The 288358-nt window shown below is 51.1% G+C and overlaps 2 protein-coding genes across 5 annotated transcripts in view; both read right to left on the minus strand.

Moving 5' to 3' along the window:
• Positions 1 to 47828: 47828 nt before the first annotated feature.
• On the minus strand, positions 47829 to 209574 carry SLC11A1 (solute carrier family 11 member 1). The gene is made up of 15 exons (XM_069984794.1): positions 209501 to 209574; positions 194448 to 194548; positions 193242 to 193364; positions 190820 to 190939; positions 130711 to 130817; positions 129202 to 129272; positions 97802 to 97869; positions 97568 to 97723; positions 87704 to 87862; positions 82822 to 82908; positions 82550 to 82669; positions 64255 to 64404; positions 60340 to 60413; positions 55814 to 55967; positions 47829 to 48155 (listed from the first exon to the last, which is right to left on the minus strand). Exons 1-15 carry the CDS (start codon positions 209523 to 209525, stop codon positions 48045 to 48047), a joined length of 1626 nt encoding a protein of 541 aa, XP_069840895.1. The 5' UTR covers positions 209526 to 209574; the 3' UTR covers positions 47829 to 48044.
• A 64241-nt stretch (positions 209575 to 273815) lies between these two features.
• The window catches only part of CATIP (ciliogenesis associated TTC17 interacting protein), a 68151-nt gene continuing 53608 nt past the window's right edge, over positions 273816 to 288358 (minus strand). For all 4 annotated transcript variants that reach the window (XM_069984795.1, XM_069984796.1, XM_069984798.1 and 1 more), the window contains exons 9-10: positions 285991 to 286079; positions 273816 to 274430 (exon numbers count right to left, since the gene is read on the minus strand). In XM_069984795.1, the coding sequence (XP_069840896.1) occupies positions 274221 to 274430; positions 285991 to 286079 (299 nt within the window). In that variant the 3' untranslated portion in view covers positions 273816 to 274220. The remainder of the gene's footprint in view (positions 274431 to 285990; positions 286080 to 288358) is intronic.

Raw genomic sequence — 288358 nt, forward strand, 5'->3', positions numbered from 1 at the left:
GGAGTATATATACATATAGGGGAGAGTATATATACATATGGGGTGGAGTATATATACATATGGGGTGGAGTATATATACATATGGGGTGGAGTATATATACATATGGGGGGAGTATATATACATATGGAGGGAGTATATATACATATGGAGGGAGTATATATACATATGGGGGGAGTATATATACATATGGGGGGGTGGAGTATATATACATATAGGGGGAGTATATATACATATGGGGTGGAGTATATATACATATGGGGGGGGAGTATATATACATATGGGGGTGGAGTATATATACATATTGGGGGAGGTATATATACATATGGGGTGGAGTATATATACATATGGGGGGAGTATATATACATATGGGGGGAGTATATATACACTATGGGGGGGAGAATATATACATATGGGGGGGAGTATATATACATATGGGGGAGTATATATACATATGGGGGAGTATATATACATATGGGGGGGAGTATATATACATATGGGGGGAGTATATATACATATGGGGGAGTATATATACATATGGGGGGAGTATATATACATATGGGGGGAGTATATATACATATGGGGTGGAGTATATATACATATGGGGGGGAGTATATATACATATGGGAGGGGGAGTATATATACATATGGGGGGAGTATATATACATATGGGGGAGAGTATATATACATATGGGGTGGAGTATATATACATATGGGGTGGAGTATATATACATATGGGGGGGAGTATATATACATATGGGGTGGAGTATATATACATATGGGGGAGAGTATATATACATATGTGGGGGAGTATATATACATATGGGGGGAGTATATATACATATGGAGGGAGTATATATACATATGGGGGGAGTATATATACATATGGGGGGAGTATATATACATATGGGTGGAGTATATATACATATGGGGGGGAGTATATATACATATGGGAGGGGGAGTATATATACATATGGGGGGAGTATATATTCATATGGGGGGAGTATATATACATATGGGGGGAGTATATATACATATGGGGTGGAGTATATATACATATGGGTGGAGTATATATACATATGGGGTGGAGTATATATACATATGGGGTGGAGTATATATACATATGGGGGGAGTATATATACATATGGGGGGGAGAATATATACATATGGGGGGAGTATATATACATATGGGGTGGAGTATATATACATATGGGAGGGGGAGTATACATACATATGGGGGGAGTATATATATACATATGGGGTGGAGTATATATACATATGGGGGGGAGAATATATACATATGGGGGGGAGTATATATACATATGGGGGGAGTATACATATACATATGGGGGGAGTATATATACATATGGGGTGGAGTATATATACATATGGGGTGGAGTATATATACATATGGGGTGGAGAATATATACATATGGGGGGGAGTATATATACATATGGGAGGGGGAGTATATATACATATGGGGGGAGTATATATACATATGGGGTGGAGTATATATACATATGGGGGGAGTATATATACATATGGGGGGAGTATATATACATATGGGGGGAGTATATATACATATGGGGGGAGTATATATACATATATGCTCCATCACGTCTGCCGCCTGCTCCATCACGTCTGCCGCCTGCTCCATCACGTCTGCCCCGTGCTCCATCACGTCTGCCCCCTGCTCCATCACGCCTGCCCCCTGCTCCATCACGTCTGCCGCCTGCTCCATCACACCTGCCCCCTGCTCCATCACGTCTGCCGCCTGCTCCATCACGTCTGCCGCCTTCTCCATCACGTCTGCCGCCTGCTCCATCACGCCTGCCCCCTGCTCCATCACGTCTGCCGCCTGCTCCATCACGTCTGCCGCCTGCTCCATCACACCTGCCACCTGCTCCATCACGTCTGCCACCTGCTCCATCACGTCTGCCGCCTGCTCCATCACGTCTGCCGCCTGCTCCATCACGTCTGCCGCCTTCTCCATCACGTCTGCCCCCTGCTCCATCACACCTGCCACCTGCTCCATCACGTCTGCCGCCTGCTCCATCACGTCTGCCGCCTGCTCCATCACGTCTGCCGCCTGCTCCATCACGTCTGCCGCCTGCTCCATCACGTCTGCCGCCTGCTCCATCACGTCTGCCCCCTTCTCCATCACGTCTGCCGCCTGCTCCATCACGTCTGCCCCCTGCTCCATCACGTCTGCCACCTGCTCAGCCCTCACACACTGATTCAGGGGAATTTCTGTCCTGGTTTAATGGGAACCATTCACCCCGTGGCCCCCGGCATAAACTGACATACAGTGACATAAAGTTCAATATACTTACCACATCGCTCCCGGTCCCGTCCCGGATCCCGTTGTTGACACGGAGAAATCGACGATTCTTCTTCTCGCGCCCATTATGGTAATGAGCGCCGCCGGGTCCAAAGTCCAGCCTTCTCCCCGCCTCCGACACTTGATTGACGCCAGGTCCTCTTCCTCCTCGTCTTCTTTCTTCTCGCCGGATCCCGCGCAGGCGCCGTGACAGTCGTTTTCGGCGCATGCGCAGTTCACAATTGAAGCCGCTCCGCAGCTTCACTGTTTACTGCGCGTGCGCCGATTTGCTCGAAGACCGTATCCTGTTTACCGCGCAGGCGCAGAAGAGGTGACGAGACCATCACAGCGGCGCCTGCGCGGGAATTCGGCAGAAGACTGAAGACGTCAATCAAGTTCCAGGAGGCGTGGATGGGCGGCGACGAGAAGAGGACCTCATGAATAAGTTGGACTCGTCCGTCGTTTCCTATGGACGTTAGACTCATCTCAGCTCATTACCATAATGGGCGGGAGAAGAAGAATCGGCGATTTCTCCGTGTCAACAACGGGATCCGGGACGGGACCGGGAGCGATGTGGTAAGTATATTGACTTTTATGTCACTGTATGTCAGTTTCTGCCGGGGGCCACGGGGTGAATGGTTCCCTTTAAGGAGCAGCTAATGGACACATTCAGAGAAGTGCGGTCTGCTGTATCCCAGCCTGCCCACCATAGAGCCCCTGCTGCTGCAGAACATCGCAGACACTCAGGACAGGAGGGCGGCTCAGATTCTGATGATGTATCCTCCCAGTCAGATACAGATGAGGAGGAAGTATACCTCTTACATAAGGACAGAATCCCCAGACTTATACACTCAGTTAAGGAGGTGCTTGAGTCTGACAAGGACATTTCCCACAAACCAAAGAAACAGCAATTGTTCTATTTCCCAGTCTGCAAAAATAAGTTCCTGCCTGTGCACCCGATAATGACAGACTGGATGCAGAAGGACTGGTCCAAACCAGAGAAAAGGTTTGACCCAGGACCCAGACTGGGATTTGCCGCCTAAAGTGGACTTGCCAGTCGCAAAGTTGTCCAAAAAGTCAGTGTACCCCTCTGAGGAATCCACCCTCTTGCCTGACGCCATGGATCGTAAGGCGGACTTTATGTTACAGCGATCCTTCAGTGCAGCCTCCTGCTCAGCTAAAGTGGCGTCTGCTTCCATCCCAGCGGCCAGAGCACTGCGGGTAATGCTGAGCCAGTTATCTGGTGACCTAGAGAACAACGTCAGCAGAGAGGAAATGTTTGAGAGCGTCTCATCTATGAAAACAGTGGCAGACTTTCTATGTGACGCCTCCATGGATTCATTGAAATTTGCATCCAAAAACATGGCTGTGTCTAATGTGGCCAGAAGAGCCCTCTGGCTGAAGCAGTGGGATGGGGATTTACCATCCAACAAATAACTTTTGTTCCCGGCCTTTTCACCCCTCATCCCTGTTTGGTCCACAGCTGAAGGACATTCTGAAGTCCCTTAATGAAGACAAAGGGGTGGCGTTTCCTCGGGCCGCTAAACCTAAACCAACCAGAAAGTTCCAAGGTCGGTATAAAAGGTCCCCAAAAAGGCAGAGGTTTTTTCGTCAGCCAGCCAGACAGGACAGATTCAAAAACAAGCAGCAGACCAACTCTGGGAAGAAAAAGCCTTATAACTCCAAAGGCTCCGACTTATGACGCCAGCGGTCCCCCTGTGCCAGTAGGAGCGAGACTTCAGATGTTTTCCACACAATGGTCCCAGACATCCTCCGACTCCTGGGTATCCACAACAGTCAAAAGAGGCTACTCTTTAGAGTTCCGGCAGATACCACCAAGAAGATATATGGTCAACAGAAATGTAAAACCGGTCATCATATCTCTTCTACACCAGTTCATCTTAAAAAACGCACTGGAAGAAGTTCCGCTAGATCAACAAGGTCAAGGGGTCTACTCACCTGTGTTTGCAGTCCCAAAGCAAGGAGGGGACTGGCGTCTGGTGATAAATCTTACATATCTCAACACCTTCTTCCTGAAAAAACACTTCCAAATGGAGTCCATCCAGGCTGCTGTAATGAACATCCAACAAGGGGATTACATGGCAAAGATCGATCTTCAAGATGCTTACCTCCATGTGCCAATACTGCAGGCACACAGGAAATATCTCAGAGTGGCGGTACAGTACCAACATCAGACCAAGCATCTCCAATTTACATGTCTCCCCTTCGGGATTACATCCGCACCACGGGGGTTTACGAAAATATCCGTAGTTCTAGCAGCAGCCCTGAGACTGAAAGGAATATCAGTGACGCCGTATTTAGACGACTGGCTCCTCAGAGCCCCCTCCAAAGAGATGCTGCTCAACAATATTCAGACAACCCTGCACACCCTCACCAGCCATGGGTTTCTAGTGAATCCAAAGAAATCACATCTAGTGCCCACAACAAAGATACAGTATCTGGGATTTGTGATAGACACTCAGGAGATGAATCTTCGTCTGTCTCCAGAAAGAATCATGAAGATTCGTCAGGAAGTTCAATCTCTCTGTCTCAAGAGGGAAGCCAGTATCAGGACGGTCATGAGGGTGCTGGGCCATCTCACATCCTCTATAGAGGCAGTACCATGGGCGAAGGCTCGCTTCAGAATGCTTCAGCGGGAGATGCTCAAAGCTGGGAGGAGTTCCCATCTCTGCTTATACAAGAAGATGCCGATTCTACCAGCTCTGAAGAAGAACCTGAAATGGTGGCTGATACCTTCACATTTACAAAGAGGAAGATCTCTCTCGCACCAGTTGCCTACCGTAGTCACTACGGATGCGTCCCACTTCGGTTGGGGTGCCCATGTCGGGAGAGAATGGGTACAGAGAAGATGGTCAGTTCAGGAGAGTTCTCTATCCTCGAATCACAAAGAACTCATGGCAGTCAGGTTGGCTCTACAACACTTTCAACATCATCTCCAGCACCGTCCAGTCCAGGTCCAATCAGACAACCTAACAGCAGTCTATTACCTGAACAAGGAGGGTGGAACAAAGAGCCTAGTGTTGGAGAAGGAGTGTGCTCGTCTCATGGCCTGGGCGGAGGACAATGTAACATCGATCTCGGCCATCCACATAAAAGGCTCAGTGAATCTCCAGGCAGACTGGCTCAGCAGGAACCTCATTATGCCATGGGAATGGGAGTTGAATCCCAGAGTGTTCAAACAACTGGTGAGGAGATGGGGGCAGCCCTCCATGGATGTCATGGCCACAGTACAGAACACCAAATGCAAGAGATTCTGCAGCCTGTCAAAAACAGGAAACCCTGTAGCCCTGGACGGACTGGCAACCAGTTGGGAGAAGGAATTTGTTTATGTCTTTCCTCCGTTTCCACTCATTCCCCGAGTTCTGAGGAAGCTGCAAGAAGAGAGAGTGGAAGCGATCGCCATCTTGCCCCACTGGCCCCGGAGGGCTTGGTTCCCTGCCACATTGAGACTCTCGGGAGGAGAGTTCTGGAGACTTCCTCTCCACAAAGACTTACTGCTACAGTCCGGGCTAACGCACCCACATCTGGAGGGGCTGCAGTTAACAGCATGGAGAGTGAAAGGGTCGCACTGAGGAACAGGGGTCTCTCTGATGAGGTAATAGACACCATCTTGGCATCCAGGAGACCGAGTACAAAGAGAACGTATTCCAGAGTCTGGAACTTGTATCAGGGCTGGTGTACAGCAAACTCTAAGCCTAAGGAAGAAGTCAGCACAGTTTTGCAATTTCTTCAAGAGGGCTTTAACAAGGGCCTTAGAAGGAACAGCTTGAAGGTGCAACTGACAGCCATAAATGCACACATGGAAGGCCTGTTCTCCTCTGTACCCCTCATATCCAGATACTTCAGGGCACTTGACAAGCTGAGACCAGCCTATAGACTCCCTGTGCCATCATGGGACCTCTCGGTGGTCCTAAGTCAGCTCAGTAAGGAACCGTTTGAGCCGCTACAGTCTGTGGACATTAAGTGGTTGTCATTCAAAACATTGTTCCTGGTGGCGATAACATCTGCCCGCAGAATAAGTGAGATGCAAGCATTGTCCTGCAGGGATCCATACCTGAGGTTCCTCCCAGATGCAGTAGTCCTGCGGACCATGCCAGGGTTCCTCCCAAAGGTATCGTCAGCATCGAATATCAACCAAGAGATAATCCTGCCAAATTTGTCGGAAGAAGGACCTCTACATCTATTGGATGTCAAAAGAGCCCTCTCCATGTACCTAGAGCGGACAGCTGAATTCAGGGAGACGGAATCCCTCTTTATTCTTTTCACTGGCCCAAATAGAGGCCGTAAAGCAAGCAAATCGTCTTTGGCGAGGTGGATCAAGGACGTCATTATGATTTGTTATGAGGCCCAGGGACTTCAGTCACCAATCGGAGTGAAGGCTCACTCAACAAGGGCGGCAGCTGCCTCCTGGGCAGAACGATGCCTGGTGCCGCTTGAGGAAATATGCAAGGCGGCAACTTGGTCCTCGTCATCCACTTTCATCAGACATTATAGACTTGATAGTCTGTCTGCAGAGGGGTCAGCCTTTGGAAGAAGTGTGATCCAAGGAGCTGTGTCTAATACTCCCTCCCTTTAATTGTTATTGCTTTGGATGTCCCATCGTGTGCTGCCTGAGGACGTCCAGGAAGTGGAAAATTGGACCTGAAATTTTCATTTCCTGTAGTCCGAAGGCAGCACAACAATTCCCCCCCTAATAAATCTTTATTGCTGCATACATTACAGAGTGGTGTGGTTTCATCCAATGCCTTATAGATCATGCATGCTGCTCATTGGTGACTAATTATCTCATTATGTTTATTGCTCGGGGGTCATTCTTATCCTCTTCTGTCCAGGGTAGACGGAGTCATTTAACCCATCGTGTGCTGCCTGAGGATGTCCAGGAAATGAAAATTTCAGGTACAATTTTTCACTTATGGGGGGGAGTATATATACATATGGGGGGAGTATATATACATATGGGGTGGAGTGTATATACATATGGGGTGGAGTGTATATATATATATATATATATGGGGGGAGTATATATACATATGGGGGGAGTATATATACATATGGGGGGAAGTATATATACATATGGGGGGAGTATATATACATATGGGGGGAAGTATATATACATATGGGGGGAGTATATATACATATGGGGGGAGTATATATACATATGGGGGGAGTATATATACATATGGGGGGAAGTATATATACATATGGGGGGAGTATATATACATATGGGGGGAAGTATATATACATATGGGGGGAGTATATATACATATGGGGGGAGTATATATACAGATGGGGGGAGTATATATACATATGGGGGGAAGTATATATACATATGGGGGGAGTATATATACATATGGGGGGAAGTATATATACATATGGGGGCAGTATATATACATATGGGGGGGAGTATATATACATATGGGGTGGAGTATGTATATATATATATATATATATATATATATATATGGGGGAGTATATATACATATGGGGGGAGTATATATACATATGGGGGGGAGTATATATACATATGGGGGGAGTATATATACATATGGGAGGGGGAGTATATATACATATGGGGGGAAGTATATATACATATGGGGGGAGTATATATACATATGGGGGGTGGAGTATATATACATATGGGGGGAGTATATATACATATGGGGGGGAGTATATATACATATGGGGGCAGTATATATACATATGGGGGGGAGTATATATACATATGGGGGGGTCTCGTCCTCCGCACCAGGAGCCTCTGAGACCCTTCTGTTTGGGGGGAGCCTGAAAACCGACCAGGGAGCGTCAGCCAAGCTCTAACCTCAGTGAGAGGCGCACATGGCGGGAGATGAGGAGCTCAGGAGGCAGGGAGCGTGTAACAATCTCCAGCCGAGAGAGAGGCGCAGGGCGGTGGTCAGGGAGCGTGTAACAATCTCCAGCCGAGAGAGAGGCGCAGGGCGGTGGTCAGGGAGCGTGTAACAATCTCCAGCCGAGAGAGGCGCAGGGCGGTGGTCAGGGAGCGTGTAACAATCTCCAGCCGAGAGAGAGGCGCAGGGCGGTGGTCAGGGAGCGTGTAACAATCTCCAGCCGAGAGAGAGGCGCAGGGCGGTGGTCAGGGAGCGTGTAACAATCTCCAGCCGAGAGAGAGGCGCAGGGCGGTGGTCAGGGAGCGTGTAACAATCTCCAGCCGAGAGAGAGGCGCAGGGCGGTGGTCAGGGAGCGTGTAACAATCTCCAGCTGAGAGAGAGGCGCAGGGCGGTGGTCAGGGAGCGTGTAACAATCTCCAGCCGAGAGAGAGGCGCAGGGCGGTGGTCAGGGAGCGTGTAACAATTTCCAGCCGAGAGAGAGGCGCAGGGCGGTGGTCAGGGATCGTGCTTTATTCACACATCACGGTTTTTTACCGCCCCATCCCCCACCCTCTGCAGGATCGTCCGCTTGCTCTGTGCCGCTCACTCAGATTATTATTATTGTGACCTGCTCGCTGTCTCTCCCTCATAGAGGAACCTTTGTGGGGGACGTACTAAGAAGTATGAGGAAAAGAATGGAGATGATTCCTATGGGGAGAGGTGTGGTATATGGATGGACTGTGTGTATATACTGTATATACCCATGGGTTAGATCTTACCTGTGTACACCTGGGATATGTGGGATATAGAGGGAGTGACAGGAGTTCAATAACTTTTTATTAAAGTTTTTCAAAACATTTTCTTTTCAGTTTAACCCCTTAGGGATCGGGCCTGTTTGGGCCTTAATGACCAGGCTAATTTTTCAAAATCTGACCTGTCTCACTTTATGCTCTTATAGCTCAGTGATGCTGTAACGTATGCTAGCGATTCTGAGATTGTTTTTTCGTCACGTATAGTACTTTATGTTAATTGCAAAATTTGGTCACTACTTTGTGTGTTTTTTTGTGAAAAACATCAAAATATGAAAAATTAAAAAAAATAGCATTTTATGAACTTTGAAATTCTTTGCTTCTAAAAAAATAAAGTCATAGCACATAAATTAGTTAGTAAGTCACATTACCAATATGTCTTCTTTATTCTGGCATAATTTGGGAAACATATTTTACTTTTTTAGGGTGTTACGGGGCTTAGAAATTTATCAGCAAATTATCACATTTTCGTGAAAGTTTCCAAAACTGATTTTTTTAGGGACCAGTTCTTTTTTTAAATGGATTTAGAAGTCTGGTATCCTGAAAACCCCCATAAGTGACCCCATTTTGGAAACTACACACCTTAAAGAATTAATCTAGGGGTATAATGAGCATTTTAACCCTACAGGGGCTGGAGCAAAGTATTCACAATTAGGCAGTAAAAAAATGGAAAATTTAAATTTTCCAATAATAAATACGTTTAGATTAAAGTTTCTCATTTTCAAAAGGAATATGAGAGAAAAAGTACCCCAAAATCTGTAACGCAGGTTCTCCTGAGTACAATGGTACCCCATATGTGGGCATAAACCACTGTATGGGCACACAGCGGGGCTCAGAAGGGAAGGAGCGCCAATTAGCTTTTCCAATGCAGATTTTGTTGCAGAAGTTTCCGAGCGCCAGGTGCGTTTGCAGAGCCCCTGTAGTGTCAGCAGAGTAAAATCTTGCCATAAGTCACCCCATTTTGGAAAGTACACCCCTCAAAGAATTCATCTTGGTGTGTGGTGACCATTTTGACCCCACAGGTATTAGAGGAAAGTATTCAAAAGTAGACAGTAAAAATGAAAAACTCAAATTTTTCCAATATTATGTTCTTTTAGTTTGAAATTTCTCAATTTTATGAGGAACAAGAGGAAAAAAGTACCCCAAAATCTGTAACGCAGGTTTTCCTGAGTACAACGGTACCCCATATGTGGGCGTAAACCACTGCATGGGCACACAGGAGGGCTCAGAAGGGAAGGAGCGCCAATTAGCTTTTTCAGTGCAGATTTTGCTGAAGAAGTTTCTGAGCGCCGGGTGCGTTTGCAGAGCCCCTGTAATGTCTGCAGAATAGAACCCCCCCAAAAGTCACTCCATTTTGGAAAGTGCACCCCTCAAAGAATTTATTTTGGGGTGTGGTGACCATTTTGACCCCACAGGTATTAGAGGAAAGTATTCAAAAGTAGACAGTAAAAATGAAAAACTCAAATTTTTCCAATAATATGTTCCTTTAGTTTGAAATTTCTCAATTTCACGAGGAACAGGAGAGAAATGTCACCCCAATATATGTAACGCAGGTTCTCCTGAGTAGAACGGTACCCCATATGTGGGCATAAACCACTGTATGGGCACACAGCCGGGCTCAGAAGGGAAGGAGCGCCAATTTACAGGAGCAAAACCGCAGCTAGTAATGGTTATTAGAATAGCGCAGTTACTAAAATAAAAATAAAAAAATTAGATTACAGGTAATGTGGCGTGGTTACGGACAGTCTGGGGTGGTCACGGGCAACCTGAGGTGGTTACAGGTAATCTGGGGTGGTTACGGACAACATGGGGTGGTCACGGGCAACCTGCTGTGGTTACGGGCAACGTGGGCTGGTTACGGGCAACCTGCTGTGCTTACAGACAATCTGGGATGGTTACGAGAAACGTGGGGTGGTTACGGGCAATGTGGGGTGGTTACGGATAAACTGAAGTTCTTATAGGCAATCTGGGGTGGGTAACTGTAATCTGACATGGGCACCGCAATCTGGAGGGGGTCATTCGCAATTTGGGGTGGTCAGAGGCGCCGTGGCGTGGTCAGAGGCAACGTGCGGTGGCTACGTGCAATCTGGGGGGTTACATGTAATCTGGCGTGATTACGGGCAACCTGGGGGGGTTATGTGCAACCTGGAAGGGTTACAGACAATCTGGGATTGTTACTGATAAACTGAAGTGCTTATAGGTATTCTGGGGTAGGTACATGTAATTTGGGGTGGTTACGGGCAATCTGGAGGGGGTCACTGGCAATTTGGGGTGGTTACGGGCAACGTGCGGTGGTTACGGGCAACGTGCGGTGGTTACGGGTAATCTGGGGAGGGGTTAGGGGTAATTTGGGAGTAAACTGCAATTATTACTATAATAAAAAGTGTGTGTTTTATTTTTTTGTATGTTTGTCACTTTTTGTACTTTACACATTCATTTTCACTGTATTACTATGATTACTATGATATTTTCTATCTCAGTAATCATAGTTTAGTGAGAGACACCAAATTGGTCTCTGTCACTTTAAATTTTCAGAGCTGGCTGGTTGTGGAGCGCATGCGCACTTAATAACCAGCCAGGACGCCGAAGAGGAAGGAGCTTCAGGATCAGGTGAGTATATGGGGAAGGGGGGGTGACTGGGGGACGGGGGTGACAGGGGGGGTGGGGGGCGACTTGGGGGGTGGGGGGACATCACTTTTTATCCCCTGTCACCAATCATTCATGGTGACAGGGGATAAAAAGTGTCGGGAGCACATGGTACAAGCGATCAGCGGTATATAGTATATACCGCTGATCGCTTGTACCGGGACCCCACAGGGGGGTCCCCGATCAGTGCCCCATGCTCTCCGCTACCTCCGGTGGCTACCTCCGGTGGCGGAGAGCATGGGGCTTTCATTCATTTTAACTTTTCCATCGCTGTGAACAGACATTAGCTGTGAACAGACATTAAATGATGGCCGCCGAGGGAGGGGGGTTAGTGATCGCCCTACTAGGGGGGGCTGATCTGAGGTCTGGGGGACACTTTTTTCATCTCCCCCCGCCGTAGATTCACAGCGGGGGGAGATGAAAGGAGGCTGGATCCCCTTTACCGACGGCTGCCGCTATAACTTGAATAGCGGCGATCGTCGGTTAGGGGGGGGGGGGCCGGGACGGACCCCACACACTGCCCCAACCCCTCAGCTACCTCCGGTAGCCGGGGGGATGGGGTGGGGGCCGTCCTGGCCCCGCAGCCTTATTCTCTGCCATCGCCGTAAAAAGCTGATGGCAGCAGAATAAGGACCCTTAGTGACCGCCGTAAAAAAACGTATCGGCGGTGACTAAGGGGTTAAACAGAACAAATATATAATTCATTCATATATACATTGGGTACATAGATACATTGGGTACATAGATACATTGGGTACCGCTCACAATGATGGGTGTTGTGCTCCTGTTTGTGTGTTTTTTGTGTGTTTCTCCCTTTTTGTTTTTCAGATATCGGTATCCTGGGGATTACGTCGGATTCCGTGGACTACGTTGATGACCAGCGTTTTTTTAATGTTTTTTTTTTAATAAAATGGTCAATGAGGAGTGTGGGGGTGTTTTTATTTGAATAAAAAATTTTTTTAACTTGTGTCTTGTCTTTATTTCTTTACTTTATAGACTTAGTAGTGGAAGCCGTCTAATAGACAGAAGCCATTACTAAGTGGGGGCCTAGTGTTAGCCGGTATAAAATGGCTAACACTAACCCCCCATTATTACCCTAGTAGCCCTGAAGAGCCGGGTGCCAGTGGCCAGTGGTAAGATTTAGGCTGGGGAGGGCCTAAACACCAGGGTGGGAAGAGCCATTGGTTTAGGCCCTCCCCAGCCTAAATCTTACCAGCCTGCTGCCGCCCGGTCCAGGAGACCACTGGCACCCGGCTCTTCCCAGTACCCCTGGTGGCATTGGGTACTGGGGTAATAATAGGGGGTTAGTGTTAGCCATTTTATACCGGCTAACACTAGGCCCCGACTTAGTAATGGATTCCGTCTATTAGTCTATAAAGTAAAGAAATAAAGACAAGACACAAGTGAAAAAAAATTTTTTATTCAAATAAAAACACCCCCACACCCCTCATTGACCATTTTATTAAAAAAAAAAAAAAAAAAACAACCGCTGGTCATCGACGTAGTCCACGGAATCCGACGTAATCCCCAGGATACCGATATCTGAAAAACAAAAAGGGAGAAACACACAAAAAACACACAAACAGGAGCACAACACCCATCATTGTGAGCGGTGTTGTGCTCCTTACAGTATGCAGCATCTTTACAGATCGCTGCTTACAGTCTGGCCCCCAAGGGGTTAAGGGAGGATGTATTGCATCCCCCTTAACCCTTTGGGGGCTAGACTGATGTCAGACTGCACCCATCCCAGCAAGGAAGGGGTTAAGTGACCCCCCTTCCTTGCTGGGAGGGGTGCAGTGCTGGGGAGGGGGTGGGGAGAGCTCTATACTCACCCCGATGTGTCCTCTTCGCTGGTCCGCAGCACAATGAAGTCACTGTGCTGCGGACCCGCTAATTATATGTACGGTCAGCCAATCAGCTGAGCGCACATATAATTCTAAATGTTTCTTCTAATAATGCTATTGTGATAACATAATTAGAAGAAACATTTGATGTTTTAATTAAAGTAAAGTGATGATTAGTACAGAAAGCTCTATTACCGGCAATATGAATTAACGGCTTATGGAGCTTCCTGTACTAATTAATATTTAATTAATAAAACACATTTTCGTTGTAATAAAATAAGTTTCGTTGTTCAATAATTTTATTTAAACGAATCCATCATTGTGCAATTAAATATACTGTCAAAAAATAAATATATACCGTATTTTTCACTTTATAGGACGCAAAAGAATATTTTGCTCATTGTCACAGTTTGGAGATAGCAGCAGTGTGATTGGTACCAATCCCCCCATATAGTGCCCCACATAGTATTCAATCCCCCCATATAGTGCCCCACATAGTAGCCAATGCCCCATATAGTGCCCCACATAGTATCCAATCCCCCACATAGTGCCCCACATAGTAGCCAATCCCCCCATATAGTGCCCCACATAGTAGCCAATGCCCCCATATAGTGCCCCACATAGTAGCCAATGCCCCCATATAGTAGCCAATACCCCCATATAGTGCCCCACATAGTAGCCAGTGCCCCCATACAGTAGCCAATGCCCCCATACAGTGCCCCCATAGTAGCCAATCCCCCCATACAGTGCCCCCATAGTAGTCAATCCCCCCATATAGTGCCCCACATAGTAGCCAATGCCCCCATATAGTGCCCCACATAGTAGCCAATGCCCCCATATAGTAGCCAATACCCCCATATAGTGCCCCACATAGTAGCCAGTGCCCCCATACAGTAGCCAATGCCCCCATACAGTGCCCCCATAGTAGCCAATCCCCCCATACAGTGCCCCCATAGTAGTCAATCCCCCCATATAGTGCCCCACATAGTAGCCAATGCCCCCATATAGTGCCCCACATAGTAGCCAATGCCCCCATATAGTAGCCAATACCCCCATATAGTGCCCCACATAGTAGCCAGTGCCCCCATACAGTAGCCAATGCCCCCATACAGTGCCCCCATAGTAGCCAATACCCCCATACAGTGCCCCCCATAGTAGCCAATCCCCCCTGCGACCAGAAAAACAACAAACAGGCTACTCACCTGTCCGCCGGCCCCAGCAGCTCTTCTCCCGACACTCCGGCACAGGCAGCGGGGTACAGAGAGACTGCCGCTGCAGAACACTTCCGGGACACAGGCAGCGTCTCTGTACGCCGCTGCCTGTGCCGGAGGATGACAGGAGAGCGGAGTGTCAGGAGAAGAGCTGCTGGGGCCGGCGGACAGGTGAGTAGGACAGCGATCCCAGCCCGCCCCTCCATCGCCGCTTAGCCGATCAGGAGCCAAGGAAAGTGCTGCTCATTGCACTTTTCCGGGCTTCTGAGCGGCGATAGAAGGGGCGGGCTGGGCGGGCGGAGGGGATCGCTCAGGGCCGCTCACTATGCATATGCATAGTGAGCGGCAATACAGGGGGCGGGCGGGTCGGCTTCCATGCGGTGCTCGGCACTGCTTGGGAGCCGTCTTCGGAGGAAAAAAAGTGCGTCTTATAAAGCGAAAAATACGGTATATAAATATACATTTATTTATATATATATTTATTTCAACAGTATATTTAATTGCACAATGATGGATTCGTTTACATTTAATTATTGAACAACGAAAGGGACTTTATTACAACGAAAATGTGTTTTATTAATTTAATATATTAACCATGAGAGACATCGGCTATAGTGCAGAGGATCGCAAACCCCGGTAATAGCGATTCCTCTAATACTGTTTCCCTGCTTTCCCAGATGCAGCCAGAGGTGTTTCCATCACTTTCTTAAGATTTTATTGGTTATTTTTAGTTGAACCAGATTTCCAAGTAAATGACCGTATGTTTTCAGCCGCATGTCTATTTTTTCCCACGGCCGGAGTTTCAGCCGCACATTTACAGCCGCATAAAAAATACAGCCGCACAGTTACATAGTGTGAACCTAGTCTTAAAGTGTATTTGAGGGGCCTGTATGTTAGAAAGCCCCACAAAGCACCCCATTTCAGAAACTGCACCCCCAAACTCTGCAAAAGCACATCCAGAAAGTTTTTTAACCCTTTAGGGGAGTCACAGAAATAAAAGCTAAGGGAGGCATTTATTAAGTCCGGCGTTTTTTACGCCGGACGTAAAAATGCCCCCGCAGCTCCGGCGCTACAGAGATTTATGTAGAGGCGGACTGCCTCTACATAAATCCCGTGCGCGCCGTTGCGCACCGCCGAAAACCTACGCCAGCTGAGGACTGGAGTAGGTTTTCGGCGTACTTTTTGACGGAACGGATGATAAATGGCGCGGACTCTGAGTCCGCGCCCTCCATTCCGCCCACTCTCCGCCCCTTTTCCGCCCCCTTTCCGCCCCCTGGCGTACTCGGCGGAAAGTGCCGATTTGCGAATATTTTATTCGCAAATCCGCCATTTTTGCTTAAAAAAAGACACAAATCGGCACTTTCCGCCGAAAATCATCCATTCGCCGGATGATACATGTGGCCCTAAGTGTGTAAGAAATTTGAAAATTTAAATTTTCTGTGCAGAGATTTTATTGTAATCCAATATTTTTCATAATTATAAACCTATTACCAGAGAAATGCACCCCAATAATTATTGCCCCGTTTCTGCAGTTTATAGAAATACCCCACATGTGACCCTATTGCGCTATTTGACACAACCACAAGCCTCAGATATAAGGGAGCGCCTAGTGAATTTCAACGCCTCCGTTATATTTGTTCATTTCTGACTGTACCACTTCAGGTTGGCAGAGGCTCTGGGGTGCCAAAACCTAAAAAACACCCCTAAAGGGACACCATTTAGAAAACTGCACCCCTCAAGGAATGTAACAAGGGGTGCGGTGAGCATCTGGACCCCACAGGTGCGCCACAGATTTTCCGAACAATATGGCGTGAAAAAAGAAAAAAAAAAGGTTTTACACTAAAACGTTGTTCTAGCCTTCAATTTTTCATTTTCACTAAGGGACAAAAGGAAAAACAACCAAACAAACATGTAGCGCAGTTTCTCCCGAGTACGGAAATACCCCACATGTGGCGATAAAGTGCCAAGGGGGCGCAGGACGAGCCTCCAAAGGGAAGGAGCGCCAATTGGCTTTTGGAAGCTGAATTTCACTGGAATGGATTTCAAGGGCCATGTCGCATTTACAGAGCCCTCGTGCTGCCAAGACACTGGAAACCCCCCACAAGTGACCCCATTCTGGAAACTACACCCCTCAAGGAATCTAACAAGGGGGGCAGTGAGCATATGGACCCCACTGGTGACGGGCACAAATGTGGAACAATGTAATGTGAAAGGGAAAATTTTCATTTTTTCACTTTCACGGCACAAATGTGCCCGTCATCAAGGGGTCCATATCCTCACTGCACCCCTTGTTAGATTCCTTGAGGGGTGTAGTTTCCAGAATGGGGTCACTTGTGGGGGGTTTCCAGTGTTTTGGCAGCACGAGGGCTCTGTAAATGCGACATGGCGTTCATCATCCATTCTGGCCAAATCCAGCCTCCAAAATCCAAATGGCGCTCCTTCCCTTCGGAGGCTTGCCCTGCGCCCACATGGCGCTTTATGTCCACATGTGGGGTATTTACGGACTCGGGGGAAATTGCTCTACACATTTTGTGTGTTTTTTTCTCTTTTAACCCCTTGTGAAAATGAAAAAAATAAAGGCTAGACCAACATTACAGTGTAAAAAATGATTTATATTTCATTTTCACGCCACATTGTTCCACATTTGTGCCCGTCACCAGTGGGGTTCATATGCTCACTACACCCCTTGTTCCATTCCTTGTGGGGTGTAGTTTCCATAATGGGGTCACTTGTGGGGGGTTTCACTGCCTTGGCAGCACAGGTAGTTTTTAAATGCAACAAGGCCCTCGAAATCCATTCTACCCAAATCCATTCCCAAAAAGCTAAATGGCGCTCCTTCCCATTGGAGGCTCGTCTTGCGGCCGCATAGCGCCTTAAGTACACATGTGGGGTATTTCCGTACTCTGGGGAAATTTCTCTACATGTTTTGTTTCGTTTCTCTTTTAACCCCTTGTGAAAATGAGAAATGTCAAGACTAGATCACTGATGTTATGTAAAAATTACATTTTTTACACTTAAACATTGGCCTAGCCGTGAATCTTTCATTTTCACAAGGGTTTAAAAGAGAAAAAAAACACAAAACATGTAGAGCAGTTTGTCCCGAGTACGGAAATACCCCACATGTGGACATAGAGCGCCATGCGGCCGCAAGATGGGCCTCTGAAGAGAAGGAGCGCCATTTGGCTTTTGGAGACTGGATTTGGCAGGAATGGATTTCGAGGACCATGTTGTTTTTACAAGGACCCTATGCTGCCAGGACAGTGGTAAACCCCCACAAGTGACCCCATTCTGAAAACTACACCCCTCAAGGAATCTAACAAGGGGGGCAGTGAGCATATGGACCCCACTGGTGATGGGCACAAATGTGGAACAATGTGACGTGAAAATGGAAAAATTCAGTTTTTTCATTTTCACAGCACAAATGTGGCCGTCATCAAGGGGTCCATATTCTCACTGCCCCCCTTGTTAGATTCCTTGAAGGGTGCAGTTTCCAGAATGGGGTCATTTTGGGGGGGTTTGCAGTGTCTTGGCAACACAGGGCCTTTGTAAATGTGACATTGCATTCACCATTCATTCTAGCTAAATGGCGCTCCTTCCCTTTGGAGGCTTACCCTGCACCCACCCTGCACCCACATGGCGCTTTATGTCCACATGTGGGGTATTTCCGTACTTGGGGAAAATTGCGCTACACAATTTGTGTCTTTTTTATCTTTTAACCCCTTCTGAAAATGAAAAAAATAAAGACTAGATCAATGATTTAGTGTAAAAATTTTAATTTTTTTTTACACTAAATGTTGGTCTAGCCTTGATTTTTTTCATTTCCACAAGGGGTTAAAAGAGAAAATTAACACAAAACATGTAGGGTAATTTCCCCTGAGTAGTAAAATACCCCACATGTGGACATAATGTGCCATATGGGCACAGGGCAAGCCACCAAAAGGACAGAGCGCCATTTAGAGGCTGGAATGGAGGATGGAGGCCATGTCGCAATTACAAAGCCTCTGTGCGGCCAGGACAGTAAAAACCCCCCACAAGTGACCCCATTCTGGAAACTACACCCCATAAGGAATCTAACAAGGGGTGCAGTGAGCATATGGACCCCACTGGTAACGGGCACATATGTAGAACATGTGCTGTGAAGATGAAAAATACCGACTTCCGGTTCCGGCGCCGCCATGTGAGGTCGGGTGGAGAGGGAGCTCCGCACTTACACCCCGCACAGCAGCAGATAACCCCCCTTACCCGCCGATTTTGACGAGCCGCGCTGCCGGGCGCACACACCGGAGGGTGCAGAGAGGTGCGGAGGATCGGTGCCAAGTTGCCCGCGGCCATATCTTGCAGCACACGGGTCTCTGTGACAGGACCGGACGGTACGCGGCGCCATCTTGCCACGCAGCTGTGAGGAGCTGCAGCGACGAGGAGTACTGCGCACCAGAGAGGACAGCCGACCGGGAGTGATGAGACCCGCTGCACTGAAAAGCAGCAACGTGTGTGGGGACAGGGGGACTGACAGTGCCAGTGACCCGGGCCGCCATCTTGCCTAGGCTCCCTCCTCTCCTGTATATATCGGATAGCATCGTACAGGGGGAGACAAGGAAAGCGACAGGCTCACATACACTCTGCTCCAGTATTCAATATACTCACTTCATTTACAGTGACTGTTTCATATTGAGGGGTACAGTGACCCACTCCCCCCCCCCCCCACCTGACCGCTTGTGAACTCCCACTGATCATCTGTCCTCCATCTTAGGGGCACCGTCCTCACTATCAGACGCTCTGCTCCCTAAGTACTCAGGGCAACAGTGTCATAGCTGGTCCGTATACTCTCCTGTGGAGTGTCTTAATGGATCAGTTCCTGGTCAAAATGGGTACCAAAACCAAATCCAAGACGGTAAAAACGCCAAAATTAACCGCTCCACTGCCAGATCCTAGCATGGAAGACTCAGCATCAAACTAGCTTCCCGGATGCCCCGGCCCCCCCTCCCAGACAGCCCCAGAGGGAGACTCTACATCACTGGATGTCTCGTTGGACTATAGGTGACTGGCGGAAGCCATGGCCAGACACCTGGCTCCTGATATTCAAGAGACTCTAGCCAATACTGTCGCTCGCTCTTTCCAGCAATTACAACAAACTGTTACCCAGCATGAAAAACGCATTGATGACCTCGGCCGATGGTTACTTGCGCTGGAAAATGATGTGGATTCCTCTTTTGCAGGGCTCCATGAGCTGCAACGTGAAAATAAAAAATTGTGGGAACGGGTTGAAGACTTGGAAAATAGATCGCGACGCAACAACTTGCGGATAGTGGGCGTCCCGGAGGTCATCCCCCAGAAAGACTTGCGTAATCTCTGCGAATCCGAACTGCCTAGGATATGTAAAGTGGAAAGAGCCCACCGGGTAGGCCCAGATTTACGGTCAGCAGAGGACATGAACGTTAACTGGAAATCGGCAAATAACCGCCCCCGCCAGGTTATAGTTCGATACTTAGATTACACAGAAAAAACAGCGGTCCTGAGAGCATTTAAACAACAAACCCAACCCGTGCTTTACAAAGGACACAAACTACTGGTCTTTGCTGACTATTCTGCGGAAATGTCGAGAAAAAGGAAAACCTTCTCCTCTCTCTGTTCAATGCTCCACAAGAAACAGATGAAGTTTGCTCTAATGTACCCGGCAACGCTAAAAGTTTTCCACCCAGATGGAATTACAATGACTTTTCAAGACCCTCAGGTCGCTGCCAAGACCTTAGGACTCGGGCCCCCCTCTCCGTCCACATGATCCACGGAATCGCCGATTCAGGGAGGCCGATCCAGAAAGGACACTTCCTGGGACCAAAATAAAGGGTGATCAGCCGTGGAATCACACCCCCCTCCATCTCCACCCAAAGAACAAAGACGCCGGGGACTAAGACGGGTGGTGTCAACCGCTGACCTGTCTGCCTAAGGAGATGAGGGGTAGCTGGGATCACTCCTTGGTGGCCGCAATATAGCACATTTTCTGTTAAGGGCCTGAAGGCAACTATTCTTGCTTTGTCTGAGTTCTCAACCCAGGGAACTGGGGGGTTTCAATGTTAACTTTTATTATTCCAACAGTTATTGCTTATGGTTACATTTTAAGAGTCATTTATATTATTTTCAGAGGGGTGTAATGTGTTATCTCTATGTACATGAAAATAATATGGCCGAGTGTGTGCCTTGGTTTTGGGTTTGCTTGATTTACCTCCACAGACCTTGTACAGGTGTTGCACCTGACATGGTGGAAAAAAGGGAGTCACCTAAGATATATGTGGGTTTCTTTGTTTGGAAGTTTGTTGGGGAACAGTTAGTTATGGGTGGGAAGGGGGAGGGATTCTTCACATGCGCAGGAATTGGTATATATATCCTAGTTATTGTTTTTATGCGGATAACAACCTGGAACGTTAAAGGTTTCCGCTCACCGCAAAAGCGGTTAATGATACTGAGACACCTGAAACATTTGAAAACTGATATTGCTTTATTGCAGGAGACTCACCTCGAGGAGGCAGCCTTTATCCGCATGCAGAGGCTCTGGGTAGGCAAGGTGGTGGGATCTCCTGCAGTCCAGGGCAAAGCAGGTACCATAATACTTGTACATAGGCGCTTGGCCACCCTAGTTACTAATATCCATCACAACTCGGAGGGTAGAGTAGTCAGCATTCTGCTCAAGGGTACACCTCAGCCGATTAGCGTATATGCCCCGAACACTGGTCAGAAGTCATTCCTTGATTCACTAAGAGGCACCCTATTAGCAGACACAACACCTATGAAACTGGTGGGAGGGGACCTCAATGTAGTGGCTAACCCCCGTGAGGATAGGCATTATAACATGCCCACTAAATTAGGATACGGCGGAAGAGAATCTCCCTTGCCTGCATTTCTAATGGCTTCTGAACGAATCAATGTGTGGCGTAGTTGGAGCCCTGAGGGGAGGGAATATACCCACTTTTCATGGGCACACAATTCATGGTCACGCATTGACCACATATTACTCTCTAAATCCTTTTTATCGCGGGTACAAGACGTAGACATAGGCGATTTACTAATTTCATACCATTCCCCAGTCACCATGGAGATACGAAATACTAATCCCCAAGGACCTGACATACTTTGGCGCTTTCCAACGCAGCTGGCAACGAATGACTCCTTTTAAGAGCTCCTGTGGGGTTGGTGGCTGGAATACCAGACTAACAATTCCGAACACTTAGACAATCCGCAACTGTTTTGGAGTGCGGCGAAAGCAGTACTAAGGGGGCAGATAATGTCATATTTAGCCAAAAAGAAAAGGGATATAACAGCTCAACTAGAGCTCAAAGGGACGGCCCTTAGGGTGGCCTATCCGCATTTTCAAATCTCCCCTTACGATACAACCAAACAGAAGTGGCAGATAGCCAAACTAGACTATGAACATTGGTTAGAGAATAGGGAAAAATGATATCTCTCACAACAGGAGGCGAGGTTATTTCGCTTCGGCAACAAGTCGGGAAAATTATTAGCAAACTTGGCCAAAGGTAAACAGGCTCTTACAAATATAACCCACTTGCGTAGCCCCTCTGGTTCCTTGACTTCACACCCGGCCCAAATTAACACCAACTTAAAAGATTTTTATGTACAACTGTACTCCAAGGGGGGGGACCTGGGGAAAACCTTTCCCTTGGGAGCTGGTAGATCCTTCTTGTATATCAACAGAAGATAGAGACATGCTTAATTCCTCCTTCTCTGAGAGGGAAATCAAAGCAGCCATAAGAAAACTACAAGGTAATAAAGCCCCGGGACCAGATGGGTACACAGGGGAGTTTTTTAAAGCGCTCCAGGATCAGATCACACCATGTCTTATGGAATTGTATAATAGCTATATGGGGGGAGGGAGGATAGCAGGGGAGGTTAATACCACTTATATCAAGGTGCTGCCGAAACCAGGGAAAGACCCCACCTGTCCAGCGGCATACCGCCCCATTTCCCTGATTAATGTGGACCTCAAGTTGGTGTCCAAGCTGCTAGCTGACAGACTGGCGACCATCTTACCACGAGTAATCACCCCCAATCAAGTGGGCTTTGTCCAGGGGAGATCGGCAGTAGCCAACTTGCGTAAAGTGATGGCAGTTTTGGCTGACATACGCAACAATCCGGGTTCCCACCCATCCCCAGCCCTCCTCACACTAGATGCAGAAAAGGCGTTTGACAGTGTGGACTGGGGATGGTTGGGAACGGTTCTGGATAATATGCGGTTTACGGGCGCCTTCAGGACTTTCTTGGCTGGGCTGTATTCTGAACCATTAGCTAGAGTGCACTCCTCCGGTTACCTGTCGGCGCCCTTTCCACTCCAGAGGGGTACGCGCCAGGGGTGCCCCTTATCACCCCTGTTATTCAATTTGTCGCTAGAGCCCTTTCTACGGCTGTTAGATTCCAGTGCAGTGCAGGGGATTCGGGTGGGCCGGGTAGTCACCAAAGTAACAGGGTTTGCAGATGACTTAATGCTATTTCTAGCTGCACCAGCAACCGACTTACCGATAGTGTATCGGCTGCTAGATAATTTTGGTGAACACTCGGGCTTCAGAATCAACCTATCTAAGAGTGAATTATTAGACTTATCGGCCGCTAAAAACCTACGTTCTAAACTATCCCCTGATACTCCGATAAGAGTCACCACCAAACCAATTAAGTATTTGGGAATCCATATCGGGCGCAGCCCAGAGACACTTTATCATTTAAATTATCCTCCATTATTCCAAAAGATCCTATCAGAGCTCAAACGCTGGGAAAAGCTCCCATTGTCCTTTTTGGGTAAATGCCACCTCATACGTATGTTTAGTTTCTCTAAACTATTGTACCCGCTACAAACAATTCCATTACTGCTGCGCCATCAAGACATAGCGAGGGTTCAGTCTGCCTTCTCGAGGTACATCCGGTCCGGAAAAAGACCAAGAATTGCTATGGCCAAACTTCAACTCCCTAGATCTAAAGGTGAAGTGAATTTTCCTGATCTGAGGAGATATAATATTGCATGTCTTTTAACCTCTTAAGGACCCATGTCGTACCGGTACGTCATGGATCACTGTCACTTAAGGACCCATGACGTACCGGTACGCGGGTCCTTTAAGAGGGCGCCGCGGACCGGCCGCATGCGATCGGGAGAGATGGCCTGCAGAAATACACTGCAGGCCATCTCTCCCTGTCGGCATGGGGGGTTGTTAACCCCCCCCATGCCAACGATCGCCGCTATTGGCTAATCAGTTCAGATCAGCCAATAGCGGCAATCGGAACCTTTCCGGGTCATCGGTGACCTGATGACCCGGAAAAAATGGCGGTCGGTGCTGTCCGAGGACGGCACCGACCGCCATTACTGTAAAAAGTAATGGCGGCCAGGTGCCACCGGCCCGATCGCCGTGAACGGCCGGCCGCTACCGGCCGGCCGTTCACGGCGATCAAAGTCCCCAAAAGTTATAAATACCTGCTCTGGACCCCTCAGCTAGGTAGCTGAGGGGTCCAGAGCAGGTATTCGTACATTACTCACCTTTCCCGGGGTCCTGATCAGCGTCTTACGGGTTCGCGGCGTCCTCGTGGTCTCGTTCGGGTCTTCGGCTTCCGTGACGTCACGTTCGGCTATTTTCGGCTCCAGCGTCGGGTTTTCGGAATTTTCCGCTCTGCTGCCCTCTAGCGGCTGATATGTGTAATACACTTATCAGCAGCTATAGGGATGTTCAGTATGTAATAAAGTTTTTTTTTTTTTTTTTTCAAATTTTTTTTTTCTATTTTCCGCACCCTATCGCCGCTGAGTGTTGATCAGCATCGCACGAAAGTGCGCTGCTAATCAGCAACTCCTCCTTTTTGGCGTAGGGTGTTTTTTTTCTCTATCCTACTGCCACGGTCTGCTTATAAGTGCCGCACATAAGTGCGGCATTTATCAGCAACTCCTTTGTTGGCGTAGGTTTTTTTTTTTTATACTTACTGTAAAAAAACACGTAAAAAAACACTACATTACACCACACCACACTACATTGAATAAAGTTTGAGACTACACCACTACATACCCCATATACTAGTCCCCGTATAAAGATGGCCCCCAGGGTGTTTTCGGCGTCAGACGCATACGTTATTATTGCCTCCGACACCGAAACAGCCAGTGAGGATGAATGGGGGGGATCCTACTTTCCTCCATTCATCCTCATCATCCAGTGACGTGTCTGGGGGTAGCGTAGCGTATGCTGCCTCCCAGACACGTCTTTTCCGCCAGTACCGTCCCAATAAGAGATGACGGTATGGCGTAAAATTCTACTAACTCTGTGAGCGTACCTCAGGGTACACTTACAGATTTAGGGTACGTGCACACTGCGGAATGGCGAAGATAAACCTTTGTGCATTCCGCAGCTGGCACCCACCGGCGGACTGATGGTGGCGCGCGTCTCCACCCGTGTCATAGACTCCATGTTATGCACGGGCGGATTCCATCGTCCGTCCAAAGAATGAATACGTTGGACAGAGAGCGGAATCCGCCCATGCATAGAATGGAGTCTATGACACGGATGGAGACGTGCGCCTGCATCAGTCCGCCGGTGGGTGCCAACTGTGGAATGCACGAAGGGTTATCCTTCGCGATTCCGCAGTGTGCACGTACCCTTAGAGTGTATGTAGGAAGGGACACTCCAGATGCCCCCACAATGCCAACCCCCATCCTTGGAGTTAGTGGGGAGATCGTCCGGGAACTGATCTTCCCACTGCTGGATAAAGGTCACCACCCGTACGGGGATAACTTTTATACCAGCACCCCCTCTTCTGGTCCCTCGCTGCCCTGTAGCTTGCGGCACGATCCGAACATATCAGAAGCAGTAATAGCGCCCTAATATTTAGCAGCCATGGAGTGGACCCAGCGCTTCTGGATATGAAGGACCCCGTATCGCACCAGCACAACATTCTCCAGGTGACGTCCCCCACACTGGAGAACGGGAGACCCCAGAAGAAGTGCAGAGTGTGGGGTAACAGGGGGATCAGGAAGGACACCATTTACCAGTGTGACACCTGTCCTGATCCCCCCGGCCTCTGCATACTGGATCGCTCCAAGGCGCACCACACGTCACTGGGGTTCTACATTATCTAAATTCTGTCCCTTATTCCTATTTCAGGGGTCACGTTGATCCAGGGATTATTCTGATCGCCATTATGGAGTCGGGAAGGAATTTTTCCCAGTGATGAGGCTACTGTCGTCTGCCTCACGAGGGGTTTTTTGCCTTCCTCTGGATCAACACAGGGTGAGTTTGATGGACACCTGTCATTTCCAACCTTATAAACTAATAATTGGCCCAATACCCCCAAATAAATTAGATTTGTCCCTTTTCCCCAGCTAAGTAGGTATGGCCGCCATTCCCATTAGAGGATGCCATGATGCAATTACAAAGCCTCTGTGCGGCCAGGACAGTAGAAACCCCCCACAAGTGACCCCATTCTGGAAACTACACCCCATAAGGAATCTAACAAACACCTTTACAGCACATGTTCCACATTTGTGCCCGTCACCAGTGGGGTCCATATGCTCACTGCACCCCTTGTTAGATTCCTTATGGGGTGTAGTTCCCAGAATGGGGTCACTTGTCGGGGGTTTCTACTGTCCTGGCAGCACAGGAGCTTTGTAATTGCGACGTGGCCTCCGTCCTCCATTCCAGCCTCTAAATGGCGCTCTGTCCCTTTGGTGGCTTGCCCCAGGGCCGCCGATAGGGCAGTACAAGTGGTACTGCCGTATGGGGCCCGGTCCCTAAGAGACACGGGGGGGGGGGGGGCCCGGCGGGCCCGCCGGCCGCCGCCCCCCGTCCGCTATGCTAGGGGGGCCCGCACGGCCCCCCTTGCCACCTGTTTCTGAGCATCCTGAGAAGCCGCGGCCGCGCAGCTTCTCCGGATGCACTGATCGCTTTGATGTTCCGCCCGCACAGTGAGCACAATGAGCGGGCGGAACATTAAAGCGATCAGAATACAGGAGAAGGACCTGGCAGCGTCCTCCTCCTGTATTCTCTCCCATAGGCCGCCGGCACTTCATACCAGCAGCCTATGGGAGGCCGGGCCGTGACCTCTCCGGCAGGCGTGATCATGTGATGTCATCACGCCTGCCGGAAGTCCCGTCCCTGCGGCTCGCAAGATGGAGCCCGAAGAGGAGGAGGAAGAGCTGCTGCCTGCACAGCGCGGATTAGGTGAGTAGGATGTTTGTTTTTTTAGGGGCACCTCTGGGGGCATTAGTAGTGTATGGGGGCACCTCTGGGGGCATTATTAGTATATGGGGGGCACCTCTGGGGGCATTATTAGTTCATGGGGGCACCTCTGGGGGCAGTATTAGTATATGGGGGCACCTCTGGGGGCAGTATTAGTATATGGGGGCACCTCTGGGGGCATTATTAGTTCATGGGGGGCACCTCTGGGGGCAGTATTAGTATATGGGGGCACCTCTGGGGGCATTATTAGTATATGGGGGCACCTCTGGGGGCAGTATTAGTATATGGGGGCACCTCTGGGGGCATTATTAGTATATGGGGGCACCTCTGGGGGAATTATTAGTGTATGGGGGCACCTCTGGGGGCATTATTAGTATATGGGGGCACCTCTGGGGGCATTATTAGTATATGGGGGCACCTCTGGGGGCATTATTAGTATATGGGGGCACCTCTGGGGGCATTATTAGTATATGGGGGCACCTCTGGGGGCATTATTAGTATATGGGGGCACCTCTGGGGGCATTATTAGTGTATGGGGGCACCTCTGGGGGCATTATTAGTATATGGGGGCACCTCTGGGGGCATTATTAGTATATGGGGGGCACCTCTGGGGGCATTATTAGTATATGGGGGCACCTCTGGGGGCATTATTAGTATATGGGGGCACCTCTGGGGGCATTATTAGCTCATGGGGGCACCTCTGGGGGCATTATTGGTGTATGGGGGCACCTCTGGGGGCATTATTAGTGTATGGGGGCACCTCTGGGGGCATTATTAGTATATGGGGGCACCTCTGGGGGCATTATTAGTGTATGGGGGCACCTCTGGGGGCAGTATTAGTATATGGGGGCACCTCTGGGGGCATTATTAGTTCATGGGGGGCACCTCTGGGGGCAGTATTAGTATATGGGGGCACCTCTGGGGGCATTATTAGTATATGGAGGCACCTCTGGGGGAATTATTAGTGTATGGGGGCACCTCTGGGGGCATTATTAGTATATGGGGGCACCTCTGGGGGCATTATTAGCTCATGGGGGCACCTCTGGGGGCATTATTAGTGTATGGGGGCACCTCTGGGGGCATTATTAGTTCATGGGGGCATCTCTGGGGGCATTATTAGTGCATGGGGGCACCTCTGGGGGCATTATTAGCTCATGGGGGCACCTCTAGGGGCATTATTAGCTCATGGGGGCACCTGGGGGCATTATTAGCTCATGGGGGTACCTCTAGGGGCATTATTAGCTCATGGGGGCACAGCAGGGAATCCTACATACAGGGGGCACAGCAGGGGATCCTACATACAGGGGGCACAGCAGGGGATCCTACATACAGGGGGCACAGCAGGGGATCCTACATACAGGGGGCACAGCAGGGGATCCTACATACAGGGGGCACAGCAGGGGATCCTACATACAGGGGGCATCCCACATTCCTACTCACTTTACTGCACATTACACCACACAGCGCAGTTACTATGGAGCCTACAGGAGGGAGGAAGGGAAGGAAGCTGCTAGAAATGTGCGGAGCCTAAATTGTTTGTCTCGCAGGTTCTAAAGAGATGAAACGTATCTGGAAGGAATCATCATGGAGGTCTGGGCCGGATGGAGAGGAAAAGGGAAAGTGACGCCTCAGATCAAAGAAGACATCACTTGTGAGTCACTGTATGACACTTTTCTTATTTTGTAGAACATTATTTAGTAGGGGCGCCCCGAGGTGACAGCTACTACATTATCTGTACTCAGAGATATCACTGTGTTATCTGTGGTGTTACATAGGACTGCAGGTGACTACTACATTATCTGTACTCAGAGATATCACTGTGTTATCTGTGCTGTTACATAGGACTGCAGGTGACTCCTACATTATCTGTACTCAGAGATATCACTGTGTTATCTGTTGTGTTACATAGGACTGCAGGTGACTACTACATTATCTGTACTCAGAGATATCACTGTGTTATCTGTTGTGTTACATAGGACTGCAGGTGACTACTACATTATCTGTACTCAGAGATATCGCTGTGTTATCTGTGCTGTTACATAGGACTGCAGGTGACTACTACATTATCTGTACTCAGAGATATCGCTGTGTTATCTGTGCTGTTACATAGGACTGCAGGTGACAGCTACTACATTATCTGTACTCAGAGATATCACTGTGTTATCTGTGGTGTTACATAGGACTGCAGGTGACATCTACATTATCTGTACTCAGAGGGATATCACTGTGTTATCTGTGCTGTTACATAGGACTGCAGGTGACATCTACTACATGATCTATACTCTGAGATATCACTGTGTTATCTGTGCTGTTACATAGGACTGCAGGTGAAATCTACTACATTATCTGTACTCAGAGATACCACTGTGTTATGTGGTGTTACATAGGACTGCAGGTGATATCAGGTGATTTCTGCAGGTTGCAGAAGTTCAAACTTCATCGTGCCCTGGTGTGCTGGTGTCTGTATACATGTGTGCTGGTGTCTGTATACATGTGTGCTGGTGTCTGTATACATGTGTGCTGGTGTCTGTATGTCTGTATACATGTGTGCTGGTGTCTGTATGTCTGTATACATGTGTGCTGGTGTCTGTATACATGTGTGCTGGTGTCTGTATACATGTGTGCTGGTGTCTGTATGTCTGTATACATGTGTGCTGGTGTCTGTATGTCTGTATACATGTGTGCTGGTGTCTGTATGTCTGTATACATGTGTGCTGGTGTCTGTATGTCTGTATACATGTGTGCTGGTGTCTGTATACATGTGTGCTGGTGTCTGTATGTGTGTATACATGTGTGCTGGTGTCTGTATGTGTGTATACATGTGTGCTGGTGTCTGTATGTCTGTATACATGTGTGCTGGTGTCTGTATACATGTGTGCTGGTGTCTGTATACATGTGTGCTGGTGTCTGTATACATGTGTGCTGGTGTCTGTATGTCTGTATACATGTGTGCTGGTGTCTGTATATATGTGTGCTGGTGTCTGTGTGTGAGATCAATTCTAGAGAACTGGCTCATAATCTCCTATTTTCCCCAGTGGTATAAAATGTAACCTCTGTTATACAGTTATACAATTGTAGAACCTAAATGTGAACAAGGTGCAATTCAAATAGACACTTACTTGTATAGCTGCCTCTTGTGCTCTGTATGCAGTGCATTATATCCACCCCTGCAACGTACAATTTATAGCGTGTCTACAAGCCCAGCGGGGCTCATTATGATGGAGACTAAAACTTATACAAGAGTGGGGTAGGGGTTCCCCTGTATTTAGAATGGTGTTGAGTACTAGGCAATGCCCCGTCTGGGATTATTGAATTACGAGGGTCTATGCAGAGCAGGATAAAGACACCTCTGCTGCACAAACAGGATCTCCTAGAAAGCGTTCTCACCGCCATGTATTCGCTATCACTGTCTTGGGTGAGCTAAACTAGTCTGCCTGGGGGGGGTGTGTGGGATTTGTATATGCTCACTAACATGGAACAGCCTCATTATATTAGCCTTATCAACATATTCTATGTTAGTGAGCATACCGGGGGGGGGGGGGGGGGGGGGGGGGGGGGGGGGGGGGGGGGGGGGGGGGGGGGGGATATTGGTGAACATATACAAATCAAACAGCCCCCCAGACCCTCGAAATTCAATAATCCCAGACGGGGCATTGCCTAGTACTCAACAGCATTCTGAATACAGGGGAACCCCTACCCCACTCTTGTGTAAGTTTTAGTCTCCATCATAATGAGCCCCGCTGGGCTTGTAGACACGCTATAAATTGTACGTTGCAGGGGTGAGTATAATGCATACAGAGCACAAGAGGCAGCTATACAAGCAAGTGTCTGTATGGGGACATTTACATTGCACCTTGTTCACATTTAGTTTCTACAATTTTATAACTGTATAACAGAGGTTACATTTTAAGCCACTGGGGAAAATGGGGAATATGAGCCAGTTCTCTAGAATTGATCTGAACCAAATTATACCTCCCAGCAAGGCGTGGGGCCAACACACTATTTTTTTTTTTTTATTAATGTGGGGGGCCCAGACACTTTGGTTGTATGGGGCCCCGAAATTCCTGATGGCGGCCCTGGCTTGCCCTGTGCCCATATGGCACATTATGCCCACATGTGGGGTATTTTCGTACTCAGGGGAAATTACCCTACACGTTTTGTGTTCATTTTCTTTTTTAACCCCTTGTGGAAATGGAAAAAAATCAAGGCTAGACCAACATTTAGTGTAATTTTTTAAAAATTTTTACTCTAAATCATTAATCTTGTCCTTATTTTTTCATTTTCACAAGGGGCTAAAAGGTAAAAAAAAAACACTAAATGTGTAGCGCAATTTCTCCTGAGTACGGAAATACCCCACATGTGGACATAAAGCGCCATGCGGGTGCAGGGTAAGCCTCCGAAGGGAAGGAGCGCCATTTGGATTTTTGAGGCTGGATTTGGCTGGATTGGATTTCGAGGGGCCGTGTAGCATTTAAAAGGCCATTGTGTTGCCAAGACAGTTGAAACCCCCCACAAGTGACCCCATTATGGAAACTACACCCCTCAGGGAATGTAACAAGGGGGGCAGTGAGCATATGGACCCCACTGGTGACGGGCACAAATGTGGAACAATCTGGCGTGAAAATGAAATATTACATTTTTTACACTATAATGTTGGTCTAGCCTTGAATTTATCATTTTCACAAGGGGTTAAAAGAGAAAAAAAAACACAAAATGTGTAGAGCAATTTCCCCCGAGTCCATAAATACCCCACATGTGGACATAAAGCGCCATGTGGGTGCAGGGCAAGTCACCGAAGGGAAGGAGCGCCATTTGGATTTTGGAGGTTGGATTTGGCTAGAATGGATGATGAACGCCATGTCGCATTTACAGAGCCCTCGTGCTGCCAAAACACTGGAAACCCCCCACAAGTGACCCCATTCTGGAAACTGCAGCCCTCAGGGAATCTAACAAGGGGTGCAGTGAGGATATGGACCCCTTGATGACGGGCACATTTGTGCCGTGAAAGTGAAAAAATGAAATTTTTCACTTTCACGTCACATTGTTCCACATTTGTGCCCGTCACCAGTGGGGTCCATATGCTCACTGCACCCCTTGTTAGATTCCTTGAGGGGTGTAGTTTCCAGAATGGGGTCACTTGTGGGGGGTTTCCAGTGTCTTGGCAGCACGAGGGCTCTGTAAATGCGACGTGGCCCTTGAAATCCATTCCAGTGAAATCCAGCTTCCAAAAGCCAATTGGCGCTCCTTCCCTTTGGAGGCTCGTCCTGCGCCCCCTTGGCACTTTATGTCCACATGTGGGGTATTTCCGTACTCAGGGGAAACTGCACTACATGTTTAATGTCTTTTTTTGCCTTTTATCCCTTTGTGAAAATGAAAAATTGAAGTCTAGAACAACGGTTTAGTGTAAAAAATACTTTAGTCTTTTTTCAAGCCATATTGTTTGGAAAATCTGTGGCGCACCTGTGGGGTCCAGATGCTCACCGCACCCCTTGTTACATTCCTTGAGGGGTGTAGTTTTCTAAATGGTGTCCCTTTAGGGGTGTTTTTTAGGTTTTGGCACCCCAGAGCCTCTGCCAACCTGAAGTGGTACAGTCAGAAATGACCAAATATAACGGAGGCGTTGAAATTCACTAGGCGCTCCCTTATATCTGAGGCTTGTGGTTGCGTCAAATAGCGCAATAGGGTCACATATGGGGTATTTCTATAAACTGCAGAAACGGGGCAATAATTATTGGGGTGCATTTCTCTGGTAATAGGTTTATAATTATGAAAAATATTGGATTACAATAAAATCTCTGCACAGAAAATTTAAATTTTCAAATTTCTTACACACTTGGCTTTTATTTCTGTGACTCTCCTAAAGGGTTAAAACACTTTCTGGATATGCTTTTGCAGAGTGTGGGGGGTGCAGTTTCTGAAATGGGGTGCTTTGTGGGGCTTTCTAACATACAGGCCCCTCAAATACACTTTAAACCTGAACAGTTCCCTAAAAATATCTGATTTTGAAATTTTACTGAAAATTTGGAAATTTGCTGCTAATGTTTTAAGCTTCCTATTGTCTAAAAAAAATGAAAGATAGTTTAATAAATGGCGCCAACATAAAGTAGACATGTTGCTAATGCTATTTAATATATAATTTATGTGGTATAACCACTTTCTGTATACGCAAAAAAGTTTCAAAGTTGAAAAAATGCATTTTTTCACATTTTTTCACATTATTTGGGGTTTTTTCATAAAGATTTGTTATAAGTATCGACTCCAATTTACCAGAAATGTAAAGTACAATATGTCACGAGAAAACAATCTCAGAATCAGCCGGATAGGTAAAAGCATCCCGAAGTTATTAATGACTAAAGTGACACTGGTCATATTCATAACATTTGTCTCTGTCATTAAGGCCATTTCAGGCCCGGTCCTTAAGGGGTTAAAGAGGATAAATATATATTTCCCTATATGAAAAAAAGCCTCAGCTATTTATATAGAAACATGAATGATGACCTGAAACATGAATGATGACCTGAAACATGAATGATGACCATCTCCTTGGTAAAACCAGGTGTCTGCGGATCGGACAAAGCAGTTATCAGATACCGAGCGCTCACAAGCTTCCAGAACTATTCACAAAATGTTTAGATGCACGTCCCGTGGTGTCTGCGTAGAAGACCAGGACTGGATTATACACCGGACAGAATGGACGGCCGAGCTTCTGATGCATGATGGGGGAATTGGGGGGGTAGGGGGCCATCTTTACCACGTTCTATGGTCGTGCCCAAAAATGACTGAATATTGGAGCCAAAGCCTTCACATGCCTAATACTGTGATCCACCCAGTGGCGTAGCGACCGGGCCGCTACCAAGGGGGGGGGGGGGGGCCCGCGAGGCCCCCCCTTACCACTGCACTGCCCGCCTCCCACTCCCTCTTGTGACCAATGTTTTGCCTGCGATCACAAGAGGCAGGGGCCCCCGGCTGTCTTGCGGCCCCCAGGGAGCTCTGTGTGCGGCGGGGGGGGGGGGAAGTACTTCCAGCGCAGGGAGCATCGCGTTAAGAAAAAAAACAGGTCCCACGAAGCTCCGCCCCCTCCGCGCTAAGCCCCGCCTCCCGCATCCCGCATCCTCGCCAGCGCTTGTGACCTGGGGGCTACAGAAATCATGCAGGTGAGTATAGATTTTTTTGTTTTTAAGAGGATGATGGGAATGTAGTGGTATGATGATGATGGAACAAGAGGATGATGGGGGTGTAGTGGTATGATGATGGAACAAGAGGATGATGGGGGTGTAGTGGTATGATGATGGAACAAGAGGATGATGGGGGGTGTAGTGGTATGATGATGGAACAAGAGGATGATGGGGGGTGTAGTGGTATGATGATGATGGAACAAGAGGATGATGAGGGGTGTAGTGGTATGATGATGATGGAACAAGAGGATGATGGGGGTGTAGTGGTATAATGATGGAACAAGAGGATGATGGGGGGTGTAGTGGTATGATGATGGAACAAGAGGATGATGGGGGTGTAGTAGTATGATGATGATGGAACAAGAGGATGATGAGGGGTGTAGTGGTATGATGATGATGGAACAAGAGGATGATGGGGGTGTAGTGGTATGATGATGGAACAAGAGGATGATGGGGGTGTAGTGGTATGATGATGGAACAAGAGGATGATGGGGGGTGTAGTGGTATGATGATGGAACAAGAGGATGATGGGGGTGTAGTGGTATGATGATGATGGAACAAGAGGATGATGAGGGGTGTAGTGGTATGATGATGATGGAACAAGAGGATGATGGGGGTGTAGTGGTATGATGATGATGTAACAAGAGGATGATGGGGGTGTAGTGGTATGATGATGATGGAACAAGAGGATGATGAGGGGTGTAGTGGTATGATGATGATGGAACAAGAAGATGATGAGGGGTGTAGTGGTATGATGATGATGATGATGAAGGAACAAGAGGATGATGGGGGGTGTAGTGGTATGATGATGGAACAAGAGGATGATGGGGGGTGTAGTGGTATGATGATGATGGAACAAGAGGATGATGAGGGGTGTAGTGGTATGATGATGATGATGGAACAAGAGGATGATGGGGGGTGTAGTGGTATGATAATGATGGAACAAGAGGATGATGAGGGGTGTAGTGGTATGATGATGATGATGGAACAAGAGGATGATGATGGGGGGAAGTGGTATAATGATGATGATGGAACAAGAGGATGATGGGGGGTGTAGTGGTATGATGATGATGATGATGATGGAACAAGAGGATGATGGGGGTGTAGTGGTATGATGATGATGATGGAACAAGAGGATGATGAGGGGTGTAGTGGTATGATGATGATGGAACAAGAGGATGATGAGGATGTAGTGGTATGATGATGGAACAAGAGGATGATGGGGGGTGTAGTGGTATGATGATGATGGAACAAGAGGATGATGGGGGTGTAGTGGTATGATGATGGAACAAGAGGATGATGAGGATGTAGTGGTATGATGATGGAACAAGAGGATGATGGGGGTGTAGTGGTATGATGGAACAAGAGGATGATGGGGATGTAGTGGTATGATGATGGAACAAGAGGATGATGGGGGGTGTAGTGGTATGATGGTGGAACAAGAGGATGATGAGGGGTGTAGTGGTATGATGATGGAGGGGCAGGAGGATGATGGGGTGTAGTGGTATGATGATGATGGAACAAGAGGATGATGGGGGTGTAGTGGTATGATGATGGAACAAGAGGATGATGGGGGGTGTAGTGGTATGATGATGGAACAAGAGGATGATGGGGGGTGTAGTGGTATGATGATGATGATGATGATGATGATGGAACAAGAGGATGATGGGGGTGTAGTGGTATGATGATGGAACAAGAGGATGATGGGGGGTGTAGTGGTATGATGATGATGATGATGATGATGATGGAACAAGAGGATGATGGGGGTGTAGTGGTATGATGATGATGATGGAACAAGAGGATGATGAGGGGTGTAGTGGTATGATGATGATGGAACAAGAGGATGATGAGGATGTAGTGGTATGATGATGGAACAAGAGGATGATGGGGGTGTAGTGGTATGATGATGGAACAAGAGGATGATGGGGGTGTAGTGGTATGATGATGGAACAAGAGGATGATGGGGGTGTAGTGGTATGATGATGGAACAAGAGGATGATGGGAATGTAGTGGTATGATGATCATGGAACAAGAGGATGATGAGGATGTAGTGGTATGATGATGGAACAAGAGGATGATGAGGGGTGTAGTGGTATGATGATGATGGAACAAGAGGATGATGGGGGTGTAGTGGTATGATGATGATGGAACAAGAGGATGATGGGGGTGTAGTGGTATGATGATGATGGAACAAGAGGATGATGGGGGTGTAGTGGTATGATGATGATGGAACAAGAGGATGATGGGGGGTGTAGTGGTATAATGATGATGGAACAAGAGGATGATGGGGGGTGTAGTGGTATAATGATGATGGAACAAGAGGATGATGGGGGTGTAGTGGTATGATGATGATGGAACAAGAGGATGATGGGGGGTGTAGTGGTATGATGATGATGGAACAAGAGGATGATGGGGGTGTAGTGGTATGATGATGGAACAAGAGGATGATGGGGATGTAGTGGTATAATGATGATGGAACAAGAGGATGATGGGGGGTGTAGTGGTATGATGATGATGGAACAAGAGGATGATGGGGGTGTAGTGGTATGATGATGGAACAAGAAGATGATGGGAATGTAGTGGTATGATGGAACAAGAGGATGATGAGGGGTGTAGTGGTATGATGATGGAGGAACAAGAGGATGATGGGAATGTAGTTGTATGATGATGATGGAACAAGAGGATGATGAGGGGTGTAGTGGTATGATGATGGAACAAGAGGATGATGGGGGGTGTAGTGGTATGATGATGATGGAACAAGAGGATGATGGGGGGTGTAGTGGTATGATGGTGGAACAAGAGGATGATGAGGGGTGTAGTGGTATGATGATGATGGAACAAGAGGATGATGAGGGGTGTAGTGGTATGATGGTGATGGAACAAGAGGATGATGGGGGGTGTAGTGGTATGATGATGATGATGGAACAAGAGGATGATGGGGGGTGTAGTGGTATGATGATGATGGAACAAGAGGATGATGGGGGTGTAGTGGTATGATGGTGGAACAAGAGGATGATGAGGGGTGTAGTGGTATGATGATGATGGAACAAGAGGATGATGAGGGGTGTAGTGGTATGGTGATGGAACAAGAGGATGATGGGGGGTGTAGTGGTATGATGATGGAACAAGAGGATGATGGGGGTGTAGTGGTATGGTGATGGAACAAGAGGATGATGGGGGGTGTAGTGGTATGATGATGGAACAAGAGGATGATGGGGGGTGTAGTGGTATGATGATGGAACAAGAAGATGATGAGGGGTGTAGTGGTATGATGATGGAACAAGAGGATGATAAGGGGTGTAGTGGTATGATGATGGAGGAACAAGAGGATGATGGGAATGTAGTTGTATGATGATGATGGAACAAGAGGATGATGAGGGGTGTAGTGGTATGATGATGGAACAAGAGGATGATGGGGGTGTAGTGGTATGATGATGATGGAACAAGAGGATGATGGGGGTGTAGTGGTATAATGATGATGGAACAAGAGGATGATGGGGGTGTAGTGGTATGATGATGGAACAAGAGGATGATGGGGGTGTAGTGGTATGATGATGGGGGTGTAGTGGTATGATGATGGAACAAGAGGATGATGGGGGTGTAGTGGTATGATGATGGAACAAGAGGATGATGGGGGTGTAGTGGTATGATGATGGAACAAGAGGATGATGGGGGTGTAGTGGTATGATGATGGAACAAGAGGATGATGGGGGGTGTAGTGGTATGATGATGATGGAACAAGAGGATGATGGGGGTGTAGTGGTATGATGATGATGGAACAAGAGGATGATGGGGGTGTAGTGGTATAATGATGATGGAACAAGAGGATGATGGGGGGTGTAGTGGTATGATGATGATGATGGAACAAGAGGATGATGGGGGTGTAGTGGTATGATGATGATGGAACAAGAGGATGATGGGGGGTGTAGTGGTATGATGATGGAACAAGAAGATGATGGGAATGTAGTGGTATGATGGAACAAGAGGATGATGAGGGGTGTAGTGGTATGATGATGGAGGAACAAGAGGATGATGGGGATGTAGTGGTATGATGATGATGGAACGAGGATGATGGGGATGTAGTGGTATGATGATGGAACAAGAGGATGATGGGAATGTAGTTGTATGATGATGATGGAACGAGGATGATGGGGGTGTAGTGGTATGATGATGATGGAACAAGAGGATGATGAGGGGTGTAGTGGTATGATGATGGAACAAGAGGATGATGGGGGGTGTAGTGGTATGATGATGATGGAACAAGAGGATGATGGGGGTGTAGTGGTATGATGATGGAACAAGAGGATGATGGGGGTGTAGTGGTATGAGGATGATGGAACAAGAGGATGATGGGGGGTGTAGTGGTATGATGATGATGGAACAAGAGGATGATGGGGGGTGTAGTGGTATGATGATGGAACAAGAGGATGATGGGGGTGTAGTGGTATGATGGTGGAACAAGAGGATGATGAGGGGTGTAGTGGTATGATGATGGAACAAGAGGATGATGGGGGGTGTAGTGGTATGATGGTGGAACAAGAGGATGATGGGGGGTGTAGTGGTATGATGATGATGGAACAAGAGGATGATGAGGGGTGTAGTGGTATGATGGAACAAGAGGATGATGAGGGGTGTAGTGTTATGATGATGGAACAAGAGGATGATGAGGGGTGTAGTGGTATGATGATGGAACAAGAGGATGATGGGGGGTGTAGTGGTATGATGGTGGAACAAGAGGATGATGGGGGGTGTAGTGGTATGATGGTGGAACAAGAGGATGATGAGGGGTGTAGTGGTATGATGATGATGGAACAAGAGGATGATGAGGGGTGTAGTGGTATGATGATGATGGAACAAGAGGATGATGAGGGGTGTAGTGGTATGATGATGATGATGGAACAAGAGGATGATGAGGGGTGTAGTGGTATGATGATGATGATGGAACAAGAGGATGATAATGTGTAGTGGTATGATGATGGAACAAGAGGATGATGGGGGTGTAGTGGTATGATGATGATGGAACAAGAGGATGATGAGGGGTGTAGTGGTATGATGATGATGATGGAACAAGAGGATGATGAGGGGTGTAGTGGTATGATGATGATGATGGAACAAGAGGATGATAATGTGTAGTGGTATGATGATGGAACAAGAGGATGATGAGGGGTGTAGTGGTATGATGATGATGATGATGATGGAACAAGAGGATGATAATGTGTAGTGGTATGATGATGGAACAAGAGGATGATGAGGGGTGTAGTGGTATGATGATGATGATGGAACAAGAGGATGATAATGTGTAGTGGTATGATGATGATGGAACAAGAGGATGATGAGGGGTGTAGTGGTATGATGATGATGGAACAAGAGGATGATGGGGGGTGTAGTGGTATGATGATGATGATGGAACAAGAGGATGATGGGGGGTGTAGTGGTATGATGATGGAACAAGAGGATGATAATGTGTAGTGGTATGATGATGATGGAACAAGAGGATGATGAGGGGTGTAGTGGTATGATGATGATGGAACAAGAGGATGATGGGGGGTGTAGTGGTATGATGATGATGATGGAACAAGAGGATGATGGGGGGTGTAGTGGTATGATGATGGAACAAGAGGATGATGAGGGGTGTAGTGGTATGATGATGGAACAAGAGGATGATGGGGATGTAGTGGTATGATGATGATGGAACAAGAGGATGATGGGGGGTGTAGTGGTATGATGATGATGATGGAACAAGAGGATGATGGGGGTGTAGTGGTATGATGATGGAACAAGAGGATGATGGGGGTGTAGTGGTATGATGATGGAACAAGAGGATGATGAGGGGTGTAGTGGTATGATGATGGAACAAGAGGATGATGGGGGGTGTAGTGGTATGATGATGATGGAACAAGAGGATGATGGGGGTTGTAGTGGTATGATGATGATGGAACAAGAGGATGATGAGGGGTGTAGTGGTATGATGATGATGATGGAACAAGAAGATGATGGGGTGTGTAGTGGTATAATGATGATGGAACAAGAGGATGATGGGGGGTGTAGTGGTATGATGATGATGATGGAACAAGAGGATGATGAGGGGTGTAGTGGTATAATGATGATGGAACAAGAGGATGATGGGGGTGTAGTGGTATGATGATGATGATGGAACAAGAGGATGATGGGGGGTGTAGTGGTATGATGATGATGATGGAACAAGAGGATGATGGGGGTTGTAGTGGTATGATGATGATGATGATGGAACAAGAGGATGATGGGGATGTAGTGGTATGATGATGGAACAAGAGGAAGATGGGGGTGTAGTGGTATGATGATGGAACAAGAGGATGATGGGGGTGTAGTGGTATGATGATGATGGAACAAGAGGATGATGGGGGTTGTAGTGGTATGATGATGGAACAAGAGGATGATGATGGGTGTAGTGGTATGATGATGGAACAAGAGGATGATGGGGGTGTAGTGGTATGATGATGGAACAAGAGGATGATGAGGGGTGTAGTGGTATGATGATGATGGAACAAGAGGATGATGGGGATGTAGTGGTATGATGATGGAACAAGAGGATGATGGGGGTGTAGTGGTATGATGATGATGGAACAAGAGGATGATGGGGGTTGTAGTGGTATGATGATGGAACAAGAGAATGATGGGGGTGTAGTGGTATGATGATGATGGAACAAGAGGATGATGGGGATGTAGTGGTATGATGATGATGGAACAAGAGGATGATGAGGGGTGTAGTGGTATGATGATGGAACAAGAGGATGATGGGGGGTGTAGTGGTATGATGATGATGATGGAACAAGAGGATGATGAGGGGTGTAGTGGTATAATGATGATGATGATGATGATGATGGAACAAGAGGATGATGAGGGGTGTAGTGGTATGATGATGGAACAAGAGGATGATGGGGGGTGTAGTGGTATAATGATGATGGAACAAGAGGATGATGGGGGGTGTAGTGGTATAATGATGATGGAACAAGAGGATGATGGGGGTGTAGTGGTATGATGATGATGGAACAAGAGGATGATGGGGGTGTAGTGGTATGATGATGATGGAACAAGAGGATGATGGGGGTGTAGTGGTATGATGATGGAACAAGAAGATGATGGGAATGTAGTGATATGATGATGGAACAAGAGGATGATGGGAATGTAGTGGTATGATGATGGAACAAGAGGATGATGGGAATGTAGTGGTATGGTGATGATGGAACAAGAAGATGATGAGGATGTAGTGGTATGATGATGATGGAACAAGAAGATGATGAGGATGTAGTGGTATGATGATGATGATGATGATGGAACAAGAGGATGATGGGAATGTAGTTGTATGATGATGATGGAACGAGGATGATGGGGGTGTAGTGGTATGATGATGATGGAACAAGAGGATGATGAGGGGTGTAGTGGTATGATGATGGAACAAGAGGATGATGGGGGTGTAGTGGTATGATGATGATGGAACAAGAGGATGATGGGGGTGTAGTGGTATGATGATGATGGAACAAGAGGATGATGATGGGTGTAGTGGTATGATGATGATGGAACAAGAAGATGATGAGGGGTGTAGTGGTATGATGATGGAACAAGAGGATGATGGGGGGTGTAGTGGTATGGTGGTGGAACAAGAGGATAATGAGGGGTGTAGTGGTATGATGATGGAACAAGAGGATGATGATGGGGATGTAGTGGTATGATGATGGAACAAGAGGATGATGGGGGGTGTAGTGGTATGATGGAACAAGAGGATGATGGGGAGTGTAGTGGTATGATGATGGAACAAGAGGATGATGAGGGGTGTAGTGGTATGATGGAACAAGAGGATGATGAGGGGTGTAGTGGTATGATGATGATGGAACAAGAGGATGATGGGGGGTGTAGTGGTATGATGATGGAACAAGAGGATGATTGGGGTGTAGTGGTATGATGATGGAACAAGAGGATGATGGGGGTGTAGTGGCATGATGATGGAACAAGAGGATGATGAGGGGTGTAGTGGTATGATGATGAAGGAACAAGAGGATGATGAGGGGTGTAGTGGTATGATGATGAAGGAACAAGAGGATTATGAAGGAACAAGAGGATGATGAGGGGTGTAGTGGTATGATGATGAAGGAACAAGAGGATTATGAAGGAACAAGAGGATGATGGGGGGTGTAGTGGTATGATGATGGAACAAGAGGATGATGGGGGGTGTAGTGGTATGATGATGGAACAAGAGGATGATGGGGGGTGTAGTGGTATGATGATGATGGAACAAGAAGATGATGAGGATGTAGTGGTATGATGATGATGATGGAACAAGAGGATGATGGGGGGATGTAGTGGTATGATGATGATGATGGAACAAGAGGATGATGGGGGTGTAGTGGTATGATGATGAAAGGGCAGGAGGATGAAGGTGTAGTAGTATTATGGTGGAGGGGCAGGAGGAGGGGACAACATGGGGGGCATCTGTAAGGGGGATAAAATGGGGGGCATCTATATGGTTGATAACATGGGGGCAATCTATATGGGGGATAACATAGGGGGCATCTATAATAGGGACAACACAGGGGGCCATCTATAAGGGGGAAACTTTGGGGGGCCATCTATAAGGTGGACTACACAGGGGGTGTATACAATAGGGGGATATGTACTATAAGGGAGTCACATAGAGTCAGGCTACCCACTAAATGAGGGTGTAAAGGGGCCAATACAGATGTGCAGTGTGTATAGAGATGAGGATGGTGTCAGAGTGTGGAGCCTAATATGTCTGTCTGGCAGATTCTGTGGATTCGTGGCTCCAAAAAGTTCTCATAATGGCCCAGGGCAGATGGAGAAGATGAAAAGGGAAGAACTCCGATCAGAGAAGACGTCCCCTGTGAGTCACCTGATGTATTTGCACTGTAATGTATATGGTGCACAGAACCTGTGTAGAGCTGGGGCCCCCTCTATATGACTGGATGAGGTGATATTGGTCTATGTACAGAGGATTTTATTCAGTAGCAGCGGTTGTGTTAGTCAGTATGTGGTAAGGGGGGGGGGGGGCCCAACTTGACCTCTTGCACCAGGGCCCAAGAGACATTAGCTACGCCCCTGGATCCACCACGTTAATACCAGGCACAGTCCACATCAAACACTACTGTTCCTCAATACTGATTGATTCCCCTTAAAATATAGGAGACTGATATGATCTTTATATGGATATGGAATAAGCATATTAGCCAGGCATTGGGAAACAAATATAATCCCGGAAATACAGGAACCTATTGATTCCTTAAATAATACTTACCACTATGAAAAGATCATTACCGGCGGCTCAGGCTCTATTGACGTGGGGTCACTGGGGTACAAGAAATATACTAAAATTATATCCAATGGTTTACAGCCTCCCCACATATTAGCTGACCTTCTAATATAACTAGCGGCTATATAAGTAACCCAACACTTGCCGACCACTGGCAGACCCTTCACTTTGGCTTGAATATTACGTTGTCGTCCTTAGAGGACGGGTTCTATTTGTTGTACGTGGTGGATATTTTGTAGCCAATATTTTTGTAATGATGACAAGTACTCTGCTGACCAATCTATACTTGGATACATATTACAATATACTTGTATTGTTTGCATTAAAAAAATGTTTTCTATTGAAAAATTTCAATAAAAATGTATTGAACCGGAATATGCCCCCGTGTCACTCCCTCTATATCCCATATATTCAAGGTGTACACAGGTAAGATCTAACACATGGGTATATACAGTATATACACACAGTCCACTGAGCACTACAGAAATATCCTGCTCATTCCGGCTCCATCTCACTAATAAAACCAATTCCATCCATATATTACACCTCTCCCCATAGGAAATCATCTCCATATTGTACTCCTCTCTAGGAAATAGTCTTCATTCTTTTTCTTCATACTTTTTAGTACGTCCCCTTGGTAGCAACGGCCGTATTATTAGCCTCTGCGGATCCACAATCACGGACACTTTCTGCCCCAATATTTACTGCAGTTCACACGTCTTCTATGTATGAGCTCCGCAGTCTGCAACGTAAGGAAATCGGCCAGGTAGTAATGCGGCCCAGCAAACACCCGACACCCACAACACCCCAAAACACACCCAACACCCCACAACACATCACAAATCACCTATAACACCCCAAACACACCACCCCGAACACCCCACAACACATGACAAATCACCTATAACACCCCAAACACCCCACACCAACCCGAACACCCCACAACACATGACAAATCACCTATAACACCCCAAACACCCCAGACCACCCCGAACACCCCACACCACCCCACAAATCACCTATAACACCCCAAACACACCAGACCACCCCGAACACCCCACAACACATCACAAATCACCTATAACACCCCAAACACACCAGACCACCCCGAACACCCCACAAAACATCACAAATCACCTATAACACTCCGAACACCCCTGACCACCCCAAATACCCCGAATACCCCAGACCACCCCGAACACCCCACAAAACATCACAAATCACCTATAACACCGAGAACACACCACACCAACCCGAACACCCCACAACACATCACAAATCACCTATAACACCCCAAACACACCAGACCACCCCGAACACCCCACAACACATCACAAATCACCTATAACACCCCAGACCACCCCGAACACCCCACAACACATCACAAATCACCTATAACACCCCAGACCACCCCGAACACCCCACACCACCCCACAAATCACTTATAAAACCACACCACACCTAACACCCTACAACACCCCACAAATCACCTATAACACCCCACTGAACACACCACATCCAACACCCCACAACAAATCACAACACCCCACAAATCACCTATAACACCCCAAACACCCCACAAATTACCCAACACCCCAAAACACTCATGTTAACACTGCAATAAAAAGTGTCCACCGGGAGCACCGGCTGTCGGATTCCCGGGAGTGTAATCGATTTCATAGACGACTCATTTTACTTAAATTTTTGCTTTATTGCGTTGATATTTTTTAGAAAGGAAGAAAATTGATCCGGTGACATCGCCGGCTGCTCAGTCTGATCCGGTGACATCGGCCGCTGCTCAGTCTGATCCGGTGACATCGGCCGCTGCTCAGTCTGATCCGGTGACATCGCCCGCTGCTCAGTCTGATCCGGTGACATCGCCCGCTGCTCAGTCTGATCCGGTGACATCGCCCGCTGCTCACTCTGATCCGGTGACATCGCCCGCTGCTCAGTCTGATCCGGTGACATCGCCCGCTGCTCAGTCTGATCCGGTGACATCGCCCGCTGCTCAGTCTGATCCGGTGACATCGCCCGCTGCTCAGTCTGATCCGGTGACATCGCCCGCTGCTCAGTCTGATCCGGTGACATCGCCCGCTGCTCAGTCTGATCCGGTGACATCGCCCGCTGCTCAGTCTGATCCGGTGACATCGCCTGCTGCTCAGTCTGATCCGGTGACATCGCCCGCTGCTCAGTCTGATCCGGTGACATCGCCCGCTGCTCAGTCTGATCCGGTGACATCGCCCGCTGCTCACTCTGATCCGGTGACATCGCCCGCTGCTCAGTCTGATCCGGTGACATCGCCCGCTGCTCACTCTGATCCGGTGACATCGCCCGCTGCTCAGTCTGATCCGGTGACATCGCCCGCTGCTCAGTCTGATCCGGTGACATCGCCCGCTGCTCAGTCTGATCCGGTGACATCGCCCGCTGCTCAGTCTGATCCGGTGACATCACTCGCTGCTCAGTCTGATCCGGTGACATCGCCCGCTGCTCAGTCTGATCCGGTGACATCGCCCGCTGCTCACTCTGATCCGGTGACATCGCCCGCTGCTCAGTCTGATCCGGTGACATCGCCCGCTGCTCAGTCTGATCCGGTGACATCGCCCGCTGCTCAGTCTGATCCGGTGACATCACTCGCTGCTCAGTCTGATCCGGTGACATCACCCGCTGCTCAGTCTGATCCGGTGACATCGCCCGCTGCTCAGTCTGATCCGGTGACATCGCCCGCTGCTCAGTCTGATCCGGTGACATCGCCCGCTGCTCAGTCTGATCCGGTGACATCGCCCGCTGCTCAGTCTGATCCGGTGACATCGCCCGCTGCTCAGTCTGATCCGGTGACATCGCCCGCTGCTCAGTCTGATCCGGATGGAGAATGGGGCAGCAGAGGGTGGAGGATGGGGCGGCAGAGGGTGGAGGATGGGGCGGCAGAGGGTGGAGGATGGGGCGGCAGAGGGTGGAGGATGGGGCAGCAGAGGATGGGGCGGCGAAGGGTGGAGAATGGGGCAGAAGAGCATGGGGGAGAGTGAAGGGTGGGGCGGCGGAGGATGGAGGATGGAACGGCAGAGGGTGGGGTGGCAGAGGGTGGAAGATGGGGCGTCAGAGGGTGGAAGATGGGGCGTCAGAGGGTGGAAGATGGGGCGTCAGAGGGTGGAGGATGGGGCGGCGGAGGATGGGGCGGAAGAGGGTGGAAGATGGGGCGGCAGAGGGTGGAGGATGGGGCAGCAGAGGGTGGGGTAGCAGAGGATAGGGCAGCAGAGGGTGGAGGATGGGACAGCAGAGGATGGGGCGGCAGAGGGTGGAGGATGGGGCGGCAGAGGATGGGGCGGCAGAGGATGGGGCGGTAGAGGATGGGGCGGCAGAGGATGGGGCGGCAGAGGATGGGGCAGCAGAGGGTGGAGGATGGGGCAGCAGAGGATGGGGCGGCAGAGGGTGGAGGATGGGGCAGCAGAGGATGGGGCGGCAGAGGGTGGAGGATGGGGCAGCAGAGGGTGGAGGATGGGGCAGCAGAGGATGGGGCAGCAGAGGATGGGGCAGCAGAGGGTGGAGGATGGGGCAGCAGAGGATGGGGCGGCAGAGGGTGGAGGATGGGGCAGCAGAGGATGGGGCGGCAGAGGGTGGAGGATGGGGCAGCAGAGGATGGGGCGGCAGAGGGTGGAGGATGGGGCAGCAGAGGATGGGGCGGCAGAGGGTGGAGGATGGGGCAGCAGAGGATGGGGCGGCAGAGGATGGGGCGGCAGAGGATGGGGCGGCAGAGGGTGGAGGATGGGGCAGCAGAGGATGGGGCGGCAGAGGATGGGGCAGCAGAGGATGGGGCGGCAGAGGGTGGAGGATGGGGCAGCAGAGGGTGGAGGATGGGGCAGCAGAGGATGGGGCAGCAGAGGATGGGGCAGCAGAGGGTGGAGGATGGGGCAGCAGAGGATGGGGCGGCAGAGGGTGGAGGATGGGGCAGCAGAGGATGGGGCGGCAGAGGGTGGAGGATGGGGCAGCAGAGGATGGGGCGGCAGAGGGTGGAGGATGGGGCAGCAGAGGATGGGGCGGCAGAGGGTGGAGGATGGGGCAGCAGAGGATGGGGCGGCAGAGGATGGGGCGGCAGAGGATGGGGCGGCAGAGGATGGGGCGGCAGAGGGTGGAGGATGGGGCGGCAGAGGATGGGGCGGCAGAGGATGGGGCGGCAGAGGATGGGGCGGCAGAGGATGGGGCGGCAGAGGGTGGAGGATGGGGCAGCAGAGGATGGGGCGGCAGAGGGTGGAGGATGGGGCAGCAGAGGATGGGGCGGCAGAGGGTGGAGGATGGGGCAGCAGAGGATGGGGCGGCAGAGGGTGGAGGATGGGGCAGCAGAGGATGGGGCAGCAGAGGATGGGGCAGCAGAGGATGGGGCGGCAGAGGGTGGAGGATGGGGCAGCAGAGGATGGGGCGGCAGAGGATGGGGCAGCAGAGGATGGGGCGGCAGAGGGTGGAGGATGGGGCAGCAGAGGATGGGGCGGCAGAGGGTGGAGGATGGGGCAGCAGAGGATGGGGCGGCAGAGGGTGGAGGATGGGGCAGCAGTCAGTCACATGACATGCGGATGGTGTCGGGGGCTCCACAAGTTATTAGTCTGATCGGCCCCCTGACGTGCTGCACTTCCCGTGTTCTCCATGAGATGGCGTCACCAGGACCAGAGCGGTGATGTCACTGCGGCGTTCCCAGGGGGCCGCCCTCCTCTGGTAATCCGTACAAGAAGCGGTCGTGCTCCCCGCTGCACAATAACCGAGCTCCATGGGCGAGACAGCAGGTCCAGACCTGGAACCACAAAGACGTCATGAGAAAAAACGATCTGACCGAATCCTCCAAGGAGGGTAACAGTAACATGTGTGATGTATGTGTAATGTATGTGTAATGGACAGATGTGTAATGTATGTATAATGTATGTGTGTGATGTATGTGTAATGTATGTGTAATGGACAGATGTGTGATACATACATTATACATACATCACACACATTATACATACATTACACATCTGTCCATTACACATACATTATGGGCCTCACCACACTGACCAAGAGGATGCCGGGCCTCACCAGACTGACCAGGAGGATGCCGGGCCTCACCAGACTGACCAAGAGGATGCCTGGGCCTCACCAGACTGACCAGGAGGATACCGGGGCCTCACCAGACTGACCAAGAGGGAGCCTGGGCCTCACCAGACTGACCAAGAGGATGCCTGGGCCTCACCAGACTGACCAAGAGGATGCTGGGGCCTCACCAGACTGACCAAGAGGATACCGGGGCCTCACCAGACTGACCAAGAGGATGCCGGGCCTCACCAGACTGACCAAGAGGGAGCCTGGGCCTCACCAGACTGACCAAGAGGATGCCGGGGCCTCACCAGACTGACCAAGAGGGAGCCTGGGCCTCACCAGACTGACCAAGAGGATGCCTGGGCCTCACCAGACTGACCAAGAGGATGCTGGGGCCTCACCAGACTGACCAAGAGGATACCGGGGCCTCACCAGACTGACCAAGAGGATGCCGGGCCTCACCAGACTGACCAGGAGGATGCTGGGCCTCACCAGACTGACCAAGAGGATACCGGGGCCTCACCAGACTGACCAAGAGGGCGCCTGGGCCTCACCAGACTGTCCAAGAGGATACCGGGGCCTCACCAGACTGACCAAGAGGGCGCCTGGGCCTCACCAGACTGTCCAAGAGGATACCGGGGCCTCACCAGACTGACCAAGAGGATACCGGGGCCTCACCAGACTGACCAAGAGGATGCCGGGCCTCACCAGACTGACCAGGAGGATGCTGGGCCTCACCAGACTGACCAAGAGGATACCGGGGCCTCACCAGACTGACCAAGAGGGCGCCTGGGCCTCACCAGACTGTCCAAGAGGATGCTGGGGCCTCACCAGACTGACCAAGAGGATACCGGGGCCTCACCAGACTGACCCAGAGGATACCGGGGCCTCACCAGACTGACCAAGAGGATGCTGGGGCCTCACCAGACTGACCAAGAGGATGCCTGGGCCTCACCAGACTGACCAAGAGGGAGCCTGGGCCTCACCAGACTGACCAAGAGGGAGCCGGGGCCTCACCAGACTGACCAAGAGGGGGCCTGAGCCTCACCAGACTGACCAAGAGGATGCTGGGCCCCACCAGACTGACCAAGAGGATACCGGGGCCTCACCAGACTGACCAAGAGGATGCCAGGGCCTCACCAGACTGACCAAGAGGATGCCGGGGCCTCACCAGACTGACCAAGAGGATGCTGGGCCTCACCAGACTGACCAAGAGGCTGCCTGGGCCTCACCAGACTGACCAAGAGGATGCCTGGGCCTCACCAGACTGACCAAGAGGGGGCCTGGGCCTCACCAGACTGACCAAGAGGATACCGGGGCCTCACCAGACTGACCAAGAGGATGCCTGGGCCTCACCAGACTGACCAAGAGGATGCCAGGGCCTCACCAGACTGACCAAGAGGATACCGGGGCCTCACCAGACTGACCAAGAGGATGCCAGGGCCTCACCAGACTGACCAAGAGGATACCGGGGCCTCACCAGACTGACCAAGAGGATGCCTGGGCCTCACCAGACTGACCAAGAGGATGCCAGGGCCTCACCAGACTGACCAAGAGGATGCTGGGGCCTCACCAGACTGTCCAAGAGGATACCGGGGCCTCACCAGACTGACCAAGAGGATGCCGGGGCCTCACCAGACTGACCAAGAGGATGCTGGGGCCTCACCAGACTGTCCAAGAGGATACCGGGGCCTCACCAGACTGACCAAGAGGATGCCTGGGCCTCACCAGACTGACCAAGAGGATGCCGGGGCCTCACCAGACTGACCAAGAGGATGCTGGGGCCTCACCAGACTGTCCAAGAGGATACCGGGGCCTCACCAGACTGACCAAGAGGATGCCTGGGCCTCACCAGACTGACCAAGAGGATGCCTAGGCCTCACCAGACTTACCAAGAGGGGGCCTGGGCCTCACCAGACTGACCAAGAGGATGCGGGGGCCTCACCAGACTGACCAAGAGGATACCGGGGCCTCACCAGACTGACCAAGAGGATGCCTGGGCCTCACCAGACTGACCAAGAGGATGCCTGGGCCTCACCAGACTGTCCAAGAGGATACCGGGGCCTCACCAGACTGACCAAGAGGGCGCCTGGGCCTCACCAGACTGACCAAGAGGGCGCCTGGGCCTCACCAGACTGTCCAAGAGGATACCGGGGCCTCACCACACTGACCAAGAGGATGCCGGGCCTCCCCAGACTGACCAAGAGGATGCCTGGGCCTCACCAGACTGACCAAGAGGATGCTGGGGCCTCACCAGACTGACCAAGAGGATGCCTGGGCCTCACCAGACTGACCAAGAGGGAGCCTGGGCCTCACCAGACTGACCAAGAGGGAGCCGGGGCCTCACCAGACTGACCAAGAGGGGGCCTGAGCCTCACCAGACTGACCAAGAGGATGCTGGGCCCCACCAGACTGACCAAGAGGATACCGGGGCCTCACCAGACTGACCAAGAGGATGCCAGGGCCTCACCAGACTGACCAAGAGGATGCCAGGGCCTCACCAGACTGACCAAGAGGATGCTGGGCCTCACCAGACTGACCAAGAGGCTGCCTGGGCCTCACCAGACTGACCAAGAGGATGCCGGGGCCTCACCAGACTGACCAAGAGGATGCTGGGGCCTCACCAGACTGTCCAAGAGGATACCGGGGCCTCACCAGACTGACCAAGAGGATGCCGGGGCCTCACCAGACTGACCAAGAGGATGCTGGGCCTCACCAGACTGACCAAGAGGATGCTGGGCCTCACCAGACTGTCCAAGAGGATACCGGGGCCTCACCAGACTGACCAAGAGGATGCCTGGGCCTCACCAGACTGACCAAGAGGATGCCTAGGCCTCACCAGACTTACCAAGAGGGGGCCTGGGCCTCACCAGACTGACCAAGAGGATGCTGGGGCCTCACCAGACTGACCAAGAGGATACCGGGGCCTCACCAGACTGACCAAGAGGATGCCTGGGCCTCACCAGACTGACCAAGAGGATGCCTGGGCCTCACCAGACTGTCCAAGAGGATACCGGGGCCTCACCAGACTGACCAAGAGGGCGCCTGGGCCTCACCAGACTGACCAAGAGGGCGCCTGGGCCTCACCAGACTGTCCAAGAGGATACCGGGGCCTCACCACACTGACCAAGAGGATGCCGGGCCTCCCCAGACTGACCAAGAGGATGCCGGGCCTCCCCAGACTGACCAAGAGGATGCCTGGGCCTCACCAGACTGACCAAGAGGATGCTGGGCCTCACCAGACTGACCAAGAGGATGCTGGGCCTCACCAGACTGACCAGGAGGATGCTGGGCCTCACCAGACTGACCAAGAGGATGCCGGGCCTCACTACACTGACCCAGAGGATACCGGGCCTCACCAGACTGACCAGGAGGATGCCGGGCCTCACCAGACTGACCAGGAGGAGGCCGGGGTCTCACCAGACTGACCAGGAGAATGCCGGGGTCTCACCAGACTGACCAGGAGAATGCCGGGCCTCACCACACTGACCAAGAGGATGCCTGGGCCTCACCAGACTGACCAAGAGGATGCTGGGGCCTCACCAGACTGACCAAGAGGATGCCTGGGCCTCACCAGACTGACCAAGAGGGAGCCTGGGCCTCACCAGACTGACCAAGAGGGAGCCGGGGCCTCACCAGACTGACCAAGAGGGGGCCTGAGCCTCACCAGACTGACCAAGAGGATGCTGGGCCCCACCAGACTGACCAAGAGGATACCGGGGCCTCACCAGACTGACCAAGAGGATGCCAGGGCCTCACCAGACTGACCAAGAGGATGCCAGGGCCTCACCAGACTGACCAAGAGGATGCTGGGCCTCACCAGACTGACCAAGAGGCTGCCTGGGCCTCACCAGACTGACCAAGAGGATGCCAGGGCCTCACCAGACTGACCAAGAGGATGCTGGGGCCTCACCAGACTGTCCAAGAGGATACCGGGGCCTCACCAGACTGACCAAGAGGATGCCGGGGCCTCACCAGACTGACCAAGAGGATGCTGGGGCCTCACCAGACTGTCCAAGAGGATACCGGGGCCTCACCAGACTGACCAAGAGGATGCCTGGGCCTCACCAGACTGACCAAGAGGATGCCTAGGCCTCACCAGACTTACCAAGAGGGGGCCTGGGCCTCACCAGACTGACCAAGAGGATGCTGGGGCCTCACCAGACTGACCAAGAGGATACCGGGGCCTCACCAGACTGACCAAGAGGATGCCTGGGCCTCACCAGACTGACCAAGAGGATGCCTGGGCCTCACCAGACTGTCCAAGAGGATACCGGGGCCTCACCAGACTGACCAAGAGGGCGCCTGGGCCTCACCAGACTGACCAAGAGGGCGCCTGGGCCTCACCAGACTGTCCAAGAGGATACCGGGGCCTCACCACACTGACCAAGAGGATGCCGGGCCTCCCCAGACTGACCAAGAGGGCGCCTGGGCCTCACCAGACTGACCAAGAGGATGCTGGGCCTCACCAGACTGACCAAGAGGATGCCTGGGCCTCACCAGACTGACCAAGAGGATGCTGGGCCTCACCAGACTGACCAAGAGGATGCTGGGCCTCACCAGACTGACCAGGAGGATGCTGGGCCTCACCAGACTGACCAAGAGGATGCCTGGGCCTCACCACACTGACCAGGAGGATGCCGGGCCTCACTACACTGACCCAGAGGATACCGGGCCTCACCAGACTGACCAGGAGGATGCCGGGCCTCACCAGACTGACCAGGAGGAGGCCGGGGTCTCACCAGACTGACCAGGAGAATGCCGGGGTCTCACCAGACTGACCAGGAGAATGCCGGGCCTCACCACACTGACCAGGAGGGCGCCGGGCCTCACCACACTGACCAGGAGGGCGCCGGGCCTCACCACACTGACCAGGAGGGCGCCGGGCCTCACCACACTGACCAGGAGGATGCCGGGCCTCACCACACTGACCAGGAGGATGCCGGGCCTCACCAGACTGACCAAGAGGATGCCTGGGCCTCACCAGACTGACCAGGAGGATGCTGGGCCTCACCAGACTGACCAGGAGCATGCCTGGGCCTCACCACACTGACCAGGAGGATGCCTGGGCCTCACCACACTGACCAGGAGGATGCCCGGGCCTCACCAGACTGACCAGGAGGATGCTGGGCCTCACCAGACTGACCAGGAGGATGCTGGGCCTCACCACACTGACCAGGAGGATGCCGGGCCTCACCACACTGACCAGGAGGATGCCGGGCCTCACCAGACTGACCAGGAGCATGCCGGGCCTCACCAGACTGACCAGGAGGATGCTGGGCCTCACCAGACTGACCAGGAGGATGCTGGGCCTCACCAGACTGACCAGGAGGGCGCCGGGCCTCACCAGACTGACCAGGAGGATGCCGGGGCCTGACTATCTGTGGTGGAGGTCCATCTATAAGCTGAGTAACGCTCGGCCGCCTCTCACCCATCCTCCGAGCTCTATACACTAATAAAGTACAGAATAAATGAATAATGTTACTAAAATGGAGACTTGGAGGATTGTGCAGATCAGAGTTAGGCTGCATTCACACATTCAGTGATTTTCCCGCTCCGTGATTGTGGTCCGGCAGCTACCTCCGTGATCCGTGCAAAACAGTCCGTTTTTCATCCGTGTCCGTTTTTTTCACGGATCTGTGTTAAACCATTTTAAATGACATTGATTACATCACATCTGTGAAAAACAGGGATCTCATTGATTTCTATGGGGAATCCATTCCGAGTAATGACACGTCCTAACGGAACGGATCACCGAACATCTGAAGAGCCCAATAGAAAGCAATGGACTGTAGAATTGTCCGTGCACACGGATCCGTGAGCACGGACAACTGCCCAGAATGTGTGAGTGCAGCCTAACTTTGTGAAAACTGCCTCCCCAGCTGGACCTCACCAACCACTAGGGGGCGCCTCACTGTATGAGAAGCTCTGCTCTATGCTGAGCTCCACCACTCGTTCCTATCATGAGATACCAGGCAATGCTCTGTGAGCAGAACAAGCTGCACCACACACTGATACACTGATCAAACTGACAGTGCTGTGATGAGCTCACAGAGCATTGTCTACACTGGATACAGAGCAGGACTAGCTATGTGCAATGTATCAGTCTGGAGCTCACAGAGCATTGTCTACACTGGATACAGCTGAGAGCAGGACTAGCTATGTACAATGTATCAGTCCGGAGCTCACAGAGCATTGTCTATACTGGATACAGCTGAGAGCAGGACTAGCTATGTACAATGTATCAGTCCGGAGCTCACAGAGCATTGTCTACACTGGATACAGAGAGCAGGACTAGCTATGTACAATGTATCAGTCTGGAGCTCACAGAGCATTGTCTACACTGGATACAGAGCAGGACTAGCTATGTGCAATGTATCAGTCTGGAGCTCACAGAGCATTGTCTACACTGGATACAGAGCAGGACTAGCTATGTACAATGTATCAGTCTGGAGCTCACAGAGCATTGTCTACACTGGATACAGAGAGCAGGACTAGCTATGTACAATGTATCAGTCTGGAGCTCACAGAGCATTGTCTACACTGGATACAGAGAGCAGGACTAGCTATGTACAATGTATCAGTCCGGAGCTCACAGAGCATTGTCTACACTGGATACAGAGCAGGACTAGCTATGCACAGTGTATCAGTCTGGAGCTCACAGAGCATTGTCTACACTGGATACAGAGCAGGACTAGCTATGCACAGTGTATCAGTCTGGAGCTCACAGAGCATTGTCTACACTGTATACAGCTGGGAGCAGGACTAGCTATGTACAATGTATCAGTCTGGAGCTCACAGAGCATTGTCTACACTGTGAAGGGTGAGTACACTCTGGTCCCTGATTGTATACAGTGGAACTGGGACCATAAGGATATAAGATAATGCAGAGCGATAGGCAGAGGACCCCTTTACACTATACACATATAGAATGAAAGGGGGGGCCCTCTCTGAGATCATGTGACCACAGCGGGTTACGATTTGCTTCTCACTATATGTCTTACAGAGTCCGCCCTCTGATCACATGGTCAAGGGTTAAACCGTCCCATAGGAGCCCTGTGCAGGGGGAGGAGCCGCCCATAGGAGCCCTGTGCAGGGGGAGGAGCCACCCATAGGAGCCCTGTGCAGGGGGAGGAGCCACCCATAGGAGCCCTGTGCAGGGGGAGGAGCCGCCCATAGGAGCCCTGTGCAGGGGGAGGAGCCACCCATAGGAGCCCTGTGCAGGGGGAGGAGCCGCCCATAGGAGCCCTGTGCAGGGGGAGGAGCCGCCCATAGGAGCCCTGTGCAGGGGGAGGAGCCACCCATAGGAGCCCTGTGCAGGGGGAGGAGCCCTCCCAAAGGAGCCCTGTGCAGGGGGAGGAGCCGCCATATACTTACCAGGTACAAGCAGAAGGCTCCGTATAAGGTGAGGACCCCGCCGGCCAGCACGTAGAGCGCCACCCCGTCCAGCTGCGGGAGGAACTCCACCACCAGGTACAGATTGATGGCGATGACCAGAACGATGAGGAGAATGGAGACGACTTTACTGATTCTGCAGAGACACAAAGTCCAGACCCATAAGGACGCCATACCGCGGGGACAGTCACATACAGCACGGATAATGACTGCAGTCACGCTATCAGCACTTCACTGAAATGGAGTCACACTATCAGCACTAGGAATTGCAGTGCTCCTATATACCATATATTACGGTAATAGCCAGGACTAGTTAGTTCCAGGCTTCAGAATGTGCCAGGAAGATCATAGGGTGACACCTACATGTGAGACTAACTAAAGAATGCCAACTGTTAACCCCTTCAGGTCCATTCACCCACTGTTAACCCCTCAGATCCACAACTGTTCAATTACCCCACTGTTAACCTCTTCACATCCACTACAATCTAATTCATCCACTGTTAACCCCTTTAGATCCACAACACTTCAATTCATCCACTTTTAACCCCTACACATCCACCACAGTTTAATTCATATACTGTTAACCCCTTCAGCTCCAGGAATATTTTATTTTTTTCTAACTATATGTAATTTTTAACACCTGAAAACCAGGCTCATTGTAATTTATTTCTCTTATTTGTCTTAGACATAGAGGAACCATTGTTACTGTAGGGATTTGGAGTAATGTGATGGTAAAGTGTCTATTTGGGGCTATATGTCGCACTATTTGAAGTCCAAAAACTCACGAAAACAAATTGTTGTCCAATCACTTTACCATATCCTAGAAGAGCGCTTACTCTTGTACAGGTTCTGTGATTTTCAGACATTTTTACTGTACGGATTTGGAGTAATGTGATGGTAAAGTGTCTATTTGGGGCTATATGTCGCACATTTTGATGTCCAATAAAATCACGAAATCAAATTGTTATCCAATCTCGCTACCATATCCTAGAAGAGCGCTTACTATCGTACTGGTTCTGTGATTTTCAGACATTTTTACTGTAGGGATTTGGAGTAATGTGATGGTAAAGTTTCTATTTGGGGTTATATGTCCCACTATTTGAAGTCCAATAAAATCACGAAATCAAATTGTTATCCAATCTCGTTACCATATCCTAGAAGAGCGCTTACTCTGTTACAGGTTCTGTGATTTTCAGACATTTTTACTGTAGGGATTCGGAGTAATGTGATGGTAAAGTGTCTATTTGGGGCTATACACCTGATAATTTGAAGTCCAATAAAATTACGAAATCCAATAGTTCTCCATCTTGTTCTTGTTGTTGGACACTCTTGGTAGACGACTTCCAATCCCAGGAGGGACCAGCTTCATGGCTGATGGAGGATAACCATTAAGAGACTTTTTTCAGGACTGTTCTTCTAGTCTAGTTTAATAAGTCTATGTTCCTTTTAAGTTTAGGTTAGGGACTCGCAGGAGAATGAGGACCCTTGATGTGGCTTGCGAGCTTATGATATTTCTTGCCTATTTTTTTTCTTCTAGTTTTCAACGGTAAAAGATATCTACTAATACCTCATTGAAGATTGGACATCGAGCCATCAAGGAGCCCCACTAGACTAAAGCTGCTTTCACATGCTGCAGATTTTAGGCAGATTTTCTGCAGCAGATTGTCTGTTGCCAAACCAAAGTCAACCTGAAGTTTCAAATCTTCTGTAGAAAATCTGCATCAAATCCGCAGTGTGTGAAAGCACCCTTACTATTCTGCAAGTCTTCCCCAGTGCATTATAGGGCCATGCAGCTGCCACTGACTGACAGCTCCTTACCACCCTAGCGGTCTTGTCTCTGCCACCTAATAAAGAGTGCTGAGGGGCCTGTGTGAGCTGCTGGCGCCTGCTGATGCCCCTCCCCCGTGCCGACTTCTATGCTTTTATAGAAGAAGTCTGGCTAAAACATTTTTGTATTGTTATTGTATTGTCACCCAAAAGTTATACAAATCCCCAATATACACCTATTACGGGAAATGCTTAGGAAGCGCTTTTTTCTCTGCACTTACTACTGCATCAATGCTTCACTTCCTGAATAACATGATGATGTCACTTCCTGAATAACATGGTGATGTCACTTCCTGGATAACATGGTGATGTCACTTCCTGGATAACATGGTTATGTCATGACCCGATTCCCAGAGCTGTGTGGGCTGTGGCTGCCGGAGAGGATGATGGCAGGGGGACACTGAGGGATACAGGGCACTGGAGGAACACTGAGCATCCCCCTGCCATCATCCTCTCCGGCAGCCACAACCCGCACAGCTCTGGGAGTCGGGTCGTGACATCACCATGTTATCCAGGAAGTGACATAACCATGTTATCCAGGAAGTGACATCACCATATTATCCAGGAAGTGACATCACCATGTTATCCAGGAAGTGAAGTCTTGATGCAGTAGTAAGTGCAGAGAAAAAAGCGCTTCCTAAGCATTTCCCGTAATAGGTGTATATCGGGGATTTGTATAACTTTTGGGTGACAATACAATAACAATACAAAAATGTTTTAGCCAGACTTCTTCTATAAAAGCATAGAGGTCGGCACGGGGACGGGCATCAGCAGGCGCCAGCAGCTCACACAGGCCCCTCAGCACTCTTTATTAGGTGGCAGAGACAAGACCGCTAGGGCGGTAAGTAGCTGTCAGTCAGTGGCAGCTGCATGGCCCTATAATGCACTTGGGAAGACTTGCAGAATAGTAAGGGTGCTTTCACACACTGCGGATTTGATGCAGATTTTCTACAGCAGATTTGAAACTTCAGGTTGACTTTGGTTTGGCAACAGACAATCTGCTGTAGAAAATCTGCCTAAAATCTGCAGCATGTGAAAGCAGCTTTAGTCTAGTGGGGCTCCTTGATGGCTCGATGTCCAATCTTCAATCAGGTATTAGTAGAAATCTTTTACCGTTGAAAACTAGAAGAAAAAAATAGGCAAGAAATATCGTAAGCTCGCAACCCACGTCAAGGGTCGTCATTCTCCTGCCAGTCCCTAACCTAAACTTAAAAGGAACATAGACTTATTAAACTAGAATAGAAGAACAGTCCTGAAAAAAGTCTCTTAATGGTTATCTTCCATCAGCCATGAAACTGGTCCCTCCTGGGATTGGAAGTCGTCTACCAAGAGTGTCCAACAACAAGAACAATATGGAGAACTATTTGTTTTCGTAATTTTATTGGACTTCAAATTATCAGGTGTATAGCCCCAAATAGACATTTTACCATCACATTACTCCAAATCCGTACAGTAACAATGTCTGAAAATCACAGAATCTGTACGAGAGTAAGCGCTCTTCTAGGATATGGTAACAAGATTGGACAACAATTTTATTTCGTAATTTTATTGGACTTCAAATAGTGCGACATATAGCCCCAAATAGACACTTTACCATCACATTACTCCAAATCCGTACAGTAACAATGTCTGAACATCACAGAACCTGTATGAGAGTAAGCGCTCTTCTAGGATATGGTAGCGAGATTGGATAACAATTTGATTTTGTGATTTTATTGGACTTCAAAGTGTGCGACATATAGCCCCATATACACACTTTACTATCACATTACTCCAAATCCCTACAGTAACAATGTCTGAAAATCAAAGAACCTGTACGAGAGTAAGCGCTCTTCTAGGATATGGTAAAGTGATTGGACAACAATTTGATTTCGTAATTTTATTGGACTTCAAAATGTGCGACATATAGCCCCAAATAGACACTTTACCATCACATTACTCCGAATCCCTACAGTAAAAATGTCTGAAAATCACAGAACCTGTAGGAGGGTAAGCGCTCTTCTAGGATATGGTAAAGTGATTGGATAACAATTTGATTTCGTGATTTTATTGGACTTCAAATAGGCGACATATAGCCCCAAATAGACACTTTACCATCACATTACTCCAAATTCCTACAGTAAAAATGATTTTTCTATATCTAAGACAAATAAGAGAAATAAATTAAAATGAGCCTGGTTTTCAGGTGTTAAAAATTACATATAGTTAGAAAAAAATAAAATATTCCTGGAGCTGAAGGGGTTAACAGTATATGAATTAAACTGTGGTGGATGTGTAGGGGTTAAAAGTGGATGAATTGAAGTGTTGTGGATCTAAAGGGGTTAGCAGTGGATGAATTAGATTGTAGTGGATGTGAAGAGGTTAACAGTGGGGGAATTGAACAGTTGTGGATCTGAAGGGGTTAACAGTGGGTGAATAAACCTGAAGGGGTTAACAGTTGACATTCTTTAGTTAGTCTCACATGTAGGTGTCACCCTATGATCTTCCTGGTACATTCTGAAGCCTGGAACTAACTAGTCCTGGCTATTACCGTAACACATGGTATATAGGAGCACTGCAATTCCTAGTGCTGATAGTGTGACTCCATTTCAGTGAAGTGCTGATAGCGTGACTGCAGTGGATAATGGGCAGCAGGTGGCAGCGTCACTGTCAGGCCTCCGTTACTGCACGGTATTACTCACACGCCATTGGTGAAGTCACGCATCAGGGGGCGGAGACTGGTGAATGTCAGGATCGGGAGCAGGGCAAATGGTAGCTGAAGGCGAAAACAAATCCCATCATTATAGTAGCCGGGGGCACAGAGGAAGATACAGGGGGGCACAGAGGAAGATACAGGGGGGCACAGAGGAAGGCACAGGGGGGCACAGAGGAAGGTACAGGGGAGCACAGAGGAAGGTACAGGGGGGCACAGAGGAAGGTACAGGGGAGCACAGAGGAAAGTACAGGGGGGCACAGAGGAAGGTATAGGGGGGCACAGAGGAAGGTACAGGGGGGCACAAGGGAACACAGAGGAAGGCACAGGGGGGCACAGAGGAAGATACAGGGAAACACAGAGGAAGGTACAGGGGGGCACAGAGGAAGGTACAGGGGGGCACAGAGGAAGGTACAGGGGGGCACAGAGGAAGGTACAGGGGGGCACAGAGGAAGGTACAGGGGGGCACAGAGGAAGGTATAGGGGGGCACAGAGGAAGGTACAGGGGGGCACAGGGGAACACAGAGGAAGGCACAGGGGGGCACAGAGGAAGGTACAGGGGGCACAGAGGAAGGTACAGGGGGCACAGAGAAAGATACAGGGGAACACAGAGGAAGGCACAGGGGAACACAGAGGAAGGCACAGGGGAAAACAGAGGAAGGTACAGGGGGGCACAGAGCAAGGTACAGGAAGGCACGGGGGCATAGAGGAAGGCATAGGGGGACGCAGAGGAAAGTACAGAGGGCACAGAGGAAGGCACAGGGGGGCACAGAGGAAGGTACAGCGGGGCACAGAGGAAGGTACAGGGGGGTACAGAGGAAGGTACAGGGGGGCACAGAGGAAGGTACAGGGGGGCACAGAGGAAGGTATAGGGGGGCACAGAGGAAGGTACAGGGGGGCACAGGGGAACACAGAGGAAGGCACAGGGGGGCACAGAGGAAGGTACAGGGGGCACAGAGGAAGGTACAGGGGGCACAGAGAAAGATACAGGGGAACACAGAGGAAGGCACAGGGGAACACAGAGGAAGGCACAGGGGAAAACAGAGGAAGGTACAGGGGGGCACAGAGCAAGGTACAGGAAGGCACGGGGGCATAGAGGAAGGCATAGGGGGACGCAGAGGAAAGTACAGAGGGCACAGAGGAAGGCACAGGGGGGCACAGAGGAAGGTAAAGCGGGGCACAGAGGAAGGTACAGGGGGGCACAGAGGAAGGTACAGGGGGGCACAGAGGAAGGTACAGGGGGGCACAGAGGAAGGTACAGGGGGGCACAGAGGAAGGTACAGGGGGGCACAGAGGAAGGTACAGGAAGGCACAGGGGGGCACAGAGGAAGGTACAGGGGGGCACAGAGGAAGGTACAGAGGAGCACAGAGGAAGGTACAGGGGGCACAGAGGAAGGTACAGGGGAGCACAGAGGAAGGTATAGGGGGGCACAGGGGAAGGCACAGGGGGGGCACAGAGGAAGGCACAGGGGGGCACAGAGGAAGGTACAGGGGAGCACAGAGGAAGGTACAGGGGGGCACAGAGGAAGGTACAGGGGGGCACAGAGGAAGGTACAGGGGGGCACAGAGGAAGGTACAGGGGGGCACAGAGGAAGGTACAGGGGGGCACAGAGGAAGGTACAGGGGAGCACAGAGGAAGGTACAGGGGGGCACAGAGGAAGGTACAGCGGGGCACAGAGGAAGGTACAGGGGAGCACAGAGGAAAGTACAGGGGGGCACAGAGGAAGGTACAGGGGGGCACAGAGGAAGGTATAGGGGGGCACAGAGGAAGGTACAGGGGGGCACAAAGGAACACAGAGGAAGGCACAGGGGGGCACAGAGGAAGGTACAGGGGGGCACAGAGGAAGGTACAGGGGGCACAGAGAAAGATACAGGGGAACACAGAGGAAGGTACAGGGGAGCACAGAGGAAGGTACAGGGGGGCACAGAGGAAGGTACAGGGGGGCACAGAGGAAGGTATAGGGGGGCACAGAGGAAGGTACAGGGGGGCACAGGGGAACACAGAGGAAGGCACAGGGGGGCACAGAGGAAGGTACAGGGGGCACAGAGGAAGGTACAGGGGGCACAGAGAAAGATACAGGGGAACACAGAGGAAGGCACAGGGGAACACAGAGGAAGGCACAGGGGAAAACAGAGGAAGGTACAGGGGGGCACAGAGCAAGGTACAGGAAGGCACGGGGGCATAGAGGAAGGCATAGGGGGACGCAGAGGAAAGTACAGAGGGCACAGAGGAAGGCACAGTGGGACACAGAGGAAGGTACAGGGGGGCACAGAGGAAGGTACAGCGGGGCACAGAGGAAGGTACAGGGGAGCACAGAGGAAGGTACAGGGGGGCACAGAGGAAGGTACAGGGGGGCACAGAGGAAGGTACAGGGGAGCACAGAGGAAGGTACAGGGGGCACAGAGGAAGGTACAGGGGAGCACAGAGGAAGGTATAGGGGGGCACAGGGGGGCACAGAGGAAGGTACAGGGGAGCACAGAGGAAGGTACAGGGGAGCACAGAGGAAGGTACAGGGGAGCACAGAGGAAGGTATAGGGGGGCACAGGGGGGCACAGAGAAAGGTACAGGGGGCACAGAGGAAGGTACAGGGGAGCACAGAGGAAAGTACAGGGGGGCACAGAGGAAGGTATAGGGGGGCACAGAGGAAGGTACAGGGGGGCACAGAGGAAGGTACAGGGGAGCACAGAGGAAGGTACAGGGGGGCACAGAGGAAGGTACAGGGGGGCACAGAGGAAGGTACAGGGGGGCACAGAGGAAGGTACAGGGGGGCACAAGGGAACACAGAGGAAGGCACAGGGGGGCACAGAGGAAGGTACAGGGGGCACAGAGAAAGATACAGGGGAACACAGAGGAAGGTACAGGGGAGCACAGAGGAAGGTACAGGGGGGCACAGAGGAAGGTACAGCGGGGCACAGAGGAAGGTACAGGGGAGCACAGAGGAAGGTACAGGGGGGCACAGAGGAAGGTATAGGGGGGCACAGAGGAAGGTACAGGGGGGCACAGGGGAACACAGAGGAAGGCACAGGGGGGCACAGAGGAAGGTACAGGGGGCACAGAGGAAGGTACAGGGGGCACAGAGAAAGATACAGGGGGGCACAGAGGAAGGTACAGGGGAACACAGAGGAAGGCACAGGGGGGCACAGAGGAAGGTACAGGGGAGCACAGAGGAAAGTACAGGGGGGCACAGAGGAAGGTACAGGGGGGCACAGAGGAAGGTACAGGGGAACACAGAGGAAGGCACAGGGGGGCACAGAGGAAGGTACAGGGGGCACAGAGAAAGATACAGGGGAACACAGAGGAAGGCACAGGGGAAAACAGAGGAAGGTACAGGGGAGCACAGAGGAAGGCACGGGGGCATAGAGGAAGGCATAGGGGGACGCAGAGGAAAGTACAGAGGGCACAGAGGAAGGCACAGGGGGACACAGAGGAAGGTACAGGGGGGCACAGAGGAAGGTACAACGGGGCACAGAGGAAGGTACAGGGGAGCACAGAGGAAGGTACAGGGGGCACAGAGGAAGGTACAGGGGGCACAGAGGAAGGTACAGGGGAACACAGAGGAAGGCACAGGGGGGGCACAGAGGAAGGCACAGGGGGGCACAGAGGAAAGTACAGGGGGGCACAGATGAAGGCACAGGGGGCACATAGGAAGGTACAGGGGGGCACATAGGAAGGTACAGGGGGGCACAGAGAAAGGCACGGGGGGGGGGACAGAGGAAGGCACAGGGGGGCACAGAGGAAGGTACAGGGGAGCACAGAGGAAGGCACGGGGGGGGGGCAGAGGAAGGCGCAGAGAAGCTCAGGAGGGAACAGAGGGCACAGTAGAGGACACAGAGGAGGCCAGAGGGGTACATGAGGGAACAGAGGGGGCACACAGGAGGCGTGAGGGAATCAGCAGATTGTTACCAGGATACTCTGCAGGACATTCAGGATATCGTTCATCTGTGACAGGTGCTGAACATCCTGGAACGCGGCAACAAACACGGTGGGGATAATGGCGCAGGATCTGGTGAACAGGACACGGTAGAAACGCGACCATTTCAGGTTCAAGAAGCCCTGGAGAAGGAAAAGAAGAATGACGGATGAATGAGGCTTTGGGGGAGGGGCAAATGACATCACAGCGAGGGAATGGTGACATCACAGCAAGGGGCAGTGAATCAGGGAGCTACTGAGACTGACTGTAATGTCCCAGGTGTCCCTGTTTGTATATATTGGGTCTATTCTGAGGTGTAGTACTGGACTCCCACCACTAGATGGGGTGTGGATGTGACCACAGTGGTGCAGTCTCTCCTGTCCCCAGCTGACCATACCTCACACTAGTCCCTCCTCTGCTTAGTCCACCTATCACAGCTCTGGTTCACACTCTTCCTATATCCTCTCATCCAATCAGGAAGCTCCCTGAGGCCGTTTATAGTGGGGGAGAGTGAAAAAAACAGAAGCTGAGAGAGTTCCTGGGGGCTGCTGATCCCTCTTCAGGTTGTCCTGGGCCAGTGCGGTGAAGGACTGGAGCCTATCCACGCTGGGGGACCATCCTCTATTTATAAAAGCCCTGATAAATCCTCAGGAGAAACAGCAGTCAGGAAAGAGCAACTAAAGCCGAATTACCCTGCTGCAATTCGCCAGGAGCTCAGCCACAAGGAGGGGCCGGTGCCCCCGCTGTCACTATACTGCTGGTATCATAGCCAGGAGCTCAGCCACAAGGAGGGGCCGGTGCCCCCGCTGTCACTATACTGCTGGTATCATAGCCAGGAGCTCAGCCACAAGGAGGGGCCGGTGCCCCCTGCTGTCACTATACTGCTAGTGTCATAGCCAGGAGCTCAGCCACAAGGAGGGGCCGGTGCCCCCGCTGTCACTATACTGCTGGTATCATAGCCAGGAGCTCAGCCACAAGGAGGGGCCGGTGCCCCCGCTGTCACTATACTGCTGGTATCATAGCCGGGAGCTCAGCCACAAGGAGGGGCCGGTGCCCCCGCTGTCACTATACTGCTGGTATCATAGCCGGGAGCTCAGCCACAAGGAGGGGCCGGTGCCCCCGCTGTCACTATACTGCTAGTGTCATAGCCAGGAGCTCAGCCACAAGGAGGGGCCGGTGCCCCCGCTGTCACTATACTGCTAGTGTCATAGCCAGGAGCTCAGCCACAAGGAGAGGCCGGTGCCCCCGCTGTCACTATACTGCTGGTATCATAGCCAGGAGCTCAGCCACAAGGAGGGGCCGGTGCCCCCGCTGTCACTATACTGCTAGTGTCATAGCCAGGAGCTCAGCCACAAGGAGGGGCCGGTGCCCCCGCTGTCACTATACTGCTAGTGTCATAGCCAGGAGCTCAGCCACAAGGAGGGGCCGGTGCCCCCGCTGTCACTATACTGCTAGTGTCATAGCCAGGAGCTCAGCCACAAGGAGGGGCCGGTGCCCCCTGCTGTCACTATACTGCTAGTGTCATAGCCGGGAGCTCAGCCACAAGGAGGGGCCGGTGCCCCCGCTGTCACTATGCTGCTGGTATCATAGCCAGGAGCTCAGCCACAAGGAGGGGCCGGTGCCCCCGATGTCACTATGCTGCTGGTATCATAGCCAGGAGCTCAGCCACAAGGAGGGGCCGGTGCCCCCGCTGTCACTATACTGCTGGTATCATAGCCAGGAGCTCAGCCACAAGGAGGGGCCGGTGTCCCCGCACCGCTAGTATCATAGCCGGGAGCTCAGCCACAAGGAGGGGCCGGTGCCCCCGCTGTCACTACACCGCTAGTATCATAGCCGGGAGCTCAGCCACAAGGAGGGTCCGGTGCCCCGCTGTCACCGTACCGCTAGTATCATAGTCGGGAGCTCAGCCACAAGGAGGGGCCGGTGCCCCCGCTGTCACTGTACCGCTTGTATCATAGCCGGGAGCTCAGCCACAAGGAGGGCCGGTGACCCCGCTGTCACTATACCGCTTGTACCATAGCCGGGAGCTCAGCCACAAGGAGGGGCCGGTGCCCCCGCTGTCACTATACTGCTAGTGTCATAGCCAGGAGCTCAGCCACAAGGAGGGGCCGGTGCCCCCGCTGTCACTATACTGCTAGTGTCATAGCCAGGAGCTCAGCCACAAGGAGGGGCCGGTGCCCCCGCTGTCACTATACTGCTAGTGTCATAGCCAGGAGCTCAGCCACAAGGAGGGGCCGGTGCCCCCGCTGTCACTATACTGCTAGTGTCATAGCCAGGAGCTCAGCCACAAGGAGGGGCCGGTGCCCCCGCTGTCACTATGCTGCTGGTATCATAGCCAGGAGCTCAGCCACAAGGAGGGCCGGTGCCCCCTGCTGTCACTATACTGCTAGTGTCATAGCCGGGAGCTCAGCCACAAGGAGGGTCCGGTGCCCCGCTGTCACCGTACCGCTAGTATCATAGCCGGGAGCTCAGCCACAAGGAGGGGCCGGTGCCCCCGCTGTCACTGTACCGCTTGTATCATAGCCGGGAGCTCAGCCACAAGGAGGGCCGGTGACCCCGCTGTCACTATACCGCTTGTACCATAGCCGGGAGCTCAGCCACAAGGAGGGGCCGGTGCCCCCGCTGTCACTATACTGCTAGTGTCATAGCCAGGAGCTCAGCCACAAGGAGGGGCCGGTGCCCCCGCTGTCACTATACTGCTAGTGTCATAGCCAGGAGCTCAGCCACAAGGAGGGGCCGGTGCCCCCGCAGTCACTATACTGCTAGTGTCATAGCCAGGAGCTCAGCCACAAGGAGGGGCCGGTGCCCCCGCTGTCACTATGCTGCTGGTATCATAGCCAGGAGCTCAGCCACAAGGAGGGGCCGGTGCCCCCGCTGTCACTATGCTGCTGGTATCATAGCCAGGAGCTCAGCCACAAGGAGGGGCCGGTGCCCCCGCTGTCACTATACTGCTGGTATCATAGCCAGGAGCTCAGCCACAAGGAGGGGCCGGTGTCCCCGCACCGCTAGTATCATAGCCGGGAGCTCAGCCACAAGGAGGGGCCGGTGCCCCCGCTGTCACTACACCGCTAGTATCATAGCCGGGAGCTCAGCCACAAGGAGGGTCCGGTGCCCCGCTGTCACCGTACCGCTAGTATCATAGCCGGGAGCTCAGCCACAAGGAGGGGCCGGTGCCCCCGCTGTCACTGTACCGCTTGTATCATAGCCGGGAGCTCAGCCACAAGGAGGGCCGGTGACCCCGCTGTCACTATACCGCTTGTACCATAGCCGGGAGCTCAGCCACAAGGAGGGGCCGGTGCCCCCGCTGTCACTATACTGCTAGTATCATAGCCGGGAGCTCAGCCACAAGGAGGGGCCGGTGCCCCCGCTGTCACTATACCGCTAGTATCATAGCCGGGAGCTCAGCCACAAGGAGGGGCCGGTGCCCCCGCTGTCACTATACTGCTAGTATCATAGCCAGGAGCTCAGCCACAAGGAGGGCCGGTGACCCCTGCTGTCACTATACTGCTAGTATCATAGCCGGGAGCTCCGCCACAAGGAGAGGCCGGTGCCCCCGCTGTCACTATACTGCTTGTATCATAGCCGGGAGCTCAGCCACAAGGAGAGGCCGGTGCCCCCGCTGTCACTATACTGCTAGTATCATAGCCGGGAGCTCAGCCACAAGGAGGGGCCGGTGCCCCCGCTGTCACTGTAGTGCTAGTATCATAGCCGGGAGCTCAGCCACAAGGAGGGGCTGGTGCCCCCGCTGTCACTATACTGCTAGTATCATAGCCGGGAGCTCAGCCACAAGGAGGGGTCGGTGCCCCCGCTGTCACTATACTGCTAGTATCATAGCCGGGAGCTCAGCCACAAGGAGGGGCCGGTGCCCCTGCTGTCACTATACTGCTAGTATCATAGCCGGGAGCTCAGCCACAAGGAGGGGCCGGTGCCCCCGCTGTCACTATACTGCTGGTATCATAGCCGGGAGCTCAGCCACAAGGAGAGGCCGGTGCCCCCGCAGTCACTATACTGCTAGTGTCATAGCCGGGAGCTCAGCCACAAGGAGGGGCCGGTGCCCCCGCTGTCACTATACTGCTGGTATCATAGCCGGGAGCTCAGCCACAAGGAGAGGCCGGTGCCCCCGCAGTCACTATACTGCTAGTGTCATAGCCGGGAGCTCAGCCACAAGGAGAGGCCGGTGCCCCCGCAGTCACTATACTGCTAGTATCATAGCCGGTGTAACAGGCCAGAGTATACCCCCAGCCCAGACTATACCCCGGGTATATTTCGGCCTAGGCCAATTCATACCCCCTCAGGTCTTTTTATACCCCCATGATATCAGCAGCAGTGAGTGATCTGAAAATCTGAAAAATCTAAACACATGGGAGGAGATTTATCAAACATGATGTAAAGTGAGACTGGCTCAGTCGCCCCCAGCAACCAATCAGATTCCACCTTACATTCCTCACAGGCTCTTTGGAAAATGAGAGGTGGAATCTGATTGGTTGCCGGGGGCGACTGAGCCAGTCTCACTTTACACCGTGTGATAAATCTCCCCCATAGGAGACATTTATCATTATGGGTTTTTTGGCTAATAAGAGATTTTGTGACTTCATAAATACCTGTCCAAGACTTATTAGGGGTTTTGCGCTATTTTACATCAGTTTTCATTGCCTGCACCGTTTTTCAATGTATACAAGGGGGAGGGGGGGTTCTATTAACTAGTTTTCATTAGATTTGTCAAGTGCAAATTTTCTTTTTTTTTTTGCGCAAAATCCTCCTCTAGCTTTGTAGCCAAGCTGTTTTAGACTGGGTTCACACTGTGTTATTGCAGTCCAATTTTTTTTCCCATTTTTTGTGTGCCTCCATTTGTGTGCCTCCATTTTGATCAGTTTTGCTTCACAAGTTTTGCAGTCTGTTTTTTTTTCATCCTTTTTTGCAACAAAAAAAAATTGATTGAAAAAACGGATCAAAACGCATCTCTTTTAGTGTACACCAAAATGCAGTCAACCCCAGTATTTGTGTACGCTAAAAAAATGATGCATTTTTATCCGTTTTTTTATTATGGAATGGTGCCTCCATTTTGATCAGTTTTTCCATTAGAGTGGCTTCACACATACTGGATCCGCTGCGGATCCTGTACTTTGGGGCTGAAAGCGGATCCACTGCGTGTATGGAAACCGGCCCCTTTAACCCCCCTGCCCCCGGCCGCAGCAGATCCGCTGTGTGTATGGGACCGATTCAGCTTCACACTACAGGATCCGCAGTGGATTTCGGTGCAAACTCGCAGCGTGAAATCCGCTGCGGATCCGGAACGTGTGAAGCTACCCTAATGGAAAAACTGATCAAAATGGAGGCACCATTCCATAATAAAAAAAACGGATAAAAATGCATCATTTTTTTAGCGTACACAAATACTGGGGTTGACTGCATTTTGGTGTACACTAAAAGAGATGCGTTTTGATCCGTTTTTTCAATCAATTTTTTTTTGTTGCAAAAAAAGGATGAAAAAAAAACAGACTGCAAAACTTGCGTCTAAGGGTAGCTTCACACGTACCGTATCGCAGCAGATACACAGAAAATACGCAGCAGATTAGATCTAAATAACTGAACACAGCATCAAATCTGCTGCAGATCTACAGCGTATTTTCTGCGTATCTTCTGCGATACAGTACGTGACAAGCTACCCCAATGATGATTTTTGTGCAGCAACCGTACAATTTTGCAGAGCCCATAAAAACCTCCACCTGCTTAAATAGTGCAGAGGATGCAGTGATGGGACAGCGCCACCTACTGTCAGTACAATGTAAGCTGATGGGACAGCGCCACCTACTGTCAGTACAATGTAAGCTGATGGGACAGCGCCACCTACTGTCAGTATAATGTAAGCTGATGGGACAGCGCCACCTACTGTCAGTATAATGTAAGCTGATGGGACAGCGCCACCTACTGTCAGTATAATGTAATCTGATGGGACAGCGCCACCTACTGTCAGTATAATGTAAGCTGATGGGACAGCGCCACCTACTGTCAGTACAATGTAAGCTGATGGGACAGCGCCACCTACTGTCAGTATAATGTAAGCTGATGGGACAGCGCCACCTACTGTCAGTATAATGTAACCTGATGGGACAGCGCCACCTACTGTCAGTATAATATAAGCTGATGGGACAGCGCCACCTACTGTCAGTATAATATAAGCTGATGGGACAGCGCCACCTACTGTCAGTATAATGTAACCTGATGGGACATCGCCACCTACTGTCAGTATAATGTAATCTGATGGGACAGCGCCACCTACTGTCAGTACAATGTAAGCTGATGGGACAGCGCCACCTACTGTCAGTACAATGTAAGCTGATGGGACAGCGCCACCTACTGTCAGTATAATGTAAGCTGATGGGACAGCGCCACCTACTGTCAGTACAATGTAAGCTGATGGGACAGCGCCACCTACTGTCAGTACAATGTAAGCTGATGGGACAGCGCCACCTACTGTCAGTATAATGTAAGCTGATGGGACAGCGCCACCTACTGTCACTGCAATGTAAGCACTGTACTGTATATCCCAACCAGAGGAAGCAGCTGTGTGTCCGAGTATGATAATCTGTGCACTTTTCAACAAATTAGAGAAAAAGTGAAAAAAAAAACAGTGAAGTGATAACATTATGGCCTGAAAAGATATATTCTGGCCTAGGCTATTTCCCAGCCCCCGGAATAGTATATATCCCCTCCTGTATACTGTGGCCTGGGCTATGTTACATCCCCTGGTATAGAATATATCCCCTCCTGTATACTGTGGCTTGGGCTATGTTATATCCCCCGGTATAGTATATATCCCCTCCTGTATACTGTGGCCTGGGCTATGTTACACCCCCGGTATAGAATATATCCCTCCTGTATACTGTGGCCTGGGCTATGTTACACCCCCGGTATAGAATATATCCCCTCCTGTATACTGTGGCTTGGGCTATGTTATATCCCCCGGTATAGTATATATCCCCTCCTGTATACTGTGGCCTGGGCTATGTTACATCCCCTGGTATAGTATATATCCCCTCCTGTATACTGTGGCCTGGGCTATGTTACACCCCCCTGGTATAGAATATATCCCCTCCTGTATACTGTGGCCTGGGCTATGTTACACCCCCCGGTATAGAATATATCCCCTCCTGTATACTGTGGCCTGGGCTATGTTACACCCCTGGTATAGAATATATCCCCTCCTGTATACTGTGGCCTGGGCTATGTTACATCCCCTGGTATAGTATATATCCCCTCCTGTATACTGTGGCCTGGGCTATGTTACATCCCCTGGTATAGTATATATCCCCTCCTGTATACTGTGGCCTGGGCTATGTTACATCCCCTGGTATATAATATATCCCCTCCTGTATACTGTGGCCTGGGCTATGTTACACCCCCTGGTATAGTATATATCCCTCCTGTATACTGTGGCCTGGGCTATGTTATATCCCCGGTATAGTATATATACCCTCCTGTATACTGTGGCCTGGGCTATGTTACATCCCCTGGTATAGTATATATCCCCTCCTGTATACTGTGGCCTGGGCTATGTTACACCCCCCTGTATAGTATATATCCCCTCCTGTATACTGTGGCCTGGGCTATGTTACATCCCCCAGTATAGTATATATCCCCTCCTGTATACTGTGGCCTGGGCTATGTTACACCCCCTGGTATAGTATATATCCCCTCCTGTATACTGTGGCCTGGGCTATGTTACACCCCCTGGTATAGTATATATCCCCTCCTGTATACTGTGGCCTGGGCTATGTTACACCCCCGGTATAGTATATATCCCCTCCTGTATACTGTGGCCTGGGCTATGTTACACCCCAGGTATAGTATATATCCCCTCCTGTATACTGTGGCCTGGGCTATGTTACATCCCCCAGTATAGTATATATCCCCTCCTGTATACTGTGGCCTGGGCTATGTTACACCCCCTGGTATAGTATATATCCCCTCCTGTATACTGTGGCCTGGGCTATGTTACACCCCCTGGTATAGTATATATCCCCTCCTGTATACTGTGGCCTGGGCTATGTTACACCCCCGGTATAGTATATATCCCCTCCTGTATACTGTGGCCTGGGCTATGTTACATCCCTGGTATAGAATATATCCCCTCCTGTATACTGTGGCCTGGGCTATGTTACATCCCTGGTATAGAATATATCCCCTCCTGTATACTGTAGCCTGGGCTATGTTACACCCCAGGTATAGTATATATCCCCTCCTGTATACTGTGGCCTGGGCTATGTTACACCCCCCGGTATAGTATATATCCCCTCCTGTATACTGTGGCCTGGGCTATGTTACACCCCTGATATAGAATATATCCCCTCCTGTATACTGTGGCCTGGGCTATGTTATACCCCCCGGTATAGAATATATCCCCTCCTGTATACTGTGGCCTGGGCTATGTTACACCCCCGGTATAGTATATATCCCCTCCTGTATACTGTGGCCTGGGCTATGTTACACCCCTGGTATAGAATATATCCCCTCCTGTATACTGTGGCCTGGGCTATGTTACACCCCCTGGTATAGTATATATCCCCTCCTGTATACTGTGGCCTGGGCTATGTTATACCCCCCGGTATAGTATATATCCCCTCCTGTATACTGTGGCCTGGGCTATGTTACACCCCCTGGTATAGTATATATCCCCTCCTGTATACTGTGGCCTGGGCTATGTTACACCCCCTGGAATAGAATATATCCCCTCCTGTATAATGTGGCCTAGGCTATGTTACACCCCCTGTATAGTATATATCCCTCCTGTATAATGTGGCCTAGGCTATGTTACACCCCCCCGGTATAGAATATATCCCCTCCTGTATACTGTGGCCTGGGCTATGTTACACCCCCGGTATAGAATATATCCCCTCCTGTATACTGTGGCCTGGGCTATGTTACACCCCCCCGGTATAGTATATATCCCTCCTGTATACTGTGGCCTGGGCTATGTTACACCCCCTGGTATAGTATATATCCCTCCTGTATACTGTGGCCTGGGCTATGTTACACCCCTGGTATAGTATATATCCCCTCCTGTATAATGTGGCCTAGGCTATGTTACACCCCCTGGTATAGTATATATCCCTCCTGTATACTGTGGCCTGGGCTATGTTACACCCCTGGTATAGTATATATCCCTCCTGTATACTGTGGCCTGGGCTATGTTACATCCCCCGATATAGTATATATCCCCTCCTGTATACTGTGGCCTGGGCTATGTTACACCCCCCGGTATAGAATATATCCCCTCCTGTATACTGTGGCCTGGGCTATGTTACACCCCCCGGTATAGTATATATCCCCTCCTGTATACTGTGGCCTGGGCTATGTTACATCCCCTGGTATAGTATATATCCCCTCCTGTATACTGTGGCCTGGGCTATGTTACATCCCTGGTATAGAATATATCCCCTCCTGTATACTGTGGCCTGGGCTATGTTACACCCCCCTGGTATAGTATATATCCCCTCCTGTATACTGTGGCCTGGGCTATGTTACATCCCCCGGTATAGTATATATCCCCTCCTGTATACTGTGGCCTGGGCTATGTTACACCCCCCGGTATAGAATATATCCCCTCCTGTATACTGTGGCCTGGGCTATGTTACATCCCCTGGTATAGTATATATCCCTCCTGTATACTGTGGCCTGGGCTATGTTACACCCCCCTGGTATAGTATATATCCCCTCCTGTATACTGTGGCCTGGGCTATGTTACACCCCCTGGTATAGAATATATCCCTCCTGTATACTGTGGCCTGGGCTATGTTACACCCCCCGGTATAGTATATATCCCCTCCTGTATACTGTGGCCTGGGCTATGTTACACCCCCCGGTATAGTATATATCCCCTCCTGTATACTGTGGCCTGGGCTATGTTACATCCCCTGGTATAGAATATATCCCTTCTGTATACTGTGGCCTGGGCTATGTTACATCCCCTGGTATAGTATATATCCCTCCTGTATACTGTGGCCTGGGCTATGTTACACCCCCTGGTATAGTATATATCCCTCCTGTATACTGTGGCCTGGGCTATGTTACATCCCCCGGTATAAAATATATCCCCTCCTGTATACTGTGGCCTGGGCTATGTTACATCCCCCAGTATAGTATATATCCCTCCTGTATACTGTGGCCTGGGCTATGTTACACCCCCGGTATAGTATATATCCCTCCTGTATACTGTGGCCTGGGCTATATTACATCCCCTGGTATAGTATATATCCCCTCCTGTATACTGTGGCCTGGGCTATGTTACATCCCCTGGTATAGTATATATCCCCTCCTGTATACTGTGGCCTGGGCTATGTTACATCCCCTGGTATAGTATATATCCCCTCCTGTATACTGTGGCCTGGGCTATGTTACACCCCTGGTATAGAATATATCCCTCCTGTATACTGTGGCCTGGGCTATGTTACACCCCCTGGTATATAATATATCCCTCCTGTATACTGTGGCCTGGGCTATGTTACACCCCCTGGTATAGTATATATCCCTCCTGTATACTGTGGCCTGGGCTATGTTACACCCCCTGGTATAGTATATATCCCTCCTGTATACTGTGGCCTGGGCTATGTTACACCCCCTGGTATAGTATATATCCCCTCCTGTATACTGTGGCCTGGGCTATGTTACATCCCCTGGTATAGTATATATCCCTCCTGTATACTGTGGCCTGGGCTATGTTACATCCCCCGGTATAGTATATATCCCCTCCTGTATACTGTGGCCTGGGCTATGTTACACCCCCTGGTATAGAATATATCCCCTCCTGTATACTGTGGCCTGGGCTATGTTACACCCCCCGGTATAGTATATATCCCTCCTGTATACTGTAGCCTGGGCTATGTTACATCCCCTGGTATAGAATATATCCCCTCCTGTATACTGTAGCCTGGGCTATGTTACACCCCCCGGTATAGTATATATCCCCTCCTGTATACTGTGGCCTGGGCTATGTTACATCCCCCGGTATAGAGTATATCCCCTCCTGTATACTGTGGCCTGGGCTATGTTACACCCCCGGTATAGAATATATCCCCTCCTGTATACTGTGGCCTGGGCTATGTTACACCCCCGGTATAGTATATATCCCCTCCTGTATACTGTAGCCTGGGCTATGTTACACCCCTGGTATAGAATATATCCCCTCCTGTATACTGTGGCCTGGGCTATGTTACATCCCTGGTATAGAATATATCCCTCCTGTATACTGTGGCCTGGGCTATGTTACACCCCCCGGTATAGTATATATCCCTCCTGTATACTGTGGCCTGGGCTATGTTACACCCCTGGTATAGAATATATCCCCTCCTGTATACTGTGGCCTGGGCTATGTTACATCCCTGGTATAGAATATATCCCTCCTGTATACTGTGGCCTGGGCTATGTTACACCTCCAGTATAGAATATATCCCTCCTGTATACTGTGGCCTGGGCTATGTTACACCCCCTGGTATAGTATATATCCCCTCCTGTATACTGTGGCCTGGGCTATGTTACACCCCCGGTATAGTATATATCCCCTCCTGTATACTGTGGCCTGGGCTATGTTACACCCCCTGGTATAGAATATATCCCTCCTGTATACTGTGGCCTGGGCTATGTTACACCCCAGGTATAGAATATATCCCTCCTGTATACTGTGGCCTGGGCTATGTTACACCCCCTGGTATAGTATATATCCCCTCCTGTATACTGTGGCCTGGGCTATGTTACACCCCTGGTATAGAATATATCCCCTCCTGTATACTGTGGCCTGGGCTATGTTACACCCCCGGTATAGTATATATCCCCTCCTGTATACTGTGGCCTGGGCTATGTTACATCCCCTGGTATAGTATATATCCCCTCCTGTATACTGTGGCCTGGGCTATGTTACACCCCCCCGGTATAGTATATATCCCTCCTGTATACTGTGGTCTGGGCTATGTTACACCCCCCGGTATAGTATATATCCCCTCCTGTATACTGTGGCCTGGGCTATGTTACATCCCCTGGTATAGTATATATCCCCTCCTGTATACTGTGGCCTGGGCTATGTTACACCCCAGGTATAGAATATATCCCCCCCTGTATACTGTGGCCTGGGCTATGTTACATCCCCTGGTATAGTATATATCCCTCCTGTATACTGTGGCCTGGGCTATGTTACACCCCCCGGTATAGATTATATCCCCTCCTGTATACTGTGGCCTGGGTATGTTACATCCCCTGGTATAGTATATATCCCCTCCTGTATACTGTGGCCTGGGCTATGTTATATCCCCGGTATAGTATATATCCCCTCCTGTATACTGTGGCCTGGGTATGTTACATCCCCTGGTATAGTATATATCCCCTCCTGTATACTGTGGCCTGGGTATGTTACATCCCCTGGTATAGTATATATCCCCTCCTGTATACTGTGGCCTGGGCTATGATACACCCCCTGGTATAGTATATATCCCCTCCTGTATACTGTGGCCTGGGCTATGTTACATCCCCCGGTATAGAATATATCCCCTCCTGTATACTGTGGCCTGGGCTATGTTACACCCCCGGTATAGAATATATCCCCTCCTGTATACTGTGGCCTGGGCTATGTTACACCCCCTGGTATAGTATATATCCCCTCCTGTATACTGTGGCCTGGGCTATGTTACATCCCCTGGTATAGTATATATCCCTCCTGTATACTGTGGCCTGGGCTATGTTACATCCCCCCGGTATAGTATATATCCCCTCCTGTATACTGTGGCCTGGGCTATGTTACATCCCCGTTATAGTATATATCCCTCCTGTATACTGTGGCCTGGGCTATGTTACATCCCCCGGTATAGTATATATACCCTCCTGTATACTGTGGCCTGGGCTATGTTATATCCCCGGTATAGTATATATACCCTCCTGTATACTGTGGCCTGGGCTATGTTATATCCCCGGTATAGTATATATCCCCTCCTGTATACTGTGGCCTGGGCTATGTTACACCCCCGGTATAGTATATATCCCCTCCTGTATACTGTAGCCTGGGCTATGTTACACCCCTGGTATAGAATATATCCCCTCCTGTATACTGTGGCCTGGGCTATGTTACATCCCTGGTATAGAATATATCCCTCCTGTATACTGTGGCCTGGGCTATGTTACACCCCAGGTATAGAATATATCCCCCCCTGTATACTGTGGCCTGGGCTATGTTACATCCCCTGGTATAGTATATATCCCCTCCTGTATACTGTGGCCTGGGCTATGTTATACCCCCTGGTATAGTATATATCCCCTCCTGTATACTGTGGCCTGGGCTATGTTACACCCCCTGGTATATAATATATCCCCTCCTGTATACTGTGGCCTGGGCTATGTTACACCCCCTGGTATATAATATATCCCCTCCTGTATACTGTGGCCTGGGCTATGTTACACCCCCGGTATAGTATATATCCCCTCCTGTATACTGTGGCCTGGGCTATGTTACATCCCTGGTATAGAATATATCCCTCCTGTATACTGTGGCCTGGGCTATGTTACACCCCAGGTATAGAATATATCCCCCCCTGTATACTGTGGCCTGGGCTATGTTACATCCCCTGGTATAGTATATATCCCCTCCTGTATACTGTGGCCTGGGCTATGTTACACCCTCCGGTATAGAATATATCCCCTCCTGTATACTGTGGCCTGGGCTATGTTACATCCCCTGGTATAGTATATATCCCCTCCTGTATACTGTGGCCTGGGCTATGTTACATCCCCCGGTATAGTATATATCCCCTCCTGTATACTGTGGCCTGGGCTATGTTACACCCCCCGGTATAGTATATATCCCCTCCTGTATACTGTGGCCTGGGCTATGTTACATCCCCCGGTATAGTATATATCCCTCCTGTATACTGTGGCCTGGGCTATGTTACACCCCCTGGTATAGAATATATCCCTCCTGTATACTGTGGCCTGGGCTATGTTACATCCCCCGGTATAGTATATATCCCCTCCTGTATACTGTGGCCTGGGCTATGTTACATCCCCCGGTATAGTATATATCCCCTCCTGTATACTGTGTCCTGGGCTATGTTACACCCCCTGGTATAGAATATATCCCCTCCTGTATACTGTGGCCTGGGTATGTTACATCCCCCCGGTATAGTATATATCCCTCCTGTATACTGTAGCCTGGGCTATGTTACACCCCTGGTATAGTATATATCCCTCCTGTATACTGTGGCCTGGGCTATGTTACATCCCCTGGTATAGTATATACCCCTCCTGTATACTGTGGCCTGGGCTATGTTACATCCCCTGGTATAGTATATATCCCTCCTGTATACTGTGGCCTGGGCTATGTTACATCCCCCCAGTATAGTATATATCCCCTCCTGTATACTGTGGCCTGGGCTATGTTACATCCCCCGGTATAGTATATATCCCCTCCTGTATACTGTGGCCTGGGCTATGTTACATCCCCCGGTATAGTATATATCCCCTCCTGTATACTGTGGCCTGGGCTATGTTACATCCCCCGGTATAGTATATATCCCTCCTGTATACTGTAGCCTGGGCTATGTTACACCCCCGGTATAGTATATATCCCTCCTGTATACTGTGGCCTGGGCTATGTTACATCCCCTGGTATATAATATATCCCTCCTGTATACTGTGGCCTGGGCTATGTTACATCCCCGGTATAGTATATATACCCTCCTGTATACTGTGGCCTGGGCTATGTTACACCCCCTGGTATAGAATATATCCCTCCTGTATACTGTGGCCTGGGCTATGTTACATCCCCCTGGTATATAATATATCCCTCCTGTATACTGTGGCCTGGGCTATGTTACACCCCCGGTATAGAATATATCCCCTCCTGTATACTGTGGCCTGGGCTATGTTACATCCCCGGTATAGTATATATCCCCTCCTGTATACTGTGGCCTGGGCTATGTTACACCCCCCGGTATATAATATATCCCTCCTGTATACTGTAGCCTGGGCTATGTTACACCCCCCGGTATATAATATATCCCTCCTGTATACTGTAGCCTGGGCTATGTTACACCCCCCGGTATAGAATATATCCCCTCCTGTATACTGTGGCCTGGGCTATGTTACATCCCCCGGTATAGTATATATCCCTCCTGTATACTGTGGCCTGGGCTATGTTACACCCCCTGGTATAGTATATATCCCTCCTGTATACTGTAGCCTGGGCTATGTTACACCCCCCTGTATAGTATATATCCCTCCTGTATACTGTGGCCTGGGCTATGTTACATCCCCCGGTATAGAATATATCCCCTCCTGTATACTGTGGCCTGGGCTATGTTACACCCCCTGGTATAGTATATATCCCTCCTGTATACTGTGGCCTGGGCTATGTTACACCCCCTGGTATAGTATATATCCCTCCTGTATACTGTGGCCTGGGCTATGTTACATCCCCCGGTATAGAATATATCCCCTCCTGTATACTGTGGCCTGGGCTATGTTACACCCCCCGGTATAGTATATATCCCTCCTGTATACTGTGGCCTGGGCTATGTTACACCCCCCGGTATAGTATATATCCCCTCCTGTATACTGTGGCCTGGGCTATGTTACACCCCCCGGTATAGTATATATCCCCTCCTGTATACTGTGGCCTGGGCTATGTTACATCCCCTGGTATAGTATATATCCCCTCCTGTATACTGTGGCCTGGGCTATGTTACATCCCCTGGTATAGTATATATCCCCTCCTGTATACTGTGGCCTGGGCTATGTTACACTCCCCGGTATAGAATATATCCCTCCTGTATACTGTGGCCTGGGCTATGTTACATCCCCTGGTATAGTATATATCCCTCCTGTATACTGTGGCCTGGGCTATGTTACACCCCCCGGTATAGTATATATCCCTCCTGTATACTGTGGCCTGGGCTATGTTACACCCCCCGGTATAGTATATATCCCTCCTGTATACTGTAGCCTGGGCTATGTTACACCCCCCGGTATAGAATATATCCCCTCCTGTATACTGTGGCCTGGGCTATGTTACATCCCCTGGTATAGTATATATCCCTCCTGTATACTGTGGCCTGGGCTATGTTATATCCCCGGTATAGTATATATCCCTCCTGTATACTGTGGCCTGGGCTATGTTACACCCCCGGTATAGTATATATCCCTCCTGTATACTGTAGCCTGGGCTATGTTACACCCCCCGGTATATAATATATCCCTCCTGTATACTGTAGCCTGGGCTATGTTACATCCCCTGGTATAGTATATATCCCCTCCTGTATACTGTGGCCTGGGCTATGTTACACCCCCCGGTATAGTATATATCCCCTCCTGTATACTGTGGCCTGGGCTATGTTACACCCCCCGGTATAGAATATATCCCCTCCTGTATACTGTAGCCTGGGCTATGTTACACCCCCGGTATAGTATATACCCCTCCTGTATACTGTGGCCTGGGCTATGTTACACCCCCCAGTATAGTATATATCCCTCCTGTATACTGTGGCCTGGGCTATGTTACATCCCCCTGGTATAGTATATATCCCTCCTGTATACTGTGGCCTGGGCTATGTTACACCCCCCGGTATAGTATATATCCCCTCCTGTATACTGTAGCCTGGGCTATGTTACACCCCCCGGTATAGTATATATCCCCTCCTGTATACTGTGGCCTGGGCTATGTTACATCCCCTGGTATAGTATATATCCCTCCTGTATACTGTGGCCTGGGCTATGTTACACCCCCCGGTATAGTATATATCCCCTCCTGTATACTGTGGCCTGGGCTATGTTACATCCCCTGGTATAGTATATATCCCCTCCTGTATACTGTGGCCTGGGCTATGTTACACCCCCCGGTATAGTATATATCCCCTCCTGTATACTGTGGCCTGGGCTATGTTACATCCCCTGGTATAGAATATATCCCCTCCTGTATACTGTGGCCTAGGCTATGTTACACCCCCCGGTATAGTATATATCCCTCCTTTATACTGTGGCCTGGGCTATGTTACACCCCCCGGTATAGTATATATCCCTCCTGTATACTGTGGCCTGGGCTATGTTACACCCCTCGGTATAGTATATATCCCTCCTTTATACTGTGGCCTGGGCTATGTTACACCCCCCGGTATAGTATATATCCCCTCCTGTATACTGTGGCCTGGGCTATGTTACACCCCCTGGTATAGTATATATCCCTTCTGTATACTGTGGTCTGGGCTATGTTACATCCCCTGGTATAGTATATATCCCTCCTGTATACTGTGGCCTGGGCTATGTTACATCCCCCGGTATAGAATATATCCCCTCCTGTATACTGTAGCCTGGGCTATGTTACATCCCTGGTATAGTATATATCCCCTCCTGTATACTGTGGCCTGGGCTATGTTACACCCCCCGGTATAGTATATATCCCCTCCTGTATACTGTGGCCTGGGCTATGTTACATCCCCTGGTATAGTATATATCCCTCCTGTATACTGTGGCCTGGGCTATGTTACACCCCCTGGTATAGAATATATCCCCTCCTGTATACTGTGGCCTGGGCTATGTTACACCCCTCGGTATAGTATATATCCCTCCTTTATACTGTGGCCTGGGCTATGTTACACCCCCCGGTATAGTATATATCCCCTCCTGTATACTGTGGCCTGGGCTATGTTACACCCCCTGGTATAGAATATATCCCTCCTGTATACTGTGGCCTGGGCTATGTTACATCCCTGGTATAGTATATATCCCTCCTGTATACTGTGGCCTGGGCTATGTTACATCCCCTGGTATAGAATATATCCCCTCCTGTATACTGTGGCCTGGGCTATGTTACACCCCCGGTATAGTATATATCCCTCCTGTATACTGTGGCCTGGGCTATGTTACACCCCCCAGTATAGTATATATCCCTCCTGTATACTGTGGTCTAGGTCAGGGGTGAGAAAACCAGTGAAGTAACAGCATTATGACCTGGAGAGATATAGCACATATAGAGATAATACACCCCCAGGTATATTCTGGCCTATGGCCATGGTTGGGTATAATCTGGACTGCTACACCGGGAGCTCAGTCATCCAGCTGGACTCCACCTTGCTAATCATTATTGTGTACTGTGACTTTAAATACCACTGTAGGAAGCTATGCAGAGTGTTTAAAGGGGTACTCCAGCAAAAATGATTTTCTTTTTAATTAACTGGTCCATAAAGTAATGTAGATTTGTGGGGCACTGCCTGATGGCATCTCCTGAGCAGCAGATCTATAGATGGAACACAGCCTCACCTCCATCACAAACTGCCCGGCGTATGTGCCCGTCATGGTGGAGCTCTGCCCGGCCGCCAGGATGCCCACCGCCCAGATATAGAGCGCAGCCGGACCGAAGAAGCAGCCAAGGATAACGCCCTGTGCGGGGGAAGAAACCGCGTCAGAGGGGGCAAGAGGGTAACCGCGACCTCTACACCCATCATTACAACCACTTGGGCCCCATAACCTGACCGCGGGGCCTCATACCTGTCCTGTGTCATGTGACCGCTCTGTGGGGAGGTGTCACTTACCCCGGTGAAGATGTCCACAGACAAGGAGTCATTAGTCGGGGGGAAGACGCCGGCGTGGGGGCTGCTGCTGTTCAGACAGACATTATACTGGAAAACAGAAGAAAAGATCAGTCATGGAGACGAACCCGGGGCCGGGGGCTCAGAGGGGCCACAAGACAGGTGAGGGGGCAGAGAGGGGCCACAACACAGGTGAGGGGGCAGAGAGGGGCCACAACACAGGTGAGGGGGCAGAGAGGGGCCACAAGACAGGTGAGGGGGCAGAGAGGGGCCACAGCACAGGTGAGGGGGCAGAGAGGGGCCACAACACAGGTGAGGGGGCAGAGAGGGGCCACAACACAGGTGAGGGGGCAGAGAGGGGCCACAAGACAGGTGAGGGGGCAGAGAGGGGCCACAAGACAGGTGAGGGGGCAGAGAGGGGCCACAAGACAGGTGAGGGGGCAGAGAGGGGCCACAACACAGGTGAGGGGGCAGAGAGGGGCCACAAGACAGGTGAGGGGGCAGAGAGGGGCCACAAGACAGGTGAGGGGGCAGAGAGGGGCCACAACACAGGTGAGGGGGCAGAGAGGGGCCACAAGACAGGTGAGGGGGCAGAGAGGGGCCACAAGACAGGTGAGGGGGCAGAGAGGGGCCACAAGACAGGTGAGGGGGCAGAGAGGGGCCACAAGACAGGTGAGGGGGCAGAGAGGGGCCACAACACAGGTGAGGGGGCAAAGAGGGGCCACAAGACAGGTGAGGGGGCAAAGAGGGGCCACAACACAGGTGAGGGGGCTCAGAGGGGCCACAACACAGGTGAGGGGGCAGAGAGGGGCCACAGCACAGGTGAGGGGGCAGAGAGGGGCCACAGCACAGGTGAGGGGGCAGAGAGGGGCCACAACACAGGTGAGGGGGCAGAGAGGGGCCACAACAGAGGTGAGAGGGCAGAGAGGGGCCACAACACAGGTGAGGGGTGCAGAGAGGGGCCACAACACAGGTGAGGGGTGCAGAGAGGGGCCACAGCACAGGTGAGGGGGCAGAGAGGGGCCACAACACAGGTGAGGGGGCAGAGAGGGGCCACAACACAGGTGAGGGGTGCAGAGAGGGGCCACAACACAGGTGAGGGGTGCAGAGAGGGGCCACAACACAGGTGAGGGGTGCAGAGAGGGGCCACAGCACAGGTGAGGGGGCAGAGAGGGGCCACAACACAGGTGAGGGGGGCAGAGAGGGGCCACAACACAGGTGAGGGGTGCAGAGAGGGGCCACAACACAGGTGAGGGGGCAGAGAGGGGCCACAACACAGGTGAGGGGGCAGAGAGGGGCCACAACAAAGGTGAGGGGGCAAAGAGGGGCCACAAGACAGGTGAGGGGGCAGAGAGGGGCCACAACACAGGTGAGGGGGGCAGAGAGGGGCCACAACACAGGTGAGGGGGCAGAGAGGGGCCACAACACAGGTGAGGGGGCAAAGAGGGGCCACAACACAGGTGAGGGGGCAGAGAGGGGCCACAGCACAGGTGAGAGGGCAGAGAGGGGCCACAGCACAGGTGAGGGGGCAGAGAGGGGCCACAGCACAGGTGAGGGGGGCAGAGAGGGACCACAAGACAGGTGAGGGGCAGATAGGGGCCACAACACAGGTGAGGGGGCAAAGAGGGGCCACAAGACAGGTGAGGGGGGCAGAGAGGGGCCACAAGACAGGTGAGGGGGCAGAGAGGGGCCACAACACAGGAGAGGGGCCACAGCACAGGTGAGAGGGGCCACAACACAGGTGAGGGGTGCACAACACAGGAGAGGGGCCACAGCACAGGTGAGAGGGGCCACAACACAGGTGAAGGGTGCAGAGAGGGGCCACAACACAGGTGAAGGGTGCAGAGAGGGGCCACAACACAGGTGAAGGGTGCAGAGAGGGGCCACAACACAGGTGAAGGGTGCAGAGAGGGGCCACAACACAGGTGAAGGGTGCAGAGAGGGGCCACAACACAGGTGAGGGGTACACAACACAGGTGAGAGGGGCCACAACACAGGTGAAGGGTGCAGAGAGGGGCCACAACACAGGTGAGGGGTACACAACACAGGTGAGAGGGGCCACAACACAGGTGAAGGGTGCAGAGAGGGGCCACAACACAGGTGAAGGGTGCAGAGAGGGGCCACAACACAGGTGAGAGGGGCCACAACACAGGTGAAGGGTGCAGAGAGGGGCCACAACACAGGTGAGGGGTACACAACACAGGTGAGAGGGGCCACAACACAGGTGAGAGGGGCCACAACACAGGTGAGAGGGGCCACAACACAGGTGAGAGGGGCCACAACACAGGTGAGGGGTGCAGAGAGGGGCCACAACACAGGTGAGGGGTGCAGAGAGGGGCCACAACACAGGTGAGGGGTGCAGAGAGGGGCCACAACACAGGTGAGGGGTGCAGAGAGGGGCCACAACACAGGTGAGGGGTGCAGAGAGGGGCCACAACACAGGTGAGGGGTGCACAACACACTCACAGCTCAGCACCATGGGAAACTCATCACAGCTAAAGCGCTGTGCAGGGCCCATCAGGGATCAGTGCCGTGGGGGGCACATCATGGAGTGGAGGACATGCGCTGTGGGGAGCCATCAGGGATCAGCGCCGGGGGTAGGTGTCACATCAGGGATCAGCGCCATGGAGGGGGGGCCATCAAGGATCAGCACCATGGAGGGGGGGGCCATCAGGGATCAGCGCCATGGAGGGGGGGGGGGGGAGCCATCATGGATCAGCACCATGGAGGGGGGCCATCAGGGATCAGCGCTGTGCAGGGGGCTATCAGGGATCAGCGCTGTGTGTGTGTGGGGGGGGGGGGGGTAAGGGATCAGCGCTATGCAGGGGGCCATCAGGGATCAGCGCTGTGCAGGGGGCCATCAGGGATCAGCGCTGTGCAGGGGGCCATCAGGGATCAGCGCTGTGCAGGGGGCCATTAGGGATCAGCGCTGTGCAGGGGGCCATCAGAGATCAGCGCTGTGCAGGGGGCCATCAGAGATCAGCACTGTGCAGGGGCCATCAGGGATCAGCGCTGTGCAAGGGGCCATCAGGGATCAGCCCCGTGGGGGGGGGGCACATCAGGGATCAGCGGCGTGGAGGGGGGGCCATCATGGATCAGCACCATGGAGGGGCGGCCATCATGGATCAGCACCATGGAGGGGCGGCCATCATGGATCAGCACCATGGAGGGGGGGCATCATGGATCAGCACCATGGAGGGGGGGCCATCATGGATCAGCACCATGGGGGGGGGCCATCATGGATCAGCACCATGGAGGGGGGGCCATCATGGATCAGCACCATGGGGGGGGGGCCATCATGGATCAGCACCATGGAGGGGGGGCATCATGGATCAGCACCATGGGGGGGGGCCATCATGGATCAGCACCATGGAGGGGGGGCCATCATGGATCAGCACCATGGAGGGGGGCCATCATGGATCAGCACCATGAAGGGGGGGCCATCATGGATCAGCACCATGGAGGGGGGCCATCATGGATCAGCACCATGGAGGGGGGGCCATCATGGATCAGCACCATGAAGGGGGGGCCATCATGGATCAGCACCATGGAGGGGGGCCATCATGGATCAGCACCATGGAGGGGGGCCATCATGGATCAGCACCATGGAGGGGGGGAGCCATCATGGATCAGCACCATGGAGGGGGGGCCATCATGGATCAGCACCATGGAGGGGGGGCATCATGGATAAGCACCATGGAGGGGGGGCCATCATGGATCAGCACCATGGAGGGGGGGCCATCATGGATCAGCACCATGGAGGGGGGGCCATCATGGATCAGCACCATGGAGGGGGGGCCATCATGGATCAGCACCATGGAGGGGGGCCATCATGGATCAGCACCATGGAGGGGGGCCATCATGGATCAGCACCATGGAGGGGGGCCATCATGGATCAGCACCATGGAGGGGGGCCATCATGGATCAGCACCATGGAGGGGGGGCCATCATGGATCAGCACCATGGAGGGGGGGCCATCATGGATCAGCACCATGGAGGGGGGGCCATCATGGATCAGCACCATGGAGGGGGGGGCCATCATGGATCACCACCATGGAGGGGGGGCCATCATGGATCAGCACCATGGAGGGGGGGCCATCATGGATCAGCACCATGGAGGGGGGGCCATCATGGATCAGCACCATGGAGGGGGGGCCATCATGGATCAGCACCATGGAGGGGGGGCCATCATGGATCAGCACCATGGAGGGGGGGCCATCATGGATCAGCACCATGGAGGGGGGGAGCCATCATGGATCAGCACCATGGAGGGGGGGCCATCATGGATCAGCACCATGGAGGGGGGGCCATCATGGATCAGCACCATGGAGGGGGGGCCATCATGGATCAGCACCATGGAGGGGGGGAGCCATCATGGATCAGCACCATGGAGGGGAGCCATCATGGATCAGCACCATGGAGGGGGGGAGCCATCATGGATCAGCACCATGGAGGGGGGGAGCCATCATGGATCAGCACCATGGAGGGGGGGCCATCATGGATCAGCACCATGGAGGGGGGGCCATCATGGATCAGCACCATGGAGGGGGGGAGCCATCATGGATCAGCACCATGGAGGGGGGGCCATCATGGATCAGCACCATGGAGGGGGGGCCATCATGGATCAGCACCATGGAGGGGGGGCCATCATGGAGCAGCACCATGGAGGGGGGGCCATCATGGATCAGCACCATGGAGGGGGGGCCATCATGGATCAGCACCATGGAGGGGGGGCCATCATGGATCAGCACCATGGAGGGGGGGCCATCATGGATCAGCACCATGGAGGGGGGGCCATCATGGATCAGCACCATGGAGGGGGGGAGCCATCATGGATCAGCACCATGGAGGGGGGGAGCCATCATGGAGGACATGCACTGCTCACCGCGTCCAGGTTTGTCTTCTGGTAGAACGCCTCGGCGAACACGGCCATGACGAAAAGGTTGATAATGAAGGAGACGAGGAGGGCGATGGTGGACTCGATGAGGAAGTACATGTTGGCTTCACTCACCTCCTGCTTCTTCCTGCGGTCTATGTCCCTGGACTGAGGGAGAAGAACATCAGATACAGTCACAGAGCTGAGATACATGATTGGTATCTGAGAGGCTTAGTGTAACGACCGGTCAGGTGTGGTGCACTACTGGGAGGTGCCACCGGTCACTTGCTAGATGGTGCTGTGTGCTTTTATTTTAGAGTGGCCGGCTATACCTTGTTCCCCTGTGGTCGGTGACCTGCCGGGCTGTTTGGGGGTCCCTTGGGTACTTATCACGATGGTCCAGAGTGGAGCTATGACTCGCCCGGACTATTGGTACTGCCACCTACAGAAAGGGGAGATGACCCAAGGAAAGTGCACTGGCTGTGTAGGTGCTGGGATAAGAATCACAGAGTCCCATTACAATAAATAAACTCTTCTTTACTGCAGGGAGACTTGGTACAGTCGTACACAGTGGACTTCTGACTTGATAACACACTTTGGACTTGACTGCTGAGAACTTACAGAGTAATGCAGCCGTGCTGGCTGAGTTGTGTGTGGAGGAGTAGAATAAATTCAGAGAAGTAGAGAGGAGGATTTTGAGAGAGTCCCAACCTATTGTAGTACTTTGCTCTGCCGGAACTTTACAAGTAGAATAAGTAGAATACTTGATAGTAGAGAGAATACTTGTGCCCGTGTTTTGACTCCTTGGTCTTTGCCCCACCTATTGCCCACCAGTGTCGGGTGACCCATCCTAGAGGGTGACACAAGCCTTAGACCTTGTTACCTGGAATGAGCAGAGTGGTCAGAATTTTCTGGTTACACCCTTGCTGAGAAATAGAGTATGTAGGCTTCTAGCAACTTTGCTCTATCCGGATCAGTTGCTCTTTCTTTAGGATACTGTTATGCACCTATAGCCCACCTGTGCGCTCCCCCAGTAGTATATAGACCCCTGCTTTGTGCTCCCCAGTAGTATATAGCCCCCCTGTGTGCTCCCCCAGTAGTATATAGACCCCCGCTTTGTGCTCCCCCAGTAGTATGTAGCCCCCCTGTGCTACCCCTCCCATATAGCATATAACATAAAAAAAACAAATACTCATACTCACCTGGGTCCGGGCGTCTCCTCTTCTCTTCCCCTCTTTTGGCCGCACTGCAGTGGTCACAAGAAGCCGCTCTCTCCTTGTCCTGGCGCCGGACCTCCAGTGACATCACTCGAGCGCTGAAACCAGAGACATGACAGAGCGGCCTCTTATGACCGCTGCGGCCACAAGAGTGACTGACAGGGAGGGAGGGAGCCATTGACTCCCTCTCTGTCAGTGCTGCCGCACTGTAACTATGAGTACAGGTATACTGAGCTGCAGCAGGGGTCTGGACAGCTGGCCTCCGCGGTCCGCCAGTTGAGGGTCCTTGCTCTACAGAAACCATAGTTAGACTCATTAAGTGGCTACACTTCCTCTCTTTATGTGACAACCTCCTACAGCATATGTAATATGTGCTGTGAGTGGGTGAGAAGTGCAAGAGGAGAAAGGAGATAGGTAGAGAAGAGAAATAACTCATTGGTGCACAAATCACAGAAACAAAAACCCTTTAGTTACCTACAGCTGTGCAATACTTAGGTATACAATATACATACTCGTGACATCTAGTGGTAAAACTTAGGTACTACTTCATCACCACTACTACCTGAAGTACAGGCTTTTGCAAGGGGTGTAAAGACAAGTAACACCCGTGGTGGGACACCACACAGGTACAAGAGCAGAGACACAGACAGGTGAGCCCTGAACTAACCCCATCCAGTGTCCCTGCCTACTTACTGTCCTAGCTGACAGTGGGTAACTTGGAAACAGTCCCAACACTGAGTATGTGAAACACACGAGACACACAAACACAATAATGAAATGTCAGCAATCTGGGTCATACACTGCCAGGTAGCAGAGGTACCGAGTCATAAACTGTCAGGTAGCAGAGGTACCAAGTCATACACTGTCAGCTAGCAGAAGTACCCAGTCATACACTGCCAGGTAGCAGAGGTACCGAGTCATACACTGCCAGGTAGCAGAGGTACCGAGTCATACACTGTCAGGTAGCAGAGGTACCAAGTCATTCACTGTCAGCTAGCAGAGGTAACGAGTCATATGTGGTGTCCCACCACGGGTGCTGCTAGTCTGTACACCCCTCGCAAAAGCCTGTGTTCCAAGTAAAGTGGTAATGAAGCTATGCCTACGTTTTGCCACTAGATGTCACAAGTATGTATCTCTGTACTTGAATATTGCACAGCTGTAGTGAGCAAGGGGTTATTGTTTATTTGTGATCTGTGCACCAATAAGAGCTCTTTTTTTCCTCCACCTATCTCTATTCTCCTTTTTTTTCTCTGCACTTTCTTCTCCACCACTCACAGGAGTTATAACATACCCTGTAGGAAGTTGTCACATGGGGAGAGGAAGTGCACACCCATACTTATTCAGCCTTATCTAAGTCTTGGTAGAGAGAGAAAGCAAGACAAGACAGTCCCTGCTACAGTCCAACTTAGCCCTGGCTCTGCCAGTTCCCCCACCAAGTCCAGTGTAGTCTAGTCTAGCCTAGTCTGGAGTTTGGTAGTGGACGGAAACACATGGGAGATGCAGAAACTCTTTCCTTAAAAGCAACACTTCTTCTAACTATGCAGTGTTAAAACACTCAAGAAAGGACAAGTCAGAGATCACCCCCAACCCACGCTGTTGAACATCTATAAAGGTGCAGGACAGTATCTTACAGCTAGAGGCACTGATCTGGATAGAGCAAAGTTGCTAGAAGTCTATGTACTCTATCTTGCAGCGCAGGTGTAACTAGGTAATTTTGGCCACCTTGCTCAGGTAAGAAGGTCTGGGGCTTGTGTCATCTAGGACGGGTCACCTGACACTGCAGGGCAATAGGTGGCATCACGACAGAGGTTGAAACACGGGCACAAGTATTCTTCTACTCTCAAGTATTCTCCTTTTTTTTCTTCTTCTTCTTCTAAAGTTCCAGCAGAGCACATTTCTACCCAGGGTTAGGATTCTCGAGACAAACTCCTCTCCACTACTCTGAACTCTCACAACCTTCTGAACTCGCTCTACTTCTCAGCACCATTAGTCTAACTCTGCACCATTAGTCTACCTCTGCACCATTAGTCTACCTCTGCACCATTAGACTACCTCTGCACCATTAGTCTACCTCTGCACCATTAGTCTACCTCAGCACCATTAGTCTACCTCAGCACCATTAGTCTACCTCTGCACCATTAGTCTACCTCAGCACCATTAGTCTACCTCTGCACCATTAGTCTACCTCAGCACCATTAGTCTACCTCTGTACCATTAGTCTACCTCAGCACCATTAGTCTACCTCTGCACCATTAGTCTACCTCTGCACCATTAGACTACCTCTGCACCATTAGACTACCTCTGCACCATTAGTCTACCTCTGCACCATTAGTCTACCTCTGCACCATTAGACTACCTCAGCACCATTAGTCTACCTCAGCACCATTAGTCTACCTCAGCACCATTAGTCTACCTCAGCACCATTAGTCTACCTCTGCACCATTAGTCTACCTCAGCACCATTAGTCTACCTCTGCACCATTAGTCTACCTCAGCACCATTAGTCTACCTCAGCACCATTAGTCTACCTCAGCACCATTAGTCTACCTCAGCACCATTAGTCTACCTCTGCACCATTAGTCTACCTCTGCACCATTAGTCTACCTCTGCACCATTAGTCTACCTCTGCACCATTATTCTACCTCAGCACCATTAGTCTACCTCTGCACCATTAGACTACCTCTGCACCATTAGTCTACCTCAGCACCATTAGTCTACCTCAGCACCATTAGTCTACCTCAGCACCATTAGTCTACCTCTGCACCATTAGTCTACCTCTGCACCATTAGTCTACCTCTGCACCATTAGTCTACCTCAGCACCATTAGTCTACCTCAGCACCATTAGTCTACCTCAGCACCATTAGACTACCTCTGCACCATTAGTCTACCTCTGCACCATTAGTCTACCTCTGCACCATTAGTCTACCTCAGCACCATTAGTCTACCTCAGCACCATTAGTCTACCTCAGCACCATTAGTCTACCTCAGCACCATTAGTCTACCTCTGCACCATTAGTCTACCTCTGCACCATTAGTCTACCTCTGCACCATTAGTCTACCTCAGCACCATTAGTCTACCTCAGCACCATTAGTCTACCTCTGCACCATTAGTCTACCTCTGCACCATTAGTCTACCTCTGCACCATTAGTCTACCTCTGCACCATTATTCTACCTCAGCACCATTAGTCTACCTCAGCACCATTAGTCTACCTCAGCACCATTAGTCTACCTCAGCACCATTAGTCTACCTCAGCACCATTAGTCTACCTCTGCACCATTAGTCTACCTCAGCACCATTAGTCTACCTCAGCACCATTAGTCTACCTCTGCACCATTAGTCTACCTCTGCACCATTAGACTACCTCTGCACCATTAGTCTACCTCAGCACCATTAGTCTACCTCTGCACCATTAGTCTACCTCAGCACCATTAGTCTACCTCTGCACCATTAGTCTACCTCAGCACCATTAGTCTACCTCTGCACCATTAGTCTACCTCTGCACCATTAGTCTACCTCAGCACCATTAGTCTACCTCTGCACCATTAGTCTACCTCAGCACCATTAGTCTACCTCTGCACCATTAGTCTACCTCAGCACCATTAGTCTACCTCTGCACCATTAGTCTACCTCAGCACCATTAGTCTACCTCTGCACCATTAGTCTACCTCTGCACCATTAGTCTACCTCAGCACCATTAGTCTACCTCAGCACCATTAGTCTACCTCTGCACCATTAGTCTACCTCAGCACCATTAGTCTACCTCTGCACCATTAGTCTACCTCTGCACCATTAGTCTACCTCTGCACCATTAGTCTACCTCTGCACCATTAGTCTACCTCTGCACCATTAGTCTACCTCAGCATCATTAGTCTACCTCTGCACCATTAGTCTACCTCAGCACCATTAGTCTACCTCTGCACCATTAGTCTACCTCTGCACCATTAGTCTACCTCTGCACCATTAGTCTACCTCTGCACCATTAGTCTACCTCTGCACCATTAGTCTACCTCTGCACCATTAGTCTACCTCAGCACCATTAGTCTACCTCTGCACCATTAGTCTACCTCTGCACCATTAGTCTACCTCAGCACCATTAGTCTACCTCTGCACCATTAGTCTACCTCTGCACCATTAGTCTACCTCTGCACCATTAGTCTACCTCAGCACCATTAGTCTACCTCTGCACCATTAGTCTACCTCTGCACCATTAGTCTACCTACCTCGGAAGCTCTCAGCACACATTTTGTCCAGTCAGATGTCTATTACCAGCTGGGGGACTAAGTGTTCCGTCAGTAAAGAAGATTTATTTATGGTAACGGGAGGTGGTTATTGTTCCGGCACCTACACAGTACACCCACCTTCCTTGGGTCATCTCCCCTTTCTGTGGGTGGCGGTACCAATAGTCCGAGTGGGTCATAACTCCACTCCGGACCACCGTGATAAAGACCCAAGGGACCCCCTCACAGCCCGGCAGGTCACCGACCACAGGGGAAAGGGTATAGCCAACCTCCATAAACTAAAAGCAGGTGTGCCCCAATACCTGTGTGCCCACCTGGCACTGGCGTCACAACAACATCTAACACCTGGCTAAGCTGTATACCGACCAACCACCACTGTAGTGGTGTCACACAGCACCATCTGGCAAGTGACCGGTCAACCACTGCGCACCACAGATACACTGTCAGCTAGCAGAGGTACCGAGTCATACACTGTCAGCTAGCAGAGATACCGAGTCATTCACTGTCAGCTAGCAGAGGTACAGAGTCATACACTGTCAGCTAGCAGAGGTACCGAGTCATACACTGTCAGCTAGCAGAGGTACCGAGTCATACACTGTCAGCTAGCAGAGGTACCGAGTCATTCACTGTCAGCTAGCAGAGGTACCGAGTCATTCACTGTCAGCTAGCAGAGGTACCGAGTCATTCACTGTCAGCTAGCAGAGGTACCGAGTCACAAAGCCAAGGCGAGGTCAGAAGACAAGCAGGAGATCAGGATGAGCAGGAAGGTGCAGGAACAAGCCAGAAGCCGGAGACAATCACAAAAAAGGGAGCAAAGACTGTAAATACACCAACATAACCAGCAACTCCTGCAGATACAGAGGGGTTAATAGGAGCCAGGGGTGAGGGGGGTATATGGGGAGCCAGGGGGTGAGGGGGGTATATGGGGAGCCAGGGGTGAGGGGGGTATATGGGGAGCCAGGGGTGAGGGGGTATATGAGGAGCCAGGGGTGAGGGGGGTATATGAGGAGCCAGGGGTGAGGGGGTATATGAGGAGACAGGGGTGAGGGGGTATATGAGGAGCCAGGGGTGAGGGGGGTATATGAGGAGCCAGGGGTGAGGGGGTATATGAGGAGACAGGGGTGAGGGGGGTATATGGGGGACCAGGGGTGAGGGGGGTATATGGGGAGCCAGGGGTGAGGGGGTATATGAGGAGACAGGGGTGAGGGGGGTATATGGGGGAGCAGGTGTGAGGGGGGTATATGGGGGACCAGGGGTGAGGGGGGGATATGGGGAGCCAGGGGTGAGGGGGGTATATGGGGAGCCAGGGGTGAGGGGGGGGATATGGGGGACCAGGGGTGAGGGGGGATATGGGGGACCAGGGGTGAGGGGGTATATGGGGGACCAGGGGTGAGGGGGGGATATGGGGAGCCAGGGGTGAGGGGGGTATATGGGGGACCAGGGGTGAGGGGGTATATGAGGAGCCAGGGGTGAGGGGGGTATATGAGGAGCCAGGGGTGAGGGGGTATATGAGGAGCCAGGGGTGAGGGGGTATATGAGGAGCCAGGGGTGAGGGGGGTATATGAGGGGTGAGGGGGGTATGTGAGGGGGGGTATATGAGGAGCCAGGGGTGAGGGGGGTATATGAGGGGTGAGGGGGGTATATGAGGGGTGAGGGGGGGTATGAGGAGCCAGGGGTGAGGGGGGTATATGAGGAGCCAGGGGTGAGGGGGGTATATGAGGAGCCAGGGGTGAGGGGGGTATATGAAGGGTGAGGGGGGTATATGAGGGGTGAGGGGGGGTATGAGGAGCCAGGGGTGAGGGGGGTATGTGAGGGGGGTATATGAGGAGCCAGGGGTGAGGGGGGTATATGAGGAGCCAGGGGTGAGGGGGGGATATGAGGAGCCAGGGGTGAGGGGGGGATATGAGGAGCCAGGGGTGAGGGGGGTATATGAGGGGTGAGGGGGGTATGTGAGGGGGGGTATATGAGGAGCCAGGGGTGAGGGGGGTATATGAGGGGTGAGGGGGGTATATGAGGGGTGAGGGGGGTATATGAGGGGTGAGGGCGGTATGTGAGGGGGGGATATGAGGAGCCAGGGGTGAGGGGGTATATGAGGGGTGAGGGGGGTATGTGAGGGGGGGTATATGAGGAGCCAGGGGTGAGGGGGGTATATGAGGGGTGAGGGGGGTATATGAGGGGTGAGGGGGGTATATGAGGGGTGAGGGCGGTATGTGAGGGGGGGATATGAGGAGCCAGGGGTGAGGGGGTATATGAGGAGCCAGGGGTGAGGGGGGTATATGAGGGGTGAGGGGGGTATGTGAGGGGGGGTATATGAGGAGCCAGGGGTGAGGGGGGTATATGAGGGGTGAGGGGGGTATATGAGGGGTGAGGGGGGGTATGAGGAGCCAGGGGTGAGGGGGGTATATGAGGAGCCAGGGGTGAGGGGGGTATATGAGGGGTGAGGGGGGTATATGAGGGGTGAGGGGGGGTATGAGGAGCCAGGGGTGAGGGGGGTATGTGAGGGGGGTATATGAGGAGCCAGGGGTGAGGGGGGTATATGAGGAGCCAGGGGTGAGGGGGGGATATGAGGAGCCAGGGGTGAGGGGGGTATATGAGGGGTGAGGGGGGTATGTGAGGGGGGGTATATGAGGAGCCAGGGGTGAGGGGGGTATATGAGGGGTGAGGGGGGTATATGAGGGGTGAGGGGGGTATATGAGGGGTGAGGGCGGTATGTGAGGGGGGGATATGAGGAGCCAGGGGTGAGGGGGTATATGAGGAGCCAGGGGTGAGGGGGGTATATGAGGAGCCAGGGGTGAGGGGGGGTATATGAGGAGCCAGGGGTGAGGGGGGTATATGAGGAGCCAGGGGTGAGGGGGGTATATGAGGAGCCAGGGGTGAGGGGGGTATATGAGGAGCCAGGGGTGAGGGGGGTATATGAGGAGACAGGGGTGAGGGGGGGATATGAGGAGCCAGGGGTGAGGGGGGTATATGAGGGGTGAGGGGGGTATATGAGGGGTGAGGGGGGTATATGAGGGGTGAGGGGGGTATATGAGGGGTGAGGGCGGTATGTGAGGGGGGGATATGAGGAGCCAGGGGTGAGGGGGGGTATATGAGGAGCCAGGGGTGAGGGGGGTATATGAGGAGCCAGGGGTGAGGGGGGGTATATGAGGAGCCAGGGGTGAGGGGGGTATATGAGGAGCCAGGGGTGAGGGGGGTATATGAGGAGCCAGGGGTGAGGGGGGTATATGAGGAGCCAGGGGTGAGGGGGGTATATGAGGGGTGAGGGGGGTATGTGAGGGGGGGTATATGAGGAGCCAGGGGTGAGGGGGGTATATGAGGGGTGAGGGGGGTATATGAGGGGTGAGGGGGGGTATGAGGAGCCAGGGGTGAGGGGGGTATATGAGGAGCCAGGGGTGAGGGGGGTATATGAAGGGTGAGGGGGGTATATGAGGGGTGAGGGGGGGTATGAGGAGCCAGGGGTGAGGGGGGTATGTGAGGGGGGTATATGAGGAGCCAGGGGTGAGGGGGGTATATGAGGAGCCAGGGGTGAGGGGGGGATATGAGGAGCCAGGGGTGAGGGGGGTATATGAGGGGTGAGGGGGGTATGTGAGGGGGGGTATATGAGGAGCCAGGGGTGAGGGGGGTATATGAGGGGTGAGGGGGGTATATGAGGGGTGAGGGGGGTATATGAGGGGTGAGGGCGGTATGTGAGGGGGGGATATGAGGAGCCAGGGGTGAGGGGGTATATGAGGAGCCAGGGGTGAGGGGGGTATATGAGGAGCCAGGGGTGAGGGGGGGTATATGAGGAGCCAGGGGTGAGGGGGGTATATGAGGAGCCAGGGGTGAGGGGGGTATATGAGGAGCCAGGGGTGAGGGGGGTATATGAGGAGCCAGGGGTGAGGGGGTATATGAGGAGACAGGGGTGAGGGGGGGATATGAGGAGCCAGGGGTGAGGGGGGTATATGAGGGGTGAGGGGGGTATATGAGGGGTGAGGGGGGTATATGAGGGGTGAGGGGGGTATATGAGGGGTGAGGGCGGTATGTGAGGGGGGGATATGAGGAGCCAGGGGTGAGGGGGGGTATATGAGGAGCCAGGGGTGAGGGGGGTATATGAGGAGCCAGGGGTGAGGGGGGGTATATGAGGAGCCAGGGGTGAGGGGGGTATATGAGGAGCCAGGGGTCTGGTGAAGCACAGGATTGGCCCAGCCCCTGATCTCCAACCACACATACACACTGGGAGGGAACCAAGGTTACCGTGCAGCCGAGAAGACAGCGGAGACCACCTGGGCAGAGATATAGGGCAGTGTACAGACTACCCAGTGCATCTGACCATCAGCGGCGTCTTGTCCGCACCCCCTGAGCCGAGGAGAGCGATGATGAAGCAGGTAAGTTGCTAACACTTAGATACTTTTCTATGACATCCTGGTAGCCACCTACCTTGACCAGAGAGGAGTGCAGGTAGATGTTGTGCGGCATGATGATGGCTCCGATGATGCCCACAGCCTGGAGTAACTCCGCAGATCCGCAGCCAGAACAGTACGGGAAGAACATGCCCTTTATGACCTCCCGCTGGTCCGGATGCACCACCACATACTGAAGGACACAGAGAGCAATGTCACACACAGGCCTCCACCAGGGAGGAGGGGGCCGCACTACCATCACCATCCTCACCTCATAGCCAAACGTCACCGCCATTATAGTGATCAGGAGTCCAAAGAAGGCCTCCAGCTTCCTGAGACCTGCGGAGACACATAGGGTTAAAGGATCGTAGAGACGGGAAGGGAAAGGAGTTCCCCTGTGTGTGTATGGGGGTCAGGTGGAACGGCTGTAGACTGAGCCCCCCTGTGTGTGTATGGAAACCATGGGAAAAACGGCTGTAGGCTGAGACCCCCAATGTGTGTATGGGGGCCGGGGGAGAACGGCTGTAGGCTGAGACCCCCAATGTGTGTATGGGGGCCGGGGGAGAACGGCTGTAGGCTGAGACCCCCTGTGTGTGTGTTTGGGGGGGGTTCAGGAGGAACAGCTGTAGGATCAGTCCCCCTGTGTGTGTATGGTGGCTAAGGGAGAACGGCTGTAGGCTGAGCCCCTCGTGTGTTTATGGGGGCCGGGAGAGAATGGTTGTAGGCTGAGCCTCCCTGTGTGTGTTAGGGGGCCAGGAGGAACGACTGTAGGATGAGCCCCCCTGTGTGTGTATGGCGGTCTGGAAGAACGGTTGTAGGCTGAGCCTCCCTGTGTGTGTTAGGGGGCCAGGAGGAACGACTGTAGGATGAGCCCCCCTGTGTGTGTATGGCGGTCTGGAAGAACGGTTGTAGGCTGAGCCTCCCTGTGTGTGTTAGGGGGCCAGGAGGAACGACTGTAGGATGAGCCCCCCTGTGTGTGTATGGCGGTCTGGAAGAACGGTTGTAGGCTGAGCCCCGCTGTGTGTGTTAGGGGGCCAGGAGGAACGACTGTAGGCTGAGCCCCCCTGTGTGTGTATGGCAGTCTGGAAGAACGGTTGTAGGCTGAGCCCCCCTGTGTGTGTATGGGGGCAGGGAGAGAGCGGCTGTAGAACGAGCTCCCCTGTGTGTGTATGGGAGTCAGGGGAACGTCTGTAGGATAAGCCCCCCTGTGTGTTTATGGGGGCAGGGAGAGAACGGTTGTAGGCTGAGCCCCCTGTGTGTATGGGGGCCGGGAGAGAAAAGCTGTAGGCTGAGCCCCCCTGTGTATGTGGGGGGGTCGTGGAAGAACGGCTGTAGGATAAGACCCCCTGTGCGTGTTGGGGGGGGGGGTCAGGAGGAATGGCTGTAGGATGAGCCCCCCTGTGTGTGTTTGGGGGGTCAGGAGGAATGGCTGTAGGATGATCCCCCCTGTGTGTGTTTGGGGGGGGGGGGGTCAGGAGGAATTGCTGTAGGATGAGACCCCCTGTGTGTGTTTGGGGGGTCAGGAGGAATGGCTGTAGGATGATCCCCCCTGTGTGTGTTTGGGGGGGGGGGGTCAGGAGGAATGGCTGTAGGATGAGCCCCCCTGTGTGTGTTTGGGGGGAGGGTCTGGAGGAATGGCTGTAGGATGATCCCCCCTGTGTGTGTTTGGGGGGGGGGGGGTCAGGAGGAATGGCTGTAGGATGATCCCCCCTGTGTGTGTTTGGGGGGGGGGGGTCAGGAGGAATGGCTGTAGGATGATCCCCCCTGTGTGTGTTTGGGGGGGGGGGGGGTCAGGAGGAATGGCTGTAGGATGATCCCCCCTGTGTGTGTTTGGGGGGGGGGGGTCAGGAGGAATGGCTGTAGGATGATCCACCTGTGTGTGTTGATGGGGGGGGGGGCAGCCAAGTGTCTGGCCACCTTATAAATGACTGCTATATGTCACGAGAGGGACTTGTGACCAATACAGACGGGCACTGAGCAGTTGGTCTTTTCTCCGATTTCGGCTCTTTATTCCAATGTAATGGAGGCTTCACATATCAGATACACAGCATCACGGCGAGAAGAGCTCCGCAGCTTACTCTCCTCATGTCCAGCCACATCTACCTCTGCCCCTGAGACAAAGACCCCCACACACTCTATCCTACCCTGCCCCCATTTCCTGTGGTGTCAGTTAGAAGGGCAGGGGCATATGGGTAGCTAGTCACCCCCTGCGGAGAGGGAAGAAGGTTCCAGCTCTGGATTCCAGAGGATGATAAAAGTCACTGATCAGTAACACAATCTGCAATGCTAATACACCGGGCTAAGCAACAAATTCACCACACTAATACAACAAACTATAAACCAGGTAGAGTAATAAGAAGCTAATACAACACTAATACAACAAACTATAAACCAGGTAGAGTAATAAGAAGCTAATACAACACTAATACAACAAACTATAAACCAGGTAGAAGATGGTCACTAATTCTCCCGGCCACCGGCAAGATGGAGGCCCAACTCTCCTTGCGTATACTCAGGAAGGGAACCAGTGTGCAGCCCTCCTGTACACCCCACGCCAGGGCCGTAACAAGATGGCGTCCTCCTCTCCCACATACAGCAGAATTACCAGGCACAACTGGTGTCCCATCTCAAATAAAAAGCAGTCGTCCTGTATCCCTCAATTTCTAACTACGCCAATGCAAAGGGTGGGTTCATCCTGAGGAATTCTCGCGGATAATGTCCACGGAATTCTGCTGTGTGTCTGTGCCCACGGCCGCGCGCCTTTCCGCCGGCTCCATAGACACCATTCTATGGGCTGGCGTATTCTGCTATCCAGACAAAGAAAAAAGGGTCAGGTCCTCAAGAAAGACAATATAGTGGAACAATGGATCAAGTCTTTTGGAGACAGAGAGTGTATAAGGGAAATAGAGTTAGTATTTATTGTGGTATATCAAATAGATAAAATCAAATCATGCATACGGGAGATTAAAACACAAGGGGATTAATAGTATAATAAATGGGTTCAATCATAAAATTAAGGGGATATGGTATACCAAAAATAAAAATAAAAAAGAAGAAAAACGGGAATAAAAAATAAAAAATATAAAAATGATCAAATGAGAAAAAAAAAAAAAGAAAAATTAGAGGATGCAAAATCAAAAATATAATTATATATAATGATGATCAATAGAAATATAATGAAATTGTATAAATGTCACAATCAATTGGCTGTAATTGATAGTTGTGTATCCATACAGACAGAGATGCCGATCTCTTGTGTAAATAACTGATCGGTAGCAGGCAGCTTATTGTCGGACAGCAGCGTGTTTTAGAGCTAGAGATAGCCGGCAGCCGGTTATCAGACGTAATAAATCTTAGATGTAGATGTCCGACCGCAGCACGTTTTAGAGCTAGAGATAGCCGGCAGCCGGTTATCAGACGTAATAAATCTTAGATGTAGATGTCCGACCGACCGCAGCGCGTTTTAGAGCTAGAGATAGCCGGCAGCCGGTTATCAGACGTAATAAATCTTAGATGTAGATGTCCGACCGACCGCAGCGCGTTTAGGAGCTAGAGATAGCCGGCAGCCGGTTATCAGACGTAATAAATCTTAGATGTAGATGTCCGACCGCAGCACGTTTTAGAGCTAGAGATAGCCGGCAGCCGGTTATCAGACGTAATAAATCTTAGATGTAGATGTCCGACCGACCGCAGCGTGTTTTAGAGCTAGAGATAGCCGGCAGCCGGTTATCAGACGTAATAAATCTTAGATGTAGATGTCCGACCGCAGCGCGTTTAGGAGCTAGAGATAGCCGGCAGCCGGTTATCAGACGTAATAAATCTTAGATGTAGATGTCCGACCGCAGCGCGTTTAGGAGCTAGAGATAGCCGGCAGCCGGTTATCAGACGTAATAAATCTTAGATGTAGATGTCCGACCGACCGCAGCACGTTTTAGAGCTAGAGATAGCCGGCAGCCGGTTATCAGACGTAATAAATCTTAGATGTAGATGTCCGACCGACCGCAGCGCGTTTTAGAGCTAGAGATAGCCGGCAGCCGGTTATCAGACGTAATAAATCTTAGATGTAGATGTCCGACCACAGCGCGTTTAGGAGCTAGAGATAGCCGGCAGCCGGTTATCAGACGTAATAAATCTTAGATGTAGATGTCCGACCGACCGCAGCACGTTTAGGAGCTAGAGATAGCCGGCAGCCGGTTATCAGACGTAATAAATCTTAGATGTAGATGTCCGACCGACCGCAGCACGTTTTAGAGCTAGAGATAGCCGGCAGCCGGTTATCAGACGTAATAAATCTTAGATGTAGATGTCCGACCGACCGCAGCGCGTTTTAGAGCTAGAGATAGCCGGCAGCCGGTTATCAGACGTAATAAATCTTAGATGTAGATGTCCGACCGACCGCAGTGCGTTTAGGAGCTAGAGATAGCCGGCAGCCGGTTATCAGACGTAATAAATCTTAGATGTAGATGTCCGACCACAGCGCGTTTAGGAGCTAGAGATAGCCGGCAGCCGGTTATCAGACGTAATAAATCTTAGATGTAGATGTCCGACCGACCGCAGCACGTTTTAGAGCTAGAGATAGCCGGCAGCCGGTTATCAGACGTAATAAATCTTAGATGTAGATGTCCGACCGACCGCAGCGCGTTTTAGAGCTAGAGATAGCCGGCAGCCGGTTATCAGACGTAATAAATCTTAGATGTAGATGTCCGACCGCAGCGCGTTTTAGAGCTAGAGATAGCCGGCAGCCGGTTATCAGACGTAATAAATCTTAGATGTAGATGTCGGACAGCAGCGTGTTTAGGAGCTAGAGATAGCCGGCAGCCGGTTATCAGACGTAATAAATCTTAGATGTAGATGTCCGACCGACCACAGCGCGTTTAGGAGCTAGAGATAGCCGGCAGCCGGTTATCAGACAGTAATAAATCTTAGATGTAGATGTCCGACCGACCGCAGCGCGTTTTAGAGCTAGAGATAGCCGGCAGCCGGTTATCAGACGTAATAAATCTTAGATGTAGATGTCCGACCGACCGCAGCGCGTTTTAGAGCTAGAGATAGCCGGCAGCCGGTTATCAGACAGTAATAAATCTTAGATGTAGATGTCCGACCGCAGCGCGTTTTAGAGCTAGAGATAGCCGGCAGCCGGTTATCAGACAGTAATAAATCATAGATGTAGATGTCCGACCGACCGCAGCGCGTTTAGGAGCTAGAGATAGCAGGCAGCCGGTTATCAGACAGTAATAAATCATAGATGTAGATGTCCGACCGCAGCGCGTTTTAGAGCTAGAGATAGCCGGCAGCCGGTTATCAGACGTAATAAATCTTAGATGTAGATGTCCGACCGACCGCAGCGTGTTTAGGAGCTAGAGATAGCCGGCAGCCGGTTATCAGACAGTAATAAATCTTAGATGTAGATGTCCGACCACAGCGCGTTTTAGAGCTAGAGATAGCCGGCAGCCGGTTATCAGACGTAATAAATCTTAGATGTAGATGTCCGACCGACCGCAGCACGTTTTAGAGCTAGAGATAGCCGGCAGCCGGTTATCAGACAGTAATAAATCTTAGATGTAGATGTCCGACCGCAGCGCGTTTTAGAGCTAGAGATAGCCGGCAGCCGGTTATCAGACGTAATAAATCTTAGATGTAGATGTCCGACCGACCGCAGCGCGTTTTAGAGCTAGAGATAGCCGGCAGCCGGTTATCAGACGTAATAAATCTTAGATGTAGATGTCCGACCGCAGCGCGTTTAGGAGCTGGGAATCTACGGGTCCCTGATAGATAGTGACTAGACAGCAGTAAATCCTAGATGGCGATGTCAGCGGGCTGTTGTCATGTGATGTCCGCTCGGGGAGCAATAGTTACAATGTTTGATTGTGGTAATTGATATGTTGAGAAACCAATCAGTGGGTTGGTGAGAGTGTAACAGTTGTTCTCACTGGTGCTTGTAGCAGCGCTCACCCCTCTTGATGTTTTCAGTCTCTGCTCTGCTTCCCAGGACGTGCGGTCTTGATGCTGTTTGTCAAGCCGTTCTGCAGAATGTGTCTGTCTTTGTGGCCATTTGATATACCACAATAAATACTAACTCTATTTCCCTTATACACTCTCTGTCTCCAAAAGACTTGATCCATTGTTCCACTATATTGTCTTTCTTGAGGAGCTGACCCTTTTTTCTTTGTCTGGATACATTTCTCCTAGGGTATAGGAGTTTCTTCCAGGTTAACCTCGTTAGGCATCTAATTTGCAGTTGATCTCACACTTATCCTCTGTTTTTCTGTATTCTGCTATCCACTGAAAGAACCGACATGTCACTTCTTTCGACGGATAGCGGAATACGCCGGCCCATAGAATGGTGTCTATGGAGCCGGCGGAAAGGTGCACGGCCGAGCGCTTGGAAAGACAGCGGAATTCCATGGACATTATCTGCAAGAATTCCTCAGTATGAACCCACCTAAACGCGGGAAAGCTGCTCCAAAGCGCGGGAGGTCCCTAGCAAGAACCGGCCAACGTTTCAGCGCCACCTCTCGGCAGAACCGGAAACGACAAGAGTCCCCACCAGAAGTTCCAACGTCGCCATCTTTCTACTCCTCTCTGCGACTTCAAGTCCCCTCAGTAGCGCACTACAAGTCCCATGCAGCCCGGACTCCTCTAGAGTCATCACCAGAGACCCTCTTCAGCAGCTCCCTGCGGTATCACAGCTGCCACGGTCACAGCATGGACCAGCAAGTCGCTGGCGCCTCCGCACCACCAGCACCAGCACCACCAGCACCACCACCACCAGCACCAGCACCACCAGCAGCACCAGCACCACCACCAGCACCAGCACCACCACCACCACCACCAGCATCTCCGGCACCCTCCGGTGCTGCATCCTCATCGGCTCCTGCTATGGCAGATCATCCTGCCTCTATCTTCTTACACCCGGCTAACCTGCCATATAACCGGGGTACCCCAAGAAAACTGGCGCACTTCAGTGATCCCTAACATTTCTCTCCTTATCTCCTGAGCAACAGGTGGAGATTCTTCTAGACCAGATAGAAGTTGCCGCAGCCGAGGAAGTCCGTACCTGGGCACCCGCTCACAAGACCTGTGTTGATGCCATCGTCCCCCTCAGAAGCCAGGTGAGACCCTCAGAGACTATGCACTCGCACTACACGCTGCCTTCAGAGCTGTACGCCACCAAGACACCTTGCACATCCTCATGGACAGGTTCATAGAGGGGGTAGATTCCAGGTCCACACAGGATAGACTCCGGGACTTAGCCAAACCCTGGCATGCTGTTTACTGAGTATTAAAGTCTGGTGCTCATGTCCCTAGTGATCCCCCCGCAGAGACACTTTACACCGCTCCCTCTCTCCCAGTCCTGGCAAGGACACCTATCCCTCCAGTGCATTACCGCCCCACAAGGTCAGGCTCTCTAAGCAGCAACCACTCCTGTTAACCCTTTGCAGGAACAAGCGATAGCAAATGTCAGGCCTTAAAGGACTTACAGATGCAACCTGCCCAGGGCCGTCTTAACAGCATTATGGGCCCCTGGGCAGAGGTGCGAATTACCCCCCCCCCCCCCAGCGGCTGCCGCCCCTCTTATCTGGTAAGGTACAGTGGTACCTTGGTTTAAGAGTAACTTGGTTTAAGAGCTCACAGTTTTTCAAAACTGTGACTTGGTTTAGGAGCATTGCTTTGGTGTAAGAGCTCCCTGTATTGGGTGGGAGGGCGGGTGGAGGAGGGACATGGTCTGAATAGCGGGGTCTACAGCCCTGTACTCTGACCCAGGAAGTCTCCCTCACCTGCCAAGTCATAGCAGATCCACTTCAGGCTGGGGCTTACATCAGGGGACAGGACTGTGGGGGGGGGGGTAATCTCTCCATAGCTGTAACCCCTCTCTCCCCGGACAGAGAGCGCTGCATGTATGTGCCCACATCTGTCCTGCTCATTCCTTCCTGCTCCCTGCAGTCTCTATCCGCCCTTGTGTTTCCCATCCGCTCCATTACTGTACAGTCACTTATAATATCACAATATGTTTGTTTCATCTGTTTTACATGTTATTCAGAATAATAAATCATTATTTTTTGGGTGTGGAACCAATTGTCTGCATTTCTATAATTTCTTATGGGAAAATTTGCTTTGGTTTAAGAGTGATTTGGATTACAAGCACGGTCCTGGAACGAATTATGTTCGTAATCCAAGGCACCACTGTATATTGCCTATAATAGTGATTGTCATATATGTTGCACACATACAGTATATCACTATTACAGGCAATATACCTTACCACCTATTTATCTACCATATAGATACAGGTATAAAGGTGGAGCAGTAGGTAGGTGGTTATATAGCCTATAATAGTGATATATGTGTACAAATATATATATATGGGGGGTACAGGTATATGTGGGGTATACAGGTGGTGGGTAAAAGCCTAATTAATATATATTGGTGCCCCTCTCTATATATGAGACATGTTGCTGTCCCTCTGCATATACGCCATGTTGTCTCCCTGTATACTGTATAATACAGGGAGTCTGTGTATACTGTATTATACAGTATACAGGGAAACAACACGGCTTATATATAGAGAAGGGCAAAACAACATGTCTCATATATACAGAGGGGCAACAACATGACTATTATATATGAGAACCATGTTGTTTCCCTGTATACTGTATAATACAATATACAGGGAAACAACACGGCTTATATATACAGAGGGGCAAAACAACATGTCTAATATATACAGAGGGGCAACAACATGACTATAATATATGAGAACCATGTTGTCTCCCTGTATGTATACTGTATAATACAATATACAGGGAAACAACATGGTTCATATATAGAGAAGGGCAAAACAACATGGTTCTGTATATAATAGTCATGTTGTTGCCCCTCTGTATATATAAGACATGTTGTTTTGCCCCTCTGTATATATAAGCCGTGTTGTTTCCCTGTATATTGTATTATACAGTATACAGGGAAACAACATGGTTCTGTATATAATAGTCATGTTGTTGCCCCTCTGTATATATAAGACATGTTGTTTTGCCCCTCTGTATATATAAGCCATGTTGTTTTCCTGTATATTGCATTATACAGTATACATACAGGGAGACAACATGGTTCTCATATATAATAGTCATGTTGTTGCCCCTCTGTATATATAAGACATGTTGTTTTGCCCTTCTCTATATATAAGCCGTGTTGTTTCCCTGTATATTGCATTATACAGTATACATACAGGGAGACAACAATGGAGTGATAGGTGAAGGGTATATAATACACTGCTGTATACACTGAATGGAGATATATATACACACTCAGGAGGAGGATAAGTATATAATACACTGCTGTATACACTGAATGGAGATATATACACTCAGGAGGAGGATAAGTATATAATACACTGCTGTATACACTGAATGGAGATATATACACTCAGGAGGAGGATAAGTATATAATACACTGCTGTATACACTGAATGGAGATATATATACACACTCAGGAGGAGGATAAGTATATAATACACTGCTGTATACACTGAATGGAGATATATATACACTCAGGAGGAGGATAAGTATATAATACACTGCTGTATACACTGAATGGAGATATATATATACTCAGGAGGAGGATAAGTATATAATACACTGCTGTATACACTGAATGGAGATATATACACTCAGGAGGAGGATAAGTATATAATACATTGCTGTATACACTGAATGGAGATATATATACACACTCAGGAGGAGGATAAGTATATAATACATTGCTGTATACACTGAATGGAGATATATATACACACTCAGGAGGAGGATAAGTATATAATACACTGCTGTATACACTGAATGGAGATATATACACACTCAGGAGGATAAGTATATAATACATTGCTGTATACACTGAATGGAGATATATATACACACTCAGGAGGAGGATAAGTATATAATACACTGCTGTATACACTGAATGGAGATATATATACACACTCAGGAGGAGGATAAGTATATAATACACTGCTGTATACACTGAATGGAGATATATATACACTCAGGAGGAGGATAAGTATATAATACACTGCTGTATACACTGAATGGAGATATATATATACTCAGGAGGAGGATAAGTATATAATACACTGCTGTATACACTGAATGGAGATATATATACACTCAGGAGGAGGATAAGTATATAATACACTGCTGTATACACTGAATGGAGATATATATACACTCAGGAGGAGGATAAGTATATAATACACTGCTGTATACACTGAATGGAGATATATATATACTCAGGAGGAGGATAAGTATATAATACACTGCTGTATACACTGAATGGAGAGATATATACACTCAGGAGGAGGATAAGTATATAATACACTGCTGTATACACTGAATGGAGATATATACACTCAGGAGGAGGATAAGTATATAATACATTGCTGTATACACTGAATGGAGATATATATACACACTCAGGAGGAGGATAAGTATATAATACACTGCTGTATACACTGAATGGAGATATATATACACTCAGGAGGAGAATAAGTATATAATACACTGCTGTATACACTGAATGGAGATATATACACTCAGGAGGAGGATAAGTATATAATACACTGCTGTATACACTGAATGGAGATATATACACTCAGGAGGAGGATAAGTATATAATACACTGCTGTATACACTGAATGGAGATATATACACTCAGGAGGAGGATAAGTATATAATACACTGCTGTATACACTGAATGGAGATATATATATACACTCAGGAGGAGGATAAGTATATAATACACTGCTGTATACACTGAATGGAGATATATATACACACTCAGGAGGAGGATAAGTATATAATACACTGCTGTATACACTGAATGGAGATATATATACACACTCAGGAGGAGGATAAGTATATAATACACTGCTGTATACACTGAATGGAGATATATATACACACTCAGGAGGAGGATAAGTATATAATACACTGCTGTATACACTGAATGGAGATATATACACACTCAGAGGAGTTACACCCCCGATCCCTCCCCCTCCCTGTTTACCAGGTCACCCACGGCCCTGTCTGCATCCCTGCAGAGAGCACTCCCATGATTAACCCCTTCCCTGCCAGCTAGCCTCCCCCCTCTGGTATCAGCACATACTCACTCAGGCTTTGTGCTTCAGGCCTCCAGCTTCTCCTTCCTCTCAGGGCTCTGCTGGTGACGTCACTCTCCTGCTCCGCACGGGAATGCAGGGGGTGAGAGAGACCTCTAGTGGCCGGAAGCAGAATGCAGCTTCCGGCCACAAGAGCGAGCTGTGCACAGCCCCTATGTACCAGCGCTGATCAGGAGCACTCCCAGTTACAGGGCCAGGGAATATGTCACAGGGCAGGGGCCCCCTAGGACGCATGGGCCCCCGGGCAGCCGCCTACCATGCCCAATGGTTAAGACGGCCCTGAACCTGCCCCTAAGGGCCCTGTTCCACGGGCCGGGCAACGATGTAAACGAGCGCCGATCTGCTAGATCGTAGTGATGTGCGGGTGGTGAACAACGATTCTAGGTTTGAACCTAAATGAACGATCAGCCGATGACACGATCATCGGCTGATCATTCTCTCTATTCCACCAAGCGATAATCTTATTGCTGCCGTGGAATAGGCCCCTAACTCCAGAGAGTCCTCCCACAGTAGAAAACGCTCACCTGAGCCCCATATCCCGCTTGCTAGCCCTGAACGTCCTCCACTTTGGAGAGGGCCCCCGTATGAGAAGTGTCCGGATTCTTCTCTCTCATCTGGGTGTCATTCCGTTATCTCTCCTCATCGCTGCAAGGATTCACAGCAAGTATTATTCTCAAGCTAATCCACCCAGCAACACTATTTCTCTCATACTCCTACTCCCATCATCCGGCACGTATTCTCACAGCCTATGCAGCACCACTCCTGCTTTATTTGTCCAAGCCTGCCATATACCCGGTTGCATCCGGACAGAACTGTTGCTACTAGTTACCTCATCTATAATAAAACCGCTGTTACTGAACCCTGGCATTGGTGTCCACTAACTGGTGCCCTGACTAAGTGCAGCGAAGAATCGCATGCCCATCATCACCCGCAGATTCCACAGACCGGCCCTACAGCTGTGCCGCCCTCAGGCCTATACCGTGACAAGTATAACCCCTGCAGCTGCCCCGGTCATTGCCCGCTCCTAACACCAGCACTGCGGAAGTGGCCCCCAGGGGCCAGGGCATCGCATTTTTGGCGTCACGAACAGGATGCAGACTGTGTTGTGCCAACTGTCAGTGTCCCCAGAACTGTACTGCTAATCCCCCCAGAGACTTTGCTATTGCCGCGCTGCGGCCTGCTAAGGGGTCAAGTCAGCCGGTGACGCACTGTCTTCGCGCGCGCGCGCGCTCCGCACCGGCCCTGCAGTATCCAAGCCTCTGTTGCAGGAGGGAAGGAGATTGTGCCCGGACCGCCGGAAGTGTTGATGCTGACTTCCGCCCTATTCCTCTCCGGTCCCGGACACCCTGCCTATCGGTGCCTGCTGTTCCCGCAAGCTCTCCTCGCCCCTACTTTCTTCCAGGCGCCTTACACCAGAACCCCTCGTCATGTCCACCGGCCATCACAGTGACTCTGACGGGTCCGGCAGTTCGCCGACAGCCCGAAGAAGGCTTCCCGCGGCTCCCGTTGCTATGGCTACCGCAGCGGTCCCATTCTTCATTGGGCCCAACAATCTTCCCAGTTATAAAGGAGAACCCCACACGTTGGCTGATTTCAAGGAAAAAATTTCCCGCACCCTTGAACTTGTCTCACTCTCTCCCACTCAGCAGGTGCAGTTGCTGCTAGGACAACTTGAGGGTCCCGCTGCAGAGGAGGTGCGGTCATGGCCAGCTACGGAGAAAGCTAATGTACAACAGATCCTGGCCCGGCTGAGTAAAGAATTTGAGGTACAGTCACCCACGGAGGTCCGCCTTAAGTTTTATGACCGACGACAAAGGCCAGGTGAGACCCTCAGAGACTATGCACTAGCACTCCAATCTGCCTACCGGGCCCTGAGACAGGTTGATACCATAGACCCCTCAGCTGTGGAGAGTATGATCACTGACCGCTTCATAGAGGGGGTGGACTCTAGACTCATCCAGAGCCAACTGCGTATGCTAGCTGCCCAAAACCCTACAATGCCTTTCCTGGACTTCAAGACTCTGGCTCTGAGGGTGGTTGGCATTGACAATCCCTGTGCCGGCTGTACTCCAGGTTCAGATTGCCCGGATCCGGTGGGACCTATACCCCCACCTCCAGTGCCCACTATGGTTCCACCAGTTTCCGCTATACAAGCTGCCCAACAGTCTATCCCGGCTAATTCACCAGCGATCCCTGCTCTCCTTACGCAAGTGGTTGACTCTCTCTGCCAAGCCCTAAGGGGGCTACAAGGGGCCTATCCAACACCTCCACCACCACAGGACCCCTGCCCTGAGTATTCAGTTCCCGATCGGCCTCCTCCACCGAGACTTAGATCCCCTGAGCGCCCCTATTGACGCCACTGTAGGCGACATGGACACTACCGCTCTCAGTGCTATCAGTTAAACGGGCTACCCCTGGGTCCGAGGGCCAACACCCAGGAGGTCGAGATCCAGGCCCGCAGGAAGCACAGTGGTTCTCAAGTTTCCTCTCACAATGCCCGCATGTGACTCTCTGGGTGGACGGAGTCCCCCTGGAGGCTCTGGTAGATACAGGTTCCCAGGTTACCACTATCCCGAGGCATGTGTTTGAAGAACATTGGGATCTGAGAACCCTAGGTCCAGTTGAGAAATACCGTCTGAAACTTATTGCTAGTAATGGTCGTCCTATTGTGCAACTAGGTTACTGGGAACCCACTGTCTGCATAGGGAAGCAAGAGCTAGCACGTCAGGGTATCATTGTTACTGAGGCTCAGGGAGATAGTGGGACCGTGGTATTAGGCATGAATATTATCCGTCATGTATTCACTGAAGTGTTGGATGCCTTGAATGCCTCTATGTCTTGTGCTATGTCTCCTCAGTACAGGCAAGCCGTTCAGAAGACCATAAAGGTGCTCGCCGCTCAGCGGAAATTTGCCAACCCTCGAGGAGAAATCTGCCGTGTCCGCACTAGAGATGCTCGTCCGATCACCATCCCAGCTAACAGTGAGTTCCTCATCTGGTGCAGGGTCCGTCCAGGCCTCAACAATGCTGATTATGTGGCCCTTCTGGATGCTATGGAAATTGAGGGGCAACCTCTTGTCAGGGCCGCTAGAAGCCTGGTGACCGTCTCCAATGGTCAGGTCCCTGTCCGTCTGGTGAACCTTGGAGACTCCTCAGCTGACCTACCCAAGTTCACCACCGTGGCCATGCTATACCAACTCGATCCTGAGGACATCGTCTGTGAGGAGACCATCGCCTATCAGAGTTCCATCCGTGGCACTCAAAGGGACTCAAACAGGGCTCTCGCCCCTTGGTGGGATGAACTCCATATTGGCGATGCCAATACCCCACTTGAATACCTCCACGGCATCCTCAAGGTGGCCAAAAGGTATCACGAGGCCTTCAGCAAACACTCCCTCGATTTCGGGAAGACCAACCTGGTCCAGCATCGGATCAACACAGGGGACCATTTGCCTATCAAAGAGAAACATCGGCCAATTCCCCCTGCCAGCTATCAGCAGGTCAAGAAACTGCTCAAGGAGATGAAAGACTCTAACGTTATCCAAGAAAGTCAGAGTCCGTGGGCTGCCCCTATTGTCCTTGTGAAAAAGAAAGACGGTAACATCCGGTTCTGTGTGGATTATAGGAAGATAAATACAATCACCCACAAGGATGCCTATCCTTTGCCCCGGATCGAAGAGTCTATTGCTGCTTTGGGGTCAGCCGCCTACTTCTCCACCTTGGACCTCACCAGTGGGTACTGGCAGGTGCCCATGGCACCCGAAGACCGTGAGAAGACGGCCTTCACCACCCCCATGGGGCTCTTTGAATTCACCAGCATGCCCTTCGGTCTGTGCAACGCCCCCCGCTACCTTCCAGCGGTTGATGGAAAGGTGTCTCGGCCATCTCAACTTTCAGAGTGTCCTGCTCTACCTAGATGATGTGATTGTCTATTCACGTACCTACGAAGATCACATCCATCATCTGGCTGAAGTGTTCCAGGTCCTAATCGATCACGGCCTGAAAATCAAGCCTTCCAAGTGCCACCTTCTCAAACCCCAAGTGAACTATCTGGGGCATGTTGTGAGTGCTGAGGGGATACAACCCGATCCAGAGAAGATCTCGGCTGTGGAACACTGGGATACCCCTAAGACCGTCAAGGAGGTGAGAAGTTTTCTGGGATTTGCCGGCTATTACCGCCGCTTCATTCCCCACTTTGCCCAGGTGGCCGAGCCCCTCAATGAGCTACTCCGGGGTTGCCCTCGAGAAAGCTACAACCGACGGCTCCCCGTCGAGTGGTCCGAACGGCAGGAGGTTGCCTTTCAAACCCTGAAACGCCTGTTGACTACGCCTCCTATCCTGGCCTACCCAGACTATAACCTTCCTTTCCGGCTCTACACGGACGCCAGCTTCCAAGGCCTGGGAGCTGTGCTGTCCCAGGTTCAAGATGGCCAAGAGAGAGTTGTAGCTTATGCCAGCCGGAGTCTTCGGGGCGCTGAAAAGAACGACAACAATTATAGCTCCTTCAAGTTGGAGTTACTAGCCCTAGTGTGGGCCGTCACCGAAAAGTTCAAGGACTACCTGGCTGCCACCCCTGTTACCATCTATACGGATAACAACCCGTTGGCGCATCTCAACACTGCTCGGCTGGGCGCCCTGGAACAGCGGTGGGCTTCTCGACTGGCCAATTTCCAGTTTGAAATTAAGTACCGCAGTGGCAAGGCTAACGTCAATGCAGACCTCCTGTCCCGACTACCCAAGGGCGAAGAGGCCCCAGAGGACAGCGATTGGGAAGATGTAGAAATGCCTCCCTTCTACCAAAGGTTCGCTACCCAGAGTGCTATTGATGTAGCCGGGCCTGAAACGCCTTCGCCTCCACCTAGGGCCCCGCAAGACTTGGCCAGGTGGCAGACCATCCAGGAAGAGTCCCGCGTCCTGGGGGAGATCTATGACTACCTCTCTACTGGTCGGGTCCCCATGCGGATAAAGAGGCCCTATCCTGATGTCGAGCTAAGGCGACTCTGGAGGCAAAGAAAGAGGCTCTTCCTACAGAAGGGACTGATCCTGCGGAACTCTCTTGACCCGGTCTCCGGGGAGAGGTGTCACCAGATCCTCATTCCCCGACGAGATGCTAAGATGGTGCTAGATGCCTACCATGACCGGTCCGGTCATTTCGGGGTACACAAGACGGAGGCCACTATCCGACAGCGGTTCTACTGGATCGGGATGAGGGCTGACATCGAGAACTGGTGTGCCGAGTGCCCTGCCTGTAATATCTCCAAAGCTGGGGGAAGAGAAGTCAGGGCCCCTTTGCATCCAATCACCTCCCACCGGCCGAATCAGCTAGTCGCCCTGGACCATGTGAAGCTAGCCCCTACAAGATGCGGGTATACCTACGCCCTCACCATGGTTGACCACTACTCCAAGTGGGTAGTCGTGGTACCTGTCAGGGACTTGACCGCCAAGACCACTGCTCTTACTTTTTACAAGGAGTACGTAAAGCACTATGGGTGCCCAGAGTCTCTGCTGACGGACCGGGGTCCGGCCTTCGAGTCGCAACTTTTCCAGGAGCTGTGTGCCTACCATGAATGTAAGAAGCTCCGCACCACGGCCTATCACCCTCAAGGGAATGGTCTGTGTGAAAAAGTTAACCAGGTCTTTATCAACATGCTCCGAACGGCTTCAGTGACCAAGAGAGTAGAGTGGCCCCACTTGTTGGATGAACTAGTGGAGATCTATAACAATACCACTCATTGTTCCACTGGCTACTCCCCGTTCTACCTGATGTTCGGCCGCCAAGGCCAACTTCCTCAGGACCGTGCTCTTGGAGTCCAAGCTCCTGACACCTTCAACCCCCTACCTGAAACTGACTGGGTTCGGGAACATCAGAGGAGAATCCAGGATGCCCGGGAAATTGTTGACCGGAGGATGGGGGAGGCTCAGCAGCGCCAAGAGGATGCCTACAACCTAAGGGCGAATGCCACACCACTACAAGTGGGGGATAAAGTTTGGCTAAAGAAATATCATCGCTCTCACAAACTTGAAAGCCTTTGGGAGCCTGAGCCCTATGTCATCTCCTCTATCCCTTACCCAGAGACTGATGTGTATGAAGTCAAAAAGCCTGGGCTAGCCCCACAGACGGTGCATCGGAATAGGATAAAAGGTTGCACTAAGGAGGACCTACAGGGCCTTACAGCACCGTGTCCGGTACCTGCATCCACACCTCCGGCTCCCCCAGCAGCTCCAGCTAAACCTCTCTCTCTGGAAGAAATGTTCCAAGTTGAACCGTTCCTCATGCCCATAGGCTATCCAGCATTCCCTGTACCCATTCCAGTGGCCCCTCCACTTCCAATTGTGCCTCCAACAACTCCATCTCTACAACCAGACACTGGGGGTGATCTTCGACCTGTACCTGCACCAATCACTGTTGAAGAGGATCCTCCACTGAGACGGTCTGAGCGCTCTACCAGAGGAATTCCTCCACTTCGCTACAGAGACCAGAGCCCTTAAACTGTTTTTTGTTGTCTAACTGTTTTGTTCCAGTTCCTGCAACGTTCAAGGTTCGTGCCTGGTCCTCCTGACCAAGTTCCCTGTACTAACCAGCCATGAGCTGATGGACACCTACCATAACAAAAGGTTCTCTAGTGCCTGTCCCAGAGCCTTTTACATGGACGATGTCTAATTGCCTAAAAGAGACTCTACCTAACAGAGACACTTAACCCATTCCTTCCTAATGCACTTTCCTGTGATTGTGTGTTCCACACAGGGTATTATTGCACTTATTTCATTATTGCACTTATTGTACTATTGCATTCCAGTGTTATCGAAGTCTTTGTATTTCCTCCTCTGAGTAAGCACAAGGTTACATAGATTGCCTCAGAGTAGAGTGCCTCTTTTGTAAAACAGTATATTTTCCAGTGTCTAAGTCAGATAGCTCCTCCTCTGAGTAAGAGAAGTCAGTTTACATATACCTCAGAGAAAGTCCAGTTTATGTAGGAGTGTATTTTCTCATCCAGTCTCATTATTGTGTATTATTATCATATCTATAGCTGGAAAGATTTAGTTGAGCCAGTTTGTATGCAGATTTTTTCTCAGATTTTCATTCAGATTCATGTGAGCCAGTTCTCCTCAAGACCTCACAATATTTGTTGTCTTTTGTGTTTCCCTTCCTTTTGTTTCCAGTATTTGTTCGCCTCTGTCTTGTCCCAACACAGTAGTTATCACACATAGTCATGCCTAACCTTCACACTTGTCCATACATATCGCACCTTGGATACCTTTTCGTGTGTTTGGCCTGTGGAGTGCTTGTGTGTGTGATTGAGTGGTATGAAAGGGAGCTCCCCATGTATGTTTGCTTTTATTATTTTGTTCTTTTCTCTTCCAGGTATCCAAGACACTACTCAGACACGCCAAGGTAGTACACAGGTCTTCACAGTTCTCTTTTCCAGTAGGGTAACACATTTAACAGAAAACCTACTGTCTAACTGGCTGGAATATTGAGGGTCACCCGCCAGCAGTTAAGTTGTCCTGGCTTACATGTCAGATGGTTCACGCACTAGCTACCTGGTCGCCAGAGAACGTTAGGCACCCCTAGGTGAAGTCCTGCCACTAGGGTTTCTCATTCTCTCTCTTCTCACCTGTGCCTTGGGCGTGGGAAACACACACCTCATCACACTCACTCTCATCATTCATTCCTGTTGTTTGATTGTCCAGTCTATTCATGTTTGCTGCCTTCTAGATTCGCCGAGGTCGGCTCAAACTTGCTAGGGAGGTATGCAGTGTCCCAGAACATGCAGACTACTACTCCTATTATGCCCATTTCTATTGCTGTGTCAATGCCTGTTCTGGTAAGTGTTTGCACTGCAACTGCTGCTGGTTTTCCCCTAGTATTCTCTGGTATTGTGCATTTTCATGTGTATTTTCATGTGTTCCTGTGTATTACAGTGTACAGTGGTATGCAAGGCTGTTGATCACGTGACCTGTAACCATGGTTCCTCCAATGGCCGACTAGTTCTGGCCAGGAGCAACCATGTGACCTCCCACTTCCTCCTAACAAGTTAGTCTTCCCCCTGCTTCCAAGCAAGGAGGTTGTGTGGTTCTATCCTCTCCCTCAGAAGAGTGACTGATTCTGCTGCTGTATTCAAGTCTTCGGCTGTATCTGCCTGCTCAAGTGTCCGGAGTCTTCTCTCTCATCTGGGTGTCATTCTGTTATCTCTCCTCATCGCTACAAGGATTCACAGCAAGTATTATTCTCAAGCTAATCCACCCAGCAACGCTATTCCTCTCATACTCCTACTCCCATCATCCGGCACGTATTCTCACAGCCTATGCAGCACCACTCCTGCTTTATTTGTCAAAGCCTGCCATATACCCGGTTGCATCCGGACAGAACTGTTGCTACTAGTTACCTCATCTATAATAAAACCGCTGTTACTGAACCCTGGCATTGGTGTCCACTAACTGGTGCCCTGACTAAGTGCAGCGAAGAATCGCATGCCCATCATCACCCGCAGATTCCACAGACCGGCCCTACAGCTGTGCCGCCCTCAGGCCTATACCGTGACAAGTATAACCCCTGCAGCTGCCCCGGTCATTGCCCGCTCCTAACACCAGCACTGCGGAAGTGGCCCCCAGGGGCCAGGGCATCGCACTTCCATCCCTGGCTTTCGTCCTCCGTTCGTTTGGTCCTCCGTTCCTTGCTGCTTTCTTGGTCCTGTCCTGTATGTTTTGTGGCTTTGCCTTGTCTGCTGTCATTGTACCTTGTTCGTCTGTACTGTGTCTTGTCTGTATTTGCACTTACTGCAGCGTAGGGAACGCCGCCCAGTTGCGGACGGTCGTTTAGGGCCTGCTCTGCAAGTAGGTAGGGACAGTTTGGGGGGGGTCTTAGCCATAGGGCCCACTTGTCCTGTGTCTCTGTGTTCACAGGGGACACCGTTTCAATGGAGCCCCCTTAGATGCCTTAATAGACACTGGCTCTCAAGTCACTACTATTGATCACCAGGTGTTTGAAAAACACTTTGATTGTTCAAAACTATCTGGTGAATTTCCAGGAGATCTGGATCTTCAGCCTATGCAATGCTCCTGCCACCAGTCAGCGCTTTATGGAGAGATGTCTTGGCCATGTTACCCCCAGAGTGTCCTGTTGTATTTGGATGACATCATTGTGTATCTACCGCACCTGACAGAGCTCTTCCAAGTCTTTATCTGTCGGCTTGAAGATGAAGCCATCCAAGTCTCAATTACCTGGGACATGTTGTAAGTTCCACAGGTGTTCTACACCTAAGACCGCTAAAGATGTCAGAAGCTTCCTGGGATTCGCCGGATATTACAGCCGTTTCATCCCACAATTTACCCATATCGCTGCTCCTCTGACAGGGCTGATGTCCAAAAGATGTTCCTGGTAAACGACTGTGGCAACAGGAACAAAAAGAAGCTTTCCAGGCGTTGAAAGCTCTTCTCACTCGGGCTCCAATCCTGGCCTACCCAGACTACACCCAGCCATTCCGTTATATACTGACACCAGCTATCAAGGCCTACGAGCTGTTCTCTCACAAGTCCAAGGCCTACGAGCTGTTCTCTCACAAGTCCAAGATAACAAGGAGTGAATAATGGCCTATGCCAAGAGAAGCCTCAGAGAAAGTGAGAAGAATTATCAGAATTATAGTTCTTTCAAGTTGGAACTCCTAGCCTTAGCCTGGTGGCCTCCAGCTTCACCGTGTATATAGATAACAATTCTCTGGCACCTCAACACCGCCAAGCTTGGTGCCTTAGAGCAGAGATGGGCCTCACGACTGGCAAACTTCAACTTTACTATCAAGTATCGCAGTGGCAAGGCCAATGTGAACACTGATGGATTGTCTCACTTACAGACTGGCGCAGAGCAATCTTCTGAAGATCAGTGGGAAGATGTTGCGATACCACACTTCTATGACAGTTTTGCCCATCAGGAGGTGGTAGCCTTGGTCAAGTAGGATGAAGATAGATCATGGCGCGGGTCAGTCTTGGGACTATCTAAATGGAAATTACTTCAGGCGAGACTCCAGAGACTCTGGCGCCAAAGAAAATGCCTCTTCCTGCAGAGAGGCCTACTCCTCAGAAACTCCCTAGATCCTGTTACCGGTGTAGCATGCCAGATTAACCCCCGTCCAGATTATACCCGGGGTATAAAATGGCCTAGGCCAAACTATATCCCTCCAGGCCAGAATATACCCGGGTATAAAATAGCCTAGGCCAAACTATACCCCTCCAGGCCAGAATATACCCGGGGTATAAAATAGCCTAGGCCAGAGTAGCTTAAAATAGACTATATCTCTCCAGGTCACAATGTTATCACTTCACTGGTTTTCTCACACTGTCTCTACTTTGTTAAAAAGTGCGCTGTCTCCTATCTCTGCAGGACTGGCAGGTCACATCACGTGCTGATCGGTGTATTACATGTGCTGATCGGTGTATTACATGTGCTGATCGGTGTATTACACGCCATGTGCTGATCGGTGTATTACACGTCATGTGCTGATCGGTGTATTACATGTGCTGATCGGTGTATTACATGTGCTGATCGGTGTATTACATGTGCTGATCGGTGTATTACATGTGCTGATCGGTGTATTACATGTGCTGATCGGTGTATTACACGTCATGTGCTGATCGGTGTATTACATGTGCTGATCGGTGTATTACATGTGCTGATCGGTGTATTACATGTGCTGATTGGTGTATTACATGTGCTGATTGGTGTATTACATGTGCTGATCGGTGTATTACATGTGCTGATCGGTATATTACATGTGCTGATCGGTGTATTACATGTGCTGATCGCTGTATAACATGTGCTGATCGGTGTATTACATGTGCTGATCGGTGTATTACACGTCCTGTGCTGATCGGTGTATTACATGTGCTGATCGGTGTATTACACGTCCTGTGCTGATCGGTGTATTACATGTGCTGATCGGTGTATTACATGTGCTGATCGGTGTATTACATGTGCTGATCGGTGTATTACATGTGCTGATCGGTGTATTACACGTCATGTGCTGATCGGTGTATTACATGTGCTGATCGGTGTATTACATGTGCTGATCGGTGTATTACATGTGCTGATCGGTGTATTACATGTGCTGATCGGTGTATTACATGTGCTGATCGGTGTATTACATGTGCTGATCGGTGTATTACATGTGCTGATCGGTGTATTACATGTGCTGATCGGTGTATTACATGTGCTGATCGGTGTATTACATGCCATGTGCTGATCGGTGTATTACATGTGCTGATCGGTGTATTACATGTGCTGATCGGTGTATTACATGCCATGTGCTGATCGGTGTATTACACGTCATGTGCTGATCGCTGTATAACATGTGCTGATCGGTGTATTACACGTCATGTGCTGATCGGTGTATTACATGTGCTGATCGGTGTATTACATGTGCTGATCGGTGTATTACATGTGCTGATCGGTATATTACATGTGCTGATCGGTGTATTACATGTGCTGATCGGTGTATTACATGTGCTGATCGGTGTATTACACGCCATGTGCTGATCGGTGTATTACACGTCATGTGCTGATCGGTGTATTACATGTGCTGATCGGTGTATTACACGTCATGTGCTGATCGGTGTATTACATGTGCTGATCGGTGTATTACATGTGCTGATCGGTGTATTACATGTGCTGATCGGTGTATTACATGTGCTGATCGGTGTATTACACGTCATGTGCTGATCGCTGTATTACACGTCATGTGCTGATCGGTGTATTACATGTGCTGATCGCTGTATAACATGTGCTGATCGGTGTATTACATGTGCTGATCGGTGTATTACATGTGCTGATCGGTGTATTACATGTGCTGATCGGTGTATTACATGTGCTGATCGGTGTATTACATGTGCTGATCGGTGTATTACACGTCATGTGCTGATCGGTGTATTACATGTGCTGATCGGTGTATTACATGTGCTGATCGGTGTATTACATGTGCTGATCGGTGTATTACATGTGCTGATCGGTGTATTACATGTGCTGATCGGTGTATTACACGTCATGTGCTGATCGCTGTATTACACGTCATGTGCTGATCGGTGTATTACATGTGCTGATCGCTGTATAACATGTGCTGATCGGTGTATTACATGTGCTGATCGGTGTATTACACGTCATGTGCTGATCGGTGTATTACATGTGCTGATCGGTGTATTACATGTGCTGATCGGTGTATTACATGTGCTGATCGGTATATTACATGTGCTGATCGGTGTATTACATGTGCTGATCGGTGTATTACATGTGCTGATCGGTGTATTACATGTGCTGATCGGTGTATTACATGTGCTGATCGGTGTATTACATGTGCTGATCGGTGTATTACATGTCATGTGCTGATCGGTGTATTACACGCCATGTGCTGATCGGTGTATTACATGTGCTGATCGGTGTATTACATGTGCTGATCGGTGTATTACATGTGCTGATCGGTGTATTACATGTGCTGATCGGTGTATTACATGTGCTGATCGGTGTATTACATGTGCTGATCGGTGTATTACATGTGCTGATCGGTGTATTACATGTGCTGATCGGTGTATTACATGTGCTGATCGCTGTATAACATGTGCTGATCGGTGTATTACATGTGCTGATCGGTGTATTACACGCCATGTGCTGATCGGTGTATAACATGTGCTGATCGGTGTATTACATGTGCTGATCGGTGTATTACACGCCATGTGCTGATCGGTGTATTACATGTGCTGATCGGTGTATTACACGCCATGTGCTGATCGGTGTATTACATGTGCTGATCGGTGTATTACATGTGCTGATCGGTGTATTACATGTGCTGATCGGTGTATTACACGTCATGTGCTGATCAGGTGACTGACTCATATTCACCCGATAATTGGCCAATGTAAAGTTATAGTTTCAGGATGTTCTGATTTCCTTATATTATGAACGGCCGAGTTCTTCTGGTTGTAGTAATAAAAGTCTATGGCGGCATTTATCATCCACACATTTTTTTGAGCAGGCGGTGCTCTGTATGGGCTGCGCAAAATTTTACGGTTGTTGCGCAAAAAGGGCCTTAAAAGATCTTTTATGTCTAAGGCCGGATTCACACAGCATTTTTTGCTGTCCGTTTTTTTTCTTTGATTTTTGTAAAAAAGAAAAACGGATTTAAAATGAATCAAAACGTATCTTTTTTAAGGGTATAAACCCACACACCGTATACACAGCGTATTTACTGCTGCGATACGCAGCAAATACGCAGCAAATACGCAGCAAATACGCAGCAAATACGCAGCAAATACGCAGCAGATTAGATCTAAATAACTGAACACAGCATCAAATCTGCTGCGTATCTGCTGCGTATTTGTTGCGTATCTGCTGCGTATACGGTGTGTGGGTTTGTACCCTTAGTGTACATAATAATGTGGCGGACCATATTTTTGTGAACAACTAAAAAACTGATGCATTTTGATCCCTTTTTTATCCTTTTTTTTATTATGGAAGTCAATGGAAAAAACGGATCAAAACGGAGGCACACAAATCCATTTTTCATCCGATTTTTGCAAAAAGTGGATGGAAAAAAACAGACTGCAAAAATGCAGTGTGAACCCGGCCTAACACAGCTTTGCTAAAAAGCTTCGCTAGGGGGGGATTTTGTGCAAAAACTGAAAATTTACCCATGATAAATCTAATGATTTATCTTGTGCCAAACGTCATCTTTGGCCGGCCGGCCCAAACACCTCCGATCTTCCCGAGTGCCGGCCGCGTCCTCAGCTGCTCAGCCTCATTACTGTGCTCGGCCAATCGCGGCTCAGCGGCTGATGACGTAATGTACTACACTTCCAGGTACACGGGTGGGGGTGGTGGGACACGGGGAAGGGGGCCATTCACAGACATAACATACATTACAAAGTTGTATAACTTTGTAATGTGTGTTATTCTGTGAATAATTTTTTACCGCCGCACTACTCCTTTAAGAGCTTTATCCAACTTCAGTAGCCCCCGCTAGGCCGAATGCTCGAGGTTCGCTCATCTGTACTGCAAACAATGATTAATCTGCCCCAATGTATTTAGACTTATAAGATTTCCATCAGCGGCTTCTCACTAATATCACAGACAAAGCCGAATCCCCAATAACATGAAGAGAAATGAAGTATTTCTTGTGTCTGTCACTCACTGCTGCTGATATCATGGGGTATAAAATGGCCTGAGGGGGAGGAATTGGCCTAGGACGAAATATACCCGGGTATAGTCTGGGCTGGGGGTATATACTCTGTTACACCGGGTATAGTCTGGGCTGGGGGTATATACTCTATTACACTGGGTATAGTCTGGGCTGGGGGTATATACTCTATTACACTGGGTATAGTCTGGGCTGGAGGTATATACACCGGGTATAGTCTGGGCTGGGGGTATATACACCGGGTATAGTCTGGGCTGGGGTCGCTATTGGGTCGCTATGATGACTGATATTGAAGGTTGGTGACTAGATTACCCCGATTGCAATCTTGCCAAAAGAGAGAGGACAGATACCAGAGCGCCTACATCCCATCAGCACCTCCAGACCAGGAGAGATTGTGGCCATAGACCATATGAAATGGCCCCCACAAGATCCGGCTACAGCTACGCCCCGACCATGATTGACCACTACAGCAAGGGGGCAGTAGTGATTCCAGTAAGAGACTTGACAGCCAGGAGCACAGACTTCATGCTGTATCAGCCGCACATCAAACACTATGGCTGCCCTGAAGCCATCCTCTCAGCTCTTCCAAGCATTATGCCAGTACCAGGGGTGCAGGACACTTAGAACTACGCGGATCACCCACATGGAAATAGAATTTGTGAACACAAGAACCAAGTGGTGATGAACATGCTGAGAACAGCTGCAGTATCCAAGCCAGGCGAATGTCCGGGACTTCTGGGAGAATTGGTGGAAGTCTATAATAACAATGTCCATTGTTCTACTGGCTACACTCCCTTCTACTTGATGTTGGGGCGACAGGGCCTTATTCAAGTCATAGATTCTCCTATCCTACTACCACAAACAGACTGGGTTCACAAACGCCAGAGAAGAATTAAGGAAGCACAAGAGATGGCAGGATGGAGGAAGCTCACCACCGGCAAGAGGAAGACTGTGGCTAAAAGATGGCCATCGTTCTGGGAAACTTGATCCCCAGTGGGAAGAAGATCCCTACACAGAAATCTCCATCCCACATGAAGCTGCTGGCGTGTACTAGATTCAAAAAGCTGGAAAATTGCCGTCTGAAGCTCTGCAGTGATAAGTCTATGTGCTAGGCCACTAACTGCTGAAACCACCAAAGTACATCCTACTGCAGCCCGCCGGCCTTCCATCCTCCTCAATGCAGAACCTCTCCACCTACCCTGCACTTTGACTACCAGTCCAGTTCCAACAGAGGTTCCCTATGCTCAGCCAAGAAGGCCAGATCACCCCTCTTCCTATTAACCAGCGGACTCTCTTGTCCTCCAAGAAGATATAGCTCTCCTACCAAGATCTACCAGGATCAACAAAGGTCAACCTCCTGCATGCTACCATGACCTGGGATTTCTTTAGTTTGCCCCTTGATTTTTATTATTCCCCTGTTGTGTGCATTAATGTAGTTAAAAAATGATTCTGGTTAGTTAAGGATGTTGTGCCAAAGCCATGGACTAAATGGACCTGCAGCACCTGATTGTGTTGCTCTTAAGGACTCGTGATGACCAGTTATGAAGTAGTTTGCACTATGGACAATTGAATTCTTCCTGCACTGTTCTCATTGTTATTGTTCTTGGTAGTGTTAAATATTAATATTATCATTCAGGATATAACCTTTGCTGTGCCTTTTACTTTTGTCCAACCTTTTTCTCCAGGTGTTACGCCGTGGACGGCTTTTTCAAAGTTGGGGAATATGTAGTGTCCCACCACGGGTGTTTTTTGTCTTTACACCCCTCACAAAAGTCTGTACTTCAAAGTAAAAGTGGTAGTGACATAGTAGCTAAGTTCTGCCACTAGACTAGTGGCTAGTATGTATATTGTGTACCTGTATTGCACAGCAGTAGGTAACTAAAGTGTTATTGTTTCTAGGATCGGTGCACCCCAATGGGAGCTCTTTCTCTTTTCAACCTTTCTCTATCGTTCTTTTTCTCTTGCAATCTCTTCTCACCCACTCACAGCACACGTTACAGACGCTGTAAGAGGAAGTCACATGGGGAGAGGAAATGTAGCCACACCTTTAGTGAGTTCATAAGACATCTTGGCACGCTTTTCTTGACAGCAGCACATCCACACACTATGCAGCGCTGAACACATACTAAGAGAGGACAAGTCAGGGATTATCCCAATCCACACAGAAAACCAGTTTAAAAGTGTAGGACAGTATCCTGAAGAAAGAGGAACTGATCCGGATAGAGCAAAGTTACTAGAAGCCTACGTGCTGTATTGCACAGCACAGGTGTCGTCAGAGAACTCTGACCACTCTGCTCATCCCAGGCAACAAGGTCTGGGGCTTGTGTCACCCTCTAGGACAGGTCGCCCAACACTGGTGGGCTATTGGTGGTGCAAAGACTAAAGAGTCAAAACATGGGCACAAGTATTCTCTCTACTCTCAAGTATTCTACTTATTCTCCTTCTAAAGTTCCGGCAGAGCACACTTCTACCCTGGGTTGGGACTCTTTCGACATCCTCCTCTCTACCTCTGAGCACGCAACTCAGTCAGCACAGCTGTACCTCTCCTTGAGCTCAGCACAGATCGTGTTACTAAAGATTAAAGTATATTATCAAGTCAATATCCTCCTGTATACCCCTGTACTAAGCCTTCCAGCAGTAAAGAACAGTTTATTTACTTTTACTGGACTCAGTGGTTTTTCTCTAAGCACCTACACAGCCATTTCTTCCTCCTTGGGTCATCTCCCCTTTATGTGGGTGGCGGTGCCAATAGTCCAGGTGGGTCACTACTCCGGACCACCGCGCCCAAGGGACCCCCAAACAGCTCAGCAGGTTACCGACCACAGGGAAAGGGTATAGCCAGCCTATCTAAAATAAAAGCAGGTGCCTCCATACCTGTGCGCCCAACCGGCACTGGCGTCACAACAACCTAACACCTGGCTGAGCTCTATACCGACCAACCACCACAGAAGTGGCGTCACACGTTACCATCCAGCAAAAGACCGGTCTAGCCTCATAGCAGCGCACCACACAACTACTCCCGCTACTCCAGCATGTGATGAAGAGACCGCTCCAGTCTAGAAACCCGTCATGCTGACTCTTTTATACATGTTTTTATCTTTTTTAATAAAGTAGTTTTTTACACTTCATCTGCTGTGAGTAGCTGCACCTGTTATACCTCACCTGTTGGCAGTAGCTGCTCCTGTTATCCCTCACCTGTTGGCAGTAGCTGCTCCTGTTATCCCTCACCTGTTGGGAGTAGCTGCTCCTGTTATCCCTCACCTGTTGGGAGTAGCTGCACCTGTTATACCTCACCTGTTGGGAGTAGCTGCACCTGTTATACCTCACCTGTTGGGAGTAGCTGCTCCTGTTATCCCTCACCTGTTGGGAGTAGCTGCACCTGTTATACCTCACCTGTTGGGAGTAGCTGCGCCTGTTATACCTCACCTGTTGGGAGTAGCTGCGCCTGTTATACCTCACCTGTTGGCAGTAGCTGCACCTGTTATACCTCACCTGTTGGGAGTAGCTGCTCCTGTTATACCTCACCTGTTGGCAGTAGCTGCGCCTGTTATCCCTCACCTGTTGGCAGTAGCTGCTCCTGTTATACCTCACCTGTTGGCAGTAGCTGCGCCTGTTATACCTCACCTGTTGGGAGTAGCTGCTCCTGTTATACCTCACCTGTTGGCAGTAGCTGCTCCTGTTATACCTCACCTGTTGGGAATAGCTGCGCCTGTTATACCTCACCTGTTGGCAGTAGCTGCTCCTGTTATCACTTACCTGTTGGCAGTAGCTGCTCCTGTTATACCTCACCTGTTGGGAGTAGCTGCACCTGTTATACCTCACCTGTTGGGAATAGCTGCGCCTGTTATACCTCACCTGTTGGGAGCAGCTGCGCCTGTTATCCCTCACCTGTTGGGAGCAGCTGCGCCTGTTATCCCTCACCTGTTGGGAGTAGTTGCTCCTGTTATCCCTCACCTGTCGGGAGTAGCTGCGCCTGTTATACCTCACCTGTTGGGAGTAGTTGCTCCTGTTATCCCTCACCTGTTGGGAGTAGTTGCTCCTGTTATCCCTCACCTGTCGGGAATAGCTGCGCCTGTTATACCTCACCTGTTGGGAGTAGCTGCGCCTGTTATACCTCACCTGTTGGGAGCAGCTGCGCCTGTTATCCCTCACCTGTTGGGAGTAGTTGCTCCTGTTATCCCTCACCTGTCAGGAGTAGCTGCGCCTGTTATACCTCACCTGTCGGGAGTAGCTGCTCCTGTTATACCTCACCTGTTGGGAGTAGCTGCTCCTGTTATACCTCACCTGTTGGGAGTAGCTGAGCCTGTTATACCTCACCTGTTGGGAGTAGCTGCACCTGTTATACCTCACCTGTTGGGAGTAGCTGCACCTGTTATATCTCACCTGTTGGGCGTAGTTGCTCCTGTTATCCCTCACCTGTTGGGAGTAGCTGTGCCTGTTATCCCTCACCTGTTGGCAGTAGCTGCGCCTGTTATACCTCACCTGTTGGGAGTAGCTGCGCCTGTTATGTCTCACCTGTTGGGAGTAGCTGCGCCTGTTATCCCTCACCTGTTGGGAGTAGCTGCTCCTGTTATCCCTCACCTGTTGGGAGTAGATGCGCCTGTTATACCTCACCTGTTGGGAGTAGCTGCGCCTGTTATCCCTCACATGTTGGGAGTAGCTGCGCCTGTTATCCCTCACCTGTTGGCAGTAGCTGCACCTGTTATCCCTCACCTGTTGGGAGTAGCTGTGCCTGTTATACCTCACCTGTTGGCAGTAGCTGCGCCTGTTATACCTCACCTGTTGGCAGTAGCTGCACCTGTTATACCTCACCTGTTGGCAGTAGCTGCGCCTGTTATACCTCACCTGTTGGCAGTAGCTGCGCCTGTTATACCTCACCTGTTGGCAGTAGCTGCGCCTGTTATCCCTCACCTGTTGGCAGTAGCTGCTCCTGTTATACCTCACCTGTTGGCAGTAGCTGCGCCTGTTATACCTCACCTGTTGGGAGTAGTTGCGCCTGTTATACCTCACCTGTTGGCAGTAGCTGCTCCTGTTATACCTCACCTGTTGGGAGTAGCTGCGCCTGTTATACCTCACCTGTTGGGAGTTGCTGCTCCTGTTGTACCTCACCTGTTTGGAGTAGCTGCGCCTGTTATACCTCACCTGTTGGGAGTAGCTGCGCCTGTTATACCTCACCTGTTGGCAGTAGCTGCGCCTGTTATACCTCACCTGTTGGGAGTAGTTGCGCCTGTTATACCTCACCTGTTGGCAGTAGCTGCTCCTGTTATACCTCACCTGTTGGGAGTAGCTGCGCCTGTTATACCTCACCTGTTGGCAGTAGCTGCGCCTGTTATACCTCACCTGTTGGGAGTAGCTGCGCCTGTTATCCCTCACCTGTTGGGAGTAGCTGCACCTGTTATCCCTCACCTGTTGGGAGTAGCTGCACCTGTTATACCTCACCTGTTGGGAGTAGCTGCGCCTGTTATGCCTTATCTGTTGGGAGTAGCTGCGCCTGTTATACCTCACCTGTTGGGAGTAGCTGTGCCTGTTATACCTCACCTGTTGGGAGTAGCTGCGCCTGTTATCCCTCACCTGTTGGGAGTAGCTGCTCCTGTTATACCTCACCTGTTGGGAGTAGCTGCACCTGTTATCCCTCACCTGTTGGCAGTAGCTGAGCCTGTTATACATCACCTGTTGGCAGTAGCTGAGCCTGTTATCCCTCACCTGTTGGCAGTAGCTGCGCCTGTTATACCTCACCTGTTGGGAGTAGCTGCTCCTGTTATACCTCACCTGTTGGGAGTAGCTGCGCCTGTTATACCTCACCTGTTGGGAGTAGCTGCATCTGTTATACCTCACCTGTTGGGAGTAGTTGCTCCTGTTATACCTCACCTGTTGGCAGTAGCTGCTCCTGTTATACCTCACCTGTGGCAGTAGCTGCTCCTGTTATCCCTCACCTGTTGGGAGTAACTGCTCCTGTTATACCTCACCTGTTGGGAGTAGCTGCTCCTGTTATCCCTCACCTGTTGGCAGTAGCTGCGCCTGTTATACCTCACCTGTTGGGAGTAGCTGCGCCTGTTATCCCTCACCTGTTGGGAGTAGCTGCACCTGTTATACCTCACCTGTTGGCAGTAGCTGCGCCTGTTATACCTCACCTGTTGGGAGTAGCTGCTCCTGTTATACCTCACCTGTTGGCAGTAGCTGCGTCTGTTATACCTCACCTGTTGGGAGTAGCTGCTCCTGTTATACCTCACCTGTTGGCAGTCGCTGTTATGTGGGAGAGGAGGACGGCATCTTCATACAAGTTCTCTGACACCCCTAATAGATATATTATCTATTGAACCCATCTTACCATATTTATCCAGGAAAAGGAAGAAGAGCGTGTCCACGATGGTGATGAGGACGCCGCCCCATAGAGGTATCCTGCCAGACACAACACACACTGATATAACACCATGACAACAGACTACCACAGGGCCCCCATAACTGTACCTACCACAGGGCCCCCATAACTGTACCTACCGCAGGGCCCCCATAACTGTACCTACCGCAGGGCCCCCATAACTGTACCTACCACAGGGCCCCCATAACTGTACCTACCACAGGGCCCCCATAACTGTACCTAACACAGGGCCCCCATAACTGTACCTACCGCAGGGCCCCCATAACTGTACCTACCGCAGGGCCCCCATAACTGTACCTACCGCAGGGCCCTCATAACTGTACCTACCACAGGGCCCCCATAACTGTACCTACCACAGGGCCCCCATAACTGTACCTGCCACAGGGCCCCCATAACTGTACCTACCACAGGGCCCCCATAACTGTACCTACCACAGGGCCCCCATAACTGTACCTACCACAGGGCCCCCATAACTGTACCTACCGCAGGGCCCCCATAACTGTACCTACCGCAGGGCCCCCATAACTGTACCTACCGCAGGGCCCCCATAACTGTACCTACCACAGGGCCCCCATAACTGTACCAACCACAGGGCCCCCATAACTGTACCAACCACAGGGCCCCCATAACTGTACATACCACAGGGCCCCCATAACTGTACCTACCGCAGGGCCCCCATAACTGTACCAACCACAGGGCCCCCATAACTGTACCTACCACAGGGCCCCCATAACTGTACCTACCACAGGGCCCCCATAACTGTACCTACCGCAGGGCCCCCATAACTGTACCTACCACAGGGCCCCCATAACTGTACCTACCACAGGGCCCCCATAACTGTACTTACCACAGGGCCCCCATAACTGTACCTACCGCAGGGCCCCCATAACTATACCTACCACAGGGCCCCCATAACTGTACCTACAGCAGGGTCCCGATGACTGTACCTACCGCAGGGCCCCCATAACTGTACTTACCACAGGGCCCCCATAACTGTACCTACCGCAGGGCCCCCAGCCATAACTGTACCTACCGCAGGGCCCCCATAACTGTACCTACCACAGGGCCCCGATAACTGTATCTACCGCAGGGCCCCCATAACTGTACCAACCACAGGGCCCCCATAACTGTACCTACCACAGGGCCCCCATAACTGTACCTACCGCAGGGCCCCCATAACTGTACCAAACACAGGGCCCCCATAACTGTACCTACCGCAGGGCCCCCATAACTGTACCTACCGCAGGGCCCCCATAACTGTACCTACCACAGGGCCCCCATAACTGTACCAACCACAGGGCCCCCATAACTGTACCTACCACAGGGCCCCCATAACTGTACCTACCGCAGGGCCCCCCTAACTGTACCTACCACAGGGCCCCTATAACTGTACCTACCACAGGGCCCCCATAGCTATATCGAAAGGGCTGGAGACAGATGTATATGTAGGGATCTTACCGCCCGGCTGACAACAGACTGAAGGCGATGGCCGTACCGATCACTTCCTGCATGTCAGACCCAATAATGGCAATTTCCACTAAAATCCACAGGATCCAGCGTGGGACCTGCAGGGAATAAAGCACCGAATGACAGGAGGCCGCCCACCGGAGCTGCTGTCAGAATTCTGCTGGTAACCCATGGAAACTGACAGCAGCTCCGCCCTATTGTCAGTCATGTGACCTAAAGGAGAGCTCTAACTGTATCCAGCTGCATTCCCACAATGTTCTGCTGGGCAGAATCCGCTCTAGGTGTGAACAGAGCTGGAAATTTACATGGGACTGATCACAGCTGATGTTACCATCTATATAATCAAATATAGGCTGCTGCTCCTCAGATACCGCCCTGCTGCTGCTCCTCAGATACCGCCCTGCTGCTGCTCCTCAGATACCGCCCTGCTGCTGCTCCTCAGATACCGCCCTGCTGCTGCTCCTCAGATACCGCCCTGCTGCTCCTCCTCAGATACTGCCCTGCTGCTGCTCCTCAGATACCGCCCTGCTGCTGCTCCTCAGATACCGCCCTGCTGCTGCTCCTCAGATACCGCCCTGCTGCTCCTCCTCAGATACTGCCCTGCTGCTGCTCCTCAGATACCGCCCTGCTGCTCCTCAGATACCGCCCTGCTGCTGCTCCTCAGATACCGCCCTGCTGCTCCTCAGATACCGCCCTGCTGCTGCTGCTCCTCAGATACCGCCCTGCTGCTCCTCAGATACCGCCCTGCTGCTGCTCCTCAGATACCGCCCTGCTGCTCCTCAGATACCTCCCTGCTGCTGCTCCTCAGATACCGCCCTGCTGCTGCTCCTCAGATACCGCCCTGCTCCTCCTCAGATACCGCCCTGCTGCTGCTCCTCAGATACCGCCCTGCTGCTGCTCCTCAGATACCGCCCTGCTGCTCCTCAGATACCGCCCTGCTGCTGCTCCTCAGATACCGCCCTGCTGCTGCTCCTCAGATACCGCCCTGCTGCTGCTCCTCAGATACCTCCCTGCTGCTGCTCCTCAGATACCGCCCTGCTGCTGCTCCTCAGATACCGCCCTGCTGCTGCTCCTCAGATACCGCCCTGCTGCTGCTCCTCAGATACCGCCCTGCTGCTGCTCCTCAGATACCGCCCTGCAGCTCCTCAGATACCGCCCTGCTGCTGCTCCTCAGATACCACCCTGCTGCTGCTCCTCAGATACCGCCCTGCTGCTCCTCAGATACCGCCCTGCTGCTGCTCCTCAGATACCGCCCTGCTGCTCCTCAGATACCGCCCTGCTGCTGCTGCTCCTCAGATACCGCCCTGCAGCTGCTCCTCAGATACCGCCCTGCTGCTCCTCAGATACCGCCCTGCTGCTGCTCCTCAGATACCTCCCTGCTGCTGCTCCTCAGATACCGCCCTGCTGCTCCTCAGATACCGCCCTGCTGCTGCTCCTCAGATACCGCCCTGCTGCTCCTCAGATACCGCCCTGCTGCTGCTCCTCAGATACCTCCCTGCTGCAGCTCCTCAGATACCGCCCTGCTGCTGCTCCTCAGATACCGCCCTGCTGCTCCTCAGATACCGCCCTGCTGCTGCTCCTCAGATACCTCCCTGCTGCTCCTCAGATACCGCCCTGCTGCTGCTCCTCAGATACCGCCCTGCTGCTCCTCAGATACCGCCCTGCTGCTGCTCCTCAGATACCGCCCTGCTGCTGCTCCTCAGATACCGCCCTGCTGCTGCTCCTCAGATACCACCCTGCTGCTGCTCCTCAGATACCTCCCTGCTGCTCCTCAGATACCGCCCTGCTGCTGCTCCTCAGATACCGCCCTGCTGCTCCTCAGATACCGCCCTGCTGCTGCTCCTCAGATACCGCCCTGCTGCTGCTCCTCAGATACAGCCCTGCTGCTGCTCCTCAGATACCGCCCTGCTGCTGCTCCTCCTCAGATACCGCCCTGCTGCTGCTCCTCCTCAGATACCGCCCTGCTGCTGCTCCTCAGATACCGCCCTGCTGCTGCTCCTCAGATACCGCCCTGCTGCTGCTCCTCAGATACCGCCCTGCTGCTGCTCCTCAGATACCGCCCTGCTGCTGCTCCTCAGATACCGCCCTGCTGCTCCTCAGATACCGCCCTGCTGCTGCTCCTCAGATACAGCCCTGCTGCTGCTCCTCAGATACCGCCCTGCTGCTGCTCCTCAGATACCGCCCTGCTGCTGCTCCTCAGATACCCCCCCTGCTGCTGCTCCTCAGATTCCGCCCTGCTGCTGCTCCTCAGATACCACCCTGCTGCTGCTCCTCAGATACCGCCCTGCTGCTCCTCAGATACCGCCCTGCTGCTGCTCCTCAGATACCGCCCTGCTGCTCCTCAGATACCGCCCTGCCGCTCCTCAGATACCGCCCTGCTGCTGCTCCTCAGATACCGCCCTGCTGCTGCTGCTCCTCAGATACCGCCCTGCTGCTCCTCAGATACCGCCCTGCTGCTCCTCAGATACCGCCCTGCTGCTGCTCCTCAGATACCGCCCTGCTGCTCCTCAGATACCGCCCTGCTGCTGCTCCTCAGATACCTCCCTGCTGCTGCTCCTCAGATACCGCCCTGCTGCTCCTCAGATACCTCCCTGCTGCTGCTCCTCCTCAGATACCTCCCTGCTGCTGCTCCTCAGATACCGCCCTGCAGCTCCTCAGATACCGCCCTGCTGCTGCTCCTCAGATACCACCCTGCTGCTGCTCCTCAGATACCGCCCTGCGGCTCCTCAGATTACGCCCTGCTGCTGCTCCTCAGATACCCGCCCTGCTGCTCCTCAGATACCTCCTGCTGCTGCTCCTCAGATACCGCCCTGCTGCTCCTCAGATACCGCCCTGCTGCTGCTCCTCAGATACCGCCCTGCTGCTCCTCAGATACCGCCCTGCTGCTGCTCCTCAGATACCGCCCTGCTGCTGCTCCTCAGATACCGCCCTGCTGCTGCTCCTCAGATACCTCCCTGCTGCTCCTCAGATACCGCCCTGCTGCTGCTCCTCAGATACCGCCCTGCTGCTCCTCAGATACCGCCCTGCTGCTGCTCCTCAGATACCGCCCTGCTGCTGCTCCTCAGATACCGCCCTGCTGCTGCTCCTCCTCAGATACCGCCCTGCTGCTGCTCCTCAGATACCGCCCTGCTGCTGCTCCTCAGATACCGCCCTGCTGCTGCTCCTCAGATACCGCCCTGCTGCTGCTCCTCAGATACCGCCCTGCTGCTGCTCCTCAGATACCGCCCTGCTGCTCCTCAGATACCACCCTGCTGCTGCTCCTCAGATACCGCCCTGCTGCTGCTCCTCAGATACCGCCCTGCTGCTGCTCCTCCTCAGATACCGCCCTGCTGCTCCTCCTCAGATACCGTCCTGCTGCTGCTCCTCCTCAGATACCGCCCTGCTGCTGCTCCTCCTCAGATACCGTCCTGCTGCTGCTCCTCCTCAGATACCGCCCTGCTGCTGCTCCTCCTCAGATGCCTCCCTGCTGCTCCTCAGATACCTCCCTGCTGCTGCTGCTCCTCAGATACCGCCCTGCTGCTGCTGCTCCTCAGATACCTCCCTGCTGCTGCTCCTCAGATACCGCCCTGCTGCTGCTGCTCCTCAGATACCTCCCTGCTGCTGCTCCTCAGATACTGCCCTGCTGCTGCTTCTTAGATACCGCCCTGCTGCTGCTCCTCAGATACCGCCCTGCAGCTCCTCAGATACCGCCCTGCTGCTCCTCCTCAGATACCGCCCTGCTGCTGCTCCTCAGATACCGCCCTGCTGCTGCTCCTCAGATACTGCCCTGCTGCTGCTTCTCAGATACCGCCCTGCTGCTGCTCCTCAGATACCGCCCTGCTGCTGCTCCTCAGATACCGCCCTGCTGCTGCTCCTCAGATACCGCCCTGCTGCTGCTCCTCAGATACCGCCCTGCTGCTCCTCAGATACCGCCCTGCCGCTCCTCAGATACCGCCCTGCTGCTGCTCCTCAGATACCGCCCTGCTGCTGCTCCTCCTCAGATACCTCCCTGCTGCTCCTCCTCAGATACCGCCCTGCTGCTCCTCAGATACTGCCCTGCTGCTGCTCCTCAGATACCGCCCTGCTGCTGCTCCTCAGATACCGCCCTGCTGCTCCTCAGATACCGCCCTGCTGCTGCTCCTCAGATACCTCCCTGCTGCTCCTCCTCAGATACTGCCCTGCTGCTGCTTCTCAGATACCGCCCTGCTGCTGCTCCTCAGATACCGCCCTGCTGCTGCTCCTCAGATACCGCCCTGCTGCTGCTCCTCAGATACCGCCCTGCTGCTGCTCCTCAGATACCGCCCTGCTGCTGCTCCTCAGATACCGCCCTGCTGCTCCTCAGATACCGCCCTGCCGCTCCTCAGATACCGCCCTGCTGCTGCTCCTCAGATACCGCCCTGCTGCTGCTCCTCCTCAGATACCTCCCTGCTGCTCCTCAGATACCGCCCTGCTGCTGCTCCTCAGATACCGCCCTGCTGCTCCTCAGATACCTCCCTGCTGCTGCTCCTCAGATACCGCCCTGCTGCTCCTCAGATACCGCCCTGCTGCTGCTCCTCAGATACCTCCCTGCTGCTCCTCCTCAGATACCGCCCTGCTGCTCCTCAGATACCGCCCTGCTGCTGCTCCTCAGATACCGCCCTGCTGCTGCTCCTCAGATACCGCCCTGCTGCTGCTCCTCAGATACCGCCCTGCTGCTGCTCCTCAGATACCGCCCTGCTGCTGCTCCTCAGATACCGCCCTGCTGCTGCTCCTCAGATACCGCCCTGCTGCTCCTCAGATACCTCCCTGCTGCTGCTCCTCAGATACCTCCCTGCTGCTCCTCAGATACCGCCCTGCTGCTCCTCCTCAGATACCGCCCTGCTGCTGCTCCATAAGGTGCACTGGAGTCAGAGAGAGGTATACAGCAATTAACACATCAATATGGGACACCCCATGGCTGGGGGAACTACACCTTCTGGAGGGGCTCTCCACCTGGAGAGATGCGGGCCTAGTTGCCCAGTTATATGGGACAGCTAAGGCATTCTTATCAGCTACAAGACCAATCTGCAGCATTACCTCACACCCAGTTCTATAAATATTTACAGTTGTGCTACGCTCGTGAGGCAGAAGGTGAAACTCTGAGATCAGGGGTGCAGACTGTAGAGCGGGAGTCATAGTCTACTGGGGGTCTCCTGTGTACAAAGAGCCAGATACATTTCCCAGGACCCTAAGGGAAGAGTGGGGAGCGAGCGGGTTTGCCTTGTCAGGGTTTTGCTTGTATTAGAAAGGATTTTTCTTAATGAAAAGCTTCAATAAAAGAGGAGGCTGCTGTAAAGTGATCTGCAAAGCATTGCAGCGTCAGGTGACAACGGTAAATACAGGAGACAACCAGGGCTGTGGAGTCGGTAACCCGCAACTCCGACTCCGACTCCCGACTCCTGCTCCTTTATAAATGGCCGGTCATATTCCAGGGGTCACACATAGTGATATAGAGAGGTCACACAGAGTGATATAGAGAGGGGTCACACATAGTGATATAGAGAGGGGTCACACATAGTGATATAGAGAGGTCACACATAGTGATATAGAGAGGGGTCACACATAGTGATATAGAGAGGGGTCACACATAGTGATATAGAGAGGTCACACATAGTGATATAGAGGGGTCACACATAGTGATATAGAGAGGGGTCACACATAGTGATATAGAGAGGTCACACATAGTGATATAGAGAGGTCACACATAGTGATATAGAGGTCACACATAGTGATATAGAGAGGGGTCACACATAGTGATATAGAGGGGTCACACATAGTGATATAGAGAGGGGTCACACATAGTGATATAGAGAGAGGGGTCACACATAGTGATATAGAGAGGGGTCACACATAGTGATATAGAGAGAGGGGTCACACATAGTGATATAGAGGGGTCACACATAGTGATATAGAGAGGGGTCACACATAGTGATATAGAGGGGTCACACAGTGATATAGAGAGGGGTCAGACATAGTGATATAGAGAGGGGTCACACATAGTGATATAGAGAGGGGTCACACACAGTGATATAGAGAGGGGTCACACATAGTGATATAGAGAGGTCACACATAGTGATATAGAGAGGGGTCACACATAGTGATATAGAGAGGGGTCACACATAGTGATATAGAGAGGTCACACATAGTGATATAGAGAGGTCACACATAGTGATATAGAGGGGTCACACATAGTGATATAGAGAGGGGTCACACATAGTGATATAGAGAGGTCACACATAGTGATATAGAGAGAGGTCACACATAGTGATATAGAGAGGGGTCACACATAGTGATATAGAGAGGGGTCACACATAGTGATATAGAGAGGGGTCACACATAGTGATATAGAGAGGGGTCACACATAGTGATATAGAGGGGTCACACATAGTGATATAGAGAGGTCACACATGGTGATATAGAGAGGGGTCACACATAGTGATATAGAGGGGTCACACATAGTGATATAGAGAGGGGTCACACACAGTGATATAGAGAGAGGTCACACATAGTGATATAGAGAGAGGGGTCACACATAGTGATATACAGGGGGTCACACATAGTGATATAGAGAGGGGTCACACATAGTGATATAGAGAGGGGTCACACATAGTGATATAGAGAGAGGTCACACATAGTGATATAGAGGGGTCACACATAGTGATATAGAGAGAGGTCACACATAGTGATATAGAGAGAGGTCACACATAGTGATATAGAGAGAGGTCACACATAGTGATATAGAGGGGTCACACATAGTGATATAGAGAGAGGTCACACATAGTGATATAGAGAGGTCACACATAGTGATATAGAGAGGGGTCACACATAGTGATATAGAGGGGGGTCACACATAGTGATATAGAGAGGGGTCACACATAGTGATATAGAGAGGTCACACATAGTGATATAGAGAGAGGTCACACATAGTGATATAGAGAGGGGTCACACATAGTGATATAGAGGGGTCACACATAGTGATAGAGAGGGGTCACACATAGTGATATAGAGGGGTCACACATAGTGATATAGAGAGAGGTCACACATAGTGATATAGAGAGGTCACACATAGTGATATAGAGAGGGGTCACACATAGTGATATAGAGGGGTCACACATAGTGATATAGAGAGGGGTCACACATAGTGATATAGAGAGAGGTCACACATAGTGATATAGAGAGGTCACACATAGTGATATAGAGGGTCACACATAGTGATATAGAGAGGTCACACATAGTGATATAGAGAGGGGTCACACATAGTGATATAGAGAGGGGTCACACATAGTGATATAGAGGGGTCACACATAGTGATATAGAGGGGTCACACATAGTGATATAGAGAGGTCACACATAGTGATATAGAGAGGGGTCACACATAGTGATATAGAGAGGGGTCACACATAGTGATATAGAGAGGGGTCACACATAGTGATATAGAGAGGGGTCACACATAGTGATATAGAGAGGTCACACATAGTGATATAGAGAGGGGGTCACACATAGTGATATAGAGAGGGGTCACACATAGTGATATAGAGAGGTCACACATAGTGATATAGAGAGGTCACACATAGTGATATAGAGGGGTCACACATAGTGATATAGAGAGGGGTCACACATAGTGATATAGAGAGGTCACACATAGTGATATAGAGAGAGGTCACACATAGTGATATAGAGAGGGGTCACACATAGTGATATAGAGAGGGGTCACACATAGTGATATAGAGAGGGGTCACACATAGTGATATAGAGAGGGGTCACACATAGTGATATAGAGGGGTCACACATAGTGATATAGAGAGGTCACACATGGTGATATAGAGAGGGGTCACACATAGTGATATAGAGGGGTCACACATAGTGATATAGAGAGGGGTCACACACAGTGATATAGAGAGAGGTCACACATAGTGATATAGAGAGAGGGGTCACACATAGTGATATACAGGGGGTCACACATAGTGATATAGAGAGGGGTCACACATAGTGATATACAGGGGGTCACACATAGTGATATAGAGAGGGGTCACACATAGTGATATAGAGAGGGGTCACACATAGTGATATAGAGAGAGGTCACACATAGTGATATAGAGGGGTCACACATAGTGATATAGAGAGAGGTCACACATAGTGATATAGAGAGAGGTCACACATAGTGATATAGAGAGAGGTCACACATAGTGATATAGAGGGGTCACACATAGTGATATAGAGAGAGGTCACACATAGTGATATAGAGAGGTCACACATAGTGATATAGAGAGGGGTCACACATAGTGATATAGAGGGGGGTCACACATAGTGATATAGAGAGGGGTCACACATAGTGATATAGAGAGAGGTCACACATAGTGATATACAGGGGGGTCACACATAGTGATATAGAGAGGGGTCACACATAGTGATATAGAGAGGGGTCACACATAGTGATATAGAGAGGTCACACATAGTGATATAGAGAGGGGTCACACATAGTGATATAGAGGGGTCACACATAGTGATATAGAGAGGGGTCACACATAGTGATATAGAGAGAGGTCACACATAGTGATATAGAGAGAGGTCACACATAGTGATATAGAGAGGGGTCACACATAGTGATATAGAGAGGGGTCACACATAGTGATATAGAGAGAGGTCACACATAGTGATATAGAGAGAGGTCACACATAGTGATATAGAGGGGTCACACATAGTGATATAGAGGGGTCACACATAGTGATATAGAGAGGGGTCACACATAGTGATAGAGAGAGGTCACACATAGTGATATAGAGGGGTCACACATAGTGATATAGAGAGGGGTCACACATAGTGATATAGATAGAGGTCACACATAGTAATATAGAGAGAGGTCACACATAGTGATATAGAGAGAGGTCACACATAGTGATATAGAGAGAGGTCACACATAGTAATATAGAGAGAGGTCACACATAGTGATATAGAGAGAGGTCACACATAGTGATATAGAGAGAGGTCACACATAGTGATATAGAGAGGTCACACACAGTGATATAGAGAGGGGTCACACATAGTGATATAGAGAGGGGTCACACATAGTGATATAGAGAGGTCACACATAGTGATATAGAGAGAGGTCACACATAGTGATATAGAGAGGGGGGGTCACACATAGTGATAGAGAGAGGTCACACATAGTGATATAGAGGGGTCACACATAGTGATATAGAGAGGGGTCACACATAGTGATATAGAGAGGGGTCACACATAGTGATATAGAGAGAGGTCACACATAGTGATATAGAGAGGGGTCACATAGTGATAGAGAGGGGTCACACATAGTGATATAGAGAGGGGTCACACATAGTGATATAGAGAGGTCACACATAGTGATATAGAGAGGTCACACATAGTGATATAGAGAGGTCACACATAGTGATATAGAGAGGTCACACATAGTGATATAGAGAGAGGTCACACATAGTGATATAGAGAGGGGTCACACAGTGATATAGAGAGGTCACACATAGTGATATAGAGGGGTCACACATAGTGATATAGAGAGAGGTCACACATAGTGATATAGAGAGGTCACACATAGTGATATAGAGAGAGGTCACACATAGTGATAGAGAGAGGGGTCACACATAGTGATATAGAGAGAGGTCACACATAGTGATATAGAGAGAGGTCACACATAGTGATAGAGAGAGGGGTCACACATAGTGATATAGAGAGGGGTCACACATAGTGATATAGAGAGAGGTCACACATAGTGATATAGAGGGGTCACACATAGTGATATAGAGAGGGGTCACACATAGTGATATAGAGGGGTCACACATAGTGATATAGAGAGAAATCACACATAGTGATATAGAGAGAGGTCACACATAGTGATATAGAGAGGGGTCACACATAATGATATACAGGGGGTCACACATAGTGATATAGAGAAAGGTCACACATAGTGATATAGAGAGGGGTCACACATAGTGATATACAGGGGGTCACACATAGTGATATAGAGAAAGGTCACACATAGTGATATAGAGGGGTCACACATAGTGATATAGAGAGGGGTCACACATAGTGATATAGAGAGAGGTCACACATAGTGATATAGAGAGAGGGGTCACACATAGTGATATAGAGAGAGGGGTCACACATAGTGATATAGAGAGGGGTCACACATATTGATATAGAGGGGTCACACATAGTGATATAGAGAGGGGTCACACATAGTGATATAGAGAGGGGTCACACATAGTGATATAGAGGGGTCACACATAGTGATATAGAGGGGTCACACATAGTGATATAGAGAGAGGTCACACATAGTGATATAGAGGGGTCACACATAGTGATATAGAGGGGTCACACATAGTGATATAGGGAGGGGTCACACATAGTGATATAGAGAGGTCACACATAGTGATATAGAGAGAGGTCACACATAGTGATATAGAGAGAGGTCACACATAGTGATATAGAGAGGTCACACATAGTGATATAGAGGGGTCACACATAGTGATATAGAGAGGTCACACATAGTGATATAGAGAGGGGTCACACATAGTGATATAGAGAGGGGTCACACATAGTGATATAGAGGGGTCACACATAGTGATATAGAGGGGTCACACATAGTGATATAGAGAGGTCACACATAGTGATATAGAGAGGGGTCACACATAGTGATATAGAGAGGGGTCACACATAGTGATATAGAGAGGGGTCACACATAGTGATATAGAGAGGGGTCACACATAGTGATATAGAGAGGGGTCACACATAGTGATATAGAGAGGGGTCACACATAGTGATATAGAGAGAGGTCACACATAGTGATATAGAGGGGTCACACATAGTGATATAGAGAGGTCACACATAGTGATATAGAGAGGGGTCACACATAGTGATATAGAGAGAGGTCACATATAGTGATATAGAGGGGTCACACATAGTGATATAGAGGGGTCACACATAGTGATATAGAGAGGGGTCACACATAGTGATATAGAGGGGTCACACATAGTGATATAGAGAGGGGTCACACATAGTGATATAGAGAGGGGTCACACATAGTGATACAGAGAGGGGTCACACATAGTGATATACAGAGAGGTTACACATAGTGATATAGAGAGGTCACACATAGTGATATAAAGAGGTCACACATAGTGATATAGAGAGGTCACACATAGTGATATAGAGAGGGGTCACACATAGTGATATAGAGAGGGGTCACACATAGTGATATAGAGGGGTCACACATAGTGATATAGAGAGGTCACACATAGTGATATAGAGAGGGGTCACACATAGTGATATAGAGGGGTCACACATAGTGATATAGAGAGGTCACACATAGTGATATAGAGAGGGGTCACACACAGTGATATAGAGAGGTCACACATAGTGATATAGAGAGGTCACACATAGTGATATAGAGAGGGGTCACACATAGTGATATAGAGGGGTCACACATAGTGATATAGAGAGGTCACACATAGTGATATAGAGAGGTCACACATAGTGATATAGAGGGGTCACACATAGTGATATAGAGAGGTCACGCATAGTGATATAGAGAGAGGTCACACATAGTGATATAGAGGGGTCACACATAGTGATATAGAGAGGTCACACATAGTGATATAGAGAGAGGTCACACATAGTGATATAGAGAGGTCACACATAGTGATATAGAGGTCACACATAGTGATATAGAGAGGGGTCACACATAGTGATATAGAGAGGTCACACATAGTGATATAGAGGGGTCACACATAGTGATATAGAGAGGGGTCACACATAGTGATATAGAGAGAGGTCACACATAGTGATATAGAGAGAGGTCACACATAGTGATATAGAGAGGTCACACATAGTGATATAGAGGGGTCACACATAGTGATATAGAGAGGGGTCACACATAGTGATATAGAGAGGTCACACACAGTGATATAGAGGGGTCACACATAGTGATATAGAGAGGTCACACATAGTGATATAGAGAGGTCACACATAGTGATATAGAGGGGTCACACATAGTGATATAGAGAGGTCACACATAGTGATATAGAGAGAGGTCACACATAGTGATATAGAGAGGTCACACACAGTGATATAGAGAGGTCACACATAGTGATATAGAGAGGTCACACATAGTGATATAGAGAGGTCACACATAGTGATATAGAGAGGGGTCACACATAGTGATATAGAGGGGGGTCACACATAGTGATATAGAGAGGTCACACATAGTGATATAGAGGGGGGGTCACACATAGTGATATAGAGAGGGGTCACACATAGTGATATAGAGAGGGGTCACACATAGTGATATAGAGAGGGGTCACACATAGTGATATAGAGAGAGGGGTCACACATAGTGATATAGAGAGGGGTCACACATAGTGATATAGAGGGGTCACACATAGTGATATAGAGAGGGGTCACACATAGTGATATAGAGAGGGGTCACACATAGTGATATAGAGAGGGGTCACACATAGTGATATAGAGAGGTCACACATAGTGATATAGAGAGGGGTCACACAGTGATATAGAGAGGGGTCACACATAGTGATATAGAGAGGTCACACATAGTGATATAGAGAGAGGTCACACATAGTGATATAGAGAGAGGTCACACCTAGTGATATAGAGAGGGGGTCACACATAGTGATAGAGAGGGGTCACACATAGTGATATAGAGAGGTCACACATAGTGATATAGAGAGAGGTCACACATAGTGATATAGAGAGAGGTCACACATAGTGATATAGAGAGAGGTCACACATAGTGATAGAGAGGGGTCACACATAGTGATATAGAGAGAGGTCACACATAGTGATATAGAGAGAGGTCACACATAGTGATATAGAGAGGTCACACATAGTGATATAGAGAGGTCACATAGTGATATAGAGAGGGGTCACACATAGTGATATAGAGAGGTCACACATGGTGATATAGAGAGGTCACACATAGTGATATAGAGGGGTCACACATAGTGATATAGAGAGGGGTCACACATAGTGATATAGAGGGGGGTCACACATAGTGATATAGAGAGGGGTCACACATAGTGATATAGAGGGGTCACACAGTGATATAGAGAGAGGGGTCACACATAGTGATATAGAGAGGTCACACATAGTGATATAGAGAGAGGTCACACACAGTGATATAGAGGGGTCACACATAGTGATATAGAGAGGTCACACATAGTGATATAGAGAGAGGTCACACATAGTGATATAGAGAGAGGTCACACATAGTGATATAGAGAGAGGTCACACATAGTGATATAGAGAGAGGTCACACATAGTGATATAGAGAGAGGTCACACATAGTGATATAGAGAGGGGTCACACATAGTGATATAGAGGGGTCACACATAGTGATAGAGAGGGGTCACACATAGTGATATACAGAGGGGTCACACATAGTGATATAGAGAGGGGTCACACATAGTGATATAGAGAGGGGTCACACATAGTGATATAGAGAGGGGTCACACATAGTGATATACAGAGGGGTCACACATAGTGATATAGAGAGGGGTTACACATAGTGATATAGAGAGGGGGGGTCACATAGTGATATAGAGAGGGGTCACACATAGTGATATAGAGGGGTCACACATAGTGATATAGAGAGGGGTCACACATAGTGATATAGAGGGGTCACACAGTGATATAGAGAGGGGTCACACATAGTGATATAGAGAGGGGTCACACATAGTGATATAGAGAGGGGTCACACATAGTGAAATACAGGGGTCACACATAGTGATATAGAGGGGGGTCACACATAGTGATATAGAGAGGGGTCACACATAGTGATATAGAGAGGGGTCAGCCATAGTGATATAGAGAGGGGTCACACACAGTGATATAGAGGGGTCACACATAGTGATATAGAGAGGGGTCACACATAGTGATATACAGGGGTCACACATAGTGATATAGAGAGAGGTCACACATAGTGATATAGAGAGAGGTCACACATAGTGATATAGAGAGGGGTCACACATAGTGATATAGAGAGGTCACACATAGTGATATAGAGAGGTCACACATAGTGATATAGAGAGGTCACACATAGTGATATAGAGAGAGGTCACACATAGTGATATAGAGAGAGGTCACACATAGTGATATAGAGAGGGGTCACACATAGTGATATAGAGGGGTCACACATAGTGATATAGAGGGGTCACACATAGTGATATAGAGGGGTCACACATAGTGATATACAGGGGTCACACAGTGATATAGAGAGGGGTCACACATAGTGATATAGAGAGGTCACACATAGTGATGTAGAGGGGTCACACACAGTGATATAGAGAGGGGTCACACATAGTGATATAGAGAGGGGTCACACATAGTGATATAGAGAGGTCACACATAGTGATATAGAGAGAGGTCACACATAGTGATATAGAGAGGTCACACATAGTGATATAGAGAGAGGGGTCACACATAGTGATATAGAGAGGGGTCACACATAGTGATATAGAGGGGTCACACATAGTGATATAGAGAGGTCACACATAGTGATATAGAGAGGGGTCACACATAGTGATATAGAGAGGTCACACATAGTGATATAGAGAGGGGTCACACATAGTGATATAGAGAGGTCACACATAGTGATATAGAGAGGGGTCACACATAGTGATATAGAGAGGGGTCACACATAGTGATATAGAGAGAGGTCACACATAGTGATATAGAGAGGTCACACATAGTGATATAGAGAGGGGTCACACATAGTGATATAGAGAGGGGTCACACATAGTGATATAGAGAGGTCACACATAGTGATATAGAGAGAGGTCACACATAGTGATATAGAGAGGTCACACATAGTGATATAGAGGTCACACATAGTGATATAGAGAGAGGTCACAGTGATATAGAGAGGGGTCACACATAGTGATATAGAGAGGGGGGTCACACATAGTGATATAGAGGGGTCACACATAGTGATATAGAGAGGGGTCACAGTGATATAGAGAGGGGTCACACATAGTGATATAGAGAGGGGTCACACATAGTGATATAGAGAGGTCACACATAGTGATATAGAGGGGTCACACATAGTGATATAGAGAGAGGTCACACATAGTGATATAGAGAGAGGTCACACATAGTGATATAGAGGGGTCACACATAGTGATATAGAGAGAGGTCACACATAGTGATATAGAGAGGGGTCACACATAGTGATATAGAGAGGGGTCACACATAGTGATATAGAGGGGTCACACATAGTGATATAGAGGGGTCACACATAGTGATATAGAGAGGGGTCACACATAGTGATATAGAGAGGGGTCACACATAGTGATATAGAGAGGGGTCACACATAGTGATATAGAGAGGTCACACATAGTGATATAGAGGGGTCACACATAGTGATATAGAGAGGTCACACATAGTGATATAGAGAGGGGTCACACATAGTGATATAGAGAGGGGTCACACATAGTGATATAGAGAGGGGTCACACATAGTGATATAGAGAGGTCACACATAGTGATATAGAGAGGGGTCACACATAGTGATATAGAGAGGGGTCACACATAGTGATGTAGAGAGGGGTCACACATAGTGATATAGAGAGGGGTCACACATAGTGATATAGAGAGAGGTCACACATAGTGATATAGAGGGGGGTCACACAGTGATATAGAGAGGGGTCACACAGTGATATAGAGAGGTCACACATAGTGATATACAGGGGGTCACACATAGTGATATAGAGAGGGGTCACACATAGTGATATACAGGGGGTCACACATAGTGATATAGAGAGAGGTCACACATAGTGATATAGAGAGGGGTCACACATAGTGATATAGAGAGGGGTCACACATAGTGATATACAGGGGGTCACACATAGTGATATAGAGAGGGGTCACACATAGTGATATAGAGAGAGGTCACACATAGTGATATAGAGAGAGGTCACACATAGTGATATAGAGAGGGGTCACACATAGTGATATAGAGAGAGGTCACACATAGTGATATAGAGAGGTCACACATAGTGATATAGAGAGAGGTCACACATAGTGATATAGAGAGAGGTCACACATAGTGATATAGAGAGAGGTCACACATAGTGATATAGAGAGGGGGGGTCACACATAGTGATATAGAGAGGGGTCACACATAGTGATATAGAGAGGGGTCACACATAGTGATATAGAGAGAGGTCACACATAGTGATATAGAGAGAGGTCACACATAGTGATATAGAGGGGGGTCACACATAGTGATATAGAGAGGGGTCACACAGTGATATAGAGGGGTCACACATAGTGATATAGAGAGGGGTCACACATAGTGATATATAGAGAGGGGTCACACATAGTGATATAGAGAGGGGTCACACATAGTGATATAGAGAGGGGTCACACATAGTGATATAGAGGGGTCACACATAGTGATATAGAGGGGTCACACATAGTGATATAGAGAGGGGGGTCACACATAGTGATATACAGGGGTCACACATAGTGATATAGAGAGGTCACACATAGTGATATAGAGAGGTCACACATAGTGATATAGAGGGGTCACACATAGTGATATAGAGAGGTCACACATAGTGATATAGAGAGGTCACACATAGTGATATAGAGAGGTCACACATAGTGATATAGAGGTCACACATAGTGATATAGAGAGGGGTCACACATAGTGATATAGAGGGGTCACACATAGTGATATAGAGAGGTCACACATAGTGATATAGAGAGGGGGGGTCACACATAGTGATATAGAGAGGGGGTCACACATAGTGATATAGAGAGGGGTCACACATAGTGATATAGAGAGGGGTCACACATAGTGATATAGAGGGGTCACACATAGTGATATAGAGGGGTCACACATAGTGATATAGAGGGGTCACACATAGTGATATAGAGAGGGGTCACACATAGTGATATAGAGGGGTCACACATAGTGATATAGAGGGGTCACACATAGTGATATAGAGGGGTCACACATAGTGATATAGAGAGGTCACACATAGTGATATAGAGGGGTCACACATAGTGATATAGAGGGGTCACACATAGTGATATAGAGGGGTCACACATAGTGATATAGAGGGGTCACACATAGTGATATAGAGGGGGGTCACACATAGTGATATAGAGAGGGGTCACACACAGTGATATAGAGAGGGGTCACACATAGTGATATAGAGGGGTCACACATAGTGATATAGAGAGAGGTCACACATAGTGATATAGAGAGGGGTCACACATAGTGATATAGAGAGGTCACACATAGTGATATAGAGAGGTCACACATAGTGATATAGAGAGGTCACACATAGTGATATAGAGAGGGGTCACACATAGTGATATAGAGAGAGGTCACACATAGTGATATAGAGGGGGTCACACATAGTGATATAGAGAGAGGTCACACATAGTGATATAGAGAGGGGGGGTCACACATAGTGATATAGAGGGGTCACACATAGTGATATAGAGAGAGGTCACACATAGTGATATAGAGAGGGGTCACACATAGTGATATAGAGAGGGGTCACACATAGTGATATAGAGGGGTCACACAGAGTGATATAGAGAGGGGTCACACATAGTGATATAGAGAGAGGTCACACATAGTGATATAGAGAGGGGGGGTCACACATAGTGATATAGAGAGGTCACACATAGTGATATAGAGAGGTCACACATAGTGATATAGAGAGGGGTCACACATAGTGATATAGAGAGGGGTCACACATAGTGATATAGAGGGGGGTCACACACAGTGATATAGAGGGGTCAAACATAGTGATATAGAGGGGTCACACATAGTGATATAGAGGGGTCACACATAGTGATATAGAGGGGGGTCACACACAGTGATATAGAGGGGTCAAACATAGTGATATAGAGGGGTCACACATAGTGATATACAGGGGTCACACATAGTGATATACAGGGGGTCACACATAGTGATATAGAGAGGGGTCACACATAGTGATATAGAGAGAGGTCACACATAGTGATATAGAGAGGGGTCACACATAGTGATATAGAGAGAGGTCACACATAGTGATATAGAGAGGGGTCACACATAGTGATATAGAGAGAGGTCACACATAGTGATATAGAGGGGTCACACATAGTGATATACAGGGGTCACACATAGTGATGTAGAGAGGGGTCACACATAGTGATATAGAGAGAGGTCACACATAGTGATATAGAGAGGGGGGGTCACACATAGTGATATAGAGGGGTCACACATAGTGATATAGAGAGAGGTCACACATAGTGATATAGAGAGGGGTCACACATAGTGATATAGAGAGGGGTCACACATAGTGATATAGAGAGAGGTCACACATAGTGATATAGAGAGGGGGGGTCACACATAGTGATATAGAGAGGTCACACATAGTGATATAGAGGGGTCACACATAGTGATATAGAGGGGTCACACATAGTGATATAGAGAGGTCACACATAGTGATATAGAGAGGGGTCACACATAGTGATATAGAGAGGGGTCACACATAGTGATATAGAGAGAGGTCACACATAGTGATGTAGAGAGGGGTCACACATAGTGATATAGAGAGGGGTCACACATAGTGATATAGAGAGGGGTCACACATAGTGATATAGAGAGGTCACACACAGTGATATAGAGGGGTCACACATAGTGATATAGAGAGGGGTCACACATAGTGATATAGAGAGGTCACACATAGTGATATAGAGGGGTCACACATAGTCATATAGAGAGAGGTCACACATAGTGATATAGAGAGGGGTCACACATAGTGATATAGAGAGGGGTCACACATAGTGATATAGAGGGGTCACACATAGTGATAGAGAGGGGTCACACATAGTGATATAGAGAGGTCACACATAGTGATATAGAGGGGGTCACACATAGTGATATAGAGAGGTCACACATAGTGATATAGAGAGGGGTCACACATAGTGATATAGAGAGGGGTCACACATAGTGATATAGAGAGGGGTCACACATAGTGATATAGAGGGGTCACACATAGTGATATATAGAGAGGTCACACATAGTGATATAGAGAGGGGTCACACATAGTGATATACAGGGGTCACACATAGTGATATAGAGAGGGGTCACACATAGTGATATAGAGAGGGGTCACACATAGTGATATAGAGAGGGGTCACACACAGTGATATAGAGAGGGGTCACACATAGTGATATAGAGAGGTCACACATAGTGATATAGAGAGGGGTCACACATAGTGATATAGAGAGAGGTCACACATAGTGATATAGAGAGGTCACACATAGTGATATAGAGAGGTCACACATAGTGATATAGAGAGGTCACACAGTGATATAGAGAGGGGTCACACAGTGATATAGAGAGGGGTCACACACAGTGATATAGAGAGGGGTCACACATAGTGATATAGAGAGGTCACACATAGTGATATAGAGAGGGGTCACACATAGTGATATAGAGAGGGGTCACACATAGTGATATAGAGGGGTCACACATAGTGATATAGAGAGGGGTCACACATAGTGATATAGAGAGGGGTCACACATAGTGATATAGAGAGGGGTCACACATAGTGATATACAGGGGTCACACATAGTGATATAGAGAGGGGTCACACATAGTGATATAGAGAGGGGTCACACATAGTGATATAGAGGGGTCACACATAGTGATATACAGGGGTCACACATAGTGATATAGAGAGGGGTCACACATAGTGATATAGAGAGGGGTCACACATAGTGATATAGAGAGGGGTCACACATAGTGATATAGAGGGGTCACACATAGTGATATAGAGAGGGGTCACACATAGTGATATAGAGAGGTCACATATAGTGATATAGAGAGGGGTCACACATAGTGATAGAGAGGGGTCACACATAGTGATATAGAGGGGTCACACATAGTGATATAGAGAGGTCACACATAGTGATATAGAGAGGGGTCACACACAGTGATATAGAGAGGGGTCACACATAGTGATATAGAGAGAGGGGTCACACATAGTGATATAGAGGGGTCACACATAGTGATATAGAGAGGTCACACATAGTGATATAGAGAGGTCACACATAGTGATATAGAGGGGTCACACATAGTGATATAGAGAGGGGTCACACATAGTGATATAGAGAGGGGTCACACATAGTGATATAGAGAGGGGTCACACATAGTGATATAGAGAGGTCACACATAGTGATATAGAGAGGTCACACATAGTGATATAGAGAGAGGTCACACATAGTGATATAGAGAGAGGGGTCACACATAGTGATATAGAGAGGTCACACATAGTGATATAGAGAGGGGTCACACATAGTGATATAGAGAGGGGTCACACATAGTGATATAGAGAGGGGTCACACATAGTGATATAGAGAGGGGTCACACATAGTGATATAGAGAGGTCACACATAGTGATATAGAGAGGTCACACATAGTGATATAGAGAGGTCACACATAGTGATATAGAGAGGGGTCACACATAGTGATATAGAGAGAGGTCACACATAGTGATATAGAGAGGGGTCACACATAGTGATAGAGAGAGGTCACACATAGTGATATAGAGAGGTCACACATAGTGATATAGAGAGGGGTCACACATAGTGATAGAGAGGGGTCACACATAGTGATATAGAGAGAGGTCACACATAGTGATATAGAGAGAGGTCACACATAGTGATATAGAGGGGTCACACATAGTGATATAGAGAGAGGTCACACATAGTGATATAGAGAGAGGTCACACATAGTGATATAGAGAGAGGTCACACATAGTGATATAGAGAGAGGTCACACATAGTGATATAGAGAGGGGTCACACATAGTGATATAGAGAGAGGTCACACATAGTGATATAGAGGGGTCACACATAGTGATATAGAGAGGGGTCACACATAGTGATATAGAGAGGGGTCACACATAGTGATATAGAGAGGTCACACATAGTGATATAGAGAGGGGTCACACATAGTGATATAGAGAGGGGTCACACATAGTGATATAGAGAGGTCACACATAGTGATATAGAGAGGTCACACATAGTGATATAGAGAGGGGTCACACATAGTGATATAGAGAGGTCACACATAGTGATATAGAGAGGTCACACATAGTGATATAGAGAGGTCACACATAGTGATATAGAGAGGTCACACATAGTGATATAGAGAGAGGTCACACATAGTGATATAGAGAGGGGTCACACATAGTGATATACAGGGGGTCACACATAGTGATATAGAGAGAGGTCACACATAGTGATATAGAGAGGGGTCACACATAGTGATATAGAGAGGGGTCACACATAGTGATATAGAGAGGGGTCACACATAGTGATATAGAGAGGGGTCACACATAGTGATATAGAGAGGGGTCACACATAGTGATATAGAGAGAGGGGTCACACATAGTGATATAGAGAGGTCACACATAGTGATATAGAGAGGTCACACATAGTGATATAGAGAGGGGTCACACATAGTGATATAGAGAGGTCACACATAGTGATATAGAGAGGTCACACATAGTGATATAGAGAGGTCACACATAGTGATATAGAGAGGTCACACATAGTGATATAGAGAGAGGTCACACATAGTGATATAGAGAGGGGTCACACATAGTGATATACAGGGGGTCACACATAGTGATATAGAGAGAGGTAACACATAGTGATATAGAGAGGGGTCACACATAGTGATATAGAGAGGGGTCACACATAGTGATATAGAGAGGGGTCACACATAGTGATATACAGGGGGTCACACATAGTGATATAGAGAGGTCACACATAGTGATATAGAGAGGTCACACATAGTGATATAGAGAGAGGTCACACATAGTGATATAGAGGGGTCACACATAGTGATATAGAGAGGGGTCACACATAGTGATATAGAGAGGGGTCACACATAGTGATATAGAGAGGGGTCACACATAGTGATATAGAGAGGGGTCACACATAGTGATATAGAGAGGGGTCACACATAGTGATATAGAGAGGTCACACATAGTGATATAGAGAGGTCACACATAGTGATATAGAGAGGGGTCACACATAGTGATATAGAGAGGGGTCACACATAGTGATATAGAGAGGGGTCACACATAGTGATATAGAGAGGTCACACATAGTGATATAGAGAGAGAGGTCACACATAGTGATATAGAGGGGTCACACATAGTGATATAGAGAGGTCACACATAGTGATATAGAGAGGGGTCACACAGTGATATAGAGAGGGGTCACACATAGTGATATAGAGGGGTCACACATAGTGATATAGAGAGGGGTCACACATAGTGATATAGAGAGAGGTCACACATAGTGATATAGAGAGGGGTCACACATAGTGATATAGAGGGGTCACACATAGTGATATAGAGGGGTCACACATAGTGATATAGAGAGGGGTCACACATAGTGATATAGAGAGGGGTCACACATAGTGATATAGAGGGGTCACACATAGTGATATAGAGAGAGGGGTCACACATAGTGATATAGAGAGGTCACACATAGTGATATAGAGAGGTCACACATAGTGATATAGAGAGGGGTCACACATAGTGATATAGAGAGGTCACACATAGTGATATAGAGAGGGGTCACACATAGTGATATAGAGAGGTCACACATAGTGATATACAGGGGGTCACACATAGTGATATAGAGAGAGGTCACACATAGTGATATAGAGAGGGGTCACACATAGTGATATACAGGGGGTCACACATAGTGATATAGAGAGGTCACACATAGTGATATAGAGAGGTCACACATAGTGATATAGAGAGAGGTCACACATAGTGATATAGAGGGGTCACACATAGTGATATAGAGAGGGGTCACACATAGTGATATAGAGAGGGGTCACACATAGTGATATAGAGAGGGGTCACACATAGTGATATAGAGAGGTCACACATAGTGATATAGAGAGGTCACACATAGTGATATAGAGAGGGGTCACACATAGTGATATAGAGAGGGGTCACACATAGTGATATAGAGAGGTCACACATAGTGATATAGAGAGAGAGGTCACACATAGTGATATAGAGGGGTCACACATAGTGATATAGAGAGGGGTCACACAGTGATATAGAGAGGGGTCACACATAGTGATATAGAGGGGTCACACATAGTGATATAGAGAGGGGTCACACATAGTGATATACAGGGGTCACACATAGTGATATAGAGAGGGGTCACACATAGTGATATAGAGAGAGGTCACACATAGTGATATAGAGAGGGGTCACACATAGTGATATAGAGGGGTCACACATAGTGATATAGAGGGGTCACACATAGTGATATAGAGAGGGGTCACACATAGTGATATAGAGAGGGGTCACACATAGTATATAGAGGGGGGTCACACATAGTGATATAGAGAGAGGTCACACATAGTGATATAGAGGGGTCACACATAGTGATATAGAGAGGGGTCACACATAGTGATATAGAGGGGTCACACATAGTGATATAGAGAGGGGTCACACATAGTGATATAGAGAGAGGTCATACATAGTGATATAGAGAGGGGTCACACATAGTGATATAGAGAGGGGTCACACATAGTGATATAGAGAGGGGTCACACATAGTGATATAGAGAGAGGTCACACATAGTGATATAGAGAGGGGTCACACATAGTGATATAGAGAGGTCACACATAGTGATATAGAGAGGGGGGTCACACATAGTGATATAGAGAGGGGTCACACATAGTGATATAGAGGGGTCACACATAGTGATATAGAGAGAGGTCACACATAGTGATATAGAGAGGGGTCACACATAGTGATATAGAGAGGGGTCACACATAGTGATATAGAGGGGTCACACATAGTGATATAGAGAGGGGTCACACATAGTGATATAGAGAGAGGTCACACATAGTGATATAGAGAGGGGGGTCACACATAGTGATATAGAGAGGTCACACATAGTGATATAGAGAGGTCACACATAGTGATATAGAGAGGGGTCACACATAGTGATATAGAGAGGGGTCACACATAGTGATATAGAGAGAGGTCACACATAGTGATGTAGAGAGGGGTCACACATAGTGATATAGAGAGAGGTCACACATAGTGATATAGAGAGGAGGGGTCACACATAGTGATATAGAGGGGTCACACATAGTGATATAGAGAGAGGTCACACATAGTGATATAGAGAGGGGTCACACATAGTGATATAGAGAGGGGTCACACATAGTGATATAGAGAGAGGTCACACATAGTGATATAGAGAGGGGGGGTCACACATAGTGATATAGAGAGGTCACACATAGTGATATAGAGGGGTCACACATAGTGATATAGAGGGGTCACACATAGTGATATAGAGAGGTCACACATAGTGATATAGAGAGGGGTCACACATAGTGATATAGAGAGGGGTCACACATAGTGATATAGAGAGAGGTCACACATAGTGATATAGAGAGGGGGGGGTCACACATAGTGATATAGAGAGGTCACACATAGTGATATAGAGGGGTCACACATAGTGATATAGAGGGGTCACACATAGTGATATAGAGAGGTCACACATAGTGATATAGAGAGGGGTCACACATAGTGATATAGAGAGGGGTCACACATAGTGATATAGAGAGAGGTCACACATAGTGATGTAGAGAGGGGTCACACATAGTGATATAGAGAGGGGTCACACATAGTGATATAGAGAGGGGTCACACATAGTGATATAGAGAGGTCACACACAGTGATATAGAGGGGTCACACATAGTGATATAGAGAGGGGTCACACATAGTGATATAGAGAGGTCACACATAGTGATATAGAGGGGTCACACATAGTCATATAGAGAGAGGTCACACATAGTGATATAGAGAGGGGTCACACATAGTGATATAGAGAGGGGTCACACATAGTGATATAGAGAGGGGTCACACATAGTGATATAGAGAGGGGTCACACATAGTGATATAGAGGGGTCACACATAGTGATATACAGAGGGGTCACACATAGTGATATAGAGGGGTCACACATAGTGATATATAGAGAGGGGTCACACATAGTGATATAGAGAGGGGTCACACATAGTGATATAGAGAGGGGTCACACATAGTGATATAGAGAGGGGTCACACATAGTGATATAGAGGGGTCACACATAGTGATATACAGAGGGGTCACACATAGTGATATAGAGAGGGGTCACACACAGTGATATAGAGGGGTCACACATAGTGATATAGAGAGGTCACACATAGTGATATAGAGAGGGGTCACACATAGTGATATAGAGGGGTCACACATAGTGATAGAGAGGGGTCACACATAGTGATATAGAGAGGTCACACATAGTGATATAGAGGGGTCACACATAGTGATATAGAGAGGTCACACATAGTGATATAGAGAGGGGTCACACATAGTGATATAGAGAGGGGTCACACATAATGATATAGAGAGGGGTCACACATAGTGATATAGAGAGGGGTCACACATAGTGATATAGAGAGGTCACACATAGTGATATACAGGGGTCACACATAGTGATATAGAGAGGGGTCACACATAGTGATATATAGAGAGGTCACACATAGTGATATAGAGAGGGGTCACACATAGTGATATACAGGGGTCACACATAGTGATATAGAGAGGGGTCACACATAGTGATATAGAGAGAGGTCACACATAGTGATATAGAGAGGGGTCACACACAGTGATATAGAGAGGGGTCACACATAGTGATATAGAGAGGTCACACATAGTGATATAGAGAGAGGTCACACATAGTGATATAGAGAGGTCACACATAGTGATATAGAGAGGTCACACATAGTGATATAGAGAGGGGTCACACACAGTGATATAGAGAGGGGTCACACATAGTGATATAGAGAGGTCACACATAGTGATATAGAGAGGGGTCACACATAGTGATATAGAGAGGGGTCACACATAGTGATATAGAGAGGTCACACATAGTGATATAGAGAGGTCACACAGTGATATAGAGAGGGGTCACACAGAGTGATATAGAGAGGTCACACATAGTGATATAGAGAGGGGTCACACATAGTGATATAGAGAGGGGTCACACATAGTGATATAGAGAGGGGTCACACATAGTGATATAGAGAGGGGTCACACATAGTGATATACAGGGGTCACACATAGTGATATAGAGAGGGGTCACACATAGTGATATAGAGAGGGGTCACACATAGTGATATAGAGGGGTCACACATAGTGATATACAGGGGTCACACATAGTGATATAGAGAGGGGTCACACTTAGTGATATAGAGAGGGGTCACACATAGTGATATAGAGAGGGGTCACACATAGTGATATAGAGAGGGGTCACACATAGTGATATAGAGAGGGGTCACACATAGTGATATAGAGAGGGGTCACACATAGTGATATAGAGAGAGGGGTCACACATAGTGATATAGAGAGGTCACACATAGTGATATAGAGAGGTCACACATAGTGATATAGAGAGGGGTCACACATAGTGATATAGAGAGGTCACACATAGTGATATAGAGAGGTCACACATAGTGATATAGAGAGGTCACACATAGTGATATAGAGAGGTCACACATAGTGATATAGAGAGAGGTCACACATAGTGATATAGAGAGGGGTCACACATAGTGATATACAGGGGGTCACACATAGTGATATAGAGAGAGGTCACACATAGTGATATAGAGAGGGGTCACACATAGTGATATAGAGAGGGGTCACACATAGTGATATAGAGAGGGGTCACACATAGTGATATACAGGGGGTCACACATAGTGATATAGAGAGAGGTCACACATAGTGATATAGAGAGGGGTCACACATAGTGATATAGAGAGGGGTCACACATAGTGATATAGAGAGGGGTCACACATAGTGATATAGAGAGGTCACACATAGTGATATAGAGAGGTCACACATAGTGATATAGAGAGGGGTCACACATAGTGATATAGAGAGGGGTCACACATAGTGATATAGAGAGGTCACACATAGTGATATAGAGAGAGAGGTCACACATAGTGATATAGAGGGGTCACACATAGTGATATAGAGAGGGGTCACACAGTGATATAGAGAGGGGTCACACATAGTGATATAGAGGGGTCACACATAGTGATATAGAGAGGGGTCACACATAGTGATATAGAGGGGTCACACATAGTGATATAGAGAGGGGTCACACATAGTGATATAGAGAGAGGTCACACATAGTGATATAGAGAGGGGTCACACATAGTGATATAGAGGGGTCACACATAGTGATATAGAGGGGTCACACATAGTGATATAGAGAGAGGTCACACATAGTGATATAGAGAGAGGTCACACATAGTGATATAGAGGGGGGTCACACATAGTGATATAGAGAGAGGTCACACATAGTGATATAGAGAGGGGTCACACATAGTGATATAGAGGTCACACATAGTGATATAGAGAGGGGTCACACATAGTGATATAGAGAGGGGTCACACAGTGATATAGAGAGGGGTCACACATAGTTATAGAGAGAGGGGTCACACATAGTGATATAGAGAGGTCACACATAGTGATATAGAGAGGTCACACATAGTGATATAGAGAGGGGTCACACATAGTGATATAGAGGGGTCACACATAGTGATATAGAGAGGGGTCACACATAGTGATATAGAGAGAGGTCACACATAGTGATATAGAGAGGGGGGGTCACACATAGTGATATAGAGGGGTCACACATAGTGATATAGAGAGGGGTCACACATAGTGATATAGAGAGGGGTCACACATAGTGATATAGAGAGGTCACACATAGTGATATAGAGAGGGGTCACACATAGTGATATAGAGAGGGGTCACACATAGTGATATAGAGGGGTCACACGTAGTGATATAGAGGGGTCACACATAGTGATATAGAGAGGGGTCACACAGTGATATAGAGAGAGGTCACACATAGTGATATAGAGAGGGGTCACACATAGTGATATAGAGAGAGGTCACACATAGTGATATAGAGAGAGGTCACACATAGTGATATAGAGAGGGGTCACACATAGTGATATAGAGAGGTCACACATAGTGATATAGAGAGGGGTCACACATAGTGATATAGAGAGGTCACACATAGTGATATAGAGAGAGGTCACACATAGTGATATAGAGGTCACACATAATGATATAGAGAGGGGTCACACATAGTGATATAGAGAGGGGTCACACATAGTGATATACAGGGGTCACACATAGTGATATAGAGAGGGGTCACACATAGTGATATAGAGAGGGGTCACACATAGTGATATAGAGAGGGGTCACACATAGTGATATAGAGAGGTCACACATAGTGATATAGAGAGGGGTCACACATAGTGATATAGAGGGGTCACACATAGTGATATAGAGAGGTCACACATAGTGATATACAGGGGTCACACATAGTGATATAGAGAGGTCACACATAGTGATATAGAGAGGGGTCACACATAGTGATATAGAGAGGGGTCACACATAGTGATATAGAGAGGGGTCACACATAGTGATATAGAGGGGACACACATAGTGATATAGAGGGGTCACACATAGTGATATAGAGAGGGGTCACACATAGTGATATAGAGGGGTCACACATAGTGATATAGAGAGGTCACACATAGTGATATACAGGGGTCACACATAGTGATATAGAGAGGTCACACATAGTGATATATAGAGGGGTCACACATAGTGATATAGAGAGAGGGGTCACACATAGTGATATAGAGAGGGGTCACACACAGTGATATAGAGGGGTCACACAGTGATATAGAGAGGTCACACATAGTGATATAGAGAGGGGTCACACATAGTGATATAGAGAGAGGTCACACATAGTGATATAGAGAGGTCACACATAGTGATATAGAGAGGGGTCACACATAGTGATATATAGAGGGGTCACACATAGTGATATAGAGGGGTCACACATAGTGATATAGAGAGGTCACACATAGTGATATATAGAGGGGTCACACATAGTGATATAGAGAGAGGTCACACATAGTGATATAGAGAGGGGTCACACATAGTGATATAGAGAGGGGTCACACATAGTGATATAGAGGTCACACATAGTGATATATAGAGGGGGTCACACATAGTGATATAGAGAGGGGTCACACATAGTGATATAGAGAGAGGTCACACATAGTGATATAGAGAGGGGTCACACATAGTGATATAGAGGGGTCACACATAGTGATATAGAGAGGTCACACATAGTGATATAGAGAGGTCACACATAGTGATATAGAGAGGTCACACATAGTGATATACAGGGGTCACACATAGTGATATAGAGGGGTCACACATAGTGATATAGAGAGGGGTCACACATAGTGATATAGAGAGGTCATACATAGTGATATAGAGAGGTCACACATAGTGATATAGAGAGAGGTCACACATAGTGATATAGAGAGGGGTCACACATAGTGATATAGAGAGGGGTCACACAGTGATATAGAGGGGTCACACATAGTTATAGAGAGGGGTCACACATAGTGATATAGAGAGGGGTCACACAGTGATATAGAGAGGGGTCACACATAGTTATAGAGAGAGGGGTCACACATAGTGATATAGAGAGGTCACACATAGTGATATAGAGAGGTCACACATAGTGATATAGAGAGGGGTCACACATAGTGATATAGAGAGGGGTCACACATAGTGATATAGAGAGGGGTCACACATAGTGATATAGAGAGAGGTCACACATAGTGATATAGAGAGGGGGGGTCACACATAGTGATATAGAGGGGTCACACATAGTGATATAGAGAGGGTCACACATAGTGATATAGAGAGGGGTCACACATAGTGATATAGAGAGGTCACACATAGTGATATAGAGAGGGGTCACACATAGTGATATAGAGAGGGGTCACACATAGTGATATAGAGGGGTCACACGTAGTGATATAGAGGGGTCACACATAGTGATATAGAGAGGGGTCACACAGTGATATAGAGAGAGGTCACACATAGTGATATAGAGAGGGGTCACACATAGTGATATAGAGAGAGGTCACACATAGTGATATAGAGAGAGGTCACACATAGTGATATAGAGAGGGGTCACACATAGTGATATAGAGAGGTCACACATAGTGATATAGAGAGGGGTCACACATAGTGATATAGAGAGGTCACACATAGTGATATAGAGGGGTCACACATAGTGATATAGAGGGGTCACACATAGTGATATAGAGAGGTCACACATAGTGATATAGAGAGGGGTCACACATAGTGATATAGAGAGAGGTCACACATAGTGATATAGAGGGGTCACACATAGTGATATAGAGGGGTCACACAGTGATATAGAGAGGGGTCACACATAGTGATATAGAGGTCACACATAATGATATAGAGAGGGGTCACACATAGTGATATACAGGGGTCACACATAGTGATATAGAGAGGGGTCACACATAGTGATATAGAGAGGTCACACAGTGATATAGAGGGGTCACACATAGTGATATAGAGAGAGGTCACACATAGTGATATAGAGGGGTCACGCATAGTGATATAGAGAGAGGGGTCACACATAGTGATATAGAGAGGTCACACATAGTGATATAGAGGGGTCACACATAGTGATATACAGGGGGTCACACATAGTGATATAGAGAGAGGTCACACATAGTGATATAGAGAGGGGTCACACATAGTGATATACAGGGGTCACACATAGTGATATAGAGAGGTCACACATAGTGATATATAGAGGGGTCACACATAGTGATATAGAGAGGTCACACATAGTGATATAGAGAGGGGTCACACATAGTGATATAGAGAGGTCACACATAGTGATATAGAGAGGTCACACATAGTGATAGAGAGAGGTCACACATAGTGATATAGAGAGGGGTCACACATAGTGATATAGAGAGGGGTCACACATAGTGATATAGAGAGGGGTCACACATAGTGATATAGAGAGAGGTCACACATAGTGATATAGAGGGGTCACACATAGTGATATAGAGAGAGGTCACACATAGTGATATAGAGAGGGGTCACACATAGTGATATAGAGAGGGGTCACACATAGTGATATAGAGAGGGGTCACACATAGTGATATAGAGAGGGGTCACACATAGTGATATAGAGAGGTCACACAGAGTGATATAGAGAGGTCACACATAGTGATATAGAGAGGGGTCACACATAGTGATATAGAGAGGGGTCACACATAGTGATATAGAGAGGGGTCACACATAGTGATATACAGAGGGGTCACACATAGTGATATAGAGAGGGGTCACACATAGTGATATACAGAGGTCACACATAGTGATATAGAGAGGGGTCACATAGTGATATAGAGAGGGGTTACACATAGTGATATAGAGAGGGGTCACACATAGTGATATATAGATAGGTCACACATAGTGATATAGAGAGGGGTCACACATAGTGATATAGAGAGGGGTCACACATAGTGATATACAGAGGGGTCACACATAGTGATATAGAGAGGGGTCACACATAGTGATATAGAGAGGGGTCACACATAGTGATATAGAGAGGGGTCACACATAGTGATATACAGAGGGGTCACACATAGTGATATAGAGAGGGGTCACACATAGTGATATAGAGGGGTCACACATAGTGATATAGAGAGGGGTCACACAGAGTGATATAGAGAGAGGTCACACATAGTGATATAGAGAGGTCACACATAGTGATATAGAGGGGTCACACATAGTGATATAGAGGGGTCACACATAGTGATATAGAGAGGGGTCACACACAGTGATATAGAGAGGGGTCACACATAGTGATATAGAGAGGTCACACATAGTGATATAGAGAGGTCACACATAGTGATATAGAGAGGTCACACATAGTGATATAGAGAGGTCACACATAGTGATATAGAGAGGTCACACATAGTGATATACAGGGGTCACACATAGTGATATAGAGGGGTCACACATAGTGATATAGAGAGGGGTCACACATAGTGATATAGAGAGGGGGTCACACAGTGATATAGAGGGGGGTCACACATAGTGATATAGAGAGAGGTCACACATAGTGATATAGAGAGGGGTCACACATAGTGATATAGAGAGGTCACACATAGTGATATAGAGAGAGGTCACACATAGTGATATAGAGAGGGGTCACACATAGTGATATAGAGAGGGGTCACACATAGTGATATAGAGAGGGGTCACACATAGTGATATAGAGGGGTCACACATAGTGATATAGAGAGGTCACACATAATGATATAGAGAGGGGTCACACATAGTGATATAGAGAGGGGTCACACATAGTGATATACAGGGGTCACACATAGTGATATAGAGAGGGGTCACACATAGTGATATAGAGAGGTCACACATAGTGATATAGAGAGGTCACACATAGTGATATAGAGAGGGGTCACACATAGTGATATAGAGAGGGGTCACACATAGTGATATAGAGAGGGGTCACACATAGTGATATAGAGAGGGGTCAAACATAGTGATATAGAGAGGGGTCACACATAGTGATATACAAGGGTCACACATAGTGATATAGAGAGGGGTCACACATAGTGATATAGAGAGGGGTCACACATAGTGATATAGAGGGGTCACACATAGTGATATAGAGAGGGGTCACACATAGTGATATAGAGAGGGGTCACACATAGTGATATAGAGAGAGGTCACACAGTGATATAGAGGGGTCACACATAGTGATATAGAGAGGGGTCACACATAGTGATATAGAGAGGGGTCACACATAGTGATATAGAGAGGGGTCACACATAGTGATATAGAGGGGTCACACATAGTGATATAGAGGGGTCACACATAGTGATATAGAGAGGGGTCACACATAGTGATATAGAGGGGTCACACATAGTGATATAGAGAGGTCACACATAGTGATATACAGGGGTCACACATAGTGATATAGAGAGGGGTCACACATAGTGATATAGAGGGGTCACACATAGTGATATAGAGAGGGGTCACACATAGTGATATAGAGGGGTCACACATAGTGATATAGAGGGGTCACACATAGTGATATAGAGAGGGGTCACACACAGTGATATAGAGGGGTCACACATAGTGATATAGAGGGGTCACACATAGTGATATAGAGAGGGGTCACACATAGTGATATAGAGGGGTCACACATAGTGATATAGAGGGGTCACACATAGTGATATAGAGAGGGGTCACACATAGTGATATAGAGAGGGGTCACACATAGTGATATAGAGAGGGGTCACACATAGTGATATAGAGGTCACACATAGTGATATATAGAGGGGTCACACATAGTGATATAGAGAGGTCACACATAGTGATATAGAGGGGTCACACATAGTGATATAGAGAGGGGTCACACATAGAGATATAGAGAGGTCACACATAGTGATATAGAGAGGGGTCACACATAGTGATATAGAGAGGGGTCACACATAGAGATATAGAGGGGTCACACATAGTGATATAGAGAGGGGTCACACATAGTGATATAGAGAGGGGTCACACATAGTGATATAGAGAGAGGTCACACATAGTGATATAGAGAGGGGTCACACATAGTGATATAGAGGGGTCACACATAGTGATATAGAGAGGTCACACATAGTGATATAGAGAGGTCACACATAGTGATATAGAGAGAGGTCATACATAGTGATATAGAGAGGTCACACATAGTGATATAGAGAGAGGTCATACATAGTGATATAGAGAGGTCACACATAGTGATATAGAGAGGGGTCACACATAGTGATATAGAGGGGTCACACATAGTGATATAGAGAGAGGTCATACATAGTGATATAGAGAGGTCACACATAGTGATATAGAGAGGGGTCACACATAGTGATATAGAGAGAGGTCACACATAGTGATATAGAGAGGGGTCACACATAGTGATATAGAGGGGTCACACATAGTGATATAGAGAGGTCACACAAAGTGATATAGAGAGAGGTCACACATAGTGATATAGAGAGGGGTCACACATAGTGATATAGAGAGGTCACACATAGTGATATAGAGGGGTCACACATAGTGATATAGAGAGGGGTCACACATAGTGATATAGAGAGAGGTCACACATAGTGATATAGAGAGGTCACACATAGTGATATAGAGAGGTCACACATAGTGATATAGAGGGGTCACACATAGTGATATAGAGAGGGGTCACACATAGTGATATAGAGAGGTCACACATAGTGATATACAGGGGTCACACATAGTGATATAGAGAGGTCACACATAGTGATATAGAGAGGGGTCACACAGTGATATAGAGAGGTCACACATAGTGACCCACAACGTCTCCCCGACCACCCTTATGTAATAGGGCCAGTGTCCTATTACTGATATATTCCCGACCACCCTTATGTAATAGGGCCAGTGTCCTATTACTGATATATTCCCGACCACCCTTATGTAATAGGGCCAGTGTCCTATTACTGATATATTCCCGACCACCCTTATGTAATAGGGCCAGTGCCCTATTACTGATATATTCCCCGACCACCCTTATGTAATAGGGCCAGTGTCCTATTACTGATATATTCCCGACCACCCTTATGTAATAGGGCCAGTGTCCTATTACTGATATATTCCCCGACCACCCTTATGTTATAGGGCCAGTGTCCTATTACTGATATATTTCCCGACCACCCTTATGTAATAGGGCCAGTGTCCTATTACTGATATATTCCCCGACCACCCAGTGTCCTATTACTGATATATTCCCGACCACCCTTATGTAATAGGTCCAGTGTCCTATTACTGATATATTCCCGACCACCCTTATGTAATAGGGCCAGTGTCCTATTACTGATATATTCCCCGACCACCCTTATGTAATAGGGCCAGTGTCCTATTACTGATATATTCCCGACCACCCTTATGTAATAGGGCCAGTGTCCTATTACTGATATATTCCCCGACCACCCTTATGTGATAGGGCCAGTGTCCTATTACTGATATATTCCCCGACCACCCTTATGTAATAGGGCCAGTGTCCTATTACTGATATATTCCCGACCACCCTTATGTAATAGGGCCAGTGTCCTATTACTGATATATTCCCGACCACCCTTATGTGATAGGGCCAGTGTCCTATTACTGATATATTCCCCGACCACCCTTATGTTATAGGGCCAGTGTCCTATTACTGATATACTCCCCGACCACCCTTATGTAATAGGGCCAGTGTCCTATTACTGATATATTCCCCGACCACCCTTATGTAATAGGGCCAGTGTCCTATTACTGATATATTCCCCGACCACCCTTATGTAATAGGGCCAGTGTCCTATTACTGATATATTCCCCGACCACCCTTATGTAATAGGGCCAGTGTCCTATTACTGATATATTCCCCGACCACCCTTATGTAATAGGGCCAGTGTCCTATTACTGATATATTCCCCGACCACCCTTATGTGATAGGGCCAGTGTCCTATTACTGATATATTCCCCGACCACCCTTATGTAATAGGGCCAGTGTCCTATTACTGATATATTCCCGACCACCCTTATGTAATAGGGCCAGTGTCCTATTACTGATATATTCCCCGACCACCCTTATGTAATAGGGCCAGTGTCCTATTACTGATATATTTCCCGACCACCCTTATGTAATAGGACCAGTGTCCTATTACTGATATATTCCCCGACCACCCTTATGTAATAGGGCCAGTGTCCTATTACTGATATATTTCCCGACCACCCTTATGTAATAGGGCCAGTGTCCTATTACTGATATATTCCCCGACCACCCTTATGTAATAGGGCCAGTGTCCTATTACTGATATATTTCCCGACCACCCTTATGTAATAGGACCAGTGTCCTATTACTGATATATTCCCCGACCACCCTTATGTAATAGGGCCAGTGTCCTATTACTGATATATTCCCCGACCACCCTTATGTAATAGGGCCAGTGTCCTATTAGAATATTGCAAAACTTGTCAAATTCAGATCAAAATTCAATTCTACATTTTTTAAAGATTTTTTTTAAAGCTGAAGTCGGAGTCGGAAAATACATTTTTTTCCAACTCCGACTCCAGCCCTGGAGACAACAGATGAAGCTCAAAGCTCAGCCTCCCCCTCCCCGTGGAATGACCTCTGTAAAGGTCACTGAGCATGCTCAGTTATAGTTAACCATTTATGCCAACGGGACAGCATCTGTGCTTTGAGCAAATGGGGTATGCTGTAAAGCATATCTCTAAATGCTGTTAAAAACAGCTCAGGCAAGATGGCTGCCCCTATAAGATTACACTAAAAATTTGATTAAAAAAAAAAATCCGTAAATAGAAACAGCTTAGAAAAATGAATACAGGATGTGCTGCGGATGTAACGTTCTGCAGGTATACTGTGAATGTATTCCAGGACTCTGTATGTGCCGCAGTATTCAAGTGTGATCAGGGCCTGAGGCCTGGTGTCTGCACCGCAGTATACAGCACCGGGCACCTGTATATAAGAACATACAGATCACTGGTCACCACACATGGTATATACTGTATACAGCACCGGGCACCTGTATATAAGAACATACAGATCACTGGTCACCACACATGGTATATACTGTATACAGCACCATACACCTGTATATAAGATCATACAGATCACTGGTCACCACACATGGTATATACTGTATACAGCACCATACACCTGTATATAAGATCATAGTGTCCTCTATACAGATCACTGGTCACCACACATGGTATATACTGTATACAGCACCATACACCTGTATATAAGATCATACAGATCACTGGTCACCACACATGGTATATACTGTATACAGCACCATACACCTGTATATAAGATCATAGTGTCCTCTATACAGATCACTGGTCACCACACATGGTATATACTGTATACAGCACCGGGCACCTGTATATAAGAACAGCACCGGGCACCTGTATATAAGATCATAGTGAACATACAGATCACTGGTCACCACACATGGTATATACTGTATACAGCACCGGGCACCTGTATATAAGATCCATATAAGATCACTGGTCACCACACATGGTATATACTGTATACAGCACCGGGCACCTGTATATAAGAACATACAGATCACTGGTCACCACACATGGTATATACTGTATACAGCACCGGGCACCTGTATATAAGATCATAGTGTCCTCTATACAGATCACTGGTCACCACACATGGTATATACTGTATACAGCACCGGGCACCTGTATATAAGAACATACAGATCACTGGTCACCACACATGGTATATACTGTATACAGCACCGGGCACCTGTATATAAGCATAGTGTCCTCTATACAGATCACTGGTCACCACACATGGTATATACTGTATACAGCACCGGGCACCTGTATATAAGATCATACAGATCACTGGTCACCACACATGGTATATACTGTATACAGCACCGGGCACCTGTATATAAGATCATACAGATCACTGGTCACCACACATGGTATATACTGTATACAGCACCGGGCACCTGTATATAAGATCATAGTGTCCTCTATACAGATCACTGGTCACCACACATGGTATATACTGTATACAGCACCATACACCTGTATATAATATAGTGTCCTCTATACAGATCACTGGTCACCACACATGGTATATACTGTATACAGCACCGGGCACCTGTATATAAGAACATACAGATCACTGGTCACCACACATGGTATATACTGTATACAGCACCGGGCACCTGTATATAAGATCATAGTGTCCTCTATACAGATCACTGGTCACCACACATGGTATATACTGTATACAGCACCATACACCTGTATATAAGATCATAGTGTCCTCTATACAGATCACTGGTCACCACACATGGTATATACTGTATACAGCACCATACACCTGTATATAAGAACATAGTGTCCTCTATACAGATCACTGGTCACCACACATGGTATATACTGTATACAGCACCGGGCACCTGTATATAAGAACATACAGATCACTGGTCACCACACATGGTATATACTGTATACAGCACCGGGCACCTGTATATAAGATCATAGTGTCCTCTATACAGATCACTGGTCACCACACATGGTATATACTGTATACAGCACCATACACCTGTATATAAGATCATAGTGTCCTCTATACAGATCACTGGTCACCACACATGGTATATACTGTATACAGCACCGGGCACCTGCATATAAGAACATGGTATATACTGTATACAGATCACTGGTCACCACACATGGTATATACTGTATACAGCACCGGGCACCTGCATATAAGAACATGGTATATACTGTATACAGATCACTGGTCACCACACATGGTATATACTGTATACAGCACCGGGCACCTGCATATAAGAACATGGTATATACTGTATACAGATCACTGGTCACCACACATGGTATATACTGTATACAGATGACTAGTCAGCACACACGTTAGGATACTATTACACGGAGCGATTTTTAATGTACAGTACACAGAACGATAATCGTTAGTTACTATCGTTACTATGATCGTTTATTCCATCTGATCCCAGAAAAACAATGGACAATGCGCAATTACACTGAACGATTAGTGAAAAAACGCGGAATTACAGCTAACGATTAACGATGATCGTTGATTTTGATCTGAATCTTAAATTAACGACATACGAACAATTTTTCGATCCTTGCCTGCAATTATACAGAACGATTATCGTTTAAATTCGAAAGATTTAACGATTTTTCGCACAATAATCGTCCCTGGGAGGAGAGAGCGGCCTCTAGTGGCTGCAGAGAGAATATACCGGAGCTGGGAGGAGAGAGCGGCCTCTAGTGGCTGCAGAGAGAATATACAGGAGCTGGGAGGAGAGAGCGGCCTCTAGTGGCTGCAGGGAGAATATACTGGAGCTGGGAGGAGAGAGCGGCCTCTAGTGGCTGCAGAGAGAATATACCGGAGCTGGGAGGAGAGAGCGGCCTCTAGTGGCTGCAGAGAGAATATACCGGAGCTGGGAGGAGAGAGCGGCCTCTAGTGGCTGCAGAGAGAATATACCGGAGCTGGGAGGAGAGAGCGGCCTCTAGTGGCTGCAGAGAGAATATACCGGAGCTGGGAGGAGAGAGCGGCCTCTAGTGGCTGCAGAGAGAATATACTGGAGCTGGGAGGAGAGAGCGGCCTCTAGTGGCTGCAGGGAGAATATACTGGAGCTGGGAGGAGAGAGCGGCCTCTAGTGGCTGCAGGGAGAATATACAGGAGCTGGGAGGAGAGAGCGGCCTCTAGTGGCTGCAGAGAGAATATACCGTAGCTGGGAGGAGAGAGCGGCCTCTAGTGGCTGCAGGGAGAATATACTGGAGCTGGGAGGAGAGAGCGGCCTCTAGTGGCTGCAGGGAGAATATACTGGAGCTGGGAGGAGAGAGCGGCCTCTAGTGGCTGCAGAGAGAATAATATGGAGCTGGGAGGAGAGAGCGGCCTCTAGTGGCTGCAGGGAGAATATACTGGAGCTGGGAGGAGAGAGCGGCCTCTAGTGGCTGCAGGGAGAATATACCGGAGCTAGGAGGAGAGAGCGGCCTCTAGTGGCTGCAGGGAGAATATACAGTAGCTGGGAGGAGAGAGCGGCCTCTAGTGGCTGCAGAGACAATAATATGGAGCTGGGAGGAGAGAGCGGCCTCTAGTGGCTGCAGGGAGAATATACCGGAGCTGGGAGGAGAGAGCGGCCTCTAGTGGCTGCAGGGAGAATATACCGGAGCTGGGAGGAGAGAGCGGCCTCTAGTGGCTGCAGGGAGAATATACCGGAGCTGGGAGGAGAGAGCGGCCTCTAGTGGCTGCAGGGAGAATATACCGGAGCTGGGAGGAGAGAGCGGCCTCTAGTGGCTGCAGGGAGAATATACTGGAGCTGGGAGGAGAGAGCGGCCTCTAGTGGCTGCAGAGAGAATATACTGGAGCTGGGAGGAGAGAGCGGCCTCTAGTGGCTGCAGGGAGAATATACAGGAGCTGGGAGGAGAGAGCGGCCTCTAGTGGCTGCAGAGAGAATATACTGGAGCTAGGAGGAGAGAGCGGCCTCTAGTGGCTGCAGGGAGAATATACAGTAGCTGGGAGGAGAGAGCGGCCTCTAGTGGCTGCAGGGAGAATATACCGGAGCTGGGAGGAGAGAGCGGCCTCTAGTGGCTGCAGGGAGAATATACCGGAGCTGGGAGGAGAGAGCGGCCTCTAGTGGCTGCAGAGAGAATAATATGGAGCTGGGAGGAGAGAGCGGCCTCTAGTGGCTGCAGAGAGAATATACAGGAGCTGGGAGGAGAGAGCGGCCTCTAGTGGCTGCAGGGAGAATATACTGGAGCTGGGAGGAGAGAGCGGCCTCTAGTGGGAGAATATACCGGAGCTGGGAGGAGAGAGCGGCCTCTAGTGGCTGCAGGGAGAATATACCGGAGCTGGGAGGAGAGAGCGGCCTCTAGTGGCTGCAGGGAGAATAATATGGAGCTGGGAGGAGAGAGCGGCCTCTAGTAACTGCAGGGAGAATATACCGGAGCTGGGAGGAGAGAGCGGCCTCTAGTGGCTGCAGAGAGAATATACCGGAGCTGGGAGGAGAGAGCGGCCTCTAGTGGCTGCAGAGAGAATATACTGGAGCTGGGAGGAGAGAGCGGCCTCTAGTGGCTGCAGGGAGAATATACTGGAGCTGGGAGGAGAGAGCGGCCTCTAGTGGCTGCAGGGAGAATATACCGGAGCTGGGAGGAGAGAGCGGCCTCTAGTGGCTGCAGAGAGAATATACCGGATCTGGGAGGAGAGAGCGGCCTCTAGTGGGAGAATATACAGGAGCTGGGAGGAGAGAGCGGCCTCTAGTGGGAGAATATACAGGAGCTGGGAGGAGAGAGCGGCCTCTAGTGGCTGCAGGGAGAATATACCGGAGCTGGGAGGAGAGAGCGGCCTCTAGTGGCTGCAGAGAGAATATACCGGAGCTGGGAGGAGAGAGCGGCCTCTAGTGGCTGCAGAGAGAATATACCGGAGCTGGGAGGAGAGAGCGGCCTCTAGTGGCTGCAGGGAGAATATACAGGAGCTGGGAGGAGAGAGCGGCCTCTAGTGGCTGCAGAGAGAATATACCGGAGCTGGGAGGAGAGAGCGGCCTCTAGTGGGAGAATATACCGGAGCTGGGAGGAGAGAGCGGCCTCTAGTGGGAGAATATACCGGAGCTGGGAGGAGAGAGCGGCCTCTAGTGGGAGAATATACCGGAGCTGGGAGGAGAGAGCGGCCTCTAGTGGCTGCAGAGAGAATATACTGGAGCTGGGAGGAGAGAGCGGCCTCTAGTGGCTGCAGGGAGAATATACTGGAGCTGGGAGGAGAGAGCGGCCTCTAGTGTCTGCAGAGAGAATATACCGGAGCTGGGAGGAGAGAGCGGCCTCTAGTGCTGCAGGGAGAATATACCGGAGCTGGGAGGAGAGAGCGGCCTCTAGTGGCTGCAGGGAGAATATACCGGAGCTGGGAGGAGAGAGCGGGCCTCTAGTGGCTGCAGAGAGAATATACAGAGCTGGGAGGAGAGAGCGGCCTCTAGTGGCTGCAGGGAGAATATACAGGGACTGGGAGGGAGAGAGCGGCCTCTAGTGGCTGCAGAGAGAATATACAGGAGCTGGGTGGAGAGAGCGGCCTCTAGTGGCTGCAGAGAGAATATACTGGAGCTGGGAGGAGAGAGCGGCCTCTAGTGGCTGCAGGGAGAATATACTGGAGCTGGGAGGAGAGAGCGGCCTCTAGTGGCTGCAGAGAGAATATACTGGAGCTGGGAGGAGAGAGCGGCCTCTAGTGGCTGCAGGGAGAATATACCGGAGCTGGGAGGAGAGAGCGGCCTCTAGTGGCTGCAGGGAGAATATACAGGAGCTGGGAGGAGAGAGCGGCCTCTAGTGGCTGCAGGGAGAATATACAGGAGCTGGGAGGAGAGAGCGGCCTCTAGTGGCTGCAGGGAGAATATACGGAGCTGGGAGGAGAGAGCGGCCTCTAGTGGCTGCAGAGAGAATATACTGGAGCTGGGAGGAGAGAGCGGCCTCTAGTGGCTGCAGAGAGAGTATACCGGAGCTGGGAGGAGAGAGCGCCTCTAGTGGCTGCAGGAGAATATACCTGGAGCTGGGAGGAGAGAGCGGCCTCTAGTGGCTGCAGCAGAGAATATACTGGAGGCTGGGAGGAGAGAGAGCGGCCTCTAGTAGGCTGCAGGGAGAATATACTGGAGCTGGGAGGAGAGAGCGGCCTCTAGTGGCTGCATGAGAGAATATACCTGGAGCTGGAGGAGAGAGCGGCCTCTAGTGGCTGCAGGGAGAATATACATGGAGCTGGGAGGAGAGAGCGGCCTCTAGTGGCCTGCAGGGAGAATATACATGAGCTGGGAGGGAGAGAGCGGCCTCTAGTGGGAGAATATACAGGAGCTGGGAGGAGAGAGCGGCCTCTAGTGGCTGCAGGGAGAATATACTGGAGCTGGGAGGATGAGAGCGGCCTCTAGTGGCTGCAGGAGAATATACCGGAGCTGGGAGGAGAGAGCGGCCTCTAGTGGCTGCAGAGAGAATATACTGGAGCTGGGAGGAGAGGAGCGGCCTCTAGTGGCTGCAGGGAGAATATACGCGGAGCTGGGAGGAGAGAGCGGCCATCTAGTGGCTGCAGAGAGAATATACGGAGCTGGGAGGAGAGAGCGGCCTCTAGTGGCTGCATGGAGAATATACCGGAGCTGGGAGGAGAGAGCGGCCTCTAGTGCCTGCAGGGAGAATATACCGGAGCTGGGAGGAGAGAGCGGCCTCTAGTGGCTGCAGAGAGAATATACCGGAGCTGGGAGGAGAGAGCGGCCTCTAGTGCCTGCAGGGAGAATATACTGGAGCTGGGAGGAGAGAGCGGCCTCTAGTGGCTGCAGGGAGAATATACAGGAGCTGGGAGGAGAGAGCGGCCTCTAGTGGCTGCAGGGAGAATATACTGGAGCTGGGAGGAGAGAGCGGCCTCTAGTGGCTGCAGGGAGAATATACTGGAGCTGGGAGGAGAGAGCGGCCTCTAGTGGCTGCAGGGAGAATATACTGGAGCTGGGAGGAGAGAGCGGCCTCTAGTGGCTGCAGGGAGAATATACTGGAGCTGGGAGGAGAGAGCGGCCTCTAGTGGCTGCAGGGAGAATATACTGGAGCTGGGAGGAGAGAGCGGCCTCTAGTGGCTGCAGGGAGAATATACTGGAGCTGGGAGGAGAGAGCGGCCTCTAGTGGGAGAATATACAGGAGCTGGGAGCAGAGAGCGGCCTCTAGTGGCTGCAGGGAGAATATACCGGAGCTGGGAGGAGAGAGCGGCCTCTAGTGGCTGCAGAGAGAATATACCGGAGCTGGGAGGAGAGAGCGGCCTCTAGTGCCTGCAGGGAGAATATACTGGAGCTGGGAGGAGGAGAGCGGCCTCTAGTGGCTGCAGGGAGAATATACAGGAGCTGGGAGGAGAGAGCGGCCTCTAGTGGCTGCAGGGAGAATATACTGGAGCTGGGAGGAGAGAGCGGCCTCTAGTGGCTGCAGGGAGAATATACTGGAGCTGGGAGGAGAGAGCGGCCTCTAGTGGCTGCAGGGAGAATATACGGAGCTGGGAGGAGAGAGCGGCCTCTAGTGGCTGCAGGGAGAATATACTGGAGCTGGGAGGAGAGAGCGCCTCTAGTGGGAGAATATACCGGAGCTGGGAGGAGGAGAGCGGCCTCTAGTGTCTGCAGGGAGAATATACCGGAGCTGGGAGGTAGAGAGCGGCCTCTAGTGGCTGCAGAGAGAATATACTGGAGCTGGGAGGAGAGAGCGGCCTCTAGTGGCTGCAGGAGAATATACTGGAGCTGGGAGGAGAGAGCGGCCTCTAGTGGCTGCAGGGAGAATATACCGGAGCTGGGAGGAGAGAGCGGCCTCTAGTGGCTGCAGGGAGAATATACTGGAGCTGGGAGGAGAGAGCGGCCTCTAGTGGGAGAATATACCGGAGCTGGGAGGAGAGAGCGGCCTCTAGTGTCTGCAGGGAGAATATACCGGAGCTGGGAGGAGAGAGCGGCCTCTAGTGGCTGCAGGGAGAATATACAGGAGCTGGGAGGAGAGAGCGGCCTCTAGTGGCTGCAGGGAGAATATACTGGAGCTGGGAGGAGAGAGCGGCCCTCTAGTGGCTGCAGGGAGAATATACCGGAGCTGGGAGGAGAGAGCGGCCTCTAGTGGCTGCAGGGAGAATATACAGGAGCTGGGAGGAGAGAGCGGCCTCTAGTGGCTGCAGGGAGAATATAATGGAGCTGGGAGGAGAGAGCGGCCTCTAGTGGCTGCAGAGAGAATATACCGGAGCTGGGAGGAGAGAGCGGCCTCTAGTGGCTGCAGGGAGAATATACTGGAGCTGGGAGGAGAGAGCGGCCTCTAGTGGCTGCAGAGAGAATATACTGGAGCTGGGAGGAGAGAGCGGCCTCTAGTGGCTGCAGGGAGAATATACCGGAGCTGGGAGGAGAGAGCGGCCTCTAGTGGCTGCAGGGAGAATATACTGGAGCTGGGAGGAGAGAGCGGCCTCTAGTGGCTGCAGAGGGAGAATATACTGGAGCTGGGAGGAGAGAGCGGCCTCTAGTGGCTGCAGGGAGAATATACTGGAGCTGGGAGGAGAGAGCGGCCTCTAGTGGCTGCAGAGAGAATATACCGGAGCTGGGAGGAGAGAGCGGCCTCTAGTGGCTGCAGGGAGAATATACTGGAGCTGGGTGGAGAGAGCGGCCTCTAGTGGCTGCAGAGAGAATATACTGGAGCTGGGAGGAGAGAGCGGCCTCTAGTAACTGCAGGGAGAATATACTGGAGCTGGGATGGAGAGAGCGGCCTCTAGTGGCTGCCAGAGAGAGTATACCGGAGCTGGGAGGAGAGAGCGGCCTCTAGTGGCTGCAGGGAGAATATACTGGAGCTGGGAGGAGAGAGGCGCCTCTAGTGCTGCAGGGAGAATATACCGGAGCTGGGAGGAGAGAGCGGCCTCTAGTGCTGCAGGGAGATATACAGGAGCTGGGAGGAGATAGCGTCCTCTAGTGGCTGCAGGGAGAATAATATGGAGCTGGGAGGAGAGAGCGGCCTCTAGTTGGCTGCAGAGAGAATATACCGAGCTGGGAGGAGAGAGCAGCCTCTAGTGGCTGCAGGGAGAATATACTGGAGCTGGGAGGAGAGGGCGGCCTCTAGTGGCTGGCAGAGGAGAATATACTGGAGCTGGGAGGAGAGAGCGGCCTCTAGTGCTGCAGGGAGATATGACCGGAGCTTGGAGGAGAGAGCGCCTCTATGGCTGCAGGGAGAATATACTGGAGCTGGGAGGAGAGAGCGGCCTCTTGTGGCTGCAGGGAGATATACTGGAGCTGGAGGAGAGAGCGGCCCTCTAGTGGCTGCACGGAGAATATACTGGAGCTGGAGGGAGAGAGCGGCCTCTAGTGGCTGCAGAGAGGATATACCGGGAGCTGGGAGGAGAGAGCGGCCTCTAGTGGCTGCAGGGAGAATATACTGGAGCTGGGTGGAGAGAGCGGCCTCTAGTGGCTGCAGAGAGATATACCCGAGCTGGGAGAGAGAGCGGCCTCTAGTGGCTGCAGAGAGAATATACTGGAGCTGGAGGAGGAGAGCGTGCCTCTAGTGGCTGCAGGGGAGAATATACGGAGCTGGGAGGAGAGAGCGGCCTCTAGTGGCTGCAGAGAGAATATACCGAGCTGGGAGGAGAGAGCGGCCTCTAGTGGCTGCAGGGAGAATATACAGGAGCTGGGAGGAGAGAGCGGCCTCTAGTGGCTGCAGAGAGAATATACTGGAGCTGGGAGGAGAGAGCGGCCTCTAGTGGCTGCAGGGAGAATATACTGGAGCTGGGAGGAGAGAGCGGCCTCTAGTAACTGCAGGGAGAATATACTGGAGCTGGGAGGAGAGAGCGGCCTCTAGTGGCTGCAGAGAGAGTATACCGGAGCTGGGAGGAGAGAGCGGCCTCTAGTGGCTGCAGGGAGAATATACTGGAGCTGGGAGGAGAGAGCGGCCTCTAGTGGCTGCAGAGAGAATATACAGGAGCTGGGAGGAGAGAGCGGCCTCTAGTGGCTGCAGGGAGAATATACAGGAGCTGGGAGGAGAGAGCGGCCTCTAGTGGCTGCAGGGAGAATATACAGGAGCTGGGAGGAGAGAGCGGCCTCTAGTGGCTGCAGGGAGAATAATATGGAGCTGGGAGGAGAGAGCGGCCTCTAGTGGCTGCAGAGAGAATATACTGGAGCTGGGAGGAGAGAGCGGCCTCTAGTAACTGCAGGGAGAATATACTGGAGCTGGGTGGAGAGAGCGGCCTCTAGTGGCTGCAGGGAGAATATACTGGAGCTGGGAGGAGAGAGCGGCCTCTAGTGGCTGCAGGGAGAATATACTGGAGCTGGGAGGAGAGAGCGGCCTCTAGTAACTGCAGGGAGAATATACCGGAGCTGGGAGGAGAGAGCGGCCTCTAGTGGCTGCAGAGAGAATATACTGGAGCTGGGAGGAGAGAGCGGCCTCTAGTGGCTGCAGGGAGAATATACTGGAGCTGGGAGGAGAGAGCGGCCTCTAGTGGCTGCAGGGAGAATATACTGGAGCTGGGAGGAGAGAGCGGCCTCTAGTGGCTGCAGGGAGAATATACCGGAGCTGGGAGGAGAGAGCGGCCTCTAGTGGCTGCAGGGAGAATATACCGGAGCTGGGAGGAGAGAGCGGCCTCTAGTGGCTGCAGAGAGAATATACTGGAGCTGGGAGGAGAGAGCGGCCTCTAGTGGCTGCAGGGAGAATATACCGGAGCTAGGAGGAGAGAGCGGCCTCTAGTGGCTGCAGGGAGAATATACAGGAGCTAGGAGGGGAGAGCGGCCTCTAGTGGCTGCAGGGAGAATAATATGGAGCTGGGAGGAGAGAGCGGCCTCTAGTGGCTGCAGGGAGAATATACAGGAGCTGGGAGGAGAGAGCGGCCTCTAGTGGCTGCAGGGAGAATATACTGGAGCTGGGAGGAGAGAGCGGCCTCTAGTGGCTGCAGAGAGAATATACCGGAGCTGGGAGGAGAGAGCGGCCTCTAGTGGCTGCAGGGAGAATATACAGGAGCTGGGAGGAGAGAGCGGCCTCTAGTGGCTGCAGGGAGAATATACTGGAGCTGGGAGGAGAGAGCGGCCTCTAGTGGCTGCAGGGAGAATATACTGGAGCTGGGAGGAGAGAGCGGCCTCTAGTGGCTGCAGAGAGAATATACCGGAGCTGGGAGGAGAGAGCGGCCTCTAGTGCCTGCAGGGAGAATATACTGGAGCTGGGAGGAGAGAGCGGCCTCTAGTGGCTGCAGGGAGAATATACTGGAGCTGGGAGGAGAGAGCGGCCTCTAGTGGCTGCAGGGAGAATATACCGGAGCTGGGAGGAGAGAGCGGCCTCTAGTGGCTGCAGGGAGAATATACTGGAGCTGGGAGGAGAGAGCGGCCTCTAGTGGCTGCAGAGAGAATATACCGGAGCTGGGAGGAGAGAGCGGCCTCTAGTGGCTGCAGGGAGAATATACTGGAGCTGGGAGGAGAGAGCGGCCTCTAGTGGCTGCAGGGAGAATATACTGGAGCTGGGAGGAGAGAGCGGCCTCTAGTGGCTGCAGGGAGAATATACCGGAGCTGGGAGGAGAGAGCGGCGTCTAGTGGCTGCAGGGAGAATATACCGGAGCTGGGAGGAGAGAGCGGCCTCTAGTGGCTGCAGGGAGAATATACCGGAGCTGGGAGGAGAGAGCGGCCTCTAGTGGCTGCAGAGAGAATATACCGGAGCTGGGAGGAGAGAGCGGCCTCTAGTGGCTGCAGGGAGAATATACAGGAGCTGGGAGGGGAGAGCGGCCTCTAGTGGCTGCAGGGAGAATATACTGGAGCTGGGAGGAGAGAGCGGCCTCTAGTGGCTGCAGGGAGAATAATATGGAGCTGGGAGGAGAGAGCGGCCTCTAGTGGCTGCAGAGAGAATATACTGGAGCTGGGAGGAGAGAGCGGCCTCTAGTGGCTGCAGGGAGAATATACTGGAGCTGGGAGGAGAGAGCGGCCTCTAGTGGCTGCAGGGAGAATATACTGGAGCTGGGAGGAGAGAGCGGCCTCTAGTGGCTGCAGGGAGAATATACCGGAGCTGGGAGGAGAGAGCGGCCTCTAGTGGCTGCAGGGAGAATATACTGGAGCTGGGAGGAGAGAGCGGCCTCTAGTGGCTGCAGGGAGAATATACTGGAGCTGGGAGGAGAGAGCGGCCTCTAGTGGCTGCAGAGAGAATATACTGGAGCTGGGAGGAGAGAGCGGCCTCTAGTGGCTGCAGGGAGAATATACCGGAGCTGGGAGGAGAGAGCGGCCTCTAGTGGCTGCAGAGAGAATATACCGGAGCTGAGAGGAGAGAGCGGCCTCTAGTGGCTGCAGAGAGAATATACCGGAGCTGGGAGGAGAGAGCGGCCTCTAGTGGCTGCAGGGAGAATATACTGGAGCTGGGAGGAGAGAGCGGCCTCTAGTGGCTGCAGGGAGAATATACTGGAGCTGGGAGGAGAAAGCGGCCTCTAGTGGCTGCAGAGAGAATATACAGGAGCTGGGAGGAGAGAGCGGCCTCTAGTGGCTGCAGGGAGAATATACAGGAGCTGGGAGGAGAGAGCGGCCTCTAGTGGCTGCAGGGAGAATATACTGGAGCTGGGAGGAGAAAGCGGCCTCTAGTGGCTGCAGAGAGAATATACAGGAGCTGGGAGGAGAGAGCGGCCTCTAGTGGCTGCAGGGAGAATATACTGGAGCTGGGTGGAGAGAGCGGCCTCTAGTGGCTGCAGAGAGAATATACTGGAGCTGGGAGGAGAGAGCGGCCTCTTGTGGCTGCAGGGAGAATATACTGGAGCTGGGAGGAGAGAGCGGCCTCTAGTGGCTGCAGGGAGAATATACCGGAGCTGGGAGGAGAGAGCGGCCTCTAGTGGCTGCAGGGAGAATATACAGGAGCTGGGAGGAGAGAGCGGCCTCTAGTGGGAGAATATACAGGAGCTGGGAGGAGAGAGCGGCCTCTAGTGGCTGCAGGGAGAATATACCGGAGCTGGGAGGAGAGAGCGGCCTCTAGTGGCTGCAGGGAGAATATACAGGAGCTGGGAGGAGAGAGCGGCCTCTAGTGGCTGCAGAGAGAATATACTGGAGCTGGGAGGAGAGAGCGGCCTCTAGTGGCTGCAGGGAGAATATACTGGAGCTGGGAGGAGAGAGCGGCCTCTAGTGGCTGCAGGGAGAATATACTGGAGCTGGGAGGAGAGAGCGGCCTCTAGTGGCTGCAGGGAGAATATACAGGAGCTGGGAGGAGAGAGCGGCCTCTAGTGGCTGCAGGGAGAATATACCGGAGCTAGGAGGAGAGAGCGGCCTCTAGTGGCTGCAGGGAGAATATACCGGAGCTGGGAGGAGAGAGCGGCCTCTAGTAACTGCAGGGAGAATATACCGGAGCTGGGAGGAGAGAGCGGCCTCTAGTGGCTGCAGAGAGAATATACCGGAGCTGGGAGGAGAGAGCGGCCTCTAGTGGCTGCAGAGAGAATATACCGGAGCTGGGAGGAGAGAGCGGCCTCTAGTGCCTGCAGGGAGAATATACTGGAGCTGGGAGGAGAGAGCGGCCTCTAGTGGCTGCAGGGAGAATATACCGGAGCTGGGAGGAGAGAGCGGCCTCTAGTGGCTGCAGGGAGAATATACTGGAGCTGGGAGGAGAGAGCGGCCTCTAGTGGCTGCAGAGAGAATATACCGGAGCTGGGAGGAGAGAGCGGCCTCTAGTGGCTGCAGGGAGAATATACTGGAGCTGGGAGGAGAGAGCGGCCTCTAGTGGCTGCAGGGAGAATATACCGGAGCTGGGAGGAGAGAGCGGCCTCTAGTAACTGCAGGGAGAATATACCGGAGCTGGGAGGAGAGAGCGGCTTCTAGTGGCTGCGGAGAGAATATACCGGAGCTGGGAGGAGAGAGCGGCCTCTAGTGGCTGCAGGGAGAATATACTGGAGCTGGGAGGAGAGAGCGGCCTCTAGTGGCTGCAGGGAGAATATACAGGAGCTGGGAGGAGAGAGCGGCCTCTAGTGGCTGCAGAGAGAATATACTGGAGCTGGGAGGAGAGAGCGGCCTCTAGTGGCTGCAGGGAGAATATACAGGAGCTGGGAGGAGAGAGCGGCCTCTAGTGGCTGCAGAGAGAATATACCGGAGCTGGGAGGAGAGAGCGGCCTCTAGTGGCTGCAGGGAGAATATACCGGAGCTGGGAGGAGAGAGCGGCCTCTAGTGGCTGCAGGGAGAATATACAGGAGCTGGGAGGAGAGAGCGGCCTCTAGTGGCTGCAGGGAGAATATACTGGAGCTGGGAGGAGAGAGCGGCCTCTAGTGGCTGCAGGGAGAATATACCGGAGCTGGGAGGAGAGAGCGGCCTCTAGTGGCTGCAGGGAGAATATACCGGAGCTGGGAGGAGAGAGCGGCCTCTAGTGGCTGCAGGGAGAATATACAGGAGCTGGGAGGGGAGAGCGGCCTCTAGTGGCTGCAGGGAGAATATACCGGAGCTGGGAGGAGAGAGCGGCCTCTAGTGGCTGCAGGAGAATATACAGGAGCTGGGAGGAGAGAGCGGCCTCTAGTGGCTGCAGGGAGAATATACTGGAGCTGGGAGGAGAGAGCGGCCTCTAGTGGCTGCAGGAGAGAATATACTGGAGCTGGGAGGAGAGAGCGGCCTCTAGTGGCTGCAGAGAGAATATACCTGGAGCTGGGAGGAGAGAGCGGCCTCTAGTGGCTGCAGGGAGAATTATACAGGAGCTGGGAGGAGAGAGCGGCCTCTAGTGGCTGCAGGAGAGAATATACTGGAGCTGGGAGGAGAGAGCGGCCTCTAGTGCTGCAGAGAGAATATACTGGAGCTGGGAGGAGGAGAGCGGCCTCTAGTGGCTGCAGAGAGAATATACTGGAGCTGGGAGGAGAGAGCGGCCTCTAGTGTGCTGCAGGGAGAATATACGGAGCTGGGAGGAGAGAGCGGCCTCTAGTGGCTGCAGAGAGAATATACAGGAGCTGGGAGGAGAGAGCGGCCTCTAGTGCTGCAGGGAGAATATACTGGAGCTGGGCGGACGAGAGCGGCTCTAGTGGCTGCAGAGAGAATATACCGGAGCTGGGAGGATGAGAGCGGCTCTAGTTGGCTGCAGGGAGGAATATACTGGAGCTGGGAGGAAGAGAGCGGCCTCTAGTGGCTGCAGGAGAATATAAGGAGCTGGGAGGAGAGAGCGGTCCTCTAGTGGCTGCAGGGAGAATAATACCGGAGCTGGAGGAGAGAGCGGCCTTAGTGGCTGCAGGAGAATATACTGGAGCTGGGAGGAGAGAGACGGCCTCTAGTGGCTGCAGAGGAGAATATACAGGAGCTGGGAGGACGAGAGCGGCCTCTCGTGGCTGCGGAGAATATACCGGAGCTGGGAGGAGAGAGCGGCCTCTAGTGGCTGCAGAGAGAATATACCTGGAGCTGGGAGGAGAGAGCGGCCTCTAGTGGCTGCAGGGAGAATATACTAGGAGCTGGGAGGAGAGAGCGGCCTCTAGTGGCTGCAGGGAGAATATACAGGAGCTGGGAGGAGAGAGCGGCCTCTAGTGGCTGCAGGAGAATATACGGAGCTGGAGGAGAGAGCGGCCTCTAGTGGCTGCAGGGAGAATATACAGGAGCTGGGAGGAGAGAGCGCGGCCTCTAGGTGGCTGCAGGGAGAATAATATCCGGAGCTGGGAGGAGAGAGCGGCCTCTAGTGGCTGCAGGAGAATATACCGGAGCTGGGAGGAGAGAGCGGCCTCTAGTGGCTGCAGGGAGAATATACATGGAGCTGGGAGGAGAGAGCGGCTCTAGTGGCTGCAGGAGAATATACTGGAGCTGGGAGGAGAGAGCGGCCTCTAGTGGCTGCAGTGAGAATATACGGAGCTGGAGGAGGACGAGCCGGCCTCTAGTGGCTGCAGGGAGAATATACCGGAGCGGGAGGGAGAGAGCGGCCTCTAGTGGCTGCAGGGAGAATATACAGGAGCTGGAGGGAGAGAGCGGCCTCTAGTGGCTGCAGAGAGAATATACATGGAGCTGGGAGGAGAGAGCGGCCTCTAGTGGCTGCAGAGAGAATATACGGAGCTGGGAGGAGAGAGCGGCCTCTAGTGGCTGCAGGGAGAATATACAGGAGCTGGGAGGAGAGAGCGCCGCTCTAGTGGCTGCAGGGAGAATATACAGGAGCTGGGAGGAGAGAGCGGCCTCTAGTGGCTGCAGGAGAGAATAATACGGAGCTGGGAGGAGAGAGCGGCCTCTAGTGGCTGCAGAGAGAATATACTGGAGCTGGGAGGAGAGAGCGGCCTCTAGTGGCTGCAGGGAGAATATACCGGAGCTGGGAGGCAGAGAGCGGCCCTCTAGTGGCTGCAGAGAGAATATACTGGAGCTGGGAGGAGAGGAGCGGGCCTCTAGTGGCTGCAGGGAGAATATACCGGAGCTGGGAGGAGGAGAGACGGCCTCTAGTGGCTGCAGGGAGAAATATACCGGAGCTGGGAGGAGGGGAGGAGAGAGCGGCCTCTAGTGGCTGCAGGGAGAATATACCGGAGCTGGGTGGAGAGAGCGGCCTCTAGTGGCTGCAGAGAGAATATACTGGAGCTGGGAGGAGAGAGCGGCCTCTAGTGGCTGCAGGGAGAATATACCGGAGCTGGGTGGAGAGAGCGGCCTCTAGTGGCTGCAGGGAGAATATACCGGAGCTGGGAGGAGAGAGCGGCCTCTAGTGGCTGCAGGGAGAATATACCGGAGCTGGGAGGAGAGAGCGGCCTCTAGTGGCTGCAGGGAGAATATACCGGAGCTGGGAGGAGAGAGCGGCCTCTAGTGGGAGAATATACAGGAGCTGGGAGGAGAGAGCGGCCTCTAGTGGCTGCAGGGAGAATATACTGGAGCTGGGAGGAGAGAGCGGCCTCTAGTGGCTGCAGAGAGAATATACTGGAGCTGGGAGGAGAGAGCGGCCTCTAGTGGCTGCAGAGAGAATAATATGGAGCTGGGAGGAGAGAGCGGCCTCTAGTGGCTGCAGGGAGAATATACCGGAGCTGGGAGGAGAGAGCGGCCTCTAGTGGCTGCAGAGAGAATATACTGGAGCTGGGAGGAGAGAGCGGCCTCTAGTGGCTGCAGAGAGAATATACTGGAGCTGGGAGGAGAGAGCGGCCTCTAGTGGCTGCAGAGAGAATAATATGGAGCTGGGAGGAGAGAGCGGCCTCTAGTGGCTGCAGGGAGAATATACCGGAGCTGGGAGGAGAGAGCGGCCTCTAGTGGCTGCAGAGAGAATATACCGGAGCTGGGAGGAGAGAGCGGCCTCAAGTGGCTGCAGAGAGAATATACTGGAGCTGGGAGGAGAGAGCGGCCTCTAGTGGCTGCAGAGAGAATATACAGGAGCTGGGAGGAGAGAGCGGCCTCTAGTGGCTGCAGGGAGAATATACAGGAGCTGGGAGGAGAGAGCGGCCTCTAGTGGCTGCAGGGAGAATATACTGGAGCTGGGAGGAGAGAGCGGCCTCTAGTGGGAGAATATACAGGAGCTGGGAGGAGAGAGCGGCCTCTAGTGGCTGCAGGGAGAATATACCGGAGCTGGGAGGAGAGAGCGGCCTCTAGTGGCTGCAGAGAGAATATACTGGAGCTGGGAGGAGGTAGAGAGCGGCCTCTAGTGGCTGCAGAGGAGAATATACGGAGCTGGGAGGAGAGAGCGGCCTTCTAGTGGCTGCAGGGAGAATATACCGGAGCTGGGAGGAGAGAGCGGCCTCTAGTGGCTGCAGGGAGAATATACCGGAGCTGGGAGGAGGAGAGCGGCCTCTAGTGGCTGCAGGAGAGAATATACCTGGAGCTGGGAGGAGAGAGCGGCCTCTAGTGGCTGCAGGGAGAATATACAGGAGCTGGGAGGAGAGAGCGGCCTCTAGTGGCTGCAGGAGGAATATACATGGAGCTGGGAGGAGAGAGCGGCCTCTAGTGGCTGCAGGGAGAATATACAGGAGCTGGGAGGAGGAGTAGCGGCCTCTAGTGGCTGCAGGGAGAATATACTGGAGCTGGGAGGAGAGAGCGGCCTCTAGTGGCTGCAGAGGAGAATATACTGGAGCTGGGAGGAGAGAGCGGCCTCTAGTGGCTGCAGGGAGGAATATACCGGAGCTGGGAGGAGAGAGCGGCCTCTAGTGGCTGCAGAGAGAATATACCTGGAGCTGGGAGGAGAGAGCGGCCTCTAGTGGCTCTGCAGGGAAGGAATATACCGGAGCTGGGAGGAGAGAGCGGCCTCTAGTGGCTTGCAGAGAGAATATACTGGAGCTGGGAGGAGAGAGCGGCCTCTAGTGGCTGCAGGGAGAATATACTGGAGCTGGGAGGAGAGAGCGGCCTCTAGTGGCTGCAGGGAGAATATACCGGAGCTGGGAGGAGGAGAGCGGCCTCTAGTGGCTGCAGGGAGAATATACCGGAGCTGGAGGAGAGAGCGGCCTCTAGTGGCTGCAGAGGAGAATATACCGGAGCTGGGAGGAGAGAGCGGCCTCTAGTGGCTGCAGGGAGAATATACCGGAGCTGGGAGGAGAGAGCGGCCTCTAGTGGCTGCAGGGAGAATATACTGGAGCTGGGAGGAGAGAGCGGCCTCTAGTGGGAGAATATACAGGAGCTGGGAGGAGAGAGCGGCCTCTAGTGGCTGCACAGAGAATATACCGGAGCTGGGAGGAGAGAGCGGCCTCTAGTGGCTGCAGGGAGAATATACTGGAGCTGGGTGGAGAGAGCGGCCTCTAGTGGCTGCAGGGAGAATATACAGGAGCTGGGAGGAGAGAGCGGCCTCTAGTGGGAGAATATACAGGAGCTGGGAGGAGAGAGCGGCCTCTAGTGGCTGCAGGGAGAATATACCGGAGCTGGGAGGAGAGAGCGGCCTCTAGTGGCTGCAGGGAGAATATACCGGAGCTGGGAGGAGAGAGCGGCCTCTAGTGGCTGCAGGGAGAATATACCGGAGCTGGGAGGAGAGAGCGGCCTCTAGTGGCTGCAGGGAGAATATACTGGAGCTGGGTGGAGAGAGCGGCCTCTAGTGGCTGCAGGGAGAATATACTGGAGCTGGGAGGAGAGAGCGGCCTCTAGTGGCTGCAGGGAGAATATACTGGAGCTGGGAGGAGAGAGCGGCCTCTAGTGGCTGCAGGAGAATATACGGAGCTGGGAGGAGAGAGCGGCCTCTAGTGGCTGCAGAGAGAATATACAGGGAGCTGGGTAGGAGAGAGCGGCCTCTAGTGGCTGCAGGGAGAATATAACAGGAGCTGGGAGGAGAGAGCGGCCTTCCTAGTGGCTGCAGGGAGAGAATTACTAGGAGCTCTGGGAGGAGAGAGCGGCCTCTAGTGGCTGCAAGGGAGAATATACTGGAGCTGGGAGGAGAGAGCGGCCTCTAGTGGCTGCAGGGAGAATTATACCGGAGCTGGAGGAGAGAGCGGCCCTGCTAGTGGCTGCAGGGAGAATATACCGGAGCTGGGAGGAGAGAGCGGCCTCTAGTGGCTGCAGGGAGAATATACAGGAGCTGGGAGGAGAGAGCGGCCTCTAGTGGCTGCAGGGAGAATATAACTGGAGCTGGGAGGAGAGAAGCGGCCTCTAGTGGCTGCAGAGAGAATATACTGGAGCTGGGAGGAGAGAGCGGCCTCTAGTGGCTGCAGGGAGAATATACCGGAGCTGGGAGGAGAGAGCGGCCTCTAGTGGCTGCAGGGAGAATATACTGGAGCTGGGAGGAGAGAGCGGCCTCTAGTGGCTGCAGAGAGAATATACAGGAGCTGGGAGGAGAGAGCGGCCTCTAGTGGCTGCAGGGAGAATATACAGGAGCTGGGAGGAGAGAGCGGCCTCTAGTGGCTGCAGGGAGAATATACAGGAGCTGGGAGGAGAGAGCGGCCTCTAGTGGCTGCAGAGAGAATAATATGGAGCTGGGAGGAGAGAGCGGCCTCTAGTGGCTGCAGAGAGAATATACTGGAGCTGGGAGGGGAGAGCGGCCTCTAGTGGCTGCAGGGAGAATATACCGGAGCTGGGAGGAGAGAGCGGCCTCTAGTGGCTGCAGGGAGAATATACCGGAGCTGGGTGGAGAGAGCGGCCTCTAGTGGCTGCAGAGAGAATATACTGGAGCTGGGAGGAGAGAGCGGCCTCTAGTGGCTGCAGGGAGAATATACCGGAGCTGGGTGGAGAGAGCGGCCTCTAGTGGCTGCAGGGAGAATATACTGGAGCTGGGAGGAGAGAGCGGCCTCTAGTGGCTGCAGAGGAGAATATACCGGAGCTGGGAGGGAGGAGAGCGGGCCTCTAGTGGCTGCAGGGAGAATATACCGGAGCTGGGAGGAGAAGAGCGGCCTCTAGTGGCTGCAGGGAGAATATACAGGAGCTGGGAGGAGAAGAGCGGCCTCTAGTGGCTGCAGGAGAGAATAATATGGAGCTGGGAGGAGAGAGCGGCCTCTAGTGGCTGCAGAGAGAATATACTGGAGCTGGGGAGGGGAGAGCGGGCCTCTAGTGGCTGCAGGGAGAATATACCGGAGCTGGGAGGAGAGAGCGGCCTCTAGTGGCTGCAGGGAGAGAATATACCGGGAGCTGGGTGGAGAGAGCGGCCCTCTAGTGGCTGCAGAGAGGAATATACTGGAGCTGGGAGGAGAGAGCGGCCTCTAGTGGCTGCAGGGAGAATATACCGGAGCTGGGTGGAGAGAGCGGCCTCTAGTGGCTGCAGGGAGAATATACCGGAGCTGGGAGGAGAGAGCGGCCTCTAGTGGCTGCAGGGAGAATATACCGGAGCTGGGAGGAGAGAGCGGCCTCTAGTGGCTGCAGGGAGAATATACCGGAGCTGGGAGGAGAGAGCGGCCTCTAGTGGCTGCAGAGAGAATAATATGGAGCTGGGAGGAGAGAGCGGCCTCTAGTGGCTGCAGGGAGAATATACTGGAGCTGGGAGGAGAGAGCGGCCTCTAGTGGCTGCAGAGAGAATATACAGGAGCTGGGAGGAGAGAGCGGCCTCTAGTGGCTGCAGGGAGAATATACAGGAGCTGGGAGGAGAGAGCGGCCTCTAGTGGCTGCAGGGAGAATATACCGGAGCTGGGAGGAGAGAGCGGCCTCTAGTGGCTGCAGGGAGAATATACCGGAGCTGGGAGGAGAGAGCGGCCTCTAGTGGGAGAATATACAGGAGCTGGGAGGAGAGAGCGGCCTCTAGTGGCTGCAGGGAGAATATACTGGAGCTGGGAGGAGGAGAGCGGCCTCTAGTGGCTGCAGAGAGAATATACTGGAGCTGGGAGGAGAGAGCGGCCTCTAGTGGCTGCAGAGAGGAATAATATGGAGCTGGGAGGAGAGAGCGGCCTCTAGTGGCTGCAGGGAGAATATACCGGAGCTGGGAGGAGAGAGCGGCCTCTAGTGGCTGCAGAGAGAATATACTGGAGCTGGGAGGAGAGAGCGGCCTCTAGTGGCTGCAGAGAGAATATACTGGAGCTGGGAGGAGAGAGCGGCCTCTAGTGGCTGCAGAGAGAATAATATGGAGCTGGGAGGAGAGAGCGGCCTCTAGTGGCTGCAGGGAGAATATACAGGAGCTGGGAGCAGAGAGCGGCCTCTAGTGGCTGCAGGGAGAATATACAGGAGCTGGGAGGAGAGAGCGGCCTCTAGTGGCTGCAGGGAGAATATACCGGAGCTGGGAGGAGAGAGCGGCCTCTAGTGGCTGCAGAGAGAATATACCGGAGCTGGGAGGAGAGAGCGGCCTCAAGTGGCTGCAGAGAGAATATACTGGAGCTGGGAGGAGAGAGCGGCCTCTAGTGGCTGCAGAGAGAATATACAGGAGCTGGGAGGAGGAGAGCGGCCTCTAGTGGCTGCAGGGAGAATATACAGGAAGCTGGGAGGACGAGAGCGGCCTCTAGTGGCTGCAGGGGAGAATATACTGGAGCTGGGAGGAGAGAGCGGCCTCTAGTGGGAGAATATACAGGAGCTGGGAGGGAGAGAGCGGCCTCTAGTGGCTGGCAGGGAGAATATACCGGAGCTGGGAGGAAGAGAGCGGCCTCTAGTGGCTGCAGAGAGAATATACTGGAGCTGGGAGGAGAGAGCGGCCTCTAGTGGCTGCAGGGAGAATATACAGGAGCTGGGAGGAGAGAGCGGCCTCTAGTGGCTGCAGGGAGAATATACCGGAGCTGGGAGGAGAGAGCGGCCTCTAGTGGCTGCAGGGAGAATATACGGAGCTGGGAGGAGAGAGCGGCCTCTAGTGGCTGCAGGGAGAATATACCGGAGCTGGGAGGAGAGAGCGGCCTCTAGTGGCTGCAGGGAGAATATACCGGAGCTGGGAGGAGAGAGCGGCCTCTAGTGGCTGCACAGAGAATATACCGGAGCTGGGAGGAGAGAGCGGCCTCTAGTGGCTGCAGGGAGAATATACTGGAGCTGGGAGGAGAGAGCGGCCTCTAGTGGCTGCAGGGAGAATATACTGGAGCTGGGAGGAGAGAGCGGCCTCTAGTGGCTGCAGAGAGAATATACCGGAGCTGGGAGGAGAGAGCGGCCTCTAGTGGCTGCAGGGAGAATATACCGGAGCTGGGAGGAGAGAGCGGCCTCTAGTGGCTGCAGGGAGAATATACCGGAGCTGGGTGGAGAGAGCGGCCTCTAGTGGCTGCAGGGAGAATATACCGGAGCTGGGAGGAGAGAGCGGCCTCTAGTGGCTGCAGGGAGAATATACCGGAGCTGGGTGGAGAGAGCGGCCTCTAGTGGCTGCAGAGAGAATATACCGGAGCTGGGAGGAGAGAGCGGCCTCTAGTGGCTGCAGGGAGAATATACAGGAGCTGGGAGGAGAGAGCGGCCTCTAGTGGCTGCAGGGAGAATATACTGGAGCTGGGAGGAGAGAGCGGCCTCTAGTGGCTGCAGGGAGAATATACTGGAGCTGGGTGGAGAGAGCGGCCTCTAGTGGCTGCAGGGAGAATATACCGGAGCTGGGAGGAGAGAGCGGCCTCTAGTGGCTGCAGAGAGAATATACCGGAGCTGGGAGGAGAGAGCGGCCTCTAGTGGCTGCAGAGAGAATATACCGGAGCTGGGAGGAGAGAGCGGCCTCTAGTAACTGCAGGGAGAATATACTGGAGCTGGGAGGAGAGAGCGGCCTCTAGTGGCTGCAGAGAGAGTATACCGGAGCTGGGAGGAGAGAGCGGCCTCTAGTGGCTGCAGAGAGAATATACTGGAGCTGGGTGGAGAGAGCGGCCTCTAGTGGCTGCAGAGAGAATATACTGGAGCTGGGTGGAGAGAGCGGCCTCTAGTGGCTGCAGGGAGAATATACTGGAGCTGGGTGGAGAGAGCGGCCTCTAGTGGCTGCAGGGAGAATATACCGGAGCTGGGAGGAGAGAGCGGCCTCTAGTGGCTGCAGGGAGAATATACAGGAGCTGGGAGGAGAGAGCGGCCTCTAGTGGCTGCAGGGAGAATATACCGGAGCTGGGAGGAGAGAGCGGCCTCTAGTGGCTGCAGGGAGAATATACTGGAGCTGGGTGGAGAGAGCGGCCTCTAGTGGCTGCAGGGAGAATATACAGGAGCTGGGAGGAGAGAGCGGCCTCTAGTGGCTGCAGGGAGAATATACCGGAGCTGGGAGGAGAGAGCGGCCTCTAGTGGCTGCAGAGAGAATATACTGGAGCTGGGAGGAGAGAGCGGCCTCTAGTGGCTGCAGGGAGAATATACCGGAGCTGGGAGGAGAGAGCGGCCTCTAGTGGCTGCAGGGAGAATATACTGGAGCTGGGAGGAGAGAGCGGCCTCTAGTGGGAGAATATACAGGAGCTGGGAGGAGAGAGCGGCCTCTAGTGGCTGCAGGGAGAATATACAGGAGCTGGGAGGAGAGAGCGGCCTCTAGTGGCTGCAGGGAGAATATACCGGAGCTGGGAGGAGAGAGCGGCCTCTAGTTGCTGCAGAGAGAATATACAGGATCCGGCCACAACGGCCACAGCACATTGCTTTCATCTATAAGTCTGTACTTTTATGCATGGGGGCGGTCACAGGGGGCGCTGCGTGACATCACAGGGGCGGGGCTTGCCGGGACATACCCAGGACATTAATTTGCCTGGATTGCCCTGTCAAATCCGGGACAGTCCTGGCAAAACAGGAACTGTTGGCAACTATGTGTCTGCACCGCAGTATTCCAGTGTCATCTAGGCACTCACCTTTGGGTAGTACGAGCGGCAGACCTGGGCCAAATCTTTTCCGGTCACCACGCCGAGCCGTATGGCAAGCCGCTGACACACAAGACCAAGGAAGGTTGCACCAAGCAGAACCCACAGGAGCTGGAAAACATGGATCAGAGTGAGAAATGGCACCATTATCCCCCTGACAGGATGGAGGACGCTGCTGCCGCCATTATCACCCTGACAGGATGGAGGACGCTGCTGCTGCCATTATCGCCCTGACAGGATGGAGGACGCTGCTGCCGCCATTATCACCCTGACAGGATGGAGGACGCTGCTGCCGCCATTATCACCCTGACAGGATGGAGGACGCTGCTGCCGCCATTATCACCCTGACAGTATGGAGGACGCTGCTGCCGCCATTATCACCCTGACAGGATGGAGGACGCTGCTGCCGCCATTATCGCCCTGACAGGATGGAGGACGCTGCTGCCGCCATTATCGCCCTGACAGGATGGAGGACGCTGCTGCCGCCATTATCGCCCTGACAGGATGGAGGACGCTGCTGCCGCCATTATCACCCTGACAGGATGGAGGACGCTGCTGCCGCCATTATCACCCTGACAGGATGGAGGACGCTGCTGCCGCCATTATCACCCTGACAGGATGGAGGACGCTGCTGCCGCCATTATCACCCTGACAGGATGGAGGACGCTGCTGCTGCCATTATCACCCTGACAGGATGGAGGACACTGCTGCTGCCGCTATTATCACCCTGACAGGATGGAGGACGCTGCTGCCGCCATTATCATCCTGGCAGGATGGAGGACGCTGCTGCTGCCGCCATTATCACCCTGACAGGAGGGAGGACGCTGCTGCCATTATCACCCTGACAGGATGGAGAACGCTGCTGCCGCCATTATCACCCTGACAGGATGGAGGACGCTGCTGCCGCCATTATCACTGTGACAGGATGGAGGACACTGCTGCTGCCGCCATTATCACCCTGGCAGGATGGAGGACGCTGCTGCTGCCATTATCACCCTGACAGGATGGAGAACGCTGCTGCTGCCGCCATTATCACCCTGACAGGATGGAGGACGCTGCTGCCGCCATTATCACTGTGACAGGATGGAGGACGCTGCTGCCGCCATTATCGCCCTGACAGGATGGAGGACGCTGCTGCCGCCATTATCACCCTGACAGGATGGAGGACGCTGCTGCCGCCAATATCACCCTGACAGGATGGAGGACGCTGCTGCCGCCATTATCACCCTGACAGGATGGAGGACGCTGCTGCCCCCATTATCACCCTGACAGGATGGAGGACGCTGCTGCCGCCATTATCGCCCTGACAGGATGGAGGACGCTGCTGCCGCCATTATCACTGTGACAGGATGGAGGACGCTGCTGCCGCCATTATCACCCTGACAGGATGGAGGACGCTGCCGCCGCCATTATCGCCCTGACAGGATGGAGGACGCTGCTGCCGCCATTATCACCCTGACAGGATGGAGGACGCTGCTGCCGCCATTATCACCCTGACAGGATGGAGGACGCTGCTGCCGCCATTATCACTGTGACAGGATGGAGGACGCTGCTGCCATTATCATTGTGACAGGATGGAGGACGCTGCTGCCGCCATTATCACTGTGACAGGATGGAGGACGCTGCTGCCGCCATTATCACCCTGACAGGATGGAGGACGCTGCTGCCCCCATTATCACCCTGACAGGATGGAGGACGCTGCTGCCGCCATTATCACTGTGACAGGATGGAGGACGCTGCTGCCGCCATTATCACCCTGACAGGATGGAGGACGCTGCTGCCGCCATTATCACTGTGACAGGATGGAGGACGCTGCTGCCATTATCATTGTGACAGGATGGAGGACGCTGCTGCCGCCATTATCACTGTGACAGGATGGAGGACGCTGCTGCCGCCATTATCACCCTGACAGGATGGAGGACGCTGCTGCTGCCATTATCACCCTGACAGGATGGAGGACGCTGCTGCTGCCATTATCACCCTGACAGGATGGAGGACGCTGCTGCCGCCATTATCACCCTGACAGGATGGAGGACGCTGCTGCCGCCATTATCACCCTGACAGGATGGAGGACGCTGCTGCTGCCATTATCGCCCTGACAGGATGGAGGACGCTGCTGCCGCCATTATCACCCTGACAGGATGGAGGACGCTGCTGCCGCCATTATCGCCCTGACAGGATGGAGGACGCTGCTGCCGCTATTATGACCCTGACAGGATGGAGGACGCTGCTGCCGCCATTATCACCCTGACAGGATGGAGGACGCTGCTGCCATTATCACCCTGACAGGATGGAGGACGCTGCTGCCGCCATTATCCCCCTGACAGGATGAAGGGAACATGTGGTACATCCGGAGAGCAGGCGCCTGGGCTGCCCCTACACTGAGATGTGGACTGAAGGTTTTGGCTCTCACCTTAAATCCGGCAATAGCCCCGCACTGCAGGTCAGACTCGATGTTCCCCGGGTCCAGGTAGGCGATGCTCATGAGGAAACCAGGTCCGGTGAACGCCCAGAGCTTGCGGAAGCTGAAACCAGACTGAACACAAAGAAGATGGCGGTCAGACAGTGCGGGAAACGTCTCTGTGGGGCCACTGGGAGAGGTGGGGTCTATATGGGGCCACAGGCAGGGAGGAGAGTTTATGTGCGGCCAAAGGGAGATGAAGAGGACACTGCTGCGGCCATCATGACCCTGACAGGCTGGAGGACGCTGCTGCTGCCGCCATTATCACCCTGACAGGATGGAGGACGCTGCTGCCGCCATTATCGCCCTGACAGGATGGAGGACGCTGCTGCCGCCATTGTCGCCCTGACAGGATGGAGGACGCTGCTGCCGCCATTATCACCCTGACAGGATGGAGGACGCTGCTGCCGCCATTATCACCCTGACAGGATGGAGGACGCTGCTGCCGCCATTATCACCCTGACAGGATGGAGGACGCTGCTGCCGCCATTATCACCCTGACAGGATGGAGGACGCTGCCGCCGCCATTATCGCCCTGACAGGATGGAGGACGCTGCTGCTGCCGCTATTATGACCCTGACAGGATGGAGGATGCTGCCGCCGCCATTATCACCCTGACAGGATGGAGGACGCTGCCGCCGCCATTATCACCCTGACAGGATGGAGGACGCTGCTGCCGGCATTATCACCCTGACAGGATGGAGGACGCTGCTGCTGCCATTATCACCCTGACAGGATGGAGGACGCTGCTGCCGCCATTATCGCCCTGACAGGATGGAGGACGCTGCTGCCGCCATTATCATCCTGACAAGATGGAGGACGTTGCTGCTGCCGCCATTATCGCCCTGACAGGATGGAGGACGCTGCTGCCGCCATTATCACCCTGACAGGATGGAGGATGCTGCTGCCGCCATTATCACCCTGACAGGATGGAGGACGCTGCTGCCGCCATTATCACCTTGACAGGATGGAGGACGCTGCTGCCCCCATTATCACCCTGACAGGATGGAGGACGCTGCTGCCGCCATTATCACCCTGACAGGATGGATGGGACATGTGGTACATCCGGAGAGCAGACGCCTCGGCTGATATTTACCGATCCTGTGCAATATGTGGCGTTAAGTACAAACCGTTGGCGCATTTTTTGACTTTCCTCACCCCTCCTGCAGACGGGATGGCGATCTTCTCATCCAGATATGTGGGTCCCTCGTCCTTCTTGACTTCTCTGATGGTTCCATATCCTCGATTCCTAGGAGAACCTTAAGAAACAAGCAAGGATGTAACATTGAAGAGAAGGTCTTCTCCTGTGGAGGACTGACCTGCGGGGGCGCTGCTGGGAGGTCTCCACTACAGACTCATCAGATGACAAAGCTATGGTGGTGATGGAGTAATTTATCTATGTAACATCTATATATGATTAACCAATAATTTCCCTAATACATCTGGTATAAGACAGCATGGGGAGGGGGTCTTGGTTACAGTGTGCACACGACACCAGTTTTCTCACTAGGATCAGCATATGTCTTAGGCTAAAGATATACTATGCCATGAGCTAAAACCCATTACTATGTACGATTTCTTGGCTACCATATTAGGCATTACCATACCTTGTCTTCTTCTAACCTATCTATGTATATGTTCAATGTTATTGGTCAACTCGTTGGAACATGCTCAGAGAGTTGGTCAAGCTTTGCTATAAATAAAGTGGACTCACTCCACCATGGAGTGAGGCATTTGTATACCACTGGTGTATGACTGCCTACTCATTCTGGCCAGACATTCTTCCCTTCCCCCGTACCAGGGAAGTTCGCAATTTGAAGCTCACAGACAAAGTAACCTGGGAGATCTATTTTGAGGTCTCAGTCGAAATTGCTCTAACAGTGGACCCACATGGAGCTCTAGAGGACCGAGCAGGGTCTGCTGACTCCGGGATTCTTCTCTGATTTCATTACCTGTTACACAATAAAGTCAGCTGCTTGGTGTGACAACGGCGGCACCACACCAGTGACCATTGTGCAACCGCACTACACAGACGCCATTGTGCAACCCTGCAAGTTGTTAGGCTTATCACTAATCAGCAAGATGAGAACCTGACCCTCAGCGCCAAGAGGCAAAGGAGACAGTGACCCCTCTCTAACCATTAGGGGGCTGCTCAACAACCACTAGGGGATCCTCACCAATCACTAAGGGTCTCCTTACCAATCACTAGGGGGCTCCTCACCAATCACTAGGAGGCTCCTCAACAGTCACTAGGGGACTCCTCACCAATCATCAGGGGGCTTCTTACCAATTACTAGGGGGCTCCTCACCAGTCACTGGGGGTCTCCTCACCAATCACTAGGGGTCTCCTCACCAATCACTAAGGGGATCCTCACTAATCACTAGGGGTCTCCTCACCAATCAACAGGGGACTTCTTACCAATCACTATGGGGTCCTCACCAATTACTAGGGGCTCCTCACCAATCACTAAGGGTCTCCTCACCAGTCACCAGGGATCTCCTCACCAATCCCTAGGGGTCTCCTCACTAACCACTAACGGCTCCTCAGCAATCACTAAGTGTGGTGACCCCCGGAGGATGTTATAGCGGTGGGACGGACTGTCACTTGCTAGATCGAAGTGTGAAGCCACTACTATGGTGGATGGCCGAGATACAGCCGGACCTTAAGGGTTTTATAACGTGATGCCAGGGCCTGGTGGGCACACAGGTGTGATGGCATGTCTGCTTTTAGAGTGTAAGGCTTCTCCCCTGTGGTCGGTGTCCTGGCGGGTTGCTGCAGGGTCCCTTGGGATAGTGTAGTCACAGGCGGTAAGAGTGGTGTAGTGACCCTCCCGGATAGTAGTAGGACCGACCACCCACAGATAGGGAGATGTCCCAAGGTTGCGGTGTATATACTGTGCAGGTGGTCAGAGCGGTGTAGTGACCCTCCCGGATAGTAGTAGGACCGACCACCCACAGATAGGGGAGAGGTCCCAAGGTTGCGGTGTATATACTGTGCAGGTGGTGATGAATAATCACAGACTCGGGTGATAACGGTGACTCGGTTACTACTTGTAAATGTGCAGCAGGTAATACAACGAATCTTCAGGTACTGATACAGGTCCAATAAATACACAAACATAGAACCACCAGATCTGTGGGATAAGTGCGGAGTAGGATGTAGTAGAGCTGATAAGGTTGTGCTGAGGTAGCGTAGTAGAGAGGAGAGTGCCGTGAGAGTCTCAACCCAAGTAGTAATATGCTCTGCCGGGAGGTTGGAGAAGAATACTTGTAGAAGAAGAAGACAACCTGTGCCTGTGTATTGACCTTTTCCTATAGTCTTCACACCACCTGATGTTCACTAGCTTTGGCTGAACCGTACTGATAGGTGACACAGGTCCCAGACCCTGTTACCTGGGATGAGCGGAATAGTTAGAGTTCCTAAGTACACCTGCATTGCGAGATGGAGTTCATCGACTTTCTTTGTAACTTTGCTCCACCTGGATCAGTTCCTAGCTCTTTGGCTCTTTTATGGATACTGTCCTGCACTGTATTGACTCGGCATGGGTTGAGGTGATCTGTTGGCTAGTCTTCTCCTGAAGGGCTTAACAGCGCATCACACAGCGGGTTTGATGCTTCAAGAAAGAGGTTAACTTAAACCCTATGGACAAGGCACTACCTTTTTAATTCAAATATCAGAAGGTGCTCTACCCAATATGGCATGGAAGCATATACAACACAAACAAGAAAAAGAATGCCATAAACTAAAGAGGGTGGCACATCCAGAATAAACAGACTATATCCAAAAAATTACGTATAAGAAATATAGAAATCTTTATTGATGAATAAAACAACAGGTGCCAAACAAACACATTAAAATCATTTAAAATACACACAACACATAAGGGACTGATGAACACAGACCCAAAGATACCCCGACTGCACTACACTGTCAGCAGATTCATTCCGCTGTGCGGTGTATCGGGTTGTCCATAGTGGTATCAATAAAGTTGGGCAGAACCTACGTCATGGCTGACGTCATAGGGGGAGTGTTTTTCGAGCTCGCACATGCGCGGTGCGAGTCCGGAGACGCCGCGGCCATGTTTAGGAATGCAGAGCAGACCATACCTCATGGGGGATCTATCACAATTAGTAGCATGTGAGTATGGATAGCAATTTTTCTAATTACGGGTGCTATTTATATGTGATATTCGTATGACTTAAATACCCTTGAGAAAGTCTCGTGTTGAGACTGATCGCGTGGGGTTTAGTGGACATGGACCTCTCCTCATGGCGATACAAACTCCTCAGCCATATATGGCTCCATTTACACTCTGCCACTTCTTAACTAGTACAGTCTAGGGGATAGGCTCACACATCATGCTTTGCATATTTGACTTTTTCCTTTAACCTAGAAGCCTGGACCATAATACCTTTTTGTGTGGGGGGGTCGTTACGATTGTGCATGCCGGGGTATCTTTGGGTCTGTGGTCATCAGTCCCTTATGTGTTGTGTGTGTTTTAAATGATTTTAATGTGTTTGTTTGGCACCTGTTGTTCTATTCATCAATAAAGATTTCTATATTTCTTATACGTAATTTTTTGGATATAGTCTGTTTATTCTGGATGTGCCACCCTTTCTAGTTTACGGCATTCTTTTTCTTGTTTGTCAAGAAAGAGGTTGGTAAGAGAGCTCTGTTCCGCGTCCTACCCATGCGGGATACTGACTAAGAACTAACTTGTAGAGGGCACCTGGCAGAGGGCCAGGACCCAGGCAGGGCTGTTTTAATACATTGGTGGGCCCGGTGCACAGCCCTCAAGAGTGGCCCCCCTTTCCCTTTCGCCACATTGTATAATGTACTGAATTTGCCCCCACACTGTATCAAGAGCCCCAATACATACAGTAGTTACCTTATAACACTCCTACCACCATACAGTGATTACATATTACATAATAACTGCACTAAACAAAACAGAAAGATATCACCAATGATACCATTACATAATACCGCCACATCATGACCCCTAACACTACAACCCTATAACAGAGTGCAGTTACATCCAGTGACTCACCGGGGGCGTCTTCTCCGATCAGAGTCTGTCACCTTTTCTTTTTCTCTCCATCCAGCCTGGGCCACCTTGAAGTCTTCTCCTGGCTGTGAATCTTCTCTCCAGAATCTGCCAGACAAATATTTTAGGCTCCAACACATACAGTAGTTAGGTCCCTTGTACCCCTATACAGTAGTTACACCCCTCCGTACCCCTACATAGTTACACCCCTCTGTGCCTCCATAGTTTTAAGGTGTCCCTGTAGTATATAGACCCTCATGTGCTCCTCCAGTTATATACAGCCCTCCTGTGCGCTCCCCCATTAGTATACAGCCCCCCTGTGCACTCTCCCCAGTAGTATATAGCCCCCCTGTGCTCTCCCACAATAGTATATAACCCCCCTGTGCTCTCCAATAGTATATAGACCCCTATGCTCTCCCACAATAGTATATAGCCCTCCTGTGCTCTCCCCCAATAGTATATAGCCCCCCTGTGCTCCCCCCCAATAGTATATAGCCCCCTGTGCTCTCCCCAATAGTATATAGCCCCCCTGTGCTCTCCATAATATATAGCCCCCCTGTGCTCTCCCCCATAGTATATAGACCCCTGTGCTCCCCAATAGTGTATAGCTCCCTGTGCTTCCCAATAGTATATAGCTCCCCTGTGCTCCCCAATAGTATATAGCCCCCTGTGCTCCCCAATAGTATATAGCTCCCCTGTGCTCCCCAATAGTATATAGCTCCCCTGTGCTCCCCAATAGTATATAGCCCCCTGTGCTCCCCAATAGTATATAGCTCCCCTGTGCTCCCCCATAGTATATAGCTCCCCTGTGCTCCCCCATAGTATATAGCTCCCCTGTGCTCCCCCATAGTATATAGCTCCCCTGTGCTCCCCGATAGTATATAGCTCCCCTGTGCTCCCCAGTAGTATATAGCCCCCTGTGCTCCCCCATAGTATATAGCTCCCCTGTGCTCCCTAGTAGTATATAGCCCCCTGTGCTCCGCCACAGTATATAGCTCCCCTGTGCTCCCCCACAGTATATAGCTCCCCTGTGCTCCCCCATAGTATATAGCCCCCCTGTGCTCCCCTATAGTATATAGCCCCCTGTGCTCCCCCATAGTATATAGCTCCCCTGTGCTCCCCAGTAGTATATAGCCCCCTGTGCTCCCCCACAGTATATAGCTCCCCTGTGCTCCTCCACAGTATATAGCTCCCCTGTGCTCCCCCACAGTATATAGCTCCCCTGTGCTCCCCCATAGTATATAGCTCCCCTGTGCTCCCCCATAGTATATAGCTCCCCTGTGCTTCCCCATAGTATATAGCCCCCTGTGCTCCCCCATAGTATATAGCTCCCTGTGCTCCCCCACAGTATATAGCTCCCCTGTGCTCCCCAGTAGTATATAGCCCCCTGTGCTCCCCCATAGTATATAGCTCCCTGTGCTCCCCAGTAGTATATAGCCCCCTGTGCTCCCCAGTAGTATATAGCCCCCTGTGCTCCCCATAGTATATAGCTCCCCTGTGCTCCCCCATAGTATATAGCCCCCCTGTGCTCCCCCGTAGTATATAGCCCCCTGTGCTCCCCAGTAGTATATAGCCCCCTGTGCTCCCCCATAGTATATAGCTCCCTGTGCTCCCCAGTAGTATATAGCCCCCTGTGCTCCCCAGTAGTATATAGCCCCCTGTGCTCCCCCATAGTATATAGCCCCCTGTGCTCCCCCATAGTATATAGCTCCCTGTGCTCCCCCACAGTATATAGCTCCCCTGTGCTCCCCAGTAGTATATAGCCCCCCTGTGCTCCCCCATAGTATATAGCCCCCTGTGCTCCCCAGTAGTATATAGCCCCCTGTGCTCCCCCATAGTATATAGCTCCCCTGTGCTCCCCCATAGTGTATATAGCCCCCTGTGCTCCCCCATAGTATATAGCCCCCCTGTGCTCCCCAGTAGTATATAGCCCCCTGTGCTCCCCCATAGTATATAGCTCCCTGTGCTCCCCAGTAGTATATAGCCCCCTGTGCTCCCCAGTAGTATATAGCTCCCCTGTGCTCCCCAATAGTATATAGCTCCCCTGTGCTCCCCAATAGTATATAGCCCCCTGTGCTCCCCATAGTATATAGCTCCCCTGTGCTCCCCCATAGTATATAGCTCCCCTGTGCTCCCCCATAGTATATAGCTCCCCTGTGCTCCCCCATAGTATATAGCCCCCTGTGCTCCCCCATAGTATATAGCCCCCCTGTGCTCCCCCATAGTATATAGCCCCCTGTGCTCCCCAGTAGTATATAGCCCCCTGTGCTCCCCCATAGTATATAGCTCCCCTGTGCTCCCCCATAGTATATAGCTCCCCTGTGCTCCCCCATAGTATATAGCTCCCCTGTGCTCCCCCATAGTATATAGCCCCCTGTGCTCCCCCATAGTATATAGCCCCCCTGTGCTCCCCCATAGTATATAGCCCCCTGTGCTCCCCAGTAGTATATAGCCCCCTGTGCTCCCCCATAGTATATAGCTCCCCTGTGCTCCCCCACAGTATATAGCCCCCTGTGCTCCCCCATAGTATATAGCCCCCCTGTGCTCCCCCATAGTATATAGCCCCCTGTGCTCCCCAGTAGTATATAGCCCCCTGTGCTCCCCCATAGTATATAGCTCCCCTGTGCTCCCCAGTAGTATATAGCCCCCTGTGCTCCCCCATAGTATATAGCTCCCTGTGCTCCCCAGTAGTATATAGCCCCCTGTGCTCCCCAGTAGTATATAGCTCCCCTGTGCTCCCCAATAGTATATAGCCCCCTGTGCTCCCCATAGTATATAGCTCCCCTGTGCTCCCCAGTAGTATATAGCTCCCCTGTGCTCCCCCATAGTATATAGCTCCCCTGTGCTCCCCAATAGTATATAGCCCCCTGTGCTCCCCATAGTATATAGCTCCCCTGTGCTCCCCCATAGTATATAGCTCCCCTGTGCTCCCCCATAGTATATAGCTCCCCTGTGCTCCCCCATAGTATATAGCCCCCTGTGCTCCCCCATAGTATATAGCCCCCTGTGCTCCTCCATAGTATATAGCTCCCGTGCTCCCCAGTAGTATATAGCCCCCTGTGCTCCCCCTAGTATATAGCCCCCTGTGCTCCCCAATAGTATATAGCCCCCTGTGCTCCCCCATAGTATATAGCTCCCCCTCCCATATAACATTGAAAAAAACAAACACTGTTACTCACCTGGGTCCACGCGTTCCTCTTCTCTTCCCTCCTGTGGCCGCACTTCCTGCGGTCACAAGAGGCTGCACTCCCCTCACCCTCGCACCGACGCTCCAGTGACGTCGGGCGCTAGAGGGAGAGTGCGGCCTCTTGTGACTGCAGGAAGTGCGGCCACAAGAGTGACTGACAGGGAGGGAGCCAATGGCTCTCTCTCTGTCAGTAACGCTGCCGCTGAAGCGCCGCAGCGGCAGCAGGCGGGGGCAGCGGCGGACGGGGGGGCCCTGCAGGGGGCGCCATGGAGGGGTAAGTAGATTACCCATCCATGGCGCTCCCCCCTGACAGGCTGGTGGCCAGAGCCCTGTGTGACCGCATTGGTCGCACATAGCAAAGGCCGGCCTGCTCGGGGGGGGCCCCTTTAACCAGTGGGCCCGGTGCACGTGGAACCATGTGCCCTCTGGTTAAAGCGGCCCTGGACCATGGTGGAGAGATAACTAAGCTGTGTTCTGTCTTGACCAAGGCTCAGCTCAGACTCCTCTTTCACCTAAGAGACTAACTTCCTAACCAGCGTGTAAGATGCGCTGTGGTTGGGTGGAAAGATTGCAATAGAGAAGTGGAAAGGAAAGAGAGGATAGGACAGAAGAAAGGAGTAATCCTACTGGTTAACAGAATCTGGGACTTACACAAACAATAAACCTTTAAGACACTTCAGCTGTGCAGCTTCTAGACCTTAGTTATCCAATACAGGGATTGGTCATCTTTGGTAATACTGTAGCTGCAACAAAACCACAAACAAGTACAGACTTTTACAACGGGTGTGAATAGTAGCAACACCCACAGTGGGACACCACATAAGGATCTCCTAAACAATCACTGGAGGTCTCCTCAGCAATCACTAAGGATCTCCCAAACAATCACTAGGGGTCTCCTCACCAATCACTAAGGGGCTGTTCACCAATACCTAGGGGTCTTCTCACCAACCACTAGGGGGCTCCTCACCAACCACTAGGGGGCTCCTCACCAACCACTAGGGGGCTCCTCACTAATCACTAGAGGGCTGCTCACCAATCCCTAAGGGGGTTCTCCTCAATCGCTAGGGACAGGGCTGTATGACCAGCTGCTGCTGCCCCGGCACTACACCTGCAGACCCCCCATATATACAGTACCCAGGGCCCCCAGCACTACACCTGCAGACCCCCCATATATACAGTACCCAGGGCCGTATTACCAGCTGCTGCCCCCAGCACTACACCTGCAGACCCCCCATATATACAGTACCCAGGGCCCCCAGCACTACACCTGCAGACCCCCCATATATACAGTACCCAGGGCCCCCGGCACTACACCTGCAGACCCCCCATATATACAGTACCCAGGGCCCCCAGCACTACACCTGCAGACCCCCCATATATACAGTACCCAGGGCCCCCAGCACTACACCTGCAGACCCCCCATATATACAGTACCCAAAGCCCCCGGCACTACACCTGCAGACCCCCCATATATATACAGTACCCAGGGCCGTATTACCAGCTACAGCCCCCAGCACTACACCTGCAGACCCGCCATATATACAGTACCCAGGGCCATATTACCAGCTGCTGCCCCCGGCACTACACCTGCAGACCCCCCATATATACAGTACCCAGGGCCCCCAGCACTACACCTGCAGACCCCCATATATACAGTACCCAGGGCCCCCGACACTACACCTACAGTACCCAGGGCCCCCGGCACTACACCTGCAGACCCCCCATATATACAGTACCCAGGGCCCCCAGCACTACACCTGCAGACCTCCCATATATACAGTACCCAGGGCCCCCAGCACTACACCTGCAGACCCCCCATATATACAGTACCCAGGGTCATATTACCAGCTGCTGCCCCCGGCACTACACCTGCAGACCCCCCATATATACAGTACCTAGGGCCGTATTACCAGCTACAGCCCCCAGCACTACACCTGCAGACCCCCCATATATACAGTACCAGGGCCGTATTACCAGCTACAGCCCCCAGCACTACACCTGCAGACCCCCCATATATACAGTACCCAGGGCCCCCGGCACTACACCTGCAGACCCCCTATATATACAGTACCCAGGGCCCCCGGCACTACACCTGCAGACCCCCCATAGATACAGTACCCAGGGCCCCCGGCACTACACCTGCAGACCCCCCATATATACAGTACCCAGGGCCCCCGGCACTACACCTGCAGACCCCCCATATATACAGTACCCAGGGCCGTATTACCAGCTGCTGCCCCCCGGCACTACACCTGCAGACCCCCCATATATACAGTACCCAGGGCCCCCGGCACTACACCTGCAGACCCCCCATATATACGGTACCCAGGGCCGTATTACCTGCTGCTGCCCCCCAGCACTACACCTGCAGACCCCCCATATATACAGTACCCAGGGCCATATTACCAGCTGCTGCCCCCAGCACTACACCTGCAGACCCCCCATATATACAGTACCCAGGGCCCCCAGCACTACACCTGCAGACCCCCCATATATACAGTACCCAGGGCCCCCGGCACTACACCTGCAGACCCCCCCATATATACAGTACCCAGGGCCGTATTACCAGCTGCTGCCCCCAGCATTACACCTGCAGACCCCCCATATATACAGTACCCAGGGCCGTATTACCAGCTGCTGCCCCCCAGCACTACACCTGCAGACCCCCCATATATACAGTACCCAGGGCCCCCAGCACTACACCTGCAGACCCCCTATATATACAGTACCCAGGGCCCCCAGCACTACACCTGCAGACCCCCCATATATACAGTACCCAGGGCCCCCAGCACTACACCTGCAGACCCCCCATATATACAGTACCCAGGGCCCCCAGCACTACACCTGCAGACCCCCCATATATACAGTACCCAGGGCCGTATTACCAGCTGCTGCCCCCGGCACTACACCTGCAGACCCCCCATATATACAGAACCCAGGGCCCCCTGCACTACACCTGCAGACCCCCCATATATACAGTACCCAGGGCCGTATTACCAGCTGCTGCCCCCAGCACTACACCTGCAGACCCCCCATATATATACAGTACCCAGGGCCGTATTACCAGCTGCTGCCCCCCAGCACTACACCTGCAGACCCCCCATATATACAGTACCCAGGGCCGTATTACCAGCTGCTGCCCCCCAGCACTACACCTGCAGACCCCTCCATCTTCTCTCACCAATTAGCATCAGGATTTTCTAGTTTCTGATCATCGTATTGATATCTGATCAGTCTTAGGCCGCGTTCCCACAGTTACTGTACGTCACCACATGCAGCAGATGCCAGACCCTTCTGCGGTAACCAATAGGCATATGACAAACAGCACATGATACTGGGGAAGAGATGGAGCGCGGTTTCAGCCACATACATTTCTCTACATGGAGAAACATTGTCTGAATCACGTTTTTTGTGGTTTTTAACAGCTTAAATATAAACACATTTCCACATTGATCGTCTGCTTATTGTCTGACCGAATCCTCACCGCAGGATTGGTAGATTGGTAGGTAATAGCTCCAGGTGTCATATTTACCACCGCCACACCAGACCTGACCAATACCGCCATACTGTGACTGGATAACACTGCCACACCAGACCTGACCAATACCGCCACACTGTGACTGGATGACACTGCCATACCAGACCTCACCAATACCGCCATACTGTGACTGGATGACACTGCCATACCAGACCTGACCGATACCGCCATACTGTGACTGGATAACACTGCCATACCAGACCTCACCAATACCGCCATACTGTGACTGGATAACACCGCTATACCAGACCTGACCAATGCCGCCACACTGTGACTGGATGACACTGCCAGACCAGACCTCACCAATACCGCCATACTGTGACTGGATAACACCGCCATACCAGACCTGACCAATACCGCCACACTGTGACTGGATAACACCGCCACACCAGACCTGACCAATACCGCCACACTGTGACTGGATGACACTGCCATACCAGACCTCACCAATACCGCCATACTGTGACTGGATGACACTGCCATACCAGACCTGACCGATACCGCCATACTGTGACTGGATAACACTGCCATACCAGACCTCACCAATACCGCCATACTGTGACTGGATAACACCGCTATACCAGACCTGACCAATGCCGCCACACTGTGACTGGATGACACTGCCAGACCAGACCTCACCAATACCGCCATACTGTGACTGGATAACACCGCCATACCAGACCTGACCAATACCGCCACACTGTGACTGGATGACACTGCCATACCAGACCTGACCAATACCGCCATACTGTGACTGGATAACACTGCCATACCAGACCTGACCAATACCGCCATACTGTGACTGGATAACACCGCCATACCAGACCTGACCAATGCCGCCACACTGTGACTGGATAACACTGCCACACCAGACCTGACCAATACCGCCATACTGTGACTGGATAACACCGCCACACCAGACCTGACCAATACCGCCATACTGTGACTGGATAACACCGCCATACCAGACCTGACCAATGCCGCCACACTGTGACTGGATAACACCGCCATACCAGACCTGACCAATACCGCCATACTGTGACTGGATAACACCACCACACCAGACCTGACCAATGCCGCCACACTGTGACTGGATAACACTGCCACACCAGACCTGACCAATACCGCCATACTGTGACTGGATAACACCGCCATACCAGACCTGACCAATACCGCCATACTGTGACTGGATGACACCGCCATACCAGACCTGACCAATACCGCCATACTGTGACTGGATAACACTGCCATACCAGACCTGACCAATACCGCCATACTGTGACTGGATAACACCGCCATACCAGACCTGAATAATGCCGCCACACTGTGACTGGATAACACCGCCATACCAGACCTGACCAATACCGCCATACTGTGACTGGATAACACCACCACACCAGACCTGACCAATACCACCATACTGTGACTGGATAACACCACTATACCAGACCTGACCAATACCGCCATACTGTGACTGGGTAACGCCACCATACCAGACCTGACCAATTCCATCTTACACCCCCCCTCAAAAAGACACCAGATTTACTGGCAAGTCTGAATTGGAGGTGGGAGACTAAAGAAATAAAAACAAATAAAGGCTATGTGCAGACTATGTAAGAGACCGGCTGTGCCGTGACCCAGACAGATTTTTCGGCCGCAGGGTTCTGATGCAGGGGAACCGTGCGCGCCCGCATCAGAACTCCCCGCAGCACACTATGGAGCGGACAGCTGCAGCCGCTCGCTCCATAGTGTGCACTGACATGGTTTTCTGCGGCCGCTATTCACTCAATAGGGGCCGCTGGGGATGCCGGCTGGAGACTAGGGTTCTCCTCATATCAATCACTAGGGGTCTTCTCTCCAATGACTAGGGGTCTCCTTACTAATTATTAGAGGTCTCCTCTCCGAACAATAGGGGTCTCCTTACTAATCATTAGAGGTCTCCTCACTAATCACTAGGGGGCTCCTCTTCAAAACTTTGAAGCTTCTCACCATTTACTAGAGGTCTCCTCACCAATCACTAGGAGTTTCCTCAGCAATCACTAGGGAGATTCTCACCAAGCCCACAGGGGCTCCTCACTATTCACTAGGGGTCTTGTCACCTATCACTAAGGATCTCTTCACCAACCACTAGGGGTCTCCTCACCAACCACTAGAGGGCTCCTCACCAACCACTAGGGGTCTCCTCACCAATCACTAGGAGTTTCCTCAGCAATCACTAGGGAGATTCTCACCAAGCCCACAGGGGCTCCTCACTATTCACTAAGGGTCTCGTCACCTATCACTAGGGGGCTCCTCAGCAATCACTAGGGGTCTCCTCACAAATCACTAGGGGGCTCCTCACCAACCACTAGGGGACTCCTCACCAACCACTAGGGGACTGCTCGCCAACCACTAGGGGACTCCTCACCAACCACCAGGGGTCTCCTCACCAACCACTAGGGGGCTCCTCACCAATCACTAGGGGGCTCCTCACCAATCACTAGGGGTCTCCTCACCAACCACTAGGGGTCTCCTCACCAACCACTAGGGGACTGCTCACCAACCACTAGGGGACTGCTCACCAATCACTAGGGGTCTCCTCACCAATCACTAGGGGTCTCCTCACCAATCACTAGGGGGCTCCTCAGCAATCACTAGGGGTCTCCTCACCAACCACTAGGGGTCTCCTCACCAACCACTAGGGGACTGCTCACCAACCACTAGGGGACTGCTCACCAACCACTAGGGGTCTCCTCACCAACCACTAGGGGGCTCCTCACCAACCACTAGGGGACTGCTCACCAACCACTAGGGGACTGCTCACCAACCACTAGGGGTCTCCTCACCAACCACTAGAGGGCTCCTCACCAACCACTAGGGGGCTCCTCACCAATCACTAGGGGGCTCCTCACCAACCACTAGAGGTCTCCTCACAAATCACTAGGGGGCTCCTCACCAACCACTAGGGGACTGCTCACCAACCACTAGGGGACTGCTCACCAACCACTAGGGGTCTTCTCACCAACCACTAGGGGTCTCCTCACCAATCACTAGGGGGCTCCTCACCAATCACTAGGGGTCTCCTCACCAACCACTAGGGGTCTCCTCACCAATCACTAGGGGGCTCCTCACCAATCACTAGGAGGCTCCTCACCAATCACTAGGGGGCTCCTCACCAATCACTAGGGGGCTCCTCACCAACCACTAGGGGGCTCCTCACCAACCACTAGGGGGCTCCTCACCAACCACTAGGGGGCTCCTCACCAACCACTAGGGGGCTCCTCACCAATCACTAGGAGGCTCCTCACCAATCACTAGGGGGCTCCTCACCAATCACTAGGGGTCTCCTCACCAATCACTAGGGGGCTCCTCACCAATCACTAGGGGTCTCCTCACCAACCACTAGGGGTCTCCTCACCAACCACTAGGGGTCTCCTCACCAATCACTAGGGGGCTCCTCACCAATCACTAGGAGGCTCCTCACCAATCACTAGGGGGCTCCTCACCAATCACTAGGGGTCTCCTCACCAACCACTAGGGGTCTCCTCACCAACCACTAGGGGTCTCCTCACCAATCACTAGGGGGCTCATCTCTTCTCTCTGGATTTGTCTTGTCTATCAGTCTATTTTCCTGTGTGGTCTTAGGTGGAACCGCCAGGAGTAGTTCCAGCAATGATCTGCACCATCACCGCACACAGATCTGTAACCTCTGGAGATTTCCCAGGATTTTTATTTCCTTCCATCCGTCTCATGGAGCGTATCCACCTCTTACTGTATCTACAAGTCGGCTCCAGTCATGGGATTCACTGGTCAACACAAAATGGAAACAGGTAGGTAACTTTAATAGGGGTGTAAGGGTATGTGCACACTGAGGAAAAGGCGAGGAATTAGGTGAGGAATTGAAGAGGAATTTCAGCTTGAAATTCCTCCCGTAAAATATGTACAGAGCAAAGTCCCATTGTGTTCAATAGGTTTTCTGCTGTTGTTCACACTGCAGAATTTCTGAGCAGAATTTTCTGCTGTGGATCTGCTAGAGGAATCCTATAGAAGTCAATGGGGGGCTTAAATTCTGCTTGAATTCTGCCTGAAAACTTTCTGCTTCAATTCCTCGAGAATTCCTCAGTGTGCACATAGCCTAATACTATGAGGGTCTGTGCGCCACCCCAGTCCTCAGGTTGTGTGCAGCATTACAACTTAACTCCATTCACTTCAATATAACTAAGCTGCAGAACCACACCCAAACTGATAACCAGAGTGGCGCTGTTCCTGGACGAACATGGACATAATGCTCTAATCCTGGAAAAACCTCTTTTAATCTTGGTACATTCCCTACGGGATCAGTCCTGCAACTAGAGGGCGACACTAAGAGATGAGAAAAAAAATCTGAATAAATCATAAAATATCTCTGCGGTAAAGCAGCGTAGACAAGAGTAGGAATTCCTAGTAGTAAAGCACCCACCGTCCTGAATACCGTCCTCCATCATGGGTCCTGCAGCTCCCCCGGCACTATGGTCTGGATGGATCAATGTGGTGACTGCACCGACCGCCAGGACCGCACTGCACCGACCGGCACCTCTCCACAGAATGAGGAATTTCCAGTATGAACTCAGAAACAACTCATCACACAGAAACATTCAATGAACTTCCCCTTTCACTTTATTAAAATACAAAAGACTGACGACATGAGAACAACATAGACCAAAACCGAGGAGGCGGATGTATATTCTGTGTATGAACATGGCACAGGGCCAGCACAAATATCTACTACTGTCTCAATGATCTACTACAAAAAACTATCATCATACATGTTACATAGTAATATGCACCAAAATGCTACTATAATACTGCCCCTATATACAGGAATATAACTACTATAATACTGCTCCTATATACAAGAATATACTACTATAATACTGCTCCTATATACAGGAATATACTACTATAATACTGCCCCTATATACAGGAATATACTACTATAATACTGCTCCTATATACAGGGATATAACTACTATAATACTGCTCCTATATACAGGAATATAACTACTATAATACTGCTCCTATACACAGGAATATAATTACTATAATACTGCTCCTATATACAGGAATATAACTACTATAATACTGCTCCTATATACAGGGATATACTACTATAATACTGCTCCTATATACAGGAATATAACTACTATAATACTGCTCCCCTATATACAGGAATATACTACTATAATACTGCCCCCTATATACAGGAATATAACTACTATAATACTGCTCCCCATATACAGGAATATAACTACTATAATACTGCTCCTATATACAGGGATATACTACTATAATACTCCTATATACAGGGATATACTACTATAATACTGCTCCTATATACAGGAATATAACTACTATAATACTGCTCCTATATACAGGAATATACTACTATAATACTGCTCCTATATACAGGACTATACTACTATAATACTGCTCCTATATACAGGGATATAATACTAAAATACTGCTCCTATATACAGGAATATACTACTATAATACTGCTCCTATATACAGGACTATACTACTATAATACTGCTCCTATATACAGAAATATACCTACTATAATACTGCTCCCTATATACAGGGATATAACTACTATAATACTGCCCCCTATATACAGGGATATACTACTATAATACTGCTCCTATATACAGGGATATAACTACTATAATACTGCTCCCTATATACAGGAATATAACTACTATAATACTGCTCCTATATACAGGGATATAACTACTATAATACTGCTCCCTATATGCAGGAATATAACTACTATAATACTGCTCCTATATACAGGACTATACTACTATAATACTGCTCCTATATACAGAAATATACCTACTATAATACTGCTCCCTATATACAGGGATATAACTACTATAATACTGCTCCCTATATACAGGAATATAACTACTATAATACTGCTCCTGTATACAGGAATATAACTACTATAATACTGCTCCTATATACAGGGATATAACTACTATAATACTGCTCCTATATACAGGAATATACTACTATAATACTGCCCCCTATATACAGGAATATAACTACTATAATACTGCTCCTATATACAGGGATATAACTACTATAATACTGCTCCTATATACAGGGATATAACTACTATAATACTGCTCCTATATACAGGAATATACTACTATAATACTGCCCCCTATATACAGGGATATAACTACTATAATACTGCTCCTATATACAGGGATATACTACTATAATACTGCTCCTATATACAGGAATATAACTACTGTAATACTGCTCCTATATACAGGGATATACTACTATAATACTGCTCCTATATACAGGGATATAACAACTATAATACTGCCTCCTATATACAGGGATATAACTACTATAATACTGCTCCTATATACAGGAATATAACTACTATAATACTGCTCCCTATATACAGGGATATAACTACTATAATACTGCTCCTATATACAGGAATATAACTACTATAATACTGCTCCTATATACAGGGATATAACTACTATAATACTGCTCCTATATACAGGGATATAACTACTATAATACTGCTCCTATATACAGGGATATAACTACTATAATACTGCTCCCTATATACAGGGATATACTACTATAATACTGCTCCTATATACAGGAATATAACTACTATAATACTGCTCCTATATACAGGAATATACTACTATAATACTGCTCCTATATACAGGAATATAACTACTATAATACTGCTCCCTATATACAGGAATATAACTACTATAATACTGCTCCTATATACAGGGATATACTACTATAATACTGCCCCCTATATACAGGGATATACTACTATAATACTGCTCCTATATACAGGGATATAACTACCATAATACTGCTCCTATATACAGGAATATACTACTATAATACTGCTCCTATATACAGGGATATAACTACTATAATACTGCTCCTATATACAGGAATATAACTACTATAATACTGCCCCTATATACAGGGATATAACTACTATAATACTGCTCCTATATACAGGGATATACTACTATAATACTGCTCCTATATACAGTAATATACTACTATAATACTGCTCCTATATACAGGGATATACTACTATAATACTGCTCCTATATACAGGAATATAACTATTATAATACTGCCCCTATATACAGGAATATACTACTATAATACTGCTCCTATATACAGGAATATACTACTATAATACTGCTCCTATATACAGGAATATACTACTATAATACTGCTCCTATATACAGGAATATACTACTATAATACTGCTCCTATATACAGGGATATACTACTGTAATACTGCTCCCTATATACAACTACTATGTGTCTCCTCAGTATACAGATGTGTGGGGAGTGTTTGTGGTGTAGCTGTGGGCGGGTGTTAGCGATGTAGCTGTAGGCGGGTGTTAGCGGTGCAGCTGTGGGGGGTGTTACGGCTGTAGCTGTGGGTGGGTGTTAGTGGTGTAGCTGTGTGTGGGGGCTGTTAGCTGTTTTGCTCTGTCTGGCGGGTGTTAGTGGTCCAGCTGTGGGGGAAGTGTTAGCGGTGTAGCTCTGGGTGGGTGTTAGCGGTGTAGCTGTGTGTGTGGGGGTGTTAGTGTTGTATTTGTGGGCGGTGTTAGCGGTGTAGCTGTGTGTAGATGGAGTTAGCGGTGCAGCTGTGGGCGGGTGTTAGCGGTGTAGCCGTGTTGGTGGTGATAGCGATGTAGCTGTGTGTGGGGTGTTAGCAGTGTAGCCGTGTTGGTGGTGATAGCGGTGTAGCTGTGTGTGGGGTGTTAGCAGTGTAGCTGTGGGGGTTGTTAGCGGTGTAGCTGTGTGTGGAGGTGTTAGCGGTGTAGCTGTGGGGGTTGTTAGCGGTGTAGCTGTGTGTGGGGTGTTAGCAGTGTAGCTGTGGGGGTTGTTAGCGGTGTAGCTGTGTGGAGGTGTTAGCGGTGTAGCTGTGGGGGTTGTTGGCGGTGTAGCTGTGTAAGAGGTGTTAGCGGTGTAGCTGTGGGGGGTGTTAGTGGTGTAGCTGGGGGGTGTTAGTGATATAGCTTTGTGTGGGTATTAGTGGTGTAGCTGTGTGGGGGTGCTAGTGGTTTAGCTGTGGGCAGGTGTTAGTGGTGTAGCTGGGGGGGTGTTAGTGGTGTAGCTGTGGGCAGGTGTTAGTGGTGTAGCTGTGGGCAGGTGTTAGTGGTGTAGCTGTGGGGGGTGTTAGTGGTGTAGCTGTGTGGGGTGTTAGTGGTGTAGCTGTGTGGGGTGTTAGTGGTTTAGCTGTGGGCATGTGTTAGCGGTGTAGCTGTGTGTGGGTGGTGTTAGCGATGTAGCTGTGTGTGGGTGGTGTTAGTGGTGTAGCTGTGTGTGGGCAGGTGTTAGTGGTGTAGCTGTGTGGGGGTGTTAGTGGTGTAGCTGTTGGGGTGTTAGTGGTGTAGCTGTGGGCAGGTGTTAGTGTTGTAGCTGTGTGTGGGGTGTTAGTGGTGTAGCTGTGTGTGGGTGGTGTTAGTGGTGTAGGTGGTAGCGGTGTAGCTGTGTGGCGGTGTTAGTGGTGTAGCTGTGTGTGGGTGGTGTTAGTAGTGTAGCTGTAGGCAGGTGTTAGTGGTGTAGCTGTGTGTGGGTGGTGTTAGTGGTGTAGTTGTGGGGGGTGTTAGTGGTGTAGCTGTGTGTGGGGGGTGTTAGTGGTGTAGCTGTGGGGGTGTTAGTGGTGTAGCTGTGGGGGGTGTTAGTGGTGTAGCTGTGAGGGGTGTTAGTGGTGTAGCTGTGGGCGGGTGTTAGTGGTGTAGCTGTAGGCAGATGTTAGCGATGTAGCTGTTGGGGGTGTTAGCAATGTAGCTGTGTGTGGGGTGTTAGTGGTGTAGCTGTGTGTGGGTGGTGTTAGCGATGTAGCTGTGTGGGGGTGTTAGCGATGTAGCTGTGTGGGGGTGTTAGTGGTCTAGCTGTGGGGGTTAGTGGTGTAGCTGTGTGTGGGTGGTGTTGGTGGTGCAGCTGTGGGGGTGTTAGCGGTGTAGCTGTGGGGGTTAGTGGTGTAGCTGTGGGCAGGTGTTAGCGGTGTAGCTGTGTGTGGGTGTTAGCGGTGTAGCTGTGTGTGGGTGTTAGCGGTGTAGCTGTGTGTGGGTGTTAGCGGTGTAGCTGTGTGTCGGTGTTAGCGGTGTAGCTGTGTGTGTGGGGGTGTTAGTGTTGTATTTGTGGGCGGTGTTAGCGGTGTAGCTGTGTGTAGATGGAGTTAGCGGTGCAGCTGTGGGCGGGTGTTAGCGGTGTAGCCGTGTTGGTGGTGATAGCGATGTAGCTGTGTGTGGGGTGTTAGCAGTGTAGCCGTGTTGGTGGTGATAGCGGTGTAGCTGTGTGTGGGGTGTTAGCAGTGTAGCTGTGGGGGTTGTTAGCGGTGTAGCTGTGTGTGGAGGTGTTAGCGGTGTAGCTGTGGGGGTTGTTAGCGGTGTAGCTGTGTGTGGGGTGTTAGCAGTGTAGCTGTGGGGGTTGTTAGCGGTGTAGCTGTGTGGAGGTGTTAGCGGTGTAGCTGTGGGGGTTGTTGGCGGTGTAGCTGTGTAAGAGGTGTTAGCGGTGTAGCTGTGGGGGGTGTTAGTGGTGTAGCTGGGGGGTGTTAGTGATATAGCTTTGTGTGGGTATTAGTGGTGTAGCTGTGTGGGGGTGCTAGTGGTTTAGCTGTGGGCAGGTGTTAGTGGTGTAGCTGGGGGGGTGTTAGTGGTGTAGCTGTGGGCAGGTGTTAGTGGTGTAGCTGTGGGCAGGTGTTAGTGGTGTAGCTGTGGGGGGTGTTAGTGGTGTAGCTGTGTGGGGTGTTAGTGGTGTAGCTGTGTGGGGTGTTAGTGGTTTAGCTGTGGGCATGTGTTAGCGGTGTAGCTGTGTGTGGGTGGTGTTAGCGATGTAGCTGTGTGTGGGTGGTGTTAGTGGTGTAGCTGTGTGTGGGCAGGTGTTAGTGGTGTAGCTGTGTGGGGGTGTTAGTGGTGTAGCTGTTGGGGTGTTAGTGGTGTAGCTGTGGGCAGGTGTTAGTGTTGTAGCTGTGTGTGGGGTGTTAGTGGTGTAGCTGTGTGTGGGTGGTGTTAGTGGTGTAGGTGGTAGCGGTGTAGCTGTGTGGCGGTGTTAGTGGTGTAGCTGTGTGTGGGTGGTGTTAGTAGTGTAGCTGTAGGCAGGTGTTAGTGGTGTAGCTGTGTGTGGGTGGTGTTAGTGGTGTAGTTGTGGGGGGTGTTAGTGGTGTAGCTGTGTGTGGGGGGTGTTAGTGGTGTAGCTGTGGGGGTGTTAGTGGTGTAGCTGTGGGGGGTGTTAGTGGTGTAGCTGTGAGGGGTGTTAGTGGTGTAGCTGTGGGCGGGTGTTAGTGGTGTAGCTGTAGGCAGATGTTAGCGATGTAGCTGTTGGGGGTGTTAGCAATGTAGCTGTGTGTGGGGTGTTAGTGGTGTAGCTGTGTGTGGGTGGTGTTAGCGATGTAGCTGTGTGGGGGTGTTAGCGATGTAGCTGTGTGGGGGTGTTAGTGGTCTAGCTGTGGGGGTTAGTGGTGTAGCTGTGTGTGGGTGGTGTTGGTGGTGCAGCTGTGGGGGTGTTAGCGGTGTAGCTGTGGGGGTTAGTGGTGTAGCTGTGGGCAGGTGTTAGCGGTGTAGCTGTGTGTGGGTGTTAGCGGTGTAGCTGTGTGTGGGTGTTAGCGGTGTAGCTGTGTGTGGGTGTTAGCGGTGTAGCTGTGTGTGGGTGTTAGCGGTGTAGCTGTGTGTGGGTGTTAGTGGTGTAGCTGTGGGGGTTAGTGGTGTAGCTGTGGGTGGGTGTTAGCTGTGTGGGGGTGTTAGAGGTGTAGCTGTGTGGGGGTGTTAGCGGTGTAGCTTTGTGTGGGTGGTGTTAGTGGTGTAGCTGTGTTTGGGTGTTAGCGGTGTAGCTGTGGGCAGGTGTTAGCGGTGTAGCTGTGGGCAGGTGTTAGTGGTGTAGCTGTGTGGGGGGTGTTAGTGGTGTAGCTGTGTGTGGGCAGGTGTTAGCGATGTAGCTGTGTGGGGGGTCTTAGTAGTGTAGCTGTGGGCAAGTGTTAGTGGGGTACCTGTGTGTGGGGGCTGTTAGCGACGTAGCTGTGTGGGGGTTGTTAGCGATGTAGCTTTGTGGGAGTGTTAGTGGTGTAGCTGTGTGTGGGCAGGTGTTAGTGGTGTAGCTGTGTGTGGGTGGTGTTAGTGGTGTAGCTGTGTGGGTGGTGTTAGCGATGTAGCTGTGTGGGGGTGTTAGTGGTGTAGCTGTCGGGGTTAGTGGTGTAGCTGTGTGGGGGTGTTAGTGGTGTAGCTGTGGGGGTGTTAGTGGTGTAGCTGTGTGTGGGCAGGTGTTAGTGGTGTAGCTGTGGGGGTGTTAGGGGTGTAGCTGTGTGGAGGTGTTAGTGGTGTAGCTGTGTGTGGGTGGTGTTAGTGTTGTAGCTGTGTGGAGGTGTTAGTGGTGTAGCTGGGGGTGTGTTAGTGGTGTAGCTGTGTGGGGGTGTTAGTGGTGTAGCTGTGTGGGGGTGTTAGTGGTGTAGCTGTGTGGGGGTATTAGTGGTGTAGCTGTGGGGGTGTTAGTGGTGTAGCTGTGGGCAGGTGTTAGTGGTGTAGCTGTGTGTGTGTGGTGTTAGCGATGTAGCTGTGTGGGGGTGTTAGTGGTGTAGCTGTGTGTGGGCAGGTGTTAGTGGTGTAGCTGTGTGGGGGTGTTAGCGATGTAGCTGTGTGGGGGTGTTAGTGGTGTAGCTGTCGGGGTTAGTGGTGTAGCAGTGGGTGGGTGTTAGCGGTGTAGCTGTGTGGGGGTGTTAGTGGTGTAGCTGTGTGTGGGTGTTTGTGGTGTAGCTGTGTGGGGGTGTTAGTGGTGTAGCTGTGTGTGGGTGTTTGTGGTGTAGCTGTGTGGGGGTGTTAGCGATGTAGCTGTGTGGGGTATTAGTGGTGTAGCTGTGGGGGTGTTAGTGGTGTAGCTGTGTGGGGGTGTTAGTGGTGTAGCTGTGTGTGGGCAGGTGTTAGTGGTGTAGCTGTGTGTGGGTGGTGTTAGTGGTGTAGCTGTGTGTGGGCAGGTGTTAGTGGTGTAGCTGTGTGTGGGTGGTGTTAGTGGTGTAGCTGTGTGGGGGTGTTAGCGATGTAGCTGTGTGGGGGTGTTAGTGGTGTAGCTGTAGGCAGGTGTTAGTGGTGTAGCTGGGGGGGTGTTAGTGGTGTAGCTGTGTGGGGGTGTTAGTGGTGTAGCTGTGTGGGGGTGTTAGTGGTGTAGCTGTGTGGGGGTGTTAGTGGTGTAGCTGTGGGGGGTGTTAGTGGTGTAGCTGTGTGGGGGTGTTAGTGGTGTAGCTGTGTGTGGGTGGTGTTAGTGGTGTAGCTGGGGGTGTGTTAGTGGTGTAGCTGTGGGCAGGTGTTAGTGGTGTAGCTGTGTGTGGGTGGTGTTAGCGATGTAGCTGTGTGTGGGTGGTGTTAGCGATGTAGCTGTGTGTGGGTGGTGTTAGTGGTGTAGCTGTGTGGGGGTGTTAGTGGTGTAGCTGTGTGGGGGTGTTAGTGGTGTAGCTGTGTGGGGGTGTTAGTGTTGTAGCTGTGTGGGGGTGTTAGTGGTGTAGTTGTGGGGGTGTTAGTGGTGTAGCTGGGGGTGTGTTAGTGGTGTAGCTGTGGGGGGTGTTAGTGGTGTAGCTGTGTGTGGGTGGTGTTAGTGGTGTAGCTGTGTGGGGGTGTTAGTGGTGTAACTGTGTGGGGGTGTTAGTGGTGTAGCTGTGTGGGGGCGTTAGTGGTTTAGCTGTTGGGGTGTTAGTGGTGTAGCTGTGTGGGGGTGTTAGTGTTGTAGCTGTGTGGGGGTGTTAGTGGTGTAGCTGTGTGTGGGCAGGTGTTAGTGGTGTAGCTGTGTGGGGGTGTTAGTGGTGTAGCTGTGTGTGGGCAGGTGTTAGTGGTGTAGCTGTGTCTGGGTGGTGTTAGTGGTGTAGCTGTGTGGGGGTGTTAGTGTTGTAGCTGTGTGGGGCTGTTAGTGGTGTAGTTGTGGGGGTGTTAGTGGTGTAGCTGTGTGGGGGTGTTAGTGGTGTAGCTGTGTGGGGGTGTTAGTGGTGTAGTTGTGGGGGTGTTAGTGGTGTAGCTGTGTGGGGCTGTTAGTGGTGTAGCTGTGTGGGGGTGTTAGTGGTGTAGCTGTGTGGGGGTGTTAGTGGTGTAGCTGTGGGGGGTGTTAGTGGTGTAGCTGTGTGGGGGTGTTAGTGGTGTAGCTGTGTGTGGGTGGTGTTAGCGATGTAGCTGTGTGTGGGTGGTGTTAGCGATGTAGCTGTGTGTGGGTGGTGTTAGTGGTGTAGCTGTGTGGGGGTGTTAGTGGTGTAGCTGTGTGGGGGTGTTAGTGTTGTAGCTGTGTGGGGGTGTTAGTGGTGTAGTTGTGGGGGTGTTAGTGGTGTAGCTGGGGGTGTGTTAGTGGTGTAGCTGTGGGGGGTGTTAGTGGTGTAGCTGTGTGTGGGTGGTGTTAGTGGTGTAGCTGTGTGTGGGTGGTGTTAGCGATGTAGCTGTGTGGGGGTGTTAGTGGTGTAACTGTGTGGGGGTGTTAGTGGTGTAGCTGTGTGGGGGCGTTAGTGGTTTAGCTGTTGGGGTGTTAGTGGTGTAGCTGTGTGGGGGTGTTAGTGGTGTAGCTGTGTGGGGGTGTTAGTGGTGTAGCTGGGGGTGTGTTAGTGGTGTAGCTGTGTGGGGGTGTTAGTGGTGTAGCTGTGTGGGGGTGTTAGTGTTGTAGCTGTGTGGGGGTGTTAGTGGTGTAGCTGTGTGTGGGCAGGTGTTAGTGGTGTAGCTGTGTGGGGGTGTTAGTGGTGTAGCTGTGTGTGGGCAGGTGTTAGTGGTGTAGCTGTGTCTGGGTGGTGTTAGTGGTGTAGCTGTGTGGGGGTGTTAGTGTTGTAGCTGTGTGGGGCTGTTAGTGGTGTAGTTGTGGGGGTGTTAGTGGTGTAGCTGTGTGGGGGTGTTAGTGGTGTAGCTGTGTGGGGGTGTTAGTGGTGTAGCTGTGTGGGGGTGTTAGTGGTGTAGCTGTGTGGGGGTGTTAGTGGTGTAGCTGTGTGGGGGTGTTAGTGGTGTAGCTGTGTGGGGGTGTTAGTGTTGTAGCTGTGTGGGGGTGGTGTTAGCGATGTAGCTGTGTGGGGGTGTTAGTGGTGTAGCTGTGTGGGGGTGTTAGTGGTGTAGCTGTGTGGGGGTGGTGTTAGTGTTGTAGCTGTGTGGGGGTGTTAGTGGTGTAGCTGGGGGTGTGTTAGTGGTGTAGCTGTGTGGGGGTGTTAGTGGTGTAGCTGTGTGGGGGTGTTAGTGTTGTAGCTGTGTGGGGGTGTTAGTGGTGTAGCCATACCTCCCAACTTTTGCAAAGAGCAAAGAGGGACATGTGCGCCGCGGTCCCAATAGCCACGCCCCCATAGCGACCCTCCATAGCCACACCCCCATAGCAACCCTCCATAGCCACGCCCCTATATCAACCCTCCATAGCCACTCTTCTACAGTCACCACATGCTGCTGACTGAATAGTGCCCTATACAGTATCCAATCCCGCCAAAAATGCCCTATATAGTATCCAATCCCCCATTATAGTGCCCCACATAGTATCCAATCCCCCATTATAGTGCCCCACATAGTATCCAATCCCCCATTATAGTGCCCCACATACATAGTAGCCAATCCCCCATATATGCCCCACATAGTAGCCAATGCCGCCATATATGCCCCACATAGTAGCCAATGCCCCCCACATAGTAGCCAATGCCGCCATATATGCCCCACATAGTAGCCAATGCCCCCCACATAGTAGCCAATGCCGCCATATATGCCCCACATAGTAGCCAATGCCCCCCACATAGTAGCCAATCCCCCCACATAGTAGCCAATACCCCATATAGCGCCCCACAGAGTAGCCAATCCCCCCATTAGTGTGGCCCCAGCGGCAAAAACAATAAACCAGTAACTCACCTGTCCTCCGGTCCCAGCAGCTCCTCTCCCGGCAGAGCGCGCACTCCCGTCATCCTCCGGGGCGGGCAGCGGGGTATACAGACACTGACTGTACTGGAAGTAATTCATGAGCAGGTCACTTCCGGTACAGTCAGTGTCTGTATACCCCGCTGCCCGCCCCGGAGGATGACGGGAGTGCGCGCTCTGCCGGGAGAGGAGCTGCTGGGACCGGAGGACAGGTGAGTTACTGGTTTATTGTTTTTGCCGCTGGGGCCACACTAATGGGGGGATTGGCTACTCTGTGGGGCGCTATATGGGGTATTGGCTACTATGTGGGGGGCATTGGCTACTATGTGGGGCATATATGGCGGCATTGGCTACTATGTGGGGGGCATTGGCTACTATGTGGGGCATATATGGCGGCATTGGCTACTATGTGGGGCATATATGGGGGATTGGCTACTATGTGGGGCACTATATGGGGGATTGGCTACTATGTGGGGCATATATGGGGGCATTGGCTACTATGTGGGCACTATATGGGGGATTGGCTACTATGTGGGGCATATATGGGGGCATTGGCTACTATGTGGGCACTCTGGGGGTTTGGCTATTATGTGGGGCACTATATGGGGATTGGCTACTATGTGGGGCACTATATGGGGGGATTGGCTACTATGTGGGACACTATATGGGGATTGGCTACTATGTGGGGCACTATATGGGGGCATGGCTACTATGTGGGGCACTATATGGGGCATTGGATACTATGTGGGGCACTATATGGGGCATTGGATACTATGTGGGGCACTATATGGGGGATTGGATACTATGTGGGGCACTATATGGGGGATTGGATTCTATGTGGGGGATTGGATACTATGTGGGGCACTATGTGGGGGATTGGATTCTATGTTGGGCACTATGTGAGGATTGGATACTATGTTGGTCACTATATGGGGGCATTGGATACTATGTATGTGGGGCACTATGTGGGGGATTGGATACTATGTGGGGCACTATAATGGGGGATTGGATACCATATAGGGCATTTTTGGCGGGATTGGATACTGTATAGGGCACTATTCAGTCAGCAGCATGTGGTGACTGTAGGGGAGTGGCTATGGAGGGTTGATATAGGGGCGTGGCTATGGAGGGTTGCTATGGGGGTGTGGCTATGGAGGGTCGCTATGGGGGCGTGGCTATTGGGACCGCGGCGCACATGTCCCTCTTTGCTCTTTGCAAAAGTTGGGAGGTATGTTAGTGTTGTAGCTGTGTGGGGGTGTTAGTGGTGTAGCTGTGTGGGGGTGTTAGTGTTGTAGCTGTGTGGGGGTGTTAGTGGTGTAGCTGTGTGGGGGTGTTAGTGGTGTAGCTGTGTGTGGGGGGTGTTAGTGGTGTAGCTGTGTGGGGGTGTTAGTGTTGTAGCTGTGTGGGGGTGGTGTTAGCGATGTAGCTGTGTGGGGGTGTTAGTGGTGTAGTTGTGGGGGTGTTAGTGGTGTAGCTGTGTGGGGCTGTTAGTGGTGTAGTTGTGGGGGTGTTAGTGGTGTAGCTGTGTGGGGGTGTTAGTGGTGTAGCTGTGTGGGGGTGTTAGTGTTGTAGCTGTGTGGGGGTGGTGTTAGCGATGTAGCTGTGTGGGGGTGTTAGTGGTGTAGCTGTGTGGGGGTGGTGTTAGCGATGTAGCTGTGTGGGGGTGTTAGTGGTGTAGCTGTGTGGGGGTGTTAGTGGTGTAGCTGTGTGGGGGTGGTGTTAGTGTTGTAGCTGTGTGGGGGTGTTAGTGGTGTAGCTGGGGGTGTGTTAGTGGTGTAGCTGTGTGGGGGTGTTAGTGGTGTAGCTGTGTGGGGGTGTTAGTGTAGCTGTGTGGGGGTGTTAGTGGTGTAGCTGTGTGGGGGTGTTAGTGGTGTAGCTGTGTGGGGGTGTTAGTGGTGTAGCTGTGTGGGGGTGTTAGTGTTGTAGCTGTGTGGGGGTGGTGTTAGCGATGTAGCTGTGTGGGGGTGTTAGTGGTGTAGTTGTGGGGGTGTTAGTGGTGTAGCTGTGGGCAGGTGTTAGTGTTGTAGCTGTGTGGGGGTGTTAGTGGTGTAGCTGTGTGGGGGTGTTAGTGGTGTAGCTGTGTGGGGGTGTTAGTGGTGTAGCTGTGTGGGGGTGTTAGTGTAGCTGTGTGGGGGTGTTAGTGGTGTAGCTGTGTGGGGGTGTTAGTGGTGTAGCTGTGTGGGGGTGTTAGTGGTGTAGCTGTGTGGGGGTGTTATTGTTGTAGCTGTGTGGGGGTGTTAGTGGTGTAGCTGTGTGGGGGTGTTAGTGGTGTAGTTGTGGGGGTGTTAGTGGTGTAGCTGGGGGTGTGTTAGTGGTGTAGCTGTGTGGGGGTGTTAGTGTTGTAGCTGTGTGGGGGTGTTAGTGTTGTAGCTGTGTGGGGGTGGTGTTAGCGATGTAGCTGTGTGTGGGTGGTGTTAGTGGTGTAGTTGTGGGGGTGTTAGTGGTGTAGCTCTGTGGGTGTGTTAGTGGTGTAGCTGTGTGGGGGTGTTAGTGGTGTAGCTGTGTGGGGGTGTTATTGTTGTAGCTGTGTGGGGGTGGTGTTAGCGATGTAGCTGTGTGGGGGTGTTAGTGGTGTAGTTGTGGGGGTGTTAGTGGTGTAGCTGTGGGCAGGTGTTAGTGTTGTAGCTGTGTGTGGGTGTACAGCTGATCTTTGCTGTAGTGCAGTATTTGGGGTCCCTCCTGCTCCCCTTTCTTCCTCCGGGGTGTTGGTGCGCGGTGTGGCGGTATGATGTGTACAGATGATGTCACTGATGATTGGGTAAGGCATAGAGTCAGCAGTGTAAACACTCGTGTCCCTCTTGTGACCGCTTTGTCCTTGGCATCTTCCTCCTCCTCTTCATCCTTCTGCTTATCAGGCTCCTGGAATGAAGTGCTGCTCTGGAGATGTGAAGAGAATGGAGCGGGGTCAGAGACCTGGACACAGGCCAGTGCTCCAGAGCAGCCCCCCCTCACCAGGCAGTAGGGGTCCTGCACACATCTCCAGGCCATATAGTGACTATAGAGAGCATAGCCGCTATCTGCCTTCTATAGCCCTTCAGGACTCCTGGTAGCCGCAGGTTGCTGATACTTCCTGATTGGTTGTCACTTATTTGACACAACCTTTGAGTTATTCTGTGGTTGTCATTTACCTTCTCCCACATTGGTGCAGGCTTTCCCATGCTGTATACTGTTGCCTCTGCTGCCTGTGTGGCTCGGGGATTGGTCTTTCACGCCTCAGTGACTGATCTGCAGAGACATCTTGTGCCTGTAATGTCTCTAATCCTAGGATCTCATTCCTCGGAGTGATTCTCACGCTGATCCCTCAGGGGGAGGTGACCTGAGGTTCCTGGCAGGGTCAGGAAGGAGCCCTCCCACCTGGCACCTCATGTTGCATTGTGTGGAGTAGTTGGGCCCTGTATGTTGTGTGGTTTTCAGAATTTCCTCTTAGTCTATACTGTATGGAGAAGGTAAAAACAGCTTGTGTGGAGATGCGTGCAATAGCCACAACGCAAAACCCATGGACAGGCCCACCGGTGGAGCAGATCCTCTGGACCACCGGTGGAGCAGATCCTGTGGAGCTACCAGTGAAATATATCCTGGAGCCCCCAAGTGAAATGTATCCTGGGGCCCCTTTAGAGAAGTGGATACTGGGAGGCCACCAGAAAAGTGGACCCTAAGGGACCCATCAGCAGAGTAGACCATGGGGGGCCATCAGCAGAGTAGACCATGGGGGCCCATCAGCAGAGTAGACCATGGGGGCCCATCAGCAGAGTAGACCATGGGGGCCCATCAGCAGAGTAGACTCTGGGGGGCCCATCAGCAGAGTAGACTCTGGGGGCCCATCAGCAGAAAAGACCCTAGGAGGCCCATCAGCAGAGTAGACCATGGGGGCCCATCAGCAGTGTAGACTCTGGGGGGCCCATCAGCAGTGTAGACTCTGGGGGGCCCATCAGCAGAATAGACTCTGGGGCCCATCAGCAGAATAGACCCTAGGGGGGCCCATCAGCAGAGTAGACTCTGGGGGGCCCATCAGCAGAAAAGACCCTAGGAGGTCCATCAGCAGAATAGACTCTAGGAGGCCCATCAGCAGAGTAGACCATGGGGGCCCATCAGCAGTGTAGACTCTGGGGGGCCCATCAGCAGAGTAGACTCTGGGGCCCATCAGCAGAATAGACCCTAGGGGGGCCCATCAGCAGAGTAGACCCTAGGGGGGCCTATCAGCAGAGTAGACCTTAGGGGGCCAATCAGCAAAGCAGATCTTATTCCTGGTTCTCAGCTTCAGTCTGGTTGACGGCATCTCATAGTACATTGATGTTTGTTGGCAGTTCTGGTTTATCTAGTTTCGGACTCCATTACTTCCAGTAGCGACCTTGGAGTTTACCACAGCGAAGCATTTCCTGCCTCTAGGGGGTTATGTCGAAATCTGGGGGCTTTTCATACTCCGCTCCTTGGAGAAGGTACAGAAGGACTCCCTGACTCACCTGACCTAACCACAGAAGTCACCAATCAAGGGGCTTGCCAGGAACAATTGTTTCAGATGCTCGAGAACATTGCAGCCTGACCTCTGCTTACCGCCCCAGTCGCAGCTCTGCTTCCATCTGTCGCAGGTGGTTTGCCTCATCTCTTCTTAGGCTCAGACCTGGAAACGCATCTTCTACCGCCTCATCTCTTCTTAGGCTCAGACCTGGACACGCATCTTCTACCGCCTCATCTCTTCTTAGGCTCAGACCTGGACGCGCATCCTCTACCGCCTCATCTCTTTTTAGGCTCAGACCTGGACGCCCATCCTCCACTGCCTCATCTCTTCTTAGGCTCAGACCTGAACGTGCATCCTCTACCGCCTCATCTCTTCTTAGGCTCAGACCTGGACACGCATCTTCTACCGCCTCATCTCTTCTTAGGCTCAGACCTGCACGCGCATCCTCTACTGCCTCATCTCTTCTTACGCTCAGACCTGGACGTGCATCCTCTACTGCCTCATCTCTTCTTAGGCTCAGACCTGGACGCGCATCCTCTACTGCCCCATCTCTTCTTAGGCTCAGACCAGGACGCGCATCCTCTACTGCCTCATCTCTTCTTAGGCTCAGACCTGGACGTTCATCCTCTACCGCCTCATCTCTTCTTAGGCTCAGACCTGGACGCCCATCCTCTACCGCCTCATCTCAGACCTGGACGCCCTGGAGGCTCAGACCTGGACGCCCATCCTCCACTGCCACTGCCTCATCTCTTCTTAGGCTTAGACCTGGACGTCCATCCTCCACTACCTCCTCTCTTCTTAGGCTCAGACCTGGACGCGCATCCTCCACTACCTCCTCTCTTCTTAGGCTCAGACCTGGACGCCCATCCTCCACTTCCTCATCTCTTCTTAGGCTCAGACCTGGACGTGCATCCTCTACCGCCTCATCTCTTCTTAGGCTCAGACCTGGACGCGCATCCTCTACTGCCTCATCTCTTCTTAGGCTCAGATCTGGATGCACATTCTCTACCGCCTCATCTCTTCTTAGGCTCAGACCTGGACGCGCATCCTCCACTACCTCCTCTCTTCTTAGGCTCAGACCTGGACGCCCATCCTCCACTTCCTCATCTCTTCTTAGGCTCAGACCTGGACGTGCATCCTCTACCGCCTCATCTCTTCTTAGGCTCAGACCTGGACGCGCATCCTCTACTGCCTCATCTCTTCTTAGGCTCAGATCTGGATGCACATTCTCTACCGCCTCATCTCTTCGTAGGCTCAGACCTGGACGCCCATCCTCCACTGCCTCATCTCTTCTTAGGCTCAGACCTGGACGCACATTCTCTACCGCCTCATCTATTCTTAGGCTCAGACCTGGACGCGCATCCTCTACTGCCTCATCTCTTCTTAGGCTCAGACCAGGACGCGCATCCTCTACTGCCTCATCTCTTCTTAGGCTCAGACCAGGACGCGCATCCTCTACTGCCTCATCTCTTCTTAGGCTCAGACCAGGACGCGCATCCTCTACTGCCTCATCTCTTCTTAGGCTCAGACCAGGACGCGCATCCTCTACTGCCTCATCTCTTCTTAGGCTCAGACCTGGACGCGCATCCTCTACTGCCTCATCTCTTTTTAGGCTCAGACCTGGACGCGCATCCTCTACCGCCTCATCTCAGACCTGGACGCCCTGGAGGCTCAGACCTGGACGCCCATCCTCCACTGCCACTGCCTCATCTCTTCTTAGGCTTAGACCTGGACGTCCATCCTCCACTACCTCCTCTCTTCTTAGGCTCAGACCTGGACGCGCATCCTCCACTACCTCCTCTCTTCTTAGGCTCAGACCTGGACGCCCATCCTCCACTTCCTCATCTCTTCTTAGGCTCAGACCTGGACGTGCATCCTCTACCGCCTCATCTCTTCTTAGGCTCAGACCTGGACGTCCATCCTCCACTGCCTCATCTCTTCTTAGGCTCAGACCTGGACGCGCATCCTCTACCGCCTCATCTCTTCTTAGGCTCAGACCTGGACGCGCATCCTCTACTGCCTCATCTCTTCTTAGGCTCAGACCTGGACGCACATTCTCTACCGCCTCATCTCTTCTTAGGCTCAGACCTGGACGCGCATCCTCTACTGCCTCATCTCTTCTTAGGCTCAGACCTGGACGCCCATCCTCCACTGCCTCATCTCTTCTTAGGCTCAGACCTGGACGCCCATCCTCCACTGCCTCCTCTCTTCTTAGGCTCAGACCTGGACGCACATTCTCTACCGCCTCATCTCTTCTTAGGCTCAGACCTGGACGCGCATCCTCTACTGCTTCATCTCTTCTTAGGCTCAGACCTGGACGCGCATCCTCTACTGCCTCATCTCTTCTGAGGCTCAGACCTGGACCCGCATCCTCTACCGCCTCATCTCTTCTTAGGCTCAGACCTGGACGCGCATCCTTTACTGCCTTATCTCATCTTAGGCTCAGACCTGGACTCGCATTTTCTACTGTCTCATCTCTTCTTAGGCTCAGACCTGGACAAGCATCCTCTACCGCCTCATCTCTTCTTAGGCTCAGACCTGGACACGCATCTTCTACCGCCTCATCTCTTCTTAGGCTCAGACCTGGACGCGCATTCTCTACCGCCTCATCTCTTCTTAGGCTCAGACCTGGATGCCCATCTTCTGCCGCCTCATCTCTTCTTAGGCTCAGACCTGAACGCGCATCCTCTACCGCCTCATCTCTTCTTAGGCTCAGACCTGGACACGCATCTTCTACCGCCTCATCTCTTCTTAGGCTCAGACCTGCACGCGCATCCTCTACCGCCTCATCTCTTCTTAGGCTCAGACCTGGACGCCCATCCTCCCCTGCCTCATCTTTTTTTAAGCTCAGACCTGGACGCCCATCCTCCACTGCCTCATCTGTTCTTAGGCTCAGACCTGGACGCGCATCCTCTACTGCCTCATCTCTTCTTAGGCTCAGACCTGGACGCGCATCCTCTACTGCCTCATCTCTTCTTAGGCTCAGACCTGGACGCGCATCCTCTACTGCCTCATCTCTTCTTAGGCTCAGACCTGGACGCGCATCCTCTACTGCCTCATCTCTTCTTAGGCTCAGACCTGGACGCGCATCCTCTACCGCCTCATCTCAGACCTGGACGCCCTGGAGGCTCAGACCTGGACGCCCATCCTCCACTGCCACTGCCTCATCTCTTCTTAGGCTTAGACCTGGACGTCCATCCTCCACTACCTCCTCTCTTTTTAGGCTCAGACCTGGACGCGCATCCTCCACTACCTCCTCTCTTCTTAGGCTCAGACCTGGACGCCCATCCTCCACTTCCTCATCTCTTCTTAGGCTCAGACCTGGACGTGCATCCTCTACCGCCTCATCTCTTCTTAGGCTCAGACCTGGACGCGCATCCTCTACTGCCTCATCTCTTCTTAGGCTCAGACCTGGACGCGCATCCTCTACTGCCTCATCTCTTCTTAGGCTCAGACCTGGACGCGCATCCTCTACTGCCTCATCTCTTCTTAGGCTCAGACCTGGACGCCCATCCTCCACTGCCTCATCTCTTCTTAGGCTCAGACCTGGACGCACATTCTCTACCGCCTCATCTCTTCTTAGGCTCAGACCTGGACGCGCATCCTCTACTGCTTCATCTCTTCTTAGGCTCAGACCTGGACACGCATCCTCTACCGCCTCATCTCTTCTTAGGCTCAGACCTGGAAGCGCATCCTCTACTGCCTCATCTCTTCTGAGGCTCAGACCTGGACGCGCATCCTCTACCGCCTCATCTCTTCTTAGGCTCAGACCTGGACGCGCATCCTTTACTGCCTCATCTCATCTTAGGCTCAGACCTGGACTCGCATTTTCTACTGTCTCATCTCTTCTTAGGCTCAGACCTGGACGCGCATCCTCTACTGCTTCATCTCTTCTTAGGCTCAGACCTGGACGCCCATCCTCCACTGCCTCATCTCTTCTTAGGCTCAGACCTCGACGCCCATCCTCCACTGCCTCATCTCTTCTCAGGCTCAGACCTGGACAGCCATCCTCCACTGCCTCATCTCTTCTTAGGTTTAGACCTGGACGCCCATCCTCTACTGCCTCATCTCTTCTTAGGCTCAGACCTGGATGCCCATCCTCTACTGCCTCCTCTCTTCTTAGGGTCAGACCTGGACGCGCATCCTCTACCGCCTCCTCTCTTCTTAGGCTCAGACCTGGACGCCCATCCTCTACCGCTTCATCTCTTCTTAGGCTCAGACCTGGACGTACATCCTCTACTGCCTCCTCTCTTCTTAGGCTTTAGTGGAGACCCCATGTCCTGCTGTGGATTAATAAATCAGTGGTCATGCTAAGGCAGCACAGACTTTCTTTTTGCTTTCCTTTAAGACCTTAGCCAGGCTACTTCTCTCTGCCAGCAAGCAGATCCTCCAACAACCATCCTACCAAACTTTTTGGCCACATTCCGCAAAGTCTTTGAGGAACCTGGATGCGCATCCTCTACTGCCTCATCTCTTCTTAGGCTCACACCTGGACGTCCATCCTCCACTGCCTCATCTCTTCTTAGGCTCAGACCTGGACGCGCATCCTCTACCGCCTCATCTCTTCTTAGGCTCAGACCTGGACGCCCATCCTCCACTGCCTCATCTCTTCTTAGGCTCAGACCTGGACGCGCATCCTCTACCGCCTCATCTCTTCTTAGGCTCAGACCGGGACGCGCATCCTCTACCGCCTCATCTCTTCTTAGGGTCAGACTTGAACGGCCATCCTCCACTGCCTCATCTCTTCTTAGGCTCAGACCTGGACGCACATCCTCTACTGCCTCATCTCTTGTTAGGCTCAGACCTGGACGCCCATCCTCCACTGCCTCATCTCTTCTTAGGCTCAGACCTGGACGCGCATCCTCTACCGCCTCATCTCTTCTTAGGCTCAGACCTGGACGCGCATCCTCTACCGCCTCATCTCTTCTTAGGCTCAGACCTGGACGCGCATCCTCTACCGCCTCATCTCTTCTTAGGCTCAGACCTGGACGCCCATCCTCCACTGCCTCATCTCTTCTTAGGCTCAGACCTGGACGCGCATCCTCTACCGCCTCATCTCTTCTTAGGCTCAGACCTGGGCGCCCATCCTCTACTGCCTCATCTCTTCTTAGGCTCAGTCCTGGACGCCCATCCTCTACTGCCTCATCTCTTCTTAGGCTCAGACCTGGACGCATATCCTCCACTGCCTCATCTCTTCTTAGGCTCAGACCTGGACGCCCATCCTCCACTGCCTCATCTCTTGAGGCTTGGACGGCCTCATTACACTGGCCACTTATACGTACATTTGCTTAGCTGAACAGCAGCAGCAGGAAGTCTGTTGGCAGCGTTCTTTGGTTGGCTCCATCCTTCCAACACCCTATCAAAAATATCGCTCCAGTAACGCTACTGGATCTGAACAGTAAGAATGCGCTACCATGAGAAGTATTAAAATGACATTTAAAATATGTAAAAGGCAACATGTCTCAGCCCATGTAATATAGCACCAGAAAGGCCCCGCTATATTACACATTCAGCCGGATGAAATGCATTGTGCACATGTCCTCCCTCATCTGCACCTGTAACTCTGGATCTGCTGCCCGACTAATCCACCTTTCCACTCGCTTCGCCTCTGCCTCTCCCCTCTGCCAATCCCATCACTGGCCCCCATTGCCCAATGTATTCACTATAAATTGTTGACCATGACGTACAGGGCCGTCCACAACCTGTCCCCTTCGTACATCTCTGACCTGAGTGGCCTCCTTCTGTGCTCCCCCCTGGTTTGTACCTCACACAACTGCCCCCAAGACTCTGCCCGAGCCTGCCCCATACTCTGCAACTCACTTCCCCGACACATCCGTCTTTCCCTGCCCTGACAGATCCGACTCTCATCCACCATCAAGTCCTTCAAAAGTAACCTGATGTAACGCCTGGAGTCGTGAATCCACTGAACCGTCACTAGCGATGGCACTAACCTCACCAGGGAGCGGAGTCTAAGGGGCCGATGGTTTTCACCAGAGCCTGCCGCAAGGCGGGATGGACTTGCTGCGGCAGGCGACCCCCAGGTCGCTACCCCTGGCTTGGTTGCTAGTGACGGCAGGCGAGGCGTGGCAGGAGCAGTAGGCAGGAGATGCCTAGGAGAGTGAGAGGCAGGAGAGTGCAGGCAGAGGTTTGTAGGCTTAATCGCAGGTGGCAGACAGTACTCAGGAACAATAGGAAAGCAGCGGGCAGGGACTAGGGACCAGGTCAGCGGACAGGGAACAAGGAACAAGGACTGAGGTGAGGAACAACAGGGAGCTGGGCCAAACGCTATGGGAAGCATGTAGAGGCTCCAACACCTGTGGTGGGGCAGGGCTGGGATTTATAGGAGAGTGTGTGAGCTGCAACCAATTAGGGGCAGACTGCCCCTTTAACTTTGAGACAGCCGGCGCGTGCGCCCTAGTAGGCGGGGATGCGTGCGCCGGCCGGCACAGCCACGGACAGGAGCAAGGCGAGGTGAGGCGCCCCCAGGGGCCGAAGTGGCAGCAGCGCCGGGTCCCTGCATGTGGACACCGGCGGCTGTAGGACAGGGTGAGGGGGTGCGGCGGCGGTCCGGAGCGTGGGACGCCGCCGCAGCCCTGACAGTACCCCCCCCCTTTGGCCTCCCCCTCTTTCTAGCCTGCGAGAATCCCTTGAGAAGGTACCGTTCCAGGATATTAGACTCAGGTTCCCAGGATCTCTCCTCAGGACCAAAACCTCTCCAGTCCATTAGGAAGAAACGTCTTCCTCTGACAGTTTTCATGGCCAGAATGTCTTTAACAATGTAGACGTCGTCTGAGACGGCTTGTGGAGCAGAGAACAAAGATTTATTGGAGAATCGGTTGAGGACCACTGGCTTTAAGAGGGAAATATGGAAGGCGTTCGGGATCCGCATAGTAGGGGGTAGACGGAGTTTGTAGGTGACTGGGTTGATGCGTTTTAGCACCGAGAAAGGACCGAGGAATCGAGGATCCAACAAGCTGGGAATCTTGAGTCGGACATATTTGGCCAGACTTTGTCACCTGGGAGAAAGTTTGTGGCAGGTCTCCTTTTCTTATCCGCCTGGTCCTTCATGCGGTGAGCAGATGCCTTGAGCAAAGATTGTCGAGTCTGTTCCCAGATCGACTGCAGGTCAGACAACAATTCCTCCACGGCTGGGTGGATGGAGGAGGATGGAGAGAGAGGCAGAGGAGGATGAGGGTGATGCCCATAGACCACATAGAAGGGTGACTTGCCTGTGGAACTCGAGTCCAGATGGTTGTAGGAAAACTTTGCCCATGGAAGTAGGCTGGACCAGTTGTCTTGGCGAGCTGAGACAAAATGACGTAGATAGTTGCCCAGGATCTGGTTGACCCTCTCCACTTACCCGTTGGTCTGGGGGTGATAGGCAGACGAGAAGTCCAACTTCACTTGGAGCTGTGAGCAGAGGGCACGCCAAATTTTTGAGACAAATTGTGAGCCTCTGTTGGACACGATGTGAAGGGGAAGACCATGTAAGCGGAAGATGTGTTGAAAGAACAACTGGGCCAGACGGGGAGCAGATGGAAGTCCAGGAAGAGCCACAAAATGAGACATCTTGGAGAAGCGGTCAGTGACCACCCAAATGACTGTGTTTCCCGCAGATGGAGGCAAGTCTGTGACAAAGTCCATGCCTATGTGGCACCAGGGACAGCTTGGAACTGGCAAGGGCTGTAATAGGCCGGCAGGCCTTAGTCAGAAGGACTTGTATTTGGCACAGATGGTACAGGAAGCCACAAAGTCCTTAACATCTTGGAAAAGGCTGGGCCACCAATAGTGGCGGGAGATCAGTTGCCCAGTCTTCTGGACTCCAGGGTGCCCGGCCACCAATGAGGAATGTCCCCACTTCAGAATCCCTCTTCAAAGCGCAGGGCGAACATAGGTCTTTCCGGGGGGTACTCCCTGAAGAGCCGTAGTGGCGACTGGCATCAGACGATCGGGAGGTATGATGTGGCGAGGAGAGTCCTCTTGACCCATGACATCAGATGCTCAGGAGAGAGCATCGGCTTTCACGTTCTTCTCAGCCGGACGAAAATGGATAACAAAGTTGAAACGTGAAAAGAAAAGCGACCACCTGGCCTGCCGGGGATTGAGGCGTTGGGCCGATTGGAGGTAGAGAAGGCTTTTGTGGTCCGTGTAGATGTTGACCGGATGCCTAGCCCCCTCTAGGAGATGACGCCACTTCTCCAGTGCCAACTTAATCGCCAAGAGTTCTCAGTCGCCAATAGTATAGTTCCTCTCGGCAGGGGAGAAAGTCTTTGAGAAGAACCCACAGGTTCTGGTCTTGCCTGATGCGTCCTTTTGCGAGAGGACAGCTCCAGCGCCCACTGAAGATGCATCGACCTCAAGTGAAAACGGCTTGGTGCCATCCGGGCGGACTAGAGCAGGGGCAGAGGCAAAGGCAGACTTTAGGCTAGTGAAGGCTTGCTCGGCCTCAGGTGGCCAATGCCTGGGATCCGCCTTCTTCTTAGTGAGAGCCACTATGGGTGCGACCAGGGTAGAGAAATGTGGGATGAACTGCCGATAGTAGTTGGCAAATCCTAGGGGCATTAGATAGTTTTGAGTCCCACGGGACGTGGCCACTGGAGAACAGCTGAGAGTTTGGCTGGATCCATCTGTAGACCTCGATCGGAGACAATATACCCAAGAAACGGAAGGCTGCGCTGATGGAAAACGCACTTCTTCAGCTTGGCGTACAAATGATTGGCCCATAGTCTTCGTAGGACCTGACATACTTGTGCCACTTGAGTCTGCTGGTCAAGGGAGAAGACCAGAATGTCGTCGAGATAGACGATGACGCAGACATAGAGGAGGTCACGGAATATGTAGTTGACGAATTCCTGGAAGACCGCTGGGGCATTGCATAGGCCGAATGGCATGACCAGGTATTCGTTGTGCCCATCTCTGGTGTTAAAAGCGGTCTTCCATTCGTCTCCTTCACGAATACGGATTAAATTGTACGCTCCCCTGAGATCCAGCTTGGAGAAGATCCTGGCTCCACGGAGACGGTCGAATAGTTCGGGGATAAGTGGAAGAGGATATCGGTTCTTGACAGTCACCTTATTTAGGCCCCGGTAGTCTATGCATGGGCGGAGAGAACCGTCCTTCTTTTGCACAAAGAAGAATCCTGCGCAAGCAGGGGACGTGGATTTGCGGATGAAACCCTTCTGTAAGTTCTCCCGGATGTAGGAGGACATGGCCTCAGTCTCGGGTACGGAGAGAGGGTACACCCGACCTCGTGGAGGAGAAGTTCCAGGAAGGAGGTCTATGGGACAATCGTACTTCTGGTGAGGGGGTAGAGACTCCGCCTCCTTGGCAGAGAAGACATCAGCCAAGTCTTGGTATTCCGCCGGGTAGAGGGCTGACGAAGTCAGGTGGCATCATAGAGCACTTGGGCTGAGGAGGCTTCAGACACCGGTTTGGACAGTCCAGACCCCAACTGAGAATCTCCCCAGTTCTCCAGTCTAGCTTAGGGGTATGTAATTGCAGCCAAGGAAGGCCCAGCAGGATGTCGGAAGAGGAATGGCGCAAGACGTAGGAGATCTTCTCCTGATGTAAAACACCTACCTGGAGGACTAGAGGTGCAGGCTGGTAGTGTACAGCTTCGGTGAGAGTCTCGCCCGTGACCGAGGAGATAGACAGGGATCGAGCTAGCTGGGTCACGGGTAGCCGCCATCTTTGGACCAATGTGGCTGCAATGAAACTGCCTGCAGACCCAGAGTCGATGAAGGCAGTAGTCTGGTGCATTTGTCCTGAGGGTGTCTGGATGGAAACAGGCATAGACAACCTTGGGGAGGTGGCATTCACACCTAGGGAGGCCTCTCCCACCGGACCTAGTTGTGAGCGTTTACCGGACGCTTTAGGATGTTGGGGACATCTCTGCCGGAAGTGATCAGGGTCACCGCAGTAGAGGCAGAGATTCAGCTCCAGACGACGAGTTTTCTTAGCAGGCGTCAGGCGAGCTCGTTCCACCTGCATAGGAACCTCAGGAGTGGGCTGGGACACCGGAATGACAGGATTCTGGAAGACCGGCGCCAGCTGGAGATGGCGACGGGACAGGCTTAGTCGCCGTTCATGCCAGACCTCCTCCTCTCTCTCAGAAAAACAAGTATCGACCCTGGTGGCCAGTAGGATGAGTTTGTTCAGGGAGGTAGGAAGGTTTCGGGCGGAGAGCACGTCCTTCACCCGACTGGACAGGCCCTTCTTGAAGGTGGCTACTAGAGCGGCCTCATTCCAGTCTAGCTCTGCTGCCAGCGTGCAGAATTGGATGGCATAGTCGCCAACGGAGGAACTCCCTTGTGAAAGATTGAGTAGGGCAGTCTCTGCTGAAGACACACGGACAGGTTCCTCAAAGACAGAGCGAAACTCTGCCAGGAAGGTTCGGAGATTGGCAGTAATCGGGTCATCTCGGTCCCACAGTGGCGTGGCCCAGGCCAGGGCCCTACCCTCCAAGAGGCTGATGATGAAAGCCACTTTAGAGCGTTCGGTGGAGAACTGGCTGCTTAAAAGTTCAATGTGCATGGTGCATTAAGTCAGGAATCCTCTGCACAACTTGGGGTCACCACCATATTTGCTCGGGAGAGCCAGTCGAAGTTGCGAAGAGACAGCAGGAGGTGGTGTGCGCTGGTCTGTAGTACGCTTCTGTAAGGCGGCAGTCAATTGCTGGATGTGCTGTGACTGTTGCTGGATCTGCTGAGCCTGTTGGGCGACCACCCTGGCTACGTCACGGATGGCAGGCACCTCGCCGGGATCCATGGGTGGAGCCTACTGTAACGCCTGAAGTCGTGGATCCACTGAACCGTCACTAGCGATGGCACTAACCTCACCAGGGAGCGGAGTCTAAGGGACCGCTGGTTTTCACCAGAGCCCGCCGGAAGGCGGGATGGACTTGCTGCGGCAGGCGACCCCCAGGTCGCTACCCCTGGCTTGGTTGCTAGTGACGGCAGGCGAGGCGTGGCAGGAGCAGTAGGCAGGAGATAGTGCAGGCAGAGGTCTGTAGGCGTAACCGCAGGTGGCAGACAGTACTCAGGAACAATAGGAAGGCAGCGGGCAGGGACTAGGGACCAGGTCAGCGGACAGGAACAAGGAACAAGGACTGAGGTTAGGAACAACAGGGAGCCGGGCCAAATGCTATGGGAAGCATGTAGAGGCTCCAACACCTGTGGTGGGGCAGGGCTGGGATTTATAGGAGAGTGTGTGAGCAGCAACCAAATAGGGGCGGACTGCCCCTTTAACTCTGAGACAGCCGGGGAGCGCGCCCTAGTAGGCGGGGACGCGCGCCGGCCGGCGCAGCAACGGACAGGGGCGAGGTGAAGTGCCCCCAGGGGCCGAAGTGGCAGCAGCGCCGGGTCCCTGCATGTGGACACCGAGGCTGCAGGACAGGGTGAGGAGGTGTGGTGGCGGTCCGGAGCGCGGGACGCCGACGCAGCCCTGACACCTTAAAACCCATCTCTTTAAACTAGGCTGCAACCTATAATAATTCTGCATCACACTGTGACTGGCTGCACTTTCTCCTGTTTTTCTCCCCGTACCTTATAGATTGTAAGCCCTGGCGGGCAGGCTCCCCTCTCCCTATGTAATACCTGGCGGGCAGGCTCCTCTCTCCCTATGTAATACCTGGCGGGCAGGCTCCTCTCTCCCTATGTAATACCTGGCGGGCAGGCTCCTCTCTCCCTATGTAATACCTGGCGGGCAGGCTCCTCTCTCCCTATGTAATACCTGGCGGGCAGGGTCCTCTCTCCCTATGTAATACCTGGCGGGCAGGCTCCTCTCTCCCTATGTAATACCTGGCGGGCAGGCTCCTCTCTCCCTATGTAATACCTGGGGGGCAGGCTCCACTCTCCCTATGTAATACCTGGCGGGCAGGCTCCTCTCTCCCTATGTAATACCTGGCGGGCAGGCTCCTCTCTCCCTATGTAATACCTGGCGGGCAGGCTCCTCTCTCCCTATGTAATACCTGGCGGGCAGGCTCCTCTCTCCCTATGTAATACCTGGTGGGCAGGCTCCTCTCTCCCTATGTAATACCTGGCGGGCAGGCTCCTCTTTCCCTATGTAATACCTGGCGGGCAGGCTCCTCTCTCCCTATGTAATACCTGGCGGGCAGGCTCCTCTCTCCCTATGTAAGCCCTGGCGGGCAGGCTCCTCTCTATGTAGTACCTGGCAGGCAGGCTCCTCTCTATGTAATACCTGGCGGGCAGGCTCCTCTCTCCTTATGTAATACCTGGCGGGCAGGCTCCTCTCTCCCTATGTAATACCTGGCAGGCAGGCTCCTCTCTCCCTATGTAAGGCCTGGTGGGCAGGCTCCCCTCTCCCTATGTAATACCTGGCGGGCGGGCTCCTCTCTCCCTATGTAATACCTGGCGGGCAGGCTCCTCTCTCCCTATGTAATACCTGGCGGGCAGGCTCCTCTCTCCCTATGTAGTACCTGGCAGGCAGGCTCCTCTCTATGTAATACCTGGTGGGCAGGCTCCTCTCTCCTTATGTAATACCTGGTGGGCAGGCTCCTCTGTTCCTATGTAATACCTGGCGGGCAGGCTCCTCTCTCCCTATGTAATCCCTGGCGGGCAGGCTCCTCTCTCCCTATGTAATACCTGGCGGGCAGGCTCCTCTCTCCCTATGTAAGGCCTGGCTGGCAGGCTCCTCTTTCCCTATGTAATACCTGGCGGGCAGGCTCCTCTCTCCCTATGTAATACCTGGCGGGCAGGCTCCTCTCTCCCTATGTAATACCTGGCGGGCAGGCTCCTCTCTCCCTATGTAATACCTGGCGGGCAGGGTCCTCTCTCCCTATGTAATACCTGGCGGGCAGGCTCCTCTCTCCCTATGTAATACCTGGCGGGCAGGCTCCTCTCTCCCTATGTAATACCTGGCGGGCAGGGTCGTCTCTCCCTATGTAATACCTGGCGGGCAGGCTCCTCTCTCCCTATGTAATACCTGGCGGGCAGGCTCCTCTCTCCCTATGTAATACCTGGCGGGCGGGCTCCTCTCTCCCTATGTAATACCTGGCGGGCAGGCTCCTCTCTCCCTATGTAAGCCCTGGCGGGCAGGCTCCTCTCTATGTAGTACCTGGCAGGCAGGCTCCTCTCTCCCTATGTAATACCTGGCGGGCAGGCTCCTCTCTCCCTATGTAATACCTGGCGGGCAGGCTCCTCTTCCCCCATGTACTAGTCTGCAATTTGCCTTCATGTAATGTGTTTTTGATCCTGTATTGTTCCTGCTTGTTACCCCTATCACTTGTATAGCGCTTTAGAAATAAATAATATTAATAATAATAGTTATATTAATAAAGGAAAGCATAGTGGTGAGTGCCGCGTTTCTTCTATATCTTTCTGGAAGGGACACTCCCTTCAGTGATGATCTGCAGACCATTTAGCATCTGAACCCCCTACAGGCTCGCTGGTTCCTATTCTTCGTTTCAGTCTCCATTTCTGACCAGGGGCCAAGAAGATAAAGTCTACCATCGGGAGCATCGAATGTCACAGACTCGGTCTCCGATTCTCAGCATGCTCATCACAGCGTCACCAGTGAGATTAAAGCCCCTATTACACGGGGTGATGCTGTCCGCGCCCGTTTGCTCCTCATTACCCGCCGCCGCTATTATGCACGTTGGCAGCGAGCGGGTAAGTGCAGGGCAAGGGGGCTGCGAGGAGCTATCCAGGTGATCGCTAGATTGTCCGGCAAGCCCATAGAAGATAGCCGCTGTCTCCTGCCACCACTCCTATTCCACACATCAATGGCAGCAAATAGCTGCATGTTGAAAAACAAACAACAGACAACAATCAGCCGACATCGTTCATGTCGGCTGATCGTTGTCTTCCATTTCGCAAGACAATTATAGGCCGTAACAGGCGATAATTGTTTTGTGTAATCGGGCCTTAAGAGAGATCCTTCCTGGCTAGACGTATGACCATGCTTAAAGGGGTATTCCAGGGAAAATCAATAATTTAGGAAAGAAAAGGGTTAACCAAGGTTAACCCTTTCCTAATATACTTACCTGTTGTTTTTTGGCCCCCCAAGGAGATCTCCGGTCCGGTCACGTGATCTTGCAGCTTGTGGCTCGGATCCTCTTCTCCTTCCGGTTCGGTGACGTCACTATACCCGGCCGGCGTCGCTCTCCGTCTCATTAGCAGCAGAGCACTGACTGGCTTGGTAGCGTGCAGCCAATCAGGGTTCAGTGCTCTGCATCCCCACACGCTTCAGAGTGGGGGTCCCCTGAGGCTGCAGTAAATTATCAGGGGTCGTCGGGCTCAGTGCCGGTCACCAGTTACATGGGCCGGCACTGCACTACAGCAGGTGAATGCGGGGTCTGGCGTCCATCATCACTCCGCAGAAACACCCCCCCGCGTCAGTGATGCCGACCGAGTCCCGGGAGGGGATGCGGCGGGCGGCATTACTTCATTCATAGCTACCAGACACCCGGCTTCCCCCCAGGGACTCAGGGTCGGCATCGAGGGGGAAGTAATGTTTATCGGCTGCTGATCCCCCCCGCCCCCCCTCCCTGTGTCCCTGTCAGAGATCGCTCACCCCCGGAGCGTGCTGCTGGCCCCGATCTCTGCACCTCAGGCTCAGGCACCTGTACTCAGCTGACAGGCTCTGTGTGAGTGAGACAGGAGAGATTTCTTGCTCCGTACACAGCGCCTGTCAGCTACTGAGTACAGGTGCCTGAGACCAGTGCCGAGATCGGGGCCAGCAGCACGCTCCGGGGGTGAGCGATCTCTGACAGGGACACAGGGAGGGGGGCGGGGGGGATCAGCAGCCGATAAACATTACTTCCCCCTCGATGCCGACCCTGAAGGCCCTATTCCACGGGTCATTTAGAGGAGTAATATCGTTCGTATTCGGCCAATATCGACCGCTACGAACGATATTCATCCCGTGGAATAGAGTGCAACGATCAGCCGACATCGTTCATGTCGGCTGATCGTTGCAGTCGCTTGTTTTTCAACATGTTGAAAAACAAGTGACTGATATAGCAGCGATCTGCTGCCGTCGCTCCATTGAATAGGAGCATCGGCAGCAGGCGCTGCTGTATCCTATGGGCTGCCCGGACGATCAGCGATCCCCCGGGCAGCCCCCCCAGCAGCCCCCCGCCGCCCCTCCCGCACTCACCCGCTCGCTGACGCCGCGTTGAATAGCGGCGGCAGCGAGCGGGGAACGAGGAGCAAACGAGCGCTAATAGCGCTCGTTTGCTCCTTCAAACGACTCGTGGAATAGGGGCATGAGTCCCTGGGGGGAAGGGATGCGGCGGGCAGCCGGGTGTCTGGTAGCTATGAATGAAGTAATGCCACCCGCCGCATCCCCTCCGGGGACTCGGTCGGCATCGCTGTCGCGGGGGGGGGGGTGGTGGTTCTGCGGAGTGATGATGGACGCCAGACCCCGTATTCACCTGCTGTAGTGCAGTGCCGGCCCATGTAACTGGTGACCGGCACTGAGCCCGACGACCCCTGATAATTTACTGCAGCCTCAGGGGACCCCCACTCTGAAGCGTGTGGAAATGCAGAGCACTGAACCCTGATTGGCTGCACGCTACCAAGCCAGTCAGGGTTCAGTGCTCTGCTGCTAATGAGACGGAGAGCGACGCCGGCTGGGTGACGTCACCGAACCGGAAGGAGAAGAGGATCCGAGCCACAAGCTGCAAGATCACGTGACCGGACCGGAGATCTCCTTGGGGGGCCAAAAAACAACAGGTAAGTGTATTAGGAAAGGGTTAACCTTGGTTAACACTTTCCTTTGCTAAATTATTGATTTTCCCTGGAATACCCCTTTAAGGAAACAAATCTTGACTTGGGTCCATGCCTTTCGTCTACATGGAATGCCAACCCATGTAGTCTCCAACAGAGTTCAGTTCACCTCCCAGTTGTGGTGTGCTCTTTGTGTAAAGTTTCAAATCAAGTTGGATTTGTCTTTGGCTTACCATCTCCAGATTTTGGCCAAGTATCTTCTTCACTTTGTCCCAACCTGTCAAGATGATTGGGTTCCTCTGCTGCTTTGGGCAGAGTTTGCTTATATGTCAACTCTCATTTTATTAAAGTTTTTCATATAAACACAGAAAGCGTCAGATACATTCTGACCATGGGAAAACAAAGGTATAGTTGACAGTACAAAAAATTATACCACCAGATCTATGTAACACGTGTCTTTCAGAAACATCTCAAGAGACCCAACACTCAAGAGCCTTAAGTGCGTTGTTATCGTTTAGTTGTAATATATGATGATATGCGTCACAGTATAAAAATAAGGCATGGTATCCCTTACATTAAGCGATGCCTGTATCATTTGGGAAAGTAATGTAAAGTAATGTAATGTAAATGGAAAGGGAAAGAGGAGAACAAAGACAAAACACACATACCCACCCACAGAAATAGACACAAACACCAGGGTAAACATCAAACTGGCAAGAAGGGAGGCACCTTATATATGTCGGAGAGGCAACATTCTCACCTAAGAGGACAGGAAAGATTGGAAACCTGCAGATCTCTACATCCATGGAGTCCATACCTTGGAGCATTTCTCCGCACGGTCCGGTACCTCGGCTACAAGTTCCTCAGATTTTTGTATTGTTTTTAGTTCACGCTGCCATTCCGACATCCTAGGCACCACCACAGACTTCCAATGGCGCGGAATCACTGACCGCACAGCAGCCAACAGGTGTCTTAACATGCCTTTCTTTTGGGCCGCTAGGGTACCAGGCAATAAAGAGAAGAGAGCTACCTGGGGGGTATGTGGAATGGTCTTCCCCGCAAACTTTTCATACACAGCAAAAACCCCTCCCAGAAGTGCTGAATCAAGGGGCATCCCCACCAGACGTAACAGGGAGCCTTTGTCCGTGTGGCAACGCCAACACCTATCCGATACCTCTGGGTACATGCGGTGGAGCAAAGTCGAGCATCTGTACCAGCGCGACAGAAGTTTGTAATTCTTTGGAGTGGGAATCGAGGGACAACCCATACGAGAATGAGCAAATTTTCCGTTTGTCTTCAGCGGAGAAGGTGACACTCAGGTCCCTTTCCCAGGCAGAGAAGAAGGATGCTCTGTCTGCATTGCTCAGTGTGAGGAGCATGGAATACATTCTCGACAATGTCCCAGACTCCCTGCCCAAAGACAAGATCCAATTGTCAAAATCAGTAAGGTCGGGGCTAGTCGGCAGACCCACATGAGATGCACGCAGAAAGGAAATAAGCTGATTGTAGGCGAACCAGGACAGGGTCCTATCGGGACACAACGCCTGAAAGTCGGGCAAAGATGGGACCTTGAAAGCTATCAGTAAGTGGTGGAGTCTGGGTACATCTCCGCGACTCCAGATCATGAAAGCAACTGCCGTCACTCCAGGCTCAAAAGCTGGGTTAGAAAAAAGCTGGGTCATAGGACCTGGTCTATTGGAGATCTTATATTTAGCCAGCCATACCTCCCATACGCAAAACGTATGTTTAACTAAGTAAGGCCAGTCCGTTAGGGCCTCTCTGTCAGTTCTAAGCAGCCAAGGGGATGTGGCGAGAGTCGCCGGTGAGAGATGTGCTTCCAGGGCAACCCAAAGGCAGGCTGTAATTGTTTAAAGTAACTTGTGGGAACCGTAATGGGTAGATATAGAGAAAACGCGGTAACACATCCATCTTGAGGACATTTATGCGTCCAAACCAAGATATATATATATTTGCGCTGGTAAGCCTGAAGCATATCTAAGGTTTTCCTGTGCAGCGGGGAGTAGTTCAGCTCAAATAATAATTCCAAACGGGAGGGGATCTGCACCCCTAGGTAAGTAATGCTCTCTGTCTTCCAGTGGAAGGAGAAGTTAGCTTGCATACATAGTTGGAAAGATTGACTTTGAAGTTGCTAAGTCTGCCAAATCTTTCAAATTCTCGCAGCACCGACGGGAGGGACAGGAGGGGATGGGTAACATATAAGAACTAATCATCAGCGTTTAACGCGATCTTATGATGCTCCCCACCTATGTCCACTTCCCGCACATCCGTATTAGCACGCAGTACGACTTCAAGATGCTTCATAGTGAAAATATACAGCAGCCCTGTCTCGTGCCGTTCTTGATCAGGAAGGCCTCCGACAGGGTCCCATTAGCTCTGACTCTAGCTGAAGGCAGGGAGTAAAGAGCCATCACTCTAGACATGAAGTCAGGACCAAGTCCGATCTGATTTAGAGCGGCGATCAAGAATTTCCAACGAGCCCTATCGAAGGCCTTCTCCACATCAATAGACAGAAGGCACATTCCAGTAGTAGAGGCACGGGCATGTGCCACCAAAGGGATAGTACGGAGCGTATTGTCCCTCACCTCCCTCCCCGGGACAAACCCCACCTGATCTTAGTGGATAACATGCGGGGTAACCCCATTTAGTCACAATTAATTTGTGAGATCGGCCTATGGGCCCTATTCCACCGGAAGATTATCGTTCAGATTATCGTTAAATCGTTTGAATTTAAACGATAATCGTTCGGTTGAAATGCAGTTAACGATTAACGACCGAACGAGAAATCGTTGATCGCTTTTTAAGACCTGGACCTATTTTTATCGTTGCTCGTTCGCAAAACGTTTGCAAATCATTTTCATTGAATAAGACGTCGTTCGGTCGTTCACAGTAGATACGAACGCAATAGCAAAAAAATAGCGAAGAAAAACGATCGCAAATACGATCATAAGTAACTATTATCGTTCCATGGAAATGAGTGAAAGTTTTCAGGTCTTTCGCAATAGCGGTCGTTTGAGATTGTTAATCGTTAACGATTATGTGATCAATAATCGTCCAGTGGAATAGGGCCCTATAGCTGCTGCAATAGGAGGGGTCCTTGCCCGGCTTTGGTAAGACCACAACATGGGCCTCCAGTGACTGCTTAGGGAAGGCATTAAAGTCTAAAACTTAATTGAAAACCCTGGCCAGGAAGGGGATTAAATGTTCTCTGAACACCTTGAAGAATAAGGCTGTAAACCCGTCAGGACCAGGGCTTTTACCATTCTTATTTCCGCCTCAGTAAATGGCGCCGCCAAGCTTTCCCTAGAGTCCTGGTCAATAGAGAGCAATGCCGTGGCCTCAACATAGTCCTGGATTTTCACCTCCAACTGCTGAGGCAAGAGGTCTGCATAATGGCCCTCTATAGAGTACAGGGAGCTATACAGTGGCGTAGCTACCGCGGTCGCGGCGGTCGCCCCCGCGACCTGGCCCGCCACGAAGGGGCCCTCCCGATCAATCACTCTTGTGACCGCAAGCATTGTTTTGCTTGCGGTCACAAGAGTCTGGCTCAGTCTTACCCAGGCTGCTGCGCGGCTGCCGGGGGTGTCGCGTCTTATCCCCAGAGCTCCCTGCGCGCCTTGGGCCCTGACTTCCGGTTCCGGCGCCCAGGGAGCTCTGGGATGCGCGCTGCCGGGGATAAGACGCGACACTCCCAGCAGCCGCGCAGCCGGGGACAGACCAGGAGAAGAGAGGATCAACGTGGGAGCGCGATGTCAGGTGAGTTAATTTTTTTTTTTTTATCAGCCTGCACAGTGGGGGGGGGGGGAGGGGCCATCTATTAAGGGTGGGGGGGAAGAGGGAGGCATCTATGAGGGTGGGGGGGAAAGAGGGGCCATCTATGAGGGTGGGGGGGAAAGAGGGGGGCATCTATGAGGGTGGGGGGGAAAGAGGGGCCATCTATGAGGGGGGGGGGGGGGAGAGGGGGGCATCTATGAGGGTGGGGGGAAAGAGGGGCCATCTATGAAGGTGGGGGGGAAAGAGGGGGGCATCTATGAGGAGGGGGGCATCTATGAGGGTGGGGGGGGAAGAGGGGCCATCTATGAGGGTGGGGGGGAAGAGGGGGGTATCTATGAGAAGGGGGGCATCTATGAGGGTGGGGAGGGAAAGAGGGGCCATCTATGAGGGTGGGGGGGGAAGAGGGAGCCATCTATGAGGGTGGGGGGAAAGAGGGGGCCATCTATAAGGGTGGGGGGAAAGATGGGGCCATCTATGAGGGTGGGGGGAAAGAGGGGGCCATCTATGAGGGAGGGGGGCATCTATGAGGGTGGGGGGAAAGAGGGGGGCATCTATGAGGGTGGGGGGGGGAAAGAGGAGGCCATCTTTGAGAGTGGGGGGGGGGAAGAGGGGGCATCTATGAGGGTGGGGGGGGAAAGAAGGGGCATCTATGAGAGTGGGGGGAAAGAGGGGGGCATCTATGAGGGTGTGGGGAAAGAGGGGGCCATCTATGAGGGTGTGGGGGGGGAAGGGGACCATCAATAAGGGGGGGAGGGGACCATCTATAAGGGAGGGTGGGGGAGAGGGGGCCATCTATAAGGGAGGGTGGGGGAGAGGGGGCCATCTATAAGGGAGGGTGGGGGGAGAGGGGGCCATCTATAAGGGAGGATGGGGGGAGAGGGGGCCATCTATAAGGGAGGGGGTAGAGGGGGCCATCTATATGGGGGGGAGGGGAGACCATCTATAAGGGAGGGTGGGGGGAGAGGGGGCCATCTATAAGGAGGGCAACATGGGGGGAGAGGGGCCATCTATTTGGGGGGGCAACATAGGGAGAGAGGGAATACACAGAGTGGGGCATATATTATTAGGGGGTCACATAGAGTCAGGGCTACCCACTAAATGAGGGTGTAAAGGGGACAGTACAGATGTGCAGTGTGTATATAGATGAGGATGGTGTCAGAGCGAGGAGCCTAATATGTCTGTCTGGCAGATTCTGTGGATTCTTGGCTCAGAGAAGTTCTCATAATGGCCCAGGGCGGATGGAGAAGATGAAAATGGACCAACTCCGATTAGAGAAGACGTCTCTTGTGAGTCACTGGATATAACTGCACTGTAATGTATATGGTGTATAGAACCTGTGTAGAGCTGGGTACCTCTATATGACTGGATGAGGTGATTTAGTATACTGGATTTGGTCAGTAACAATATGGTGGTGATGGTTGTGGTTGTGGTGTGGCGGTAATGTTTCCTTCCTATATACTGGTATTACTGGTAATATTGTTCTCAGTATACAGGATTTGGTCGGTAACAGTATGGCGGTAATATGTACGGTGATAATACTTTCTCTTCCAATATGCTGGTGTTATTGGTAATATCTGTCTTGGTGTGTATGTATATATATATATATATACACATCAATAGCATCACTTGGTCGTGAAAGGAGGGGGGGGGGCCCAAGTTGGCCTCTCGCACCAGGGCCCAGGAGACATTAGCTACGCCCCTGGAGCTATAATAATCCCGGAACTCTTTAGCTATCAATTGTGGATCATAGACTAGCTTGCCAGTCCGATCTCTAATGTGAGGAACATATGTCGGAGATGTGCGAGGATGAATATACCCCGCAAGAGCCTGACCACATTTGTTAGCATTCGCATACAAATAGCTCTGGAAGTGAATCTTTTGATTATGGTCTATGTCGGACATACGAGACTTGAGTTGTTCTCTCACATTAGCCATCAACGACAAGAGGAGTGGATCAGACGTTTGTTTATGTCTACGGGACAAGTCCTCCAACTCCGCAAGTAGCGCCTTAATTTTAGCGCTCCGTTCACGCTTTAAACAGGCACCCTGCTGGATACATACCCCCCTCACTATGCATTTTAGAGCTTCCCACTGCACAGGAAGGGTAGTAGGATCTTGCGCATGTACAGTTAAAAATTCAGTTACCGCCTTCTCTATCTCAGTTGAGACGCCATGTCCACTCTGTGGGGACCCAACCAGGGACCGCGACTGAGAGAAAAAACGGACAGTGGTCAGACCATAAAGCAGTGCCTATGGTAGCATGTGGCATATGAGTCAGAGCATTATGAGAGAGAAAGATCATGTCAATCCTGCTGTAGGAACCATGCGCAGGCGAATAGTATGTATAGTCCCTATCAGTCGGCTGTAACAGCCTCCAAATGTCCACCCGTCTGTGAGTGTGCAAAGCCCCCATCACCATGTTTAGCGCCGATTTGGGGACCACTGAGCGACCAGTTAAGGTGTCAATAGTGGGGTCAAGAGTCAGGTTGCAGTCACCCCCGATAATCAATGTGCCATCCATGAAAGCATCCGAATCTAGCAATATGTCCCTAAGGACCCTGCCCTGGTTTGTGTTAGGAAGGTAAACGTTACCTATCGTGTATGTAGTAGAGGCCACCTTGATTTTGATAAAAGCATACTGGCCATTAGACGTATCTTGTAGATCATGCTGAAGGGATCTATGCAGAGCAATGGATACCCCTTTGGCTTTTGCATCTGGGTTGGTGCTGTGCAGCCAGTATGAGTAGTTGCGATTTCTGCAGCCGAGTTACATGACCCATGCAGAAATGCGTCTCCTGCAACAAAAGGACATGAACATGTTGTTTATGCATGGCATATGTTATATGTGATCGTTATATCAGCTCATTAAAGCCGCGTACGTTCAACGACGCCACCTTAAGTGAGACATGTGCCATGGAGGCCAGTAAAACGTGGGGGTAAACACAAAAGGGATAAACACAGAGACACAGAGACAAAAAGACACACAAAAACACCATAAGACAATACACCATGGAATCAAGGACTCACAGGTGAAGTCCTGTAACTGCAGAGACCTACGCTCCACAGAAAAAGAAAGAAATAATAACCGGCGCTATCAGCGCTCCTAGAAGTAGAACCTGGCTAACAATAATAACGGCGGCAAAGTAGACATTGATGAGCATACTAAACACTACATATAACCCATTAAAGGGGCAGTGCGGCGTTAGAAAATTATTCACTAAATAACACACATTACAAAGTTATACAACTCTGTAATGTATGTTATGTTAGTGAATGGCCCCCTTCCCCGTGTTTCCCCCCCCCCCCCCCCCACCCCCGGCTGGCCTCCCAAAGATTACATCATTGTATTGTCACAAGATGGTGGCCAGGGGTCAACACAAATTAGGTGAGTATAATGCACCACACTTTCGGGTTTAGCGTGGGTGGGGGGAAACACGGGGAAGGGGGCCATTCACATACATAACATACATTACAAAGTTGTATAACTTTGTAATGTGTGTTATTTAGTGAATAATAGCTTAGCGCTGCACTACCCCTTTAAGATTAACAGAAAAACGGCCATAAATGTATATAGGTGCATATTAACACATTAAGCGTGCAGAAAGTACATCCCCCCTCCGGCAAACTAAAGAAACCCGCTTATAACAGAGCAGTTGAACAATACACAGAGAAACAAAGCTGTTAAAGTGATCCAGAGACTTAAGGGGCAATTCGACAGCGTAACATGGTCACATTTAAGAATAAAAAAAAGGGGGGGGGGGTGGAACGTAGGCTCAGAATCCGACAGTGGACCCAAAAGACACCAGACCACGTCTTGAACGTGGGTAACAGCAGGTAACTGTAAAGACATCCCACAGTCTTGTCCTCAAGGTCGAGAGTCAATGCAAAGGAGGACACCATCTTCATCCCTCTGAGGTTGTGTGGTCAGGAACAGGCCATGTAGAGCTTCCCATCTCAGAGATAGCGGGGGTCAGCGACCATCCTAGAAGGCGAACCTTTGGCAACCCTAAGGCACTCAGAAAAGATGGCAGTTCAGAGGGGTCTTTGAGGGTGTGTCGTCTGCCTCCCTAGCACACAAGTGGGAACGGAAAGCCCCACATGTAGAGAATCTCTCACGAAGCATCTCCAATGCGTGGCGTTGAGTGAGGGCGAGAAGTTCGGAAAAGCTTCAGGCGCAAAGGTCAACTGCGGGGAGTTGGAGGCTATGCTCTTTGGGGAGTGGCATCTGGCTTCCTCCGCCCCCTTCCCGTTTACCATCAAACCGGACTTCATCAAGATCCTTGGAGTCTGGTTCGGAGAGGAAGGTGCGGCCCTCAAATCCTGGGAAGAGCGATTGGCCAAGGTCAACATGAAAATCGGGCTGTGGAGCCTCAGACACCTCACCATTGAGGGTAAAACACTGGTCCTGAGGAACGAAGTTCTGCCTGTGCTCCAATACACCGCACAGGCCTGGCCCCCTCTTGCCACCGTCTGCAGGGCCATCACCAGGACCGTGTTTCGTTTAATCTGGGGTTCCAAAATGGACAGAGTGAAGCGCTTGGTTATGTACAAGGAAGGGCGGAAAAGGTGTTCTGGATATCCCTACCTTGCTGTGGGCAGCCTTTGTATGTGACTGTGTGCGGAGGACTCTGCAACAGAAAAAAGGCTCTGCGGGCAGGTCCATGTCTCGCCTGTTCCTCCTCCCCTTCTGGAGGGGTCTGAGCTGGGACAAGTGGGACAGCTCCATCCCTTACAACTGGCACACTCCCTGGTTCTACGGAGATGTCGTCAGGTTTGTGAGGGAACACCAGCTGGAGGGACTCAAGCCCGACTTGTAGAAGCCAAAGACTGTCCACAAGATCATCAGAGCACAGGACACTATGGAGCTCCTTCAAGGGCTCCAGGGCCACCGCAGAGACTGTTTGGACTAATGTGGCTTCGGTGAAGTTGACCAACGGGCACAAGCACTTGTCATGGATGGCCATTCAGGGGGGACTGCCTTTGAGGTCATTAATGCTCACAACCTGTGCAACACACGGTACTGCCCCCGGTGCCCCTTCACGGAGGAAACATCTTTGCACCTCTTTTGGCAGTGTCCGTTTGACGCCCTGGAACTTGAACTCAGTGACAGTGTCCCCAGGAACAGGCTAACGCACTGCGCGGTGCTGTACGGCTTGTTCCCTGGGAGTTTCAGCGATGAGGCAGCCCAGGAGGCCTGGCGCCTTATTAACTGTTTTAAGGACACTATATGGCTTGCCAGGAACCGCCTCATTTTAAAGAAGGAGAGGATGTCCTTTCTGGACTGCCGCAGGCTGGTCCACAGCCTGCTCAGAGACTATTCCATCATGGACAGATCGGACCAGGAAGAAGAGGATTGATACCCCTCTCCTTCCCCCTCTCCCCTTGTGTTGTGTTGTCTTTCAATGAAGCTTCGGGCCTGTGATTTCCCCTTCCTACCCCTCTCTTTCCCACCCCCCTTACCCCATCACTTGTCTGCATTGCTTTATTGTTTGTTGTTTAGGATTGTTAAGGTGTGCGGGAATGTTAGTGTAGCGGGTGGTACGATGTATAGGGAGCCTGTGCTGTATGTTGTACCATGGTATATGGGAATGTTAGTGTAGCGGGGGGGGGGGGGGGGTATGATGTATAGGGAGCCTGTGCTGTATGTTGTACCATGGTATGTGGGAATGTTAGTGTAGCGGGGGGGGGGTGGTATGATGTATAGGGGGCCTGTGCTGTATGTTGTACCATGGTATGCGGGAATGTTAGTGTAGCGGGTGGTACGATGTATAGGGAGCCTGTGCTGTATGTTGTACCATGGTATGTGGGAATGTTAGTGTAGCGGGTGGTACGATGTATAGGGAGCCTGTGCTGTATGTTGTACCATGGTATGTGGGAATGTTAGTGTAGCGGGGGGGGGGGTATGATGTATAGGGAGCCTGTGCTGTATGTTGTACCATGGTATGTGGGAATGTTAGTGTAGCGGGGGGGGGGGGGGGGTACGATGTATAGGGAGCCTGTGCTGTATGTTGTACCATGGTATGTGGGAATGTTAGTGTAGCGGGGGGGGGGGGGGGGGGTATGATGTATAGGGAGCCTGTGCTGTATGTTGTACCATGGTATGTGGGAATGTTAGTGTAGCGGGGGGGGGGGGGGGGGGGGGTATGATGTATAGGGAGCCTGTGCTGTATGTTGTACCATGGTATGTGGGAATGTTAGTGTAGCGGGGGGGGGGGGGGGTATGATGTATAGGAGGCCTGTGCTGTATGTTGTACCATGGTATGTGGGAATGTTAGTGTAGCGGGGGGGGGGGGTATGATGTATAGGAGCCTGTGCTGTATGTTGTACCATGGTATGTGGGAATGTTAGTGTAGCGGGGGGGGGGGGTGTATGATGTATAGGGAGCCTGTGCTGTATGTTGTACCATGGTATGTGGGAATGTTAGTGTAGCGGGTGGTACGATGTATAGGGAGCCTGTGCTGTATGTTGTACCATGGTATGTGGGAATGTTAGTGTAGCGGGTGGTATGATGTATAGGGTAGGGAGCCCGTGCTGTATGTTGTACCATGGTATACGGGAATGTTAGTGTAGCGGGGGGGGGGGGGGGGGGGTATGATGTATAGGGAGCCTGTGCTGTATGTTGTACCATGGTATACGGGAATGTTAGTGTAGCGGGGGGGGGGGGTGGTATGATGTATAGGGTAGGGAGCCCGTGCTGTATGTTGTAACATGGTATACGGGAATGTTAGTGTAGCGGGGGGGGGGGGTATGATGTATAGGGAGCCTGTGCTGTATGTTGTACCATGGTATGTGGGAATGTTAGTGTAGCGGGTGGTATGATGTATAGGGAGCCTGTGCTGTATGTTGTACCATGGTATGCGGGAATGTTAGTGTAGCGGGGGGGGGGGTATGATGTATAGGGGGCCTGTGCTGTATGTTGTACCATGGTATGTGGGAATGTTAGTGTAGCGGGGGGGGTATGATGTATAGGGGGCCTGTGCTGTATGTTGTACCATGGTATGCGGGAATGTTAGTGTAGCGGGGGGGGGGGGGGGGTTATGATGTATAGGGGGCCTGTGCTGTATGTTTGTACCATGGTATGTGGGAATGTTAGTGTAGCGGGGGGGGGGGGGTGGTATGATGTATAGGGGGCCTGTGCTGTATGTTGTACCATGGTATGTGGGAATGTTAGTGTAGCGGGGGGGGGGGGGGGAGGTATGATGTATAGGAAGCCTGTGCTGTATGTTGTACCATGGTATGTGGGAATGTTAGTGTAGCGGGGGTGGGGGTATGATGTATAGGGAGCCTGTGCTGTATGTTGTACCATGGTATGTGGGAATGTTAGTGTAGCGGGTGGTATGATGTATAGGGTAGGGAGCCCGTGCTGTATGTTGTACCATGGTATACGGGAATGTTAGTGTAGCGGGGGGTGGTATGATGTATAGGGGGCCTGTGCTGTATGTTGTACCATGGTATGTGGGAATGTTAGTGTAGCGGGGGGGGGGGGGTATGATGTAATAGGGAGCCTGTGGCTGTAATGTTGTACCATGGTATGCGGGAATGTTAGTAGTAGCGGGGGGGGGGGGGGGGGGGGGTCGGTATGATGTATATGGGAGCCCCCTGTGGCTAGGTCTGTATGTACCATGGTATGTGGGAATGTTAGTGTAGCGGGGGGGGGGGGGGGTGTGGTACAGTATGTATAGGAGCCTGGTGCTGTCATGTTGTACACATGGTATGGCTGGGGAATGTTAGTTGTAGCGGGGGGTGGGATGATGTATAGGGAAGCCTGTGCTGTAGTTGTTGTACCATGGGTATTGGGGATGTTAGTGTATACGGGGGGGGGAGGGGGGGGGTTGGTACGAATGTATAGGAGCCTGTGCACTGTATGTTGTACCATGGGATGTGGGAAATGTTTAGTGTAGCGGGGGGGTTGGAGGTGTGAGGTATGATGTCATAGGAGAAGCCTGTGCTGTATGTTGTACCATGGTTATGTGGGAATGTTAGTGGGTAGCGGGGGGGGGGGGGGGGTATGATGTATAGGAGCCTGTGCTGTATGTTGTACCATGGTATGTGGGAATGTTAGTGTAGCGGGGGGGGGGGTATGATGTATAGGAGCCTGTGCTGTATGTTGTACCATGGTATGTGGGAATGTTAGTGTAGCGGGGGGGGGGGGGGTGGTACGATGTATAGGAGCCTGTGCTGTATGTTGTACCATGGTATACTGGGAATGTTAGTGTAGCGGGGGGGGGGGGTATGATGTATAGGGAGCCTGTGCTGTATGTTGTACCATGGTATGTGGGAATGTTAGTGTAGCGGGGGGGGGGTGGTATGATGTATAGGGGGCCTGTGCTGTATGTTGTACCATGGTATGTGGAATGTTAGTGTAGCGGGGGGGGGGGGGGGTATGATGTATAGGGAGCCTGTGCTGTATGTTGTACCATGGTATGTGGGAATGTTAGTGTAGCGGGGGGGGGGGGGTATGATGTATAGGGAGCCTGTGCTGTATGTTGTACCATGGTATGTGGGAATGTTAGTGTAGCGGGGGGGGGGGGGTGGTACTGATGTATAGGGAGCCTGTGCTGTATGTTGTACCATGGTATGTGGGAATGTTAGTGTAGCGGGGGGGGGGGGGTACGATGTATAGGGAGCCTGTGCTGTATGTTGTACCATGGTATGTGGGAATGTTAGTGTAGCGGGGGGGGGGTGGGTATGATGTATAGGAGCCTGTGCTGTATGTTGTACCATGGTATGTGGGAATGTTAGTGTAGCGGGGGGGGGGGGGGGTGGTACTGATGTATAGGGAGCCTGTGCTGTATGTTGTACCATGGTATGTGGGAATGTTAGTGTAGCGGGGGGGGGGGGGGTACTGATGTATAGGGAGCCTGTGCTGTATGTTGTACCATGGTATACGGGAATGTTAGTGTAGCGGGGGGGGGGGGGGGGTATGATGTATAGGGAGCCTGTGCTGTATGTTGTACCATGGTATGTGGGAATGTTAGTGTAGCGGGGGGGGGGGGGGGTGGTATGATGTATAGGGAGCCTGTGCTGTATGTTGTACCATGGTATGTGGGAATGTTAGTGTAGCGGGGGGGGAGGTATGATGTATAGGGAGCCTGTGCTGTATGTTGTACCATGGTATGTGGGAATGTTAGTGTAGCGGGGGGGGGGGGGGTATGATGTATAGGGGGCCTGTGCTGTATGTTGTACCATGGTATGTGGGAATGTTAGTGTAGCGGGGGGGGGGGAGGTATGATGTATAGGGAGCCTGTGCTGTATGTTGTACCATGGTATGTGGGAATGTTAGTGTAGCGGGGGGGGGGGGGGTATGATGTATAGGGAGCCTGTGCTGTATGTTGTACCATGGTATGTGGGAATGTTAGTGTAGCGGGGGGGGGGGGGGTATGATGTATAGGGAGCCTGTGCTGTATGTTGTACCATGGTATGTGGGAATGTTAGTGTAGCGGGGGGGGGGGGGGGGGTATGATGTATAGGGAGCCTGTGCTGTATGTTGTACCATGGTATGTGGGAATGTTAGTGTAGCGGGGGGGGGGGGAGGTATGATGTATAGGAGCCTGTGCTGTATGTTGTACCATGGTATGTGGGAATGTTAGTGTAGCGGGGGGGGGGGGGTATGATGTATAGGGAGCCTGTGCTGTATGTTGTACCATGGTATGTGGGAATGTTAGTGTAGCGGGGGGGGGGGGGGGGTATGATGTATAGGGAGCCTGTGCTGTATGTTGTACCATGGTATGTGGGAATGTTAGTGTAGGGGGGGGGGGGGTATGATGTATAGGGAGCCTGTGCTGTATGTTGTACCATGGTATGTGGGAATGTTAGTGTAGCGGGGGGGGGGGGGGGGGGTTACGATGTATAGGAGCCTGTGCTGTATGTTGTACCATGGTATGTGGGAATGTTAGTGTAGCGGGGGGGGGGGGGGGGTACGATGTATAGGGAGCCTGTGCTGTATGTTGTACCATGGTATGTGGGAATGTTAGTGTAGCGGGGGGGGGGGGGTATGATGTATAGGGAGCCTGTGCTGTATGTTGTACCATGGTATGTGGGAATGTTAGTGTAGCGGGGGGGGGGGTGGTACGATGTATAGGGAGCCTGTGCTGTATGTTGTACCATGGTATGTGGGAATGTTAGTGTAGCGGGGGGGGGGGGGGTATGATGTATAGGTAGGGAGCCTGTGCTGTATGTTGTACCATGGTATATGGGAATGTTAGTGTAGCGGGGGGGGGGGGTGGTATGATGTATAGGGAGCCTGTGCTGTATGTTGTACCATGGTATGTGGGAATGTTAGTGTAGCGGGGGGGGGGGGGGGGTGGTATGATGTATAGGGAGCCTGTGCTGTATGTTTTACCATGGTATGTGGGAATGTTAGTGTAGCGGGGGGGGGGGGTGGTACTGATGTATAGGGAGCCTGTGCTGTATATTGTACCATGGTATGTGGGAATGTTAGTGTAGCGGGGGGGGGGGGGTGGTACGATGTATAGGAGCCTGTGCTGTATGTTGTACCATGGTATGTGGGAATGTTAGTGTAGCGGGGGGGGGGGGGGGGGGTACTGATGTATAGGAGCCTGTGCTGTATGTTGTACCATGGTATGCGGGAATGTTAGTGTAGCGGGGGGGGGGTGGTATGATGTATAGGGAGCCTGTGCTGTATGTTGTACCATGGTATGTGGGAATGTTAGTGTAGCGGGGGGGGGGTGGTACTGATGTATAGGGAGCCTGTGCTGTATGTGTACCATGGTATGTGGGAATGTTAGTGTAGGGGGGGGGGGGGGTGGTATGATGTATAGGGAGCCTGTGCTGTATGTTGTACCATGGTATGTGGGAATGTTAGTGTAGCGGGGGGGGGGGGGGGTATGATGTATAGGGAGCCTGTGCTGTATGTTGTACCATGGTATGTGGGAATGTTAGTGTAGCGGGGGGGGGGGGGTATGATGTATAGGGAGCCTGTGCTGTATGTTGTACCATGGTATGTGGGAATGTTAGTGTAGCGGGGGGGGGGGGGGGGTATGATGTATAGGGAGCCTGTGCTGTATGTTGTACCATGGTATGTGGGAATGTTAGTGTAGCGGGGGGGGGGGGGGGTACGATGTATAGGGAGCCTGTGCTGTATGTTGTACCATGGTATGTGGGAATGTTAGTGTAGCGGGGGGGGGGGGGGTACGATGTATAGGGAGCCTGTGCTGTATGTTGTACCATGGTATGTGGGAATGTTAGTGTAGCGGGGGGGGGGGGGGTGGTATGATGTATAGGGAGCCCGTGCTGTATGTTGTACCATGGTATGTGGGAATGTTAGTGTAGCGGGGGGGGGGGGGGTACGATGTATAGGGAGCCTGTGCTGTATGTTGTACCATGGTATGTGGGAATGTTAGTGTAGCGGGGGGGGGGGGGTATGATGTATAGGGGGCCTGTGCTGTATGTTGTACCATGGTATGTGGGAATGTTAGTGTAGCGGGGGGGGGGGGGGGGGTATGATGTATAGGGAGCCTGTGCTGTATGTTGTACCATGGTATGTGGGAATGTTAGTGTAGCGGGGGGGGGGGGGTATGATGTATAGGGAGCCTGTGCTGTATGTTGTACCATGGTATGTGGGAATGTTAGTGTAGCGGGGGGGGGGGGTGGTATGATGTATAGGGAGCCTGTGCTGTATGTTGTACCATGGTATGCGGGAATGTTAGTGTAGCGGGGGGGGGGGGGGGGTCTGATGTATAGGGAGCCTGTGCTGTATGTTGTACCATGGTATGTGGGAATGTTAGTGTAGCGGGGGGGGGGGGGGGTATGATGATGTATAGGAGCCTGTGCTGTATGTTGTACCATGGTATGTGGGAATGTTAGTGTAGCGGGGGGGGGGTGGTATGATGTATAGGAGCCTGTGCTGTATGTTGTACCATGGTATGCGGGAATGTTAGTGTAGCGGGGGGGGGGGGGGGGGTATGATGTATAGGGAGCCTGTGCTGTATGTTGTACCATGGTATGTGGGAATGTTAGTGTAGCGGGGGGGGGGGGTACTGATGTATAGGGAGCCTGTGCTGTATGTTGTACCATGGTATGTGGGAATGTTAGTGTAGCGGGGGGGGGGGGGGTTATGATGTATAGGGAGCCTGTGCTGTATGTTGTACCATGGTATGTGGGAATGTTAGTGTAGCGGGGGGGGGGGGGGTATGATGTATAGGGAGCCTGTGCTGTATGTTGTACCATGGTATGTGGGAATGTTAGTGTAGCGGGGGGGGGGGGGGTATGATGTATAGGGAGCCTGTGCTGTATGTTGTACCATGGTATGTGGGAATGTTAGTGTAGCGGGGGGGGGGGGGTGGTACTGATGTATAGGAGCCTGTGCTGTATGTTGTACCATGGTATGTGGGAATGTTAGTGTAGCGGGGGGGGGGGGGTATGATGTATAGGGAGCCTGTGCTGTATGTTGTACCATGGTATGTGGGAATGTTAGTGTAGCGGGGGGGGGGGGGGGTGGTATGATGTATAGGGAGCCTGTGCTGTATGTTGTACCATGGTATGTGGGAATGTTAGTGTAGCGGGGGGGGGGGGGGGGTATGATGTATAGGAGCCTGTGCTGTATGTTGTACCATGGTATGTGGGAATGTTAGTGTAGCGGGGGGGGGGGGGGGGGTACGATGTATAGGGAGCCTGTGCTGTATGTTGTACCATGGTATGTGGGAATGTTAGTGTAGCGGGGGGGGGGGGGGTATGATGTATAGGGAGCCTGTGCTGTCTGTTGTACCATTGGTATGTGGGAATGTTAGTGTAGCGGGGGGGGGGGGGTATGATGTATAGGGAGCCTGTGCTGTATGTTGTACCATGGTATGTGGGAATGTAGTGTAGCGGGGGGGGGGGGGGTATGATGTATAGGGAGCCTGTGCTGTATGTTGTACCATGGTATGTCGGGAATGTTAGTGTAGCGGGGGGGGGGGGGGGGTATGATGTATAGGGAGCCTGTGCTGTATGTTGTTACCATGGTATGTGGGAATGTTAGTGTAGCGGGGGGGGGGGGGGGTGGTATGATGTATAGGGAGCCTGTGCTGTATGTTGTACCATGGTATGTGGGATGTTAGTGTAGCGGGGGGGGGGGGTAGGTTATGAGGTATAGGGGCCTGTGCTGTATGTTGTACCATGGTATGTGGGAATGTTAGTGTAGGCGGGGGGGGGGGGGGGGGTATGATGATAGGGAGCCTGTGCTGTATGTTGTACCATGGTATGTGGGAATGTTAGTGTAGCGGGGGGGGGGGTGGGGGTGGATTACTGAGTGTATAGGGAGCCTGATGCCTGTAATGGTGTACCGATGGCTATGTGGGAATGTTAGTGATAGCGGGGGGAGGGGGGCGGGTCTCGATGCTATTAGGAGGCCTGTCGCTTGTTATTTGTACCACTCGGTTATACGTGCGGAATGTTTAGTGTAGCGGGGGGGGAGGGGGGTGGTATGATGTATAGGGAGCCTCTGTGCTGTATGTTGTACCATGGCTATGTGGGAATGTTAGTTCGTAGCGGGGGGGGGGGGGGGGGGGGTATGATGTGATAGGGAGCCTGTGCTGTATGTTGTACATGGTATGTGGGAATGTTAGTGTAGCGGGGGGGGGGGGGGGTATGATGTATAGGGGGCCTGTGCTGTATGTTGTACCATGGTATGTGGGAATGTTAGTGTAGCGGGGGGGGGGGGGTATGATGTATAGGGAGCCTGTGCTGTATGTTGTACCATGGTATGCGGGAATGTTAGTGTTAGCGGGGGGGGGGGGGGGGGTGTATGATGTAATAGGGAGCCTGTGCTGTATGTTGTACCATGGAATGTTGGGACTGTTAGTGTAGCGGGGGGGGGGGGGTGGGTACTGATGTATAGGGAGCCTGTGCTGTCTGTTTGTACCATGGGTATGCTGGAATGTTAGTTGTAGCGGGGGGGGGGTGGTTATTGATGTATAGGGAGCCTGTGCTGTATGTTGTCCCATTGGGTATGTGGGAATGGTTAGTGTAGCGGGGGGGGGGGGGGGGTGGTACTGATTGTAATAGGAGCCGGTGTGCTGTATGTTGTACCAGTGGTATGTGGGAATGTTAGTGTAGAGTGGGGGGGGGGGTGGGAGGGGGTGGTGGGGGGTGTAGATGTATAGGAAGCCTGTGCTGTATGTTGTACCATGTGGTATGCGGGAATGTTAGTGTAGCGGGGGGGGGGGGGGTATGATGTATAGGGAGCCTGTGCTGTATGTTGTACCATGGTATGTGGGAATGTTAGTGTAGCGGGGGGGGGGGGTGGTACGATGTATAGGAGCCTGTGCTGTATGTTGTACCATGGTATGCGGGAATGTTAGTGTAGCGGGGGGTGGTATGATGTATAGGGAGCCTGTGCTGTATGTTGTACCATGGTATGTGGGAATGTTAGTGTAGCGGGGGGGGGGGGGGGGGGTGGTGATACGATGTATAGGAGCCTGTGCTGTATGTTGTACCATGGTATGTGGGAATGTTAGTGTAGCGGGGGGGGTGGTATGATGTATAGGGGGCCTGTGCTGTATGTTGTACCATGGTATGTGGGAATGTTAGTGTAGCGGGGGGGGGGGGGGGTATGATGTATAGGGAGCCTGTGCTGTATGTTGTACCATGGTATGTGGGAATGTTAGTGTAGCGGGGGGGGGGGGGGTATGATGTATAGGGAGCCTGTGCTGTATGTTGTACCATGGTATGTGGGAATGTTAGTGTAGCGGGGGGGGGGGGTGGTACGATGTATAGGAGCTGTGCTGTATGTTGTACCATGGTATGCGGGAATGTTAGTGTAGCGGGGGGGTGGTTATGATGTATAGGAGCCTGTGCTGTATGTTGTACCATGGTATGTGGGAATGTTAGTGTAGCGGGGGGGGGGGGGGGAGGTATGATGTATAGGAGCCTGTGCTGTATGTTGTACCATGGTATGCGGGAATGTTAGTGTAGCGGGGGGGGGGGGGGGGCGGTATGATGTATAGGAGCCTGTGCTGTATGTTGTACCATGGTATGTGGGAATGTTAGTGTAGCGGGTGGTATGATGTATAGGGAGCCTGTGCTGTATGTTGTACCATGGTATGTGGGAATGTTAGTGTAGCGGGGGGTGGTATGATGTATAGGGAGCCTGTGCTGTATGTTGTACCATGGTATGTGGGACTGTTAGTGTAGCGGGGGGGGGGGGGGGGTATGATGTATAGGGAGCCTGTGCGGTATGTTGTACCATGGTATGTGGGAATGTTAGTGTAGCGGGGGGGGGGGGGGGGTGGTACGATGTATAGGGAGCCTGTGCTGTATGTTGTACCATGGAATGTGGGAATGTTAGTGTAGCGGGGGGGGGGTGGGGTATGATGTATAGGGAGCCTGTGCTGTATGTTGTACCATGGTATACGGGAATGTTAGTGTAGCGGGGGGGGGGGGGGGGGGGTATGATGTATAGGAGCCTGTGCTGTATGTTGTACCATGGTATACGGGAATGTTAGTGTAGCGGGGGGGGGGTATGATGTATAGGGAGCCTGTGCTGTATGTTGTACCATGGTATGTGGGAATGTTAGTGTAGCGGGTGGTATGATGTATAGGGAGCCTGTGCTGTATGTTGTACCATGGTATGCGGGAATGTTAGTGTAGCGGGGGGTGGTATGATGTATAGGGAGCCTGTGCTGTATGTTGTACCATGGTATGTGGGAATGTTAGTGTAGCGGGGGGGGGGGGGGGTGGTACGATGTATAGGAGCCTGTGCTGTATGTTGTACCATGGTATGTGGGAATGTTAGTGTAGCGGGGGGGGGGGGTATGATGTATAGGGAGCCTGTGCTGTATGTTGTACCATGGTATGTGGGAATGTTAGTGTAGCGGGGGGGGGGGGGTGGTATGATGTATAGGAGCCTGTGCTGTATGTTGTACCATGGTATGTGGGAATGTTAGTGTAGCGGGGGGGGGTGGTATGATGTATAGGAGCCTGTGCTGTATGTTGTACCATGGTATGCGGGAATGTTAGTGTAGCGGGGGGGGGGGGGTATGATGTATAGGGTAGGAGCCTGTGCTGTATGTTGTACCATGGTATACGGGAATGTTAGTGTAGCGGGGGGGGGGGGGGGGGGGGGGTATGATGTATAGGGAGCCTGTGCTGTATGTTGTACCATGGTATACGGGAATGTTAGTGTAGCGGGGGGGGGGGGGGGGGAGGTATGATGTATAGGGAGCCTGTGCTGTATGTTGTACCATGGTATGTGGGAATGTTAGTGTAGCGGGGGGGGGGGGGGAGGTATGATGTATAGGAGCCTGTGCTGTATGTTGTACCATGGTATGTGGGAATGTTAGTGTAGCGGGGGGGGGGGGGGGTACGATGTATAGGGAGCCTGTGCTGTATGTTGTACCATGGTATGTGGGAATGTTAGTGTAGCGGGGGGAGGGGGGGGTATGATCTATAGGAGCCTGTGCTGTATGTTGTACCATGGTATACGGGAATGTTAGTGTAGCGGGGGGGGGGGGGGGGGTGGTATGATGTATAGGAGCCTGTGCTGTATGTTGTACCATGGTATGTGGGAATGTTAGTGTAGCGGGGGGGGGGGGGAGGTATGATGTATAGGGGCCTGTGCTGTATGTTGTACCATGGTATGTGGGAATGTTAGTGTAGCGGGGGGGGGGGGGGGGGGGTATGATGTATAGGAGCCTGTACTGTATGTTGTACCATGGTATGTGGGAATGTTAGTGTAGCGGGGGGGGGGGGGGGTATGATGTATAGGAGCCTGTGCTGTATGTTGTACCATGGTTCTGTGGGAATGTTAGTGTAGCGGGGGGGGGGGTGGGGGGGTGGTATGATGTATAGGGAGCCTGTGCTGTATGTTGTACCATGGTATGTGGGAATGTTAGTGTAGCGGGGGGGGGGGGTATGATGTATAGGAGCCTGTGCTGTATGTGTACCATGGTATGTGGGAATGTTAGTGTAGCGGGGGGGGGGGGGGTATGATGTATAGGAGCCTGTGCTGTATGTTGTACCATGGTATGTGGGAATGTTAGTGTAGCGGGGGGGGGGGGGGGTGTACGATGTATAGGGAGCCTGTGCTGTATGTTGTACCATGGTATGTGGGAATGTTAGTGTAGGGGGGGGGGGGTGGTATGATGTATAGGGAGCCTGTGCTGTATGTTGTACCATGGTATGTGGGAATGTTAGTGTAGCGGGGGGGGGGGGTACGATGTATAGGGAGCCTGTGCTGTATGTTTGTACCATGGTATATGGGAATGTTAGTGTAGCGGGGGGGGGGGGGGTACGATGTATAGGGAGCCTGTGCTGTATGTTGTACCATGGTATGCGGGAATGTTAGTGTAGCGGGGGGGGGTACGATGTATAGGGAGCCTGTGCTGTATGTTGTACCATGGTATGTGGGAATGTTAGTGTAGCGGGGGGGGGTATGATGTATAGGGAGCCTGTGCTGTATGTTGTACCATGGTATGTGGGAATGTTAGTGTAGCGGGGGGGGGTATGATGTATAGGGAGCCTGTGCTGTATGTTGTACCATGGTATGCGGGAATGTTAGTGTAGCGGGTGGTACGATGTATAGGGAGCCTGTGCTGTATGTTGTACTGTTGCGCTGAGTATGTATTGTCTTATTTATTTATTTGGCTGCGCTGCGTCGCAGTTTATGTATGCTTGATGACGACTGATTGTAATAAAGTTTTATTCAATAAAAAAGAAAATGGCGCAGCAAATCCGGCAGGAGTGTTAAGGATGCACCGTCAAAGTCAATAAATTCCTCCTTCCTGGCCTTACGCATTATCTCCTCTTTGTTCGAGTAATAGTGCAGCCTGCAAATGACATCCCGGGCTCTGTTGGGATCTGAGCTCACGGGGCCCAGGGCTCTATGAGCCCGATCAATTTCCAAGTCTTTTGTGACTGGGCGCTGTAGAATGGAGCTAAACACCCCCTGTAGAGTTGGTATCAACTTGGTTTTAGTAGCCTCAGGCAAGCCCCTTATTCAAATGTTATTACGCCTGCTCCTATTCTCATTGTCATCATGCAGACGATATAACTGAGCAATATGAAAGTCGTGGGCATCCATCCTATTCACTGTTTCTTCAATCTGGACAGATATTGCAGCATGGTCAGCAGCTAAGTCATCCAGTTTGGCCTCAGCTGTTTTAATAGCAGCCATAATGGAGGTGAGCTCCTGTTTATAGGAATTTTCCAGTCTTTGCACTAACTTCTCCATCTCCTGGCGTGTGGGCAATTGCTTTACATGTTCCTGCCAGCCCCATGATTGTGCGCACTGCGGTGCTTGTGAGGCATCTTGTGGATACTCCGCGGAAGTATGTTGTGAGGGCTGCCATGTGTGTAGGGTAAAATGGCGCAGCGGCAACAAACAGTGTGCTGGCTGCAAGTGTCACTGAGGGGCTTATAGGGCGCCACTCCGTACCCCCCGTCACCGTCTGGGTGAGCGACGGGGCCTCCTCTCTGTCCGTGACTGACCTCTGATTCTGGTGAACGCTGAGAGTCGGCGCGCACCGCCAGGTTCTGTGGTGTTTCAGGCGGGGATGTTCTAGGCTGCGTCCCGGCACTGACAAATCCATCCAGGCAGCTGTGCCGGTGGGGCGCACGCTTATTCCGGGTGCTGGACTGCACCAGTCGGCCTCTCCTGGTCATATGGCCGGGCAAGCAGGCTGAAGGAAGCTGGGTTAAGTGGAGGAAAGAAGCTTCGCGGCAGGAACTCTACCTAGGTGCGTCTTCACTCCTCCATTGCTAGGCCACGCCCCCCCCCCCCCCCCCCCCCCCCCCCCCCCGAGTTTGCTTATAATAGAGAAAGGAAGGAAAGTGTTCAGCACAGAAATCCATAAAAGACTATCTGGAAGGGAGAGTCTCCAGAAGACCTGCTAGAGTGGTCATTATAAACAAAGTAGAAAGACGGACTCGGCTGCAGAGCACGGCCAACACTGCTCTGTGTAGCATCCCTGGAGCGATGGCAGAGGAAAGCCTGGAGACCTTCAGCACTGTCCAGCACACAAATCCATAAGAGACTGCTTCTTTATTAAAGGGGAATCCATTAAATATTACATAATAGTAAGTAGTAAATTTGTGCACGCTAGATGCGTTCCGGCCGTCAGCCTTTAGGCCCTATTCCACGGAACGATTATCGTCCGTATTCGGCCGATATCGGCCGCTACGGACAATAATCGTCCCGTGGAATAGAGTGCAACGATCAGCCGACATCGTTCATGTCGGCTGATCGTTGCAGTCGCTTGTTTTTCAACATGTTGAAAAACAAGCGACTGATATAGCAGCGATCTGCTGCCGTCGCTCCATTGAATAGGAGCATCGGCAGCAGGCGCTGCTGTATCCTATGGGCTGCCCGGACGATCAGCGATCACCCGGGCAGCCCCCCCGCCGCCTCCCTCCGGCACTGCAGCAGCGAGCGGGCAACGAGGAGCAAACGAGCACTGAGAGCGCTCCTTTGCTCCTCTCAACGACCCGTGTAATAGGCCCTTTTGTCACAGCATAGCTTTAATAGACCCGAAGGGAGGGAGGGAGGGAGGGAGGGCAAAGAAAGGTGGAGAAAGAGAAGAAAGAGGTAAAGAAAAGAGGGGGATGGCTATAGAAAAAGAGGGGGAGGAAGGGGAGAAGAGAATATAAGAAAAAAGAGGGAAAAGAAAGAAGAAAAGGGAAAAGAAAAAGAGAAATAAACATGAATGTTACAAAAAAAAACTCAAAATGAAGATACATATATATAGAAGAACATGTTCCAAAAATAATCCAAAAATACACATGAAAGGTATAAAGATGTGGACATTATGATCTACTGACTATAAAGCTCAAGAGTCATGAAAAAACGCACAATTGCCGCAATAGTCTGAACAGTGATACAATAAAAACACGAATATCCAGAAAAGAAGAGGTAAGAAGAAGAAAAGTGCTAGTAAATGCCATCCCTACGGAAGCTACCATTAGCATCTATAGAGGGGGGATTTGTCATTCATCCCATTCGGATATCTGGCTCCAAGAAGAAACCAAAAGGCTTCTGTGTGGAAAAGGGTTTTCACTCTTTTATATATGATATCATGGAGGTGTTTGGCTATTCTAGTTTTACAGATTGTACATCCTATATATGTGACATGGCAATGGGCGCAAACAATGCAGCAAACTCCACAGTGTGAATGAGCGTTTATGTCTATAGAATGGAGGCAGGATTGTGAGCGTTCTGACACCACACCTTGCATCTTGCATAGGAGCCTTTTTGATCTAACTGATCTTTCTCCTGTTTTTTCTTACATCTGTGAGTGAGATTATACTGGCAGTCGAGGTCGCTCTTCTGGCCACCACTTTACAAATATTATCAAGGATTTTCTAGAATTTTTCATCCTGAAACAATAAGGGTAAATTAAAAAAAAAGCGATTTCTGATCTGGCCAAATTGCATACTGAACGGTGTAGAAAAACTATTTTTAACTTTTATTAGGGGAGGGGACTTTTTTTTTTTATTAATAATAACTTTTTTTTTTACACTTATACTAGAAGTCCCCCTGGGGTTAGAGTTATTCCCCCCTGGGGTTAGAGTTATTCCCCCCTGGGGTTAGAGTTATTCCCCCCTGGGGTTAGAGTTATTCCCCCCTGGGGTTAGAGTTATTCCCCCCTGGGGTTAGGGTTATTCCCCCCTGGGGTTAGGGTTATTTCCCCTGGGGTTAGGGTTATTCCCCCTGGGGTTGGGGCTATTTCCCCTGGTGTTAGGGCTATTCCCCCTGGGGTTAGACTTATTCCCCCTGGGGTTAGGGTTATTCCCCCTGGGGTTGGGGCTATTTCCCCTGGGGTTAGGGTTATTTCCCCTGGGGTTAGGGTTATTCCCCCTGGGGTTAGGGCTATTTCCCCTGGGGTTAGGGTTATTTCCCCTGGGGTTGGGGCTATTTCCCCTGGGGTTGGGGCTATTTCCCCTGGGGTTGGGGCTATTTCCCCTGGGGTTAGGGTTATTTCCCCTGGGGTTAGGGTTATTCCCCCTGGGGTTAGGGTTATTCCCCCTGGGGTTAGGGCTATTTCCCCTGGGGTTAGGGTTATTTCCCCTGGGGTTGGGGCTATTTCCCCTGGGGTTAGGGCTATTTCCCCTGGGGTTAGGGTTATTCCCCCTGGGGTTAGGGCTATTTCCCCTGGGGTTAGGGTTATTTCCCCTGGGGTTGGGGCTATTTCCCCTGGGGTTGGGGCTATTTCCCCTGGGGTTGGGGCTATTTCCCCTGGGGTTAGGGTTATTTCCCCTGGGGTTAGGGCTATTTCCCCTGGGGTTAGGGTTATTTCCCCTGGGGTTAGGGTGATTCCCCCTGGGGTTAGGGCTATTTCCCCTGGGGTTAGGGTGATTCCCCCTGGGGTTAGGGCTATTTCCCCTGGGGTTAGGGTTATTTCCCCTGGGGTTAGGGTTATTTCCCCTGGGGTTAGGGTGATTCCCCCTGGGGTTAGGGCTATTTCCCCTGGGGTTAGGGTTATTTCCCCTGGGGTTAGGGTTATTTCCCCTGGGGTTAGGGTGATTCCCCCTGGGGACTTCTAGTATAAGTACACTGATCTCTCATTCAGATCTATGCAGTATAGATATATAGATATAGTATAGTTATTCAGCATAGATCAATGAGATCAGCTCTCGATTGCTTTCGGCTGCCGCGATCCCCCCACTAGACACCAGGGAAAAGGCTGCAAGAACAATTCAGATGCAGCTGTCATTTTTGGGGCACCCAGGCGATTTTAAGAAACTTTGTAATTGGGTTTATTAGGCAAATCTGCCATTATCTGCATTCAGAGAGACTTTCCCCAGGTCCCCCCTCTCTCTCTCTCTCTCTCTCTCTCTCTCTCATCCACTGCTCATTATCAGGAAATCTCAACTCTTTTACATCAAATCAGGCCCTGTGTAACCTATGGAGAGGGGAGGGGGGAGATTAGTCACCAGTGGAGAGCAGAGAACAAAGAATTACACAGTGGGACCTGTGTGAAAGCTGGTATTCAGAGGTCAGAGAGGTCAGTGCTGACTTCAGAGGAGATAGCCCAGTGATGTAGCTGTAAATTAACTCTTTGTTGCCCTTTTAGAGATGATACCTGAGAGCAGTAAGCGCCTAGTCATGGGAGATGTGTGAACAAAGACCTATCACATCACATGTCAGCCATTCCAAACCTGAAACCGAATGTAACATCAGTTTCCCAGAGGTTTTAATAAAGGCTGTTTCTCCTGCATAGAACTTATACTGACGATCATAGCTTTGAGAGAGGGGGGATATATACCCGTGTGGGTCTTGGGTAACCCATGGAAAGTTGGAATTTTTGGGTATTCTACAATTAGTTTTTATCTTAGTCAGAACGGGCAGCCATTCCCATTCCTTCATCGAGGACAGAAGACAGGACACATTTTGCTGTATCTTCTGGATTGGATGGAAGTCTGCCATATGTCTTTTCGTCATGTAAAACGTCATGAGCTAATCTTAGGTAAAGATGCTGTGACAAAGGCCGACGGCCGGAACGCAGCTAGCTGCACAAATTTTCTACTTACTATTATGTAATATTTCCCTTTAATAAAGAAGCAGTCTGTTATGGATTTGTGTGCTGGATAGTGCTGAAGGTCTCCAGGCTTTCCTGCCATCGCTCCAGAGCAGTGTTGGCCGTGACCATGGTCTGCAGCCGAGTCCTTCTTTCTACACCACTGCCTAGTGCCCTATATCCACTGACGATTTGTGCATTCTGGACCAAGCCATTGCAGAATTTGTTGAATCCATTGTTAGACTTGAAACACTATCCATGTGCACTCCATTGGAGGAAGATCCACAGGACGTTCGGCTGATAAATTGCTTCAGATGTGCGGCCCGATCAGATGGCGGCGGAGTGCGGCCCCATCAGATGGCGGCGGAGTGCGGCCCGATCAGATGGCGGCGGAGTGCGGCCCGATCAGATGGCGGCGGAGTGCGGCCCGATCAGATGGCGGCGGAGTGCGGCCCGATCAGATGGCGGCGGAGTGCGGCCCGATCAGATGGCGGCGGAGTGCGGCCCGATCAGATGGCGGCGGAGTGCGGCCCGATCAGATGGCGACGGAGTGCGGCCCCATCAGATGGCGGCGGAGTGCGGCCCGATCAGATGGCGGCGGAGTGCGGCCCGATCAGATGGCGGCGGAGTGCGGCCCGATCAGATGGCGGCGGAGTGCGGCCCGATCAGATGGCGGCGGAGTGCGGCCCGATCAGATGGCGGCGGAGTGCGGCCCGATCAGATGGCGGCGGAGTGCGGCCCCATCAGATGGCGGCGGAGTGCGGCCCGATCAGATGGCGGCGGAGTGCGGCCCGATCAGATGGCGGCGGAGTGCGGCCCGATCAGATGGCGGCGGAGTGCGGCCCGATCAGATGGCGGCGGAGTGCGGCCCGATCAGATGGGGGCGGGGTGCGGCCCGATCAGATGGCGGCGGAGTGCGGCCCGATCAGATGGCGGCGGAGTGCGGCCCGATCAGATGGCGGCGGAGTGCGGCCCGATCAGATGACAGGGGAGTGCGGCCCAATCAGATGGCGGCGGAGTGCGGCCCGATCAGATGGCGGCGGAGTGCGGCCCGATCAGATGGCGGCGGAGTGCGGCCCGATCAGATGGCGGCGGAGTGCGGCCCGATCAGATGGCGGCGGAGTGCGGCCCGATCACGTCAGCTTGATCAGCTCTAGCAGTGATCAGTGCTAGATTGGAGCCAGTTGTAAGGCGTCACTTGTGGAGTGCCCCTTTATTATATGGCTCTCAGGAAATGAAGATCAACCACAAGAGCGGCGGCAGCGGCTCGATCAGACGGCAGCAGCTTCATCAGACGGCAGCAGCCTCTTCAGACGGCAGCAGCCTCATCAGACGGCAGCAGCTTCATCAGACGGCAGCGGCTTCATCAGACGGCAGCGGCTCGATCAGACGGCAGCGGCTCGATCAGACGGCAGCGGCTTCATCAGACGGCAGCGGCTTCATCAGACGGCAGCGGCTCGATCAGACGGCAGCGGCTCGATCAGACGGCAGCGGCTTCATCAGACGGCAGCGGCTTCATCAGACGGCAGCGGCTCGATCAGATGGCAGTGGCTCGATCAGACGGCAGCAGCCTCATCAGACGGCAGCGGCTCCATCAGACAGAAGTGGCAGCTTTCTAGTATTTTAGGAAATTAAATGATCCCTGGTGAAAAGCCGAACGATTAATATAAAGCAGAAAGCTGAACCTTGTTGCCCAGGGCCTTAAGGTTGGTGGAGGCCCTGGGCAACAATTTTGTTGGGCCCCCCCCATTTTCTTCCCCCACAAATAAACCATACAGCAATCTATACAGGTGGCTGATTACTGTAGGGGACTTAGCACCTACCCCTCCTCACTGCTGGCTGTATGGCTCAGCATCCTCCTCTGTTCTTCATATGATGGTCCCTAGAGGCTGCAGTCCAGAGGAAGATGCCAGGCCCTAGAGACAGGATGGGGGAGGGGTGAGCATTGCAGTGTGTTCCCATTTAATTCAATGTGAGAACACAGCACTTTAGCCCTTTCTGTGCTCTCTTGCCCCCTGTGTTATCCACCACAGCAGCAGATGCAGTTATGAATCGCAGGCAGAACCTGGACTTGCAAGTCTAGGTCCCATCTTCAGTTCCCAACCATATAAACTACCTGAAGCAGTAAGGAGCACCCAGAAAGTACTTCAAGGTTGTTTAGAATCTAAAGCGGATGTGGTACATGTGAATATACCCTAAGCATCATGGCATATATAGCTGCACAAAGGCTACATGTCATATGCTGCACACAGGCTATATACAGTATATACCATATGCTGCACACAGGCTATATATCATACACTGCACATAGGCTATATACCATGCACTGCACACAGGCTATATATTATACACTGCACACAGGCTACATGTCATATGCTGCACACAAGCTATATATACCATATGCTGCACACAGGCTATATATACACCAAATGCTGCACAAAGGCTACAAGTCATATGCTGCACACAGGCTATATATTTTACACTGCACACAGGCTATATATCATAGGCTGCACACAGGCTATATATCATAGGCTGCACACAGGCTATATACCATACACTGCACACAGGCTATATACCATACACTGCACACAGGCTATAAATCATAGGCCGCACACAGGCTATATACCATACACTGCACACAGGCTATATACCATACACTGCACACAGGCTATATATCATGGGTGGCTCACAGGCTATATACCATACACTGCACACAGGCTATATATCATAGGCTGCACACAGGCTATATACCATACACTGCACACAGGCTTTATATTATAGGCTGCACACAGGCTATATACCATACACTGCACACAGGCTATATACCATACACTGCACACAGGCTAAATACCATACACTGCACACAGGCTATATATCATACAATTCACACAGGCTATATATATCATACACTGCACACAGGCGCTATATATATATATATATATATATGTATCCCTGCTCTGATATATGCCCCCATAGTATATACCCCTGCTCTGATATATGCCCCTATAGTATATACCCCTGCTCTGATATATGCCCCCATAGTATATACCCCTGCTCTGATATATGCCCCTATAGTATATGCCCCCTGCTCTGATATATGCCCCTATAGAATATACCCCTGCTCTGATATATGCCCCTATAGTATATACCCCTGCTCTGATATATGCCCCCATAGTATATGCCCCCTGCTCTGATATATGCCCCCATAGTATATGCCCCCTGCTCTGATATATGCCCCTATAGTATATATCCCTGCTCTGATGTGCCAATACAAAACAAAGCCTCATACTCTTCTGATCTGGGCAGATGACAGGTCTTCTCTCTTCTGACTCTTCTCTGTACCTTCAGCCTGAAAGCCACTGTGACAGATCCTCATGATGTCACATCCCTGCTGGAGAGATCAGGTTTCCTTGCTGAGGTCCCACGCTGTCCTCTCCTCAGTGAGGGGGAGGGGGGAGTGAGGACCTCGGCAGGAGACAGGTACCCGGAAGCTTGCCAGGAAGAATCCATTGAAAGACCCTCCAGGGGGGGTTTGAGCCTGCCAGGAGGGAGATGCTTACACAGGATTAACCCTACACCTCCCTCTCTCCCTGGAAAGCATGCAGTGTGGCCAGTGCTGTGTCCAGGTAGGGTTTCCACAAGCTTTTTGCGCTTGGGACTGGCTCCCAGACACCACTTCCAGGTTTAGGCTGGTGGAGGCCCCCTAGTGGTGGAGGCCCCTGGGCACTTGCCCCTGGTGCCCTCCCTTTAATCCGGCCCTGCTGATCGCCCATCGCACCCCTCTGAGGGGGGGGGGATGATTGTCAAATCTGGTAGATTGCAGATGTATATGGGAGGGTTGCGTGCTATGCAGCCTCCCTCCTCCGCTTGTGGCTTGTCCTACAGAATCCCCCTGTAACACTATGGGGCGCCCCCCCATCACTCTGTAACACTATGGGGCGCCCCCCCATCACTCTGTGATACTATGGGGCACTCCCCCATCACTCTGTAACACTATGGGGCGCCCCCCATCACTCTCTAACACTATGGGGTGCCCCCCATCACTCTGTAACACTATGGGGCGCCCCCCCATCACTCTGTAACACTATGGGGCGCCCCCCCATCACTCTGTGATACTATGGGGCACTCCCCCATCACTCTGTAACACTATGGGGCGCCCCCCATCACTCTGTAACACTATGGGGTGCCCCCCATCACTCTGTAACACTATGGGGCGCCCCCCATCACTCTGTAACACTATGGGGCACCCCCCATCACCCTGTAACACTATGGGCCCCCCCTATCACCCTATAACACTATGGGGCACCCCAACATCACTCTGTAAAACTATGGGCCCCCCCTATCACCCTGTAACACTATGGGGCGCCCCCCATCACTCTGTAACACTATGTGGCGCCCCCCCATCACTCTGTAACACTATGGGGCACCCCCTATCACCCTGTAACACTATGGGGCGCCCCCATCACTCTGTAACACTATGGGGCGCCCCCCCCATCACTCTGTAACACTATGGGGCGCCCCCCATCACTCTGTAACACTATGGGGCGCCCTCCATCACTCTGTAACACTATGGGGCGCCCTCCATCACTCTGTAACACTATGGGGAGCCCCCCATCACTCTGTAACACTATGGGGCGCCCCCCTATCACCCTGTAACACTTAGGGGCACCCCCGCCCCCATCACTCTGTAACACTATGGGGCGCCCCCCCCATCACTCTGTAACACTATGGGGCGCCCCCCATCACTCTGTAACACTATGGGGCGCTCCCCCATCACTCTGTAACACTATGGGGCGCCCCCCATCACTCTTTTACACTATGGGGCGCCCCCTATCACCCTGTAACACTATGGGGCCCCCCCGCCCCCATCATCCTGTAACACTATGGGGCCCCCCGCCCCCATCATCCTGTAACACTATGGGGTGCCCCCCCATCACTCTGTAACACTATGGGGCCCCCCATCACTCTGTAACACTGGGGCGCCCTCCTATCACTCTGTAACACTACGGGGCGCCCCCCCATCACTGTGTAACACTATGGGGCACCCCCCCCATCACTCTATAACACTATGGGGCGCCCCCCCCCCATCACTGTGTAACACTATGGGGCGCCCCCATCACCCTGTAACACTATGGGGCGCCCCCATCACTCTGTAACACTATGGGGCGCCCCCTATCACCCTGTAACACTATGGGGCGCCCCCCATCACTCTGTAACACTATGGGGCGCCCCCTATCACCCTGTAACACTATGGGGCGCCCCCCATCACTCTGTAACACTATGGGGCACCCCCCCATCACTGTGTAACACTATGGGGCGCCCCCCATCACTCTGTTACACTATGGGGCGCCCCCTATCACCCTGTAACACTATGGGGCACTCCCCCATCACTCTGTAACACTATGGGGCGCCCCCCATCACTCTGTAACACTATGGGGCGCCCCCTATCACCCTGTAACACTATGGGGCCCCCCCGCCCCCATCATCCTGTAACACTATGGGGTGCCCCCCCATCACTCTGTAACACTACGGGGCGCCCCCCATCACTCTGTAACACTATGGGGCCCCCCATCACTGTGTAATACTGGGGCGCCCTCCTATCACTCTGTAACACTACGGGGCGCCCCCCCATCACTGTGTAACACTATGGGGCGCCCCCCATCACTCTGTAACACTATGGGGCGCCCCCCCATCACTCTGTAACACTATGGGGCGCCCCCCCATCACTCTGTAACACTATGGGGCGCCCCCATCACCCTGTAACACTATGGGGCGCCCCCCATCACTCTGTAACACTATGGGGCACCCCCCCATCACTGTGTAACACTATGGGGCGCCCCCCATCACTCTGTAACACTATGGGGCGCCCCTATCACCCGGTAACACTATGGGGCACTCCCCCATCACTCTGTAACACTATGGGGCGCTCCCCCATCACTCTGTAACACTATGGGGCGCCCCCCATCACTCTGTAACACTATGGGGCACCCCCCCATCACTCTGTAACACTATGGGGCGCCCTCCATCACTCTGTAACACTATGGGGCGCCCCCCATCACTCTGTAACACAATGGGGCGCCCCTATCACCCTGTAACACTATGGGGCGCCCCCCATCACTCTGTAACACTATGGGGCACTCCCCCATCACTCTGTAACACTATGGGGCGCCCCCCATCACTCTGTAACACTATGGGGCGCCCACTATCACCCTGTAACACTATGGGGCACTCCCCCATCACTCTGTAACACTATGGGGCGCCCCCCATCACTCTGTAACACTATGGGGCACCCCCCGCCCCCATCATCCTGTAACACTATGGGGCGCCCCCCCATCACTCTGTAACACTATGGGGCACCCCCCCATCACCCTGTAACACTATGGGGCGCCCCCCCATCACTGTGTAACACTATGGGGCGCCCCCATCACCCTGTAACACTATGGGGCGCCCCCCATCACTCTGTAACACTATGGGGCGCCCACTATCACCCTGTAACACTATGGGGCACTCTCCCATCACTCTGTAACACTATGGGGCGCCCCCCATCACTCTGTAACACTATGGGGCGCCCCCTATCACCCTGTAACACTATGGGGCGCCCCCTATCACCCTGTAACACTATGGGGCGCCCCCTATCACTCTGTAACACTATGGGGCGCCCCCATCACCCTGTAACATTATGGGGCGCCCCCCCATCACCCTGTAACACTATGGGGCGCCCCCCATCACTCTGTAACACTATGGGGCGCCCACTATCACCCTGTAACACTATGGGGCACTCCCCCATCACTCTGTAACACTATGGGGCGCTCCCCCATCACTCTGTAACACTATGGGGCACCCCCCGCCCCCTATCACCCTGTAACACTATGGGGCGCCCCCCATCACTCTGTAACACTATGGGGCGCTCCCCCATCACTCTGTAACACTATGGGGCACCCCCCGCCCCCCATCACTCTGTAACACTATGGGGCACCCCCCGCCCCCATCATCCTGTAACACTATGGGGCGCTCCCCCATCACTCTGTAACACTATGGGGCGCCCCCTATCACTCTGTAACACTATGGGGCGCCCCCCCATCACTCTGTAACACTATGGGGCGCTCCCCCATCACTCTGTAACACTATGGGGCGCCCCCTATCACTCTGTAACACTATGGGGCGCCCCCCCATCACTCTGTAACACTATGGGGCGCCCCTATCACCCTGTAACACTATGGGGCGCCCCCCATCACTCTGTAACACTATGGGGCGCTCCCCCATCACTCTGTAACACTATGGGGCGCCCCCTATCACTCTGTAACACTATGGGGCACCCCCTATCACCCTGTAACACTATGGAGCACCCCCGCCCCCATCATCCTGTAAAAAGTGACCCCCTACTATAAGATGGTGACATGTCATTAGCATGCTGGGAGTTGTAGTTCTGCAGCAGTGGGAGCGGCCACAGACTGGAGGCAGGATGCTACATCACAGCGAGGAGACGGATGGAAGGTGAAGGTTTTACTGTGTGAGGTAGGGGTATCACAGGGGGTATCACAGGGGGTATCACAGGGGGTATCACAGGGGGTATCACGGGGGGTATCACAGGGGGTATCACGGGGGGTATCACAGGGGGTATCACAGGGGGTATCACAGGGGGTATCACAGGGGGTATCACAGGGGGTATCACGGGGGGTATCACGGGGGTATCACAGGGGGTATCACAGGGGGTATCACAGGGGGTATCAAGGGAAGTATCACAGGGGGTATCACGTGGGGTATCACAGCCTCTGTGGCAGACAGCTGAGAACGTCCACCTGACTGTTGGTGACGGACAAGGCTGTAGTCACAATAAGAAGTCTCTTCCTCCTGGATGATTTCTGGCAGATTAGCAGGATCCCCGCCGTATCCGCTACTCATCACCAAACGGACTGGAGAAGGTGGACGACCGGAAAGTGTGACCGCCATCCTGCGCTGACGAGAAAGGCCCAAAGTACTTTGCCGCAAAGGTGATGACATCATCCGGCTTCCTGAGGAGTAAGAACTGCAGGAAGTCATCAATGACGGCCCTCACCTCCGGACGTCGCTGCAGGTAGGTCGTGTGATCAGAGAGCAGCACTTCCTGCGGAGAGAGAGGGAAAGCGGTGACAGCGCAGCACAGGCAGTCACTACCCTATCATCACACCCGCTCACTAACACAGTCATTACACCCGCTCACTAACACAGTCATCACACCCGCTCACTAACAGTCATCACACCCGCTCACTAACAGTCATCACACCCGCTCACTAACACAGTCATCACACCCGCTCACTAACACAGTCATTACACCCGCTCACTAACACAGTCATCACACCCGCTCACTAACAGTCATCACACCCGCTCACTAACAGTCATCACACCCGCTCACTAACACAGTCATCACACCCAATCACTAACACAGTCATCACACCCGCTCACTAACACAGTCATCACACCCGCTCACTAACACAGTCATCACACCCGCTCACTAACACAGTCATCACACCCGCTCACTAACCCTATCATCACACCCGCTCACTAACACAGTCATCACACCCGCTCACTAACAGTCATCACACCCGCTCACTAACACAGTCATCACACCCGCTCACTAACACAGTCATCACACCCGCTCACTAACACAGTCATCACACCCGCTCACTAACACAGTCATCACACCCAATCACTAACACAGTCATCACACCCGCTCACTAACAGTCATCACACCCGCTCACTAACACAGTCATCACACCCTTACACTAACACAGTCATCACACCCTCACACTAACCCTATCATCACACCCGCTCACTGACACAGTCATTACACCCGCTCACTAACACAGTCATCACACCCGCTCACTAAACACAGTCATCACACCCGCTCACTAAACACAGTCATCACACCCGCTCACTAACCCTATCATTACACCTGCTCACTAACACAGTCATCACACCCGCTCACTAACACAGTCATCACACCCGCTCACTGAACACAGTCATCACACCCGCTCACTAACACAGTCATCACACCCGCTCACTAAACACAGTCATCACACCCGCTCACTAACCCTATCATCACACCCGCTCACTAACCCTATCATCACACCCGCTCACTAACCCTATCATCACACCCGCTCACTGACACAGTCATTACACCCGCTCACTAACACAGTCATCACACCCGCTCACTAACAGTCATCACACCCGCTCACTAACACAGTCATTACACCCGCTCACTAACACAGTCATCACACCCGCTCACTAACACAGTCATCACACCCGCTCACTAACACAGTCATCACACCCGCTCACTGACACAGTCATTACACCCGCTCACTAACACAGTCATCACACCCGCTCACTAACCCTATCATCACACCCGCTCACTAACCCTAACATCACACCCGCTCACTAACAGTCATCACACCCGCTCACTAACAGTCATTACACCCGCTCACTAACACAGTCATTACACCCGCTCACTAACACAGTCATCACACCCGCTCACTAACACAGTCATCACACCCACTCACTAACACAGTCATCACACCCGCTCACTAACACAGTCATCACACCCGCTCACTAACAGTCATCACACCCGCTCACTAACACAGTCATCACACCCGCTCACTAACAGTCATCACACCCGCTCGCTAACACAGTCATCACACCCGCTCACTAACACAGTCATCACACCCGCTCACTAACACAGTCATCACACCCGCTCACTGAACACAGTCATCACACCCACTCACTGAACACAGTCATCACACCCGCTCACTAAACACAGTCATCACACCCGCTCACTAACCCTATCATCACACCCGCTCACTGACACAGTCATTACACCCGCTCACTAACAGTCATTACACCCGCTCACTAACACAGTCATCACACCCGCTCACTAAACACAGTCATCACACCCGCTCACTAACACAGTCATAACACCCGCTCACTAACCCTATCATCACACCCGCTCACTAACACAGTCATCACACCCGCTCACTAAACACAGTCATCACACCCGCTCACTAACCCTATCATCACACCCGCTCACTGACACAGTCATTACACCCGCTCACTAACAGTCATTACACCCGCTCACTAACACAGTCATCACACCCGCTCACTAAACACAGTCATCACACCCGCTCACTAACACAGTCATCACACCCGCTCACTGACACAGTCATTACACCCGCTCACTAACACAGTCATCACACCCGCTCACTAACACAGTTATCACACCTGCTCACTAACACTGTCATCACACCCGCTCACTAACACTGTCATCACACCCGCTCACTAACACAGTCATCACACCCGCTCACTAACACAGTTATCACACCCTCACACTAAAGGCCCTATTCCACCAACAGATCTGATGACACATTATCTGCCAAAGATTTGAAGCCAAACCCAGGAGTGGATTTGAAAAGAGGAGAAATCCAGTCTTTCCTTTATGACCTGTTCTCTGATTATAGTCTGTTCCTGGGTTTGGCTTCAAATCTTTGGCAGATAATCTGTCGTCAGATCTGTTGGTGGAATAGGGCCTTAACACAGTCATTACACCCGCTCACTAACACAGTCATTACACCCGCTCACTAACACAGTCATCACACCCACTCACTAACACAGTCATTACACCCTTACACTAACACAGTCATCACACCCTCACACTAACACAGTCATTACACCCGCTCACTAACACAGTCATCACACCCGCTCACTAACACAGTCATCATACCCGCTCACTAAACACAGTCATCACACCCGCTCACTGATAGTGTCATCACACTTGCTCACTAACAGTCATCACAACCGCTCACTAACACAGTCCTAACACCCGCTTACTAACAGTCCTCACACCCACTCACTAACACAGTCCTCACACCCGCTTACTAACAGTCCTCACACCCACTCACTAACAGTCCTCACACCAGCTCACTAACACCACATATGCAACGTTATCGCACCTGTCATCACACTTACTCACTAACCCTATCATCACACCCGCTCACTAACACAGTCATCACACCCGCTCACTAACAGTCATCACACCCGCTCACTAACACAGTCATCACACCCGCTCACTAACACAGTCATCACACCCGCTCACTAACACAGTCATCACACCCGCTCACTAACACAGTCATCACACCCAATCACTAACACAGTCATCACACCCGCTCACTAACAGTCATCACACCCGCTCACTAACACAGTCATCACACCCGCTCACTAAACACAGTCATCACACCCGCTCACTAACCCTATCATCACACCCGCTCACTGACACAGTCATTACACCCGCTCACTAACACAGTCATCACACCCGCTCACTAAACACAGTCATCACACCCGCTCACTAAACACAGTCATCACACCCGCTCACTAACCCTATCATTACACCTGCTCACTAACACAGTCATCACACCCGCTCACTAACACAGTCATCACACCCGCTCACTGAACACAGTCATCACACCCGCTCACTAACACAGTCATCACACCCGCTCACTAAACACAGTCATCACACCCGCTCACTAACCCTATCATCACACCCGCTCACTAACCCTATCATCACACCCGCTCACTAACCCTATCATCACACCCGCTCACTGACACAGTCATTACACCCGCTCACTAACACAGTCATCACACCCGCTCACTAACAGTCATCACACCCGCTCACTAACACAGTCATTACACCCGCTCACTAACACAGTCATCACACCCGCTCACTAACACAGTCATCACACCCGCTCACTGACACAGTCATTACACCCGCTCACTAACACAGTCATCACACCCGCTCACTAACCCTATCATCACACCCGCTCACTAACCCTACCATCACACCCGCTCACTAACAGTCATCACACCCGCTCACTAACAGTCATTACACCCGCTCACTAACACAGTCATTACACCCGCTCACTAACACAGTCATCACACCCGCTCACTAACACAGTCATCACACCCACTCACTAACACAGTCATCACACCCGCTCACTAACACAGTCATCACACCCGCTCACTAACACAGTCATCACACCCGCTCACTGAACACAGTCATCACACCCACTCACTGAACACAGTCATCACACCCGCTCACTAAACACAGTCATCACACCCGCTCACTAACCCTATCATCACACCCGCTCACTGACACAGTCATTACACCCGCTCACTAACAGTCATTACACCCGCTCACTAACACAGTCATCACACCCGCTCACTAAACACAGTCATCACACCCGCTCACTAACACAGTCATAACACCCGCTCACTAACCCTATCATCACACCCACTCACTAACACAGTCATCACACCCGCTCACTAACCCTATCATCACACCCGCTCACTGACACAGTCATTACACCCGCTCACTAACAGTCATTACACCCGCTCACTAACACAGTCATCACACCCGCTCACTAAACACAGTCATCACACCCGCTCACTAACACAGTCGTCACACCCGCTCACTAACACAGTTATCACACCTGCTCACTAACACTGTCATCACACCCGCTCACTAACACAGTCATCACACCCGCTCACTAACACAGTCATCACACCCGCTCACTAACACAGTCATCACACCTGCTCACTAACACTGTCATCACACCCGCTCACTAACACAGTCATCACACCCGCTCACTAACACAGTCATCACACCCGCTCACTAACACAGTCATCACACCCGCTCACTAACACAGTTATCACACCCTCACACTAAAGGCCCTATTCCACCAACAGATCTGATGACAGATTATCTGCCAAAGATTTGAAGCCAAACCCAGGAGTGGATTTGAAAAGAGGAGAAATCCAGTCTTTCCTTTATGACCTGATCTCTGTTTATAGTCTGTTCCTGGGTTTGGCTTCAAATCTTTGGCAGATAATCTGTCGTCAGATCTGTTGGTGGAATAGGGCCTTAACACAGTCATTACACCCGCTCACTAACACAGTCATTACACCCGCTCACTAACACAGTCATCACACCCACTCACTAACACAGTCATTACACCCTTACACTAACACAGTCATCACACCCTCACACTAACACAGTCATTACACCCGCTCACTAACACAGTCATCACACCCGCTCACTAACACAGTCATCATACCCGCTCACTAAACACAGTCATCACACCCGCTCACTAACAGTCATCACAACCGCTCACTAACACAGTCCTAACACCCGCTTACTAACAGTCCTCACACCCACTCACTAACACAGTCCTCACACCCGCTTACTAACAGTCCTCACACCCACTCACTAACAGTCCTCACACCCACTCACTAACAGTCCTCACACCAGCTCACTAACACCACATATGCAACGTTATCGCACCTGTCATCACACTTACTCACTAACTCGTCATCACACCCGCTACGTCACATCTAGGAGGGATATATAGGGATGTCAATATAGTTATATCTGAGGGGTGTATATGTATATATAATATATATATATATATATATCAGTCATAGTTATAGTGCTTGAAAATCCCTATATTGTAATCCGTATTCTTCTTCTTCTTCTGTTTCCAGCTATTTTTCTGCGCGTAATACAGCCCGAACCGCTTTGCGCACACACTCCGTTCAAACTACGTTTTGAAGCCCTCGGCGGTGTGTGGTGTGCTATCTATTTTTCGTTTCGATCGGATTTGTCGTTTTTAAGAAATTTACATTTATTAAAGACCCCGAATTTCCAATAGAAAATAATGGCCCATTGGAAATAATGGCCACACTCTAAAATGCTGACAGCCAATCACAGCACAAGTAGCTGAAATATAGCAGCCAATAGGAACTCTAAGGTCTTGTTAGGCAATGTATCACACCATCCACAGTCACATGTCCACTATTGGCCAATAGAAGATGTAATATATGGAAGGTCCTTAAAGGGAACCAATCAGCCCGTTTGAGCTGATATGGTTCCCTTGAGCCTTTTTTTAAAGCACCTGGAGCGGTCCCTGCACGTACCGGCCGCGGCCGCAGCAGGTGCTTTATAACGGAGAAAATGACTGACCTCTCTGCCTGTCAATCATCCCCTCTGAGCGCGCTGACAGGCAGAGCACAGTGACTAGATACGAGCGGGGAGCCACCCACCATGACTACTTCCCCGCTTGTATCTAGTCACGAGCCGGGGAATAAAAGTCATTTTCTCCGTTATAAAGCACCTGCTGCGGCCGCGGCCGGTACGTGCAGGGACTGCTCCAGGTGCTTTATACAATGCTCAAGGGAACCATATCAGCTCAAACGGGCTGATTGGTTCCCTTTAACGATTTTGTCTCCTTGACATGAGTAAGATTATCATGGTAACCAAGCAATGATCTTTACCATTATAAGTAGCAGAGCCGCTCTTAAAGGGACCGATGTCGCTCTTAACCCCTTAACGACAAAGGGCGTATAGGTACGCACTATTGTCGGTAAGGGCGTTCAGAGCGGGGCCGCACGGCGACCCCGCTGTGAACCGCGGTGGTCCCGGGTGCCGCGTGTCGCCCGGGACCGTAGGTATTAGTGGGCACGGTCCGATCGCCGTGCCCGCTAATACAGTAATCAGATGCAGCTGTCAAACATGACAGCTGCATCCGATTACCGGATACAGCGTCTCCCTGGTGTCTAGTGGCGAGCGATCTCCGTTTCTGAAGCCAGCCGGGGACCGCTCCAAGATGGCGCCGTCCCCGGCTCGGCACTCGTTTACTTCCGGCTGCAGCAGCAATCTCATGGATCTCTGCAGCATATCTATGCTGCAGAGATCTCAATGAGAGATCAAAGTGTATATACTAGAAGTCCCCTAGGGGGAATAACCCTAACCCCAGGGGAGAATAACTCTAACCCCAGGGGGGCTTCTAGTATATGTGTAAAAAAAAAAATATAGTGTTGTTGTCAATAAAAAGCCCCCTCCCCTAATAAAAGTCTGAATCACCCCCCTTTTCCCAGGTTATAAATAAAAGTAAACAAATAAATAAATAAGCAAACATGTTTGCTATCGCCGCGTGCGTAATCGCCCGAACTATTAATTAATCACATTCCTGATCTCGTACGGTGAACGGCGTCAGCGCAAAAAAATCCCAAAGTGCAAAATTGCGCATTTTTGGTCGCATCAAATCCAGAAAAAATGTAATAAAAAGTGATCAAAAAGTCGTATATGCGCAATCAAGGTACCGATAGAAAGATCACATCATGGCGCAAAAAATGACACCTGACACAGCCCCATAGACCAAAGGATAAAAGCGCTATAAGCCTGTGAATGGAGCGATTTTAAGTGTCGTATATTTGTTAACAACGGTTTGAATTTTTTACAGGCCATCAGATACAATATAAGTTATACATGTTATATATCGTTTTAATCGTAACGACTTGAGGAACATGCATAACAGTCAGTTTTACCCCAGGGCGAATGGCATAAAAACACATTTCCCCCAAATAAACAAAATGCGTTTTTTTTTTTTTCAATTTCACCACACTTTGAATTTTTTTCTGGTTTTGTAGCGTACTTTATGCAAAAATTCTGCCGTCATTGCAAAGTACAATTAGTGACGCAAAAAATAAGAATAAGGGGTTTCAAGGTGGAAAAATGCAAGTGCTATGGCCTTTGATGCACAGGGAGTAAAAAAACAAAAACGCAAAAATCGAAATTGGCTCTGTCCTTAAGGGGCTAAAGGGACCCAGGTCGCTCTTTAAGGTACGCGATACAAGCCGCTCATAAAGGGACCCATGTCTAAAGAGCAACCTGGGTCCCTTTAAGAGCGACCTGGGTCTCTTTAAAGTGACACTGTCACCCCCTTTGTTCATTTTGACATCTCTACACAGGTGTAAAGGGTAAATTTAGTGTTTTTCATACCTTATTTCATATCATATGTCATGGTGCTTGTTCAAGTAAAAAGTGTCCTTTTATCAACTGCAGATTGTATTAAGTGGGCGTGGCCTCGCGGCATTAGCGCCACATAACCCCGCCCACAACGGCACAGTTGGCCCGCCCCCTCGCCGGCCATTGGAACAGGCTGGCCGAAAGGTCTAGACCCCACCCCCTTTACGTTGGACAACCAATGGGCGTCAAGGGGGCGGGGCCAACCGGGCCGTTGTGGGCGGGGTGAAGTGGCGCTAATGCCGCGAGGCCACGCCCACTTAATACAATCTGCAGTTGATAAAAGGACACTTTTTACTTGAACAAGCACCACGACGTATGATATGAAATAAGGTATGAAAAACACTAAATTTACCCTTTACACCTGTGTAGAGATGTCAGAATGCACAAAGGGGGTGACAGTGTCACTTTAAGAGCGAATTAGGTTCCTTTAAGAGTGACTTGGGTCCCTTTAAGAGCGACTTGAGTCCCTTTAAGAGCGACTTGGGTCCCTTTAAGAGCGACTTGGGTCCCTTTAAGAGCGACTTGGGTCCCTTTAAGAGCGACTTGGGTCCCTTTAAGAGCGACTTGGGTCCCTTTAAGAGCGACTTGGGTCCCTTTAAGAGCGACTTGGGTCCCTTTAAGAGCGACTTGGGTCCCTTTAAGAGCGACTTGGGTCCCTTTAAGAGAGACTTGGGTCCCTTTAAGAGCGACTTGGGTCCCTTTAAGAGTGAAATTGGTCCCTTTAAGAGTGAAATTGGTCCCTTTAAGAGTGAAATTGGTCCCTTTAAGAGCCAACTGGGTCCCTTTAAGAGCGACCTGGGTGCCTTTAAGAGCGACCTTTAAGAGCGACATGGATCCCTTTAAGAGCGATCCGGGTCCCTTAAAGGGACCCATATCGCTCTTAAAGGGACCCATGTCGCTCTTAAAGGGACCCATTTCGCTCTTAAAGGGACTCATTTCGCTCTTAAAGGGACCCAACTCACTCTTTAAGTGACCCATGTCGCTCTTAAAGGGACGGGACCCAGGTCGCTCTTAAAGGGATGGCACCCAGGGTTAAAGTTTATCTTAAAGAGAAGTTACTGGTAAAGGGGTGCTCTTTTCAAGCACTATGTATTTCCCTGGAAATGCAAATCTAGTTATATCTGAGGGGTGTATATGTATATATATCAGTCATAGTTATATCTGAGGGGTGTCTATGTATATATATCAGTCATAGTTATATCTGAGGGGTGTATATGTATATACACTACCGTTCAAAAGTTTGGGGTCACATTGAAATGTCCTTATTTTTGAAGGAAAAGCTCTGTACTTCTCAATGAAGATAACTTTAAACTAGTCCTAACTTTAAACAAATCCCCTCTATACATTGCTAATGTGGTAAGTGACTATTCTAGCTGCAAATGTCTGGTGTTTGGTGCAATATCTACATAGGTGTATAGAGGCCCATTTCCAGCAACTATCACTCCAGTCTTCTAATGGTACAAGGTGTTTGCTCATTGGCTCAGAAGGATAATTGATGATTAGAAAACCCTTGTGCAATCATCTTCACACATCTGAAAACAGTCTAGCTGGTTACAGAAGCTACAAAACTGACCTCCTGTCAGGGCTGCGGCAGCGTCCCACGCTCCGGACTGCCGCCGCACCCCCTCTCCCTGTCCTGCAGCCGCCGGTGTCCACATGCAGGGACCTGGCACTGCTGCCACTTCGGCCCCTGGGGGCGCCTCGCCCAGCTTCTGTCCGTTGCTGTGCCGGCCGGCGTGCGCGTCCCCGCCTCCTAGGGCCCGCGCGCATCGGCTGTCTCAGAGTTAAAGGGGCAGTCCGCCCCTAATTGGTTGCTGCTCACACACTCTCCTATAAATCCCAGCCCTGCCCCACCACAGGTGTTGGAGCCTCTACATGCTTCCCATAGCGTTTGGCCCAGCTCCCTGTTGTTCCTGACCTCTGTCCTTGTTCCTTGTTCCCTGTCCGCTGACCTGGTCCCTAGTCCCTGCCCGCTGCCTTCCTATTGTTCCTGAGCCCTGTCCGCCACCTACGATTACGCCTACAGACCTCTGCCTGCACTATCTCCTGCCTACTGCTCCTGCCACGCCTCGCCTGCCGTCACTAGCAACCAAGCCAGGGTTAGCGACCTGGGGGTCGCCTGCCGCAGCAAGTCCATCCCGCCTTCCGGCGGGCTCTGGTGAGAGCCAGCGGCCCCTTAGACTCCGCTCCCTGGTGAGGATCCACGACTCCAGGCGTTACACCTTCCTTTGAGCAGATTGTGTTTCTGGAGCATCACATTTGTGGGGTCAATTAAGCGCTCAAAATGGCCAGAAAAAGAGAACTTTCATCTGAAACTCGACAGTCTATTCTTGTTCTTAGAAATGAAGGCTATTCCATGCCAGAAAGTGCTAAGAAATTGATGATTTCCTACACCGGTGTGTACTACTCCCTTCAGAGGACAGCACAAACAGGCTCTAACCAGAGTAGAAAAAGAAGTGGGAGGCCGGGTTGCACAACTAAGCAAGAAGATAAGCCCATTAGAGTCTCTAGTTTGAGAAACAGACGCCTCACAGGTCCCCAACTGGCATCTTCATTACATAGTACCCGCAAAACACCAGTGTCACCATCTACAGGGAAGAGGCGGCTGCCGGATTTTGGGCTTCAGGGCAGAGTGGCAAAGAAAAAGCCATATCTGAGACTGGCCAATAAAAGAAAAAGATTAAGATGGGCAAAAGAACACAGACATTGGGCAGAGGAAGACGGGAAAAAAGTGTTGTGGACGGATGAATCCAAGTTTGAGGTGTTTGGATGACAAAGAAGAAGGTTTGTGAGACGCAGAAGAAATGAGAAGATGCTGGAAGAATGCCTGACGCCATCTGTTATACATGGTGGAGGTCATGTGATGGTCTGGGGTTGGTGCTGGTAAGGTGGGAGATTTGTACAGGGTAAAAGGGATTGTGAATAAGGAAGGCCATCACTCTGCACCGCCATGCCATACCCAGTGGGCAGCGCTTGGTTGGAGCCAATTTCATCCTACAACAGGACAATGACCCTAAACACTTCCAAATTGTGCAAGAACTATTTCCAGCAGAAGCAGCAGCTGGTATTCTATCCTAGGTAATGGAGTGGCCAGCGCAGTCACCAGATCACCACCCCATTGTGGGAGCAGCTGGACCGTATGGTACGCCAGAAGTGCCCATCCAACCAATCCAACTTGTGGGAGCTGCTTCTAGAAGCGCGGGGGGCAATTTCTCCAGCTTACCCCAACAGATTAATAGCTAGAATGCCAAAGGTGGGCAATGCTGGAATTGCTGCAAGAGGAGGATTCTGGGACGGAAGCAAAGTGTGATGGAAGAACAATGTTATTTCACCTACAAATCAGTATTTCTAACCTTGTCAATGTCTTGTCTCTATTTTCTATTCATTTCACAACGTATGGGGGTGAAGAAGTGCGACTACATGGAAAACACTAAATTGTTTGGGGGACCCCAACCTTTTGAACGGTAGTGTATATCAGTCATAGTTATATCTGAGGGGTGTATATGTGTATACCCCTCCTAGATGTGACTGATATATATATATACCCTCCAAGTTCTATCTGAGGCCCCCCTTTAGCTTCCTGAGCAGTGTATATGGATTAGGATCCCTCAGGCAGCAGCACATTAGCAGACTGCATGGACATCACATGACTCACTTCTGCCAATAGTCATACAACACTGCTGGTGGAACTACAAGTCGCAGTGCTCTGTGCTCCGCCTCCTGGCTGGGCATGCTGGGCATTGTAGTTCTCACGTAGCCTCCTATGTAGTGTCCGTACCTTTCTCTCCAGGAATTCAGAGCAGAGCTGGGCGTCCTCCTCCCAGGACAATGGCTTCTTCTCAAACTGCGGTTTAGGATTCTCGTCCTCTGTGAAGAGACGGTAGATGAGATGAGGATCATCTGTAATACACCGCCCAGCAGCCTGTGTGTAATATATATGTATTATATCTGTATGTGTGTGTGTATATTATATGTGTATGTATGTATGTATGTATGTATGTGTATATAAGTGTATGTATGTATGTATGTGTATATAAGTGTATGTATGTGAAAATAAGTGTATGTATGTGAATATAAGTGTATGTATGTGAATATAAGTGTATGTATGTATGTGTGTGTATATAAGTGTATGTATGTATGTATGTGTATATTAGTGTATGTATGTGTATATAAGTGTATGTATGTATCTATGTGTATGTGTGTATATAAGTATGTATGTATGTATGTATGTATGTGTATAAGTGTATGTGTGTGTATGTATGTATGTATGTGTATATAAGTGTATGTATGTATGTGTATATAAGTGTATGTATGTGAATATAAGTGTATGTATGTGTATATAAGTGTATGTATGTGAATATAAGTGTATGTATGTATGTGAATATAAGTGTATGTATGTATGTGTGTGTATATAAGTGTATGTATGTATGTATGTGTGTGTATATAAGTGTATGTGTGTGTATATAAGTGTATATATGTATGTATGTGTATATAAGTGTATAACACGAACTGGAGAGAATGGAACGGCTGCAGGATATGTCTGTGCTCACATGTCTGGACCCTATGTCTTCCCATTCTGTGAGAGCAGCAATGGTAAGTGTAATACCATATCCATACTTGTGTCGTTTGGGGGCAGCCTTCCCTGCCGGTGGTGCTGGCTGGGTTTTGGTGGGGCTTTTTGGGTCTGGTCCTGTGACATTGGGGTTGCAGGGCCGTTCCATGGCCTCCCTTCCCTGCACGTGCACGCTTTGCGGGGTTGGCGGTCGCTGACCGACACGGTGTGGAGTTAGCGTAGGGACCCGTGTGGACCAGAGGACCTGCGCGGTGGTACACGGGGCAATATGGCTTGATCAATTCATATACAGACACTCTGGTGTTGATTTTTAATATAGGCCTAGCGGCATTAGTATCAGCCATAGATGGGATGTGCAGCCGTTCCATTCTCTCCAGTTCGTATATAAGTGTATGTATGTATGTGTATATAAGTGTAGATATGTATGTGTATATAAGTGTATGTATGTATGTGAATATAAGTGTATGTATGTATGTGTGTGTATATAAGTGTATGTATGTATCTATGTGTATATAAGTGTATGTATGTATGTATGTATGTGTATATAAGTGTATGTGTGTGTATATAAGTGTATATATGTATGTATGTGTATATAAGTGTATGTATGTATGTGTATATAAGTGTAGATATGTATGTGTATATAAGTGTATGTATGTATATATACGTGTGTATATTTCCCGTGTGTAACACTTTGCTATCGGACTCCATGATCTCCCAGCCTGCCCGGACAGCCGCCGCCATGAGATGTGCTGAGTCACAGGACGGCAGTGTGGCCACATCTCATGACTGCACCAGATTGGCTCGTATGTCAATGAGATGTTTGCAGAAGTGAGAATAAGGGAAGAAGTGGAGAAGAGGTCATGCTGATATGACAGGTGCACAGTGGGGGCGGAGTCACCATGTCACATGATCACAGAGATATAATAGAATGGGGCGGGCATAATATTTACCGCCAGTACCTTCACCTGTGAGAGACAGAATCTATAGAATATTCCAGATAGTCACATTGTAGGACTTATAAAGAATTATTCAACATTTTATTACATGAATTAGGATTTGGTCGACCAACCAGCAAGAACTCACAGAGCTGTCAGTGTCTCTATAAGAAGCTCCTCCACTCTGCCCTCATTACCTGCACCTGTCTCATCTTGTTACCTGTATAACAATCACCTGTCCTCACACTCCACCATGGTCAGGACCAGTGGCGGTCTTTGGCACCAAGGACCCCAAGCTTGGGGCCCCCAACATCCAGGGGGCCCCCACGCCCCGCTCTTGTGCTCAAGACCGCTGGACAGGGCCACTGCCCCGCTCGCTGCTGCCATCTGAACTGTAACTATGAGCACTCGTAACTATGTTACCTGTAAGGACTGGTTACAACCCTCTCCCTTGTCTCCTCTGACCACAAAACCTTCTCCCTTGTCTCCTCTGACCCCACGACCTTCTCCCGTGTCTCCTCTGACCCCACTACCTTCTCCAGTGTCTCCTCTGACCCCACGACCTTCTCCCGTGTCTCCTCTGACCCCACGACCTTCTCCAGTGTCTCCTGTGACCCCACAACCTTCTCCCGTGTCTC

This window comes from Dendropsophus ebraccatus, chromosome 9 (genome assembly GCF_027789765.1).
Source record: "Dendropsophus ebraccatus isolate aDenEbr1 chromosome 9, aDenEbr1.pat, whole genome shotgun sequence".
NCBI lineage: Eukaryota > Metazoa > Chordata > Amphibia > Anura > Hylidae > Dendropsophus > Dendropsophus ebraccatus.

What these genes read in the sequence shown, in the direction of transcription:
- SLC11A1 (XM_069984794.1), bottom strand. Translation starts at nt 209,525, where the DNA reads ATGATGGAGGACGGTATTCAGGACG. An exon ending in CCATCCCGTCTGCAGGAGGG is followed by an intron (nt 193,365 to 194,447) that starts GTGAGGAAAGTC and finishes CTTTGTGTTCAG; the next exon opens with TCTGGTTTCAGCTTCCGCAA. An exon ending in CCTTTTCCTGGATAAATATG is followed by an intron (nt 97,870 to 129,201) that starts GTAAGATGGGTT and finishes GTGTCTCCGCAG; the next exon opens with GTCTCAGGAAGCTGGAGGCC.